Source organism: Trifolium pratense, linkage group LG7, assembly GCF_020283565.1.
Source record: "Trifolium pratense cultivar HEN17-A07 linkage group LG7, ARS_RC_1.1, whole genome shotgun sequence".
Lineage (NCBI taxonomy): Eukaryota > Viridiplantae > Streptophyta > Magnoliopsida > Fabales > Fabaceae > Trifolium > Trifolium pratense.
In genome coordinates, this window is record NC_060065.1 from 37,262,739 (window position 1) to 37,515,943 (window position 253,205).

General features: G+C 33.2%; 29 protein-coding genes, 5 long non-coding RNA genes, 1 other non-coding gene and 5 pseudogenes across 46 annotated transcripts; 19 read left to right on the top strand and 21 right to left on the bottom strand.

Annotated features, from left to right (window-relative positions):
* Positions 1-9,858: 9,858 nt before the first annotated feature.
* On the top strand, positions 9,859-12,703 carry LOC123898925 (ras-related protein RABA1f-like). The gene is made up of 2 exons (XM_045949966.1): positions 9,859-10,461; positions 12,019-12,703. The coding sequence occupies exons 1-2, from the start codon at positions 10,241-10,243 to the stop codon at positions 12,449-12,451; spliced, it is 654 nt and encodes a 217-aa protein (XP_045805922.1). The 5' UTR covers positions 9,859-10,240; the 3' UTR covers positions 12,452-12,703.
* A 1,338-nt stretch (positions 12,704-14,041) lies between these two features.
* Positions 14,042-17,360, bottom strand: LOC123899603. Its single transcript, XM_045950770.1, has 2 exons — positions 16,916-17,360; positions 14,042-14,292 (listed from the first exon to the last, which is right to left on the bottom strand). The coding sequence occupies exon 1, from the start codon at positions 17,301-17,303 to the stop codon at positions 16,968-16,970; it is 336 nt and encodes a 111-aa protein (XP_045806726.1). The 5' UTR covers positions 17,304-17,360; the 3' UTR covers positions 14,042-14,292; positions 16,916-16,967.
* Positions 17,361-19,244: 1,884 nt separating this feature from the next.
* On the bottom strand, positions 19,245-25,892 carry LOC123895280 (leucine-rich repeat receptor protein kinase HPCA1-like). The gene is made up of 18 exons (XM_045945535.1): positions 25,221-25,892; positions 24,390-24,510; positions 24,224-24,295; positions 24,001-24,075; positions 23,810-23,881; positions 23,426-23,590; positions 23,271-23,345; positions 23,020-23,094; positions 22,858-22,929; positions 22,694-22,762; positions 22,439-22,513; positions 22,031-22,168; positions 21,422-21,906; positions 21,174-21,323; positions 20,940-21,076; positions 20,522-20,741; positions 20,147-20,382; positions 19,245-20,031 (listed from the first exon to the last, which is right to left on the bottom strand). The coding sequence occupies exons 1-18, from the start codon at positions 25,306-25,308 to the stop codon at positions 19,555-19,557; spliced, it is 2,802 nt and encodes a 933-aa protein (XP_045801491.1). The 5' UTR covers positions 25,309-25,892; the 3' UTR covers positions 19,245-19,554.
* A 3,933-nt stretch (positions 25,893-29,825) lies between these two features.
* Positions 29,826-32,938, bottom strand: LOC123897673 (28 kDa heat- and acid-stable phosphoprotein-like). Its single transcript, XM_045948397.1, has 8 exons — positions 32,758-32,938; positions 31,253-31,290; positions 30,969-31,046; positions 30,776-30,859; positions 30,652-30,686; positions 30,409-30,494; positions 30,149-30,214; positions 29,826-30,058 (listed from the first exon to the last, which is right to left on the bottom strand). Exons 1-8 carry the CDS (start codon positions 32,822-32,824, stop codon positions 30,024-30,026), a joined length of 489 nt encoding a protein of 162 aa, XP_045804353.1. The 5' UTR covers positions 32,825-32,938; the 3' UTR covers positions 29,826-30,023.
* A 1,351-nt stretch (positions 32,939-34,289) lies between these two features.
* LOC123899763 lies at positions 34,290-35,317 on the top strand. The gene is made up of 2 exons (XM_045950973.1): positions 34,290-34,436; positions 34,723-35,317. Exon 2 carries the CDS (start codon positions 34,734-34,736, stop codon positions 34,941-34,943), a length of 210 nt encoding a protein of 69 aa, XP_045806929.1. The 5' UTR covers positions 34,290-34,436; positions 34,723-34,733; the 3' UTR covers positions 34,944-35,317.
* Positions 35,085-37,769, bottom strand: LOC123899762 (cyanidin 3-O-galactoside 2''-O-xylosyltransferase FGGT1-like). Its single transcript, XM_045950971.1, has one exon. The coding sequence runs from the start codon at positions 36,943-36,945 to the stop codon at positions 35,578-35,580; it is 1,368 nt and encodes a 455-aa protein (XP_045806927.1). The 5' UTR covers positions 36,946-37,769; the 3' UTR covers positions 35,085-35,577.
* Positions 37,770-38,800: 1,031 nt separating this feature from the next.
* LOC123898976 lies at positions 38,801-44,182 on the bottom strand. The gene is made up of 8 exons (XM_045950029.1): positions 43,678-44,182; positions 42,193-42,396; positions 41,554-42,045; positions 40,892-41,002; positions 39,948-40,133; positions 39,576-39,782; positions 39,241-39,361; positions 38,801-39,137 (listed from the first exon to the last, which is right to left on the bottom strand). The coding sequence occupies exons 1-8, from the start codon at positions 44,092-44,094 to the stop codon at positions 39,019-39,021; spliced, it is 1,857 nt and encodes a 618-aa protein (XP_045805985.1). The 5' UTR covers positions 44,095-44,182; the 3' UTR covers positions 38,801-39,018.
* Positions 44,183-45,309: 1,127 nt separating this feature from the next.
* LOC123898365 (transcription elongation factor 1 homolog) lies at positions 45,310-47,254 on the top strand. Its single transcript, XM_045949304.1, has 5 exons — positions 45,310-45,499; positions 45,805-45,927; positions 46,097-46,167; positions 46,741-46,762; positions 46,860-47,254. Exons 2-5 carry the CDS (start codon positions 45,815-45,817, stop codon positions 46,924-46,926), a joined length of 273 nt encoding a protein of 90 aa, XP_045805260.1. The 5' UTR covers positions 45,310-45,499; positions 45,805-45,814; the 3' UTR covers positions 46,927-47,254.
* A 438-nt stretch (positions 47,255-47,692) lies between these two features.
* On the bottom strand, positions 47,693-49,848 carry LOC123899494 (transcription factor VOZ1). The gene is given in 6 exon segments (XM_045950642.1): positions 47,693-48,424; positions 48,426-48,529; positions 48,634-48,773; positions 48,775-49,139; positions 49,142-49,279; positions 49,387-49,848. Coding segments are annotated over 6 exon segments (1,395 nt in total). The 5' UTR covers positions 49,615-49,848; the 3' UTR covers positions 47,693-48,004.
* A 1,181-nt stretch (positions 49,849-51,029) lies between these two features.
* Positions 51,030-54,867, bottom strand: LOC123899495 (OPA3-like protein). Its single transcript, XM_045950643.1, has 4 exons — positions 54,466-54,867; positions 52,859-52,993; positions 51,827-51,913; positions 51,030-51,518 (listed from the first exon to the last, which is right to left on the bottom strand). The coding sequence occupies exons 1-4, from the start codon at positions 54,589-54,591 to the stop codon at positions 51,357-51,359; spliced, it is 510 nt and encodes a 169-aa protein (XP_045806599.1). The 5' UTR covers positions 54,592-54,867; the 3' UTR covers positions 51,030-51,356.
* A 1,849-nt stretch (positions 54,868-56,716) lies between these two features.
* Positions 56,717-64,080, top strand: LOC123893551 (putative disease resistance protein At3g14460). 8 transcript variants are annotated; one of them, XM_045943284.1, is made up of 9 exons: positions 56,717-60,059; positions 61,332-61,931; positions 62,169-62,196; positions 62,287-62,295; positions 62,515-62,593; positions 62,690-62,763; positions 62,870-62,941; positions 63,033-63,402; positions 63,497-64,080. In XM_045943284.1, the coding sequence occupies exons 1-2, from the start codon at positions 56,875-56,877 to the stop codon at positions 61,903-61,905; spliced, it is 3,759 nt and encodes a 1,252-aa protein (XP_045799240.1). In that variant the 5' UTR covers positions 56,717-56,874; the 3' UTR covers positions 61,906-61,931; positions 62,169-62,196; positions 62,287-62,295; positions 62,515-62,593; positions 62,690-62,763; positions 62,870-62,941; positions 63,033-63,402; positions 63,497-64,080. The 8 variants fall into 8 exon arrangements, with proteins under 8 accessions (XP_045799240.1, XP_045799239.1, XP_045799236.1 ...); XM_045943283.1 differs by lacking the exon at positions 62,169-62,196 and having other exon boundaries at positions 62,232-62,295; XM_045943280.1 differs by lacking the exon at positions 62,169-62,196 and having other exon boundaries at positions 62,240-62,295; positions 62,419-62,593.
* LOC123896377 (putative disease resistance protein At3g14460) lies at positions 62,242-66,830 on the top strand. The gene is made up of 6 exons (XM_045946771.1): positions 62,242-62,318; positions 62,515-62,567; positions 62,690-62,763; positions 62,870-62,941; positions 64,744-65,631; positions 65,674-66,830. The coding sequence occupies exons 1-6, from the start codon at positions 62,242-62,244 to the stop codon at positions 66,808-66,810; spliced, it is 2,301 nt and encodes a 766-aa protein (XP_045802727.1). The 3' UTR covers positions 66,811-66,830.
* A 4,782-nt stretch (positions 66,831-71,612) lies between these two features.
* LOC123893553 (putative disease resistance RPP13-like protein 1) lies at positions 71,613-76,808 on the top strand. Of its 3 annotated transcripts, none has more exons than XM_045943286.1 (5): positions 71,613-75,641; positions 75,741-75,809; positions 75,900-76,006; positions 76,086-76,146; positions 76,275-76,808. In XM_045943286.1, exon 1 carries the CDS (start codon positions 71,852-71,854, stop codon positions 75,623-75,625), a length of 3,774 nt encoding a protein of 1,257 aa, XP_045799242.1. In that variant the 5' UTR covers positions 71,613-71,851; the 3' UTR covers positions 75,626-75,641; positions 75,741-75,809; positions 75,900-76,006; positions 76,086-76,146; positions 76,275-76,808. The 3 variants fall into 3 exon arrangements, with proteins under 3 accessions (XP_045799242.1, XP_045799245.1, XP_045799243.1); XM_045943289.1 differs by having other exon boundaries at positions 71,675-75,641; positions 76,090-76,146; XM_045943287.1 differs by having other exon boundaries at positions 71,687-75,641; positions 75,722-75,809.
* A 1,728-nt stretch (positions 76,809-78,536) lies between these two features.
* Positions 78,537-78,629, bottom strand: LOC123900253 (annotated as a pseudogene).
* Positions 78,630-79,064: 435 nt separating this feature from the next.
* Positions 79,065-83,723, top strand: LOC123893554 (annotated as a pseudogene).
* A 786-nt stretch (positions 83,724-84,509) lies between these two features.
* Positions 84,510-85,346, top strand: LOC123896378. Its single transcript, XM_045946772.1, has 2 exons — positions 84,510-84,699; positions 84,804-85,346. The coding sequence occupies exons 1-2, from the start codon at positions 84,532-84,534 to the stop codon at positions 85,344-85,346; spliced, it is 711 nt and encodes a 236-aa protein (XP_045802728.1). The 5' UTR covers positions 84,510-84,531.
* Positions 85,347-107,342: 21,996 nt separating this feature from the next.
* On the top strand, positions 107,343-112,736 carry LOC123899590 (auxin response factor 3-like). Its single transcript, XM_045950760.1, has 11 exons — positions 107,343-108,277; positions 108,591-108,647; positions 109,011-109,193; positions 109,442-109,526; positions 109,612-109,702; positions 109,785-109,949; positions 110,112-110,231; positions 110,314-110,389; positions 111,291-111,450; positions 111,539-112,399; positions 112,485-112,736. Exons 1-10 carry the CDS (start codon positions 107,972-107,974, stop codon positions 112,381-112,383), a joined length of 2,088 nt encoding a protein of 695 aa, XP_045806716.1. The 5' UTR covers positions 107,343-107,971; the 3' UTR covers positions 112,384-112,399; positions 112,485-112,736.
* Positions 112,737-118,741: 6,005 nt separating this feature from the next.
* LOC123898175 (glutaredoxin-C9-like) lies at positions 118,742-119,383 on the top strand. The gene has a single exon (XM_045949068.1). The coding sequence runs from the start codon at positions 118,823-118,825 to the stop codon at positions 119,207-119,209; it is 387 nt and encodes a 128-aa protein (XP_045805024.1). The 5' UTR covers positions 118,742-118,822; the 3' UTR covers positions 119,210-119,383.
* Positions 119,384-122,378: 2,995 nt separating this feature from the next.
* Positions 122,379-127,747, bottom strand: LOC123898865 (annotated as a pseudogene).
* Positions 127,748-128,121: 374 nt separating this feature from the next.
* Positions 128,122-128,212, top strand: TRNAY-GUA. Its single transcript is given in 2 exon segments — positions 128,122-128,158; positions 128,177-128,212. It is a non-coding gene; the product is annotated as a tRNA-Tyr (tRNA).
* Positions 128,213-129,775: 1,563 nt separating this feature from the next.
* LOC123897809 (NAC domain-containing protein 73-like) lies at positions 129,776-132,719 on the bottom strand. Its single transcript, XM_045948597.1, has 4 exons — positions 132,593-132,719; positions 132,104-132,273; positions 131,820-132,009; positions 129,776-130,510 (listed from the first exon to the last, which is right to left on the bottom strand). Exons 2-4 carry the CDS (start codon positions 132,254-132,256, stop codon positions 129,927-129,929), a joined length of 927 nt encoding a protein of 308 aa, XP_045804553.1. The 5' UTR covers positions 132,257-132,273; positions 132,593-132,719; the 3' UTR covers positions 129,776-129,926.
* Positions 132,720-135,440: 2,721 nt separating this feature from the next.
* LOC123896379 lies at positions 135,441-142,256 on the bottom strand (annotated as a pseudogene).
* Positions 142,257-142,262: 6 nt separating this feature from the next.
* LOC123896380 (U3 small nucleolar RNA-associated protein 20-like) lies at positions 142,263-145,936 on the bottom strand. Its single transcript, XM_045946773.1, has 6 exons — positions 145,874-145,936; positions 144,533-144,609; positions 144,047-144,153; positions 143,653-143,829; positions 142,550-142,756; positions 142,263-142,303 (listed from the first exon to the last, which is right to left on the bottom strand). Exons 1-6 carry the CDS (start codon positions 145,934-145,936, stop codon positions 142,263-142,265), a joined length of 672 nt encoding a protein of 223 aa, XP_045802729.1.
* Positions 145,937-148,953: 3,017 nt separating this feature from the next.
* Positions 148,954-150,668, bottom strand: LOC123897699 (serine/threonine-protein kinase-like protein ACR4). The gene is made up of 2 exons (XM_045948436.1): positions 150,074-150,668; positions 148,954-149,787 (listed from the first exon to the last, which is right to left on the bottom strand). Exons 1-2 carry the CDS (start codon positions 150,465-150,467, stop codon positions 149,159-149,161), a joined length of 1,023 nt encoding a protein of 340 aa, XP_045804392.1. The 5' UTR covers positions 150,468-150,668; the 3' UTR covers positions 148,954-149,158.
* Positions 150,669-155,584: 4,916 nt separating this feature from the next.
* LOC123898311 lies at positions 155,585-156,358 on the bottom strand. The gene is made up of 2 exons (XR_006805298.1): positions 155,952-156,358; positions 155,585-155,848 (listed from the first exon to the last, which is right to left on the bottom strand). It is a non-coding gene; the product is annotated as an uncharacterized LOC123898311 (long non-coding RNA).
* Positions 156,359-159,281: 2,923 nt separating this feature from the next.
* Positions 159,282-160,120, bottom strand: LOC123898309. Its single transcript, XR_006805296.1, has 2 exons — positions 159,574-160,120; positions 159,282-159,478 (listed from the first exon to the last, which is right to left on the bottom strand). It is a non-coding gene; the product is annotated as an uncharacterized LOC123898309 (long non-coding RNA).
* A 674-nt stretch (positions 160,121-160,794) lies between these two features.
* On the bottom strand, positions 160,795-163,695 carry LOC123898308 (flavin-containing monooxygenase FMO GS-OX-like 2). Its single transcript, XM_045949231.1, has 6 exons — positions 162,987-163,695; positions 162,476-162,625; positions 161,947-162,029; positions 161,686-161,821; positions 161,379-161,552; positions 160,795-161,117 (listed from the first exon to the last, which is right to left on the bottom strand). Exons 1-6 carry the CDS (start codon positions 163,581-163,583, stop codon positions 160,935-160,937), a joined length of 1,323 nt encoding a protein of 440 aa, XP_045805187.1. The 5' UTR covers positions 163,584-163,695; the 3' UTR covers positions 160,795-160,934.
* Positions 163,696-165,026: 1,331 nt separating this feature from the next.
* Positions 165,027-166,558, bottom strand: LOC123898310. Its single transcript, XR_006805297.1, has 2 exons — positions 166,383-166,558; positions 165,027-165,263 (listed from the first exon to the last, which is right to left on the bottom strand). It is a non-coding gene; the product is annotated as an uncharacterized LOC123898310 (long non-coding RNA).
* Positions 166,559-173,116: 6,558 nt separating this feature from the next.
* On the top strand, positions 173,117-175,591 carry LOC123896381. Its single transcript, XM_045946774.1, has 3 exons — positions 173,117-174,299; positions 174,387-175,277; positions 175,545-175,591. Exons 1-3 carry the CDS (start codon positions 173,117-173,119, stop codon positions 175,589-175,591), a joined length of 2,121 nt encoding a protein of 706 aa, XP_045802730.1.
* A 2,125-nt stretch (positions 175,592-177,716) lies between these two features.
* On the top strand, positions 177,717-180,769 carry LOC123898396. 3 transcript variants are annotated; one of them, XR_006805311.1, is made up of 5 exons: positions 177,717-177,996; positions 178,082-178,148; positions 178,690-178,751; positions 178,864-179,003; positions 180,423-180,769. It is a non-coding gene; the product is annotated as an uncharacterized LOC123898396 (long non-coding RNA). The 3 variants fall into 3 exon arrangements; XR_006805312.1 differs by having other exon boundaries at positions 177,717-177,987; XR_006805313.1 differs by having other exon boundaries at positions 177,717-177,987; positions 178,088-178,148.
* A 3,055-nt stretch (positions 180,770-183,824) lies between these two features.
* Positions 183,825-187,947, top strand: LOC123900109 (tRNA (adenine(58)-N(1))-methyltransferase catalytic subunit TRMT61A-like). The gene is made up of 4 exons (XM_045951428.1): positions 183,825-183,928; positions 184,814-185,287; positions 185,909-186,153; positions 187,414-187,947. The coding sequence occupies exons 2-4, from the start codon at positions 184,839-184,841 to the stop codon at positions 187,650-187,652; spliced, it is 933 nt and encodes a 310-aa protein (XP_045807384.1). The 5' UTR covers positions 183,825-183,928; positions 184,814-184,838; the 3' UTR covers positions 187,653-187,947.
* Positions 187,948-190,846: 2,899 nt separating this feature from the next.
* Positions 190,847-196,080, bottom strand: LOC123895247 (receptor-like protein kinase HSL1). Its single transcript, XM_045945504.1, has 2 exons — positions 193,169-196,080; positions 190,847-191,552 (listed from the first exon to the last, which is right to left on the bottom strand). Exons 1-2 carry the CDS (start codon positions 195,771-195,773, stop codon positions 191,158-191,160), a joined length of 3,000 nt encoding a protein of 999 aa, XP_045801460.1. The 5' UTR covers positions 195,774-196,080; the 3' UTR covers positions 190,847-191,157.
* Positions 196,081-209,905: 13,825 nt separating this feature from the next.
* LOC123897819 lies at positions 209,906-212,220 on the top strand. Its single transcript, XR_006805127.1, has 4 exons — positions 209,906-210,162; positions 210,332-210,369; positions 210,486-210,575; positions 211,606-212,220. It is a non-coding gene; the product is annotated as an uncharacterized LOC123897819 (long non-coding RNA).
* A 2,322-nt stretch (positions 212,221-214,542) lies between these two features.
* LOC123900151 lies at positions 214,543-215,555 on the top strand (annotated as a pseudogene).
* A 2,048-nt stretch (positions 215,556-217,603) lies between these two features.
* On the top strand, positions 217,604-218,495 carry LOC123900152 (protein DMP6-like). Its single transcript, XM_045951478.1, has one exon. The coding sequence runs from the start codon at positions 217,727-217,729 to the stop codon at positions 218,279-218,281; it is 555 nt and encodes a 184-aa protein (XP_045807434.1). The 5' UTR covers positions 217,604-217,726; the 3' UTR covers positions 218,282-218,495.
* A 2,329-nt stretch (positions 218,496-220,824) lies between these two features.
* LOC123899100 (protein DMP6) lies at positions 220,825-221,684 on the top strand. Its single transcript, XM_045950156.1, has one exon. The coding sequence runs from the start codon at positions 220,825-220,827 to the stop codon at positions 221,458-221,460; it is 636 nt and encodes a 211-aa protein (XP_045806112.1). The 3' UTR covers positions 221,461-221,684.
* A 1,378-nt stretch (positions 221,685-223,062) lies between these two features.
* Positions 223,063-225,887, bottom strand: LOC123899099 (pentatricopeptide repeat-containing protein At5g46100). Its single transcript, XM_045950155.1, has one exon. The coding sequence runs from the start codon at positions 224,500-224,502 to the stop codon at positions 223,063-223,065; it is 1,440 nt and encodes a 479-aa protein (XP_045806111.1). The 5' UTR covers positions 224,503-225,887.
* A 60-nt stretch (positions 225,888-225,947) lies between these two features.
* LOC123898328 (homeobox-DDT domain protein RLT1-like) lies at positions 225,948-235,274 on the top strand. Its single transcript, XM_045949255.1, has 18 exons — positions 225,948-226,814; positions 226,929-227,354; positions 227,785-227,864; positions 228,396-228,860; positions 228,978-229,067; positions 229,168-229,332; positions 229,440-229,662; positions 229,779-229,879; positions 230,132-230,218; positions 230,319-230,468; positions 230,567-230,722; positions 230,897-231,106; positions 231,180-231,860; positions 231,942-232,475; positions 232,807-233,427; positions 233,524-233,628; positions 233,743-234,006; positions 234,117-235,274. The coding sequence occupies exons 1-18, from the start codon at positions 226,622-226,624 to the stop codon at positions 234,972-234,974; spliced, it is 5,409 nt and encodes a 1,802-aa protein (XP_045805211.1). The 5' UTR covers positions 225,948-226,621; the 3' UTR covers positions 234,975-235,274.
* A 221-nt stretch (positions 235,275-235,495) lies between these two features.
* LOC123898329 (dnaJ homolog subfamily B member 4-like) lies at positions 235,496-237,996 on the bottom strand. The gene is made up of 3 exons (XM_045949256.1): positions 237,622-237,996; positions 236,449-236,882; positions 235,496-236,133 (listed from the first exon to the last, which is right to left on the bottom strand). The coding sequence occupies exons 1-3, from the start codon at positions 237,784-237,786 to the stop codon at positions 235,704-235,706; spliced, it is 1,029 nt and encodes a 342-aa protein (XP_045805212.1). The 5' UTR covers positions 237,787-237,996; the 3' UTR covers positions 235,496-235,703.
* A 1,070-nt stretch (positions 237,997-239,066) lies between these two features.
* LOC123899502 (dnaJ homolog subfamily B member 13-like) lies at positions 239,067-242,149 on the bottom strand. Its single transcript, XM_045950649.1, has 3 exons — positions 241,716-242,149; positions 240,541-240,968; positions 239,067-239,731 (listed from the first exon to the last, which is right to left on the bottom strand). Exons 1-3 carry the CDS (start codon positions 241,878-241,880, stop codon positions 239,290-239,292), a joined length of 1,035 nt encoding a protein of 344 aa, XP_045806605.1. The 5' UTR covers positions 241,881-242,149; the 3' UTR covers positions 239,067-239,289.
* Between the last annotated feature and the right edge of the window lie 11,056 nt (positions 242,150-253,205).

Sequence of the window (253,205 nt, forward strand, 5' to 3'; positions counted from 1 at the left end):
GGAAATTCCCCCCGGATGAGAAGCAAAGGGAACAAGAAAAAGAATACATGCTGGGGACTTAATTAGGAATCTTGTTGGTGCAGAGAGATGGCAGAAGAAAAAAAGCACTTAATAATACTAGGGCTTTTGAAAAAAAAAATTATAAAAAAAAGTAGCTAGAAAAAATGTGTGATCTGAACAATTTGTCTCATTCTTTTAACACATTTCCATGGGAGAAGGGAAAAGAGAGTCTTTGGTGAGATGTGTGTGAATTAATGAGAGGGTGTAGAAATAATAAGTGTGGGATTATTCTAATGGATGAGGTTGTTGAATAGGAATAAATAGGGGTTGAGGGGATGGATGGATGGATAGATGGATGAGAATTTTTTTTCAAACTTAATTTCAAAGTCAAGAAAATTGGGTGTTTTTGATTGGAAAGTGGTGGTGGGTTAGTAATTGCAAGTAATTTGGGTCATTTTAGGCAAAGTAAGGACCAAGGTAGTATTTTGGATTGAATCGAGGGGGATTATTTATTGTCAATTTTACTTCTACATACTGTACACGATTATTTTTGCTTCCAATTAAACTAAATTCATGTATATTTTGGTTTTAATTTCCACCCACTACTACATAAGTAGACTTAAAAGAGCATTAGTTGACTTGGAAAAAAAAAAGAGCATTAGTTGAAAAAGTAGTCTAAAGATCCACTAATTTGAAAGAACAATTCAACTCACCGTCCAGGCGTCCACTAGTCATATGTTGGATTGAGATTACTATTGTTTGTAGGGTCTTCGTATTTTAACACATTAATCGATCTCGTCGTTAATTCAAAGTCAGATGGTTTATATTTCAACTTAATTTTATAAAGTGAATCAATCTTAATCATTCATTTTGATTGGCTAAAAGACTAATTACTCCTAATTGAAGATAGAAAAATTTTCTTTTTAGAAATTGACATTAGGCGAAATTAAAATCTTCAAACTTAAAAATGAATACACGAATTCCTAAAATATGAATTATGAATTTCACATTAAATAAAAAAAATGAATATTGAACAATATATAAATGAATCAATGAAAAAACTCATATTATTTACATCTTGTATATTCATCAAATAATTCTTAATGTTTCAAAAATATCATTATCTTTTGAATGACGAGTAAATAAGAAGGAAAATTCAATATCAAACATACAAAAATGAATAAATTGTCAAAATGTAAAAGTTATAACACCATAGGAAAAAGATAGCACCGACATTCGATCTAGTTTTTGGGCTGAAATTTTTTGTCGATTCTTCTTAAAATTATACACTATATTGATTTTTAACCTCATTAAGATAAAATAAAAAAAATAAAAAAAACAAATATAAGTTGATTCAACATATTAATGTCACCCATCAATATTTTCCCATAGTTGTTCAACCCTAGACAAAATGAGATCCGAAGAAAAAATATCACTATGTAACGGATTTGGATTATGTGAAATTGACTGCATGCAGTCGGTAGATTTGGACTGTTTGATCAAGATCAGACGACTCAAATTTTAAGGAATCTGAACAGTCCGATCTTGACCGGACAGTTTAAATGTGGCCGACTGCACTGCAGTTAGTATATTTGCGAATTCACTGAACCCTTATCCCTATGTAACACACATTGAGTCGGCCAATATATCATGAAAAACAAGTAGAGGTATATAAAAAGGAAAAAATTTGCATTGACACGATTTTGATAGTGTGTTCTTGTTAAGCTAAATCTAAGATGATCTAATTAAATCAATAAATATAAAATAAATAGAGGGAAAAAAAATACAATTCCTATACTAAATTGCAACATTAACATATATAATCCTACTCATATAGATAAGAGGTTTTGGATTACCTAAATATGCAAATGTGAACCAGTTTTTCACCGATTTCCTTCAGATCTTTGAGTGTGTGCGCAGCGAATACTATCTCAGTTGCACTCTGCTAGGTTTTTTGGAAAGTCTTAATGGTATAAAAACACGATTGAGTCGGGTCGGCCCAACATATTTAGAGGCCTAAAACAAATTTTATACTAAGGCCTGTTAAAATAATTAAAAAATAATACAAACTTATAAAAGTTTAATTTTTGCGACACAAAGATTTGACCTTAGTCAATGGAAGATATGAGGCCCAAAATTTAATTGAATATTTTAAAGTTTTTTTTGCCCCAACATTTTGGGGCCTAAAGTCTCGGCTTGAGCAACTTGGCCTTTCAGCCAACCTTGACACATATCGAAATTGATTGCTTCGACATGAACTGCTCATTAAGGACAACATCTTTGTTGATTGCCATCTTTGGTAAGAGTGGTCACGAAATGGTCGTAAAACTAATAACGAGTACAAAGTGGTTTATCTTCGTCATCGAGTATGACCATTATTGACACATTGTTGCAAATTAAATCCTTCTTACATCTTCAACCTGTACGTATAGTCGCTACTTCGCAAACAATTTATTTGTTAACAATTTGGACATATACCGGCTCTCCATTTTATCTCAAACCTCCTTCAAATATAGTAGATTCACATTGCTGATGATGCACAAAGACATCAATTATGCGACCTTCTCCTGCATGTTTGGCCAACCAGTCCCTGTGTTTGCTAATTTTGTAGCGACTCCTATAATCTTTGTTGAGCCGATAGATACTTAACTCCCTTTAACCATAAACCAAAGTTACTCTTACCGTGGAACTTGTCACTTTGAACTCGCACTAGGATTCAGAGTCATATGATATCAATTGTTAGAAATGCAACTTGCTACAAAAGATAATCGAAATAATAACACACAAAAACAATAAAATACGATATGTAGTTAAAAAATTGTTTACGTCTCCAACTACAGAGTAACTTTAATTCCGTTTTATTCATAGTGAAAGAATCGGAGTTCACACTATTATAACTCATACAAATATTATGTCTCGATCTCTCCACCCGCTCATCGTTGTCCTAATTTTAATGTTTTACATGTTTTTTTATAATTAACTCTAGTACAAATATATTGTCATATTGATGTAAAAAACATAAAATTTTGTCCTTGTTGGGTTGGGGTAGCAGTATATGCAGATAGGAAGGAAGCATGTACATTGTACTCGAAATCTGGTTTGACTATGAGATGAGGCATGAGCAGTTGGTATGTGTTGGATTGGTAGAAAATATATGTACATGATAATGATACAAGGTTGTGCTTTCAACTGTCTTTCTTTCAGGAATGAATGACTAATCACTGATTTATGGAAGATACATGCATAGGTAGGTAGCTTGAGGTCCTATGCTCTTTATGCAAAAAATTGCTATCGATTTGACGTTAAGTAAAGAATCACCCACAAACATCAACATTTCTTACCTCTTTTAAATTTATTTATTTATATAAAAGAGAAATATATCATCTTTTGTCTTATTATAAGAAATACAAAATTAATATTTCTTTTATCAGATTACATTGATTTGAAGTTTTCACCGTTGTCTAAAGTTCAGAATATATATGTATAAATGTATAATATTATCCTTAACTATTTTTATCAATACAATAACTAGTAATATTGAACTCGTGATTTTGCTATTATTCTCTCGATCTTACAAAATAACATATTTGATAATTTTACATTGGTTAACATAGTTGATTTTCAATTAATTTTTTGAAGGGTAAACTAGTCAATCATATAAAAAATATTTTTTTAATAATTATTTTGTCACATTATTAGCGATATAATTTTTTTTATTTTGGTACAAGGAGAGACATTTTTTTTATAATGTTGTAAATGTAAAAACAATTCTACAATACTTTTAAAATTTGACATCTCTTCCTCTATCAAATTTTTTTTGACATCGATCTCTTCAATTTTTTGAACATACAATGCCATAATTTTTTAATTCTTCAACATTTTGTAGATAATAATGATGTGATCATCATTTTATTGTTTATATATTGATGTATTTTTTTTTTATAAATAATTTTAGTATATGATTTTCTTCCTACCAGTTATTGCACACAGATGCAATGGAGGAAACTTGAAATCAAACTTAAGTACCCACATAAAACATCCTCACAATTAATCACTAGGTCGTAGTAAAGGGGACAAAAGAGTTGTTGGTTCAGGCCCACAACTTAGTGGCTTAAAATACTAATATTTTTTTTACAAGGAATTCATGTCAATTTTCGAAAGCTATGTTATTATCAACACCATAAACAAATCCCCATTTGGTTTGCAAATGTTTCTCTCAAATGTTTCTTACCATACCAAGACTAACCGGGTCGGCTTGACGGTCAACAAATTAACCTATACAGGCGGTAATATATTCAAGCCATCAATTTTAAAATTGGTTGGTTGATATTACACCTTCATAAAAATTGGATGACCATTTATCAAAATTCGTAAAAAAAAATAAAAAATTGGATGACCAAAATCTATTACAAAGACATGTATTTTTAATTTGTTTACTAATACAAAGGCATGTAGTTATTGTGTGCAATTGAATTCAAAATTATAAATGAATGCATTTATTTAATATAACAAAGTGAGAAGATCAGAAAGCAAGAAAAACTATATATTTTCTTAGTGTATGAACTTTTGATAGGTTCTGACATAAGAAAAGGGGACCATATGCATGGCTCACTCTCTTTCTCTGATCTCACTCATACTCTCTGTTTAAGGCAGACAGACAGGAAATTAGACAGAAAATTGGGACTACAATCGCATCAAACAACTTTAGCAACTGAAATAGACCTTCATGAGAGGCACTCTTTCACCCTCATTCAAACTCTATCTGTATATGCATTGTGTTAGTGTGTAATAGGACAGAGGAAGAGGAGGAGTGGAGTTATGGCCAAAACGCCAAATGAGGTTGCAAAAGTTGTAGGTACAGTCTAACTCTACACTTTACGAAGCACAACTTCAAAAAGTGTAGAGTGAGAGTGTACCTACAACTTTTGCAACCTCATTTGGCGTGTGTTTGTTAAAGAGTGTGTTGTTAGCATTATTCTTCATATAATTCAAGTATCCAAACATAAATCACTTTACATTCAACTCACTTTTAACCAAAATCAATTTTGTCAAACTCAATTCTAGTCGCTACCAAACCAAACACATACTAAATTAGATCAAACTCAAATATTTTAAACAAATACATCTAAACACAAACCAATGCATCGAAACTTATAAAATTCATTCATTCAACATTAATTTTCATCAGCATATAGAACCAAACATACAAACAAGAAGAAAGATAAAAAAGACAGAAAATTGAATATGGTACTAAAAAGTACAAAAGTTGCACACGTAATAATGAAGGAAAATCAAACTACATGTTGCTTTAGTTGCTGATACTAACTCATACCCATTCCTTACCTTTTTACCTGTTATTTTCTGTATATATATCATCACATTAATTATATCTATATATCTTAGCTTCTGTACACAACACAAGAGCTTTGATCCTCTGCTCTAAACTCCACACACACACACCAAGTTAATATACATCATTTATTATTGCTTCTTTCTCTTTAATTTTCCTTTCTAATCATGTTACACTTTTTCTGTTCCCACCGTTCTGTCTGCACCAAAAATGAGACTAAAATCATTAAGTAATCTCTGTGTTCTGTTGAGTTCTGTTTATCATGCATGATGGAGACCATGGACCACATATGCTTGAACTTGAACTTGTTCTTTTTTCTGTCAAGTCACTGTGTGATGATAATTGATAAGTGTTAGTAGTAAAGATTTTTGATCTGTAGGTTTGTTATTGGAGGGATAACAATGCATGATTATGGTTTGATCATAAAAGTATTTACTAGTTGTAAATGATTGGAGTTTTCATAGTCAGTGATTAGTATCTGTTTGGCTTGGGATTGAGGAATTTAGCTATAGAGTATAGAGTTTTAAATACTATGTATTGTGTGGTGTTTTCACTATTCATTTGCAGTTAATTAAAGTGATTTGATTCTACTGATAAAATTAATCACTTTTTACTTAATAAAATTGACTTGTCACTGCTAATTTTTCACAAAGGTGATTAAAGGCTTTTAATTTATTTCTCAACTTTTTTAAATAAGATGATGTCACTTATATATATCCATTAAATGTATTTTTTGAGGAGATCAATTTGAACATTTTTTTTTTATCTGAAAACTTAATGTGTACTACATTGTTGTCAATTGAATCACACTATGTTCTTATCTGAATTTGTAATATACTATTATATGAATAAAATTAATTAAATTTATGGCCTAACATATTTTTATGAATTAATAAAAACATGAGTGCTTAGCCTTGGTTCGGTGTTTGAAACGGTCAGAATTGACTCCGGAGGTTTTTAAAATAATGTTAACATGTTTGAATGTATGTCTGGTATTATGGTCAATATGTCAGAATCACGATAATTCACTGTAATTTTAATACATTCACTGTGATACTAAACATAGAACGAGTGTTCTTGAGTAGAGTTGATTCTAACTTGAAGCTAACTTTTATTGTTCAACTCATTTTTCAGTAAACTCATCCAAACATAAAGCACTAAGCACTTTGCACTCAACTTACTAACTCATTTTTCAATAAATTCATCCAAACATAAATCACTTTTGCACTCAACTTACTTTTAATTAAAAATAAAATCAATTTTAGTCCTCGCAGAATCAAACATGCCCTTAATAGGTTTTGGCAAAGCAAGGATCACTAATCTATATATATATATATATATATTATATCATGCCTTCATGATGGTGACATTGATGGAATATCAAGTTCTTTGTCAGAAAGTATGACAAACAAACTTCACTATAGTCAATATCTAAATGCCAAACATGAGTATAAACTCCTATATTTCAAAAATGAAGCAGAGTAAACTATAACAAAATCAATCAACTTCAGGTTAATTTACATAAACACAAGGAGAATTATAATGCTTGATTACACTACTAATACTAATTCTAGTCTGTTTTATACATATAAATTAAGCTTGAATATGATGATATATATCAACAAAAGTTAGGAATTAATTAATGTAATGTGTATGAGATGGGTATATGTATGTGACGTAGCTAAAGTTGCGCCAACGACAGTCACTGAATGAATGCTAACATGCATGCAGTAAATACACAACATGGTTGATATTCAATGCTTTAATTTTGTTGCACATGCTATCACAATGCACATGAGGATGAGGGAGGGTAATGGATGGCTAGGTAAGCATGCTTATATAATATATATCTATGGCACAGAAAATTTTGGATCAGTTAGAGACAGAAAGTTATGCCACTTATTGGTGGTGTAGTATTTATTTCATCACTTGAAAACACTATACACTCATAGGGTTCTTTGTTTTTATTTAAAAACCAGATATTTTTGTTGCATCATTTCCTTAAAGCCAATCATGAATATCTATAGCTACTGCACAGTACTTGCAACGAATTTTAGAATCGTTATATTGAATACTTTTCAATGCTAAACTAACGATTCTACGGTTTGTTGGACAATGCTAGAAACAGATTACCTGTTGTAACTGTGTTAACGCAGTTAACTGTCCAATTTAAATGAACGATCATCATCATTTTGATGCAAATGTATCTTAACCGTTCGATGTGAAATCAATGAACAGGAATCATTACTGCGTGGTTTATTCACTACAGCAAATCCTAGTCCGACAATGCTTGTGTGAGAGTTCTAAACTCTTCAGAATACTTCAATCCGTTATAATTGAAATAACAAAACTGCCACAACTAATTAACTATGTGGCATGAGACTAAAGAATTCCCCCAATTTACTTTTTGTAAATTTGGAACGCTTTTTTCGAAATTTTCCTAGTTCAAATTCGGAAAACGCGTTCCGAAATTTTTCCTTGAGGGCAAAAATAGACATTGAGGGGCTGGGGGGGAGAAAAATTCGAGACTAAATCTCAACTAAATTTCAAAGTCCAATAGGCCCAATCTACATATCACTAAAAGGAGATCTCCACTAAAAGAGTCTAACACTTTCAAGTTTGAAATTTTCTCTTCCCACCCCATGTTTCTTTCTATCCCTGCATTTTCATTTTTGCCCTTAGATAAATATTTTAGAACGTGTTTTTTCATTTTTTTTTCCTTGAAAAAAATCTTCGGAATGTGTTTTTCGAATTTGAACTAGAAATTTTTTAAGAAAATGCATTAACAAGGGCAAAAATGGAAATATAAGGGTAGAAAAAAAATATGGGGGGTGGGAAGAAAAAATTCTTCAAGTTTCAACACATTTTGACATTATATTTCCCACTTCAATTGGTTATGTTTTTTTTCTTAATAATGAAAAAAGAAAACAAGGGTGAATCTCAATATGTTTTATAATTTCTCTTTGGTACAAAAGAAATGATAGCTAAATTCCTCAATTTTTTATTCTCTTATGGCCTTCAGGCCTTGCCCCCTACTTCCAACTCTTAATTTGCATTTTAGCAGCAATGAAAAGCCAATGAAATTATTTTGTCAGGCAAAAGTGATTAAAGAAACAAAAATATATTTTTTCGTTGCTGAAATTGTTTTTAATATGTTTGAGGTAGAATTACTCTTGTCTATAGAAATTCTAAACTTGAAGCCAGAATTTAAAATTTTGCTTGATAACGTGAACAATTTATATAAATATCACTCTTAACAATTTAATCAATTTTTTGGTATAATTATAAATTAATTTACATTCAACACGTTCAAGAAGTATCAACTATTGATCACACTATTATTTTAACATTGTGAAAATTAATAAAAGAGGAATAAAAGAACAATGACAAATGAGTTAATTTATTCAAGATGACTTGAGAATGAGATACTAAGGAATCTCTTCCGGTTTAATAAAAAAATTTGAGTTTGATTTAACCATGAAAAACCAACAATGTTCAACATGAGGAAGAGCCCACCTCTTTTAAGCCAGCGGGGTGAGCTAACTTATACGTTTGAGTTTAGAAAAAATCTACCTATTTACTTGCTTTCGTTTGCTTGTGTTCAAATTTTGTTTCCTAACATTCCATAGCAATCTCAATTTAGTTTTAATTCATTCTTAATTTTTGTACTAACACTCAAATGCCAATTCATTCTTTAACCCCAAACTTTCTAAACATTCAATAAGTAGGCCAACTTAAATTATCGAGCTTAAAACCTCAATTCAACCCGCTAAAATTACCTGTTAAATGACTCGATTCGACGGACCTAACCCGTTTTGTCACCCATAGATCTACCAACAAGAGATTAGTGTTTGTAGTTGTCAAGTAGCCTAGTATAGAGAAGATGACACATCTCCACCAAAAACGTTAGTGACTTTTCACCAGCAGTTTAATCTGGTTCGGGGATCAGTTCTGGCATCAAGTGACTTTTCCCCTCCCGATCGCAGTTGCGGGGGATCGAACCGCAGTCCTCCATACCAAATTTAGAGTTAATCACCACTAAACCAACAAACGGTTGGTTGACACATCTTCACAAAAAACTTTAATACATTAAGTTAATGAGTCATCTCTTTTATAAATTCAACAATTTTTTTAATTCATAGTTGATGTGAAACTTAATCATTCACTTGAAACTCAACACACTTATACCATTCGATCAAGGCCAGGTTGTTCAAATTTTAAGGTCGGTTTTAATTATTTATAAATATAAAATATGATATCAAAACCTGAATCAATTTTTTTTGTTAAGTAGCTTAACAGCTAGAAATTCCACCGTTAGACTAGAGTGGACAAGTATGATGACCGAGATTCGAACCCCAGCCGCATGCATATATAATGCAATGTCTCTGCCAAACTGAACTAAGCTCACGAACGAGAGAAAATCCGAACCATTTATTCCCTTAGTATAATGCAATTGACAGACACATCAAAGTTTAAAACGAGAGTTATTTAATGAAAAATAAATAAATAAAAAAATTGAACCCCGATGTATCAATGGTTTACATACAACCGGCCCTAATCCAAGAAATGAGTTAATTTGTTTGGCACTTAGGTTTCCATCTCAAACATTCCTCAAAACAAAAACAATTGCAAACTCCTCACATAACAACATTGCTGATTATTTACCTTGTCGACGTGTTTTGTTATTGTCTCTTTTCACGTTATTCCAAATCTGATTTTTTCAAAACAGAGTACTATGTTTCTCTGATTATTATTATCAATAGATTCAAATCACAGAAACCCATTTGAATTTCAGAGATAACAAACTCATCAAAATCGTTTTTTTCTTTTAAATTTTTGATCTTTTTCTCTCTAGCCAAACACCATTGTTAAAAAAGAGGTGTGTGGCAAATGGGGGCTTATAGAGCTGATGATGATTATGATTATCTGTTCAAGGTTGTTCTGATTGGTGATTCTGGTGTTGGAAAATCCAACCTTTTGTCAAGATTCACCAAAAATGAATTTAGCCTTGAATCTAAATCCACCATTGGTGTTGAGTTTGCAACAAGAAGCATTAAGGTTGATGATAAGGTTGTTAAGGCTCAGATTTGGGATACTGCTGGCCAGGAAAGGTTAACATTCATTTCTCTATTCTAGATTTTGGTTATTGCAATTTGATTAGGTAATTTAGCTTTAGCCATTGCCCAATTTTTATTTTTTTTAAAGGTTTTTTCTTCTTCTTTTGATAAATGTATGAATGTATTGTCCATGATTTGATTGTGATGGGAACTATGACACACGGACACACGACATGACACTTATGAGATTATATTGAATTATGTCATTTTCTCAAATTATTATAGACGTCGACGTGTCGGTGTCTTTGTCGTGTCCATGTCTCATAGGATGGGTGTGAGGCTTTATGCTGATAGCTTAAAAGATGTAGTACAAGCTTTTATGCATTATTGTTTGACACCCTTGTGTTTGGAAAAGGGAAAATGTTAGCCTAACTAGGAATTTGGATTTTGTGTCAGAAATTTGAATTGTAGTTTCTGTAGGCATTATGTTGTGATATTATTAGTGGACCTTAATGCACTTATTGTTTCAAATTGACTTATAGATTTATGCATTTATTTCTTGTTGGCAATGATATTCACATAGAAAGATTGTTCTTTTATTGTGTTCTATTTGCATCTTTGAAAAGGATGTTGAAGTTCATGCTGGTAAGCACGGACACTCCTTGGATTAGGCGTGTCCCGGTGTCGGACACACGTCGGTGTCTGACACCAACACTTATAATTACATTGAATTGTGCCATTTTCGCAAATTATTATCGGCGTCGACGTGTCAGTATCCATGTCGTGTCTGGTGCTCGTGTTTGTGTCCGTGCTTCATAGGCTGGTAGCAATCTTTTTAATTTATCTCTTGGCTAGTCTTGTTTGCCAAGATTACCAATGTCTTTAGTTTGTAATATGTAACAATGTAATATTTGAATATGCTCTAAGAACCCTTGAATCATTTTGTTGGTATGATTCTTTCTTATTTGACCTGAGCTTGAATTTGGCTTGTTAACTGTTACATTAAAATTACCTGCCTTGAAAGATTTTAGTTGTAAATTCTTGTGTTGCAAAATGTGAAGATTCCTCCCCCCTCAAATCTATGTTACTGTGTGCATACTTAGAAATAGAAAAGGTTAAACCATGACTCGAGCTAGTACTCTTCTGATCACTTTTATAAAACCTCCCTCGCTAGGTTGGTGTTATTATGATTACTTATCACTAATGTCTGAACTTTGTTGTATGATGGTAGCTTAAAAGGAAGTATTATGGTAATGTTGGTAAAAACTTCTTAGCTGAAGAGTCGTAGACTTAAGGTAATGTTCAAAAGTGGAGTCTGTTAGCTCCTCAATTTGGTATCGCTGAAACACTGGTTCGGTGGAATCTAAAAACAACTCATATATTTCCTTTATGTGATATAGTAGATTTCGGCAGCTCCTTTTCTAAATATTTTTTTAAATCGAACACTGATATTAAACTTCCTTTTTCAGCAATTTATATTAACCATTACATGAATAATGTTCAAAGTAATGTTGCCGAATTTTTGTCTTCCACAATACATGAATAATTATTTTCAATACTGTATTTTATTGACTTGAAATGTAAGACATCTTTGTTTTTCTTTTTGTAAAGGTACCGAGCAATTACAAGTGCATATTATAGAGGAGCTGTTGGCGCTTTACTAGTTTATGATGTTACACGCCATGTTACATTTGAAAATGTGGCGAGATGGTTGAAGGAACTGAGAGACCACACAGATGCCCACATTGTGGTGATGCTTGTTGGGAACAAAGCAGACTTGCGTCATTTGCGAGCGGTTTCAACTGAAGATGCAACGAGTTTCGCCGAAGGAGAGAACACATTTTTCATGGAAACATCTGCCCTCGAGTCCTTGAATGTCGAAAGTGCCTTCACCGAAGTGCTGACACAGATCTACCGTGTTGTGAGCAAGAAAGCCCTTGAGATTGGTGACGATCCAGCAGCACTACCTAAAGGACAGACAATTGATGTTGGATCTCGGGATGACGTATCGGCTGTGAAGAAATCTGGATGTTGCTCTGCTTGAGCTTACAGTAAAAGTTTCTGTGTTTTTACTGTAACCTATGCCATGTTTATATCTTCATAGAGATCAACCTTACAGCATGAAAATGATTGTCTAGACTCTAGAGAGTAGAGAGCCTCACTTCTAACTTGTGGCATTGGTTTAGCAAAATCTGTTCAATATTAGTTAGATGTTTAGGATACATGCACTTTCATTTTGATTGGTTCATTTTTCTGTTGAAGATATTCATTTATCTAATTTCAGGTTTATTGAATATTTACAGTGATTCGATTTGGATTAGTTTTCACTTTATGTATATCAGCATTTTTTATGTTGGATTTGGTATATCAACATTTTTAGCTGAGAAATATGGCAGTTTCTCAAAAAGTTGAGGACAAAAGTCGATTTAGACTTATGCGGAAATTTAAAGTTAACGCAGAGAGAGAAGCATTTCCTTCTCCCTACCATTGCTTTCCTATGGGCCGGTGCCTCACATTGGGGGTCTGCTCTCTAGTATTCTGGAGACCTTTTCCCTCTCCATTGGAGGCTTTCCGTCCCCCTGCTTGAAGCATATTTATACAGTTCTCCCTACTCCCTCACCTTTGTTCTCCCGACAATTACCGACATCCTCCACTTCCACACAATACCCTATTAAGCTCTCACCCACACCTGATAAATCTTCTTAGGGAAGGCAGTCACCACCACAACCACCCACCTCCAAGACTGTTCCTCCACCAACACATATCTGAGCATGTACCGGCCTCTTCCAAAGTCACTGGCATTTTTGTGGTTTGGTCTGTTTAGGGCATCAGTTTAACATTTATGTTACGTTGGTTTTTCCTACAGTTTTCTTGGATTTGTATACGGTCTTTGTGTTGCATTTTGTGCTCGAGTTTAGGCTGTTTCATGTTTGCACACATGGTGTATGTGTGCATAATGGATACTGTCTGCCGCCTATTTTTACCCGCTTTCCACCAAGCAAATCTAGACGACAGTGTAATTGGATGAGATTAAAGACCATGGATCTTTGCCAATGACCTCGTATGGAAGAAATTAGTTTAAATGTTAGGTTTTAGATATTGTTTTGGTAATCCTCTCTTTATTTATGGCTCATATCTCATTGTCAATAAGTAAAATTAACACAAACTTTGAAAATAAAAAATATTTAATAAAATATATGGCTCATAGCTTTTTGACCGAGTCTTCTTTTGTTACTTAGATTTGTCTAACTTAAAATCAAAATGTTGTTAAAAATAGCTCCAAAGACAGAAGAATAGGATTTCTTTACTATGTTTTTGAGGAGGAAAAAGGGAAATTCTTTCTTGTGGTCTGCAAATGAGCTATTTAAAAATTTACTTTTTTCTCCACTATAATGTCACAGTATTTTAATAGTTTGGTTGGTTTAAACTATTCATTATAAACAAATGTGTTGAATGGTCAAACTCCATTTCATTTTATTGTGTTATTACAATCCAGTAAAAAATTGGACCCAAAAAAAAAATCCAGTAAGAAATAATACTGTAAAACCTAATCTCATTAACAATGAGTTTATGCTTAATGAATTATTTACAAAAAAACACTTTTCATTTTATTTTAACTTTTCAAACTTTTTCATTAAAAGACTGAAAACAAGGACAACTTCTATCGTAATTATTACAGTTTTCTGTACAAACCTTAAAAAGCAAGAAACAAAGTGAATACAGAGTTATCTTGTAACTAAAAGTGAAAACAGGAAATAAAAAACATTGTTTTCTCAAAACAAGAAAACCTTAAACTTCCACAGAGCATTGCAATCAAGGTGAGCCTTCTAGGTACTGTCAGCAAAAAACAGCTCTTATGTGTGGCTTCATTCCAGTGAATGATGCCTGCAGATTAATCATATGAATAAATAAAGGATGTAAGTTAACCAAACAAACATGAATGAATGTTATAATAAGATTGAAACAAACCAATTCTTCTGGTGATTTTCACCTTCTTAGGCATTATCGTTTCATCAATCTAAGTTTATTCACTATAGTTCAGGCTTCTTGCCTGAATTGGACAATCGAGTTTTATCATCCTAATTGTCCAATTCAGGCAAGAAGTTAGTGTTTAGTCTTTCTGTATCAAACTAGAATCATTAATCATATTCATAATTCAAAGTCTTTATTCTTTCTTGCCCTTCTTTAACTTTATCTAAAACCCTATAACTTCAACAACATAAAAATCAAGAGCAATGCTAAGAACACACCTTCTAACACACCCCTTTAAACACACTCCAATACTTTCCTGCCACATCACCCTTTTTATTAACTTTTACCTAATGACTGGATTAGCAAGTGAGAGAGTATTTTATTATTTATTTTATTATTATTGTTTTATTGAATTTTCATCTTCCACCTCCAGATCTACGAGCTCTCTTGACCTTGCCGCCAACGAGCTCAATTTCAATCCTTCTAGGTTGATGTTTCCATCTCTATGAGCTCCCCTTGTTCTTTACGAGAGAGAATGAGAAAAATGGGTAACAACCAAGTTGAATTCCACCATGCTATCTTGTTCTTCCTTATTGTTATGGTGGTGGTGAGAGTGGAATCAAGGAAGTTCACTTTTTGATTATAAATTCTGCAAATTTTCTCACAAAGGAAGTTCAATTTGAAGACAGATTGTTCAAATTAAATACTTGGAGTTGTTCGTTCACATCACAAATTTACCATTTGCTGTCTTTGGGAAACAAAATGCATGTTGACGGTGGGTATTCTGAGAAGAAATTAAAGCAAAGGCATTGTGTCTTTTGACATTGCATTAACCAAGAGACCAAGTGATAGAGACCAAATCTACAGAGATATTGCCATGTCGGTACATATTTGGAGGAGAGAGTGAAGGTAGAAGATGAGAAGCTCAATCCAAATAATAATATTAAAAATAAAAATAAAAAGATTAAACTCTCCACTTTCAAAACCGGTCATCAGGTAGAAGTTTAAAAAAAGAGTGATGTGTCATTAATAGATTGGAGTGTGTTTAATGGGGTGTGTTAGAAGGTGTGTCCTTAGCATTGCTCAAAAATCAATCATGCAGCAGATATGGCAAGTGACCTATGATATACCTAGAAATGTTCCAATTCCACCTAACATAGAATACAACACAACAAACAATAAGCAGCCAAAATTCAATAAGCAGCCAAAATTCAATAAGCACACATAATATCAAATACCAAAATTACATGTATGCAATAAACCCAACACAGTTAGTTGTGAAAATTTTAAAAGGCTGCAGGCACACACATGACATACTACAGTCATTCGGTTAACACACTAAAAGGAATAACAGTTATATAGTGCACCAAAATAACTTTTAAGGTTATAGTCTAAGCACGCAATTCTTCAAGGGAATTTTTTACATTACGATGTTATGGTGACTGGTGTATCAATCCAGAAACCGTAAGTCACTGTGTTTGAACCAGCCTTTTTCCTAGACTCCACCACCATGGTGGGAAGTTGACCTATTTTGCATACAAAGTATTCATATACAAAAACCACCTTATATCAACAGAAACCTTAGTAGTAAGCATACATAACCTCCAACTCACAAACCAAGTGAGGAGTTCGAAATACAAAATCTATCAACAATAGATAATAACACCAATGGAAGAAAAAAAGAATAATGGTACAGAAGCGGAAAACAATGGTCCATGTCTTCATCATTGCCTCCGCTTCTACACCATTTTTCATCTACAACTTGTTCATAATCTTTAGTTAGTACCAACCACAAACAACCTAGTACTTAACAAACTCACTTTCTCTTAACACATACAAGGAGCTATTTGATTACTCAAAATTGAATGACCTAAACATATCAAAAGTCAAACTTTAATACTTTTTATGACACCCGACAACCCAATTCAAGTCACTGTGATTGACCCAACCATTTTCCTAGACTCCACCATGGTGGGAGGTTGTCCTATTTTGCATACAAAGTATTCATAAACAAAAACTACCTTATATAATTGAATTGCAATATCAACAGAAACCATAGTAGCTAGCTAGCATACATAACTTCCAATTCACAAACCATGTGAGGAGTTCCACATACAAAATCTATCAACACTAGATAATAACACCAATAGAAGAAGCATAGAACAATGGTGCAGAAGCGGAGTACAAAGGTCCACGTCTGCATCATTGTCTCCGCTTCTACACCATATTTCATCTGCAACTTGTTCATAATCTTTAGTACCAACCAACAAACAACCTAGTACTTAACAAACTCACTTTCTCTAACACATACAAGATGCTATTTGATTACTCAAAATTGAATGACCTAAACATATCAAAAGACAAACTTTAATATTTTTTCTAACACCCTGTTGGGCACCCACAACCCAATTCAAGTCCTACTCCTAGCTATAATTACATATAACCAAAAACACAATTTACAATAAAAACAACAAAGCCCCAAAAAATGAAAAAAAAAAATTAAATAAAATAAAGGAAAAAGAAGAATGAAACTGACCCAGAAGAAGAAAATGAAGTATCAGGACAAGAACAGTAGAAAGGTTGAAAATTTAATGGGGTTGGGGAGGTTTATCTTTGTTTTCATGATGAGAGGAATTAGGGTTGGAATTGAAAGAGGGTATTGGATTTTCTCCTTTGATGAACCAACCAAGTGCAAAGAAAGCAGTTCCAGCAAGAATTGCAGTGCCCCAAGCGTGAGAGTACCATTTACTGTACTGTCTGATAGCGTACTTCCATTGATCTCTTAGGGTTGCTGAGTCTGGAATCGATGTTTCTGGTGGGTTGATATGGGTTTTGTGGCCTGAAAATTTGGTTGAAGCATGATCTCCACTTGAAGAAGAAGAAGGTGGAAGAGGGGTTTTGGTTTTGGGGTTAATCTCACTCATGCTGGAAATGGAAATGGAAATGGAAATGGAAGCAACTACTACGCTGCACCTATCCCACTGATTCTTTGCTTTCTCTCTTAGTTTTATTTTTGCAAATTAGTCCCTCTAGGTTGTTGGCTAATTTTCACTTTTTAGATTCATTCGATTATTAATGTATCTAGTTCATATTATTGATCAAATATATTAATAATTAAATAAATCTAAAAATTAAAAAGTTATTTATATATGAAATTGAATGGAGTACAAGCACAATCTTCGCAATAAAGTTTACAAATATCATTAAATTGAATATTTGTTACCATAATTCAAAATCCAAAAATCTTGTTTCATAGGTAAAATCTCCCGATCGACCGATCCCAATTGCTCGTGCATGAAATTCAATTGTGATGGAGCGTGTAAATGTAAGGGGGAGTTTGCAAGTTGTGGCGGACTTCAGGAATTTAATGGTAGGTGGATTCAGAGATTTAGTTATAAATTTGAAATATTTTATGTTTTGCATGTTGAGATGCGAGTCTCTATCTAGGTTTCATATCGCTTGGGGTTATCTCACATGATTGTTGAGAGTGCTTTTATTGATATGGCAACTGACAATTGCAACATCAATGGAACTGTCTCTTCTTTGATTCGGCGTATTCAAGAGTTTCTTCAACGGATTTGACATACCCTAGTCCCTTCTTTGATTTAGCCTATCTTCGAATTTTTGGAATCTGCTTCTTTTCGACACACCTCTCCTGGTGAGCTTCACTCTCTCTAATATTACCTCACACTAAGTATCTCTTGTTGCGATCCTTCCATATTTACAACAGCTTTCATCGGAATTAGATTAGGAATATGAGGAATCATTTCAAATTCTGAATCAACTTAACATATCTTGAAATAACGAAAGCTTTTTTTCTTTTGGGTTATAACACACCAATGCATTGCTAGGGTGAAACATTAACATATCTCCATTGTTATAAATAAAGGAATAAAGGAATGGATTGATACATAAAATGAAAACACTTACATATATATATATATATATATATATAAGAGTACAAGGATCTGTATACTAATTGCCTATAATTGTCTAGTCTATAATTGCCTATAATAGAAATCCTATTTTAAATACAATTATGATACAATTCCTGATATATTTTGACAGCTATAATTGATTGTGCTTATCCTAATGTGAATAATATGTGCTTATCCTTAACACACGTGCTTATCCTTAACAATTATCAAGATACTTTATTGGACGATACAAACCCCTAAGCCATATGCTGAGAGTAAATTTATTAATTACAACTTCTTTTGTCCAAAACAAGTTGTCATCATCATAATCTTTGAGTACCCATATGCTATGATGATGACAACATGTCTTGGACAAAAGAGGTTTTAATTAACAACTTTACTCTCAATATATATGGTCTAGGGGTTTGTATCATCCAATAAAGTATCTTGACAATGGAGATCTGTTAAATGTTTTACCCTAACAATGCATTGGTGTGTTATAACCCAAAAGAAAAGAGTTTTCATTATTTCAAGATATGTGAAGTTGATTCAAAATTTGAAATAATTCCTCATATTCCTAATCTAATTCCGATGAAAGATGTTGAAAATGTGAAAGGATCGCAAGTAGAGATTCTCAATGTTAGGTAATATATATTTGACAAATTTTATCCTATCTTCAAATTTTTAGAATCTGCTTTTTTTTTTTTTTTTTTTTTAGATATATATGTTTTGGAGACTTGCATGCTAGCTTCTTAATTCTTTTTGTTTTCTCTATTATCTGGTCCTCTTTTGTACCATAAAAAAAGTGCTAACTGCTAATAACATGTCCTTAGTTTATGCTTTAAAGAGAATTGCTGATTGCCTTACTATTGTTGAATAGGATCCTCATTCAAGTATCTTCAGTGAATCTGTCAAGAGTTTGTTATTTATAAAGAAAGAGAAAATAAATAAAAAACTCTCTTTTGAAAATTCAATCTTCAATCTCAAATATATTACAAGCAATTAAAAAATTCACAAGAATATTTGCATGACTAGAGTACAAATTACAATCTGGAATCCATTTTTCTTCTTCCCTTAAGGCAAAGCAATTGTTAATGTTAACAATACACTCTCCATGCCATGAAAACCAATCAATATAGATATTTTTTGTTGAAATATCATCATTTTTTACAGTGAATTAATCCAAAATTGACACACCTAGACTTCAATGATTTCATCTGAAGAGTGAAAAACTTTACAAAACAAAACATACAAAAACTCATTGAGGATCTACCCTTATTGTTGGAAACATTCCACTATATTCAAACTCATCATCATTCACATAAGGATGTTTACCATCCCCTACACCAGCATCCACATAAGTTTCTGTTGTTGGAGCTGATTCCGAATCCGGATTCACTCCAACAAGCTCGATTATGCTTTCGATCTCTTTTGCAACCTCGGCCATTGAAGGTCTCTCAGCTGCATATTCTTTGACACACCTCAATGCCAGCTCTACATACCTTTCTAAACCTATTGGTCTCGACGCTTTGAGTAGACTTTGATCAAGAATGGAATGAAGGTTGTATAACTCTTTTGATGTATCCATTACCTTCATTACCTCTCTTACAATATATTTTCCTTGCTCTATTGGCTTTCTTGATGTTGCTAGTTCCAGCATTAGCACTCCAAAGCTATATACATCACTCTTTTCTGTCAATTGTTGTGTCATGTAATATTCAGGATCCAAGTATCCCTTCATAGAAGAAAACCAAACATATTTTCGTTAGCTATTAGCTACCTCTAGTAGAAATATCAAAATACGGTTCAGTTTTATTAAAGAATGATGTATATAGATTTAATATACAAACCATTGTTCCTTTGACTTGAGTAGTAACATGGCCCCTATCGCTATCAGTAAGAAGTTTCGAGAGACCAAAATCAGCAACTTTTGCGACGAGGTGATTATCAAGTAGGATGTTGCTTGATTTTATGTCTCTGTGTATGATTGGTGGGTCAGCAAGTTCATGTAGATAGGTCAGACCCCTGGCAGCACCCAATGTAACTTTGAGCCTCCTTATCCAATCCATCCATATCCCAGATTTTCCTGCCGTAACAAAGTCCAACACATATTTTAGTACTAAGACCAATCATATACTGTGATATACGATAAAATAGCTATATATTTGAGTCTATGATACAATATGGTGCATGCAGAGAGTGTTGAAGGAAAGGAATTAAAGTACCTGAAAGACTATCCATTAAAGTGCCGTTTGGAACGTACTCATAGACCAACATTTGTTCACCTTTCTCGTAACAGAAGCCGACAAGACTAACGAGATTTTTATGATGGACCCTTGATAGAAGTTCAATCTCAGTTTTAAACTCAACAGCTCCCTGCATAGATTCTTTTCCAGCCCTTTTGATTGCAACCAATTCCCCATTGGGAAGAGCACCTTGGTAAACCTAGAAAATGAGGAGGACTGATTAGATTTTGAAGTAAACAAAAAGAGAAAAATTTGGGAAAAGATACCACCGGTCCAAACATCAGCTCTTTTCATCTCATTCCACCGGTCCAAACATGTCCTTAGGAACGTTAAGGGAATACGATGTTATGAAATAGAAAAAGGAAAAGGGTAGTTATATGATGAAATTAATAAAAACCTGTCCATAGCCTCCTGATCCGATAGTGTTGGCTTCAGCGAAATTGTTGGTGTATTTCCTCATGTCATCAAATGAAAACCATCGCGCTCCTTTCAGCTGAGGAGCAGCTCCACTATTCTTGTTTTGTTCCCAGTTTACTGCATTTAAAATAACAATTGAATCAATAAAAATAGCACTAGTAGAAAAATCCTTGCCAAGTACAAATTAGGCCAAGCTTAGAGTAACCGTTTTTACCAAAAGGGTTCAACTCGGAAGATCCTGCTCTTCTTTTTTTGCCAATGACGTATAACCCTATGAGGATTGCCAGTACTATAAAGACCAATACAGCAACTACGGCACCAATTATAGCCCCGGTATGTGATGACTTTGATCCTTTAGGTTCTCCTAAATGACATAAAAATTACATGATCAGAGAAGAGAAATAAGACATAACAGACAAATAATTCAGCATTTGTAGTTCATAATGAAACATTGAAAATCACCTCCATAATGTTGATAGCTACTGCCAATGAAGATGTAAGGGGTGAAATAATCTGGAGGCGTGTAAATTTGGTTGCTAAGAACAAAAGCAGCAGTTGAAACTCCAGTTGTATTGAAACGATCGGTTTGAGATGGGAAGACACTAAGAGTTAACTGAAAATTTTCAGTAGCTGAAACCTTGATAGGATTACTAAGAGAAACTGAATCCACCGGAATATTTTGTTTTCGGAAAGTATCCAACAGAGTTTTCTCAATATCCTTGTAGTAACTTGTGTCACTATAGTTTGAGACACTAAAAGCTCTGGATGATAGATTTCCAATATAGGGAAATGCACATTTACAGTTAGGGCTGGCAATCTGATTGTTACTGCACGAAGGAGGCGAGCAACCATTTGGCAGTGTTGAATATGAGGGAATGGCTTGGGGAACTTTGCAGTAACTCTTATCAGAAACTCCATTTTCAAGACAAATTCTGTTTTGAGCCAGTCTGCAAAATAACATTAGATAACTTTCTCAGAAGAAAATCCAGTGTCCAGTAGTTTTAGTTTACGCGTAGATAGCTATAGAAATAAATAACATGAAAATGATGTTATATATATTATGAAGCTTACCTCAAGTCAAAGTCCAATTCTTGGCTTCCCAACTCGAGGACGGTCAGGTCATTATTCTGCAAATCAATAAGTTGCAGAGTTTTTGTAAAGCCATTGCTGAGATTTAATGTGCCACTGAGCTGGTTGTCCTTCAGTATTCTGTTAGGAAATTCAAGGATTTTACTTAGTAAAAATTAAGGTGTCTAAAGTGTTCATAGTACATTGCTATTTTGCCTTTTTTCTTTGCTATATATGAGAACTTAAACATGTAGTTCGATACCTATTAAAAATGTCAAGACGAACGCAGTTTATTTTGAAGTTCTTATACATATACTACTTGGTTTCTTGAAATGAAAACATAATTTGTTTTAAAGATAACAAAAGAGTAACTAGAAACAGTTCCAATGTGAGAAGGATGGAGCAACATACACTGTCGTCAGATCTTTCAGACTAGTAACCCATGAAGGAATATCAGTAGAGTTGAAGCTATTGTCGCTCATATCCCTGCAGATAGTTTTTCATAAGAATATGCAGATTAAAAACATTGTATAATGCATGAATTACATGCCTATGTTCTACATATAGTTTTTGCATGAAACTAGTATATGATTGTAAGTAAGTATTTGATCTCCTAAAATTTCGATGCAGTAAAGTATAACGGAATGTCCCTATCATACTACTTACACGTAGGTGAGCTTATTCATTCCAGTAAGATCCGGCAGAGAGCCGCTCAGTTTATTGTGAGATAAATACCTGCAAAAATATATTCAATGTCTCATTTCAGCAAAATTGTTTCTTTAGTGTTAAATGTGAAGCTTAAACAAGTCATGTTTCTTTGATTTTCTTACATCTCGCTAAGTATTTCGAGATTGTTCAAGCTGGAAGGTACTGTACCGCTTAATTGATTATTGTCAAGGCGCCTGTATACAAGATAAAATATTCAATTCAGCCAAAGAAATTCAAAGATAACATAAATTGTAAGTGAAGTCACTTTGCCACAATATACTTACACCACTTCCACTGTGCTCACAAGGCTGCTAAGGGTGCTAGGGATACTGCCGGTTAGTTGATTGTGGTCGAAAAGCCTGACGAAAATAATATAAAGGGAGGATTAAAAGGTAGTTTTCGAATATTTTATTTTCATAAATGCTTATGAAAAAGTTTTTCGACTTGCTACAAGTCACTTTATGAGTAAACTTAGATGTTTTTTTGAAAACTTCAGAAAAGAAATAGTACAAAATTTATGATTTATAAAACTTACACATGTTTTAGTATCATGCTGGAGCTAAAAAGTTGTGATGGTATTGGACCTGAGAGTTTATTGTTCCCCAAATGACTGCAAGAAGTAGAAATAATATCAGATCATTTAGTGAAATGAGATGTTCGTGTAGCAATTGAAAACGAGAGTATACATACAAGTGATGCGCCTTAAGGAGCATGTCCAAACCCGATTGTCCTTGATCATTAGAGACAGGAATAGGCCCATCCAGTTCGTTATCATCAAGATCTAACCAATCAAGGTTGGCTAGATTGCCAAGAGAGCGCGGAATATTTCCATTGAACTTGTTCGAATTCAGTGCCCTGCATGAAAATCAATACAATGATAAGTTATTCGTAAATGCTTTATCTAAATGAACTTTAGATAACATTTGTTTAAGCACACGTTATCTGAATGTCAACAAGTGTACATGTGCAAGTTCCGCTAGCATAATATATCATACACTAGTCCAAAAATAAAAATAAATATTGAGCTTCAAGATTTAGAATGATAAGTTCGTGATATTGAGTTGGAATCCTTACAAAAATGTCAGCTTCTTCAAAGATCCTATTGTATCTGGAATAGGGCCAGAGAAACCGCAATTAACCAATGCCCTGGAAAACAGTTAAAAGGAAACATATCAAAAACCATGCTAAATTTTAGACAGCAGTAATTCAATAAAGAAATTCAGTTTGCATTAAATTTTATTTAGGAAATAAATTTCCTTACTTACAAGGAATCAAGGTTTTTCAAATTTCCAATTTCTCGTGGAATTGTTCCTGTCATGCCAGTGTTGTATGAAAGATCCCTATATGAACAAAAACATTTTATATTAGCTTAGCTACAGCCGAATATTGCAACCACAACTGCGGTCACAGAGACATTAAAAACCTTGACGTCACAATCCATAACATTGTCGCAGACATTAATTAAAAAACGAGAAGTAGAAAATGTACAGCGTTTTAAGTTCAGATAAGGACTGGATTGCTGAAGATAGCTGACCCTCCAAACTCAAGCCAGCTAGTCTCCTGAAAAAAAGATAGCACCATTTTCAGGTTAATTTTTTAGTTTTGCAAATTAGAAAGAACTTAAATGGAAGAAAGAAACCAAGATATAACTAACAATTCGGTAATTCTTGAATTGGTGCAACGAATTCCATCCCAACCACTTCCACAAGGATCATTACCAACCCAATTTAATGGTTTGTTTTTCCATGATTGTACCAAAGATGAAAGAGCAGTAACTGCATGAATCAATACCATTTCTATTAGGAAACTTAACAATATTATTAGCATTTCATAATGAATATTATTAGTATCAAGACTATAGGTTTGCACATTAGTCAATGATATATAAATAGGTCAACTGCAACAAAATTACTAGGAAACTATGTTTGATTCTTAATGGCAGAAGCAGAATACATGATGATAACAGAAGAAAACCTAAATTTAACTGCGATTGCTATACGATTTTTGTGTGTAATTTATGATGTACCTTATTGGTCACTACTAACTAGGCAATTGCTAAGTTAGAGAAGTGTCTCATATGGCCTACGGTGGATTTGATGTTTTAAGTTCAAGGTCCTCACATCCTTGCGGTTGAGGTAGTGATTTTACTGGCGTCGATTCAACAAAAATAAGAGAAAATGAAGGTAGATTGAGTTTTAAGGCACTAATATTTATTTTTCTAGAGAATCGATACGGATTGATTTGAGACATTGGATGACCATATGGAAACGGATAATACCATGAACTTCTATTTACCAAGAGTGGTATTGATTGTTATTAAAGGTTCATCGTAGATCATATGAGACACTTCTCCACCTGAGACGTCGTGCTACATATTATACTAAGAAGGGAAGGGGAGGTAAAGAATATAAACAAAAATGTGATGAAAATACATCAAACTTCAAACACAATCATCACAAAAGTTGAATTAAACTTAGTAACTTACAATCTCCATTATCTGTCTGTGATGCAACAATCACAACTAGGAAAAGAAGAAGCACCAGAAGAGGAAACACTCTATGATGCTGTTCCATATATTATACTCAAAAGACTTATCTGATATTGAATTGAATGAAGAATCAAAGTATATTGAATTGAATCTAGAATCAAAATATTTTTCTGATATTGAATTGTTATAAGTCTAACAAAGAAGGATCAAGAAATAATTAAAGAGAAACCATAGTGTATAATCTTTAATCTTTTAACAAGTAAAGAAAACTAAATCAACTGAAAATGTTATAGCAGACGCCTATTCAAGATAGTATGCTAACAAATGTATTTTACTAAGTCAATGGCTTTTAGGTAGAATTAGATTTGGTATTAACTTCAAAAATAAAAAATATTGCCACTATATAGCCACCACACAAGACATTATCAATATAATTATTAATTAATATATTTCAACTAGTAATGTCTCTCAACATTAGAGGTTAGTTATTATTGCTAGTATTTGTAATTCTGATTTCATCCTGTGAAAAACTTCTTTAAAAAAACATTCTATGAAAATGCTATGACTAAAAGATAAACTTTAATTGTTGGAACTTGGAAAGAATCAACAACTTAAACAATGATTTATTTTCATTTGCATCAGCATATACCAACACCATTTTTCAATATTAAAAAGAGGTAAAAAAATATTTGACTTATTAAAAAGAGGTAGGTACTAGTTCACACGCACAAGGTGAAATTAACAAGCAACATGTTCTAATTAGCTCAGTTGGTAGGGACATTATTACATTCTATATGAAATGGTCGGGGTTCAAAATTCGGACATCCCACTTATCCACCTTAAGGGTGGAATTTCAAGCCGCCAGGGAAGATATGCATCATCATATTGTCATTAGATTTTATCTTTTTTTGTTAATCTCCGGTTTTTAAGGGAAGGGGTTTCGTAAGCTGAAATTTGGCTAAGTGCTCTAATCGGAACGAACTGGTTGACTCCGACGGTGAGGTTTGCGGCAATTACGGTGGCGATAAGTTCAAAGAGTGGTGGGTGGTGACTGCACCTGCAAAATAGGTCGGTAACACCCTGACGTTCAAGTCAGTATGAGATCAAGGAGAGTGAAAGTAGATGGAACGGTTGTAACCGTCACTGTGATAACCAGTGAGCAATGCAAAGGACCTTTGAGAGCAATGCGGAATGGATTCGTTGTGGCCAGAACACTAGAAAATTTCTCAACGCACCTCAACATTTCTCCCACACTCCCTAGCGCACCTAAAAAAATTCGGAAAATACGTTCCGAACTGTTTTTTAGTGTAAAATTTACACTAAAAAAAATTCGGAAAACGTTTTCCGAATTTTTTGGGGAGTGGGGGAGAAAGTGAGTGGGTGCGTTGAGAAATTTTCAGAACACTATGCATATGTGATCTTGGGCTTGATTGCCAAAGTAGCGTGAAGTGGGACTAACTTTATGATAATTGGACCGTTTGTATTGAGTTTTAACCTAGTCCAGACCAGTAAATAAAATCTGGTTAAAAATTACTTCTCCTAAAAATCGAACTCAAATATAGAGGAAACTCATTAACTACTGATTATATTGTTATAAGATTTCATCTTAATAGTGTCACACATTGATTATAAATTTTTCTTGTGCTTTTTTGTACTAATGACAAAATAAAAATTACTTCATACAATTGGACAATTGAACATCTAGCTTGCCGTCCCAAATTGTCATGATGATAATTATAAAGTAGTTAAATAATAATTATATTATGATTAAAACCATGATGCCTCATGCATATGCTAATACGTACAATTAAGTTGGTGACAAAAGTTACGAATAAGTTGTTCAAATATTCGTATTATGTACAAGTGTCAACGAGGAATACAAAATTAATAAAAAAAAGTGATGGAGATGGATTATGTGATATTCAAAGCTTGAACAATGTTTGGACAGGCTTTTGCATTAGAGCAAAGTTAGAACGGCAACCGAAAGTGGATGCCAAGGAGACATCATGTTTTGTACAAAGACAAAAACTAAGAAACAAGACATAAATATTGGTGAAACATTTTCCTCTTCTGTTTTTACGAGAAAACGAAGCTTCTTTTTTAGAAGCAGAAGGATTACAATTTCTTTAGTGTATTATAAGTAAATATTCAATTTTATAATGATCTTTAAAATTGCAAAAAATTTAATTAAGATTCGTCTTTAAAGTTTGGACTTGATATGAAATAAACAATTGATATTATTCACTTAATTTGTTTCAAATACATCATTGACACTGCGCAAATACTCGGTCAACCATCAAGGCGAGGACTGAGCATTGGAAAACTGATCAAGTCATAATCCACTCGGCTGACCATGCAGGTCGTCAAGGTTGAGCAAGAAGGACCATTCGGATCAAGATCGAGCAAAAAGAATCATTTGGATCATGTTAAGCCTCGGAGGAGTGCACAAACCTAAAAGGACCCTTCAAGTTAATGTAAAGTTTGACTAGGACAAGACTGAGCTACTACACAGACAACCCCCGAAGATGAAGCTATGGTCCCCCTAGATGTGATATCATCATGCGACATGTTTGGTACGAACGAGGAACATACCAAGGAGAGGCCAAAATTCACGCACCCTGTATGTATGAGTTGCATAGGTATAGCACGTTTGGACTTCACACATTTGTACGAATGGGCTATGTGGGAGTAATCTCATAGTATAACCTAATGGGCATGTATGACAAAAGGAAGACCTATTAGTTCAAGAGGTCGAGACTAATAATTGTGGATTCAAATTTGTACCTCAACATATCAAATGTTCTTACAACCTTCTACCATTTAAGTTGTACTTACATGACTCTAACTATTTTTATTTTATTGAATGTATAAAAATTTGTGGATGCATAGTATACTTGTACTTACATGACTCTTCAACTATTTTTTCTTTTGTTTTCGTTAATCAAATTTTTATTTTGTTAAGTAGATAAAATATTTGTGGATCCATTAAGTATACTGCAATGCATCTTGGATGTATTGGAGGTACAAAAAAATTCTTTTGTCTTTAATATTTGCCTTGAGAAAGAGTTTAATTGTGACATATATTGTCACTTTTCATTTCGAAATTAAATTACTTTGTTTTTATCACATAAAACTAAAAGTCTCCCAATAACAATAGAGTTGGTACTTGAGAAAAGAAAATGGAACATTGACTTTATGAATGTCCTTACTGGATGGCTATGTGGACAGAGACATGGTATACTTAAGAAAAGGAAAGCCACTAATTTGGAACATGTTGGATCATGTATGTATGATGTATCCTCAGCCTTCTCTCTTTTTTTAGTTGTTGTTATGTGAACACTACATCAAGTGGCCATTTTTTAACTTTGATGATGGTACCAATTCTTTTTCAAAAAATATAATGGCAAAAGGATGGGGTCAAACCTACTAATACTATTTCTCAAAACCTTTATAAAGCTAATTGTGTGTAAGTTGTGATTAAAAATATCATATAAGTTGTAATTCTTTTTCAATTACAATGATGTATTTTGTTTGCTATATTTATTGACTTTTCCTTTTGTCACTCTATCAGTTACTCGTGCGTCCTACGTTTTTCCCTTTTTACCTTTCTGTTACTTAAGTAGCGGACGTTATAAAGGTAGAGTGTTTTTGGGGGTATCCACTACCTAAGTAGCATATGGAGGATATTTTGATAATTTCGTAGAGCGCGTGAGAAATGTAATAGGGTGGCAAAAGTAAACATCATATTTATTAGTTTTGAATTGGGTCAAAATCCATCTAAATTGGGCCTTCCTAGGCCCAAATCTACTTCAGAGTAATTTGAAAGTTCTACGTGCAACCATGTGATCAAATAGACAAAGATCAACGCATCATGATGAGTTCTCACATTTTGTTACAGTCGCAACATTTTTTCCCGCCAAATCACCTCGACAACTCAATTATTTAAGGGGATTTCTCTCTCAAAATGGCTAGAAATTTCGACTTAAAAGTGAATAAGTGGAGTGTTCGGGGTTCAAACTCCGGCTCCTGCATATATAATGCGATGTCCCTACCAACGGAGCTAAACTCACGGGGACAGCACATTGAACTTATTTATGAGAGGAAGAAGTTAGATTGGTGATAGAGGTTTGGTTAGCCAATCATCCCCACTAGTCCTAGGTTGGAACATGGACAGTCGTGGGTTGTGTGTATTTAGCACCTTTTCAGTTTTCACACATGAAAAAGTGATCCAACTCCATGCACTCTGTGCAGGCATGAATGCAGCACATGATTATTAGTATGAGTTGAAAATTTGCACTCTATTGTCACAGAAAACTGTATGTGCAGCAAGCAGGTTCAGATTCATTGGATACATTAATACTAGTGATGAGATGTCTTTCTGTGAGACACACTATCCCTTAGAAAGGAGGTGTCTGTGTTGCATTAGAAAATGACAATAGGGCAGCTACTTGTAAAGACACCAAATAACAAATAGCAACAAACACAGAGAAAAGCGCAGCAGATATACATTGCCAATAGGACCATAACTATCACCATTATTGTTGAAGAAAACATGGGAATGCAATTTTAGAAATTAGAATGTAGTAATGACATGATGCTATCTACATGAAGAAAAGTGTTTATTTAATCAAAGATTTCAAGCCACATGATGCTGGGATAGTTTCATTACATGTTACCGACTTGGAATGGTATCGCCGTATACGATCCATTATAAAGCTAAATGGACACAATATTTAAGAGTAGTGAGAGTATATAATATATTCATCCTACTGATTGGAGTAAGATTAGGTCACACGACATTCACTTGAGTGTTTCAGCCTTCTTCTTCTCTTTGGCTGAAATAGATTTATTTAATAATCAGTTTCATGATTTTGGATATCTGAATAGAACAATCAGAACAAATTAAACAGTATTTTAGAGCTTACCAGCTTTCTCTTCATCTCTCTTTTTTGCAGCTTCTGCCCTTTGTTGACGTATAAGAGCTAATCGTTCTGCACAACAAGTCAACAAAGAAATCAAACATTAAGAGCTAAGCGTGTTGATTTTGGTTTAACTCGTGCAACTTATGCTTTGTACCAATCAATCAATAGTTTACAAATGTAATAATATCAAATGTACAAGATAAAATAAATAATAGCTTTATAAGAAGCAAATTAAAACAGACAATTTTCGAAGTTACTTGTACCTAAATCCTTCTTTGATTGATCTGTTTTTCCTTGCTCTTGCAACCTCATATAGCGTTCATGAGCTTTATGTTTCTCTATCTCCTCTCTGCAAATAAGAAGGAAAATTTGAAGATATTCTGAAAACATGATGATATAAAAGTTCCGCTTTCATTATTTCCCTTTTAAACATAAGCAATACCCTCTTTAAGAGCATGCTTGTATTTGTAAAACTCCTTTGAAGAAGCAAATTAAAAGTAGCAAACCTTTCACGCCTTGAAAGTTCGGTTGTCTTTTCAACCTGTATGTATCCACATGAAAATAACATTATTCTTCCAAACTCTTGTCAAAATGTCTATGAAATGACCAAAAATGAAAAGTTGAACTCACGTCAACGTCTCTAGCTTTCAAGGTCTTTGGCTTTACCAAGTTAGGATTTTCAATCTCAATAATCCCTTGAGTTCCTTTTTTCTTCTGTATACATTAAGTATCAGCAAGACAGTCACTTTCATATAGATTGGAGCAGACCATAGAAACAAATAAATAAAAAAATTATTTAATGCAGAGATTGTAAGATACTGACTTTGGTTTCTCCATCAGATTCTTCTCCAGATTCATCCCCAGATACTACCTCAGGTTCCTCTTCATTCTCAGCTTCTTTCTAATAAGGTTGTGAAGAGAATGATCATGTAAAACAAAGTAAGATGTGTAAATAAAAAGGAAAACAACTTAATATGTACCATATCCATATAAAAATCAATAGTCATTATAGGTAATATAAACAAAAAATCCTGCAAGTGAGTGATCACATGCATGTTTGAGGAGAGAGGAGCTAAAGGGGCAAGAGGAAAGGATGCAGAAAGAAACCTGTCTAAAAGTTCGAGGACGAGTAGAGGTTCCAGCAACTGCAATTGTCAAAAGAAACATTAAGTTTTCAGTAGTTCTTTCTATGATAAAGAAACACCAATTTTCCGTTTGTTTTCGTTAGAGGAGAAAGGACTAGGGAGCCAAAAGATTTATGAGAAATTTTACTTCTGCAAAGTTTCAAAGTTAGAGAATTGGGTTATAATATAACTAATCCTTGCACGTAATATTTTGATACTGGACAAGACCTATGTATGGGATATGGTTGGTAGTAAGTAGAAATTACAATACAATAACAAACATTGAATTGCTGATATGTAACTACTTCAGCCACTAGAGTCACTAGAAAGATAAAAGATCTGGCATTAAACAAAAATAGTCTTTAATCAAAGCAATCATAGGTTTGAACAAATACAGGCATTATACAAGCACTTCCTCACATTTCCCTTTATCAAACCTACTAATATGTGTAAACTAACATTATTACAATCTACTATCACCACCACCAGTGTTGTCAAATAATAGCTAAAGCAGTGGTATAATATAACAGTATAATACTATAGCATAGAAGAATTTGAACAAGTCGCTATTGCTCCGCAATATGCTATCAGTACAAAGTGATGCAAAATAGTCGCTAATATGAAGCACGAACACCGGACACGACACAGACACTGACACTAACACGTCGACACCAATAATAATTTGAGAAAATGACACAATTCAATGTAATTATAAGTGACGGTGTCGTGTCGGTGTCCTACACCGGGACACGCCTAATCCGAAGAGTGTTCATGCTTCGTATTATAGCAGCGCTATAGCAATGTTGCTTTTAGCAATCTGCAATTGACAACACCATCACTTTCTAGAGCTGGTTAAATAACTGGTGTCCAGACTCTAGTCCCTATCTGATTTCTCAGTCGCATGTCGAATTGTCGACAATACAAGCCATTTGTCTCTAATATAATCCAATTTTGAAATGATTTTTTTTGAAGAAGCTAAATTAGCCCACCCAAATTGGCGCCAGAGAGAATCGAACCTCAGACCTCAAGAGGAGCACACTCCCAGGTCCCAAGCCAATCCAATGCACCAACCCAAGTGGGTTAATTTTGAAATGATTAACAACTCTTAATAAGTTGCATCAATAAAAACAGGATGTTTAAGGATTATTCTCCTTCAGGGTATAGCCTAAATGGAAATTCACATAAACCATATACAGAAAAAATGACAATCTCAGCAAATTGCAGTTATCCAACTCACTTCTATTTCAACTTTTGTAGCTTTCAGAGAAATAATATCAAACACAAAAAGTACAAAACTGAACAAAACAACTCAACACAAAATGATCAGTAATTTGAACTAAACTCAAACAAAAAATTATACTACTGCTATAACAAAGCATTAAAAAAAAAGTACCTTTAGCTAAAAAATCAAATTTTGCAACAAAAAGTGATAGGTTTAGCATGAAAGAAAGAAAACCCAGAAAGCAAAAAGTGGAGGGAGGGACTTACGGAGGTCTTCCTGGGTGGAAAACTGGCGGCGACCGGTGGGCTTGCTCTTGAATTTTCCTCTTCCCATTTTGAATTCTTCTACCAAATGCTATGTTACCTACGACGATACCAACAATGATGTTTGAATCAAATTTTCGTTCTTTCTATTCAAGTTTGTAGTTTCACAACAAAAGTTGATGATACCCTTTGGCTTTACTGTTCCTAATAGCGTAGTAACCATGCAAGAATATTCATTCAACAAAAAACATATACAAATATTTAATCTATCATGCTTGATAAAAAATAATTATTTTGTCCACCAATTCTATTTCAACCGGTTTCTATTTCAACCGGTTGAAATGCTGAAATTATTAGGTTGGACATTATGATCAGAATTTGAACTTAGATCCCTCCACCTATCATTTCGTCTATTTACCGGACAATTTGATACGGATTTTGTAATGAAAGTGTATATATGTTTATGTATATTTATACATTTTAATTATTTTTTTAATATTGAAATAATTTTTTATTTATTAAATTATTTCAGTTTTATAAGTATTTTACATAAATTATTGAGTTTAATACATGGTCATACATATACATACATGAAAAAGAAGCTGAGGTGTGCAAGATTTGAAAGATTAGTTGTTTTCTAAACACTAATTTTTATTATTTTGAGAAATGTAAAAATTCCATTAAAACCATTTCTATAAAAAAAAAAAATTGGTACATGAGGGAAACAAAAGCTTCAAGAAAATTATCTAGAAAAAAAAGTGTCACTAACGTCAGCTAGCAAGAGAAGACTCATTTCATAAGGCGGAGTAGTTAAAGGAGAATAGGCTTCAGGGTGACTGCTCCAAACTTAGCTAAGAAGTTAGCACAAACATTACCCTCTCTGAGCATATGATAGTTCATGTGAAAAATAAAATAAAATATCGTAAATTTAAAATGGCAAATTTTTAGGAAATTGTCCTAATATATAATCTTCTTGTTTGGCCATCATCTCTGTTTTAAAATGGCAAATTTTAAGCTATAGGATATAGATACACCTTATAATGACCTCACAAAGTAGTACGGTTTAAGGATGAATTTTGAAAATGGTTAACAGTAAATAATGGACCTCACAAATTATTTGATGTCCCAAATTTTTTTATTTTAGGACGGAGTAGTTAAGTCGATGTAAATAAAATCGAATTACTTATGTTTTAAAGCATAGTCTTAGACTGAGAATGGAATCACGCCATTAGAATTTAAGTATGACTTTTATGTACAAAGTATATTTATAAAGAACACCGATATATTTCATGAAAGATTTGTTTGTACACAAAAAATAAGAGTACGGAATGTATATCATTTAAAAAATACTAAAGTTGTGCTTAGGGAAAATCATTAAAAAAAATTAGGTAAATCTACGACCACGATTTATTCTTGTCTTTCTTCGCTTAGTATTTGTTTTTGTAAGAGTTTAATTTAGTATTAAAAAAAACGTAGAGTGCAAATAGCAACAACCCAACTTATAGCGTTGATTTTGTTTGGACTAATTCAAATAATAGGCCCAAATGAGTTAAACGGCGCCGTTTAACCTCAATCAAATTCCTCTTCTTTTCTTCAATTCTGTCAACACAGTGATTCCGAAGAAAATCGAAGCTCACTAATTGAATTGAATCTCATTGCTACAAATTCTCATATTGCTACTAGTAAGTTCACAAATCTTTCTTCTGTTTATCATAAAAATTTCAATTTTACTCCAAAGTTCAGTTTTTTGTTTAATTATAATTGCACGTAAAAAAGGGGGAAATTGGTGGATTTTTTCTTTTCAACTGGTTACTAATAACATTGCCAATTTTTTGTCTTCAATTTTATTACCCAGAAGTAATTTTCTTTAATTTTGTGAATTTTTGGGGTTTTTCTTTAATTTTGTTTTCAATTTTATTAGCCTACGAGGTGTTTGATAAAATGTGTGTGTTGGTGATGGGGTTTTAGATTGCTTGGAAATGAAGAAAGGATTGCACCCACAGATGCAATGGATATCTTATGTTACTCAAACGGGTAGATTGATGACTGTGATGATGACAAAGATTCACCCTGTTGGGAAAGTCTACCATTTTCGTGCTAAGCGTCAAATGGCTGAGAGTTTGGGACAGATTGCCAAGTTCAAACGTCGTTACGGGTTAGAAAATCCAGAGGCCGCTGAAAAGAAATGAGTTTTCTAAAGGGAGGTTTGGCTTTGTATTTCATGCAATTTTTTTCGAAAATAAAATACTAAGGAAAATGGTCATGTTATGAAGCAGTTTTTGTTCATGGTAATATTTGGTATATCTAGTTAAACCGCAGATATGTTTTCGTTTCAATTCATACTAACTGATATCTTTAGTAGCTGAATTTTTTGTGAGTTTATTTAGTACTATTGCTTCATGTTCGGTTTCTTAGCAACACTTTTAGGTATTAACCGGGATGTACTGATGTATGTTTACTTTGAAAGAGCAAGTAACGGCTTTCAATTGGATTACCACATCTAGTGATTATTTTAGTCTCTTCATGTGCTTTTAAGAAGTTTGAGATTGTGATTATGCTACAACACTTTCAGCCTTTGTATGTCTTTATTTTACTTGGAAACACAAAATATATCCTATAATTGAGATATGATAAAACTATGAAAATTCTGTGTCAACTGTCATCAATTATAGCTCAGCATAGACTTTCCATCAGTAGAATAATTTTTGTATACTAAATATTCAGCTTATACACGACCAAACCAAAACAAAAATATATATATCACATTCATCTATGTGATTATCATCAAATTGTATTCTTTCATCATACTTTGTAGTTTCTGAATCAATACTTGAGCAAACTGTCTAGCTTCTGAACCAAATCATCCACGTAGGAATTTTCCAGCCCCTGACTGAGCAAGAACTCCCTCCATTTAGCATGATTAGTTCTCACCGTTTGACCCAATTCACTCTCAGTGTCCATTACAACTCTCACTGCGTTGCACACAGCTTCCCTGGTAAACAGTCCATCTTCACTTTTCAAAACCTCTACTCCTACTTTCAAATCTCCGCTCATTATTCTAGCATTAATGAATTGATCTCCTGCCTGGGGAAGGAGTACCAATTGACAATCATTTACCATGGCCTCTGTTAATGACCCAGATCCACAATGAGTCACAAAGCAACCTACAGATGGGTGGCTCAGGATCAATTGCTGCTGAACCCAATCCCCTTCAACTACCCCTCTTCCCTTTGTTCTCTCGCCAAATCCTTCAGGCAGAGCTAGTTTTATTGTTTCAGCTCCTATAGGTGGTTTCAAGGCAGCTAGAAATGGCATTCCTGTAAGTTCAAAACCCAATAACAGTTCCTTAAATTGATTACTCTTCAAAATGCATTGACTTCCAAAGGCACAGAAAATCACTGTTTTTGGTTTGAAACCTCCTAACCAAGTCGCCCATTTCCCCGCTAAAGTAGAGGTTGGTGGGTCTGGCAAAACTGGTCCTGCCAAAAACACCCGCTTTCCCATTTGCCTTTCAAGATAATCACAATAAGGGCCTTCCATTTCTCTGCAAGTTTTGAAAATAATAGCATCACAACTGGTGAAAGATATCAATTGACGCTCTGTAAACGAAATGCCTTTACCATAACCCTTTACAGTGGCTAACCGTCTTGCTTCATGAGGTTGTAGCCTGATAGCTGATGTTGGAAAGCTTGATGGAGGGTCAATCAGATCATCTTCTGTTAATGACTTTTCATGGAGCTTTCTTTCTGGGCTTATTAGATACCCCACAGTGGCAGGGCTAATTGTGCAATAATGCAAAGCCTTAATGCCAAATCGCCACGCTAATGCAGGTAACCAATATGTGAAATCAAAGAATACCATATGGGGTATGAGCTTTCTTAAACAATCTTCAATGATAGGCTCTGTGAGGTCCATTGCAGTCATGAGAAGGGAATGGAATGCGAAAGGAAGGTCTGCAGTTGTTTCAGAACCAAGAGGGAGGCCATCAACATGTGGTATGGTGATTGGAATGAAGGAGATGAGATTTGGGTGGAGATTCAAATGCTCCAATTTGGATATAGTATTTCTGGGCATGAGAAATGAAACCTTGTGGCCGCGCTCAGCAAGTTTGTTAGATATATGAAGGTATGAGGTAAGATGGCCTAATGCAAACCATGGATACATTGCAACATGAAAGATGTTAGCACCCATGGTAGATAAAAAGGAATCAAAGCTATGCAAACAATATGTAACCACAAGAATGTTATTGTTTGAGAAATGAAGCGGAGAAACTATGGGATGTGAATGGCTTCATGCATTTATCATTTTAAACAAAGCCGGGGTTTTTTTATGGTCATGAAATTTACGGAGTTCTATGTCCCATGCCTTTCTCCTTTCTCCCTCCACTCTTCTAGAAGTGGTTTTGTCATAATCTTTCTCATTTCAAAGCTTAGTTATAGAAAATTGGCGATTAAGATATCACAATAATAACAAAAGGAGAACAAGTAAATTAAGAAAAGTATCTATAGATTCAAAGATATCAGTGTAACGAATTCAATTGGAGTACAGGTTCTCTTGTAACTTGATGATCGTTTATGAAAGTGTTGGTATCACTTCTCTTGTTTTTATTTACTCATTTCATCAAGTAACATAAAACTTTGTTAGAAAAAAGTACTAACATAATAATAAAAATCCAAAATCACAAAATATCGCCATAAAATCAGATAGTATATGTATGCACATTCTTTTGGTGTTACTGTTAATATAGTATAATAATATAACCATTAGTGAAAAATATGCATGCACATTCTTTTGGTGTTTTGGTTCACTCTAGTTTGCGTTCTGAAGTATATTTAATCAATAGAAAAGGGGGAAAAAAAATTTTTAACACTCTATGACCAAATACAAGAACAAGTTTGAAAACTAAAATCAATTGTCTTCTTGACATGAAAACAATATATAAGGGGAAATTGCATTGACCTCGCTAGGAATCTCTTTAAATGACACTCACCATCCTTACACTCAGTAAAAAAGAAAAATCGGACATTTTCTCGTGGCACTTACGTCTCACTATCGTTTACCATATGACAATTTAGACTTTTCACTTACAGAGGTACAATCATACATTTGGTATGTGCAATTTGAAAGATATGGTTATGTTTCATAATAGCACAAGAGTGTGTTCATTTCAGTTTCTTTGGTGAATTACAGAAAGAGACACAAGTATGATGGAAACACACCCTTAGTAATTGGTCAACGACTAAAATATAACAATTGAGAAAATTTGAGGAAAAAACATGAGAGGATTGTTTCTCACGCAAGAGGTAAGTGCATTTTGAAAACTAGAGAGAATATGTGTCAATTAATGAAAGCTTGTGGAGGTCAATGCAATTTTCCTTAGATTCAAACACAGCAATGAATTTTATTTTATTTTATTTTAAAATAGTAATTTTAGTATCATGTAAAAAATCATTGTTTATGCTAAAATTTAGATTAGAATTCTAAAAAATAGTTTATAATATAACATTATAATATTTAGTTTATTTAATGGAGGAAAAATGCTTCGTTGTCTTCATTCCTCTCTCACAAGAAAGTATAATTCAAGAATGGCATCAAGTTAAAGGATGGTGGAGTCTCTGAGTTTGGTTCGCATGCTAGCATTAAGAATAGTTTACTTTCTTTGTCCAACTTTAAGGTAAAGTTTATTCGGCGACAAGCGAATATGACGACGGCTCACTCCCTTACAAGGGCAGCCATTTTATGGGTTAGTCACCAATATGTTAATGTTATTCCTCTTTATATTGAATCTTTGGTGTTGAATGAAATGCATTAAGTTTATTTGCTTAAAAAAAAATCGTATTCAAACAAAATAATTAAGTTTATTTGCTTCTTTTTGGATATATACATTTTCTCCTCCCTATGTTTTTTTCAACATTCTTTCTAGTTCATGATTGATATTTTGACTTTTTTGGAAGTAAAAAAACCAAAACAGAATGGTTACAATATTATATTAATGAAGAAAAAAAAAATATGTGGAGGGGGGTTTAAATTTTTCACAAAAACAATATGCCAAAAGATTTAGGACACTTGTTTTAAAAACTAATCAACTCATGTAATAACATTCTAGTGCCTTACAAAATTTAACTTGGGGGAATATAACTTTTTTTTTTTTCACAGATGGTGAAATAAAACCTTAAATCTAGAATTTTAGGATTAATTGGTAAACCACTATACTAAGGTCTAACAAACTTCTAGCATTGTTGAATATATTTACCAAGAAAATGATCATTGATAATGATATGGCCTGGCCATTGCAAAATAGGCATCTGGTTTAACTGACATGAGCAACTCTACAACAGTAACTTTTTTTGGAAGGAGAATCTTGAGACCTGGTTCAATGATACCTGCTTGATAAAATCCAAGAGGATCTCAGTTATCAGCTTCAATAGTAGACGTAGTTTATGCTAAAACATTAAGCATAGAAATTCGAAAGCAATTTGAAGTTACCTGGGGAAAGTTTTTTGCCTCCATACAGCTCCCTTGCCAGAGGATTATCTGCCCACTGATTAACCGCCACCCGACTCAAGGGTTGAAAACCAACTATCTTCCCCTCGCTAGAGAAAACAACCTGAATTTCAAACAAATGTAAGGGCAACAAAACATAAGTTGAATAATACAAACCAAACAGGACACAAGACGAGACAAATTTTCCTCCATGTGCAGGAGACTTCAATAGCTCACAAAGTTAATGATTAGTCGCGTTTTACCTTTGCAACAAATAAAAAACATGGAAATCAAGGATTTAGTGTGTTAAGTTACAATATTCAAAAAATATGGATTACCTGGTAACTAGCAATATCCTGCATGGACACTTTTGCATCTGCATTTATATCCTTTGATGAAGTAGAAAGTGTATCAATACCTTCACCTCTTATGTAGGCTGGTAATTCTCCAATCCAGGCACCGATAAAATCTTCTACCTTAATTTCATCCGACCAACCATAAGCATCCTTCACCTTAGCAACAGTTGACACGCAAAATTCTTCCACCTATCCATAATGTTCAAGAGAAAGAAAAAGTGCATAAAATGAAAAACAACATACAAGAAGCTAGTTTAATAATGAACTCTGTATTTACCGATTTTTAAACTGCATGCTAATTTTTGCATAAATTGATATGATTAATAAATAAAATATAAATAATAGACAGCACACCTTGGTTGTATCCAAAAACTCATGCATAACGTTGACTTCAGATGTCGGTAGAGACCTATGTTCTACAGGATGTTGTTTCCTTTCCTTGCTTAAACGAGGCAAACAAAATTGACCCAGAGCACTGATTGCTACAAGAAACATGCCAGTTGCAAGGGTGACTGACAATATTTTTGATAAAGAACCCCCCTACAAACAAATATGCCAAACAGCTATAATGTCAGGATACACTATCCCAATAGTCATCATATAACAAAAAACCAACTTGTGAGCAAAAAATATAACTAAAGAATATTTTAAATGAGAACTATCCACAATCTCTTGTTTGCATGAGATTTTTTTTACAGAAAACTATACTTCCCCTCAGCAACAGCTAGGTGAATCTGTACGCTATTCTCTTGTAAAATGGAAATTTAGTTTTCCTTGGACAAAATAAAGTTCTATAGTACATTTGAACAAAACAAACACTAAATAGAAAATGGAAAAGAATGAAATTTGGCTTAAGAGTCTCCTGTTGACATTCAAAAGATCCTACCTATGCTTTACACCATGATCTTGAGCAACAAGGAGATCAATAGAAGACTAATTTGTGACACAGAAAGGCAGCTAGGCATGTAGTTTGAGCTTTTATCTAACACGAGGGATGAAAAATTGAAACGTTTCAATAACAAGCAATGGACACTTGATTACTTTTTTATCGGACTTTGGAAAGTTCGGCACAGAAAGGCAGCTAGGCATGTAGTTTGATCTTTTTCTCACAGTTATGAGAGTTGAAACTTGAAACACTTCAATAACAAACGACGGACACTTAATTACTTTTTTTTTATATCAGACTTTGGAAAGTTTGGCAGCCACACCACAGGATAATTCCCTTGGAATTTTATCATATAAGTCTTTTGAATTCTAAATTAGTGTGTTTTAAGAACAAAGAACAGACATTTGAGTACCTTTCTATTGGACACGTTGACATACTCAGCCGCCACTCCACAGGATAATTCCTTATCAGTTAGTGAATAGGGATCCACATAGTACATGTCTAGCGTTTCTGCCAAACCAACCTGCAATTTTGTTAAACTTGTAACAATGTATATCTATTTTATGTGTGATATTGAAGTCCATATTATCATAAATTATGAAGAAAGATTTGTTGCTGTGTCTCCCTCTCCCCTTTATTTTTGTTCTTATACATGTATTATGTATGACTATATGTTACCCCTGCTTCAAAGGCACTATCATTCGGCAAACTGGTAACTTGAAGTGAGAAAGAGGGGAGGCCACTCACAACTCGTAAACATTAATATTTGACCAAAGTTAGGGGTCTTAGAATATTCTTTTCGTTCTCTTTTTAATATAGCCAGGGAAAAAATGAGGTAAACTACTAAGCTTACTTAAACAAATTGAGCCACAACTAGTAATAATCTATACCTATATATAAAGGGGATATTAAGTTTTGGTGTAGTCATTTTAAACTATTTTATTTACAATTTTGTCTTCCTTTATCCAATCAAATGGCTAATTTTTTTAAATAATCACATAAAATTGTCACTTGCATTGATAAAAATCATCACTAAAAATACAAAGGTCAATGCAAAAGGAAAAGATAAAGTACCATTTGAGAGTGGGTCAAAAGTACTTCCCACCTATTCTCTGCAGACTTCTTCCAACCCTGAAATTTTGAATCTCCCATTATATTGGGGTCAATCTCTAACCGGTACGCAGGTACATACTCTGTTGTCCAAGCACTGAAATCAGAACCACCAATTTTTTCCAATTTTTCATAACACGAAGGCTTCCACCATAAGCGCTCTGATTTTATTTTCACAGGCTTGAATCCATCCTTCATAGAGTGATATTTATCCAATAGACTTCTTGCATTTTCAACTATCTCTTCTTCAAATAATTTGTGTAAGATGACCGCAGAATCTTTTGATTGTATCCTTTCAGGCTTTTGAAACCAGTGAAAGAAACCACTTCTACTGCCACCATGTGATTTATCAAGAAATTGCCTTTCAGTACCTTGGAGAGCAGACATGCAAACAACTTCTGCAAGCATGGAGAATAAATATTCATTGGATGAGCTGAGAGTGAAAGATGCAGCAACCTGCTCATATGAAATGCATAAAAAGAACCGAACGTATCAGTATCAGGGACACCTGCAGGACAGACATTATAATATGACATTACAATTTTCTAAAGCAATAGAGATATAAAACTTTAAAAAAACTCACAGAAAGAGAAGGTACCAAACCTCTCTCGGGTTTTCAAGATCTTCCATTTTTCGTTCTTCTCCTGGTTGAAAGACAATGAGGTCAAAGCTCCAAATCTGCTCCAAAACCACTTGCCTAAAGGTCATAGTCAGAATATTCTTAGATGTGGTATTGGGAAATATATCTTCTGAGAGAGACTTTCTGAGCTTAACAGCTTTTTCTTTAACTTTCCTAGCAGGTAAGAACTGCCAAAACAACAACATTTGAAATTCAATCCTCAAATTGGCATTTCTAGAAGTTTCCACTCTCTACCAAAGACAACAAATTAATTTACTCAAAATGCTTCAAAACCGGTGTGCCAAACATATCCCACAACTACGGATGAGAATAGGCCAAGCTGTGTCTGTGTGACAGGGTTTTATTATTGTTAAAACAGTCATACTTTTAGAAGTCTATTTAGCTATAAAGATCGGGTTTTAAGCCACCCAAAAGCCTTTTAGGCATAAGAGGCTAACCTATTTAAGTAAATTTCAATAACTTTTTATTGATATTATTCTAGATTTTGTATATTGTGAAATGATAAAATACATAAATGTATAAGAAAATGACCTATTAACCTGTTAGTCTATTTAAAGATATATAATATGCCAAATGAGTGAATGACATATTTAGAAACTTTAATACATAACGGGTCTTTAAGTATGTTAATCAACCATATCAAGCTTTCAAAAAGACCATATATCTTATAAAAAGCTTATGACAAGTAACAGGTCAAACTTAAACATTGAATTTGTTTTAACATGTTAGACCTATTTATGTAAAGTCTAACTCGGTTAAGTCTTTTTCCACACTTACACACAATTGTCTACAATCATGTGATGATATAATACATAAATGCGCGATGCAACAGCAACAACACATATCTGCACCTTAACTATACTCCCATAATAACATCCCGTAAGTATAGCTCAGTTGGTAGCTATCAAGGGCATTACTGGAGGGGTCGGGGTTCAAACCCTGGATTCCCCACTTCTTTGAATCTAGCCACTAGGCTACTTTACCCACAATTGTAGCCTACAATCATGTGGTGATAAAATACACAAATGCGCGATGCAACAGCAACAACACACATCTGCACCTTAAATATACTCCCATAACGTTCCGTATGTATAGCTGAGTTGGTAACTATCAAGGACATTACTGGAGGAATCGGGGTTCAAACCCTGAATTCCCCACTTCTCCACACTTAAAGCATGTGAATCTAGCAACTAAGCTACTAAACCAAAAAAACATATACTTCCATAACTATTTCCTCATTGCAAAGTATACCATGCTTTTCCAGCTATAAATAATGCCACTCATTTTCCTCGTAGTTCAACTTAAAGATATAATCTAAACTAACATAACCTATAGGTAGATTTTTAAATAGCATAAAAGCCAAGAAACTCAAACATTAAGAACCTCAAAACCATAATTTCACTTTCAATTCCACAAATTCACAGAAACAAATTGGAAAAAGTAGTTACCAATCGAGTCGAAACAGTGCCATGGTCACTAGAAGAAGCAGGAAAAACAGTTTCAATAACCATAGCATCCATACCAGCTCCAAGATGTTCAGCAGCAGCTTCACCGCCATCAGCCGCAGCAGCCGTAACCGCCTGACGGAAATCAACAGCTCCAACGAGAGTGAGCTGAGACAAATCATTCTCATATGTTCTAACACACGGGAGTGTCTTTTGGTCTGATGTATCGGCAATTGCTTGTAGAAATTGTTGCTCCGTTATCGGAATTGTCTTCGGAGGTGAACATGAGAGAGTGAAGATGGAGTGGTTGGTGTTGGGAAGGTGAAGATTTGGGAAGAATAGTGAGAGTTTGGAAGTGTGGTGAAGTGAAATGAAAGGTGTGAAGAGTGAAGTGGTGGTTGTTGTTGCTATGGAAGCCATTGCCGTTGGAACTGTAGAGAGAGAGAGAGAGAGAGAGAGAGAGAGAGAGAGAGAGAGAGAGAGAGAGATAAATTTTGTTCTTTGTTGTTGGTTCGAATTTTATGGATTCTCTGTTTCTTTTTTCTTGGCCCAAATAAATATTCTCTTATATTTACTATCCGCACACTCTGTTGCTTCTAACACATCACTTAACTAGTTTATTCCTTTCTTCACTGAATGTCATTGTCCAAAAGTTAATTTTTAGAAACTATTTTTACTTTTCTTTGAGACTTAATAATTTTTGGTTGTTTGTTAGATTAATTTTAGGGATTCATTTTGGTAATTAACAACAATAAAATGTCTATTTTAAAAAAAATAAATAAATAAAATGTCATATTAGTTTTTTAGAACGTGTTTTATCTACAAAAAATGTGTCATATAAGATTAGACAAATTAGAAACAAAAAACTAGACAAAAAATAAAAAATTTGTTTCTCTAAAAAAAAAACTTGTTATGTGTTGTTTTGGTCAGTAACTATCTTTCGTAAATTAAATGGACTCTTAATTTTAGTAAGTTAGTGCATTTCAAACCAAATGACACAAACGACGTCAACTTTTGATGAAAATTAGGGTTGATAAAAATCATCTTAGTTTATGGAGTAGAGATACTTAAGATTGGTTGTTGAATAGAGAATATAAGAGAGCGACCTTAACGAGTGAGATAACTAGTTTATGAAATAAATTGATGTATTTTCATAGTTTAGGCACTATTAATAGTACCTTAACGAGTGAGATAACTAGTTTTTGTCTCCAATTTTATTTTTATTTATTAATTTTCATCCTTAATTTTTTTTAATTTATTTTTACTGATGTAACCTATTCATTAATGGTATGGTAGTGGTGTTTATTAGATTTTTTTTACTGTGGTGACTTAATAAACTTTACCGCATTGTTAATTGATCAGCCACATCAACAAAATTGTCTGTAACACGAGAGTGCAAAGTTAATAAAATGTAAAATTGAGGACTAAAAATTGATTTTAAAATGAATGACTAAAACTATATTTAAAAAACAATAAAGGAATAAAAAATATATTTAAGTCATTTTAATAATTTATGTATAGTTTGTATTAAAAAAATAGTTTATGGAGTAAATCAATTAGAGAGTTTGTGTTCATTTTGATTTATTTATTTTTTTTGACGAATTTTGATTTATTTATCTTGGCCCACAAGTTTAATTCTTGTTCGCTCTCTGCGTATATATTCACATGCTCTCTAATCTCCCGCCATCTCTTCGCCTAGGGTTTGATCAGAGTTCCGTTTTTCGTTTCTTCTTCCGTTTCGCTGCCGACAAAATCTTTCAGATCAATTCAATACCAAAAAAAGGCTTAACTCGTTTCTGCAAATTTCTTCGATTTCTTTCTTTAGGTAATCACAACAATTATTGAATTTTCGCTATAAAATATTAGGGTTTACTCCTCAAATTGAATGTTATCATAAAATACTAACAAAATCATATCTTTTTAGGTTTCTATTTCATATTTCTTTGCCACATTTTTAAAAATTAAATTAATATTAGCAAATAATTGGTAGGTGAAAAATTTGAGTTGGCGTGTAAGATCAATTGTTGTATGGTTTTTGTGTTTTCTGCATTTGTGGAATTTGTATAATGCTGAAAAGTTTTTATTTTACTGAATTGTTTGTATATTTTTTGTTATTTATGTCAACATCAGGATTTGAGCTATGGGAAAGAGGAAAGCAAAAACAAAGCCTGCTCCGAAGAAACGAATGGATAAACTCGACACGGTCTTCAGCTGCCCTTTCTGTAACCATGGCTCCAGTGTTGAATGCCGAATGTAAGTATCGAAGGGTTTGTGTCTTTGTTTTTGTTTTTATTTAATGTTTATCATGCGGCATTAGCTCATACATTTGTCTGAAAGCACTCAAAAAGTGTTATGTTGATGGATTATGGATATAAGTATATAATTTGGTTTGGAGCTAATGTTTGGGGTATGTTTTTTACAGTGACATGAAGAACTTGATAGGGGAAGCTTCTTGCAGTATTTGCCAAGAGAGCTTTAGCACTGCTATAACAGGTTTGTTTCACTGTAGTGTTCAGTATTTACGGCATTGATTGATTCTTAGTGAGGTAGTTAATACGAGATGATTTATCATGGCTGTTACTGAGTATTGAAATCGGAAATATCTAAGGATGGCATATAAAAATTACATATTTTGCTGATATTTACACGAAAAACAGCTTGATATCGATGATTTTTTCTTGACACTTGGTTTTGATGATGTGTTTTGCTTTTTAACTCAATACGAAATTGCTTGCATGTGCTTCCTAGCTCTGTGGATTTCTTGACCCTATGACATTTTGAAAATGTGGTTTTTTTTCTTTCCAGAAAACAACATATGTACCCCTACCGGAAAATTAGTAATCATTTTTGAAATCTTTGACATAACATCTGCAAAAGTTAGACATTCAGATCTAAAAGTTGAATTCTTGTTTGTGATTTTTGAAAGAAAATGAAAAATTGTTTGTAGGCTTTTGGTTTTTTTTATTGAAGTGATTTAAAAAAGTTAGACATTCACAAATTTATATACTTGTTGAGAGCATATGCATTGCAAATCTAGCTAATAATTTTTCTCTCTTATGTTTGCAGCTTTATCTGAGGCAATAGATATGTAAGTTCAATCTATATGTGGAAAACATCCTCATTTCTCCGTCTCTTTCCTTGTCTTTCATATTCATGACTCAAGGAGCTTGTTTGTAACTATGCAGATATAGCGAGTGGATTGATGAATGCGAACTGGTGAACGCCGTGGAAGATGACGGTGCTTACCATTGATGCTCAGAATCCTTGTTCTAAAAGTAGTTGATATGATTAGTGACTAACACTATCTTCTTCGATGTTTAATTTTGTCAATTCATGTCGTGAGCACTAGTGCAAGTCTGCAACTAATGATTAATTCGTATTTAGACTCTGATAGAGTTTGTAGTAATAACATGTAAAAAGGATGAAGCTATTTTGATGGGTAGCTGGTATGCAATATCAAAGTTTGTATTATTGGAGTTTGTATGCTGGTTGGATTTGAAAGCTTTATTTTGTTCTTTTTCTTTGGAAGTGTTACCTGGGAGAAAGGGGCAGGACAAGAAGAAAATTTGTTTACCATAAATTTTGTTTTAAGTGTTTCTTTTCTTAGCTACTGTAGTATCTACCGAAGAAGAGAATTTGTTTACTAGCTAGAGTCGCTGATAAACAGAAACAGGGTTACATAATTTTATATATCAAAAGACAACAAAATTCATCTTTATGAAATGATATAGATGTTAGTATTCTAAAAAAGTAAGTCGTACTTACCAAGTCATCTATTAGTTTTTTGAATGCCTATTAATTATTAAAATCTCTACTCAATAGACAAGATGCCATGGTAAATTTTAAGAGGTGACATACTGCTAAACAATCATAATTCTTAACAGGACAATCTAAAATTTACCCAATGGTAAAATTGGCTTCATGCTAAATGACACAAGGAATATCATATAACATTATTTTATTTTACTTGTTTTGGAAACTATCTTGATTTGGAAAATATAGTCAGGCAGGGCTGAATTACATCAACTTTGTAACTTGACAAGAGATTGATTTTTGTAATCCATTACTAATAAGAAATACTATACAACAATCTTTATTTATTTATGTTTGTATATGAGAACTCAAACTTAAAATTTGGTATGAGAAACCTCTAATGCAGCATTCCTGTGTTAGAATGAGCTATTCACAATGCCTCAGGCTCAGCAAGGGAAAACTGGTCTTATCTTCTTGTTCATAAGAAGAAAAAAGTGAAAAGACCAAATGGCAGGAAGGAAAGAAAAATCATAACCCAGCAAAGTTACAAACAATTTTAACACAATATCTTGCACATTCACTTCGAGACATAATAGTCATTTGTATTCTCAACAAGATAGTCATATGGTGATGGTGCATTGTTTGAAGCTGTATATACACAACCTATGTCAGCCTTGGCATCAGGTTTGCCTCTGCCCATTGCAGAACGTCTGCTATCATAGGGAAACTCGGCAGAGAGTCTTACTATCTGTGTCTGCATATTAGTAACAGAATCACTTGTTATCTTTGCCTTGGAGCTCTTCTTCCCATCAACACACTTGAATTCCAACCAATATAAGGCACGTGAATCACATTTGCTAATTTCATACTCATAAAGGTGCCACTCAAAATGGTTTAGTGGTTGTGGATCCATGTAATAGGATCTCTTCAGTTCTCCAAACTCATTCATCACATGCTTTCTAGATTCACGCCATCCCTGTCCATTATAGTCAGGCAATGGACCTTCGCTTTCTGTTTCCACTCTCAAATGCGCTTCGGGACTTATCAAAGAAAAGCCACCCCCTAATAGTCTCACCCTCGAGAACAAAAAGATCAAAGAACTCTGCGATAAAATAAGAAATTATGCCATCACAAAGAATGAGCAATCTTTTCAACTTTCATACACGACACTTTATAAACATATAGGTAAACTCGACATACTAATACCAGGTGCATTCCATGGAGACTTTGCAACTGCTGCTCCCTCACATTCTGGGATGCCAACATCTTTTCCTTTTGCGTTTGCACTAAGAGCAGCTAAAAGTAAATTATCATTCAGTCCGACTCCACCAGGTCGTAGAACTGGGGCTACTGCAAAAGTCCTGACACAAGTCCAACCCTTGTGCGGGCCTTGAACAATCCAAAAGTGAACATTTTGGGCCTAAGAAAGCAGAAGGAGGAGGGCAGAGACTTGGTAGATAGGTAGGTATATGAGGAACAGCATCCTCACCTCTTAAATCTGTTCCATTAAAAGCAGCATAACAGTTGCGATTGAAGTCATCATTTAAATCAAATTGACGACATTCTGATTCAAAAGTAGGTCACCCATAGGAGTTGTTAGCTTCTATACTGGGAACTCCTAAGATGGAGTGTTTGCACTCATCAATTAATAGAACATCATGGTGATGTTGTCTCTGATTTACATTAAAACCAAGAAACTCGTTAATATCACCTTAGCATCTGCATCAGTCTGCATAGTCTGATCATTAGGTTCAGGCCGAGGCACAACTAATAGACTAGTGGCATCATCTTCCTCCTCACAGAGCTGCAATAGCCTACAAATATCGGTTGAGAATGATCCATGACTTCCACCCTATAGTAAACCATAAACATCAAACTCAAATCAAGCTTACATGTGTCCATCACAGATTCACATTTAAGTCTGCAGGTTGATATTAAGGAGGATTGTTCTGAGCTTACCTGCTTTAAAGAAGCAGCAGAAGAGGGCTCATTTAGACCGGCCCTCCACTCCCAAAGAATCTGATGGACTTGCTCCTCAAGACGTGCGGCATCAATGGAACGACTCTCCTTCCTGGCAAACTGCAGATCAAGAAACATCACCTGCAGATCATCAACATGGTTCTTTGCCTTGTCCTTGAAGAGCCTGTGTGAAGCTGTCTTGCAGCTGCCCTTGGAAATCTTCTTCATCTAAGCCTCAAATCCTGCCTAGGGAAGCCTTAAACTCACCTATTTAACCGAGTTTCAGTTCACTACAAAATACAAATAAAAGACAGTATAAGTCAAACTAATTTCATATAAGCTATAAGATGTTTTCATAAGCTATCCTAGATAGGCTGAAAACAGCTTATGGACATGCCATAAGTTGTTTCCACAACTTCTTTCAAATAGTCTAACAAGTGTTATGACAGTAGATAAACTAAATAAGTCAATCCAAATAGGCTCATAGAGAGAGACCTAAAGATGCAAACAGCTACCAGATAAGTTTATCATATTGTCATTGATCAGAAGCATATTCCAGGTCATTCTCCACCCTAAAAGTTGTGAAATTCTAAAATAATATTCCAACATCACCATCACAGAATTAAGTGTAACCATTGCAAAAGATTCACACTATTTTCATTTAAGAAAAATGAGGGTAGGAGCACAAACTCATTTTTCTGATGAAAAACCAAAACTTAACGAAGATCAAAAGAATAATCAAATCATGTAGAAACTACTCTAACTAACAAGTAACAACAAATTGAAACAATAAGGAACAAAAATAACTAGAGGCAATCAAAAGCATAGAGGTAAAAAGACATTGGAAAAAAGAACCAAACCAACGTCATGATCATAGTGTTCAATCAAAGACATAATTTTGAAAAATAAAAAGAACACATATATGGTCACCTCATAGTCCAAATTTTCTATTGAAAAACGTTGAAGGAAGAAATTCCGTTTATGCTATTGTGAGAACTGAGATCAATGACATGTATGAATGGAACTGGAATCGGCGGGAAACGAGAACAAACAAACGTTCAAAACTCAATACATGATATTTTAAATTTAATTCTTCTTATTTATTTCTATTTTACACATACATGACATATTAATTTTTATACTTACTTACTCCCTTTAAACAAGTCACTAAATAAAGTATTCAACAAGTGTTTGATGAAAATAATACACATGTTAAGGAAAAAATTCACTTATATTTTGTCACTCATGGACATATATGTTGAACTTGAGGATATATTGTCTTTTCTTTTTGTCAAGACACATAAAAGATTTCATAGCTTGTCATATATGCATTCATAGTATAGAAAATTATTACTTTAGGTTGTCTTCAAGATACATTACTGATTACTGATTCACACTTTCACGTGAAAGAAACACTTTCCTTCAATGATATAGTCTCATATGTGAACCTTACTCATATGTCACTTCTTCAATTTTTAAAACAAAAATAAAAAACTAGTTCAATCTCACTATAAATATGTACTTCATAATTTATGTAGATACACTATGTAAATAAATTTGGTTTAACCGTAGTTTTACTTTTAAATTTCGAATACATTTGTAATAAAAACATATTCATAATCATAGGTATGTTGAGGTTGAAGTTGAACCCAATTTTATGATTCAATATTATAATCAACTAAAACATTCAATATTACAAAAACATCTTTGACTGTCACAAAAAACTATACAGTCTCTGCAGTTTATTTTGACTAATACAATAAGAACATTTCAATCAGTGAAATATTCATATCCTATCAGTGAAATATTCATATCCTCGATACAGATACAGAGTTTGGAGTTTCAAACTGTAGCAAAAAAATTTCTTCCTGAGGAGATCCTCAAATGAATCAGAAATTGGGTCAGAGTTATATTTATGCCAAAGATAAACGAAAAAATAATTGTGAAAAGTAATTATTCTTTTCATCAGGTCAAGCAGTTTTCTCTGCCTTTGCATTTTCCTTATTAATAATGTTTTTTAAATTTAGAATGCCAGTGAGTCCTCGTCCCCGGGCCAGCTGTTCCAGTTCTTCAAGTCTATGCTTAAGATGTTCTATTTCTTCTGCCAAACCATCATTTTTTTGCCTCACAGCCTATAAAAGAATAAACGATTATGACTTGTATATGAAAAAGAAGAGCATGTTAAGGGCATCAATTAAAACAAGAACTACATCACAGATGGTATGACATCGGTGTATCATTCTGTGTTAGAAAATGGGTAGCAGATGAAAAATGTAATATTTTAGCATAGGAACTTAAGAAGCATGATAAAAATTAAAGTTAAGAGGAAACAGTATATACAAAATATTAGAGCAATTATGAAAACGAGTACTGACAGAAATAAACACGATGTAGGAGACACAATGTAAAATATGTGTACTAGATGATTATTTGGAATTACCTCTAGCTCTTGCTTTCGTATCTCCTCCTTCCGTGCTTCAGATCTAGCACTTCTTTGTACCTCAAAGATCAAGGCAAGGACTGCAACCTATGATCAGTACAAATGCAAACAATCAAGGACAAGGCATGTGACTATGCACACGAGTTATTTTGGTACAAAATGATTTCTATTCTCAAGTGTTGTGTCTGGAGTTAATAACAGTGTAAATCAATTCTTGAGCCCAACAAGTATGTTGTATTTGGCTCTACACTATTACTTTGTCAATTGACAAAATAATAACAAAGACATAAAATTACATTCATGAATATAAACATTAAACATATTGTGCAATGGAGGCAACTCAACTCAAGTAACCAACGAAACTGACCAACTGTGTTTTCAGGAAACATGAGTAAATTCAGGCTCATATATACATGCCAGCAAAGTAAAGATTTACCAAGTTTTTCAAAATTTTCCTAAGCTTATGAGTATGACAAAACGAGTGTTTGCATTTGAGTTAACTTGTTTTTGTGTCTTAGGACCATAACTTGTAAAGAGTTAACTCAAGAGTATAACATCTTGCCAACTTACTCGTCGGACATAAAAACTCACACCAAGTACTGAGTTCAATGTCAACTTTCGAAATTTCAGTAACTACCAACAATATCTATACCTCAAAAGTAAAAAAAAAACAAACAGGGAGAACAGCAAAGCTTTTTCATTCAATGTAATTTTACCTCAAAATGCAACTGTGAGAAGTGAGAACTGAGAAATTCAAATTTTACATGGACAATGCTTGATATTTGGAATTAACTAGAGTCTAGAATGCAGATTTGTTAATCATGTATTTCACAGAATAACTTTTATTCATTGCTTTAGTTCTTAGTAAAATTCTATATCACACCAAGCAGCATGTGGCAGATTCCACCAACAAAATTAACTAGTTTCAAGTGAATGATTATAACTTCCCACATAAATGAAATCCATGCTTAAATAATTATGAAAAATAAGTAAAATAGCTTTAGCCAACTCCAGATTTTGAATCCATATTACCGAGAAGACAAAGACTTCTCCAATAAGGTCTACAGCAGCTTGAACGGCCTTTTCCTCATTCAAAGGGCGAATCTCAACATCCGTTGCATGGCCATATATACGCCTTTGCATCTTTGTTGTGATTTGATGATTTTTCTGTTTTCAAAATCAAAAGATAAGAAAATCAATGTTATAGTTTCACATAACTTTATATCCAATGTCAACGTACAAACTGCACACAGCTAATACTTTAAATGGTTGATCTCTAAAACATAGCCATACCAAAATAAAAATAAAAAAAAGCAGATTCTAATTTAAAAACAGGACTAGTATTTAGAAGAATAAAAGCCAGAAGGCATCATCAAAGTTCTAACTGGAAGCAAAGGACTAAGATGCATAGACGAACCAAAATTTAATTTTTCTGTTATGATGAATATTTTACAATCAATCAAATTCGATGAAGTTTGATTTTACTTGTTAGATCTCTTATCAGGAAAATAAGGACTGGTTTGGAGAATTTAGTGAATTTTTCGAGGACATATGTACTCATGTTTTCTAGAATGAATTTAGCCATTATATGACAAGTGAATGGAGACGAACACACTCATAAAATGCCAAATTTGTGGCCAAATAAGGAGAAAGCCAATACACAATAAGACAACAATTCTAAATCCTCCTTAGACAGTTTTAAATCAAGGGAAAAAAAGATCAAATTGCCGAATTCCAATGTCAGTGACCCGAACTTCTTAGTTTGCCTGCAAGGAGAGAATTTTCATTTCAAAGGTTTACCCTTTTCCCCCTTTCACAAAAGCATCATCTCTCAATTCCCTATAACTAACAAAATTTGAATCCCTACCTCTTCCACCCTCACCTACAAATTAAGCTAAACCCTTACCCTCAACAACTTTAACCACCTAACCAATTCTATAACTACTTAACAACTTCACCTCATTTTCCTTATCATTTCTTTCATTCCCATCCGTGTCCTCCTTTCATTCTTCAATTCTCACCCTAATCATCCACACAGTTAAAGATCCAATTTCATCCTACCATAATTTTCTTATCACAAAACAAAAAACTCCTACCACTCAATGCAAAACATTTACTCACTACACATTTCACAAACCTTTCTTCTCCGGTACACCAAAAAGTCTCACATTATATCAGAATCAAATAGTTTGATTTTGATAATAACTTGTACCGTAGCACTTTCAAACTAATTAATATAGGGTAAATAGGTTTTTACCCCGTGTAAAGTAGGCGAGTTTTGGTTTACCCCTGTAATGTGAAGATTATCTGGTTTACACCTCATGGAAAATGTTGACCTATGCTTCTTCAAAAAAAGAAAATGTTGACCTATTTACCATTAATATATAAAAAAAACCTATTTACCCAAACTCGCCTACATTGCAGGGGCAAAACCCTATTTACCCATTAATATATAAAAATCAGACACAATTTGCCTCCTAATTTCCAAAATTCACATCTATCAAGAAATGATCAACTTCAAATTTTCTTCCCCTTTAAAATGTACATTAATTCATAAATAACATCAAATTAATATTATTTGATTAAAATGAAAATATGTAAGAAAATTGAAAACACTAAAGGGTTAGTTAGTTAGTTACCTGAGCCATATCAATGATGAGTTGGCGGAATCTGGGATGAATAGAAGCTTGTTGTTTGAGTTTACCGGCGACTGGTTTGCTAAGGGTTTTCAACGCCAACGTTCCAAGCTTCAAAAGTGGAAGCATTGTTTAAGCTCTCGCTCAAATGGGTTTGGTTTGTTCCTCTAATCTAGTAATCTAAAAAGTGATTAATTAGACTACGATGAGTTCGATTTATCATTATTATAAGTATTGGGTGGTTTTTGAAATAGGCATGTTAAGTTTTCTTGATGAATAAGAAGATCTAAAGTCTTTGAGAGAACGAGTTTTTTAATATAGGTATGAGAGTATTTGGGAATAGAAAAATGATTATTTTTTTCTTGGGTCGCGAATGAACTGGTGGTTTCCACGAAATTGATTGGTTGCGTGGGGGTACACTCACGGTCACGATTGGCTTTCCATCTATTACGACTGCTGATAAAACACGCAGATTAAAAAAGTTGAATTTAATTTATATGCACAGTAAGTGTAAAGTTATTTTACACATGCATTCAATAATATACTGATACATCATGTATAGTATTTAAAAACACATGATGTGTTACATTCATTAAATGATATGGCAATGCATCATTGGATGTATGTGTAAAAAAATTTTACACCGACAGTGCACAACAATTAAACTCTAAAAAAGTTTTTGAATAAAAATTAGTTTAAAGATCACCTACATTGATTTTACTTCGATATTTAAGTTTATGTTAAATATATATATTTAGAATAAAATATTATTAAATATAAGTGAAACGACTGTGTTATTTTTTTTTTTAAAATTTATTTATCAATTTTTCATGTTTCGGTGATAAATAATGGTCTCGTATATATTTTTTAATCGAAAATTAGGAATATCCAGGGTAAATTAGTAATTTTGATATTAATTAACTTTATTTTATTATTATTAATAGTTAGTAGTAAACTTGGTGGTAATATTTTTTATTTTATTTTTGATGAAAAATATTGTTTATGTTTTTTTTAATATAGTTATTGTTTATATTTCTATTTCTATATTCTTTTTTTTATGTATTCAGGTTATTTTTCTATATTCTTTCGATAATTTATTTTTATTGACTAAACTTTCTATAATTTTTTTTTATTTTTTCCTTCCTATTTTTATGCATAGATTCCTATATTTTTTTACTCATCTTATTTTTTATGTTTTTTTGTATTTTTTGTATTTATCTTGTGTTGTTTCTATATTTTTTTATTTTTTAGTGAAATTACAATAAAGAATATAAAATTTGCAACGTGGTTAAAAATATTAAGGATATATTAGTAACTTTGGTGGTAATTGATTTTAATATATTAGTACTAGATGACTCAAAAAAAAATTGAATAAATTTTTTTTTTAAATAGAATGCTTAAAGAATATCCGAAGACCACTTGTTAGCAAGACCCAAATAAAAATTAATACATCCGTCCTTAATTATAAGATCTTGTTTGACCACTGCCCGTACATCAATACACAATTTTGATCATTAATATCTTTAATTGTCTATTAGTACAAATTATAAAAATTTAATATTTTAAAAATACTGATCAAAAAATCTTATATGCTAATATTTACATTTATATATTATTAAAAAAAATACGATCAAAACAATGGAAATAAATAGTACATTTTTGTCGATAAGGGTCTTATAATTAGGGACGAAGGTAGTATTTGCTTTTATCACTACAAATATTTTTATATTGTGAACAAAATTTTGACACGTTTTTAACATAATATGGACTAATATAGATTTAACATGATATATAGACATAATATAAACACATTTTGAACATAAATCAAGTGTGGAGATAGTGTCTCAGTGTAAAGTAGAGATGATCTCCTGAATTTAAAACCTATATTTTTACCATTAATCAAACCGTTGAATTTTAATCATTTCGAAATTTGATATACAAAATACATGAAGATGAAGCTTTAGCGTCACAATAACAAAACTTTTTTTTATCAAGTAGTCTAGTGGTTATAAATTTTATCTTAAAGTGGATAAATTTGGGTGTCGGATGTTCGAACTCCAACACATAAATATAAAATGAGATATTCATGCAAAGTGAGTTAAACTCATGGGAATAGTGACACCCCTTTTTAATAAATACACTTAAATTGTTTAATAATAATATACTTAAAATAATTATTTTCGTAAAAAAGATTTAGAATAATGATTTTATGAATATTTGACCCCAAAAAATTAGAACCACAGAACATGTAACAGCTGGTCTTATCTTAGTGATACAGTAGCAGCAGTACTATGTAGTAATAAGGAACTGAACATATCTTAGTGCATCTTACAATCAATATCTGAATTTCCTCTCTTCCATTCCTTCCAACTACTCATAATTACTACATTTCTTATCTTCTCCATCCAGATCATGGCGGTTGCGGCTGCTGTTGGTGAAGCTTTTCTGTCTGGTTTCATTGAAGTTGTTCTTGATAGGCTTGCTTCTCCTGAGGTTGTTGACTTGATCCGTGGAAAGAAGGTTGACGTCAACTTGGTCCAAAGGTTGAAGACCACTCTTTACGCTGTTGAAGCCGTGCTTAATGATGCTGAGAAGAAACAGTTCGAAGACTCTGCTGTTAACAAATGGCTTGATGATCTCAAAGATGCTGTTTATGTTGCTGATGACATTTTGGATACCATCTCTACCAAGGCTGCTACTTCTTGGAAGAAAAAGGAGGTGAGTACTATTACTAACTACTTCTCTCGCTTTTTCAACGTTGAAGAAAGGGAGATGGTTTGTAAGCTGGAAGATATTGTTGCTAGACTTGAATGTATTCTCAAATCCAAAGATATTCTTGGTCTTCAACATATTGCTACTCACCACCATTCTTCTTGGAGAACTCCATCCACCTCTCTGGTAGATGTTGGATCTAACATATTTGGTAGGGATCAAGACAAAGAGGCCATACTCAAATTACTGTTAGACGGTCATAATGATGATGATGCTAATATTTCTGTGATCCCCATAGTTGGCATGGGTGGTTTGGGAAAAACCACTTTGGCCCAATCTTTGTACAACCATGACAGTGTAAAGCAGAAGTTTAATGTTCGAGCATGGGTTTGTGTATCCGATGATTTCAATGAATTCAAGGTAACAAAGGACATCGTGGAAGCAGTTACTAGAAGTGTTTGTAATATAAATAACAAAGAGTTGCTTCATCTTGATTTGAAGGAAAAACTATCTGGAAAAAAGTTCTTAATTGTTTTGGATGATGTCTGGACCGAAGATTATGACGGTTGGAATTCTCTTTTAAGGCCTCTTCAATATGGTAACAAGGGGAGTATAATACTTGTAACAACCCGTATTGAAAAAGTTGCATCTATGGTCCAAACTTTTCAAACTTACCATCTTGAGCAATTGTCTGATGAAGATTGTTGGTCAGTGTTTGCAGACCGTGCTTGCTTTTCTCCAAAAGAATCCACTGAGAATATGGATCTCCACAAAATTGGCAAAGAGATTGTCAGAAAATGTAAGGGATTGCCTTTAGCAGCACAATCACTTGGCGGCTTGTTGCGACGTAAACGTGACATCAAGGATTGGAATGATATACTAAATAGCAACATTTGGGAAAAGGAGAGTAAGATCATTCCGGCACTAAGAATTAGTTATCATTATCTCCCTCCATATTTAAAACGTTGCTTTGTTTATTGTTCCCTGTATCCTAAGGATTACAAATTTGAGAAAGACGATTTGATCTTGTTATGGATGGCCGAAGATCTTTTACAGTCTCCACAAAATGGGAAGACTTTAGAAGAAGTTGGTTGTGGGTATTTTAATGACTTAGCTTCAAGATCATTTTTTCAAAGTTTTGGAAGTGGGAACCAGTACCTGCATTTTGTGATGCACGACCTAGTGCATGATTTAGCAACATTTCTCGGTGGAGAATTCTATTCAAGAAGAGAAGCACTTGGTAATGAAACAAAGATTGGTACCATGACTCGTCATTTATCATTTAGCAAGTTCAATGATCCAGTCCGTGAAAAATGTGATGTTTTTGACCGTGCAAAACATCTTAGGACGTTTTTTGCAATCAATTTTATACGTCCTCCATTCAACAATGAAAAGGCAGCATGCATCATTTTGTCGAATTTGAAGAGCTTGAGGGTTTTGTCACTGAGAAACTTTAGTGATCTTGTTGAATTGCCTGATTCAATATCTGAACTAATCCATTTGCGTTATTTGAATCTCGCTAAGACAAATATCAAGTCATTACCAGAGTCATTGTGTAATCTTTATAACCTACAAACATTGAAGTTGCAGAATTGTTCGTACCTAACCAGACTTCCCAATAACATGCAAAATCTTGTAAGTTTGTGTCATCTTGATATAACAGGATGTAATGTATTAGAAGAAGCGCCTAAAGGAATGAGGAAATTGATTCATCTGCAACATTTGAGTCACTATGTTGTGGGAACGCATAAAGAGAAAGGGATAAAGGAATTGGGAACACTTTCAAATCTTCACGGATCACTTTTCATTTCAAAATTAGAGAATGTTATCAACAGCTATGAAGCATCAGAGGCAAAGATAATGGATAAGAAGTATCTTGAGGAATTATGTTTGCATTGGTCTGGAGATGCAAAGGACCATTTTACAAATTCACAAAGTGAGATGGACATACTTGACAAGTTAATGCCTACTAAGAACCTGAAAATTCTAGATGTACATGGATACAGGGGTACAAGATTTCCAGAATGGGTTGGAGATTCTTCCTACCACAGTTTGGTTGAGTTATGTTTGTCTGGTTGTCCAAATTGTTGTATTCTTCCACCACTTGCACAGTTACACTCTCTCAAGGAATTGACAATAAGTGGAATGAGTATGTTGGAGACTATTGGACATGAATATGGTGATTCCTTTTCAGGGACACTCTTTCCCTCTCTTGAATATTTGTTGTTTAAGGACATGCCATGTTGGGAAATGTGGCATCATTCCCATGATTCTTTTCCTGTACTGAAGACTCTTTTGATTATTGAATGTCCCAAATTAAAGGGAGATTTGCCATCTCATCTTCCTATGTTGGAAACAATTATTATTCGAGGATGCAACCAGCTTGGCTCTTCTCTCCCAAAGGCTTTTTCCATCCGAAAGTTAAACATATTCAAAAGCAATAAAGTAGCCTTGCACGAACTGCCCCTTTCATTGGAATTATTAGATATTCAAGGAACAGAGGTGATAGAGTCTGTCTTTGAAGCTATTGCCATCACCTTACCGACATCTCTTCAAAGCTTAGATATCTGGGATTGTTCGTCTGTCATATCTTTTCCAGGAGATTGTTTACCCACATCCTTAAAGTTTTTGTCCATTTGGAATTGTAAACATCTTAATTTTCCAAAGAAAAACCACCAACTTGAGTCACTTCAGTCTTTGAGTATAACTAGCAGTTGTGATTCTCTTTCAACCCTCCCACTAGACAACCTTCCGAACCTCAATACTCTCAAAATCCATAATTGTGAAAACATAGAATGTCTTTCTACTTTGAAGATTCTTCCCAATCTTGTTTTTATTGAGATTAGTAACTGCCCCAAATTTGTATCATTCCCAAGAGAAGGATTGTCTGTGTTGGGTCATCACGAGGGGGCAGCCGGGGATCATCCACATTGGGCTTAAGAACAACTCTACAAGTGAGTTGGACACCACACTCTTACCCAAAACCTTAAGGTGTTAGGTTTATGGGTCATCTCACTTATAAAGTGTTCAACCTCCACTTTTCTAAGCAATGTGGGACTTAACCACTCACACTTGCTACAACAATCTCCCCCTCAAGTGTGAGTCCATCCACTCTTGGATATGCTCCCCCTCAAGCGGAAGCTTTCTTCATCCTATACTTGTACCGCCGTAAGCCACACTGCTCCACGGGACTCGCCGCCTGACCACCTTTGTCAGGAAGACTTTCGATACAAGGAGCCAGTTCAACCCTTCGTCGAACCATCGGCTCTGATACCTCTGTTGGGTCATCACGAGGGGGCAGCCGGGGATCATCCACATTGGGCTTAAGAACAACTCTACAAGTGAGTTGGACACCACACTCTTACCCAAAACCATCACGAGGGGGCAGCCGGGGATCATCCACATTGGGCTTAAGAACAACTCTACAAGTGAGTTGGACACCACACTCTTACCCAAAACCTTAAGGTGTTAGGTTTATGGGTCATCTCACTTATAAAGTGTTCAACCTCCACTTTTCTAAGCAATGTGGGACTTAACCACTCACACTTGCTACAACAATCTCCCCCTCAAGTGTGAGTCCATCCACTCTTGGATATGCTCCCCCTCAAGCGGAAGCTTTCTTCATCCTATACTTGTACCGCCGTAAGCCACACTGCTCCACGGGACTCGCCGCCTGACCACCTTTGTCAGGAAGACTTTCGATACAAGGAGCCAGTTCAACCCTTCGTCGAACCATCGGCTCTGATACCATGTTAAATATGCTTGGATCTCAACCCCAAAAGCTAGCTCAAAGGGTGAGGTTGCCCTCACATATTTATACACTTCACATCCCGGGAACCTAAGCAATGTGGGACTTCAAACAATCTCCAACAACACAACAACATATTCAACACCCACCCTCACGCCTAGCGTGGTCCTGGGTCAAATGCCCACATTGCAGTCCTTAACCCAGCTCTGATACCACTGTTGGGTCATCACGAGGGGGCAGCCGGGGATCATCCACATTGGGCTTAAGAACAACTCTACAAGTGAGTTGGACACCACACTCTTACCCAAAACCTTAAGGTGTTAGGTTTATGGGTCATCTCACTTATAAAGTGTTCAACCTCCACTTTTCTAAGCAATGTGGGACTTAACCACTCACACTTGCTACAACAGTCTGCACCCAACTTGGAAGAATTGTATATCTCCAAGTGCACTAATTTAAAATCATTGCCTTGTCACATAAATACTCTTCTCCCAAAGTTACAAGAGATGCGTATAGATGAATGTCCAGAAATGGAGAAATTTCCTGAAGGGGGTATGCCGCCTAGCTTGAGATCACTACGTATCTGGAATTGTGAGAAATTATTGAGGAACCCATCTCTAACTTTGTTTGACATGCTTTCTTGTCTTTCAATTGGTGGTCCATGTGATGATGTTGAGTCCTTCCCTAACAAGGGTTTTGCGTTGCTGCCTCCCTCCCTTACCTCCTTAATTCTACGGAAAATGTCAAGTTTGCACACGTTGGAGTGTACGAGGCTTCTCCACCTAACATCCCTCCAACAATTAACAATTGATGACTGTCCTCAGCTGGAGAATATGGAGGGAGAAAGGCTGCCTGCTTCTCTATTAAAACTTATAATCTTTGAATCCCCTCTGTTGGGAGAACGGTGCCACATGAAACACCCACAAATTTGGCCCAAAATTTCCCACATCAAAGGTATTTGTGTTGACTACAAATGGATTTAGCAAGCATGAACATCGATTTTCAATAGGTAATTGTCCTGCTATTTCACACCTTGCCCAATTTCATTCATTTTTAAACAATTTGTCTCTTTTTCATGTTGTTTGCATTTATTTTTATTATAAGGTCACAACAAATATTTTGTGTGCATGGTGATTATTTGAATTATGTTGCAAAGCAATGCCTTTTCTCTCCCGCATCTCATCTGTTGCTGTTGAAATAATCATCACAAACTCACAACAAACGTTATTACATTTCAAATTTTTAGGTAAAGGTCACCCAAGCAAAGATCTCATTACTTTTGTGGTCTTATAAATATCATTTACTTTTGTTTTACAGACATGGTAGCGGCTAACCTCCTTGTTGATTATGCTGGTATTGTTTTGTACAATCAAGTAAGTTTCCCTTCACTTCCAATGTAATAATATTTTCTCTTCTACACTTCTTCATTATGATGATAATGATGATGTTTTTTTCACTAAACTAATTATTTCCATCTTATGTTGTTCATCTTGGAGTCAATATTTTTTAAGTGATGCAAGAATTCTGGAGAAGAATTTGGCATCAAAGTTCAAACATCAACTAAAAGTCCTCTGGTTATTAACACCTTTCAGATGGTGGACATCTTCAATTGCAGGAGCCATCGTAGAAAAGTTTGCTGTGGAGGGTTAAACAAAGTCACTTGCTGAATAAGTGGGTAATTCATTTCTTTTAGGATAAAATATGATTTTAAAATCTATAATTTTTACTGCTTAAGTCATTCATTACATATTCTTTGGCTTGCTGTAGGCTCTTGGACTTGTGAGACGATGGAATCAGGCGCTTCATACAAGTTTGATGTGGATATTCCATTTCACTTTTTGGTAACATATCAATGCTCATTAGTTATTGTGTTTCATTGTGATAATACTAGGATTAGTATTATCCATATCTTCCATTTGTGTTGATTAGGATTTCCATTTTAAACAGCTGCGGGGATATGTAATGTATCTGAATTCTGAACACTCCATGAGGGAAAATCCAAACTGGATTTCTCCAGAGGTATGCTCTTATGTCTCCACATTACTTAATTGCATGTATTCTCCTAAAGATTTCTTCTCATGCCATTCATTTTATCTCTTTTTGTGTATAGAAAATGTTGGGGGAACATATAGAGAGCTTCCTTATTTGTGATTGATTATTAGTCTGCTGTTGCACCATTTTAAATTTGTCTATCCATTGCTTGAAAAGAAATCTCGATGGAACAAATTGAAACTGGAATTGTGCTAATTAGATGGAGGAGTGGATTACTGGTGTAAGGGAGGGAAATTTAAAATTCGGGACGAAGGAGAGAGCCACCATCCATACAACAAGTCTTACCTACTTGGCTACTCGGTGATGCTTATTGTCTATCTTCTGATTGGTTCAACTGAGGACTCTAGTTATTGTACCACACAAAATGTTAATGGACAGTAGCCCATGCCTTTCTGGAAAGCTCGAGACATGCGCTAATGTGATGCAAGGTTTGTTGGCATTGTTAACTGGAAAATTAAAATCTGCTTATTTTTTGTGTTTTATGAAATTTATGTTAAAGGTAAGTTTTATTTGTTAATGCAGAAGTTAACTACTTCCAATTTTCAAGGCACATTTGTACGGTCTTGCACACATCCCATGCTTTGATGGTCTTTGCTACTTACTTTAGGCATCTAAAAGGTTTTAATTTGGATACCTATACTACATGAAACATAGGAACTAGTTTTCTTGATCAGTTTTGGATGATTGCTTACTTTAGCTAAGCACCAAATGTGAATATGTATAGAGTTTGACAGACTGCTCCAAATAGTTTCCGCTACAAGTCAACAGGTTCCTATACCCTCTCCAATTGATGCTTCACAGTTATGCATCTGGATTTAGTTGATATTTCTGCTGCTTTTATTGGAGTTCTCGAAACATAGCTACTGATATCTTATCTTTCTGTTATTAGCTTCAACTCTCTGTAACAGCACTTTAAACTCTTGTAAATCTATATAAAGTGTACATCAATTCAATCAATAGAATGAGATTGTTGTCCTCATTATTTTTGTAGATGGTATTAGGGAATCGGAATCAGATGGCATGCTGTGACCTGACCTCAAGTACCACATTTACTAACAAGAATATTATTATCATATATTGAATAATATTACTAGTTTGTTTGAAAACTCAATCTATTAGTACCTTTAATTAAATGAGTTGTTATATATTAATATTCATTTTCAAAGTACACGAGTGTGACATCCTACTGGTGTACAATTCATTATTCTGCATAGCTTAATTTGACTTGGTAGTACTTAATTATACCCAATGAAAAAAGTAGGAGTCAAAGAAGGACTTTATCGTTCCTATGATTCAAATGCAAACCCCTTTTAACTATATTTTGTTTGAACTTTGTAATGACTAACCGTTCTGATAAAGGGGATAACAGCATAGTTATTTCTGAAATTAAAATTAATTTCAAATGGAGACTAACCATAACTCCAAATAGTTTGCACTACAAGTCAACAAATTCCTGTACCCTCTCCAAATGATGTTGCACAGTTATGCAGCTGGATTCAGTTTCTACGGTTGCTGCTTTTATTCGTGTTCTCAAAACATGGCTACTGCTATTCTACCTTTCTGTCTATAATTTTGAATTTGGAAGTTGTAAAAATCTGTTTTAGCCTTATCTGTCTTTTGCTCTATACCCATGTAACAGTCTTCAGTGTTATTAGCTTTAATTATCTCTTTCTGTACCTTAAAACTCAATCAATAGAATGAAAATTTTCTCCTCAATATTTTTCTAGATGGTATTAGGGAATAGAAATCAATTTATATAATATTATTAGGACTTAGTTTATTTGTCGAATTTGAAGTGCTTGAGAGTGTTGTCATTTCGAAGTTTTCCAAATCTTGATGCATTGCCTGATTCGATAGGTGAACTGATCCATTTGCGTTATTTGGATCTCTCTTACACAAATATAACATCATTACCAGAGTCATTATGTAATCTTTATAGTCTACAAACATTGAATTTGTACTCTTGTGTGCAACTAACCAGGCTTCCCAATGACATGCAAAATCTTGTAAATTTGCGCCATCTTGATATTAGTAACTGTAATATGTTAGAAGAGATGCCTAGAGAAATGAGCAAATTAAAAATTTTGCAAAACTTGAGTCTCTTTCTTGTGGGGAAGCATGGAGAGAAAGGGATAAAGGAACTAGGAACACTTTCAAACCTTCAGGGATCACTTTCCATTGCAAAATTAGAGAATGTTATCAACACTGAAATATCAGAGACAAAGATAATGGATAAAAAGTGCCTTGAGGAATTATGGTTGTCATGGTCTGAAGATGCAAAGGACCATTTTCCGAATTCACAAAGTGAGATGAATATACTTTGCAAGTTACAACCTACCAAGAACCTGAAAAGACTAGATGTATATGGATATAGGGGCACGAGATTTCCAGAATGGGTTGGAGATCCTTCCTACCACAATTTGACTGAGTTATATGTGATTGGTTGTCGATATTGTTGTATTCTTCCGCCACTTGGACAGTTACACTCTCTCAAGAAATTGACAATAAGAAGAATGAGTATGCCGGAGACTATTGGACATGAATATGGTGATTCCTTTACTGGAACCCTCTTTCCCTCCCTTGAATGTTTGGAGTTTCATCACATGCCATGTTGGGAAATGTGGCACCATTCCCATCATTCGGATGATTCTTTTCCTGTATTGAAGTCTCTTGTGATTAATGATTGTCCCAAATTAAAGGGAGATTTGCCACCTCATTTTCGTATGTTGGAAGCAATTCAAATTAAACGATGCAACCAGCTTGGCTCTTCTCTCCCAAAGACGTTTTCCATCCGCAAGTTACACATATTTGAAAGCAATAAAGTAGCCTTGCATGAACTTCCCCTTTCATTGGAAGAATTAAGAATTCAAGGAAGAGAGGTGACAGAGTCAGTCTTTGAAGCCATTGCCATCACCCCACGGGCATCTCTTCAAATTTTGGATATCAGGGATTGTTCGTCAGCGATATCATTTCAGGGAGATTGTTTAATCACATCCTTAAAGTTTTTGTACATAACAGATTGTAAAAATCTAAATTTTCCAAAGCAAAACCATCAGCTTGAGTCACTTCAGTATTTGACAATAACTAGAAGTTGTGATTCTCTCACAACCCTCCCACTAGATATCCTGCCGAACCTCAATAATCTCCATATCTATAAATGTGAAAACATAGGATGTCTTTCTACTTCAAAGATTCTTCCAAATCTCAGTTATATTGGCATTAGTAACTGTCCCAGATTTGTATCATTCCCAGAAGAAGGATTGTCTGCACCAAACTTGAAAATATTGTATATCACCAATTGCACTAATCTAAAATCATTGCCTTGTCACATAAATACTCTTCTCCCAAAGTTAGAAGTGATGACTATAGATGAATGCCGAGAAATGGAGACGATTCCTGATGGTGGTATGCCGTGTAGCTTGAGATCACTCTGCATTGGGAATTGCGAGAAATTATTAAGGAATCCATCTCTAACTTTGTTTGACATGCTTTCCCATCTTTCAATTAGTGATCTATCTGATGGTGTTGATTACTTCCCTAGGAAGGATTTTGCGTTGCTTCCTCCCTCCCTGACCTCCCTAGAGCTATGGAAAATGTCAAGTTTGCACACGTTGGAATGCACGGAGCTTCTCCACCTAACATCCCTCCAACAGTTAACAATTGGAGACTGTCCCAAGCTGGAGAATGTGGCAGGAGAAAGGATGCCTGCTTCTTTAATAAATCTTCAAATCTTTAGATGTCCTTTGTTGGAAGAACAGTTCCGCAGGAAACACCCAAACATTTGGCCCAAAATTTCCCACATCAAAGTTATTCAGGTTAGCTACAAATGGATTTAGCAAGCTTGAAACTTGAATTTTCAATATGTAATTCTTAAGCTCTTCCTCGCCTAAATTCCATTTGTCCAATTTTATGCATTTTCTACATAATTTTACTTGAATTTCTTTGTGTTCGCAATACTCTTTGGTTGTTCATAATTGTATTTTTGCTTTCATTTGATGTTTCCGTGTTAATTCTCAGTAAATTATATTCTGTAACATCCTAGTGTTTTCTTTCCTTATATATTGAAATCTGATAATGAAAGATATTAAGAAAAAATCTATCTAGATTATTACCTACTTGGCTAATCGATGATGCATTCTATAATTGGTTTAAGTGAGGATTATTAAATTACCCTAGTAATTGTACTAGACTAACTACTGTTAATTGTTTTTGTATTTAAAGGAATGCATATTTATGCAGGCAAACAATAACCCAGGTGCTGCTAAGGGTGTGGTTCTGATCTGGATGACTGCATACTGATAAGCTACCGCCACGTGATCTGATTGGCACTGAAGTAAGTGTTAGGTGTGGCAAATTAAGACAACATAAGGAATAACAGTAACAAATATAGAGCAGCAGAATGAAGCTATATGGAGCAGAAGATATAAAGTTAAGCCTACGCATTAGGTCTCGAGCAAAGTATCATAAAACAATATAAGTAGCAGTACTGCGAGATGATATGCTTAAAGATAACTGATTGTTGTATGATGTGCAGTTTAAGAAATAAGAAATGCAAGATTCATAAAAATCTTACTGTAAAGTTGCCATCGATGATCAAAATTATGTAAGAAGTTTGTTTACAAAAAAAGGAAGTAAATTTATGAATAGTTTTGTAGGTGCCAAAATGCAAAATGATTAGGTTGTTCATTAAATAGTAAATATGATCCTCTGAAAGAAATTGGAATCCCCTACTTCAATTTGACTCGGTACTTCCTTTTAGCATAATGCATCAGCAGTTTCTTTTAATATTAGCAAAGAGAGACTTCAAATTTTGGGTACCATAAAATAGGCTGAACTCATAACCAATTCAATTAGACACATTGAAATTAAGAGGGTTGAAAAGAGGACCTTATCCTTTTCACAAAAAAGTATGCAGTGGATTGACAGAATTATGCAGGCAAGTAATCCTTGGGACCATATCCTTCCAATATGATAAAAGGGACAGTAAAACAATTGTTTCTTCCATTCAACCCAATACCAACTCTTTCATAATAATTTCAGTTATGGTAATGCACAATTCAGCGGTGATCAATCCGAGAGTAATACATAATAGAAAAGTGAGATGTGCAGTATCAAATCAATGAAACTAGTTTATGGCACAAATAGGAATAATTATCAGTAAGAACCGGTCAAAGTTGTTATCTTAGAGAATCTTCCTAAGTCCAAGAAGCCATGCTCATCAGAATTATCACTTAATAAGGAATCATTTTGATAAAAGATACGAGAAAAGAGTACAATGGCTCTACTAATAGAGCAAAATTGAGACTTAACCAACTATCAAACTAACTAATTAACCAAGCAACTAATCACCTATCTGGATGTGATTTTATGAAAAACAATGCATCTTATAATTCTCTATGATTATATGATTACATTTGGTTAACAAAAGGATAAACAAAATGATATTATGTTCTAGGCTATACAATTCTACAGTTTCAAATTCACAAAGGAAAGAGTTAAGAATGATGTTTGAAAAAACACAGAAAAAGCTATAAGATTCTAAGTCAGAATATATACACTGAATGCAGTTATTTTATTTTACATTTTCAGGTCAATATTATCTGAGTTGAGATATCGTTATTATTTTGGGGAAAGGATACAGTTAATCATATGACGAGGGAGGAAGTTCTCTGATCTTAAAAATATTTTTTTGTTTACAGATTTTGAAGGATATAGATAACTTTCTTGTTGATTATGTTGGGAATATCAATCATTCTTGATATGGTTTGTACAATCAAGTAAGTTCTTGAACTTCCCTTACTTCCCTTTTGATGTATGGTGCATGGTGTTTTCACTAAACTGATTACTGTAATAGTTTTGGTATTTAAAAGGAATGTGTATTTATGCAGGCAAACAATGACCCAGGTCCATGATTTTTTGGAAAGCTTAAGTCATCTACTATACAAGGTTTGTCGGCATTGTTAATTCAGAAATTAATATCTACATACATGTGTTTGTTTTAATTCTTATGTGAACTTTATATTAAAGATAAGTTATATTTGTTAGTGCAGTTGCTGGAGTACTACTGCAAATTTCCAAGGCACATTTTGATGGACTTGAGGCATCTTAAATGTTTTAGTTTTAGATTCATTTGCTGGACTTGAAACATAGGAATTAGTTTTCATGATCAGTTTTTAGTGATTGTGTACTTATTATGGTTGCCACCATGTTGAGATTTCTTGTCACATCTGTTATATATCAACTGAAAAACAGAAAGAATGTTGCTAATGTGTGCCCTTTTAGGGGAATAGAAACACTGGCATCATAGAGAAGTGCATTTTTTTTATTTATTTGTACCATAGATAGCTCAATAATTTTTCCTCTGTAAGGTAAGATGTAAGTAGCTCAATAGTTTTTCCTCACTGTTTTTCAATTTCTGTAAATGTTAGACTGACATGAATCAATTTTGGAGACAACTCATAAAATTCTATTTCTAAATTTTTTAAGGTTTGAAACTTGAAAGAGAACAGTAGACAGAGTTGCATTTAGCAATGTCGAAGGATTTTTATTAACTTAGTAGACGATAATGGATATTTAAAATGAAAATTTCTTAGAATTCACAGCCTGGAACACAATGAAACTTCAAAGCATGATAGTTAAACATATTATTTTCCAAATTTAAGTTTAATAATTGACCGCTAACATGGAAAAGTTAATAAATAGTATAAGTTTATTTAGTTTATGAAACCATAAGATGCAAACATTTCAAATATTACAATAGAAAATAGTGATTGATATTTCAACAGTAGTAGATGCTTCTCAGAAGAGATAGGATATCATGTGACAACTGCAAACACAACAGAAAATATTGCCATATTAATGCAAATAGGAGAGTGTATTGTGGCTGAGGCATGGGAAATTGAGTTTCAAAACAGTTTGTGTCACGGAATAATGGATGAGTATACCATATGTGCTGCTATGTGAACTAGAAATATTGTCATAATGTTAATAGGAGCAATGTGGCAATGATGCATTTGTTTGAGTTTGTACTGGTTCCTAAAATGTTTATTATCACAGTTGGATGGTTCTGATAAAGCAGTAGACCATTGGAGTGGTTCTGATAATGCAAGGGGACTTTTGAGTATTTTGCTTTTGTTGCACAATTTTGGACATCCTAAATTACAGAATTTAGCAGGGTACACGTTTCAATTATATTATGATTTCTACTTTAATCTGTCAATATGTTGTCAAATAACTCTTAGTGTGGAGGTTTAACAATACAGATGGAGATAAAAGCCAAGGTAGTAATATGTATCTAATTGTTTGGCACTTTCAGCCAAGGTAGTAATATGTATCTAATATGTATCTAATATGTATCTAGTCTAGTTGATCATATAGCCATTGTCTGGCCTATACTTCAATCAACCTTGTTCTTTGGTCCTACTGCAGGAGCTGATAGATAAAGTTTAGTCTAGGCTGTACTAATTCTACTTTGAAGCTTGATAAGCTACTTGTGAGTATTTTTATGGTATACGAGGGATAAAAGTTTAGTTTATGTGTGTGTTTACTGGTTTCTTATTCTTGTACACTTTTGAGTATTTCTTGTGCTCCTGATAGGCAAGGTCACATTTTCATAAAACTTTCAATTGGATTTAAATTAGTTTCACTTCATTAGAGATTGTTGTCAATTAGTCTCTATGAATAGTCTTTCAATTATGTGCCAGATTTTGATATAGTCTACCAGCAAGCAAGGCTACAATTCCACCAGCCATTAATAATAACGATGACATGGTTGTCGAAGATGACAGTACTTCAATAAGAATAAATTTATAGAATTCAGTTATGGTTGTGAACAATCCCACCAGTCATTCCAAGAGTAATAATGTACTTCTCATGCTAGAAAAACAAGACGTGCAATATCAAGTCAATGATCTGGCTAGTTTATAAATTATATCCACAATTCTAACGTATCAAATTCTCCGTGCAAATGTCAATAGCATAATCTTAAGGACAATAGCATAATATCAGAAAAAGAAAAAAAATTAAGCCACTTAAACACTCGTATGCGGATTTTGCATTGCTTGCTTCACAATTTAGGCTTCATGGGGTGAACAATCACTACTACTCAGTAATTATTAGGACTCTCAGGAAGGAACAAATTGAATATGTTGTGTGTTTGCTTCTAAACTCATAGCCTCTGATAAAGAACCTAATTTTACTTATTAAGTGCCACACGTACGCCGAGTTGTACATCAACATGTATGCTGCATCACCAATTAGGGCCACATCATATCTTCTTCCTGCCAGAGTCTCTCTTTTTCACTCCCTTGAGTCAATCATTAATCTGCTATACATGTCATTACCTTCATTTTTGTCATGCTTTGGAAATCCCCACCATGAAGGTGAGTTCTTTGGTACACATTGATATGTACGGTACATTTGTTGAGCTGAATGAATGATTCTCATTAGTTTATGAATATTATTTATTAATTTTTCTACTATAAACAATCAACTAATTTATCTATCAATTATTAACTATAATTTCAATCCGTATAAGTTGACTTATTACTTATTAGTTATCTATTAGAAATATTTTTTACCAAAATCATACCATATTTTCCATTATTTATACGGTTGGCATGGCAGAACAGAACACGTGTTTTGATTCCAAAATAGACAAAGAAATATTTTACAATAATAACAATATTTCATTATGCTGACAGCTCAATAGGCAATATGGAATAAAATACTACAACCAAAATATTCACATATTCATACACCATAAACACTTTCACAAAGGAACGAGTTGACTTACTTGTTTCACTGCAAACTGCAACTACAATCAATCTCTCATTTCCGAACTAATCTCATCAATCACTTTTCTTCTCGATCCAGATCATGGCGGTGGCGGCAGCTGTTGGTCAAGCCTTTCTGTCTGGTTTCATTGAAGTTGTCCTTGATAGGCTTGCTTCTCCTGAGGTTGTTGACTTGATCCGTGGAAAGAAAGTTGACGTCAACTTAGTTCAAAGGTTGGAGAGCACTTTGTGTGCTGTTGAAGTTGTGCTGAATGATGCTGAACAGAAACAGTTCAAAGACCCTGCTGTTAACAAATGGCTTGATGACCTCAAAGATGCTGTTTATGTTGCTGATGACATTTTGGATCACATATCTACCAAAGCAGCTATTTCCAACAACAACAAGGTCAGTACTGCTACTAACTACATCTCTCGCTTTTACAATTACAACTCTGAAGAGAGAGCTATGGTTGGCAAGTTGGAAGATATTGTTGCTAAACTTGAATACATTCTCAAACTCAAAGATTTTCTTGGTCTTCAACATATTGCAACTGACCACCACTCTTCTTGGAGAACTCCATCCACCTCCCTGGTAGATGTTGGATCTAACATATTTGGCAGGGATAAAGACAAAGAGGCCATACTCAAATTACTGTTAGACGATCATAATGATGATGATGCTAAGATTTCTGTGATCCCCATAGTTGGTATGGGTGGAGTGGGAAAAACCACTTTGGCCCAATCTTTGTACAACCATGACAGTATAAAGAAAAACTTTGACGTTCAAGCATGGGCTTGTGTTTCTGATGATTTTGATGAATTCAAGGTTACAAAGGAAATCATGGAGGCAGTTACTAGAAGTACTTGTAATATAAATAACAAAGAGTTGCTTCATCTTGATTTGAAGGAAGAGCTGGCTGGAAAAAAGTTCTTAATTGTTTTGGATGATGTCTGGACTGAAGATTATGATGGTTGGAATTCCCTTTTAAGGCCTCTTCAATATGGAACTATGGGAAGTAAAATTCTTGTAACAACCCGTATTGATAAAGTTGCATCTATGGTCCAAACTTTTCAAACTTGCCATCTTGAGAAATTGTCTGATGAAGATTGTTGGTCGGTGTTTGCAAACCGTGCTTTCCTTTCTTCAAAAGAATCCACTGAGAACATGGATCTCCACAAAATTGGAAAAAAGATTGTTAGAAAATGTAAGGGATTGCCTTTAGCTGCACAATCACTTGGGGGCTTGTTGCGACGTAAACGTGACATCAAGGATTGGAATGATATACTAAATAGCAACATTTGGGAAAATGAGAGTAAGATCATTCCGGCACTAAGAATTAGTTATCATTATCTCCCTCCCTATTTGAAGCGTTGCTTTGTTTATTTTTCGTTATATCCTAAGGATTACAAATTTCAAAAAAACGATTTGATCTTGTTATGGATGGCCGAAGATCTTTTACGGTCTCCACAAAATGGGAAGACTTTAGAAGAAGTTGGTTATGGGTATTTTGATGACTTGGCTTCAAGATCATTTTTCCAATGTTGCGGAAGTAGGAACCAGTACCCGCTTTTTGTGATGCACGATCTGGTGCATGATTTAGCCACATTGCTCGGTGGAGGGTTCTATTTAAGAAGAGAGGAACTTGGTAATGAAACGAAGATTGGTACCATGGCTCGTCATTTTTCATTTAGTGAGTTTAGTGATCCAGTCCATGAAAACTACGATGTTTTTGGCCGAGCAAAACATCTTAGGACGTTTTTTGCAACCAGTTTTAGAAGTCCTCCATTCAACAATGAAAAGGCACCATGCATAATTTTGTCAAATTTGAAGTACCTGAGAGTTTTGTCATTTCAAAGTTTTCAAAATCTTGATGCATTGCCTGATTCAATTGGTGAACTAATCCATTTGCGTTATTTGGATCTCTCTCAGACAATTATAACGACATTACCAGAGTCATTGTGTAAACTTCATAATCTACAAACATTGAAGCTGTACAATTGTTTTAAACTAACCAGACTTCCCAATGACATGCAAAATCTTGTAAATTTGCGCCATCTTGATATCTATGAATGTCGTAAGTTAGAAGAGATGCCTAGAGAAATGAGAAAAATAAAAAATTTGCAACATTTGAGTTGCTTTCATGTGGGCAAGCATGGAGAGAAAGGGATCAAGGAATTGGGAACACTTTCAAATCTTCAAGGATCACTTTCCATTACAAAATTAGAGAATGTTATCAACAGCTCAGAAGCATCTGATGCGAAAATAATGGAGAAGAAGTACCTTGAGAAATTATGTTTGTCATGGTCTAAAGATGCAAAGGACTATTTTACGAATTCACAAAGAGAGATGGATATACTTGGTAAGTTACAGCCTACCAAAAACCTGAAAAGGCTAGAGGTACATGGATACAGAGGCACAAGATTTCCAGAATGGGTTGGAAATTCTTCCTACCACAATTTGACTGAGTTATATTTGATTGATTGTCAAAATTGTTGTATCCTTCCTCCACTTGGACAATTAAGCTCTCTCAAGAAATTGACGATGAAAAGAATGAGTATGCTAGAGACTATTGGATATGAATATGGTGATTCCTTTTCTGGGATACTCTTTCCCTCCCTTGAATATTTGGAGTTTAAGGATATGCCATGTTGGATTATGTGGCACCATTCCCATGAGTCAGAGGGTTATTTTCCTGTCCTGAAGTTTCTTGAGATTATGGATTGTCCCAGATTAAAGGGAGATTTGCCATCTCATCTTCCTATGTTGGAAACAATTGTAATTCAACGATGCAACCAGCTTGGCTCTTCTCTCCCGGAGACTATTTCCATCCGCAAGTTACACATATTTGAAAGCAATAAAGTAGCCTTGCATGAACTGCCCCTTTCATTGGAAGAATTAAGAATTCAAGGAAGAGAGGTGACAGAGTCAGTCTTTGAAGCCATTGCCACCACCCTACCGAGATCTCTTCAAATTTTAGATATCGATGATTGTTCATCTGTGGTATCATTTCCGGGAGATTGTTTACCGACATCCTTGAAGGTTCTGTCCATAACAAATTGTAAAAATCTAAATTTTCCAAAGCAAATCCACCCGCACGAGTCACTTCAGTCTTTGAGTATAGATAGTAGTTGCGATTCTCTTTCAACCCTTCCACTAAACAACATTCCGAACCTCTATGATCTCGAAATCTTTAATTGTAAAAACATAGAACATCTTTCAGCTACGAAGATTCTTTCAAATCTTGTTTGTATTGAGATTAGTAACTGCCCCAAGTTTGTATCATTCCCAAGAGAAGGATTGTTTGCACCCAACTTGAATCAATTGTATATCTCCAAGTGCACTAATTTAAAATTATTGCCTTGTCAGATAAATACTCTACTCCCAAAGTTACAAAAGATGTATATAGTTACATGCCCAGAAATGGAGATGTTTCCTGAAGGGGGTATGCCGCCTAGCTTGAGATTACTCCGTATAGGGAATTGTGAGAAATTATTGAGGAATCCATCTCTTCTAACTTTGTTTGATATGCTTACCGAGCTTTCCATTGTGGGACCATGTGATGGTGTAGAGTCCTTCCCTAATAAGGCTTTTGCATTGCTGCCTCCCTCCCTTACTTCTCTAGATATATGGAGTATGTCCAGTTTGCACACGTTAGAGTGCACGGGGCTTCTCCACCTAACATCCCTCCAAAAATTAACAATTACAAACTGTCTGAAGCTGGAGAATATGGAGGGAGAAAGGCTGCCTGCTTCTCTAATACAACTTGCAATCATTAGATGTTCTCTGTTGGAAGAACGGTGCCGCATGAGACACCCACAAATTTGGCCCAAAATTTCGCACGTCAAAGGTATTCAGGTTGACGGCAAATGGATCTAGCAAGCTTCACTTTTTGGTACCATTTCATACTCATAAGTTGTTGTCGCCATTCTGATACTACTAGTGTTATCCATATCTTCAATTTGAGTTAATTAGGATTTTCCATTTTAAACAGCTGGGGGGATATGTAGCTGAAGTGCTGAACACTCCATGAATGAAAAATCAAAATTGCTTAGATCCGGAGGTATGGTCTTACTTGACATTACTTAATATCTCGTAGCCTCCTCAACGATACCTTGTCATGCCACTCATTTTATTCTCTTTCTGTGTATAGAAAATGTTGAGGTGAACAAATAGAGAGTTGGACTGGTGCTAATTAGATGGAGGAATGGATTATTGGTGCTAATTGTTTATCTTCTGACTGGTTAAACTAAACTGAAGGTTATTAAATTACCCTAGTTATTGTACTACAAAAACTGTTAATAGCTTTTGGTATTTAAAGTAATGCATATTTATGCAGATAGACAATAACCAAGGCCCAAGATTTCCTGGAAAGATTGAGGCGTCTACTATCATGCAAGGTTTGTTAGCATTGTTAACTCGGAAATTAAAATCTACTTTTTTTTTTGCTTATAAAAAAAAAAAAATCTACTTATTTTTTGTCTTTTATTAAATTTATGTTAAAGATAAATTCTATTTGTCAATGCAGGAGTTAACATCTTCCAATTTCCAACGCATATTTTTTATGGTTTTGTACACATCTGAACTGAAGCTTCGATGGCCTTTGCTACTTTTAGGCATCTAAAATGTTTTAATTTAAATTCCTATGCTACATGAAACAATGGAATTAGTTTTCTTGATCATTTTTGGATGATTGCTTACTTTAGCTAAGCACCAAATGTAAATGTGTATAGAGCTGGACAGACCGCTCCAAATAGTTTGCGCTACAAGTCAACAGATTCCTATACCCTCTCCAAATGCTGCTGCACAGTTATGCAGCTGGATTCAGTTTCTACCGTTACTGCTTTTGTTGGAGTTCTCAAAACATAGCTATTGCTATCCTATCTTTCTGTTTGTAATTTTGGATTCTTAACTTGTAAACATGTTTTAGCTCTATTGCCCTGTAACAGCTTTCTGTTTATTAGCTTCAGCTCTCTCTTTCTGTAACATCACTCGAAACTCGTGTAAATCTATATAATAATGTAGAGAAATTCAATCAATAGAAGGACATTTTTCTCCTCAAGTACTACTTTTGCTGATAAGAATATTATCATCTATTGAATAACGTAGCTAGTTTGTTTGATTTTATGGGAGAAAACTCAATGTATTTTGTGCCTTCTAGGGGTTCGCATTGAATAAGTTGTTATATCTTCATTTGCAGAATATGTGAGTGCGACAATGTTCCAATTGGTGTGTTAACGTTTTTCGTTATTTAGCACATGGAAATTTCCCTTCTTGAATTTAACCTGGTTCTTCCTTTTAGCATCGTGTTATAGCGGTTTGCTTTTCTAACATTAACATATCATACTCATTTACAAAATAAAGTAAAAAGTTCATTTACAAAACAAAACAAAAAAATTGGAATTGTTTTGTAGATGCAAAAATCCAAAATGAGATATGCAGTATCAAGTGTCAATGAAGTAGTTTATATATGGCACAAAAAGGAATAATTATCAGTAAGAACTGGTCAAAGTTGTTATCTCAGAGAATCTGTCTAAGTCCAAGAAGTCATGATCATCAGAATTATCTCTCAATGAAGAACCTAATCCAAAGGTCATATCACAGAGGAAGGAAATGTAGTAATAATATACAAGGCTTCAGCTAGAAAGCCAGTGAACTTGCCAAAAGTCTAAGAATGTTGCGGATAGTTACTAATCTAGAATTAAGTGCCATGTTGTGTTTTAGCTCAAAGTCTAAGAGTTCTTGTTCTTAATCTTAATCATTCACTGCTACTCAGTAATTATTAGGATTCCCATGAAGGAACAAACTGAATATGTGTTTTTGCTTCTAATTAAGCTCATAGCCTCTATAAGAATAGTGAAACTAGCAAGGGACACAATAAGATCCCATTTATTTTGTGAAAATATTTTCTGCATTCATTTTTAAAATTGTGTTAATTATTACTAAGTCCCTAGAAAAGACAACAACACTCTTATCAATCAACTAGGCAAAGGAGGCAAACATGAGAATATCTTGTGGCTTTTAATCAACCGTATATTGATAATAAATAGGAGTAAACTATCATTTCAATCTCTAAAAATGTAATATGTTGTCACATTAGTCCCTGGCTATGAAGAATGGGTACTTCAAGGAGAGTAACGGTACGTATCGGGTACTGGTACGTACGTACCTGGTACACCATGGTACGCACCGAAACCGTACCAATATTTTTAATTTTTTTCTCATGCAGGGTACACCATGGGCACACATGGGATACGCCAAACACAAAAAAATGGGATTTTTTTCGGTTTTTTATCAAAAAGAGTAAGACATATAATAAAGGAGCAAAAAAAATGTAAGATATTGGTGGAGATGAACGGGATCTATTTAATGGAGCTGGTATTCTTGAAATTGCTAATCTTTTTCTCGATAAACTTAACCTAAAGGTCACTCTTTTTGTGCAAATTGTTTTCTAGTTTTGATGTTTTGTTGTCATTTGAACAATTTGAATTACTTTTAAAGTATTTTTTTATGTTTAATTATTTGGTTTAACAATTTAATTTAATTTATATAATTATATTAAAAAAAAATTGGGACTCAGTTAAGTACTCAAATTTGGGAAGCTCCATTATGAATGCTCTTAGTTTCTCTAAAAATGCCGTATTTCGTACCAGTTCCCGTACCGGGTACCGGTACCATACCCGTACCTAGACAACATACCTTGGAAACAATGCAATTAAAAACTAATTTAGGAAAACTACATTGAAACGTGTGTAGTCGGTGTGTGTCATTCTTGCGTAGGGGTCATACCAATCTTCTTGCGTGTGTAAAATATGTGTGTGTCATTCTTGCGTAGGGGTCATACCAATCTTCTTTCAATTTTATCGGATGTCCCCGAAGAGACCAGTGCTTGTAAAATATAAATGTTCTTTCTCGAAAAAAAAATATATAAAAAATGTTATTTTCAATGCAAAACTTTATTTTTATTTTTTTTTATACTTATAACTAGCGCACTAGTAGCATGATGCTTTATTTAATAAAGCAATAAATTCAATACTCACAAGTTCACCATTCAATCAGCTAACTTATCATTTGCCGCTAATTAGTTATCCGCTAATACTTTTTTACCACAATCGTAACACATGTTTTGATTCCAAAATAGACAGGAAATATACAATTGTAAACACATTTTGTCTTTTTTTACCTATAATAGTAATAATATTATTTCACTATTATGTTCACAGCTCAATAGGCACTGAGGAATAAAATACTACTACCAAGGAAGTGCTTTATGGACGCATACTATTTCCTAGTCGTTACCAAGAGCCACACAGTTCACAACATACACACTTTCACAAACTGCATCTACTATCAATCTCTTCTGATCTCCGATCTAATCTCATCGATCAATTACCTTCTTCATCGATATCATGGCGGAGGCTGCCGTTGGTGAAGCTTTTCTCTCTGCTTTCATTGAAGTTGTCCTTGACAGGCTTGCTTCTCCTGAGCTTGTAGACTTGATCCATTGGAAGAAAGTTGACGTCAACTTGGTCCAAAGGTTGAAGAACACTCTTTATGCTGTTGAAGCTGTGCTGAATGATGCTGAACAGAAACAGTTCAAAGATTCTGCTGTTAACAAATGGCTTGATGACCTCAAAGATGCTGTTTATGTTGCTGATGACATTTTGGATACCATCTCTACCAAAGCTGCTATTTCCAACAACAATAAGGTGAGTACTGCTACTGACTACTTCTCTCGCCTTTTCAACTTTGAAGAGAGAGATTTGGTTTGTAAGTTGGAAAATATTGTTGCTAGACTTGAATACATTCTCAAATTCAAAGATATTCTTGGTCTTCAACATATTGCTACTCACCACCATTCTTCTTGGAGAACTCCGTCCACCTCTCTAGTAGATGATGGATCTAACATATTTGGTAGGGATCAAGACAAAGAGGCCTTACTCAAATTACTGTTAGACGATCATAATGATGATTATCATAAGATTTCTGTGATCCCCATAGTTGGCATGGGTGGGGTGGGAAAAACCACTTTAGCCCAATATGTGTACAACCATGACAGTATAGAGCAAAACTTTGATGTTCAAGCTTGGGCTTGTGTTTCTGACCATTTCGATGAATTCAAGGTAACAAAGGCAATCATGGAGGCAGTTACTAGAAGTGCTTGTAATATAAATAATAAAGAGTTGCTTCATCTTGATTTGAAGGAAAAACTGACTGGAAAAAAGTTCTTAATTGTTTTGGATGATGTGTGGACTGAGGATTATGATGGCTGGAATTCTCTTTTAAAGCCTCTTCAATACGGTACGAAGGGAAGTAAAATTCTTGTAACAACCCGTATTGAAAGCGTTGCATCTATGGTCCAAACTTTTCAAACTTACCATCTTGAGCAATTGTCTGATGAAGATTGTTGGTCAGTGTTTGCAAACCGTGTTTTCTTTTCTTCAAAAGAATCCACTGAGAATATGGAGCTCCACAAAATTGGCAAAGAGATAGTTAGAAAATGTAAGGGATTGCCTTTAGCAGCACAATCACTTGGGGGCTTGTTGCGTTGTAAACGTGACATCAAGGATTGGAATAATATACTAAATAGCAACATTTGGGAAAATGAGAGTAAGATCATTCCGGCACTAAGAATTAGTTATCATTATCTCCCTCCCTATTTGAAACGTTGCTTTGTTTATTGTTCTTTGTATCCTAAGGATTATGAGTTTGATAAAGATGTTTTGATCTTGTTATGGATGGCCGAAGATCTTTTACGGTCTCCAAAAAATGGGAAGACATTAGAAGAAGTTGGTTATGGGTATTTTGATGACTTAGCTTCAAGATCATTTTTTCAATGTAGCAGAAATACAGACCAGTGCCTGTATTTTGTGATGCATGATCTGGTGCATGATTTAGCCACATTGCTTGGTGGGGAATTTTATTACAGAACAGAAGAACTTGGTAACAAAAAAAAGATTGGTAACATGGCTCGTCATTTATCATTTAGCAAGTTCAGTGATCCAGTCCACGAAAACTGTGACGTTTTCGGCCGAGCAAAACATCTTAGGACATTTTTTGCAACCAGTTTTAGAAGTTCTCCATTCAACAATGAAAAGGCACCATGCATAATTTTGTCAAATTTGAAATGCTTGAGAGTTTTGTCATTTCGAAGATTTGAAAATCTTGATGCATTGCCCGATTCTATAGGCGAACTGATCCATTTGCGCTATTTGGATCTCTCTCAAACAGATATAAAGATATTACCAGAGTCATTGTGTAATCTTTACAATCTACAAACATTGAATTTGCGTTGTGTTATTCTCTGACCAGTCTTCCCAATGACATGAAAAATCTAATAAATTTGCGTCATCTTGATATCTATGAATGTCATAATTTAGAAGAGATGCCTAGAGAAATGAGCAAATTAAAAAATTTGCAACATTTGAGTTGCTTTCATGTGGGCAAGCATGGAGAGAAAGGGATCAAGGAATTGGGAACACTTTCAAATCTTCAAGGATCACTTTCCATTGAAAAATTAGAGAATGTTATCAACAGCTCAGAAGCATCTGAGGCGAAAATAATGGATATGAAGTACCTTGAGGAATTATCATTGTCATGGTCTAAAGATGCAAAGGACCATTTTACAAATTCCCAAAGTGAGATGGATATACTTGGCAACTTACAGCCTACCAAGAATCTGAAAAGGCTAAATGTACATAGATATAGAGGCACGAGATTTCCAAAATGGGTCGGAAATTCTTCTTACCATAATTTGACTGAGTTATTTTTGTCTGGTTGTCCGAATTGTTGTATTCTTCCATCACTTGGACATTTGCACTCTCTCAAGAAATTGACAATAAGGGGAATGAGTATGTTGGAGACTATTGGACATGAATATAGTGATTCCTTTTCGGGGACACTCTTTCCCTCTCTTGAATATTTGTTGTTTGAAGACATGCCATGTTGGGAAATGTGGCATCATTCCCATGATCCGAATGATTCTTTTCCGGTCCTGAAGTATCTTTGGTTCATTGATTGTCCCGTATTAAAGGCAGATTTGCCATCGCATCTTCCTATGCTGGAAGCAATTCACATTGAACGATGCAACCAGCTTGGCTCTTCTCTCCCAAATGCTTTTTCCATCCGAGAGTTAGATATATTAGAGAGCAATAAAGTAGCCTTGCATGAACTGCCACTTTCATTGGAAGAATTAAACATTCAAGGAACAGAGGTAATAGAGTCTGTCTTTGAAGCTATTGCCATCACCTTACCGACATCTCTTCAAACGTTAGATATCACGAATTGTTCATCTGTGATATCTTTTCCGGGAGATTGTTTACCCACATCCTTGAAGTTATTGTCCCTTAGGAATTGTAAAAATCTAAATTTTCCAAAGCAAAACCAGCCATATGAGTCACTTCAGTCTTTGAGTCTAATTGGGAGTTGTGATTCTCTCACAACCCTCCCACCGGACAACCTTCCAAACCTCCATTATCTCGAAATCCTTAATTGTGAAAACATAGAACATCTTTCCGCTTCGAAGATTCTTTCAAATCTTGTTTGTATTCAAATTAAATACTGCCCCAAATTTGTCTCATTCCCAAGAGAAGGATTGTCTGCACCCAACTTGGAATCATTGTATATCATCAAGTGCACGAATTTAAAATCATTGCCTTGTCACATAAGTACTCTTCTCCCAAAGTTAAAAGAGATGCGTATAGAGGAATGCCCAGAAACGGAGACGTTTCCTGAAGGTGGTATGCCGCCTAGCTTGGAATCACTCAGTGTTTGGAATTGTGAGAAATTACTGAGGAACCCATCTCTAACTTTGTTTGACATGCTTTCTCACCTTGAAATTGGTGATTTATGTGATGATGGTGTTGTTGAGTCGTTCCCTAATAAGGCTTTTGCGTTGCTGCCTCCCTCCCTTACCTCTCTAGAAATACGGGGAATGTCAAGTTTGCACACGTTGGAGTGCACTGGGCTTCTCCACCTAACATCCCTCCAACAATTAAAGATTGAAGACTGTCCTCAGCTGGAGAACATGGAGGGAGAAAGTCTGCCTGGTTCTCTAATAAAATTTCAAATCAATGGATGTCCTCTCTTGGAAGAACGGTGCCGAATAAAACACCCACAAATTTGGCCCAAAATTTCCCACATCAAAGGTATTAAGGTTGACGCCAAATGGATCTAGCAGGCTTGAACATTGATTTTCAACAGGTAATTGTCCTGCTATTTCTAGTATTTAGTATTTACTATGGAATATGATATGCTAAGAATACTCTAGAATATATTTATGCAGATAGACAATATCCAACGCCCAAGATTTCCTGGAAAGATTGAGGCGTCTACTAATGTGATGCAAGGTTTGTTGGCATTGTTAACTCGGAAATTAAAATCTACTTATTTTTTGTCTTTTATTAAATTTATGTTAAAGATAAGTTCTATTTGTCAATGCAGGAGTTAACATCTTCCAATTTCCAAGGCGCATTTTTTTTGGTCTTGCACACATCTGAAGCTTTGATACTTACTTAGGCATCTAAAATGTTTTAATTTGAATTCCTATGCTTCATGAAACATAGGAATTAGTTTTCTTGATCATTTTTGGATGATTGCTTACTTTAGCTAAGCACCAAATGTAAATGTGTATAGAGCTGGACAGACCACCCCGGATAGTTTGCGCTACAAGTCAACAGATTCCTATACAATGATGCTGCACAGTTATGCTGCCGGATTCAGTTTCTATGTACGGTTACTGCTTTTATTGGTGTTCTCAAAACATACCTCCTGCTATTCTACCTTTCAGCTTGTAATTTGGATTTGTAAGTTGTAAATCTGTTTTAGCCTTATCTGTCTATTGCTCTATAGTGCTGTAACAGCCTTCTGCTATTGGCTCAACTCTCTCTTGTACCAGCACTTTATCTGTTTTAGCCTCATGTAAATGTATATAAAAGTGTGGAGCAATTCAATCAATAGAATGAAAATTTGCTCATCATTATTTTTCTATATGGTATTATTTTTCTAGATGGTAATCCAAATTCCTCTATTACTAATGTTTCAAGGTTTGAAAGAGACCAAAAGTGAATTTATACAAGTGGGAGCTGAATTTATGGATGTCAAAAGTGAATTTTATTAACTTTGTAGACAACTATAGATATTTAATATTATACAAGTTGCGGCATTGAAAATGTTCTTACTATGCACAACATGTAGTTATTGAAATTTCTAAGCTTATTTTAACTTTTTATATGCCAAATTTAAGTTTGATAATTGATCGTTTACATGAAAAAGTTTATTTTCATAAACCACAAAACTTCAATTCCTTGCTGCTTCTATTGTGAATTCGGTTTTGAGGGGATTAATTATGCAGAAATTTATGAATCTACTTTTGGTTGTTATGCATAAATTTTGACTATTTTTACACATTTGTTGCTAAAAGGTATATCGGTTTCTCTTGTTGCTTTTTTAATACATTATATGACTTTCTGTTATTCAAGTACATTGTGTGTGATTTAGATTCTAACAATTTATAATACAAAACTTGTTTCTTCATAGAAAAGCATTCTCCCACCCTCAATAATGCCAATTGCTCAAAATTAAATATGGTTGAAAAGTATAGCAAGTGGCAATTGGTTGGCAAATTTAGAGTCTAAAAAGCAATGGCCCATCAAGCAAATTAAATGTTAATATGAATGATAACTGTGGACTCCACTTAGACTTCACTTAATTATTTGTTTATAATAAACTCAAACTTTGATAAATTGATTCCTCAATTAGAACTCCCAAGAAGGAATTAACTGAAAATGAAGTTCCATAAAGACTATCTGGATTTGATTTTGGTCCCTTTTGGGTTGCTGATCATGTTTTCTTATCACCTCTTTCTGCTTCACAGATATATCAATAGGCCTCACACCACAGTCATGGGATTTGAAAACAATGACAAAAGAGCATGGGTTGACAGAATTATGCAGGCAAGTAATTATTATATATAATCCTAATCCTTCTTATGATTTAATTAGAAACTTCTCATAATTTATTTTTAATCTTGTTTTTGAAATTTTTAATGAATGATCAGGCCGAAAATAGGGATGTTAGCACAGCTCTATCTGTTATTCAGTCCAACACATCAGCTGCTACATTCTTGGCCTCAGTCTCTTTGACACTTTCTTCTCTAATTGGAGCATGGATTGCCAATAATTCCAATATTTTCTTGCAGAGTCAATTAATCTATGGTGACACAAGCGCAACGGCAATTTCCATCAAATACATTTGCTTATTAACCTGCTTCCTTCTTGCTTTCTCATGCTTTATTCAATCAGCAAGACACTTTGTTCATGCAAATTATCTGATAAGTACACCAGATAGTTTTGTTCCAGTTAGTAGTGTCGAATTAGCGGTCATAATGGGTGGCGATTTTTGGTCACTAGGTCTTCGAGCTCTTTATTTCGCACTTAACTTGTTGCTTTGGTTTTTTGGTCCGATACCTATGTTTATTTGCTCATTAGTTATGGTTCTTGTTCTTCATTATCTTGATTCAAATTCAAGGCCATTGCATTTGCATCCTAATAGATCTCAGGGTGACAAGTTTCAGATGGCAATGAACAATCTTGACTTATGACAGCTAGCATAGACTCAACAATGTTTCATAATGAAGCACAAATTCGATCATAATAATGTTTGAAGAAAAATGTATGTTATTCTTCTCTATGATTACATCTGGTTAATAAAAGGTGAAAAAATGAGATTATGTTTGCTGTAAAATTCTAGAATATCAAATTCACAAAAAAAAGTCCTCAATGATGTTTAAAATAATATGTTGAGAAAGCTACAAGGTTTATAATTTAGATCATGAAGTGCACGTCTCAATGTGTCAATCCATGTTAGCTTGTAACAAAAGGGTTGTGGTATAATCTGTTAATAGCAGCAACAAGAAGTGGTGTTATGAGATGAATCACTAACACAGACATCGAATACGACTGACATGCGGTACTTCGTTGGTACCGGTAATAATTTTATGAAACAAATTAATTGAATGTAATCATAAATGTCGGTGTCGAACACATGACGTACATGTCTTCTATGAGAAGTGTTGGTGCTATACACGTGATATGGGCATTAAAACAAACTTCATTTAACCAACAATGAATTGGTCCAAGTGATAAGGGTCTTGGTCCCCTTAAGCATGTGATTAGGGGTTCGATTTCTGGCTCATGCGTATGGAGAAAATTCGGTTGGGAGGGGATAACCCACCTTGTGTGCCCCACAGGTTCCCCGACGGAGATTAGTCATTGCTAACGGCGGTGGAGACTTTGTACCAATATCATGGTAACCAAAAAGAACTTCATTTACAATGTTAACCATTTGATTTGTGTGGTTATAGTTACTTTCTATAAGAGATTTGCATTAATGTTATGTGGATACTTTATTTTCTAAAAAAAAACAGACTAGAGGGTTGAATAACAGAGAATATATGTCTTAGAAGCAAAGGTTTGTCTCTGACTTGTAATGAATGGTAAATGATAAGACCATGGCAACTGGATCTAACATGCCCAAAAAGCCACGCATATGGTTAATTACTTGCGGCACAAGTTTATGTTTGGAAGCATCTTGCTTGCACTAACACGAATTGTATGAGAATACTTGAACTCCTAAATAACACAGATAGTATGGGTTTCTGTCATATTCCATAATTTATAGTTACTTGAGATAACTTATAACCAATCTAAAATGAGTTGACTTGAAATTCTATTTGTATCATTGTTTTATTAAATTTTAACTCATCAAATAAGAGGATAATATGATGTTTTAATCTATTGTTTGATATTAATACATGAGAGATAATACAATAAACTATTATATGATTTTTTTTTTTTTTGAACCAACTATTATATGATGTTTTAATTTATATTTATCGTCAAAAAAATCTATTGTCTTGAAAGCAGCTAGGATATGAAAGATCAACCATGTCGCTTTATCATATTTTGTTTGTCTAATTGAACTTTTATCATATTGAGATGTCTAAATTTGCGACTGCAACCAATGAGATAGAATAGAAAAAAAATTTCCTCGTTTACTCTTATAATAAGTAAAATAAATAAGTCCAGTATGTATATACAATATTTAACCTTCTCAAAACACTCCTCATCTCCTAAGTTCTAACCCTAGCCGTCACATTTTTTCTTCTTCTTAATTTATCAAAGAGGGGTGATTTCAGGTCAAATCTTGACCTAAAATCACCCCTCCAAATTGTTTTTTCTTTCTCGTTGTTAAATAAGTGTGATTTTTCACATATTTGTTTGGTTTTGTGTTATTTGTTATCTCGTCCTTGTGCGGTGTATTCTGTTGTGTCGTCTCTGTGCGGTGTATTTTGTTTTCCCGTCTTTGTGCGGTGTTCATTTGTTTTAGGTTGAAGGATTAGATCTGATCAAGTACAAATCTATCCAATGCCGACTTTTGTGTCATCAACGTTGCAGATCTGGGGGCATGGACATTTCAGACACTTCAATATAGTCATATATGTAGGCTTATGTAATTTTCCGTTTTATGCTATTAACATGGATGCTGTGAGTTTGTTTGCAGATTCATCCTTTTTGTTTTTAGCAAATTTGAATTTGTATTACATCGATGTACTCTATCAGTTTGAATGAATGAATATCCTTTATTTTTAGTCAAAAAAAAAAAATAAAATTAATAATATTAAAAAATTAAATTAATAAACTATTATAAAAAATTAAAGAATTATATGCTATTTTATAAATTACAAATGTTCAGTTACTTATATAAAAAAAATCTTCAGTTATTAATGAACCTTGTTGTACAGTTTGGATTGGACCACTTTTGAGGGCCATTGGACTATGAGTTGTAGCCCGTTTGAAGTTCGGTCTATTCATTTTCTGTGGGCCAGAGTGCCCTTTATTTAGAAAAAGTTAAAATTTGAGCTTTTCATACATATACATAATTGAATTGAATAATAAGAATAAACATTTAAAAGTTGTTAAGGGTAAAATAAATTTCATATGTTTTATTAGTTGTATCAATTCTAGTTTTAAGGGGTGTAGGAAAGATTTTTCAAAGAGGAATCTACAAAGTCTAGCACTATTGAGCAAAGTAGAAGATGGGTAAGAACAAGCAATAATTCAGATATAATTATTATGTTAAGGTTATAATTATTATTCAAATATTCATCTATTAATAAGCTCTACTAAAAAAGAATAGTTCCAAAAAGATCTCGAATTTAAAGTGAAATAATTTTTTATCCGATTTTATTTATCTCTTAATTAAACACTGGAATATTATAATATCTCGATAGTATAACAAATAATATAAATTTTTTCTTCATGTACATATTGATTTATTTATGCACTTTAAAAAAATATATATATTGCAATGTAATATCATGATGAAATATAATTGAATATTTGGGGTTCTTTTCTTGTTTTTTTGGTACAAATGGGGTACTTTTCTTTTATGTTTCACTGCTTACCTATTAAAAATAAGGGAAATATATTACTACTTTTTTATTTTAGTTGCACTTTACTATTAAGAGTAAAAAAATATCACTATTTCTTTTTCTTTATCGAGTAGTCTAGTGACTAAAAATTTCACCGTAAATAAATGAAATGTTCGGGATTCGTACTACGACTTCTGCATATATAATGTAATGTTTCTACCAACTAGATTAAGCTCACGAGAATAAAACATCACTACTTCTCTTACTATATTTATATATAAATACCTTAATAATTTGCATGTTCTCTTATCTTATGGCTTAAAAAGAAGTTATCAAGACTTTAATCATATCCCAATTCAGACATGAGACATGCGTGTGATGTAGACTACTCATGTTCCATAAACAAAAAATTAATAATAATTTTAATTCTTTTGACTGCAATAAGCAATAGCTCAACAAGTCCATTAAATTTTTTTTGACTTAACCTCAACAAAGTCCATTGAAAACGACATATTCTGTTTCTCAGAAAAAATATAACAACGCAAGAGTACAAATGAAACTGAACTAGCTAGGGACCAGCTTCACCTCAAATCAATCAGAAGAGAAGAGAGGGAGAGAAGATAATACATGTACTAGCTAGCATGGCAACATACATCATATGATAAATAAATAAATACCATGATTGATACTATTTTTTTTTTTTACAATAGAGAAAATGATTGATACTATTTGATACTAGTAACCAACTAAGGAAATTGGTTATGACTTCGACGTCTCCAAGAACTTTGGTTAAACCACTCTTTGAAGATGCTAATACTATTTTATTTTTTTTTTGAAGAACCCAAAATAGAATATATTAACACAAACAGTTTCCCCAGCACAAGACGTACCGAGGTAGACTACAAAAATTTACAATAAAGTGCTAATACTGTTTGATACTAGTAACCAACTAAGAAAATTAAAATATGGCTATAATTAAGGTAGTACATGATATATTTGATTAATTAGAAGAAAATAGACTCCACCATTAACATAATTTATTAACTATACTACTAGTAATAGTAATGTCATGTAAGCTTAACTCTGTTAAATAGAGACATTGAATTATATATATGGGGTTGAAGTTCGAATTTTGATCATCCCACTTATTCACTCTAAGAATAAAATTTCTAGCTATTAGATTATTAGTAATATTTAGTATTAAATAATATTGAAGAAAAACATACTGATACTATTAATTCGATCGTGAAAACAGTGTTTATTTTGGTAACCATATAACATGCACAAAGAATCAATCAATGTCCCAATATCATATAGTATTATTAGTTTATTTATATCTAGAGTTTAAATTTGTTTTAAGAATGATTAGGAGAATAATGAATTTGAAAGAAATTTGATATTATATATGCACGCTTAGCCCAAAGTATGTGACGGATGTGCTATGGCTCTACGCTTCAAAATTTTAGAGATTTTAAAATTTTGAGAATATAAAATAATAGTTATACCAAAAACAATCATAAAATGGAAATGGTGTAGTTTATGATATTTGTAATTTGTGTGCGTAAAGTCTTTTAATTCAAATTCTAACACATAACTCGAGTTTCCACCATCATTTTATATAATAATAATAGGTGTTTGTCATTATTTTTATTTTTTTTAGTCTTACGTTATTACTAGTATTTAATTTTTTTTTACTAGTATTTCGAGAACACTATTTAATATTTTCTTTATTTTATTATCCAGTTTGATCATCACTGTTACAACTACACGATAGAAAAAATCTTTAAGTTTAAGCTGCACTTATGTAGGCGGATTCTAGGGTGGGCAACCCTATCATATCTCTCACAGGTGGGTTCAATGTTATAACCGTTCGATGAAGAGGCTACATAGATCATATCATGTGCTATCCACACACAATTATTTTTAGTTGCTAATTTTTCTTCTCTTTCTCTCTCTAGCTTTCTCCCAAATCATTTTACTATCACAAATTATCAAATTTAGATGAAGTTACAAACTCTTTTAGTCATGGAGTTCTTTTGTTTGGTCTTTTCATGTAGTTTCATTTTTTATTCTTCCATTTCATCTCCTCTACCCTTATTTTTCATAGCTCTTGCAATAATCTCTACATCACCACCACTTCTTCAAAAATTCTACATCAATCACCACCGGTCCATTATCTTCATCCACTCAATTAAAAAAAACACTGATTTAATTGTTATTGATTATTATCATTGGTATTGTAGTGAAAAGGAAACATTGAAGAACAAATAAGAAAATAGCAAAAAGGATTTTAGATCTAGAAAATTCTAGATAATAGAGGAAAAGTGTTTGTAAACATCATTTAATAAAAAAACGATAAACTAAGATCAGGATTTGAGACATGGAAGATGAAGTAAAAGTAAGAGATGAAATCTTAAAGGTATTTCCATGCCATTAACAGTACAAATTTGTGTTTCTTTTTGAGAAAGAACAAACCGTAAAAAAGAGAAGGTTGGGTGTGGACCGTGTGGTTGTGTAACTTGTGTTGGTTTTTAAGAGAGAAAAATCAAGTGTATGAAAGAACATGTGCAAGATTTAAATCCAACGGTTCTCATGGTTTATAGCCCCAACCCACCTGTGAGAGATATGGTTGGGTTGCCCACTCTAGAATCCGCCACTTATGTATCACATAAACTTGAGATGTTCAGATGTTCACAAAATAAAATAAAAAACATAAACTTGAATCGACCTTCCTCCATTTCAATCCAATTTAAATATCTTTCCATTTCTCTGTCATTTTGCACCATAAACCTAACATATTTAAACAATATATAATATGATGTTGAACTTTCACCTCTAAATTAGAAACATTTTGCACTTGGTTAAAATGATGATGTTAATAAATATGAGACAGTAAAATTCAATTTTCAACTACTGTTTCACCTGACAATAACAACCCCACCTAGAGCCCTAGAGATGGACTTTGAATTGCAGTGTAGTAGCTGTAGCAGCAGTACTGTTATTTACTCCCTCAGTCCTTATTTATAAGCAAAAGTCAATAAAAAATTTTGGCCTTAAATATAAGCAAAAGTTACCAAAATTATGTTTATTTAATGTTATTTTTTCAAAAGTACCCTCATTAATTGTTATACTTTTTAAATGATTGTAGAGTTCTGATGCAAATTAAACGGCATTTTAGGAATTGTAATAGAAATTTCAAGACAAAAAAATAACTTCTTAATAAGTGTATAAATAGACATATTTGCTTATAAAAGAGGTCGGAAGGAGAATTTATACTACTTCGCCAATTTGAACAAACCAACACTCATTAACATTAGTCAATGTTCTCTAAAACTAAAACCTATATTACTGTCACCTATTTTTAAGGAAAAAACACTGCATGTAATCAAACTCTTTGTCATACTCAAACTGAAAATTTTAATTAAATCCCAATTACCCCATCATTGTCAATGTCATACTACCATGTTGGTTGGATTCACAATCACCAAAAAATTCAAGCATGTTGGATTCACTTTCAGAAATAGCCAAAAGTGACTTTGAATATTCATATTTGATTTTGCTATCTTTGAGTTTTAGATTAAAATTAATTTTGTATTCTTGTGTATTTAATTTGAATGTTGATTATCAGAACATCATTTATCTTGTTTGTTCATTATACTTGAAGCAGCTTTGAACGCTACTTATTTCACCATAAAAGTCTCAGCCCTCAATCCAACAAGTGGTGAAACTACAATTAAACCCATACATGCATGTTTTCCACTTATCCATCCATACACCATAACATCCGCTGGTCAGATTTTTTGTGGGTCGGTAAAAAAGTTCACATGCTCATCTTTTTACAGATATTTCTACACGCCTACAAATATCAAAACGGATATCTCAAACAAAGTCATGTCAGTTTTTGAAGCCTGTAAACTCTCTACAATATATTGTGTGTTCTCCAAAGTTACCTAAGCCTTATGGCAAACATGACAAACCTCATCTTCAATAGACACACCTTATAACAAGTTTTAAATTACAACAATTTATTGTTGTTCTACCGTAGAACTGAACTCACCGTAAATAGAGTCGCGCTCCAAAAAGTTGGAGCAATAGGAGACAGAGGATGCAATGTCACTTAACACAGAAAAATCCATTTTTTTGGGGTCTCTAGATTCCAGGTATATCACGTTCCAATACAGAGAGAGTGGGTGGGTCTAACATGATCATCATACTTTTAACTCACTTTCAACCAATCCTCACCGTTCATTTTCAAAATCCACTTGACGGTAGCCGACACCCTCTGATTCAGACAAAGACCGGTCTAGTTCCTTTTGGCAACTCTCCCTCTATGACCCACTATATTATTACAATTACTATAACACCCTTCATCAATGGGTAGTACCTTCATAACGTGACACGTGGAATAGATTAACCATTGTTCAAGCGCGTGCAGATAAGACGAATGATATGACAAAAGTACGATGAAAGTGTAAGAGGGAAAAGAGAGACAACACTCGCGTAAAAGTCGAGGGTTTCTGTCTAAACTCTCTGCCTCTTCTTATCATAACACACTTTTAACGCGTCTATCATACGCGCGCTTTTAATTCAGAGATTCAACAAGAGTTGGTCCAACCCATTTTGAGGCCCAAATTGAATTAAAAAAATACTAGAACTAAAATTATATAGAATATTAAACAAGAATGAATTAGTTCAAGTATTAAAGGTTTTGATCTTTTTAATCACGTGGTTTTATTATTGACAGTGCTAATATTGATGAAAAACTTCATACCAATATCATATTATATGTCTGAACTATTGATAAAAATATGGGTTAATACTACGGTGGACCGGTTTTAACGAATGTCGATAATATTTTTTAAAAGTAAAAATCATGATACTTCTGATTTTTACGGTTAAAACAATGACATTATTAACGTCAATTCAGTACGATTTATATCTTTATTATATGTTATTTTAATCAAACCGGTGTCAATTAAGTCATTATTTCAATAATAAAAATGAAAAAAAAAACTATTAAATTATATTTTCAAACATCAACGTATATTATCGATAATATTTTAAATATTGTTTAAACACTGATTCACCATAGACCACTTGAAGCACCAGTCCATATTAGAATTTACCGAAAAATATGATATATGATACTATAAAAATTTATAATATATAAATTCTAATATGGAAATATAATGAAACTTGTCAATAAAAATGTTCACAACATCAATAATGATCAATGTGTTCTTTTAGATTTAGAGGTTAATAATCTTCATAATTTTTATAGTTGAATTTTTTTTTAAGAAATCATACATCGGTTGCGAGATGACCTAAATATGTATTTATAAAGTGGAGATAATCATCACCTTGCAAACTGATTTTGTAAGAATGAGTCCAATACTCAAATATTTTAAGATGGTATCAGAGCCTCCTCCACGATCCGTTGGGCCGCCTACTATCAAGTTCTGATCAGGTCATCCACTATTTATATATGTGCCCCAAGCCCAACAGTGCTAGGCGCGAATGAGTGTGTTGAGAGTCTCACATCAATTTTGTAAAGATGAGTTAGGCTTAATACTCAATTCTAAAAAATATAACTTGATTGATATCAATTTATCCGTTTAAATCGTAAAAAAATGAGATTCATGAGTTTTAATGTATTCCTTAAAAATAGTATTTACAGTTATTAAAATTTTCACAGTAGATAGCTTTATTTTAAAGCCTTAAAAAAAGGCTTAAAATTTTGAGTCTCAGGTTGTAGCCCACCCTGCACTTGATATGGGCCGCCCATGACTAATGTGACCCACCCTTGCAGGTGGTGGGACCTGCTTCACGGTTTTGGAAGTGGAGTGAGGACCTTGTTTTGGTATGATAAGAAAATGTAAGAGTTTATGGATGATACATAATTATAGAGAGAGTAGTAAATTTGATAGATATAGGTATATAGAGGCGGAGATATATTATAGTGTGGGGTTTGGTTGGGTGATGTATTGTAAAATCATGCAGCTTGCAGCCTTTGAATTGAATTGATTGTGGGGCAAGTGGTGGAGGTGTTTGTATTTGGAACATGTATGTGTCTTTGGTTAAAGGTTTGGCTGAAAGTGTTGTTATAATTTAGAGTAATTTAGCATGCACATATGCTTTTCCTGTGATTGTCACATGCTAGGAATCTAATTCACAAAAACCATATTTATACAAACAACATAAAGTTGCAATATTCTATTTTCATGCCTACACTTTAAATCATTGTATTTTTTAAAAAATAATGTAATGCATATACGGTAAAATAACTAATGATTGTATGAGTATAGAAATTGAGTGTATGAATATGAAAAGGGGGCTTTCTAACAAGGCGGAGGCTAGGGTGGGAAAGTTAGGTAGGTCTCCCACCATGGGAAAGGCATGTGAACCGTCGGATGAGAGATGTTATGATGCACCTTCTGTACCGTAATTTCTTTTCCCTTTCACTCCCCCATCATCTCTCTCACACTCTCTGCAAGTATTTTTTGTTCTTTCTCTACGCCATTTTTTTTTCCTTCACCTCCAAATCAAAACTTTCATCTCTTAAATACATCACCTTATTCTAAGATCAAAGCCACACAATAATAATTAATAATAATGAAACACCCGCTTTGTTTTTGAAAAGAAGGTTGCAGTTTATTTAGAAGAATGGTTATTTTTCCTTATTTACCTGGGTTCCAATTATCTTTGGACAATTAAACTGGTGTTAGTGTCAAACGCTGTCTATGCTCTAGCACTCCTTGTGCTTTTGTTTTTCTCTAATGAAATTTTTTGCTGTTCCAAAAAAATAGTAATAATTAAAAATCCAAAATAGTCCTTCTCTTTCTCTATTTCAATGTCTCCATTGAAGCTTTTTTTCATCTTCATCAAATTTTGGTATTTTAATTTATTTTTTCCATCTCTATTGAAGGTTTTTAGACTTCAGATCCAACCCAAATAAACCCACCAAATTATTTGAGGGTTTTCATTTTTCTTGCTAATTTGAATGAAATTAATAGGAGATTAAATCAATAGATTTGTGTATAATAATTAGTTTGAAGAAAGTAATTAAAAAGGAAGTAATTGTGAGGTAGAAGAAAGGAATGAGAGACACAACTAAGAAACAAAACACAGCAGCAATGATCGAGATAATGGAAAAAGAGAGAGAGAGAGAAAAAAAAGTATAAAATACAGTTGGTACATCATAACATCTATCATCTAACGGTTCACGTGCCTTTCCTATGGTGGGAGACCTACCTAACTTTCCCACCCTAGCCTCCGCCATATCTATGACTATGCTCATTGCCAAAGACAAATAGCTACTACAAAATAATTATATAAAAAATTGATAACATAGGGTCGAAGCAGATGAGATGAGTAGTTCAATTGGTTGACATAAGGATTAAAGAAGTTGGAGATACATGATTCAAGTCCTGACAATGTGTAACTTACCGTTATATTCATAGAGAATCAATAAAAGAGATCACATTAGCAAACAATTTTCTTTTGTTTTTGAATCAACCAAAGAGTCACATATGTTAAATTAAAAGACACTCCTCATTAGCATAAGGTGTGCACAATGAAGAGGTTAGACAAAAGTTAAATTACAACGAGAACACCTAAAAAAAGAAAAAAGACGGTGTCTTAAAAGAAACACATCATGTTGCCCCTAAACAAATTAATGTAAAAAGAACAATAAAAAATCTTGAAGCATGTTTTAAACCACCACCACACCTGTAACTTAATATTATGAATCACATAATCCACATAAAAAACTTTCTGATTAAAAACTCGATCATTTCTAACTTTCCAAAGCATTCAAATTGTCGCTAACCAAATATGGCTTTAAAGCTATCATTGATCATAAAAAAAACGCAACTGAAGACCACTGAAAACATGAACATGGGAAAGAACATTGTTGAGAAAAACCTCTTAAATACTCAATCAGTTCCATACACCAAACCACATCCTATGAGAGCCCTAACAAATAAAAAATAGAAGTGATAAAGACTCAATACAATAAAAAAATGTGATTAAAATGGAAAAGTTACGAAAGAGCCAATAAAATAAATTAAACACAAAAAATAACAAAACCAAGAGAGGTAAAAAAAAATCAAATCCCTCCCTAATTCCTTTGACATTATATTTAGTAACGGATTTAGAGAGATTACACTCTTTTTTTCCTCTAAATGAACCAATATATAAAATTTCGTTTGACAAATTTGCAAAAACGTTTACGTAACTAAAATTAATTTGACGCACGCCATACCACAAAAAGAAATTGTTATGAGCGCATCGCATCTAACATATGAATCCAGCACATTCTTGCCAGCAGCGGACCTAGGGAGGGGCTGGGGAGGGCCATGGCCCACCCCCAAAAAATGTGAAATTACTTAAATACCCTTGGGAGCTTTGTAAAATTATACCTATCTACTATATATATATATATATTGGTTGCGGTATAAGTCTATTAAATTGAGAGTTTGGCCTAGTGGTCTGTAGCATGGTTTTATGGCAAGAGGTCATGTGTTCAACTCCCTCTTTCCTTATTTTTTGCATTTTCTTCTTTTCTTTTAAAAAATTCATGTTTAATACCCATAATTTGAACTCATGGAGAGTTGGAGGCCAAAACAATTCCTCAAACCACTTAACCAAACACTTTTTTTCATAAAATGTTAATTTTCATGTATATATATATCAATACAAAAAATAGACAATTTTGTTTTTCTTTTATAAAAAAAGCACAACTATTTTCAATTAAAAATAATTATTATCTTTTAAGCATTGATAATTTTTAAGCATTTGATTATCCAACTTATATAAATATTAATTTAAAATAAATCATTGATAATTTTTCAAGTCATTTGGAACACATAGAATATTATTTAGAACATGAAATTTAATTTTATGGTAAAATTTATACTTATTCTAAATTAAATTTTTGTATGAAATATAATTTTTATATTTAATTTAAATATTATAATTTTTTGCGGCCCACCCAAGAATTATTTTCTAGTTCCGCCACTGATTCTTGCAACATATATTAGGTACGTTTGATACTTATGTCACATAGTATAAATGATAAAAGTAATATATAGACATAAATATGTACTCCCTCTGTCTCATATAAAAAAATAAAAAAATATTCACACTTATAAAGAAAAGAAAAATATGATAATTTTAAGAATGACTTTATGTGTTTTTGTTGAAATAAGTTTTACGGGAAAATGTAAAAAGAGTTTTTATTGGTTATTGATTATGGGGAAAATAAGAGAGAAAATAAATTAAGTAAAAGTTTATCTTGAAAATGATAAAAGTTGATTTTTTTTTCTTATAATATGGGAGGGATGAGTATAAAAAATCATAACCATATGATAAAATTATATCGTATATTAGTAATACAATATATAATTAATTATGTATATAAAAATAAATCGCGTCACGTGAGCTTAACTCAGTTGGCAGAGACATTACATTATATATGTAGGAGCTGAGTTCGAATCCCGGACACTCAACTTATTCACATTTAAGGTGAATTTTTTAGTCACTAAACTATTTAAAAAAAAAAAAAAAATACTAGTAATGTGTTTATAACTAGCTAGGCATGCATGTAAATGATTAATTATAATGTGTATTGCAATTGTTTAAATTATTTGTATAATTAAACCCAATAATGATCCATTACGTCACGTTAGAGAAATCAAGGAGCTGGTAACATGAATGGAACATGGCTATGAGATACTTGTCACATTTCCAACCTATTAACATAGATGTTTTTGACCACTAGCAACACAAAAAAAAAATAATAAACAAACATATATTAATCCAACATATTAATTCAAGTAATAAGAAATTTAAACTTTTTAAAGAAGTGATCCAAAATTCGATCTTGTCTACAATATGAATTTAAAAAAGCGATAACAATGTTTGGATTGAATGAAAATTCACTTTACATGTTAGTTGATAGGAACATTACATATAATATGGAATATAAGAATTTGAATCCTATTAATTATTTCCACTTATTTACATTAGAAAGTGAAATTTTGATTACTAAACTACTTGACAAAAAAAAAATCACTTTATATGTTCTTTAGACTTTCAAACGAAGATTCATCAAATCTATATGCATTGGTCTCATGGTGAAGGTTTGAAAATTTGCTCATTTCAAAGTTTCAGATTCGAACTCTCCCGATGTCACTTTCTATATTGAGTCGATCTAAAAAAAAACTAAATCTTTAAAAAGAAATGGAGATTCATCACAACTAAACTATAAAGTCCAGATACGTGACACGATACAATATGAAAAAAAATTCAATTTTTTTGATTCAATACAATAATTTTTCTTTTGAAAAATATATTAATTATCCGATATTTCTCCAATATACATATCGAGACGTACCAAACATGTATAGATATCAATCAAATATATCGGATACAATTCTTCGCATTTTTAAAATATCGGGGCTTCATAGCAATTAAAGTAACAAAGATATTTTGTACCTATAAAAGGATAACTATAAATGAAACACGCTCTAGTAGAAGGAGCGTGAAGTAAAATGTTTTGTACTTACCAGATTAGGATAAAAGCAAGAAGCAGCGGTTTAACCGGTTAGGCAGTAAGTAGTACCCCGTTATGTCCGGGTTATCCAACTAAGGGTACGTAGGCCCCACATAGTTGGAGAGTAGCCCTAGAGACCTACTGGCTCTATTACACTGTACTGTTGTTTCTTAGTCTCAGTTTTGGGCTCTTCGCTATTGATGGTTTCTGATAAAGACATTACCCTTTACAGTTCCTCTTTAACACTATTGTCTATCTATAAACACACTTAATTTACACATTTAACCTTCTCTTTTTGGTCCATCTCTATGAAGTTCATAGGTTTGATGAAATTGCCTGTAGCAAAGTGTGCAAGCATGGTGCCCATATTACTTTGCTGGTTCACTTTCATGCTTTTTTTGGTTTGTTGCCTGTGGCTTTATTTATGAATTCTGCCAAAGTATTTACTATGTTTAATTTTTGTCAACTTACTAACAGTAGTATTAATTTGCTCATTCAATTTACTGTCTGTTAATTCGATCCAAAATGTGACATCATTTTGTATCTCTCATAAGCAAAAAGTTATCCTTTCGTGACAATATATAAGCAAAAAAATATTTTTTTTAGTATTTGTCTTATGTCGGAATGAAGATTACGCTGCTATATATAGCGTGGCTACAACCACAATGATAAAAATATGCAAAGATAATCTTAGAAGGCCAAGTAAAGTTGGTCGGGCTGTGTTTGATCATTGGAACGAGTTGTTTGCTGTTCATATGCGAAGTAATGATGATCATAATGTCTCGCTTTTTAGCACATATCGGTGGGAAAAGTCTCGTATATGATGGTTAAAATGCAATATTGTAGATGCAACATTTTTTTATTGATGGACTCACACAGCCGCTGCAACTGGCTTTATCAATAGATGAGGGTGAAACATGAACATTATTGCAAGCCATAAATGAAGCTAAGCATAGAGGTTTTGAACGAGTCCAATTCGAAATTGATTCTTAAGTGTTGGTTGAAATTATTCGTACAAAACGGCGAGACAACTCAAAGTTCCTTTCAATCGTTAATATATTCTTTTCTTTCTTTTTTTGGTCAAATCGTTAATGTAATCTTGTTATGTTATCATGTGTAAACTTTGAAGTTAAGTTTATTATGAGACAAATAAATTCGGTTGCTCACACGTTAGTTAGGGCGGTCAATTCTTGGACTAATCTTCATATATTTGAGATTATTCTTTTATGTATTGAATTTTGATAATTAATGAAATACATAAAATTTGTTTGGTTAAAAATAAATCGCTAAATATATATAATTATTTGAAAGAGACTTATGTTTAAAGATAAATTTTTTGTCAAATAAATACTTATAATTTAGGGGGAAAAATGATTTTATACTCATGTAACCAGAGATCAATATGTTTCCAGGCCATGCTATTAATTTTTAATAAGCTTATGTTGACAAAAGATTGGGATCTGATGCTAAGGTTTAGGTTTAGCCCTTTGATTTGGTGGCGTTGTTCCTTGTACGTTTGTTGTTCTTGTATTCAGACTTTTAGTGAATTTTGCACACATATTGTGCTCAATTCAATCTTTTATATATTTTGCCTTTTTAAAGAAAGTTTTTTTGGATTATCTAATGAGTTCTATTTTATTTTGATTTTAGTTGGAGAAAATCTCGTAGAATTGTTGAAAATTCTTAGAGAAGAAAAAGAGCTGATCTGAAAAAAATATTTTGCGTCAAAAAATACTTATTTAGATTAAATCAGATGAAGAAAATAGTATATAGCGGTGATTTCAAATAAAAAAATTACTCAAAACCATCACTTTTTATGAAAGATAATTAAAAAAATTTAGAGAAAAAAAGGAACTATCTTTATAAAAAAATTAGGGAGCTTATACCTAGTTATTATTAGCTAGCTAATCTCTAGATGTGTATTAACGCACTTGTTGCTTTCTAAACCACCTCAAGAGGGCAATTAGGGGTTAAAAGGAGATGCTGCATGTTTTATTGCTATTGTTTTTTATTTTTATTTTCACTATTAGTATTTGGTTCACTGAACCATCTAATCTGGTTTGAGGATAAATTTTGATATTAAGTGGCTTCAAGTTTTTCCCGATTGCAGTTGCGAGAGATTTATTGCTATTGTTTATATAAAGATAAAGATTACTTTAATGATTTGAAAACTCAAAATAATTAATACTCCATCTAGTCCTTATTATAAGAAAATATTCACTTTTTAAATACATTCAAAATTTAATATATCTAAAAATTTAATATTATCTTATAATTAGGACATGAGGGAGTAAGATTTAATCAACATGTCCTCATCTTAAAAAAAAAACTCAACATATCCATTGGCCATTGCCGCATTATCATGTGAGTTATCAGCTCATTATTATTATTTTTTTTTCACCACAGTTTAATCTGGTTTGTGGGTAAGTTCTAGCATCAAGTGATTTCATCCCCCTCTAGATCGCAGTTGCGGGGGGTCGAACCGCAGACGTGCCTACCAAGTTCAGCGTCAATCACCATTAAACCAACTAACGATTGGTCTATCAGCTCATTATTCAACTTTAAACATAAAAATAAATAAATAAACCCTAAGTGTTTATCGGTGGAAATTTTAAAAGTTTAGTTCATTTCTTTCATATTAATTTATAAATAAGAGATTAATGTTGGATTATTGATATTAGAGATATAAAAAAATACATTTTAACTTTTGCTTTTTTTAATAAGCAAAATTGAATTATAAGGAGTACAAAAGGTACTGAACCCTTACAATTCTAGCACAATCGTCTTAGATGCTTTGAAAACAAACTAAGGAATTTTACACCAATCAGAAAAATGTAATTTACACTCTTCCTTAAACGGCCTTTGAACCAAAACCATGAAATATAAATGATTTCGTCTACCAAGACGAAGCATTAGCACAAGCTCTTTGAAATACAATAGTATTTTGCATACGCCAAATGCTCCACGTTGTTGTCAATCAAATAATATTGCGATATTTCTTCCTTTTGCAATTTCTCCAAAATAAAGTTAATGTATCTAGTCCAAATTTGTAACCATATACATCAATTTTCTTTGACCAATTTTTTCTTATATTTTGGGATGAAGGAATTATACTTTATACATTTTAACTTTTGTGAAATTGGAGGACTGAAAATACATTTAAACAATTTTTAGTTAGATAAAAAACCACCTATCAATTATAAAACACGATATAATGTTTAACGTTCGAGGGCTCTATAAGAAATTTCCACCATGGCACTTGAGTGGAACTTAATAATTAAAGTCCACAGGAGCATATAATATAAGCTTAATTAATAAATAGATAATAGTATATGTGAAGGTCACAAGATAAGGTCTTATATTGGACTAGGTAGTCTTTATCAACAAATAATAATTGGAGTACTAGGTTGATGATATTCTACTCTCACTTTTTCCTCTCCCTCTATTTCTTTTATCTTTTTAATTTCCTAAATTTGAAAACATTTCTTTAAAGTAAGGAATTATTTAAGTGCAGTAGTATTTAATTGATGAATTACAGTAAAAGAAATAAACATATGCATGTCTAGTAGGTAAGATGTAGACAAATAATAATCATATGCATTCTCTTTAGAGATTTTCATGTTTAGTAGGTCACTTGTTAAGCATATCAAAAAAGGTACCGTAAAAAAAAATCAAAAAATAAAAATAAAAAAAAAATTAAAATTGAAAAGACAGCTTTTAATACATTTGAGGTATTGAATGCACGCATTTCGAGACAAAATTTCTACTTTTAAATGCTTAACCAGTGCCCCCGAATGGCTTCATTAAAGTAATGCTTTTTTTTTTGCTAATAATAATAAATTTAAAATTAGCGGATGATATTAAAGGAAGGAAAACCTTATAACTTAAAAAATATTTACAAATAATATTTACATTCTAATTTAAAATCACTCCATAGATTGAATAGAGTAATTCACTTATTTTAAGAAAACCATGTAACTAGATATAAAAATAAGGGTAATGCTATCTAGTATTTTAGAGATACTAGTTAAGAATATATAAAAAAGGTAAAAAAAATAAAATTACTTATGCAAATTTTGATATAATTTACTATATTAAATTTGTTTAACTCGTGCTCCCAAGATAATAAATAAATAAGGGAAAATGCTAAACAATGCTCCCAGGGCACTATTTAAGGAAGCAAATATAGTAATATGACATTGAACTTTGTGCAGTCAACGCTTCAAAAGTCTAAAAAGTATTATTTTCAATTTAAAAATTTCATTTTTTAGTTTCCTTAACCAGTGCCCTGGGGGCACCGGTTAGCCTAACCCATAAATAAGACAAGTTAGGACAAGTAGTAATCCGTTAAATTTCTTCATAGTAGGGGACTAGGGTAGGGAGGCACAAGGGAAAGTGTGGCCTCATCAACTATAGAATGAGATAATGCTATTAATTCATTTACCTGTTGCATAAAATGGTTAGCCATAATCCTTTCATAAAAAAAAAAAATGGTTAGCCATAATAATCAGGAGTAATAATGATGATAGGACCCTAATGTTAAAACAAAACTTGAGTAGGGAATCTATTTTAGCCGTTTGTAAATTTAAAAGATAATAAATGTTTAAAAACATCATGCAACTTTCCATATAAAATCTCATTTGTTTTTCACTTGTTTATGTTACTTTGGTTAATTGTCAACATTAACAACCACCAAAAGCTTACAAATATAAGGGGTAGTAGGGGTGTATCCGTGGCTCAAAATCAACAGTATGTCAATGTTTTTTTTTTTTTATTTATAATTTTTATAACAGTATGTCAATGTTAATTTAATAGTTTGATTTAATGGTAAAAAGATGGATTTTGGATTTAAGAAATTCCAAATTTATTCTTTTAACCTTAAGATAAGATCTTCATTATTTTGGATTAGAACACTTTCTCTCAACCAAATTTTTTTATGATTATAAAAAAAAAAACCAAATTTTGTTATCAAAAAGAAAAATATTTCTTTTTAAACAAAAGGCCATGATGCCTTTTTAATATAAAAAGAAAAATAGATATCGCTCTATATATATAAAAAAAATAGACATCACTCTATTTTTTTATACAAAAAAGAGTTTAAGTTGATAGATGTTGTTCTTTTAATAAAAGAAATAATTTTTTTTTAAAGAGGCCAAAATAGAATATATATATATATATATATATATATATATATATATATATATATATATATATATATATATATATATATATATATATAAAAGATAAATAAATTAGTGATATCTTTAGCACAAAGTGTGTCAATAGATACCACAACAGTTTACAAGAGTATCAAAGAAATACAATCAATGGAAACCCATACAAAGTAATGGAGTTGACCACCAACAATAAAAATTTGATACTAAAGTTACATTCGTCGACTTCAACCACCAATAAGAAAATAATTTGACCTTATCTAGCATTTGGTGCAAAGAAGAAGCTGTATTCCTAAACAACTTGTGATTCCGCTCGTGCCACATAATCCAGACACAAGCGAGCCAAATGAGCTGCATAAAGGATCGCCGTGCTCGCTGACACCTACTGACTAAGTGAACTAAACAAAGTGATCAGATAAGCTGTTAGCGTCTACCGCCATAGAACCAATCCAAGTTCAAACCATCGACCAGAGAGAACCAAAAAAACTGCAAGAGAGAAATAAATGATGTATCGATTCAGCCTCGCCGCATCCAGATACGCAATAACACGCGTTCGCTGGAATGATACCTCGAGTAACCAAGTTTGTCTTCGTTGGCAACCTATCCCTCAACAGTCTCCATGCAAGAATCGAAACCTTCAAAGGAACTTGTGTTGGCAGTCGAGTTATTTTGTTGTCCTTTAAGATCTTGGTTGGTGTTCGTCATCTCACACATTTCGTTTTTTTTTTTGCAATTTGTCGCGCGCCGCATGCAGGTTCGTTGGATTGTGCCTGTGTGGTTGAATACTCCGAATTAAGATTTATATATTACCTTTAGGTTGTTATGTAATTTCCTTTTGAATAGTTTTTGTTACGATGGGTCAGATATTATGACCCTAATTTTTATTTTGTTTATAATGAGTTGAGAATCGAACTCAGAACCTATACCGTACTACCCAAACTATTCATTCTTAGACCAAACATAGTGACTTATGTCCCCAAAAATTTTCTATTCTTTCTCTTTATTTTATTTTACGTAGGTGTCCAGAACTTTATGCATCCTTTTTGCTTAAAAAAAAAGTTTAGAGATGTATAATTTATTTTGACGTGTTCGAATTATCTAGACTAATATTGATTCGACTTGAAGTTATAAATTGTACTAGCTTGTAGATCTAGAATTGATATTTTTTTTTGTTATTCACAATGTTATATATATTTTTCATTAATAATCGTAGGATAATTACACACGAAAGAAAGACAAAATTATCCTATAAATTATAGGATAACTCACAATGTTATATAATTATTTTTTTCATTAATAATTATAGGATAATTACACAAGCTGAGCCGCTAACCTTTGTTGAATGACAAAACTAATTCGCTTAAAAACAATATCGATATGGACCAAGGAGTCACAAAATTATTTAGCACGATCTTTAGAATTCTTTGCAGAAGACTCATAATCTCTAGTGCTAAGAAGACAAAAATGTCAAAAATAAATGATATAAAAAGCATATTAATTGTCAGTTTTTTCATGTTTGACCACTTTACTTAAAACAACTTTATCAATTTTATTATACTTAGACTAATTTATCTCTAGATTAGTTACTTTAGTAAATAGAGATTACTTTGGTAAATAGATAGTTTGACAGCTGGATTATTATTGTACAGAATAATATATAAGGCTATGAGCTGATAAACTTTGAGGATTGTTAGTTTCACTGGATTTTAGTCAAATCAATTTATTGAAAATTAATTTTTCCCTACATAAAAATAAAAGTATTGAGTAATCAGTCAATTTAATCCTTAAACTATCACTCTCTCACCAACTTAGTCCCTAAATTATTAAAAACAACTAAAAGGTCCCTAATCTATTTTTCATCCGTCAATTTAGTCCCTAAACTATCACTCTCTCACCAACTTAGTCCCTAAACTATTAAAAACAACTAAAAGGTCCCTAAACTATATTCACATCCTTCAATTTAGTCCTTCATAAACATCATTTTATGATTTCTAACAAACCTGTTATAATATCTCCAAGGCACTTCTTAACACACTAGCATGGATGAAAAAAGCTAGCTCCTACTAGTATTACCAATAACACAACCAGCCTGCAAAGATAATTCACCATACAAATGCTTGGAATTTAATAAGACTTTGTTAGCATACTACATATAATAACACTTTTGTACCCTTTATGTCATCATTATACACGCTAAGACACCCCAAAACATTCCTTACAATAACAAAAGAAAAGGAATAGAAGGATAGAAAAAACTCTCAGACCCGCAAGAAACAAGAGATCACGGCATAAACTTCAAAGGGATAAAACAAAATCACAAACCCTTACAAATTTACAAAAGTGAGAACAAAAAACAGACCTGATTTTAGCATAATCTCTAACAAGAAAAGTAAATGCTTGAGCTTGAGAAGCTTCCGGTCCATTGGACCATAAAACTCACTAGGATAAGCAGTATTATTAAACCAGACAAAACAACAAGCTATAAAACCAAAAACGGTTGAATCATATCATTTTTTTTTAAATCTTTCAGTCAAAAAGTTGAATAAAAAAAATATTCTGTGTTAAAAAAAAAGAAACCGACAATTGCCACTTTTTTCATACTAAAGATCTCTTTCGTTCTAAATGATTATTCTGAAAGAATGAATTGAGTTCGGCAACTAGAGGTTATATTTGCGTTGTGAGCAAAACAGTTGTTGCCGGAGAGTAGAGTGGTTGGCGGCAAGCAGGGTGGTTGTTTTCATCGAAGCACGTGGAAGAAGAAAGTGTGACAATATTTTAGGGTTTTATAGACAAGTTAACCGAGGACTAAATTGACTGATGGAAAATAGATTAGGGACCTTTTAGTTGTTTTTAATATTTTAGGGACTAAGTTGGTGAGAGAGTGATAGTTTAGGGACTAAATTGACGGATGAAAAATAGATTAGGGACCTTTTAGTTGTTTTTAATAGTTTAGGGACTAAGTTGGTGAGAGATTGATAATTTAGGGACTAAATTGACTGATGGAAAATAGATTAGGGACTTTTTAGTTATTTTTAATAGTTTAGGGACTAAATTAGTAAGAGAGTGATAATTTAGGAACTAAATTGACTGATCAGTCAAAAGTATTTGTACAAAAAATAGCGTACTAAAGTGTGATGGATGGAGAATCACATCATCACCTATACATAATGAATGTCATCACTCATCATGGTCAACAAACAAAATCTCCATAGTAGTAGTAGTAATAACAGAAGATGATGACCAAAATCAAAGTAGTGATGAAGGAAAACCAATTAAGGAGATAAAGGATAGGTGTGAGATTTGATGAAGTAGAAGGGGACAGAATAGACATCCCCCCGCAAATACAGGGAAAAACCGTACAGTCTCAAAATAACAACATTTGTGATACTACATTTTTTATTGGTTTTTAACCAACAAATAACTTTCACTACCACTACTACAGTCTTTTGTTCTTGTAACCTTGTTTCTCTCTCTCTCTCTCTCTCTCTCTCTGCCACCACACATCACACCCAACAGTCTCAGCATTGTTGCAGTAACAACTGCACCACTGCTTCATCTGTGTGCTGCTCCTGCTTCACCTCATCACAGACAAACAAAAGGGCCCCCAAAAAAGTAATTAAAAATATTAAAGAAAAAGAGGATAAAAATCCAATTTTTATATGAATCATAATGAAAGTTTGGTTTTATGCTACCCTAAAATAAACCCATTTAATTTTACTATGCAATTGTAAAAGTAAAAAGAAAAGAAACCCAAAAAAGAAACAAAAGGGTATTCAGCTGAGAGAGTGATAGCTCAGTGGAAGAGAGAGAAAAGACAGAGAGAGAGAGAGAGAGAGAGAGAGAGAGAGAGAGAGAGAGAGAGAGAGAGAGAAAGAAAGAGGGTCTCTTTCTTTTTGGGGTCACACAACTTCTTTTAGGAATGCCAAAGTTACTCAACAAAAACATCACAAACTCTGAAAAAATGCAGTCATGAAATCACTCATTGAAAAAATCTTCACAAAAATCAAACAAATTTTTTCAACATACCCACTTGTTAACATTGGTAAAAGAAGAAACTTTTTCACATGGGGTTAATCGATCTCAACACTACTGAGGAAGATGAAACTCCTTATTCAGCTATTTCTTCTTCCTCTTCTTCTTCTCACTCTGGTATAAGTACTTCTGCTTCAGCTATGGCTGTTCCTCTTCAAACTTCTGTTTGTTTGGAACTATGGCATGCTTGTGCTGGTCCTTTGATCTCTTTACCAAAGAAAGGAAGCATTGTTGTTTATGTTCCACAGGGTCACTTTGAACAAGCTCATGATTTTCCTGTTTCTGCTTGTAATATTCCACCTCATGTTTTCTGTCGTGTTCTTGATGTTAAGCTTCATGTAAGTGTTCTTTTTTTTTACTCAATTTTTGATTTTTTTTCTTTTGGGGTTTTTGTTGAGTAACTTGATTAGTTGAAAAGGGTTTCTTAATTTCTTTTCAAGTTTGAGAATTTATGAAATTATGAGTTACCCTTTTTGTTTTCCCCCTTTTTTGTTTGAATAAATAAATTGTAATGTGCTTTTGATTGGTGGAGATAATATACCCTTTGTTGCTTTTTCATTGTTTCTTGTTCTTTTGGATAAGTCATGTGTTAAAGGAACCTTTGATTTTTGATTTTTTTCTTCTTGAAATGCTTGTGCTTTTTCTTGACAGGCAGAGGAAGGGAGTGATGAAGTGTATTGTCAAGTCTTGTTGGTTCCTGAAAATCAGGTGAGGCTTTTCTACTATGTTATATCTTATTTTGGTTAAGTTTTAGGTTTGGAGGAAATTTTGGAAAGGGGAAAATGTCTCAATATGTTGGAATTTGCTTTAGCCTTAGGGGTTAAGTAAAAATTTAAGTGAACAAGCTAATTGTATTGGATTTTGTTTAGTTTAGCAGTGTGTAGAGTCAAAAGAATATGATATGGTTATACATGATTTTGTTTTTGTCTATGTCTATATGTATGTTACCTGCAGGAGAAAATATACAAGTGCATCAAAATAGTCTCATATTGCATCAATATGAATTTATGGGAGTGCCTTTTTTAACAGATTTAAGTCTGATTTTGTTTGAACTTGATATTTTGATTATAGCAAGTGGAGCAAAATGTTCGGGAAGGGGTAATCGATGTTGAGGCGGAAGAGGAGGATGCTGAAGCTATTGTGAAGTCAACAACACCTCATATGTTCTGCAAGACTCTCACAGCTTCTGACACTAGCACTCATGGAGGATTCTCAGTGCCTCGTCGAGCAGCCGAAGATTGCTTTCCTCCCCTGGTAATTTTCATGCATTCATTTCTGTGGTCAAAGTGGTCTTGCTCAATTTTTCACCGACTATTTTATTTGATTCATCCTTTTTGTCTATGTTACACACTTACACTTGAGCATAATCTTATAAATGTTTTGAAACATGCTGACCCTACCTTAGTTCAAATTGTGCTTTCTGTCATGGTTTCAAATTCTTGAAGTATGCTTAGATATTTCTTTGGTAGCATTTTGAATTTAAAGTCCACTATTTTTTTTAGGATTACAGCCAGCAGAGACCTTCACAAGAACTTGTAGCTAAGGATCTCCATGGCTTGGAGTGGAGGTTCCGTCACATATATAGGGGTATGTCACTAGTTTATTACTTCACATTACAGTACATTGCCAGCCGACAACTTGATCGTTTGATTTACTGTGTTCGTTTGAGCAGGGCAGCCAAGGAGGCATTTGCTGACAACCGGGTGGAGTGCATTTGTGAACAAGAAGAAGCTTGTGTCTGGCGATGCTGTGTTGTTTCTTAGGTATCATGACATGATTTCTATCCAATATGAACTTGTATGTCTATTTGCCTAACCATGATTAACATTTTATTATTGATATCAGGGGTGATGATGGAGAACTGAGACTAGGGATTCGAAGGGCGGTGCAGTTGAAAAGTTCTGGTTCCTTTGCAGCTCCTTCTGGTATGCAGTTGGATCCTGGCTCTCTCATGGATGTCGTGAATGCTTTATCTAAAAGAACTGCCTTCAGCGTTTGCTATAATCCAAGGTACTTTTCTTGTTGTTTGTGCTTTCCTCCACAGGCGGTGAAGTTAATCTGTAAATCTGTCAGTTTCTATGTACAATTATGGGGAGTTTCATATTTGTTGCTCAATGTTGTGTGTAATATATGTCTTGTGTCTTATATATATTTCACCTTTTCTTTGTGTAGGGTCAGTTCTTCGGAATTCATCATACCTGTCAACAAATTCATGAAGAGCCTTGATTGTTCTTATTCTGTTGGAATGAGGTTCAGGATGCGTTTTGAAACTGAAGATTCTGCAGAACGAAGGTTTGTTGATTGCCATACTTGTCCATGTTACATACAAATGACCGATCTATAACTGATCTTTGTCTAACGTCTGATGTGGCAGATTTACTGGATTAATTGCTGGAATAAATGATGTGGATCCTGTTCGATGGCCAGGATCAAAATGGAAATGCCTGTTGGTATGGGACTTTGGTCTTTCTAACTTCAATAATGTGTTATTGTTTATCTTCATGAAGTTGTGTTAGGTGATGTCTGCCTCTGTGTGTTTTGAACTGTAAGGCTTGATATTAATGTTTATGATGTATTTTTCTGCTCGTCATGAGAGATAAAGCCTTGATATTCATCCTGAGATTTGCAGCTAATGATTGTTTTGTAGTGCTACTTATTACTATTTTTCACATTGAGTTTTGATCTAAAAGGAGCTTAATAGAATATATTGTGCTCTAGAAGTCCTAATCTTCCATCATTATAAGTAACAGATTTCTTTCTCATTTTCGGCAAAACTTGTTTTTGTTTTCATTTTTATGAAAATACTGTTACCTAGTCCGGTATTCCTTTATTGTCTTTTATTTGGTCTCTCTTTTCTATTCAGAGTTTACACATCTATCTCTTTCTTTTGTTTTCTTTCTGTTAAATTAAGTTTGAATAAACTTCAAACCATATGAGAACTTCCATGGATCTTCCTTAAAGCATGGAAGCTCTTAGGAGAGATGATAATGTGAACTACGTATAAATTAGCTTTTGACCTCAAGTGATTGAAACTGTAACACAATTTCTTATATGAATCTGTTTCAGCCATAGTTGACCGACTGGTCCTTTAAAACTAATTAACAGCTATGGAGGATTGTTACTACTACTACTACTACTCTATGAGCTGATACCGGCATATCTCTTTTTGAATAATTTAGAATCCTACTCGGCATAGTCCTATATTACTGATCAATAGTTATGATCCCCTTTAAAATTGTTTTTCCTGCTCAAGTTTCGCATTTCTACCTAAACTTGTCAAACATGAAAAGATTGACTGTATCTGTTCACAATGGATGTTGTGGAACTTATTCCTATTTCTCATTTTTACAGGTAAGGTGGGATGACATAGAAGCATCAAGGCATAATAGGGTTTCCCCTTGGGAAATTGAGCCATCTGGTTCTGCTTCTGCTTCCAGCAACCTCATGGCGGCTAGTTTGAAGAGGACCAGGATTGGAATCACTTCAGGGAAGCTAGAATTTCCAGTTCCTAGTAAGTTGGTGAAATAATTTTTAAATTTTATGTAGCATCTTGCCTCGTCTTCATGCAACAAAATTGACACAACTTGTTACTTTGACAGATGGAATTGGAGCGTCAGACTTTGGGGAATCTTTGAGGTTCCAAAAGGTCTTGCAAGGTCAAGAAATTATGGGCATTAATACTCCCTATGACAGTATTAATGCTCAGAGTCCCCGGTTATATGAGCTAGGGAGATGCTATCCTGGTTCAAACTGTTCCGGGATTGCTGCAACAGGAAATATCAGAATGGCGCAAGCAACTTCTGATTTCCCAGGTAACAGCACAGGCTTTAGTGAATCCTTCCGATTCCAAAAGGTCTTGCAAGGTCAAGAAATTCTTCCATGTCCACCCTACGGTCGAGCCTCATTTGACGAGACCCGTGGAAATGGTTGCTTTGGACGTTATGATGGTTATCAACTTCTCGGCTCCAGAAATGGATGGCCTGCACAGATGCATGACAATTCTTCACATTTGCATGCATCTGTCACAGCTGGACAAGTTTCATCTCCATCATCTGTGTTGATGTTCCAGCATGCTGTTAATCCAGTTTCAAACTCTCGTTATGATATTGGTAATCGCAATCAGGGTTCATACATAACTGAAGCGAAAAGTGGAATGTTTGTGCCTACCATATCCGACAAACCTATCTTCTCTAGTGGACTAGCTCAAGAAGGCATGAATTCTTTCGGTACCAATAATTTTCTTAATAATACTCAGTTTGACAGTTCAAGGTCTCGTGATTCGGTGTCAACATTGAGAGGCAATCAAGATATGGTTTCGTCATGTAAAACTGGCTGCAGACTCTTTGGATTTTCATTAACTGACGACACACATGTTGGAAATAAAGAGGCTGCTGTTGCCTCTACCATCACTTCTCGATTCAATAAGGACTATGGTGGCGGTTGAGAGTATCTTCACCAAAGTAAATCTTTAACCTTACGTATCATTTTTGTTCTTGCTTCACGGTTCCATCTGAATTTAGATATAAATCATGATTTTGTTTGCAGGGTGTATTTCAGTATTGACCTGAGAATCAACTGATACTGGAATGAAAGATAACCGAAGAATGTGTGCTGTTTATGTGTTTTTGTTGAATTAATAACTTTTGATTTCATGAAACATGAACATTGTTATTCCATTTGTGTAATTTATATTTTGAAGTGTTTATGTATTAAACTTATGTGTACTCTTTGTTATCCCAAGAGATGCATTGTATTGTGTAAAACTATTTATGGTAAGCTTATGGCATATTTATCCAACTTTTAGGGCCATATATAATAGCTAGGGAAAAAAAGTCATATTTTGACAGAATCATCACATGGTATTTTAGATGAAAAGGGAGAATAGTATTTCTGGTTAAAAATAGTGAAGAAATCTAACATTTTATGGTGTCTCTAATATAGTGTAACTGTAAACTGCATTGTGTACTATTTCAATTGTGTGAATGACTTTCGGTTAGTGGTTGGTTTGGGACCATATAAATGTCCTACAATATAATGTTGCATTTATTATGAGGTTGTTCTAAGTAATTATTGAAGTGTTTATTACTAGTTTTTTGTTTGAATTGGAGTATATAAGTGCATTTGGTTTGAATTTTTGACAATGAAACACTTTGGTTTACATCATTAACCAACCTTCTATTAACACATCTCACAAATGGGTATATGCGAGAAATAAAACAATACCTACCAGTATTATTGTATGGCCTAAGTATAAATTCTTTCAATTTTTCAAAATAATTGGAATATTCAATTTCTGCAGTTTTTTGTGTATATAATAAAGACAGATCTATAACATGTGAAAACATTTATGTGTCTTTCTACAAAAATTTATAGTAATTGAATTTTATGAAAAGCGACTAGTATAGTGCATTATATTGACATTGGTTTTTTTTGTTTTTTCCAAAGTAGTCTAGTAGCTATAACTTTCAAATGTGGATAAATGAGTGTACCATAATTCGAACTTCGTCCATGTATATTACATGCAATTTTTCTATCAAATGAACTATGATCACATGGACGACAATGTGTTTTTTTGGTTTTTCTTAACAAGTTGATATCTGTGTATTTACATTATATTCTGCAGGGGCGGTTCAAAGGGTATGTGAGAGGAGCTACAGACAGAGCGCCAATTTTTTCGTGTTATCACGCGGAGGTTGAAAGAACACCAACAGGAACTTTTGCAACAGTTTGCTTCATACATTGATAGTAATCCCCACTCTTATAGAGCATTTGCTCCCATAAGGTATATAATTTTTGTTACTTGTGGAGCTCTCAACGTTTGGCTAAGGTATATGTTCCAGACTAAGCCAAGACCCAATATACGTGGCCCAAACGCTTCTCCCATATGCCGATAATAACGGACACGATAGTTACTGTATACCTCCTGCAATCGTTGTTTCTAATGACAACTCTCAACGGCCATCATTGTTTCTAATGACAACTGCCGCTATAACCGTCTCCCACCTATATAAGGCAAGTTGTGGTGCCATGGTACACAATTTCAATCATTTTTCACTCTACTCTCTCGATCACATACTGACTTGAGCGTTAAAATGCTAACGTATTTTGCAGGTAGCATGAAACATCTAACACATTTTGCAGAAGGAAGTGATTCTGACTTTTCAAACTACATTAGATGAGCTTTTGAAAAAGAATTTAGAGTAGTTACATCCATTACAGATTTACAATGCACACGGTAATAATAATAAATAACTTTAAACTACATGATAAAAGATGTTCCCATGATGGACAAAAGCTCTTGTAACAACTTTAATATTTACTTTTCTCTCCTTTTTCTTTTGCAGCATTCTACAGAGCCATTTCTGGCTGCCATTTATTCCACACTAATGGTAACAAAATGTTACTACTTTTGCCTTTGTTTTTTTTTTCATCTAATTACTCTTTCTATCTAAACATTGGAAAAAACAAGACTTAATTTGGTTCAATGTTTGTACAGTTTCTTTTGTTGGTGGGAACAAAGCATAATAACAAGAACGTGTCTGGATAATAATGTCAAGTCTCATGTGGTCAGAGGAACTTTGCTTCATGGTTGTTTCTTTTGGCGCCCTCAAAGTTTCTCAACACTGTCCGCTACTTGAGTAGCGGACGTGTTTTTTATTTTTCCTCAAATTTTTCATTTTTACTCATCACTATTTAAGTAACGGATGAGTAAAAATGGAAAAGAGCAGGGTGCGCGAGAAACACAGGGGACGCCAAAAGAAGCTCTCTTGCTTCATTGCTTGTGAGGCCCAATGATTGCTTCTTCTGGTTTTGATGGCCCAAGCTGCTTCTCCATCTCATGATCAGCTTCATATTGTTTCGATGATTGCTCAATCTGCCTCTAAATCGCGACATTTCAAATAAAGTACGCTTTTAGTAGTGTATTTTGACAGATTTGAGCATTTCAGGACTGAACCTGAACTAACTACAAATTATTTGAAAGTTCATATATCCATTTAAAAACAAATTAATTAATGTTAGTTTTAATTAAGATATGATTTGAGTTCTAATTATAATTTACAAATCCTTTGTGGCTATGTGACAAGCTACCTCTATATGTTTTGGTCACTACTCATGGACAGAATCAAACCATAGCATATAATTCTGAAAGCAAGTAATAGTGCAATTATTTACACATCAATATCATCCATGAGATTCTAAGAACATGGTTGATAATATTGCTACTCATGAATAGAAAGAAAGTGAATGTAGAACTAGAATAAGTATCAAGCCAGATTCAATTCATAGATTTGATGTTCACATACAATTAGTTGTTACTTGTTAGGTATATAGGGACCAAGACTTTTTGTAATGAAAGTATAGTTAGGAATATTTCAATTACTTCCACCTCTATAATTACTCAGCCAATATGATTGATTACCTTTGTACTCCTTCTTCACTCAATTATAAACAAAAATTAATAGCATGTGATCATGAAGTAGGTTTTATACAATTCGTATACATGGTCTATAATTTTTTTATCCATGCATCCAATCAAATTACTACATATAAATATTTGCAGAGATATTTTTTTAAAAAAAAAAAAAAATATAAAAGCGACACCATGATTTGATGGAATGCATGTATAAAAAAATTTACAGTGTTGGTACATATAACAATTATCTCTATTAATATTTGGTGGTTACATAATAAAATATTGACTTAACTACACATTTGGTTCCTTACGTTTACTTTAGGTTTCAATTTTGGTCCCTTATGTTTAAATAGTATCAATTTGGTCTCTTACGTTTATTTTAGGTTTTAAGTTAGTCCTTTTCGTTAGTTTTGTCACTAACACCGTTTGAACAGTACACGTGTCAATGTGTCTAAGTGCCACGTGTCAGTCCACATATGTAAATTGATTGCCACATGTGGCAAAATTGACGGAAGGGACTAACTTGAAATCTAAAATAAACGTAAGAGACCAAATTGATACTTTTAAACATAAGGGACCAAATTGAAACCTAAAATAAACGTAAGGGACCAAATATGTAGTTAAACCTAAAATATTCTATCATCATCATTGATATAAAGATACCTTATTTTTTTCAATCATCGGTGAAATAAAATATACCAATCATTAGTTGATTCAGTGATAACTGACGTTAGATCACGGTTCGATCACCGCAATTACTATTGGAAATCGCTAAAACCACTCAATACCTACCAATACATTTGTTAGTATTTTTCTTTAGGCAAATGTTAACATGTGCACCTAAGGCACATGTTAACAATACAAATATAGAAATATTCTCTCGAAACATGTATATTATATCTTTTAAGCATTAAATTTGTTTGTAATATTAAATGCAAATTTCTAATTATAGATACCTTAATATATGCTCTATATGCACATGTTAACAGCACCTTTTTCTTTATATAAGGACGATCGAAAGCAATGTGTGGAAGTCAAAATTTGCTTACGAAGAAAAATTAGAATGATGGTATAAAAAAGAATTAAAAAAAGTGAATGAAAGCGTGTAAGGAAGCCAAAAATGGGAAATTCCAGTTAAAACATGTGGACGGTGGTGATGATGATTCTCCATCGATCCTGGCTCACCATAACGTGGCCAGCAATGGAATACGTGCAAATGGATTACAACGTCATCACAATCACAATACTGTCTTTTACTTGCACCGTCCGTCCTGGATTCATACTTAAATACAACATCCACTGCACGTGAATTGCATGTGACTCTTCATTTTTTACCTTATGTTTTTTCATGTTTTATATGATCTCCACTATAGTTGTAATTGTAAACATCAGTGCAATCAATTTTAAAATCGTTGTTTCAGATAAAAAACTACAACTTTCACTTTCAGTAACTGGTTAGTACTTTGAGAGTTTGAGAACACTTATTAGATCACGACCATTAGATATGATCAATTCATTTTAATATATTTATTTTATAGCGTTTATTCGTAACATAACTCAAGTTTTATATGAAGAGATAAACAAAAAGATAGAAAACTCACATTGGTGTGGATCGGTGAAAGTAATGCTCCGAGCTGGAGGTCGGAATCTGAGCATGGAGATGACCGACGATGCAAAATAAAGGGGTACATGCAGAAAACGCTGCGACACCCAAGTCAATATAAGTTTGAGGTGGAGGTCGAGGTTAGAATAAATACATACTTTAGGAGATGGTGAAGTGTTGTATATATAAGTCAATGATGTAGCATTGAGCCGATGAATATGATATTAGACTTGGTTCAGCCCACAATTAATTAGAAAAACATAATCTTGCACATTTTTTCTCTCCATGGCTGGCTGATTTTGTTTTCTTTTTAATTTTTAGCTGTATATATACTTAGATGCACATGTTAAATAAAGAGAGACTATTCAATATTTGGTTCATCACAATTTCTTAGCAATTGTAAATTCAGTTCTTAATAAAAAGATAATGTTTCTTCTGCCTTTACTTTACTATGGAGGGACAACAAGGTGTCAGTCAAGAATAGACACAAGGGAAGGGATAAGAGGTACACAATAATATTCACGTGGATAGGCCATGAGACATCTAACCAGTACAAAATTGGGGTCCCAAAAACTAAAAATCAAAGAATACATACATGTTTTAATTCTTCAGCTTCACAACCATTTGTGACCAAAATGACTCAAAGACTTGTTATCAAAAGTCATCCCTTTCCATGGCGACAAATACAAATCATAGTGCGTGCGCGCGTGCATGAGAGGGGGCAGGACACACGTTATTTGAGGGGGTGTCACAACATAATTAAAATGGTGACTACTTCTCTACCCTCACATAAATTGAGGGTATATGCCCTATGCTGACATGACCAATCAAATTCAGCCATATATGTGTCCAAATCAAACATAAATAATTTTTACCAAAATATAATTTTGACTACTTTAATTTTCAAATAATTATATTTTAGGTTACTACTTTTCATTAATTATATTTTAGGTTACACATATTCTTATCATTTACTAAAAAAACATTTTCACAAATCTTATTCATCTTTTCTTACGTATTCATCTTTTCTTAAGATCAAATTTTTTCGTCGGCGCTTCGCTTGTCGTCGTCGCTTCGATTTAATTCCTTGAGGAATTTGTAATTGCTATTTTAATTGTTAAATTGACAAATAGTGATTAAAACATACAAGAGAATAAAAAATAAAATCAATGTTATCTAGATGAACCGATTCTGCAAGAAACGTAGCCGAAACAAAATTCTGAAAGACAATTGTGAAGAGGCCGATGATGGAGAAGTGATTCCGGAGCCTAAGGAAGCGGCGATCTTCAAGGATCACAAGTGAAGCAGCGACGACGACAAGTGAAGCAGCGGCGACAAGCCAAGCGCCGGCAAAAAAATTTGATCTTACGAAAAAAGAAAAGATGAATAATATTTTCGAAAAGTGTTTTTTTAGTAAATGATAAGAATATGTGTAAGCTAAAATATAATTAGTAAAAAGTAGTTACCTAAAATATAATTATTTGAAAATTAAAGTAGTCAAAATTATTTTTGGTATAAAATTATTTGTGTTTGACTTAGACACATATGGCTGAATTTAATTGGTATCATGTCAACATAGGACATTTACCCTCAATTTATGTGAGGGTTAATTAGAAAAAACCAATTAAAATACATGTATGTAACATAAGAGCATCTTGGCTTTTATGAAGATGGGTTAAATAAGAATCTGTTGACCAATTCAATGACGCAATATGTTGTCACCCCACTATAGATGATGACGTAATTAAGAGCATAACTACTGCCGTTGACGTTAGCGTGGTCTCCCCTTCATTTGTTTTTATATTTCAATCACTACCCTCTCCATTTTCCTCCAAAGCTCTCTCTCTCTCTCTCAAAAACATCATCATGTACCAAGCAATTCCTTACAGAACATGTATCCCTACAGTCACACGTGACCTTCCAATCACCGGAGGAGGAATCCATGAAACAAACGTAATCAAAATGGTTTCAGAAAACGCGGTTATTATCATTGGTACACGTGGCTGTTGTCTCTGCCATGTCGTCAAAAGATTGTTACAAGGTCTCGGAGTCAACCCTCCTGTCTATGAGGTTGATCAAGATCGTGAAACCGCAGTTGCTTCCCAGCTGTCAAACACCGCTGCAGAAACAGTTCAGTTTCCAGCGGTGTTTGTTGGTGGGAAGTTGCTTGGTGGATTGGAAAGAGTTATGGCTAGTCATATTTCAGGTGAATTGGTTCCTATATTAAAAGATGCTGGTGCCTTGTGGCTTTGACTAGATATGCATGGTTTTTATTTTACTACTAATTTTGGTTGTTTTTGTTAATTATAATTAAGTTTCTTATTAGGCATCTAATGAGCTGGGAAAGAGATATTATCTTTATGTTTAAGAGACATATTTTGTACATTATGTTTCAATTAGTTGATGATGAGGATAAAGTTCGTATTAGAGATCTGAAGAATATATTAATCTATAAGTTGCAAGAATATGTTGTTCTAATTAATTGTGGTTTTCATGGTTAATAGATGAAACAAAAACATACCCAGAAATGTGTAGGAAATCTACGTGTATGTGGGTTGCTATGGTACTACTACTAATTTGTCTTGCTAGTTGATGCAAGATTAAGAAAATTTTAACTTTAGAAAATTAAACTCGATCAAGATTTACTAAATGTGTGTAGATGAAAATATTATTCTCAGCTTTGTTTTTAATTGAAAGTTCACTATCATTTTGATTTATAAGTTAACCGGAAAAATTTAATGGAACAGTGAAAAGATAGGTCTTGAATTTAAAAGGTTAATAATTTTTTTTTTCATATATGTTTGTTTTTTTTTATTTATAACTTAAATAACTTAAACTAGAAATAATAATCATCTTGTTACATCTATAGGGCAACAAATTACCAAAAAAACAATTAATCATTGGTTTAAATACGATTTCAATCTTTGCAATTATGTTTTTATTTATTTTAATTCTTGTATTTATTTTTTGATTTATGTATGACATAAGAGATTAAAACAACAAGCTTTTTTTTTTGTTTACAAAACAACAAGCTTTTATATGGATTTAATATAAACTAAAAAACTTATAAAAGCAAAACAAAAAAATGTTTTATATATTTAAATAGTTAATGTATATTTTTTTCGATAAATAGATAAAATGATAAAATCATTATAAACTCATACAAAAGTAAAAAATTCGAATTCAAACTTTGATCATAGTATCCGATTTAACAATTTCGACATTTTCTACTAGTTGAGTTAAACTTGTGGACTAGTCAATGTTATACTTTGATAAGCTTAGATGATTGATGAGGACAAGTTCGTTTAATTGGATCTAAGAAACGCAAGGAAAACGATTTAGTTGTAAACTTACAATTATGCTTTGAAAACGTCTTGTCATGTGAGTTAATGGATTGGTGACTTAATTTAAGTGTTACACGTTATGGTTGTTAAAAAACGGATATACGTCACAAAACCAAACCAAGTCAAACACACACATTTCACATTCTATTTGCATTGCATTATTTCCACAATATATGACGCGTCTAGAATTATATATACTCAAAAAATAATGGTGGCATTTGTGGTACACAACTCAAGCTTTATTACCTCAAAAAAAAAAAAAAAAACTCAAGCTTTATGCAATGGCAGATAAATGATATAGTTATGGTGGCAAGATGAATGGGTAAAATAATCCAAATGATCGGCTTCAAGGTGGCAACCAAATAACCCATCTTGAAGTCGATTATTTGGGTGTGTAAGTGTTTTCGGTTGAATTATTGATCGATCGAGACATGATGGTCGGAGTGAAGCAGTCAATTTTACTAAGAATTCTTTTTTCAAACTATCCAAATATTATTGTAGCAACTGCATTTCGGTTGATCTCAACACACCTACTAAGGGTGTGTTTGGTAACACAAATAAACTAGCTTATAACTTATTATATGAGTTTATAAACTTGTTTCAAAAAATTAGCGGTGTTTGGTAACAAACTTTTTTTACCAGCTTATAACTTTTTTTCAGATGTTATTTCAAGTAGCGTTCGAGCTTATAGCTTTTTACACTTTATTCCATTTATACCCTTTAATTTAATAACTACCTATTCTAAAAAGGAAACTATCCACTATTAATTATGTCATTTTATATTTATTAATCACTCTAAAAGCTAATCTTACCAAACACTTTAATTTTAATTAACTAGCTTTTCAGCTATCAATTAGTTTTTAGCTTATTTTTAACAACACCATAGTGGTGGTTCGAATCACATGAATTTTATAGGTGGTTCGGATCACATGAACTTTGATGGCTATGAGGTTTGAAACTAATGGTATGACACGAGAAGATAGAGAACTCTTATTAGATATCAATGTAGTAATTCATTAATAATTATGGTGAATGTTCATTAAACTTACCAGGTAGTTACATATAACAAACAAATCTATGATCTAATAGTAATCTTTTAAAAATTCTGTTTCGAATTTCATACATTATTATCAAGTAGTTTCTATATTACAAAATTCTATGAAACTTACATTGTCACGTCAAATTACTCAATAAAAAATAAGATATCGATTCATCTTGTTATGAAATTCTCTAGAAATGGTACTCCCTTTGGAGATTCTCTAATAAACTTGTAAACATATTTGAATTAGATTTAACTTTTTTCATCCTATTGTCTAATATGAAAAGAATAATGCTAGCAACACACTCTTTAACAAACACACTCCAACACACTCTCTTTTATTGGTTGAAATTCACATGGATCCCATAAAAAAATGTGGACCCATATAACTTTTATGGGACCTATATAAATTTTAACCAATAAAATAGAATGTGTTAGAGTGTGTTTATTATTGTAGTGTGTTGCTAGCACTCCTCATGTGAAAAACTTTATAATTATAAATTATAAAGCAAGACCTCCACACACAAAAAGACCATTGAAACCCTCAAAGGAGAAAAAAAATCATCAGTACATATTGTTCGTTCTGATCAAATCAGCTGTAAAATCCATCAAAACAATCACAAGTCACAACCATACATAACAGATCGGACGATCCACATTCAAAACTGCGTGAAAACTGTGTGGAATATTACAGCGTGAAATCTGCTTCCCATATTGTTGTACCTTTGTTTCAGGTTGTTGATGTTCTTTTATATGAATAAAAATCAATTCAAGTTCCTGGCTAAGCTGTGAATCATTGAATGAGAGATATAGCTTATTTAAATCATTGGATTCTACCAAGCAAGAAAATATGAACAAGTTTCATCAAGCCAGAAAACTGAAGAAGATAATCCTAGTTCTGAAATAACTGCCTTAAGGTCACAATGGCAGTGCTGCTGTAACAAGGTTGACTGCAACAAGGGAGCACTCTCAGTCTGCAAACATCATTGTTCGAGGTCGACAGAACAAGGAAACAAAATCTCCAATTAAGATTGACCAACAGAACAAAGTTTCTAAATTAAGATTTATCATCGGAGACATTCTATCCACTAACACACCTAGCATTTTTCCACTAGGCTTTTTATTTTGGAGGAAAATGTTTTTCCATTAGGCTAATCGACAGCATTTTAATATTCGACATAACTGATACGGTACTTTGGCCTTGTTTAGAAATCACACAGAGAAAAACTCATGGATTGATTAATTGAAGCCCTATATTGTGTGATTAATTTCAAAAATGAAAATATAACATACATCGAGAGAACACAACTCAAATGCAAAACAAATAAGTTGCCAAAAATACACACCTTTTCAACAACAATGCTAGAATTAGGATTGCGGTAATCTCCCGTTTTCCCAGAAGGGGTTCCAAAGCTAGCAACTTTTACAGCAATTATAATAGTGTTTTGGGGCACGTAAAACAAGCCAAAAAGATTTTTTTGTTATTAGCCATCTTATTTTCACCTTGAGAAGGAGTCCAACTGAGGGGTGATTCTTGGAAACATGGACACACACTTGAGATACTTTACGTCACGAACCTAAACTTTGTTGGATCACCATCTTTCTTCTCAAAGATGACAAGAACATTTCCAGATTGCTTGAACCAAGATCGTGGAACATGATACCTGATCCAATGGAAATACAGAATGTTTATTTTATAATAACACAAGATGAAAGGGAAAAAAACCCTCAACAAAAGTAACTAAACCTATCATGACCGTGAAAGTGCACAATGGATTCTAATGCACTATAGAAATTGAGGAATCTTCTTGGAAAACTAAGTACGACATACAGAACTAACTAAGCCTTTCCTGCATCATCATGTTCATCAATTTGTACATAAAATCTTATTTTTTAAATTTTCTTGGCCCATTTCTGATAGTTATGAAGTTTGGCACAACACACTATCAGCCAGTTTAGTTAACATATCAAGAGTTTTTTGTATATAAAAAGGAAAAAAGACAGTGCATTTCTGCTCATCAATTTCAATTAAATCATTATTACCAACAGTTTAACCATTTCCTTACTCACTAGTCCAAGTGCTTACAGAAATGCAAAGAACGTGTAATGACAATAAAATTTTCTGTAATTGAAGATGTCATAACTGATAAGGTCCTTGGCCAATTGTTTCGAATGTACAAAGAGCAACGCAAATGGATTGGTTAATTGGTGCCTTATATTGTGTGGTATTTCAAAAATGAAAACATAGAGATGTATCGAGAGAACACAACTCAAATGCGATCGTATCGTATCCATGAAAAGTGTTTCACCAGCATGATCAATATTGTCAGCATAACCAACAAGGGGGAATAAATTGGTTGTGCTGGTAGTAGGATATAACTTTAATTTGTTTAAAAGTTGATGGAAAAAATTAGTCCATAAAATAAAATTAATGAAAGTGGATATGTGGTATTTATGTGAAAAAAAGCAAAGCAATTACCGGTGATAGTCCAAATTCATGTTTAAGAAATCCATGTTCCGTCGTCACCCATAATGCCTCGGATGTGAGAAACTTTGGGCCAAATTTGCGGGTGTTTCACGTGGCACCGTTCTTTTAGTCGAGGACAACCAAAGATTCGAAATAATATTAGAGAGGCGGGCAGTCCTTCCCCTGCTATATTCTTCAACTTGGGACATTCTCTAATTGTTAATATTCGGAGGGACACGAGGTGGAGAATCCCCGTGCACTCCAACGTGTGCAAACTTGAAAATCTAGTTAGATCCAGGGAGGTAAGGGAGGGAGGCAGCAATGCAAAACCCTCCTTGGGGAATGACCCGACACCATTACACGGACCAGTAATGGAAAGACGGGTAAGCATGTCCATCAAAGTTAGAGACGGGCTACTCAGTAATATCTCGCAATTCGTGATATATAGTGATCTCAAGCTACGTGGCATACCCCTTTCAGGAAATGTCTCCATTTCTGGGCAATCATATATAGTCACTGTATCTAACTTCGGGAGAAGAGTATTTACGTGACAAGGCAGTGACTTTAAACTAACACATTTGTAGATATTGAATGATGTCAAGTTGGGGGCAATCAATCCTTCTACTGGGAATGATACCAATTTGGGGCAGCTTTGAATGGTAAAATCATGGAGATTTTTAAGAATCTTTGAAAGGGAAAGACATTCTAGATTTGTACACTGGCTGATGTAGAGACTACGGAGGTTGGGAATGGCATCAAGTGGGAGGGTTATGAGAGAATCACAACTCTTAACTATTGACAGCTGCTGGAGTAATTCATGCAAGTGGTTTTGCTTTGGGAAATCTAGATTTCTACAACCCGTGATGGTCAAAATCCTCAAGGACGCCGGTAAATAATCTCCAGGAAATGATATTCTAGATGGACAATCATGGATCTCTAAACTTTGAAGAGAAATAGGTGGGGTGATGGCGATGGCTTCAAAGAAAGACTCTGCCACCTCTCTTCCCTGAATTTTTAATTGTTCCAATAAAAGGGGTATCTCATGCAAGGATACTTTATTGCTTTCAAGTATCACTAATTTGCGGATGGCAGGAACGTTTGTAAGAGAAAAAGTAAGCTGCTTGCATTTTTCGATCTGAATTGCTTCCAAAGCAGGAAGATGAGTTGGTAAATTTCCCCGTAATCAAGGACAATCACGAATCACAAGAGACTTCAATACTGGAAAAGAATTATATGAGTCATGAGGATGATGCCACACTTCCCAACATGGCATCTTATCAAACTCGAGACATTCAAGGGAGGGAAAAGATGTCTCTGAAAAGGAACCACCATTCTCGAAAAATTCAAATTGAATAGTCTCCAGCATACTCATTCCATATATTTTCAAGTTCTTTAGAGAACGTAATTGTCCAAGTGGTGGAAGGATACAACAATTCGGGCAAAAAGATAGAGATAGACAAGTAATATTGTGGTAGGAAGGACTTCCAACCCATTCTGGAAATCGTGTGCCTCTGTATCCAACTCATTTGGTGAATTTGTAAAACCGTCCTTTGCATCTCGTGACCATACAAATGATAATTCCTGAAGGCACTGCTTTTCCATTATATTTGCCTCTGATGCTTCCAAGCTATTGGTAACATTCTCTAATTTCCTAATGGAAAGTAATCCATGAAGATTTGAAAGCATTCCCAATTCCTTGATCATTTTCTTTTCATGCTTGCCCACAACAAAGTAACTTAAATGTTGCAACTGATTTAATTTGCTCATTTCTCTAGGCATCTCACCTAACCAAGTTTCCCTAATATCAAGATGGCGCAGATTTAAGAGATTTTGCATGTCATTGGGAAGCATGGTTAGCTGCTGACAATTGTACAACTTCAAAGTTTGTAGATTATACAGATTACATAATGAATCCGGTAACGTCTTTATAGCTGTGGAAGAGAGATCCAAATACCGCAAAGAGATCAGTTCATCTACTGAATCTGGCAATTCAACAAGATATGGATTGCTGCAAAACGACAAAACTCTCAAGCACTTCAAATTCGACAAAATGATGCGCGATGCCTTTTCATTGTTGAATGGAGGAGGTATAAAATTGATTGCCAAAAACGTCCTAAGATGTTTTGCTCGGCCGAAAATATCAAAGTTTTCCAAGACTGGATCACTGAACTTGCTAAATGATAGATGACGAGTGTTGGTGCCGATCTTCGTTTCTTTTCCAAGTTTGTCTGTTCTAAAATAGAATTCTGCCGCAAGCAATGTTGCTAAATCATGCACCATATCATGCATCACAAAATGTTGGTTGAGGTTTCCACTGTTGGAACGTTGAAAAAATGATCTGGAAGCTAACTCATTAAAATATCTATAACCAACTGCTTCTATAGTCTTTCCATTTTTTGAAGGTTGTAAAAGATCTTCGGCCATCCACAACAAGATCAACTCGTCTGCATCGAATTCGTAATCCTTAGGATACAATGAAAAGTAAACAAAGCAGCGTTTCAAATAGGGAGGGAGATAATGATAACTAATTCTTAGTGCTGGAATGATATTACTCTCATTTTCCCAAATATTACTATTTAGTATATTATTCCAGTCCCTGATGTCACGTTTACGTCGCAACAAGCCCCCAAGTGATTGTGCTGCTAAAGGTAATCCCTTACATTTTCTAACAATCTCTTTGCCAATTTTTTGGATCTCCATATTCTCGTTGGATTCTTCTGGAGCAAGGCATGCGTGGTTTGCAAACACTGACCAACAATCTTCATCAGACAATTGCTCGAGAGAATAACCTTGAAAAGTTTGGACCATAGAAGCAACTTTTTCGATACGGGTTGTTAAAAGAATTTTACTTCCTTTTGCTCCATATTGAAGAGGCCTTAAAAGAGAATTCCAGCTGTCATAATCCTCAGTCCATACATCATCCAAAATGATTAAGAACCTTTTTCCAGTCAGTTTTTTCTTCAGATCACAATGAAGCAACTCTTTGTTATTTATGCTACAAGCACTTCCCATGATTGACTCCAAGATGGCCTTTGTCACATTCAATTCATCAAAATCATCAGAAACACAAGCCCATGCTTGAACATCAAATTTTTGCTTTATACTGTCATGGTTGTACACAGATTGGGCTAAAGTGGTTTTTCCGACCCCGCCCATGCCAACTATAGGGATCACAGAAGTCTTACCATAGGCATCACCATATTTATCATTATCATCATCTAACAGTAATTTGAGTATGGCCTTCTTGTCTGCATCCCTTCCAAATATGATAGACCCGCCGGCATCTAGAGAGGTTGATGGAGTTCTCCAAGAAGAATGGTGGTGAGTAGCAATATGTTGAAGACCAAGAATATCTTTGAATTTGAGAATGTATTCAAGTCTAGCAACAATATCATCCAGCTTACAAATCATATCTCTTTCTTCAAAGTTGAAAAAGCGAGAGAAGTAGTTAGTAGCAGTACTACTGACCTTGTTGTTGTTGGAAATAGCAGCTTTGGTAGAGATGTGATCTAAAATGTCATCAGCAACATAAACAACATCTTTGAGGTCATCAAGCCATTTGTTAACAGCAGAGTCTTTGAACTGTTTCTGTTCAGCATCATTCAACACAACTTCAACAGCATAAAGAGTGTTCTTCAACCTTTGAACCAAATTGACACCAACTTTCTTTCCACGGATCAAGTCAACAACCTGAGGAGAAGCAAGCCTGTCAAGGACAACTTCAATGAAAGCAGACAAAAAAGCCTCGCCAACAGCTGCAACCGCCATAACCTTGATCAATAAGATAATTGATTGATGAGATTTGAACAGAAGAATGAAATATCGGAATTCGGATATTGATTGTAGCTGCTACAGACACTAGGGTCAACTGGTTTGGTTCTTTACCAAGTATGTTCTTTATCCAAGCACGTGTGAACTGAACACAATGCAGCCAGAGACTAGGAAACAATACTTTGACAAAAAATAACAGATACCAATAAGCCAACTTATAAGTTATAACCATAAACTAGCTTATTAAATTTGTAGTACTTGTTCGGTAAAATTAGTTGTTGAACTAACTTATAAATATTAGTTAAATGACATAAAAAATACTTAATTAATCTTTAATTATTTCTAGTAAAATGACATGGGTAAATTGAGAGAAAAATATGATAACTAGCTTATCAAACTAAACTATAAACTAGTAAAAATAAACTACAAGTTATAAGTTATAAGCTCAATATGACATTGTGAAACAAAGTCTAAGTCTAAGTTAGAATAATAAACCTTGAATTAGTCCATAATCTAACCTAGAATATTGGAATTCTAACAACAACCGACCTTAGCTCAGTTGGTAGAGCGGAGGACTGTAGTTGGGATACCATGCTGAAATCCTTAGGTCGCTGGTTCGAATCCGGCAGGTCGGATTTTTGTTTTTTAAATTAAAAAATAAAACTTTTTTTTTTGTTATCTAAAACACTCTGTTCTACTACAGTAGTATTTTTTGTGTTCCCATATGGAAGAAACATTGGTTTGCCATTGATATATATATATATATGATAAACATGGATGGATTAAACATGAAATAATAGTTGATAAAAATGGATTAAACTAGAAATGGAAGAAAAGGGGGAGAAATTAAGAAAGGTTGAAAGACCAACCAGAGAAAGAGACTGAGAAACAACACAGCATCCTCCTCGTCAAATCCTTGCGTGTGTGTCCTCTGAACTGAAGTGAAACATTTGGGGTTGGGGAAGTGGAATATGTTTTTTGGGTTCATTTATTTATTTGATGATGAAGTGGAATATTTAAAAACCTCCGAGTCTCTTGAATAAAATAATATATGAAGTATTCTACCAAAAAAAATAAAATGAAGTAGGAGTATATAAATATATGAAGTTGTACCAAAAAAATATATAAATAAAATAATATATGAAGTATATAAATGGTAACTTAACTTCTTTTGTTTTGAGATTGCATAAATTAGTTAGGCAGAATATTTTTAGAGTGTGTTTGAGGAGGAAATTAAAGTTTTTTTTTTTTTTGTTAAATATGTTTTTGGTCTATATAGTTTTCCAAAAATTTCATTTTAGTCCATGAAGATTTTTTTTGATATTTGTGGTTCGTGAAGTTTTTTTTATCAATGTTTTTAGTCCCTATTTTTCATTCAACTCGTGTATATTTTCACATTTTTGAACAATTTTTTATATTTATGTTTATAATATTATAAGAACATCTCCGATAAAAATTTAAACTTTTGTAACAGAGATTCATATAATGTACTAAACATGATGACAGAAAAAAATTTTAAAATGGTATGCATGAGTTGAATGAAAAGTAGGGACTAAAAATATTGACGAAAAAAATTTCAGGGACTAAAAAGTGTGGAAAAAATATTCAAGAACTAAAATGAAGATTCTGGGAAATTATAGGGACCAAAAACATATTTAACTTTTTTTTTTTGACTTAAGGAGCAAATTAAAGTTTTTTTTTTTTTGACAAAAGGAGCAAATTAAAGTTAAAAGGTAAATGTTCACAAAATACATTAATTTAGTTTCAATTTAGTTCCATTGTGTGGTTCATGTTCAATTCTAGTTTTTTTCAAAAATAATATTATATTTTATTTTGCATCTGCTTTTTTTCTTTTGTCAACATTTTGCATCTATTTTTTATTATTATGAAATAGTTTATTATTTTACAAGTTATATCAATATAAATCTTTTTCTAAACTAACAATTTTTTTAAAAGTTAAATCAGCCCATCCAAATTGGCAAAAGAAAGAATCGAACCTGAGTTCCAAGTCAATACCATCAGACCAACCCAAGTGGGTTACTAAAATAACAATATTAATCCCCCTGAGTTAGTTTAGTTGGTAGAGACATCACATTATGCAGGAGTGAGAGTTCAAAACTCAGATACTCCACCTTCACCATTAAGATGAAACTTCAAGCCACTAGTCTACTAGACTAAAAAATAATAATTAAAAAACATAATGGGAAAGAAAAACTTTATTAGTAATTAAAATGATATTATCGAACTATCTCATCAGACTATATGTCATTGAGGTTACAAGATTATTTTGATTAGTAGCAATAATAAATAATAAAATCAGTGCTGTTCTACCAAGAAGCTCTTCCAATATCACTTTCTCTCAAGTACTCTTACTTTGTTTGTATCCATTGGCATTGCTAACCGAATAAAAGATCCATCACCTTGGACAACCAAATTTGGACTAAATTGTGGAGACTTTTCCCTATGATCATAATTTGTATAAGGACCATTGTAATATTCCACATTACCTAAATTGTTAGGTATTGAACTGTTATTACCATGTCCACTTCCTTTGTTAATTATTTTCTCATATGAATCTCTTACATTACTAATGGAATTACCACTTTGTCTAGGTTGTGTTTGGTAAAACACTTTTGAAGCAACTAATTCTCCATCTCTTTCTTCTTCATTACTACCAAGATGATATTGATGCATAACCCAATTAGTTTTATCTGGTTTTCCTTGTTTGCCATAGTTTGTGTAGAGTACTAGTATCTTTTTATAACCTTTCACAACACCATTAATAATAATTGCTCTAGTTTTCCCTGTTTTGTGCCATCTTGTTTCACTTCCTTCTTCATCTGTGTGAACTTTTCTTCTTTTTCTTGTTCCTGTTGTGTATGCTTTGGATGGTCTATGAAAAAAGTGGCGGATTTGTCCATCTTTGTTGACTCCTGCATTGTTTCACACAACAATTTATCAACAAGGTGGAAATAGAGTAATGAGAAATACATACAAGTTGAAATTGATGCATGTTTCAAGAATATTCTAGTAAGAATTAACAATGGAATTCAAATTTCTTACTATCACCAATTGCATGCATTCACACGGTCAACATATCAGTAGTTGTTGGATCAAAATTGAATCAAGTTTGATATTTTAGATTTAAGAAAATAAACGACAATCTAGAATAAACCATATGAAATATTGAATGACCGGCAAATATCGTAATATTCTTGTCATAAAACAAACTCGTATGCTATATAATTAAATATTTAAAAGTTAAAATATATTATAGTATTAATTATTCAATGAACCTAAAAATATGAAATTTGCTTATAAAATGTTACGGAGGAGTATATGTTTGTTCTTTAAAATGTATATGTACTAAAAGGAAATAGAATTGCTAGCTTATATTAATCCAAAAGTGTATATAAAACATCCCAACACAAAAAGTAATTGCTTTTCCAAAAACTTGGGGAACAATTTTTAATTTGTTTTAACTTCATTGACAATGACTTAAATGGTACTCCAATAACTTAACATTTGAGGAAAAATAAAATAATGTTGAAAAATAAGGACTAATATTTATGCTATATTGCTAAGTAATGTGATTTTGTTTTTTGAAAAGCATTGCTAATGAGTATAGGATGCCCCTATTAACAGTTTGGTAGCCATTGCCAATTCAAGCATCAATCAATTGATTTCTTGTAACAGACTTAAACGAGTTGGTTACATGAAAGAGGTGCGTGAAAAGTGAAAACTACACACACATGAGACCGGACAAAAACTTTTCTTTTTGTGTAGGTAATTAGTTCCAAAAATATATCTACAAATATTTAATTGTAAGCATCTAATTAAATATGAATTTCATGGTTAGTGGTAGGAACATTTTATATAGTACTTCTTCCGTCTCAAAATATAAGAACTAATTGACCACTGCACGTGACTAAGATTCAAATACCGATATTTCTACTTATTCACTTTAAAAAGTGAAATTCTAACTACTAGACTACATTAAAAAAAATACATATGAATTTGATGTAAAAAAATGAACCAATTTAATTACTAAATTAACCAATTAATCTCAAACCGCCTTATAATTAAATTTGATGATGCATGCGGTACCGTGCACAACAAGAACGTGTCTCCCAATAAATGATAACTTCAATGATTTGAGAATACCACATAGAATTCATCAAACGGTATTCCAAAAACTAAATATATTTTTTAATTAAACAAAAATAAATAAAAATAAAATACCTGGTAGTTTTTCTGGGTGTGTATAACAAATTCCATTTTCTCCTTCAAGTGTTGGTATAAACTCATCAATAAGTGGATGAATCTTGCACACATCAGACATCACTTTTGCTTCCAAATGTTGTAGTATTTCTATGTCATTTGGATCAAATTTTACTCCAGCTGGTAACCCAGGCAAATCATGAATTCCACCCTATTTTATCATAAATAATAATTCATTATATTAATTACACACAAAAATAAAATAAACTAAAATCAAAATAAATAAATCTTTAATTAATTAGTACCTTATCTTTGACTTCAATGTTATGGTCACATGAAGGACATTTTATGATTTGAATTTCTTCATTGAGCTTCATGTGAGTCTTGTTGTTGTTGTTATCTTTAGATGGAGTGATTAATTCATCCTCCTCATGATTAGAGTCATTGCGCCAAGTCATTTTCCAAATAATCTCTTCTACAATAATAATGTAAAAGAAAAAGGTCAGAAATCAAATAGAGAGATGAAGAAGAAATTTTTTTTTGAAGAAAGGCAAAGTTAAATATAATCGTGTCTTTTCCAACACAAATTAGTAATCGGTATTCGTAATAAAATATAAGTAAGAAGTGAAATATAATTCAAAAAAGTAAAATATATTTGATTTAAATTTTAAATTAAATACATTATTTAACTCGGTCTGAATCCTCGTTTTAGTTTATATTTCATCTGAGAGAAACTTTATGTTTGATGCTGGAAAAAAGAGAGAATAGTTGATTAATCATATATACATACGTACCTTGATGCTCACACTTTTCCTTCTTCCGTGTATGTTATGATTCAATGATTTCCAAAACTATGCTAGCTTTTGCTCTTAGAGACAAAGAGAAAAAAGAGAGAGTGGTGTGGTTAGTTTTATAGCCAATAAAAGAAAGATTGGGTAAAAAACGAGGGGTTCTACTTATAGCAAAGGTTGCTTGCTGGTCACGTTTTGGCTATGCGCTAGTGTGTGTATACGTTTCGGCCACGGCTTGCCCAACAAAGTTAGCTAGCTACTTTTTTTTTTTAATAAAATATTATATCTATTCTAATTTAATTGCTTAAGAAATAAATTAATTAAAAGGGCATCATCGTTATATTTATATATTAAAGTTTTAAAGTAACATTTAGAAATATTAATTGTTAAGTATTCGTAAAACAAGTTGAGTTAAGAAAAAGTGATCGATGGCATGCATCATGCATGGTATACAAGAGTGTAAACGGGGCAAAACCTGATTCTTGTTAATTAGGACGTTTTGCAACTTTATAAAGTGGAAGAATATGTGTTTTTCCATGCAAGTATTAGGTGTTCATATATTATAGTTTAGTGTCAAATTTATTTATTTAATTTTTTTCCGATTTTCACCGCCAGTATCCGACCTACTGGACCGCCTAATCTGATTTGGGGGTCAGTTCTAACATCAAGTGGTTTCAACCTCTTCTCGATCACAGTTATGAGAGAGATCGAACCGTGGTCGTCCCTATCAAGTCCAACGCTAATCACCATTGGACTTTGATGTCAAATTTCCCGATCACAGTTATGAGGGATCGAACCGTAGTCGTCCCTACCAAATCCAGCGTCAATTAATCACCATTAATATAGTGTATAAAGTGCTCTTAAAACCATGTATAAAAATTCATAGGATAGACACAAGACATTATAGTGTACTATGTGGTGGTGCAACGTATTTAGAATTTCATGCAAAGGATGTTACTATATTCAAAGACTTTTCTGTTAGATTTAGAGGATTAACCCATTTTTTAATCGCCCTAATTATGTTTGTACTTTGTAATAATTTGAATTTAATTTTAGACTTAAAATAAATGTTGAATTAAAAATGTTTATAATAGCTTAGGGAGCACGAATTAATGTACTGAAAATATCCAATATTTTGTCCAGTTAAAAAATAAATAGAAAAATAAGAGAAGTTAAGATACGGTACACGACACTTGGGTTTGAAGTTGTCGACGTTTGGATGTTGATTGGATCAACAAGTGACGGGTTCAAATTAGGTAGAATAGAAACGAATGCATAGGAATATAACCCTTGGTATCCGCCGACACGTCTTGTGAGCTTATCAAAGAAGCCACTCAACGAAGCTTAGGCATTAAGCTTCTGCTGTTTTTTAGTTGTTTTATTTTATAATTAATAATAATCTAATTCTTTGGTATAGCTAGGGGTTGATCATGACAATAGTTGTAAAAATTGGACCGGATCGGCAGGTTCGGCCGAGAACTGGTAGCATGAGCGGTCCGGATAAGCTGCAGAACTGGTTCTGCAAATGACCTGCGGTAACCCGCCTTGAACCGGCTGGTTCATCGGTTGAACCCAAGCCTTTTGCATATGGAAGCATGAGTAGAACCACTTGACCACTTGAATTTATGTGGTAATTTATATCATTGAATTATATTTAATATTATTTAAGAAACACCATGACATGTATTAATAAATGCATTGATTATTTTTTTCCTTGTTATTTTAAATTTGATTTTCATACATATATATTCATCGTTTTATTTTAACCTAATATATTGTTATGTTGTTCTAACAAAATTATGATATAATAATATTTTAATTTAGTCAATAAAATATTTTAATTTATTTAAAATATTATTATAGCATAATCGTGTTTTTTCTTTTAAATACATGAAATTTTATTAAAAACAAGTTACAAAGGAAATGTTTTTTATTAAATTTTATTTTATGAAATTGAAGTCAATATATTTAAATTTTTTTTATATGCCGGGCCAATAGTCATGCGGTCTGACCAGTGACCCATTGATCCGACTAGTAAACTAGTGACTCAGTGCCTTGGCCGGATCGATCACCGGTCCTGGTTTTAAAACATTGATCATGACTAGTTGGACTCAAATGTTAAAAATTAATTCTTAATAAAATAAATATTAAAAATATTTCTTTAATTTTTATTTTTTTAATAGTAAAATAAATATAAAAAATATTTTTACTCAAAAAAGATAAAAAAAATATTTTAAATTTTATTTTAACAGAATAAAAAAATAATTATCTTTGTCGTTCCAAATAATTTTCTCAACCACAATCAAACAATTTAGTAGCAAACTCACAAATTAAACAGTGAGAAGTGAAAAATTGTGAATTTGAACATATGCCTTATCAAATCTATTATTTTTGTGATTTTTTATCATCTAAATTGTTTACGATAAAATTATTCAGTATATTTATTTATAAGTTTTATTCAACCAATTAAATAAAAAACAAAAACTTTATAAAGAGAATTATTCACTTCAATTAGAAATTTAGAATAGCATTGCCTAAACTAGAATGTGCTTTTATTTAACATTGAGAATAAGACTTTGAAAGTAAGACTCACGTTGATTCTTAATGCCATTGACTTTGAAATCATTAAATTTACATGATTGTCATACAAACATACTTAGATGCTAATATCAAAAATAATATTTTGACTTTGTAGCTGTCTACTCTAAATTTTTCGTATTTCCTCTTCCATATATTATTCAAATCAAAATGTATGTGTACAAATTATGATTATTTTTAAAGGCATATATAATGTTATGTAGTAGTTAACAAGTAGAAAAATTAATCAAAACATAACATAAAACAACGTATTTCCATTTCCAACCTTCAATTGAAACAAAATTAAGTGCCTATTTTTCATCCACACCAAAAATTAATGATAGGCTCAAGGAGTTTAAAATAAAGAACATCAAAATATGTCAAAAATATGCTCCTCCCATATGCTATCCTTTTGTAGTATAAATGTAAATGGACTTAACCTTCCTATTTAAAACAAGTTTGTTACAACCTGCAAAAATAAAATAATCCAAACTTGTCGCTCAAGTAATGTCTGTCCTCTGCACAAGACATGCTAGTAGTATACACCAATTTGCTGACAATCTTCAAGAATTCCAAACCTACTAGTTTTTCTTCAAACAAGCAAGGTTCAATGCAAGTTCGGTTGTTGTACGAAAACCTTGACACAAGAACTAAAAGCTCCAAACTAGACGCATGCATATGGGCCTTTCTACTAACACCGCCCCATTTTCAAAGTCGTAATCTTTCTCTTTTTGTTAGCACGATGCTTGGCAGAAATTTTCAATTTCCTTTTGGCATTTTGCATCGGATCGATAACAGCAGTTAGCTTTTCTTTATGTTTTCTCTTTTTTCTTTTAGTGCTGAGGTTCTTCTCGATAAGGCGATAAACTTTCACAAAGTTTTCAGTACCCAGAATATACTGTATTTTCCCACGTGTGTCTTCGGCCAACTTTATGAGATTATCTGGTGAAGAAGAATAACCAGCAATAATAGGGGAAGTGTTAAAACTAAAAATATGACATGAAAGGAGGGATTAGTAAAGATAAAACTACAAAAAAATCAAACAGAGAAACATATATTCAAAGGAATGAAAAAACAAGATAAGATATAAGGTAAAGAAAATTTTCAGTAAAAAGGTTAAGAGATCAGGATACCATCCTGATATAAGACACAAGAAATTGTATAGTAGGATACATTTATATATGAGACAAACAGCCATTTTGGTCCTTGAAAGTTTGACTCGTTGTCACATTAGTCCCTGAATGTATCGAAATTGCAAACACATCCACAAATGTCTCTTTTATTTGTCATTTTGGTCTTTAAATCTGTTTCTAGGTAGCTAATTTAGTCCTCAAATGCATTTTTAGTAATTTAGTCCATCAAATTACTATCACAAGAGATACTAGGGATGTATTTGCAATTTCGATACATTCAAGGACCAATGTAACAACATATTATGCTTCTAGGGACTAAAATGGTGGTTTGCCTTTTATTTATGAGAGGTCCACTAGTTTTGCATTTTTGCCTATCCCGTAAGATGGCCATCTCGTGTTAGTGACATGAGAGGATCTTGAACAAGATAGGACAGTGTATAGAAAATTATCTAGATTCGATTCCAAGCAACATCAATCCCGTAAAATGGATATCTATCAGACTTGCCATTTGTCTATCATAAAGGAAACTAAGGAAATTTAAGAGAGGTAATGAGCAAATACCAGATACCACTTTTCCAGCAAAGCCTTCAGAAACTTTATACAGAGGTAACAGAACCACACGTGCATAGTTCAGGCAGTCATTCTTAATGATCTGTGTCTGTGCCATAATTTCCGCAAAACTGTTGAAGACTATTCCCATCTGTGTTAAACAAACAAAATAAGAAATAATATTACCCATATGCACATTAATCAAACCTAAAAAACATATATGCAATGAGATTGAGTACCGATCTGAATAACATCTGTTTCAAGAGCAATTTTTCCCATTGCCCTGAGCAATAACGAGACAAGTCTATATGGGGTTGTCCTACCAGTAAGTTGATTATTGTCTTCACATACAGAGGAGTTAAGAGATGATGAAGACTTGAACATGCGTGCTCTTTTTCTTGCATTAATCAAGGTAAGAGCTTTGAGAAACCGGTTCTTCTCATGTTGCTCAAGACCAGACCAGAATGTAGGTGGATCTATGCAGGCAGTTTGCCCCATTAAAGAATGGAAACGGAGAATAGCAAAAACAATATTCTCGGTCATTCTCGGTCATCAGGCTGCTGCCAGCTTCATCTATGAGTGACCGTTTCAATTGACAGCATAGAGAAGTAGCTATTAGATATAATCTACTAGGATTCATCAAGAAATAATTACTTAAGGAGCTTTGATGATTTTCTTTGTTGGCAACTTGGCATCTTTTACACATTTGAAGTATAGAGCTATGAGACGGACTGATATGCTGCGTAACCACGAGTGCGGGTGCAACAACATCTCACATATTGCTTCCCATATGTTCTGAAATGTAGGTAAAATAAATATGTCAGTGTGCTTGCTTAAGATATGGAAAATTATGGTGCGAAGTTAAATGGAAATGGAAAAGTTTTTATTAACGAGACATTTGTTTTCATATAAAGGACGGGGAATAACCGTCTCCACTTTGCAATATGCAGCTCCTAAATAGTACCAAGAAATTTACCTCTAGATCTTTTTCAAAGCATAAATGATTGAATTTATGAATCATCTTCTCTACCATAACAAGAGAATAGTATGCCTCCTTCCAAAGGGGAACGGTTGATTCGGACTCAAATCCCTCTTGCCTGTTTGTGACTGCATGTATAGCAGACTGCAAGATGCGACTAGTCACCGGAAAGATACAGTCTGTATGTTTAAGAAATCTTTTCTCTGTCACCTCAATCAGCAACCCCAAAACCTATAATGGTCATTTCAGAGATAAAAAACAGACAGACAAAAAAACTATGCTAAGGCAACTTGTGTTTAAGAAAATACAAGAAAAATAAAAACAATGAACAAATTGGTTCTAAATTCTTATTACCACAATTCTTTCTTCCAGTTTCTTACCTACACTGCAGAGACTCTAGTAAACCCCTTATGGAAAAACTAAAGCTACAGTGATTGTGAGATCAAATATGTTGTTTGGGGACCAGCATTCAACAATATAATACTATTATACTATACACATGCCAACAAAGCTCTTTCTTCATTAGATTGCATTATGTGTGATTCTAGTTTCTAAACAGCAACCCAATATAATATAATGAACAGCAGCAGTGTGGTCAATGGCGGACTGTTGCGGAGAGCAAAAATCCCACCATACCAGCTGCTATGTGGCACCGCCATATCGGATGATATTGGACATGTTGGATAGCCCAAAAACTGCCACCACCATGGCCGATATTTGATAACACTGAACAACAGCCACAGTCATCTGGAGTATTTGAATGAGTCGAAGTTTCATGCAATTTTAGAGCATTTTCTTTCCAATTTGCAAATAGAAGAAGTAAATAGATAACTGGAGAGTATTTGGTTGGAAAGAAATGTCTGTATTTGCAGGGGTTCGTCCCGTTCATGTCTTTGCTATGTGATATGTTTGTCTTCTGCTACTCACAGGTCCATCTATGGTCTTCCTGAAGTAGTATCTCCAGAAAAAATGAAGAGGGTGGGGGTTGCTTATTAATGACTCTTTTAATTTCAACCGGCTGTAATTTTAGGCAATCTCTCCAGGATAAATGGCGAGGTATTGAACATATCTCTAGTCGTCATGGATATCAACTAATCAACACCTACTAAAGTTAAATTGTAACATAACAACTACCTATAATTTATTCACACGGAAGACCCAAAAGGCCAATACTACCACGGACTGCTAAGACGATCACATATTACAATCAGACCCAAAATATAGGTACTGAGACGATGTGATATTCAAGTTTATGCATTATAATCAATTTATGATTCACAAGATAATGTAGTGAACATTACCTGCACGGAAGAACCCCATAGTTGTCGATTGCTATCCAAATACCAAGTAAGAGCACATTTAAGAATAGAATCAAGTGCATTGGGACTAACAGAACGAGCAAGCTTCTCTATAGCAGCCTCACTCATAGAACGAACAATATTGTCATTATCATTTGCCATGCAAGCAACCAAATGGAGAAAAAGTTTCGGTGATTGCTCGTCCAAAACACTTATTGGAAATTTAACTATAATAGCATGAATCATTTCAAGAACCGATTCCCGTCCAGTTGAATGTTCATATCTGTAAGGATTAAAATATCCATTAGCCTAACATTAATCCTCAGAAAATGAAAAAGAAAACTATAATATTAATAATCATGAAACACACTGTGCACTTACTGCAGATTCAAGAACAGGAATTTAAGATGTCGTTGCAAATGCTTTTCTGAAAGTCGATAGTCAAGAAAAAATTGCAACAAAATTTTACTGCATTTCTTGAGAATAGATTCCATTTGACTTGTCACCATCAATTCAGCAACCGTAGTAGTAACAAGATCATATATCTCTTCTGCATTCAGCTTGCGGTTGACAATACCTTTTAAAAGTGATAGCACCGATGGATTTCTTTCAAGGTCCAGAAATATTGGAAGCTTAATTAGCATACATCTTTGTTCTTGGTTGAGAGACATTTCAGTGTTCCTCAAAAGAATAGTCAGCAATGTCCAACATGACTGCATTAAAGGACTGCTAGAGTTCACTGGATGTTGGGCAATATCCAATACAGCAGACTTTATTCTCTCAGCATGTACTTCAAGGGATGGTAAAGGCAACTTTACCAGTACAGTAAGGCATCCAAGAGATGAAGACAATATATCATCATACTTAGAGCACAAACCATCACTTAATAGTTTGACAAAAGGATCTAATAAGGATAAGGTATTTTCATCTCTCTTTTTCTGAAGAGAGGTATTTTCATCTTTGACACCCTGTTCTATATCCATAATACATTTTTCTTCCCAATAATTACCCTTGATACGTTTATGCAACATTCTCATACCAAAGACTGTTATAAGGTGTGAGCGGCTATCCTTATCTTCCAATTTTATCAAGCCATCCTCAATAATGCTATAAATAAAGACAAATAGATCAGTCTGATAATACTATGCAACATATTTTCCAATTTTCCCTTTACAGTTTGTGTGACATGCTTCTGCGAATGAGCAGTCACTGCAAGCAGCAATTTTTGTGCATATTCTTTGAATGTTACATTTTGGGCCACCAATCTCAAGCTTTCAAATGACATTTTCTTCTTTGTTTCTTTCATTTTTGAAGCTATCTTTTCCACCTCCTTCTGTTCGGCAACATCTCCGAGAATGTCATTCTCTATGACAGAAAGGAGATCCCTCAAACAGTAATCAATCTCTCCAAAAACTGCACTTGAAAGACATTTCGACAAAATAAAATTAAGTGTGTAGATCGCAAAACCTTAACGATTAATTGCAAGTATCCCAATCCAAGTTCTTTCAAACAAGTAGCCAATGCAGACCTAGCTTCATCACGAATGCTTTCTAGACGACTCTTTAAGAAGTTTGAAATTCGATGAAGGATAGTGGTAAGATATGTGTCCATCACATCACCTGGAAGTAACTTAAGTAGTTTCAGTGCAGCAAGATTGATATTTACATCGACCCTTTCTGAATCTGCGTCCATAAGCTTTTGTATCTTAGGAAGCACAACTTTATAGAGACATGTATGTATATTTGTGTTCACATCAGAAGCACAAGAAATAAGGTCTGTTATCCCTGTGTCAGAAACACCAACCAAAGATTGTTCTTCGGTGTTTGAAAAGTGAAACTTATCCAAAATAGCACAGATGAGGCGTATAAAGAGTTTCTGTTTGTCTGGACTTGTGGATGCTCCTTGAAAACATTTGTTCAATAGTGTATAGTATGAATTTCATCCCATCTGACCAGCTACAGAAGCAATGGTCTCGATGCATGCAGTTTTCATATGGTCATATTTAACTTCTTTCTCATCAAACAACATGTTGAACAAGAGTCGCATGAACACTTTTTCGGTGATAAACTGGAAATAAACCATAAAAAACAAATTAATATCAATCACTAGGAAAGATACTTTTATTTGTGAAGTTAAATTTGCTACCTCTGATAATTTGTTCTCACTGATGGCATTTTTAAACAGCGACAACACCTTCATTCTATTACGGAACTGCAACACCAAATGTACTTCCATGAGATGTTTTGCAAGCTATTTCAATAATTTCACCAAAAGTAATAGCTAAAATAACAAGACAACAAGTTTCTAAGTGTTTCTGACTACAATGACGAAAGACACAAAAAATGCACATAATGAAATGTCTGGAATAAAAACCTGCATATATATAAAGATGATAATGAGGCAACTAAAAGTAACAACAAAACGGAAATTACTTAGGTGAAAAAATGGTCAATCATAAACCTACCACTGGGTCGGTTATATTGTCAAAAAAATTTGCTTCACCATCCTCCGTATGCAGGACTTTGAGTGATTCAAGGTTTGAGACATTTGGAAGCTTCGAAACCATTTGACTTAACAGTTTCATCCATTCCTGCAATGACATCAAGCAGCGTATAAACAAACATAAAGGATTAATCAATAATTTTTTATGCAATTTATATTTACATTTTCAATCAGTAATTAACTAGTATCTATGTCAGTATACTATCACAACATCCTTGTCATGCTTGGAAATAGGAATGGCAACTATTTGTCAAACAAAACATGGGATTATGTCCGAATATATACATCTACAATTACATATGTCTAATTACGTATAACTTGATGTTCATAAATACCTTTCTAATAGCACGTGGTCCATCCATGGCATCTGCCATATGCTTCAATAGAAATTTCTTTATAATACGTTGGATGCATGATTTTGTCCAACAACCATCAGTGTTTTGCATTACAGACAACTCTTGTTCACTGCTTCCTTCTTTCAAAAGCATGAGTGCAGAAAAATCAACAAAAGATAGCAATGAACTCTGTGCACTACACACAAAAGTTGTTTCTTCTGAGGACATGTCAAGCACACAGTGTGATAAAATAAGTAATGCATGCTCCACTTGACAATTTCTGAAGAAATCAGTAAAGTGCTAAGAAAACTGCACTCTCCATGAAATCAATGGCTCTAGTCCTACAAATGCCAAGTGCACGAAGACCTACATTTATATCATCCATGCCCGAAGAGTAATACACCGAGAGAATGTGGGAATACTCGAGGAAACTCAAAATTTAAAGAACAAAGAGAAAACTAATCATGGAAGAAGATTCCAAAAAGGAACTTAAAATTCAATCTATTTATCTAATATTGGTTCGTCATCAGCTTACCTGAACAGATGAAAAGAAAAAGTTCAGTGACATGAAAAATATTGTAACTTACCAGACACCTTTTGCCCTTTTTGCACCTTTACACCTGAGACAAGCACTGATAAAATGCGTCTTAAATGCATGATGTTTCCAGTATTAACACATTCATGCACTTTCTTATATAAGCAACTCCATACCAAATTCAACTCTTTGGGCTCCATTGTCTCACATAATCTCTTAAACACAGATTTTATGATGGCCAAAATGGTTGTTCTTGACTCTGAAATTGAGGCACGTAGAGATAAGAAACAATTTAATCAAATAAGTTACAAATCATGTAGAAACTTAATTATTATATTTACAAGCAGCAATCAGGTTACAGATTAATACTGAAGAATGTCATATAAGAGACATATCATAAGCAAAATAGTCCGTGCAACAATCAATATCTGATCACTTTATGGAATTAATATTGTTTGAGTTTCTATTAAAAAAAATATTTGTCCTGCTAAGGCTAGATCATCTAAATGGTGTTTATCTGTCTACCACTTCTGGCTTTTACTAATTCATCATGTGTATTAATAAGACTTTAAAATGTTCGCTGAATTACATGCACAAACAAAATAAATATCTTGTGAAAACAAATTTAATTTCTCATCAACTTCAACTGTTTTCACACTCACAGCCCAAAAATTCATCATATGCAACTAAGGTCTGGATGATATTATGTTAGAAGGGCCAAAGCAAATTCAAAATTATTGAGACAGATTAAAGAGATTAATCCTATAATTTTTCATTTCTCAAGTTGATGCGGATTAAGCTTTCATTTAGGTTATTGTTATGGACTTTAGGCCCCTAATTTTTACCACTATCCTATTGTAGCAGAGTTCTCAAATATCGGCCATGGCAGATTTTTTGACAATCGCCATGGTCCGCCATTCGATGTCGATAACACTGTATTGTAGTGATGAACCAAATAGTCTCAGCGTCAGGGAGAATTATACATAAGAAACATTATCCAAGATATATACATGATTGATTGGAAAAAATCTTAATTTAAGACATCTTGATTCTTGACAAACTTCTAATCAAACTGTCAAGGCACTAGTATTTAGGTATTAAACACAAAATGAACATAGTTTATTATCAAAATGTTCTGAAATGAAAAAAGCTTACCTTGGTCGGCTCCACCACCAATGTGAAAAATTGTTTCGCTTGTCAATAATTGTAACACTCGCTCTGCTTTCGAATGGAGCCTTGATGAACAACCTTTCATAATATTATAAAGCAATAATTCAACACAAGACTCTCGGTATGGCTTCTTCACTGCCTCTTTGATGACTTTTTTAATTCCTGTCCAATCAAACAATATTACAAGCTTTATAGCCACCCAAACTAATAAAATCATTAAATAAATAATAAAAGGGACAGAATTAATACTAAATCATGAAGCATTTTATTATAGGTTGCTACATAATTGGTGATATTGATTGAACATATGAACAAAAGACGAGACAGAAAGGAAGGGAAATATATGTAAACGATGAAAAACAACCAATGCCATCAATACCTCTTTCCAGCTGCTGATCTGGGGCATTTCTCAAAACAAATGACATTGCCTCTGCCATGAATTTTCTAACATATTCCTTCGGATAATACCTCAATTTTGATGTGACCCTTGAAGTATGAAAGTGAAAGAAACATATAGACGAATCAGACTTGTATTAGGCACCACGTAGTTGGCTAAATCAAACAAAGTGAGCAGTTATTCTATGAACCTAGATCAGTTATTTTGATTCCCATTCCTTTCTTCAAATTGTCCTTTTTATCTTCTACCATTTACAGCAAAAACTAATGTTATGCAAGAATTAGGAATTAAAACTTGCTTAAATTATATTTCAAGTTTCAAGTCCGCACATTTTCTTGGTTGGCCTAGGCCAGCATCGTTCTACAATATCATAGCCCGCGGGTCAATAACATTTGGTTTCTTCATTCAATGATGTTACCATTTTATGGAAGTAAAAACAAACTTAAAAAAATAGAGTATATCACTTACTTAAGCACCTCTGAGGGGTTGTGTATTAGATATTTCTGCAGGTACATCATAATATATGACCATGATGACGTCAAGATCTGCATGAAAATGAACATTTTCATAATTCATGCTGAATAAAGGAAACTAACGAATGAGAAATGCACAATATCCCCCTTAAGAAAAATGCCAAATTGATAGATTATACCTGCCAAATTGAAAGATGTTAGCAAAAATGCCCGTAAGGAAGCCATCAATGTTTTCTAAGAAAAATTTGACAAATGAAATAACAGGAAATTCTAAAATCTAAACGAGCAAACTTACGGAACAAATTCCTCTTTGAACAACTGAACTCAAACCAAAAAAATGCTAAACTGAAAAGGGTGTTGTTAACAAGGGCCTCCGAGCCGGCCAATGGGCGAGTGAAATGTAATATTGATGCCTCGTTTTCATCGCATAATAATAGAGTTGGGATAGGTGTTTGTATTCGAGATGAGAAAGGCGCTTATGTGTTAGCGAAGCTTGATCAATTCTCACCAATTTGTGATGTTCGTGTCGGCGAAGCTCTTGGCTTCTTGTCAGCGCTATCTTGGGTTCATGAATTAAACTTAGGACCGGTGGATTTTGAACTTGACTCGAAGTTGGTGATAGATGGTTTCCATTCAAATAATCATGATGTTACCGAGTTTGGAGAAATCATCTCACATTGTAGAAGACTTTTTAACGCTTTTTATGTTAACTCTAGTGTTGAGTTTATTAGGAGGCAAGCAAATGAGGTTGCTCATAGTTTAGCTAAAGCGGCCACATGTGTAGCTAGTCCCCAATTATTGGTTGACAAACCAAATTGTATTGAACACTTATTGATTAATGAAATGCTATGAACTTGTTGTTTTCAAAAAAAAAAACAAGGGCCTCCGAAACACTCTTTAAGGATTCCATTTAAATAAATTACTTATTCGAAAAAAGTTAAGTATTGACTCCACACATTTTCATAAAAAACTTACTCCCTTTAATTATAAGCAAAAGTCAACTTTTCAAATTCATTGAATAACTGATGTATATGGATTATAATATAGATAGATTAGATACAATAGTTATTCAATGACTATAATACTACTGTTTTAAGATCCTTAAAATGTGCCCCAAAGTGCAATCGTTAGCATTTTCCAAATAAATAACAAAAAAACGCTATATTTGCAGCACTAACTAACATCATATTTAAACCTATAGGAATGGAATTGTATATAATAACACACACATCCAATCCAATAGAAAAACATAATAAATATTTCATAGCAGAATTGTAAATTAAGGAATGCATGCATACCCTCCATTCTACAAGGCAGTCTCTGAAAAAAGAGGAACCATGAGATGGGAAGGGGATTTGTTGAGAGACTTGACAGCTTGAATGTGAGACGGCGTCGCCATGGTGGATCGAAGAAGAACAATGTTGAAGTTAGGTTGCGGCAGCAGAGATTGATTGAAAGGCAAGGAAGCATTCTTAACAGAGTTCGTTGGTTTCTTTTGAGTGAGAGAGTAGTGAAAATGGAATTGGGCTTTTATACTCTGCTAGAAAAGTAGATTTTTTCTTTGTGTTTTTGAAAATATATTTTCTAAAATTGATTTTTAAAATATTACATGTTTTTTTATATTCATTTTTTCTAAATTGAAACACTAACTTTGACATCATATAACGTAGTTTACACGTTATTGAAGATCAAAACATAATCAAAATCACAATTTTTCAAAAAATTGTATTTCAAAAATTTTAAAATAGTTTCTAAATTTATTTTTCAATTTTTCACAATTTTATGAAATAGTTTCAAAATTAAGTGATTTTTCGAAATTTTGATATCCAAAAAAAGTTTCAATAAAATTATCAAATACCTAAAATACAATTTTAAGAATAACTATTCAAACCAAATTTTCATTTGAAGCTTTTATAAAAAAATTCTTTAAAATTTTTTTTTACACAAAATTATGTAACACTATAATAATCTATTTTTAAAAAATTTATAACAAACATACCCTAGGTCTAGAGGCTGTTTGTTACCAATTCTTTTAGTAAAAAATCATTTTCTTTTATAAAAATAATTACTTTCAAAAGTTTAGTCAAAAATAAAATAAAATAAGCGTCTTTGATATGGTACAAGACCAAACAACTTTGGACAAAGTTTAAGATATTGAACAAGTTTTGCTATATACAATGTTTAGTGGACAAAAATTTATTTTTGTATTTTTAAAAATTTGTACAGATGACAAAAAATTGTCTTGTTGTGGTTCAAATGTAGGACAAGAATTTCAGTTTTTGTCCAATCCCTTAGCTACCAGTTTATTTAGTCTCAACGACAGTTTTAAAATCAAATACATTATTTCCGATAACATTACCAATCATGATTTGCTTACATTTATAACCGTTTTAGGGTATTTTGTTATTCACGGGTCCGGGTATGTTTAACTCGATATGGTACGGTTTTATACAAAAAAATACATATTTTACATTCAACCCAAATATCTCGAAATGATTTCCAGTTCCGGAAAGAATTCACAAAACTCCGTTTCCAAATCAAATAAGTTTAATTGGGTCGGAAAACGAGTTTGGCTAAAATTGATCCAACTCGGCCTACAAACACCCTACTAGTTGTCTGGTGACTAGACTCGCAAATTTTTTGGTTTACAATGTTGGCAATGAGGGTCGAACCTATGACATCATGTATACTACCCAATCTCTCACCACTAAAAGGAGAAAAAACTAATATAACATTGTAATACTAACAACATTGCTTATAAAAAAAAAATTACAGTTGTGGTTGTTGTGATTGTCGTCATACACATAGTGTGACTATTTAAATCGCGATCGTACATGAAATTAAAGATCACACGACAATTGTAGTTACAGACTGCAATTTAAAGCGTTATGTCTTTACTCTTCAAAAAATATATTGACTTAATATATTTTTTAAAAATAATTAGAATTTTTTTAAAAGTTATATTGACTTAATAATTTAAAACGTTATGTCTTAATATATTTTTTAGAATTTGATAAACTAAATTTACAAAATAATTAGAAAAAAATTGTATACAATAAAATGAAATAAAAATTATTTTGGTTTCCCATTTAAAGTTCATCTTCTCAGAATATAATATCACCATCTCTTTCTAAAAACTACCCAATTAATTCTAAACCCATGAAAATGCGAGAAAAAATCACGTGAGAGATAACATATATATATTTATGAGAAAAGAAAGAAGACATATTGTGAGGCAAAGTGTTTCTCTTATTTTCTTCCTTCTAATTTTCTTGTAAATTTAGTTTGAGGGGATGGTATCTTATCTAAAGTATATAGTAGATTTTAGAAACAAATTATAAAGAAATTTACATTTAACCCACTGATATTGGTTTGGGACCTGGGAGTGTGCTTCTCTTGAGGTTTGAGGTTTGATTCTCTCTGGCGCCAATTTGGGGGGACTAATTTAGCTTTTCAAAAAAAAGAAATTTACATTTATACATTTTTAAAGGTATTAGAAGAACTCGAACATATAACTTTTAGGTCCAAAATCTTTTTTTTTTTACTCTTTCTTGGACTATTGAAATTTTCATTAACTTTTTATGGATGCATATTCTTTAGAACTTTATCAATTTCTTCTCTTTCGGTTGATTTTTTCAATTATTTATTTTTGTGGATATATATTGAGCTCTAAAAATCAACCACTTTGAATATCACAATTGTAAATGTGTGATTACGTTATCACAAGCTGGATAGAAAAGAAAGCAAGGCTAACGTATAGACCAAAACATATGGAATAAAAAAATATAAAGCAATGAAGACTATTAACACAGGCTTAATGGAAAAAATAAAACATAAGGTCACTTTCATCATCAAAAGGATCCATCATCCCTACACCACAAGGAATCACCGTCGTAAGGACAACGGCACCGTTCCACCTTTAATTCAATTCAATGCACTAAAAATGATTCTCTCATTTGTCAACTTATAATCTCAAGTCTCGAGTCTCATTAGTGTTTTCGTAGAAAATAAATGTAAACTTTTTAAAGTGTTTTTTAAACTTTAAAATCTTTTTTTTTATTTTAGAATGAATTATCTTTTCACCCTAAATTTTATTTTATATGAACAATTATTGCAACTAGCTAAAGGATAAGATAATCTCAAACACAATGTTTTTATACCGATCGAACAAAGCTTCACCTTAAAATCATGATTAAAAGGGAATGAATTGTTCAATCTTATATAAACTCTCTCACCACATTGATGACTTTCGACGTGAGATTCTAAGTCAGACTCATAACATACACATAAAAATTTGTAACAATTTCTATATTATCGCTTATTTCCAACTCTTCGGATTCACATCTTTTCAATTTGTTTTATAAGCAAATTAAATATTGATGGTTAGTTTATTACTATAAAATTTATAAATAAATATAGACAAATTCTCACTTTATTAAAAAAAAACATAAGTCTCTCACTTAATTATAAAAAGTATAATATAAAGTATAGACAAATTCTTCTAAGTGGACCTTTTTAATATGTAATCCACCTTAGATTGTTTGAAACTCTAACAACAATTGAGATTGACCTAGAGGTAGAAGTTTTTGTACAAAATTGAAGGCCATTTTTTGCTCAAATATCAACTTGATAAGAGGCACACTTCTGTCTCTAAATCATTCAAAATGTTTGCCACATGATTCACACAAGGCCTACATTTTCTTGAATTACCAACACAAGCTGAAGCAACTTTTGCTAATCTAACAATAGCCTTCATATTAGAAGGAATAATCAATTTAGGATCCAAAACTTCACTAAATCTCATATCCTTAATCAAAGGCAAAGCCCATTTCACTAATAATCCACCCTCACATCTTCTTCCACTTAAAAGCTCTAACAAAACAACCCCTAAACCATAAACGTCACTTTCCTTACAAACACTACCACCCCTTAATCCTTCATTCCAATATTCATCATCAACATAACCAATTAACCCTCTCTTTTCTACACCCCCCAAAAAATTAAGTCCATAATCAGATATCTTAGCACAAAAATTAACATCAATAAGAACATTAGATGACTTAACACAACCATGTACAATATTTGGTGCTACCACTTCATGTAGATATTGTAGCCCTTTAGCTACTCCAGCTGCAATCTTAAATCTCTTGTTCCAATCCAAAAGTGAAGAAGAACCACCATCATGATTTTCATGCAAGTAAAATTCCAAATTCGCCATTCGAACAAACTCCATCACTATAAGTCTTTCACCTTGTATCACACAAATAATGAGAGAATATCAATTACATCAAAAAGTACATTAAGACTTATATATAACCAATGACAAACAAAACAACTAACTACTACCATAACTAACTAACTAACTAACCAGTATACGTTATAACTTATAACATTAAGACTTAGGTAACCAATGACGAACAAAACAACTAACTACTACTGTAACTAACTAACTAACTAACTAAATAACTAACTAACAAATATACGTTATATAACAGAATAACTAACTAGTATAACTAACTTTTATATCTATTATTACCTGGAGCTTCTGAGAATCCAATTATGGGAATGACGTTAGGGTGTTGAGCTAAAGAGAGCCATTTCATAACTGATGAGAATCCAAATCCCGCGTTGCTTAACACAAGAACCGGGTGAATGCGTTTCACAGCTACAACCTCTTCATTTTCTAGTTTTCCTGCATAAACTGTTCCTAAACGGCCCTTTCCAATGATTCTCCTATTGTTGAAGCCATTTGTAGCAACATCAATTTCTGTTAAAGGGTATGCATGAGCACTGTGTTTCACCGGAAGTGTTTCTACTGATTCAACCGGTTTCTTCTTGCAAGCCAAATAGAGGATAATACCAAGAATTATCAGAGATATTGATAGAATAACCATGATTGTGTCATAAGCAATATGCTCTCCAAGATTCATTTTTGTTGATTAATGGTGATGAAGAGATGAATGAGGAAAAAGGGTGGAATAGGATTTGTATTTGGAAACAGAGTTATAGTATTATTACATGTGACTCTTGGTGGAATGAAAGTGTTGGAAGGTAAGTTCAAAAAGGAAAATGAGATGTTATGTTTGACAAAATGGTATAGATTGGTGAGATTAGTTGTGGTGGTTTATTGTTGGCAGCTCAAACTCTGTTTTTATACTTTGGATGTCCATTTCTTGATTGACAAATAACCAATCTTTTGTTTTTTATGAATCGATAACTTTTCGTGCAACATAACTTTTCGCGCAACCGAAAAGAGGTTTCTCTTAACTCAAATAAGTTCGATGTTTTAAGAATAAGATTTGAGATCAAATCTACGTTGAGACGTCAGAGTCATGGTTCAATTGATTCAACTACGATCGAATCAAATCATAAATAAATACAAAAAAAAATCTGATTGAATCAACAACAGTAAAATTGTGGTTAAATCCCGATTCAATAAGACAAAGAATAACCAAAATCAAACCAATCAATAAGTTGATTAATTTGACCGATTCAGTTGAACCGACCAATTTGGTCTAACTTTTTTTTAAAAAAAAACTAAAGGTAATTTCCGCGTGCAACTGGGGAGACCAATCATCTCGAAATAACATAAATTCATTTAAGAGGTTGAATTCTCCCAATAAATATTCTTCTATATGCATCGGCCGAAGATCCTCCTAGCTTCGTTGATCGGATCCTAGTATTTTTGTTAAAGCCAGAGAGAGCGGCTAGGAAAGAGTGACGATCGAAGCTATTCGGTCGCTACCTAGAAGGAAGCCAAGTTTCTTTTGTTGGTCTAACTTTTAAAACATTGATGGAATGCTTTCGGTCAAGAGTTTTTAGGACACTACACTTTCAATTCAAACTTTAAGACATGTGTTTAAGCGAAATGATGATTGTATAATCTACTACCACTGAAACATTATATTATTTGTGACAAATATGACATAACCTACTTTTATTCACATTATATATATATATATATATATATATATATATATATATATATATATATATATATATATATATATATATATATATATATATATATATATATATATATATATGTAACAAGTGACTTAATTCAACAAATAAAATTAAATGAATCCTAGGAAACCTCGTTTCATCAAATCTTTATAATTGAGTCGTTGATGATATACTATTGTTTTCGTTTGGTATGTGTTTACTATATATTTTTACTATTTGTGGATGTCTTTTGTTTGTCCTGAAGTGGGATTTGAGGAACATCGCATTTTTAAATTAATATACACTAATTTAAGGGTGCGTTTGGTTCGTAAAACAACAAGAACTGGACATAACAGCACAAGACAGAACAAGATAATACACGACAGAACAAAACTGTACCGGAGATATATAGGGAGATAATATTTTTATATTCGAAAATAAAATGGGTATTTTCGTATTTTTATAGTTGTACTGTGGACAAAAAGTTGTCCTGTGGTTTAGTGAGGGACAAAAAATCTTGTTTTTGTCCTGTCCCTTGCTACCTAATTTGTCCAGTCTCATAATCAGTTTCAAATCAAACAGGGTACAACAAAAGTTGTCCAGTCCAGTCCCCTGTTTTTTAGCAGATCAAACGCACCCTAAGAGTTATGGATTCATTGGTTACAAGCATTTAGTTACAACAAGCTAATATTAATTTAGGTAGTGTCTATATTAACAATGCCAGTGGGACACTCCATCTTAATGGATTTTGTGGTATTTTTGAAATTTGGTAATTTTTACCAAAATAGTTGTTTGCATAGAAACTTTTTTTTTATCTTCCTTTCCTTTTCAGCTTCATAAGTGGGCCTAAAATATTTAATCATTTTATCACCTTTAGAAACTACAATAATACATATTATATTTAATTCTAATATATCAAATTTCATCATCTTGTGACTTGGTTTATAGGTAAAAGGAAAACATCATCTTGTCACTTTCATAAATAAAAAGAGTACAAATACATTAATTAATATATGTTCCGGACTGAATTAAAATCCAATATATTTGAGCTATAAAAACATAAATCTCTAATATATGTTACTATTTACTAAGCATAGGATAGGATAATTACTTCAAGACAAGGACACATGTACTTGAGGGACATGGCCTCAACCAATAAGATTACAACATAGTACTATAATTTAGTACTACTGGTGAAATTGTCTCTCTTCATGCATACTCATGTAATGTTGACCTATAAATTAACATATACCTCTAAACTCTAAGGTACCCAATATTCACCCAATTTTCCTAACATTTTTCTCATTCAAATATTGGCTTGAGCGTCGAAGTGCCTAAAATTTTTGCATGTATTTTTTCCCTTTATGCTTAAAGTTCAAAGCCACCTATATCAACCACTAGGGATGGCAAAAAAACTCAAACCCGAGAGACCCACCCGAACCCAAACCCAAGTCAACAGGCGAAACCCGATTTGACTAGGTTTGGGTTTGGGTGACACCCGATAATATGGGTGTGGGTTTGGTATCAGTCAAACCCACACCCGAAACCCATACACCCACCCGAAATATTTTATAATTACCTAATTACCCCCATAGTCTCTCTCAATTTCTTTGGAAGACCTTAAATTTTTGTTGTAATTTAATTTCTTGAAAGTCTATGTTGTAATAATTTTTTGAAAGTCTATGTTTGAATTTCCTTGGAAAACCTTAATTTTAGTTGTAATTTAATTCAAAGTCTATGTTGGAATTTAATTTCTTAAATTTGCAAATTATTTTCAAATATGTTGTGGGTTTGAGTTTGGGTGGAAAAAACCCGAACCCAATGGGTGTGGGCGTGGGTGTAGTTTTGCCACCCGAACAGCCTTTGGGTTTGGGTTTGGATTTGGGTGATGATTTTGGGTGTGGGTTTGGTAAGTGTCAAACCCGCACCCACGGTCGCCCGTTTCCATCCCTATCAACCACATAATCTTGCCATTGGAGCGATTCCGTTCTACCCATTCAGAGCAATATAATATTATTTTATATTTGTTTGATGCCGTATTTTAGGCTTGAATGGTTCTATTTTTGTTAGCAAAAATTGTGCTGCATGTATGTGTGTTGGATTTTTGTATCTCTTGATGATTTATTTTCTTGTAATCTTGTGATTTATTCTACATCCCTTATATCAAAAATTGTCTGCCTTATTAAAAAAAAGTGAATATAGTATAAATTAAGATTTGATGCAAAATCAAAAACATAAATACCAAGTTAACAAATTGCCAGAAGCCTTGTCATCACTTCATAGAAGAGTATATGGTAAACTAATAATAACAACAGATCGTAACCGGTTGTGCAAATGTTGCAAATGTCGCAGATGGTACCATATATGATCTTTCCTTTCTCTTTGAGTTTGCTTCAGATAATATATTTATTATAGACTTAAATGATTAATTCGTCCCTGTAAATTTAGAAATTCTTGGTTTTCATCCTTATATCTTTTTTGTTTTAAAATAGTCCTTGAATATGCAAATTTATTTGGTTTTAGTTCATAACATTAAGTGTAGTTACAAAAATGATAACGTGGCAAACAAAATGTGACGTGGCAATGTATGACGTAGCAAACGAGGATGATGTGTCAATAATGATGCACAATCATCCACTTAGAGGGACCAAATCTAAAAATAAAATTGCAGAGAGGGACCAAAACAAAAAATCGAAATTAAACCCTAAAACATATTTTTTTTCTTTTTTCTCTAAACCCAAAAATAGACTCATATTTCTCTAAATTCAGAAATTTGTGTTGAATGTACTAAAACGATATTTTATTCTTTCTTCTCACCAACCTAAAATTCCATAAAACTCTTTAACCAACAAACAATTGAGTTTCCTGATATACCATTTATTTTGATTTAATCAAAAAACCATATTAATTTACTAATCACAATCTTCAAAATTTGACATGAATTTTTAATCAAACAACTTTATATATTGTAAAATTTGAGTTCCATTATATCATCAAATATCAACCAAAAAATTTACAAACCTTTAAAATAAAATGACTCGTTTTTATTCCTTTTTTTTCCTTTTGAATCTCTCAAATTGCATCCATTAAAACATGTTTTGCAATTTATGGATTTAGAGAAATATGAGTCAATTTGTGAGTTTAGAGAAAAAAAGAAGAAAAAATATGTTTTTGGGTTTAATTTCGTTTTTTTGGTTTTGGTCTCTTTCTACAATTTCAATTTTGGATTTGGTCGCTCTAAATGGATGACTGAGCATCATCATTGACATGCATCCTTGTTTGCCATGTCAGTCATCGTTTGCCACGTCATTAATTTTGAAACGAAACTTAACATTAGAGACTAAAACAAAAAAGTATTTACACATTCAGGGACTATTTTAAAACAAAAAAAAAGATACAGGGACGAAAACCAAAAATTTACGAACTTACCGGGACGAATTGATCATTTAAGGCCCGATTGGTTCGAGGTAGATGGAGGGGATGGGAGGGGAGGTGTTGGGATAATCTTGACAAAAAAATATTTGTTTTTATTAAATCATTTTTAAAAAAAAAACGTTTTTTATTCTTGAAAAAAAATTTAAAAATGTTCCCTCAGAATTTAAAATATTCCCTTTACCAATTCAAAATGTTTTTTTAACCAATCAAATCTCTCTAATAATTGAATTTTTTTTTTGTTTTTAATTTTTTTTCAAGAATAAAAAAACATCTTTTTTTTATAAAAATAGATTTAATAAAAAAAAATCTTTTTTGGTCAAGATTGTCTCTCCTCTCCCCTCCATCTACCTCGAACCAATCGGGCCCTTAAGCCTATATTATATGCACAATTGACACAACAATAAAACATTGATTAAGACGTGCACAACGCTGTAAATTATTATAAGTCGTTGTTAAAACATAAAAGACAGGAGAAATATCAACCGAAGTGTGAGAAAAACCAAATGTGTATCAATATTATGACATAAATATAAATTTTAGGCTTAGAACTAACATAAAAAATATTTTCAACTTAACTAATAAAAATATTTTGATAGGTTGTAGAGTAGGAAAGAAAATCTGCAAATGTGATATGTCTGAATTTTTTTACCATGGTGATATCTTGAAATTAAAAGAGAAGAAGACAATATAAATAGTATTTTTGATGCATCATCTTAAATTACAAAACTAACAAAGCCCATGAAATTAAAAAGGTAAAAGAAAATATAATTATTAGGTGATTACGGTAATTAAATAACAACTCGTAAAATATTCTAACGGTTCATTTGTGTATTCTCTTATCATTGACATACACAAATGCTTTTATGACACCTCCTTCTTGCAGGATAATGACAATTTGGACAATCACGATCACGAATACAGGGTTTAGAAGCTGTAATGTAAAAAGCGAAAAAAGAATTAATGTTACTAAAATGAGATAAATATTGTGTGCGAAGTAAAGAATGAAATTTCAAAAGGTGATAAGAAAGGCTTACGCTGAAAATATTGCATTGAAACAAGAAATTGGGAAAGAAGGATAATTATAACATAAACAAACTTAAAAAATTTATCCATATTTTCCACCATTTGCATGAAATTTTATCACTTTTTGATTTATAAAGCTCATAATCTCCTTACATCAATTAAATAGTTTTTAACACTTATCAAATTGTTAAAAGACTTCCTAAAATAGATATAATTATTGTATGTCTCTTAAGAACACCAATGTCTTAATTTGCCCCTTTAGCACCTCTCTAGTAAGGAGATCACATAAAAATTTAATAATCACAATTAGTCTTTTTTTTTTTTTAACAAATTTCATTATTTTATAACCTTTCATGATAGAAAAGGAAAAATTACAAAATAAAAATAATATTTTTTGTGACACTTTAAACCCCATAGATATAATTGAAAGTGCTTGAACAAATGAGGGAGGGGAGATTTGAATTGTGTTAACCGATTTCAAATTTTATTTTAGTTTGGTAGATCTTTTCTTTCTTTCTTATAAATCGAATAAAGAAATAGGTTCTTTACCAAAACATTTAAATGAAGTTAGATATATAAATTAGATGGGTCATGATCAAATGACACCAACTAATTTAGATATATTAATTATACAATGAACTTAAAAAAAATTAAAAAGTTGCTTGTGCTTTATTACAAAAAAATAGAGCACTATATATTTATAATAACTAAGTTAAACTGTTTTATGCCTAAATTTTTTTTAATGACAAATTGTTAATCGTTGGTATATTATATAGGCTTAAATGCACTTTTGGTCTCCCTATTTTCAAAAAAATGAAGTTTTGGTCCCCCTATTTTAAAAACCAACTTTTTAGTCCCCCTATTTTCATTTTTTTTGAGTTTTGATCCCCCATCCTATTTTGGGGTTAATTTTGTTGATGTAGCCTTGTAACTAATGATGTGGCAACATTCATGTGGACAAATTTAATATTCATGTCATTATTATATATTTTTAAATTCAATAAAACTTTATTTTAAAAAATATTTTAATTGTTAGAATTATATATTCAACTGAAATAATAATTGTTTTTTTTTTTAAGGAACTGAAATAATAATTGTTAAATCTTATAAAATATGAAATTTGAAACCCTAATTATCAAACCTTCAACTACTAGAATTTTATTCACGGTCGGAGAGAATCCTTCCTTATGGATTTCACTAATCCTATGGTTTTCGTTCAAACTCAACAATTTTTGAATTTTTAAAAACGAAAAGAAATTAGAGATGATTTTGTGTTTCAATAAAAATTACTCATACTCTTTAAACTATCTATGACTTTGGATGAATTTGAATGAAAACCCAAAAATTGTTTTAAGTTTAAAGTTTAATTCTAGATTGGTTTTATATAAAGTTGGATGATGATAAAAGTTGAAGGTTCTTGAAACACAAAATTTGCTTTCAATATGCAATTGTTTGATATGAATCAAAGAGGATCATGTCCATGTTGTGATTGTTTGTTTTTTCTTAGGTTTAATAAATTAGAGGTTGTGAATTTTAGGATTTTTTATTTTAATGAACTTTCTTAGGTTTAATTAAATTATTTTATAAAATAAGTTTTATTGAATTAAAAACAAATAATGACATGGATATTAAATTTGTCCACGTGGACGTTGATATGCATTAGTGACAATGTCACATCAACAAAATTAGCCTTAAAATGGAATGGGGGATCAAAACTCAAAAAAAAAATTAAAATTGGGGGACTAAAAAGTTGGTTTTTAAAATAGGGGGACCAAAACTTCATTTTTTTGAAAATAGGGGGATCAAAAGTGCATTTAAGCCTATTATATAATTGTTGATATATTATAAAAATTTGTTAACTTGTTAACTCTTAGCTCAACTAATTTAACTGAATTATTCATCATGCTCTCAATAAGGCGAAAACAGCTTGTGTCATTAATCGTTTTTTAAGTCAAAACATGAAATGCCTTATCTTTTTCAAACACATTGTATCAATATCCATTGAAATATTTCATCTTAATTCTGCTAATTTCCAATAATTTCATCTTAAAACCATTTTTCAAAGTTTGAAAATTTAATATAGAACCTGGTCTTTGAAATTATGAGGAACTCTATAAAATTAAAAGAGAAGAAGACAATAAAATTACTACATATTTTTTATGCATCATCTTAAATTACAAAACTAACAAGGTCCATGAAATTTAAAAAGCTAAAAGAAAATTTAATTATTGGATGATCACAGTAACTAAATAACAGCTCATGAAAAATTCTAGCAGTACATTTGTGTATGTTATCCTTACTAATGACATAAATAGCCGCCTTTACGACAACTCCTTGTTGTAGGATAAGGGCAGGGTAGACAATCACGATCACGAACACAAGGTACCAAAGTTGTAACGTAAAATATTGTGTACGAAATAAATAATGAAATTTCAAAAGGAGATACTCAAAGGTACCAGACAAGTTGCAATTAATTCATTACGTCTATGGGATTTTTGTGAAGTTTTAACACCACGTATCCAAAAAAAAACATATATGAGGCTTCTAAAAAGAGCTTAAACTTCAAATGTCGAAGAAACAAGGCTATTTTCTGAGTGGGTCAACATATATACCGTAAGCACCAAGATCTTCGCTTTGAGGTAACAAACTCATGTTGCACATTACGGTGATCAACGGATCGTAAGAACCATATAGTCTTTCCTTTCTCTATAAGTTTGCTTCATATGATATTATATGCACAATTGACCAAATATCATAGAAAAAATATTTTTCTCATAGTGATGATGAATGTCGATTTGTGCTCGCAAAAACCATGTGAAATACACCAATTTGCAGCATAGACTTAGGTGAGGCATTGAGACTTCTTCATGCCATCAAGTGGGTTCATATAGTCTTTCATTTCTCTTTGAGTTTGCTTCAAATGATATATTATATGCACAGTTGACACAACTCTTAGAAATGAGTATTGGGCCTAACTCATCCTTATAAAACCGGCTTATAAGGTGAGGATTGCCTCTAGTATATAAACACTTAGTCAGACCATCTTTCAACCGATGTCTAAAATTATTATAAGTTGTAAATTATTATAAGTTTTGTTGTTAAAACATAAGAGGTAGGAGAAATATCAACTGAAGTGTGAGAAAAACCAAGTGTATCAATATTATGACAAATAAAATTTTAGGCTTAGAAGTTAGAACTAACATGAAAAATAATTTTCAACTTAACTAATAAAAATATTTTGATAGGTTGTAGAGTAGGAAAGCAAATGTGATATATCTGAATTTTGACCATGTCTTGAAATTAAAAGAGGAGAAGACAGTGTGAAACTAATAAAGCCAGTGTGAAATTAAAAAAGGTAAAAGAAAATTTAATTATTGGGTGATCATGGTAATTAATTAAATAACAACTCATGAAATTTTCTAGCGGTTCATTTGTGTATTCTCTTATCCTTGACATACACAAATGCGATTAAAACACCTCCTTTTTGCAGGATAAAGGCAAGTTGGACAATCACGATTACGAACACAGGGTTTAGCACCTGTAATGTAAAAAACGAAAAAAAAAGTTACTAAAATGAGATAAAATTATGTGTGCGAAAGAATGAAATTTCAAAAGGATATAAGAAAGGCTTACGCGGTAAATATTGCGCTGAAACAAGATATTGGGAAAAAAGGAAAATCATAACATAAACAAACTTAAGAAAATTATCCATGTTTTCCACCCTTTTTGCATGAAATTTTATCCCGTTTTGATTTATAAATTAAAGCTCATAATATCCTTACATTAATTAAATAGTTTTTAGCACGTATCAAATTGTTAAAAGACTTTCTAAAATTGATATAATTATTGTATGTCTCTTAAGAACACCAATATCTTAATTTGCCCCTTTAGCACCTCTATGAGATCACATAAAAATTTAATAATCACAATAAGTCATTTTTTTTCTAACAAATTTTCATTATATTTATAACCTTTCATGATAGAAAAGGAAAATGCGTCAAAAAAATGATAGAAAAAGAAAAAGTACAAAATAAGGATAATATTGTTTGTGACACCTTAAACCCCATAGATATAATTGAAAGTGGTTGAGGAAACACAAGAAATAGGGGAGGAGGATTTGAATTGTGTTAACCGATTTTCAAATCTTTTCTCTCTTTCTTAAAATGAATAAAGAAATAAGTTCTTTACCAAAACATTTAACTGAAGTTGAAGCATTGTATTCCTTTAAGTGTTGATGAGTGTTTGACATGTGATGTAAAACCAAAAACCCCTTTAGCTTAATTTAATAAGGGAGGAGTCGATATCACCGAATTTGGAGATGTTAGTGAAAGAATGTAATCGTATTTTCAAGTTATATTTTGAAAACTCTCGTGTTAAGTTTAATAGGAGACAAGCAAATGAGGTAGCTCATGCTCTGGCAAGGGTAGCCTCATCTATAGCTCGCTCCCATATTTTCATTGATATACCGACATGTATAAGTCTTTTCATTATGAATGAAATGTTATAAGCAAGCTTTTGTAAAGAAAAAAAATTGTTTTCGTTGTTTTTTTTGTTTTCACCATCAGTATTCGACTCATTGGACTGTCTAATCTGGTTCGGGGGTCAGATCTGACAGCAAGTGGTACCAGCCTCCTGTTGTGGTCCTCCCTACCAATTACATCGTCAATCATCCTAGACCAACTAACTATTGGTTGTTCTCATAGAGGATTTTGTTCTTCAATATTCTCATTATTATTTTATCAAGTAGCCTAGTGGCTAGAAATTTTACTTATAAGATGAATAAGTGGAATGACATAGGTTCGAATTCTGACCCCCCTACATATATAATACAATATCTCTGACAACTAAGTTAAGTTCACGGGAACATATTCTCATTAATGTTATTAATTGCAATTAGTTACATCATTGAAAATTCAAACCATATACTTGAAAATATATATATTTTCTTTTTAGACAACCCAATTTCAACAAACAGCAATAAACACTCAACATATTTAATTTTTAAGAAGTTGATCATTCTGAATGATGGCATCCCAATGATTATCATCCCATTCATCTCTATACATTTCATTCCTTTCAATTAGTATATTCTTCAAACACTCCATCAACATATCATCCTTCCAATTTTCCAATGGAGGCAGTCCAATTTGTTCCACTAGCCAATGTTTGTAGTCACTCTGACATAGTAATTTTATAAACAAATGGTTAAATTCAAAAAAACTAAAATCACCTTAAATTGTCAAATTTATAATTGGTGATAACTTATAACTATATTCATTAGACTCTAGGATGTGAATTCAAATCCACTCAGAAAAATTGTAAAATTTTTTGATAAAGGGGTTTCAGAAAAATTGTAAAATGATTATTCGTACGTAGTGTCACTGATTAATAAAAAAAATTCTCCTGTCCCAATTTAGAAAGAAAAAAAAATTGCAAACCTGAAATGGGCGAAGCGAATGAGTGTGACGCTTAGCGAATCCATTTTCCTCCATGAATTGATAGAAGTCTTTAACAGATTCCATCATTTCTTCTTCTGTAGGTAAAATAATTTTACCTGATAAAACTCTTGCAACCCATTTAGCTTGTAACTCAACTACATTGAAAATAGTTTCCTGGCCACAACAATTTATAATTTATTTATTTCAATAAACTATAGTAGCATTCTACATATAATGAATTCTACATAAAATTAAATCCTAAAATTAAACTATATAAAGTTAAATTCAAAGTAACATTTTCATTAACCTTATGGACTAAACCAATGAAAGAGAGCCATGGAGCCATTGAAGGAGGAAAAACGTGTTTGTATAGAGGCCCAACGCGATTATCTTCAATGGTTATTATTCCATTGGTTTCTAGGAAAGGAATATGGTATTTGTACCTGTAATAATATTATTATTAATTTATATGCCTCCAAATTATTAATTGGTTAAATAATAAATATAATACTATCAATTAAGAGTTTAGCTATGTGGAAATTGACAAAATGTTAGAAATTCTTAATACCCTGTACAGTGAATTATGGCATCTGCATGAATAGAGAATCCATCTTCAAAGGCAACTAAACCATCTTCATAGACACATTTAATCTAAAAAATAAACAGAATGAGAATTAGCAATAGTACTAGTACTATATATTGTTTTTTTGACTAAATAAAGTATTATTTAAATTACTTAAGTTGGTTAAATAATATTTATAGATCTTATACGATAGTTATTTAATTAAAAAACATGATGTAATCATTGGATTGAGTAAACTGTAAAACACCCCCTAAAATTTTAAAATTCGTGAAATACTCCATGAAATTTGGGAATACACAAATACTCTTCTGAAATTTTAAAAAATCAATTAAATTGCCCTCTGGCGTGGACTGTAGTGTCATGGGGCAATTTGATTGACTTTTTAAAATTTCAGAAAATATTTGCCTATTTCCAAATTTCAAAGGGGTATTTGACGAATTTTAAAATTTCAAGAGGGTATTTGATAAATTATAATTAAAAGCTAAATCCATAACAATAACAATTTTTGACATACCAAAGTATGGAAACATATATTGCGAACATTTTCCAACTTCATATTCAAATCTGGTATCGGTCTTGTTGCAACATGAACTTCCTTTGCTACTGTTGCAATATCTCTTGAGATGTCAAATGAACTAGGTCCTATCCCAATTAAAATCACAACCTGTTATGTACAAATTATCCAAAAATATATAAAAATTAGACTCCTTTAGTAAAAATGTGAATTTTACTTATATGTTATTACTCAATATAACTAAAATTTACATTTTTAGATATATACACCAGATATATTAAAATTCTTGTTTGATCCAACCGACACTCCAGATAAGTTACAAGACTGACTTGTTTTCTGAAGTTATCCGGAATAAGCTGAAAACAGCTTGTGTCATTAATTGTTTCATAAGTCAGAACATGAACTGTTTTATCTTTTTCAAACACCTTGTACTATCAATATCCATTGAAATATTTCACTTTATTAAATTGGATAAAACCATTTTTCAAAGTTCAAAAATTGAATATAGTACCTGATCTTTGAAATCATGAGGAACTCTATAATTATGAGAATGGATTTGTAACCCAGGAAACTTTTCAATTCCAGGAACAACACCATGTTTCGGTTCAACATAATTCCCAGAACAAACAACAACCGCTTCAAAAACTTCTTCACTCACTGAGTCATTTCCCCGAGTCAACCTTGACTCAACCAACCACTCATTTCCTTTCCTCTCAACTTTCATCACCTCTGTTTCAAATCGGGTCAACCCATGGATCCCAAACTCACCCGCAAATTCCTCCAAAAAATGAAGCACTTCCTCATGACCCGGGAACGTTCTTGGATCACCCGATTCTCGTTTCGCAAAAGGGTAATCTAGGAACCCCATGATATGTCTTGGAAGATTTGTTCGTAGTGAAAGGTACACGCTGCTGTGAACTATTTCTCGGGTCGGGTCTATGCTTAAAGGGTCGGAGTCTGATTTTGAGTCGTATATCCATGTTCCTCCTACACGTTTGTTTTTTTCGAAAATTACGACGTTGTGGCCTTCTTTTTGTAGCTCACGGGCGGCGATGAGGCCGGAGACTCCGGCGCCGATGACTGCAACTTTGACAGAATGGAGAGCCATGCAGTTTGGTTGAGAAGTAAAACGTTGATGTATTTATGTATTCGAAACTCAGGAACACTGTTTTATGATGTTCTTGTTATACGAAGGGATTAAGGTATTACTGTAATTCTTTGGTGGACTCTTCTACACTACGGGGTCACTTTACCCAGTTTACATTTTCAGCAGGTGTTTCACGAGCACGTCGATCATTTTTACAGCTCATCTGGCTTGTTTGTGTGTGGGTAGTTTGGACGGAGAGAAATCATCGATTATTTTCAGGCTTAGCAGAGACGCCCTTCATTTTGTTGGACAAGATCAAGCTGTTCTCCTTTAGGTGGTTGAAGTCGACGTGTATTACGTTAGCTTTAAACTACCATAGCTGGTGGTCTAGTCCTATGCTTTGTTTGGGCTTTGTATGATTTGCTTATGTTTTCGGTTTCTCTGACTTTTTGTAAATTTTTGTAGTCTACCTCGGTACGTCTTGTGCTGGGGAGGCTGATTATGTTAATATATCTCATTTTGACTTGTTCAAAAAAAAAAGGTATTACTGTAATTAATAAGGGATTGAGTGTACAGTAATTATTTTACAAAAATGTGATGATATGGGTTTTGACTTATGAGCTAGTAGACATGTATTTAAACAAGTTGCCCAGCAAGGACCGCTACAATAATATATCGATGTTAAAAATGTTCGATGTGAAGGAATGACTTATTTTAATTTAAGGAATAATGGTAGCAACACACTCTTTAACAAACACACTCCAACACACTTTTTTTTATTGGTTGAAATTCACATGGGTTCCATAAAAAAATGTGGACCCATATAACTTTTATGGGACCCATATAAATTTTAACCAATAAAAGATAGTGTGTTGGAGTGTGTTTGTTAAAGAGTGTGTTGCTAGCACTCCTCTAATTTAAGTTTATGTGCTGGTTCAAAAAAAAAAATTTAAGTTTATGTGAGTTTATCTATTTTAGGAGTTGTTGAATTTATGTTTGGATAAATTAATAGAAAATGATTATTTCATTTCATAAGCTACTTATGAGATACTTCCTCCATCCCATATTATAAGCAAAAAAAAGTTTTTCAAGTTATTAAGAAAAGTAGAATACTTAGTCAAAAAAAAAAAAAAAAAGTAGAATATAATAATTTGAAGTATTTTTTTTTTGTAAGCAAATAAAATATTACAAGTGAGTACAAGGGATACTCAATCCCTTACAATATACAAAGCAAAAAATTATATGCTTTGAAGACAAACAAGTGGATCAATACACCAATTATAAAAAGAATAAGCGGATTAACGACCTGATCGACCACTGAACGATATCCAAGAGATAGTTTTAATGTTGTCTGTAACACCCAAATTTTACCCCTTAATTTTATTTATAAAATAGATTCTTAAATTATTTAAAAGAGAGTGTTACACTACTTCGCATCAATTAGTTAATAATAATGCAGCGGAATTAAGCTTTTAAAATAAAAATAGATCGTCCGAAGAATTCCAAATCAACAAAGTTTGAAAATGAAACGACATAATCCAATTTTTAACATTCTCAAAGCAATACAATAATTGAATTGACATTTATAGTTCCCCATAGGACTTCCTAACAGAGCGACTCAGAGACTGAAGCAATAAAGTAGACGGCTCTCTAACGCCGTCGCCGAACTAGGTCTAGTGCTGCTCTCACCTACCTGAAAATCTACGGTTGCACACCGTAGGGTCAAGCCAGAAAAGGGAAACAACAAGGGGTAAGTAATACAATCACAAAGAATATCAACCACAAACGAGCACAATTATTAAAAAAACAATAAGTCAACAATATCAACATTCATTCCAATTTTATAACATAGAGGATCACCACCAATTCCAGTTTTATATCATGGAGGATCAACGTCAATAGTTCGGCATCATTCTACAACATCATTGACAACATCATTAGGACTCGGCATCATTAGACACGTGAATGAATACATAGTCATGTTCATAATTAACAACATCAGTTAACAACGTCATTATTTCAAAAACACGAATAACATCATTACGTCAACATCATTATAGCAACACGGTTCAACATCATTAATTAACAACAACGGCAACGTCATGATTTAGTGACTCAAATTATCAATTTTAATTCAATGAACTCAATTAATTAGCCTTACTAGACAGCGGTGAAATAGCCCCTCATGCTCATATGAATCAGGACCTATCTAAAGTAATAGGAACCATATTGTAATTTTATCCATAGGTTTCCTCACATTATGACAAATTGACAAGTTTGACCGCACCCACTTTAAATGCTTCGATATAATCCTCACAACTAGTTCAGCCACTACATAAATCATTCTTAATATTAATCACCATCCTGTGATAACAATTTAATATTACATCTTTGAATCACCAACAACACTTGCTTCTAAAATTAGTGACCAATCACCATAACTCCAAAATCATTCCGCTTCAAAACCAAACTCTAATTACATGTCTCTAAATGTTGATGTGATTATTCCTACGGGACCCTAACATCAACATACAATAACTACTCACAAGGTATTTCAATTTAAATGAATTCAAGCAACGTGGACATCAAGAACAACAGCAACAGTCCCAAAATTCAATCGACATATAGGGCATAAAAACTCGATTCCGAAACAAGTACAAACAACAACAACAACAACAACAACAACAACAACAACAACAACAACAACAACAACAACAAACAACAACACGTGTAATAAAGAAAAACGGAAAGGAAGGATAACAATTAAACCCACACTATTCAGAAATTCAGAAACATAAATGAATTGTTAAACACCCTTACTTAGAAAAACAATTATCTTAGGTCAGTTGTGAGTTTTTCTTTTCTCTTCTTTCTCTTCTCCCTCTCGTACGTGTATCTCTCTTTTTCCCTTGCTCATCTTTTCTTTCTTTCTCTTATCTTGTTTCTTTTTAGCAAAAAGTGGATAGATATTTTTCAATTTGATTCTATCCTAATCAGTAATCATAATCTACTTATAGGAATAATTAGGTGAGATTTCCTTCCCATGAATGAAAATTATGTCTTTATCTATTAATTGGTTTTTCTTTCTACTAGACCCAATTTTATTATTTCTACTATTTTACTATTCTTTCTTACTCACACCCCCTCTCCACCTATTATATAATTTCTACACCTCATGTCTACTCTTTCTTCACTTTTATTTTCAACTTATCATTCTACTCATTTATTCATTAATTATTTAATTACTCATCACACACAATAATTAAATCATTATCAATAATCAACTCCTACAAAAATTACTAATTAATTCTAAATTTGGGGCGTTACATTGTCCAATAAAGAAGAGATGTCAGGGATAATCCCATTTGTTGGCGTTGTATGATTGGCCTCATTTTGCTAAAACATGTGATCTTTCCTGATGTGGAACTACATGCTTCCACCATCCAGTATAAGCAAGATGTTTGGTACAATGCTTCAACATTGGATACCACATCCAGTAGACCGGGCCTGTGTATGTTGAGATCTCGCGCCTAAGTTCTAAATATGGAATCCACAATAAATGATCGTTTGTGATAAGGAGCGTTGTCACGCATAATTATTAATGGATCGCGTGATCAAGTTTTGCTTATTAATCAGATCTTCAAGTTAAGGAAACAAAACATCTTAATCGAAGAATATTCCTTGAAGGATCCATTAATCAAGCTATGTCATTGAAGCCTAACTGAAGACCTAGCTGAGCTCGTGAAGGCTTTTTAAAGAAGGTTGAAGCCTTTGTTCAAATCACTGAAACCAGATTTGAGTCTTACAAAGCGTGAGTTTAGGTTTTAGTATTGTGTCTATTGTGTTCTAAGTCTTGTGTTGATTTTCCACTAGACTAGGAACTGTGTGTTTGTGCATTGTAATATCTCTGGAGCTTCTAAGCAAGGAGATAGTGTGTGTATACCATTCCAAAGCTTTTAAGCACGGAAGTGGTGTGAGTGTTTTATGAAGTGTGTCTTCACATATTAAATCTAGTATTGTACGATCACAGTGGCTGTGGTCAAGAGGAGGTGAGCGGAGGTTCTCATACCTAGGTGTGTCTTAGGTAGGATATAGCACGGGTGGTGATTTGGTGAGAAGTCATAAACGGGAGGTTTATTGAGGGCTTCAAACTAATACTATCATAGTGGATTCACTCCTGGATTGGTATCCCCCAGAGTAGGCTTATGCTGAACTGGGTTAACAAATTACTGTGTTAATTTACTTTCAGTTTTGTTTAGTTTATTATTCCTTGTGTATGCGCTGTTGGATGTTGGATCATTGATTCACGCGTTAAAAGTGTACTATAGTGGTGAAGCGTTGAGTACAACATCTTAATACTAGTGTGCCAGAATTTCAATTGGCATCAGAGCAGGCACCCTGCTCGAAACTCAGGGTGAGCTTCAGGGACGGAAATTTCTGGTGAGATGGACAAGGAAGGAGGAACGGTTTCTAAACCACCACTGCTAACTGGGCCTGAGAACTATGACTACTGGAAAGCTAAGATGATGGTGTTTCTTAAATCCATTGATAGCAGAACATGGAAAGCTGTAGAAAATGGATGGGAACCCCCTATTGTCATTGATAAGGATGGAAAGGTAACAGGTGAAATCAAGCCTAATAAAGACTATTCCAAAGACGAGGATGACCTAGCTCTGGGAAATTCAAAAGCCTTGAATGCCATATTCAATGGGGTAGACATCAACATGTTCAGACTTGTTAAACGATGCACTGTAGCCAAACAGGCGTGGGAAATACTCAGGAAAGCACATGAAGGAACCAACAAGGTAAAGCTGTCCAAACTTCAGATGCTTCGCACAAATTTTGAAAATCTGAGTATGAAGGAAGAAGAGACTATTCATGATTTTCACATGAATATTTTAGAATTTGCAAATTCATTTGATGCCTTGGGAGAACCCATATCAGATGAAAAGCTGGTGAGCAAAATTCTCAGATCTCTACCTAAGAGGTTTGACATGAAAGTAACAGCAATAGAAGAATCTCAGGATCTGGCCAACATTCAAGTGGATGAACTAATAGGCTCACTTCAAACCTATGAGATGAGCATAAACCAAAGAAAAGAGAAGAAAAACAAAAGTTTGGCTTTTACTTCTAATACTACAGAAGATGATGAGATAGATATGGAGAGTGATGAAAGTTTATCTGAAGCCATGGTGTTACTTGGTAGACAGTTCAACCGTATCATGAAGAGGATGGATAAAAGAAATAAATTCAATGGTCCAAACACCAAATCTGACTTCAACAATAAGTTCAATGGTCCAAGCACCAAATCTGACTCCAACAAATCTGTATCTACTCAAAGGAGGATCAGAAGTGATGACAAAAGTACTTCATCTAGAGGAGTTCAGTGTCATGAGTGCGAAGGATTTGGCCATATAAAAACTGAATGTCCTACTTTTCTGAAGAAGAAGAAGAGTCTTGCTGTTACTTGGTCAGATGAGGATGATTCAGAAGAAGATGAAGGTGAATCTGCTAAACTTGTCAATGCATTGACAGGTGTCTATGAATCTGATGCTGAATCATGCGATGAAACATCATATGAAGAACTTCTGGCTACCTATAAGGACTTATTCATCAGGAGCAATGAATTCTGCAAAGCCTTGGAAAAACAAAAGGAGACAAATTGTCAACTTCAGGCCGAGAAGAATGAATGTCTGGATATAATTAAGACTCTCAACAAAGAGATTGAAAAGCTGAATGAAGACTTGGAGCATGCTAGAAAACAAGTTAGAGTTTTTGCATCAGGAGAAGAAAAGTTTCAAGCCATGCTGCTAAAACAAAGTGCTGGTAAGAAACCTATTGGCTTTGATTACGAGATAGTGGATCAAGAAATGGGTTACAACAAAGCTACAATCACTACCCCCATTGATAAAACTTTTCCTGTTAGTGGTGGGTTACTACCTCCTCATCCTCCCACACATCAGGGAACTGACACATGGTTAAAACCCAAGCAGCATGTCCAGACTAACTCGATGCCTCAACACCCGCCTCACCATCGATACAACAGGTCAAGATCTAGAACTAAAAGAAGGAATTGGAGGTGTCATTATTGTGGTAGGAAAGGGCACATTAGACCGTATTGCTACAAACTGTACGGCTATCCACAGAATTCACGGCCACTAGAACCCAAATCTGATAACGTGAATATCAAGAAAGAGTGGAAGAAGAAGGAAGATGGTGTAAGCCTGATAGCTCATACATCACTGCGGGCATCATCTAGACAAGATTGGTATTTTGACAGTGGATGCTCTAGACACATGACTGGAGTGGAAGGGTATCTAGCCAACCTAAGGTCCTATGCCACAAGCTTTGTAACATTTGGGGATGGAGCTAAGGGAGAAATAAAAGGAATTGGGAACCTAATTGATAATGGGTTACCAAACTTAGACAATGTTCTGTTAGTGAAAGGACTTACAGCAAATTTGATTAGCATCAGTCAACTATGTGACCAAGGCATGAAGGTGAACTTCACACAATCAGAATGTCTTGTTACAAATGAAGAAGGAAGACTGATAATGAAGGGAGTAAGGTCCAAAGACAATTGTTACTTGTGGGTGTCTGAAGAAGGAAATTATATGTCTACCTGCCTCATAAGCAAAAATGAGGAAGTCAAACTCTGGCATCAAAAGTTGGGTCATCTACACCTGAGAGGAATGAAAAAGGCCATAGCTGAAGAAGCAATCAGAGGATTACCCAAGCTAAAGATAGACGAAGGAACAATATGTGGAGAATGTCAGATAGGCAAACAAACCAAGGTGGCGCACCCAAGGCTTCAACATCAATCTACTACCAGAACACTTGAATTGTTACACATGGATTTGATGGGACCTATGCAGACTGAAAGTCTTGGAGGAAAAAGGTATGCTTTTGTTATGGTGGATGATTTCTCTAGATTTACATGGATAGACTTCCTTAGAGAAAAATCAGATAGTTTTGAAACTTTTAGAAACTTATGTGTACAACTTCAAAGAGAAAAGGGGTCTGTCATCATAAGAGTCAGAAGTGATCATGGAAAGGAATTTGAGAATAGCAAATTCTATGATTTCTGTACAGCAGAAGGTATCCAACATGAATTCTCTGCTCCCATAACACCACAACAAAATGGTGTAGTAGAGAGAAAGAATAGAACCATTCAAGAGTCTGCTAGGGTAATGCTTCATGCCAAGGGTCTTCCATATCAATTCTGGGCAGAGGCTATGAGTACAGCCTGCTACATACACAACCGTGTAACACTCAAAAAGGGAACATCTGCAACCTTGTATGAATTATGGAAGGGAAGAAAGCCAACTGTGAAACACTTTCACATTTTTGGGAGTAAATGCTACATTCTTGCTGACAGAGAACCAAGACGAAAACTTGATCCTAAAAGTGAAGAAGGTATTTTTCTGGGATACTCCTTAAATAGCAGAGCCTACAGAGTCTATAACACAAAAACCAAAGTCATTATGGAAACGATCAATGTTGTGATTGATGATGCACCATCCACTCAACCATCGGATGTGGAAACAGATGTTGAACCATCTCCTGACAACTCTGATGAGATGACACAAAGTGAAAAGTCTGAGGTAAAAGGTGATGAATCTGATCAAGACTCTGTACCTGCCCCAGCAAAAGCACCATCTATTAGGACACAAAAGAATCACCCTAAAGATCTAATCATAGGTGATCCAGACCAGGGCATTGCTACCAGAAGAAAGATTGATGCTATCTCAAACACTTGTTTTGTATCAAAATTTGAGCCTAAAAACATAAAAGAGGCTCTTACTGATGAGTTCTGGATTGAAGCAATGCAAGAGGAATTGAATCAATTCAAGAGAAATGAAGTCTGGGACCTTGTTCCAAGACCACATGGAGTAAATGTCATAGGCACTAAATGGATATACAAGAATAAGTCTGATGAGAAGGGTACAGTAACAAGGAATAAGGCAAGACTGGTAGCTCAAGGCTACACTCAGGTGGAGGGAATTGACTTTGATGACACCTTTGCTCCCGTGGCAAGACTAGAATCCATAAGGCTGCTTCTTGGTGTAGCTTGCATCCTCAAACTCAAACTCTACCAAATGGATGTCAAGAGCGCCTTTCTAAATGGGTATCTTCATGAAGAAGTGTTTGTTGAACAGCCCAAAGGTTTCATAGATCCAAATCATCCGGATCATGTCTACAAACTGAAAAAGGCCTTGTATGGCTTGAAACAAGCACCAAGGGCTTGGTATGAAAGGTTAACTGAATTCCTGATCAACCAAGGATACAAGAAAGGTGGAAATGACAAGACCTTATTTGTCAAAGAAATGAGTGGAAACTTGTTGATAGCACAGATATATGTTGATGACATAGTTTTTGGAGGGATGGCGGAACCAATGGTCCAACACTTTGTGAGACAGATGCAGTCTGAATTTGAGATGAGCTTGGTAGGAGAATTAACCTATTTTCTTGGATTACAGGTGAAACAGATGGAAGACACAATATTTGTGTCTCAAAGCAAGTATGCTAAAAATATCATAAAGAAATTTGGCATGGAAAATGCTGCACACAAAAGAACACCTGCTGCCACACATCTAAAATTGACCAAGGATGAGAAAGGTGTAGATGTAGACCAAAGCTTGTATAGAAGCATGATAGGAAGCCTACTATACCTCACAGCAAGCAGGCCTGACATCACCTTTGCTGTTGGTGTATGTGCTAGGTACCAAGCTGAGCCAAAGATGAGCCATCTTACACAAGTAAAAAGAATCTTGAAGTATGTCAATGCAACTTCTGATTATGGAATAATGTATTCCCACACCAACAATGCTAGGTTGATGGGATATTGTGATGCAGATTGGGCTGGATGTGCTGATGACAGAAAAAGCACCTCTGGTGGATGTTTTTACCTAGGATAAAATCTTATCTCATGGTTTAGCAAGAAACAAAACTGTGTTTCTCTATCCACTGCAGAGGCTGAGTACATTGCAGCTGGGAGTAGTTGCTCTCAATTATTGTGGATGAAGCAGATGCTTAAGGAATACAATGTTGAACAGGATGCTCTAACATTGTACTGTGACAATTTAAGCGCCATAAATATTTCAAAAAATCCTATTCAGCACAGTAGAACAAAGCATATTGACATTCGTCATCACTTCATCAGGGATTTGGTGGAAGAGAATATTGTGAAATTGGAGCATGTTGCAACTGAAGAACAGGTAGCTGATATTTTCACCAAAGCTTTAGATGCAAATCAGTTTGAAAGGCTTAGGGGCAAATTGGGGATTTGCCTATATGAGGAATTATAGCAGTTAAGGCATTATGTGCGCGAAACCGTTTTTTTCTCCAAATTTCAACTATTGGCGCACGTAAATCTAGGAAAGACAAAAATAACTTTCCATAACTTCTCAATTACACGCTATCATCTCTCATATCATCATTATTCTTTTCCAAAACCTTCAACTTCCTCTGAACCCTTTGCTGCGATCTGCAAACACAAACCATCATCTCAAATCATCAAAAACTTCAAAAACTTCAACAATTTCCTTGTGAAAATGTCTCAATCTTCCGGTTCCGCTCAGATCAAAAACAAAATTGCTGATACTGTGAAAACAAGATCAAAGTCTAAGAAGGAAGGAACAACTGTTGTGGTAGATGCGATGCCTCTATCAAGTATTCCTGCAACTACTTCTAAGAAGAAGAAATCTGCAAAATCCACTAAGAAAGTAAGTGAATCGTCTCCCTCAATCTCTATTAAGTCTGATTCTGTTAGGTCTAAGAAGAAGAAACCCCAATCTCCCATAAAAAGGGGTTTGAGCATGTCTGATCCATACTTGAATAAGGATCTTTCTGAAACTGCGAATGTGGAATCGCATGATGTTGCCTCCGGCAAAAATGCGAATGTTGAATCGTCCGTTAAGTCTGTGTCTGAAAAGGTGAATCAAGAAAACCCTTTTGTAGAGGAAAACCCTAGTTCTGTTGAAACCCTAGGAAAAACCCAAAATATTGCTGAGAATGTTGGTGTGAGCAATAATCCTAGTGTTCCTGAGAATATGACAGTTCCCACGAATGTCATAACTGATGTTACTGAAAAATTTCAAGAAAAGGCTGTTGTAACCGATGCTCCAACCGGTGTTGAACCATCCTCTATACCAACTGATGCTGAGAAGGATGTTGAAGCATCCAAAGGAGGATCTAGCCCACATGCTAACACTGCCACTGGGTCGTTTGGCAATGGATCTAATACTGAAGCTTCCACTGAAGAGGAAGTAAACAAAGAAAGTACCCCTGAAGAGGTGGCTGATTCTGAGCCAGAGAATGAAGCTGGTGAGGACTCTGAGAAAACCACAAATGAAGAACAGGATATAGTGGATGTTGATGAAGTCCCCTCTGAAGAAGATCTGCAACCTCCACCTACTCAGAAAGGAATTGGGAGAAGACTGAGAAGCAGGACCACTACACCTGCACCTGCTGTTACCACTACCCCTGCTGTCACCAAGAAAGCAAAGGACAATACTCTGAAGCCTGTCAAGTATGGTCCTAAGAAAGGATGGAGCAAGCCTATACCTCCTCCTGAAAAGAATAAGGGTGTGCTGAAAAGGAAGAGTGCACCATCAAGTGACTCTGAATTTGAAGCGGAAAAGGATGACTCAAGCATCAAGCCTCCTGCTAAGAAGGCCATGTCTGCTAAGAAGGCCATGACTCAATCTGTTTCTCCTGACATTGAAGACTTTCCCTGTGACAATGTTTCATTTCATCTTCCATCTTATGCTCAACGATGGGGAATCATTTGCAAAAGAAGATTGGCTCTGGAAAGGGAACTAGGCAAAGATATTCTGGAATGTGAAGAGATTGTGAGTTTGATCAATGATGCTGGATTGATCAAAACTGTGTGGGGCTTAGGCTCCTGCTATGAAAAGCTGGTTAGGGAGTTTGTTGTCAACATCCCTATAGGTTGTGACAATCCATTGGACAAAGAATTTCAGAAGGTATATGTTCGAGGAAAATGTGTGACATTTTCTCCAAGTGTGATCAACAAGGTGCTGGGTAATGCTGATGATCCTCACCCTGACATAGATGTATCTGACAATGTGGTCTGCAAAACTATCACAACTGAAAAGGTGAAAACCTGGCCCAAGAAGGCGAAGGTACCTGCTGTCAAGCTAACCCAAAAGTATGCCATCTTGAATCGTATTGCATCTGTCAACTGGGTTCCTACAACACATGCATCTGATATTGCAACAAATCTGGGTAAGCTCATTTATATGATTGGTACTGGTACTAAGTTTAATGCTGGTCTATATATTTTCAATCAAGTTGTGCAGCATGCTAAGACCTCAGTAACCAAGCAACCCATTGCATTTCCAACTTTGCTCTGTGACATCATCTTGTCCCAACATCCGAATATAAGGCATGAGGATGAATCTGCTAAGAAAAGGGCAACTCCTCTGGCCATTCATCAGAAGCTGTACAGTAAACAGCATGCGCCAGATATTGTTGGACCATCAAATGCTGCTGCTGACACTCCTATGACAAGGAAGGAGATGATTGCTATGCTGGAAGCAAACTGTAAAGAGCTAGATGAAAAGAAGTTGCAGTTTGAAAGGATGATACATGCTCTCAGGGTTGAAGAGGCTGCAGCTCAAGCAGCTGATGCAGATGATGATGGTTCTAGTGGTGGAGAAGAAGCTGACTCAGATACTGAAGGAGAAGAAAGTGATTCCTCCCCAAGTGCTTCTGTGTAATTCTGATGTTTTCTTATTTGGATTTTATCTTTTTGTTTTGCATGTCTGTGGGCTGAGCCCTGAATTTAGCACCTAGTGTGCATGGTTTGTAATATTTTGTCTGCACTTTCTGTTCTGCTACTATCTGCACTGCCTTTGGATATTATTTTGTGCAGTTCCCATTTTGTCTATTTTGTGGCTAAAAAGGGGGAGTAGTTATTGTATGCCATAATAGATGCTGAGCTTGATGTGCCATCAGATGCTGGATCATCTGAATACTCCTATGCATGGATTAAGGGGGAGTAAGACGAACTTGGTACTCAATTCTATTTTTGAGGGGGAGCAATATTTTTTTTGCTTAGCACACAATGTGCTACTGCATGTTGAAGCATCATCTGTTCCTGAGAATTTATTTTTCTCAGTTTTGAGGGAATTTATTTTTCCCAGTGTTTCTTTTATGAGAATCTTATACTCTCTATTGGCAAATTCCTGTGAGGCTCTTGTGCTTATCCTTCCGCTGTTGCATGCCTCTGAAGTTCTAATGTGATACATGATAAATATGCTATTTTTATTTGAGGGGTTATTAAAACAAGCATGTTAAATTGTTCTACTTTACTTCATGATTGTGTGCCTACGTTGAGTTGAAGAAAAGGTAGCCTGTGTATCCCTTTAGGACGGTTGAAATTATCTTAGGATGTTTTAGCCAAAAATTGCCAAAGGGGGAGATTGTTGGCGTTGTATGATTGGCCTCATTTTGCTAAAACATGTGATCTTTCCTGATGTGGAACTACATGCTTCCACCATCCAGTATAAGCAAGATGTTTGGTACAATGCTTCAACATTGGATACCACATCCAGTAGACCGGGCCTGTGTATGTTGAGATCTCGCGCCTAAGTTCTAAATATGGAATCCACAATAAATGATCGTTTGTGATAAGGAGCGTTGTCACGCATAATTATTAATGGATCGCGTGATCAAGTTTTGCTTATTAATCAGATCTTCAAGTTAAGGAAACAAAACATCTTAATCGAAGAATATTCCTTGAAGGATCCATTAATCAAGCTATGTCATTGAAGCCTAACTGAAGACCTAGCTGAGCTCGTGAAGGCTTTTTAAAGAAGGTTGAAGCCTTTGTTCAAATCACTGAAACCAGATTTGAGTCTTACAAAGCGTGAGTTTAGGTTTTAGTATTGTGTCTATTGTGTTCTAAGTCTTGTGTTGATTTTCCACTAGACTAGGAACTGTGTGTTTGTGCATTGTAATATCTCTGGAGCTTCTAAGCAAGGAGATAGTGTGTGTATACCATTCCAAAGCTTTTAAGCACAGAAGTGGTGTGAGTGTTTTATGAAGTGTGTCTTCACATATTAAATCTAGTATTGTACGATCACAGTGGCTGTGGTCAAGAGGAGGTGAGCGGAGGTTCTCATACCTAGGTGTGTCTTAGGTAGGATATAGCACGGGTGGTGATTAGGTGAGAAGTCATAAACGGGAGGTTTATTGAGGGCTTCAAACTAATACTATCATAGTGGATTCACTCCTGGATTGGTATCCCCCAGAGTAGGCTTATGCTGAACTGGGTTAACAAATTACTGTGTTAATTTACTTTCAGTTTTGTTTAGTTTATTATTCCTTGTGTATGCGCTGTTGGATGTTGGATCATTGATTCACGCGTTAAAAGTGTACTATAGTGGTGAAGCGTTGAGTACAACATCTTAATACTAGTGTGCCAGAATTTCACCATTGAACACCACATTATTTCTAAGCTTCCAAATGCACCAAGTAGTGGCTAACCAAATCAAGTGCTGGACACGATTACCTTTCTTTGATTTAACCATGTTCCCAAAATAAAGAAAATGATTCCAACCTTCCAAACCTTGCGGCAGATATTGTCCTAACCATCCAAACACCTTTTCCCATACACCTTTAATAACATGACAATGGAAAAAGAGGTGGGAGCAATTTTCACTATCCAGAAAACAGAAAATGCAAGAAAGATATGTGAAGTGGATAAAATACCTCTATGATGCAAAGCTGCCCCACTACTACAATTTTGAGTTATTATAGCGCCAATTTAATAGCGCTTTTTTAAAAAGCGCTCTTAAAAGGTAAGACGGAGCCCCTATAATAGCACTTTAAGAAGAAACGCTATTAAAGCCTGGAATTTAAGGACGATATAACAACGCTTTTGTTAAAAGCGCTATCATAATTACGAATGCGGAACATTATTATAGCTCTTTAGGAGAAGCGCTATTAAATTTGATAGCCTATAATAGCAGTTTTGACAAAAGCGCTATAATAAAAAGAATTAAAAAATAGAAATTCGCTACTAGTGAGTGTCGAACCTTTGACCTCTTGGTAGTTTTTTTTTTTTTTTGTTAGAAATAGGAAAGAATAAAATAAAACAAAAATAAATTAAATACATCTTCAGATTTCACGATGGACCTCCATCTTCTTTCCGTTGAACTCCATCTCGTTTCAACCCAGCACCTCAATCTCCATTGAACCCTAAATCCTTAGTTCCTTTGTTTCGACTCAATACCTCCAGAAAGAACCCACCGTTGAACCCTAAATTCTTGCTATGAATACCTCTGTTTCCCTCACGCCCTTCTTTTATCGTATATGTTTTAGGTTGTTACGCGAAAGGCAAAGAATCAACATACCTGGAAAGGCTAGCTTTGGGGAAATTCGTGTTGCTTTGCAGGTGCTCAAAGTAATTTCAATTTCTCTATGTAATTTAATTTTTAAGATTAAACTCTTGTGGGATTTTTTTAATTAATTTTTAATGGTTTTTTTAGGAATAGGGTTTATCTGTATGCAGGCCAAAATGGTTGAATTAACTTTAAAGTTCCACAAAACAAGATGGTTAGTGTGAATTTTACTAAGTCTATTTTGTTTTATTGTTGTTGTGTTTGTTTTTGAAGAAGCATTATCTTAGTTAGTGTCAACCTTAATGGGTTGGAATTAATTTTGATCCTTGTTGTGGTGGTTGTTTTTGAAGAAGCATTATCTTAGTGTAAATTTTATTCAGTTGGAATTGAATTTGACCCTTGTTTCCCTTTGATCCTAAGTGCTTTATCTGTTGGAATTTTAGTTGTGTTTTTGTTATATAGTTATTATCTACAAAAATTGTGTGAATCTCTGTAAACCTTGGAAAAAATATGTTTTGAGAGTTTAACGGACAAGAGCAAGCTCGATGGGCAGCCAGAATTGTTTATCTGATTCCACATCATTCTTGACAAGACATAACACTCTAACCATTGTTGACAATGGTATTGGCATGACCAAGGCTGGTTGGATGAGATATTTTCAGCATACAACTTAAATTTTGTTTTATTTTAATGTAGGATTTTTAATTTAATCATTTCTAATGTTTCTTATGGGTTACTTATGTTGATTCTTGTAGATTTGGTCAACAACTCTGGTATAATTGCACCTAGCCGGCGTCGTTATTTCATACCATAACTTGTAGGTCACGTGTTACATTGATCTATAATTTGTAGTTTTTCTTGTCTTAGAATTTCACTTTTATTTGAAAAACGGAAGAAAATGTTCATCTTGATCTTTCAAATGCAAGCAGAATTGATATGCAAAAACATGGTTGGGAAGAACCTACAATTGATTCAAAGCAACAGTGAAGAAAAGGAGGACCTGGTATCTGTTCAAGAATATGTAGAAGCTAAGGAAGCTATTCTAACCTGATCAACTGATGCAAATGAGGTAATTGATGTAAAATTTGCAATAGTTAATAATCTGGTATCGAATTATAACAAATGAGTTCCCTCTTGCTAGTTGGTTACGTTTATACTTCTATGGTTTTTTTTCTTTCATCATATTCATGCATATATAATTCAAAAACTGAGCATAGAAGATGCATTCAGCAGAAGAGAGGTTCTCTTCAAATCTTTCTCACTTTTGGTCGATGATAATAATATGTTGCAGTCTGATAAAATTCATTATTTATGGATGATAATTTGAAATGAACTATATGATACTCCATCATCATTTTTTCTTTTTCTGCACTTGGCCTCAATTGATACAATGTATTGATCCCTTGGAGGTTTACACAATTGTTCTGTATTTATAAGTTTAGTTTTTACGATTTTATGGTGGTATTTATAAGGTCTACATTGTGATTGTTGTCAGAACTCAAAACCAATTCTTATGTAGCTTGTGCTTCCAAGTTTGTTGCGTAGAGGTATTTAACCTCCGATTGTTTTTGATTTTGATTTTACATGAATAAATATCTCCATCTTTCATCTATTTTCATATATGTCTACGTTTTCTATTGTGTTGCTGGTTGTTGGTAGCGACCGCTTTCTTCTCCTTTTGCTGATCTGGTGTGATGCGCTTCTATTGTTAATTCGGTCTGTGGTATAGCACTGTGTGCTAATTATGCTAGTGTTATTCTAGTATTTTAGCTTTTGGGTTGTTTTTCTACTATCTAGTGAACTTTTTAGAGTAAATTCCATTGATTTTCTCAATTTCTTTTATAAAAATGAAAGAAGCAGCTGCCTTAATTTATTTATCTATTTTTGTGTAGCCCTCGTGAGCTTTGGAAAGGTTACTCCAGAACATAAGCAAGAAGTTGAGAAGTTTGAGTTGATAATATATTCATAGAATGAATTTTTAGAAGTGGCGAGTTATCAATTTTTCATATTATTACTCTTTTTCCTTCTATCTAGTGTAATTTGTCATGAAAGAAACTACTATATTACTTGGCACGTATCTATCTGCAATTACTCTAACACAAAATATTTGATACACTAGCATTCATATATTAGAACTACTGGTGATCCCAAGGTAGTATTGATATCCAATTAGAGAATTATTACACTCTTAGATGGAACTACTAGATTGTTGCAATGAACAAGTAGTTTTTCTTTTATCACTTCTTTTTCTTGCATTTGTATGAACATACAAGGGACTCCTAAAAATCCTACGTCTTTTCATTTATGCAAACATCTTGGTCTTCTAATATGAATGGTCCTTAGTGTTGTCAAATGTGTATCGCAAATAGCAGTTTGGTCAAATTCTGCCACACAGCAATGTTATAGCTATTGTTTGACATCATTTTGTAAAATAACTTATCCTGAGCACAAGATATTGATTGTATTGAGTATATTCTTAATTTTTCAGGGACTTCTTGAAAACATGAGAGGTACTGCTGACTTGGTTTGGAAAATGGCAGAGGAGTGTGCTTAGGTTAATTTTAGTTTCATTGCTTTGGTGTTTTGAACTCATCAGCTGGTTGCAGGAAATGGTATGCTGGGAGCTTATTGTACTTAACACCTTTATATATTCAGCTAGCTTCTTGAGATCATAGAACCTTTGTATTAGCATTAGCATAAGTTTGTTTTGGTGGTGAGAGTTATATGTACTTAGCTTCTTGAATATTGTTTCAGCCCACATAAATCTTGTATATTATTCATGTTATATATTGGAAATATTACTTTTTTGTCCTCTATAAAGTTTTCATTTTATTAGAGCTTGTGTGGTACAACACTATTTTTAAAAAAAAATTTGATAATATATATTTTGAAAGTATATATATATATATATATTGGTACTATATATTTTAAAAGTTCAAGAGCAAGTTGTCAAACAAAAAAAAAGTGCAATTTATTGTTTAAAAAAAAGGGTCAGGATTAGTAAAAAAAAAAAAAACAATACAGGACATACAATAGCGTTTTTTACACGAGCGCTGTTAAATGTTAGCCCAGACAACGAATTATAATTGCGTTTTATAAACGCGGGCGCTATTATAGATTATATATAACAGCGCTTTTACAAAAAAGCGCTATCGAAACTCGTCTCCGAAAACGTCTTTGGTCGCGCGCAGGACGATACAAGATCGCGTTTTGGAAAACCCGATATTAAAAGTACATATTTGATAGCGTTTTAAAACGCTATTATAGGCACCCAGACCTATAATAGCGGATTCAGTCATAGCGTTTTTAAGCGATGTTAAAAGTTAAAAAAAATGCTATTAAACACCTATTTTTGTAGTAGTGCCTTGTGGTTGTGGGTAATTTCTGTAATAATAATCTCCATCCAAAAATGCTAACCTTAGAAGGAATATCGTTCTTCCAAAGATTCTCAACAGCCCCCAATACATTTGAATCCACGGTAATAGAATTTCGTGATTGAAGCAACAAAGTATAGCAGGATTTTACGAAAAAAAGACCAATGGAACCCGACATCCATCTCCACTTATCATCTCTATTCGGTTGTATAGAAAAACCAGTTATCAAATTTTGGAGTTCAAGAAGTTGTTGTTGTTGTTCGTTGTCTGATAGAGTAGCACGCCACTGCCATGACCCCACGAGGAATTCGCCATTCCAAAGCAACCTATCCGCAATCATAACTTCTTGGTTTGCTTCTTTAATGAAGAGATTAGGAAATAATACACTAAAAGAATGATTAATTACCGAACCATTTAAACTTCCAAAAGCCAATGTTCTTACCATTGCCAACACAACAACCCACATTTGACATAAAATAGTCGACCTCCCCCTCCCTTGCCGTGCCAATAACATCTTTCCACCAAATTGATTCCTTATTGTCATTCACCGAAAGTACCCTGCTCAATAATAATTTGAAGTATGATTTTTTATGTTTTTCTTGAAATAAATTTCATAAGAAGATGTAAAAAGAATTTTTATTGGTTATTAATTATGGGGAATAGAAGAGAGGAAGTAAATTAAATGCTATTTGCATTAAATTTGATGAGAATAAGTTTCATATTATTATATTTAACGTGAAGTTTATAAAAAAAAAATCATACTTTTAATCCAATTGTTTAAGTATATCCACATGTGTGTTACTCGAGGACGAACAACAGTTTAAGTGTGGGGTTGTGATGACAGTCAATTATATGTTATTTTTAGTAGCAAATTAGAGTAGTTTTAATAGCAGTTGAAGCCCAAAAGCAAGCAAATACTTGGAAAAGTGAAGTTACTTGACACAGAAGCAATAAAAGTGGAAAAATCAGCAAAGAGGGAAAAAATGTAATAAAGCAGCGCAGCCGTCGTACCCACATGTCTAAGTATACCCACAGGTCTAAGTGGAAAAAATGTTGTTTTTTAAAATTATTTTTTGAATCAATCCTAAATTTATTGTCTTATTTTTATACAATTAACTTCTTTTTCTTCAAACTTATTTAAATTAATAGAGCAATATCTATTATTTAAATTAGGCAAAAAAAAATTGACAAAATTGAATTACAATCATTTATCTTCATAAATGTACACAAATTAGTCCTGTATCTTTTTTTTTCCACAAAAGTCCTTTACTTTTATAAATATGTGCACGAGATATTCAGTTATCTTATTCATTTGTAACATAACGAAGACTTTGAAAAATAAGATGCGAAGGATTTGAAACATTTCATTAAACCTAAAAAAAAGCATTTGATAAATTTAGAGTTTAACGAGGATTCAAAATTTCAATTTTAGAGTTTAGAGGAAGATTAATGCAAATAAAACACATTGGTTCAAACAATTTTGAGGTGTATTTGAATGTATTTTGTTATAAATTAGTGAAGAAGATGACTTAATGTATTCATCCTATTTCATATAGATATTTGAAGGGATATTTTGAAAAATAACTTTAAAAACATGTTATCAATATTAAATATATTTTTGGTCCATATAAAATGGGGTTCTTTTAACTTTAGTCTCTACTTAATTTTAATTATATTTTTAGTCCCTGCAAAATTTTATTTGTACGTAGCTTTTTTTGGATTACCATGATTTGTACATAGTTTTAGTCCCTACTAAAATTATTAAATTTGTTTAATTATCATTAAACTCTTAAATTTTTTAATAATATTTTAGACATGTTTAAAATATCATATAAAGTTTATTTACTAAAATTTAAACTTTTTTAACATGATATGAATTAAATATGAATTTTTTAAACGACAAAAGTTTAAGATAAAAGTAACAAAAATTATGACCTAGAAATCAAATTTTAAGTTTATTTTTTATGGATGAACTTTTTATGATGTTCTAAACATGCTTGCGAAAAAATCATTCAAAAATAAACATCGAATTAACAATAGGGACTAAACTGAGTGCCTGATAATTTTTTAGGGTTTAAAAATTTAATAAAAATTAAGTAGGACTAAACTAAAAAGGTCGCCATTTTTTTTGGTAAAGTAATCTAGTGGCTAGAAATTCCATCTTAAATATGAATAAGTGGAGTATCCGGGGTTCGAACTCTGTCTCCTACATATATAGTGTGATGTCCCTACTAACTGAGTTAAGTTTACCGAGACAAATGTCCTTTATATACAGTGTGATGTCTCTACCAACAAGTTAAACTCACCGAGACAAATATCGCTATTTTACAGGGATAAAAAACATATTTAATCCATAATTTAATTGAACTTCAACATACGTGTGAATTTATTTATATTTGGTACATAGTGTGTAAAAAAAAAAAAAATTTTAAAAATTAATCCAAATATTATTAAAAAAATGATAAAGATTAGTAAAAAAACAAATGATAAAGAAATAAATCCAAACCGAACGGTTACTAGTTAGTGTTTAGGTCAGTGCAGTTGTTGGTTTGTTCATAAAACACAGTCACAGAGTAAGCTTCAAAACCCTCATTGAAGGCGAATTCAATTTCTTCAACTGGTAAAGCCACTAATTTTGTGAATTCATTTTGTGTTTTTTCTTCTGTTCTAATAATGTTATAGTGTGTGTGGCCATACTATAAAACAAATAAATCTTCTTAATTTCATTTTAGACAATCAGCCTTTAATTATTCTGCTTTTGCTTTTATCAGTTTTATATGCTTAAATGATCTGTGTGAATTTGGGGACTAAGTGGAATGCAAAATTGTGTAATTATTGTTTTCATGAAATTTAACTTGAAGGTGAAGACTACGGTCTGTTTGGATTGACTTATTGGTATAAACACTTGTGAGATTATTTGGCAGAGTTTATGAAATTAACTTATGACATAGGTGTGTGTATGTTGTTTTTAGTTATATTCCGTTTGGATCGACTTATTTTTGAACTTATGCGGAACAACTTATGCAAATAAATAAGCTTTTATGTATTATTATAACTTTTTAAAGATAGTTTATGAGAAAACAGCTTATAAAGATACAATTTTTGTTAGTGAAAACTTATGAATTAACATAAAAGTTTATGTATTTGCATAAACTATTTTCATAAGCTCAAAAGTAAGCCAAGTCCAGACGGGCACATAATTTATACATAAGCACTTATACAATATACTTTGTAGCAACGATACTTCTGGTGGAAGGCATGTCTGGTGTGTAAGTGTTCAACACAATATCGAGACATGTGATACGTTCAATTTATTTATTTATTTTTTCCAATTTTCACCGGTGTTGACGTGTCAATTGTTCATAGCACTTATATGATAATCACTATAAGCCTTAATTTAAGCTGTTTATTTAAATAGGTTTGGTGTATGCTCTCACAACACACATCCCAAATGTAATTGGTTTATTCCTTTTGTGGATGACATATAGTTGTTCTTTTTTACTAGGTTGAAGAATTTGAAAACTTTCAAGATGTTGGCTAGTCATCCTGAAAAACGAATATCATTCAATCGATTAATTCGTAACGGCGATTTGGTTATTGTTTATGAAAGACATGACAATATGAAGGCTGTAACGGTGTCTGAGGGTTCGGTCTTGCAGAACCGTTTTGGTGTTTTTAAACATTCAGATTGGATTGGAAAGCCTTTTGGGTCTAAAGTATTCAGCAGTAAGGGTGGTTTTGTTTACTTGTTAGCTCCCACACCAGAATTATGGACTCTGGTGTTAAGTCATAGGACTCAAATTCTCTATATTGCGGATATTAGTTTTGTTATAATGTACTTGGAGATTGTTCCTGGTTGTTTGGTTCTTGAATCTGGAACTGGAAGTGGGTCTTTAACTACTTCACTTGCTAGGGCAGTTGCACCTACAGGACATGTCTACACATTCGATTTTCATGAACAAAGATCTGCATCAGCTAGGTAACATTTGTGTTATTTTGGAACTGGAAGTGGATCTTTAACTACTTCACTTGCTTGGGTTATTTTGAATGATTTAATTTTGGTACATTGTGAATAAAGCCAACATACACACACATAAGCACTTATACAATATATTTTATAGCACTTTCATGGTATTGGTAAATTATAAAAGTTTGACTTTCAAGTATCAATACTATTGCCTAAGAAGCTTAACTCTTCAAATGTTGTCTCAACAGATAATTATAGTGCAGTGTCAAACTTTACACCAATAGTCATTCATATTTAAACTTATGTTTTATTAGCTTATTGTTGGGTTTATGCTTATGAAATTGCTAGGTTAATGTTAGATGAATAAATACTCCATTATTCAAAATGTCAGTTCTTCTGTTCTGTACAAGTTGATATACAATAGTATACTAATTCTGTAGTCATATAAGTGCTTCACTCAATAGGATTTAAACTTCTTGGATGTCTGAAAAATAATAATCTTGAAACCAGTTAATGATTACACTCTCGACCTTACTTTGTTTTTGTTTTATTGACATGAGTTATGTAGGGTAAGGTAGAAAGTTGAATAAATTTTTAAGTCATGTATTTACTTGATTTTTAAACTATTTGCAGGGATGATTTTGAGAGAACAGGTTTAAGTAACTTGATCAGTTGTGGAGTTAGGGACATTCAGGGCGAGGGATTTCCTGATGAATTTACTGGCTTGGCTGATTCTGTATTTTTGGATCTACCTCAACCTTGGTCGGCTATTCCTTCAGCTGCAAAAATGCTTAAACAAGATGGCACATTGTGCTCGTTCTCTCCATGCGTTGAGCAAGTTCAACGATCATGTGATGTACTTCAGTCCCGCTTCACAGGTACTTTTAGGACCTGTTTACTATCTAACAACATTTCATTTTTACTTTCATGAGGGTAGATGGAATGACATTTGAAGCAAACTAGAGAGAATATGGAAGCAAACCAGAGAGAATACATTTCCGAAAATACTGAAAACAATGTTTCGAAATTTTTCAGAATTTTGAAAAATATTCAATCTATTTTTAAATACACTTTCATAATCTATTTTTGCAAGTGGTCCAGCGTATAATTCAAATTGTTCCCTTATTCCTCCACAGTCCCCGTTTGTTCGAGACTTGGTAACAATTCACAAGGGCTCTGAAGTATGGTTGGTTGAAACCTTTGTATATGATTGCTTCTTTCAAATCCTCTCAAATAAGATTTTTTGCACTAAATTCCCACCATTGATACCATGTAAGGGCCTTGCCTTCCATGGCAATCATAGCGGCTTGAATTTTATCATTGTCGCCTACACCCTTCAATTCAAAATATCGTTCCACTCTACTTGTCCAACCAAATGCATCCTCTCCATCAAATATTAGGATCATTAAACTTGCCCATTTCTGTTTGTGGCCAGTTTTGAAATCCTCTCTTAAGCCACTTCCATCACCATTTCCAGAATAATTTCCTCCACGGAATTTATCATGTTCATTATGCAGTGTCATGCCTCTGACTGTTTCCAGCAATTCCTCAATCCTTCTCCACGATTCAAACTTCTCTGCCTCTAGAAGTCATCGCATCTCCTGAATTTCCTCACGTGCGGCCATGTATCCTTCATAGGCACGTTCTAAAAATTCAATTCTTGCCTCTATTCTGCACCACCATTAACCGCTACCCTGATCAGATTTCAGAATTGCAATAGATACTTCTTAAAAAAAATTGCAATAGATAACTGTCTGGATCAACTGCTTTCTGATATCAGTGTTAGAATCGGTTCCGATTCTTCTTTTCTACGCTTAATTTACTGGATAATTACATGCGGATTTATTGATGAAACTCTGTAAATAAATTTTGAACAAAGTTGTGTTACAAAAGGAAAATACAGGGAAATACAGAAACTGCATGAAGAGATATAAAGGGAAAATAACTGCCCGCTAGGAGTTAGAGAGCCTAGAAACACCTAGATATCCCCTATTACCCGCTTCTATTCTATTTATTCTAACATAAAATACAACTATGTTAGACTGGACATTTATAACGGGCTTGCGCCTTAGATAAGTATGGTTAATAGTGGAGGCCTACTAACAAATTCTTTTGTGTATATTTTGCTTATGTGAAAGATATAAGGACATTTGAGGTACTGTTACGCACATATGAAATTCGAGAAGGGCAAATGGAAAGCTTTCGTGGAGATGACAATGGTTCTAATGGTTCTATTCCTTGCAAGAGGAGACAATGTTCAGATGGAAACTATGTTCTCAGCAATCCAACGTCGTCTTCTGTAATGGTTAGACCTTGTGGTGAAGCTCGAGGTCACACCGGCTATTTGACATTTGCAAGACTTAAATGCTTTACATGACAAGTGCTGCTATCATGTCCTTCATTTTTTGTAGTAGAGGAAAAACTTAGTATTTTTTGTATCTTTTCAATTTTGAGCATCATGCAAGAAATTGTTGTTCGTTATAATCATCAATTTTGATAGGAATATTTTGTATGTCATATGTGTTTGGCTACAAATATACCTGAGAAAGTACTAAATAGCGTGGAAGTTATTTGCACAAATTATATGTGACATTTCACAATTAATTTTATTCATTTGCCATGTATTCTTACCAGCAGTGTGATTGATTTATGTTATTAGCAGTTTCTTGGTACTGAAATTTCTATACTTTGTTCACATTACAAAGTCAGTGCATTGGAGGCTTTGTTTACAAAGTCACATGAACTAACGTTGCAGGCAAAATTACATCGGATTCGAATGTCCTTTAACTTAATTTAAAGTTTTAGACTCATTTTTCTTATTTTTTAAAGTTGATCATTTGAATTTCAAAATGTTAACAGTCTTCTTTTTTATGTTTTCTCTTCCGACCCGCGATTCTTTTATAGCCCCAATATTCCAATTTTGCATTCGGTTCGTAGAAACCGAATTTTTTCTAGTGCAAATTCAGAGTAAATTTCGGTTTTTAGAAACCAAATTTTTTTTTCAAGGCAAAAAAAAAAATTCAGTTTCTAGAAACCGAAGTTTTCTACAAGGGCAAAATTAGAAATTTAGGAGTATAAAAAAAACACGGGGGGTCGGAAGAGAAAACATCCTTCTTTTTCTCTTCCGAGTTTCCGTGAAGCCCCATATTAAAAAGTCTATGTGATGATTCAGTGTTGATGTGTTCATTACAAAGCTTACATGATCACTATAAGAGAAATTAAAGGGAATATAACAAAGCTTTTCATTTCATTGAAGATTGTAGTTTTACAATTCTGTTTACAAAGTGATACGTGGGGTTCTATTTACAAAGATTACAATGCTTAGTTAATTGATCTTTCTTTGTATACTCTAATATCCCCCTTACAAACTCAAGGTGGTGGAAGAAATGAAAACACCTTGAGTTTGGTTCTGAATAGCCTCATAGTTTGAAGGAGATAAAGGTTTAGTGAGAGGATCGGCTAACTGAGCGGTGGCTGGAACATGAAGAACGTGCAATTGCTTTGGAATAACTTTCTATCTAACAAAATGAATGTCAATCTCAATGTGCTTTGTCCGAGAGTGAAGAATTGGATTATGTGACAGTGCTACTGCACTCAAATTGTCACACAGCAGTGTTTGTATACTCTAATAATCACAAAAGTATAATATAAATTCTAGTGATATAACAAGGTTACATTGGGTTGGTCTTATACCTCTTTGGGTCACATGCTGCCTCTCCTCACCTCCACACCTTGTTTCTCCCCCTAGCCGGACACCAGCAAAGCCGGTAGTTTCAACCTCTTTCGGATGGTGGCATGTTTCGGGCGCCACTTTGCTTATGCTTGATTTTAGGTTGAAAACGTAGTGTAGTGAGTGCACATTCCCTTTCAAGCTACCTCTTAGCATGTGTATAGTTTTGTTAAGCTAGTGTTTTTTTTTAAAAGCTACGCTTATTGATTGTTTGCACTGCCTTAAAAGCAACCAAACGCACAATATTGAAGCTTCAACGGTGAGATACATTTTGATGTAGTTTCACCATAATAGGAGCAGAACTAAACGTGCAGTGACATTTAATGTTTTCTGTGTTGTGTTTGACTTTTAAGTGAGTTATATCGCATGTGTATTTAACATGACACAACAGAAACTATTCACACCATCAATATTTTTGGGTACTAAGCTTCATTAAATATTTTACTAATTATTTTATCAAAACAAATAGGAGTAGGAGTACTTAGTATAAATATCAGATCAGATGTACATTATTCTAAATTAAATAATATTTTTATTTCTTTAAATTAATTAACATGACACACACAACAAAAACAGTATTCACACCATCAATGTTTTTGGGTACTAAACTTCATTAAAATATTTTACTAATTATTTTATCAAAACAAATAGGAGTACTACTACTATAATAGTATAAATATCAGATGCACATTATTCTAAATAAAACAATATTTTACTATTATTTTTTTACTAATGTGATTTTATAAAAAAAAAATTTTCAAAAAATTAAGTTGATAGAAATAATCATATATTATTTCAATCACAATTAATTTAAAAAAGAAGGTAAGTTCTCTCCTTCAAAATCCCTCTAAACGAATTTGGATCATTTCCTTCCATCAATTCTCTCTACTCCCTCCTTCCACAATTTGTTATCTATCTCTCCCTTGATCATTTCTCTCTTCGTCTTTTTTTTTTATTTTTTTTCCTCTTAATCTTCTCTCTAAAATTTAGAGAGAGATAGACACGAATTATGAAAGGAAGGAGATGGAGAGAATAGTGGAACTCGGAAGGATGGAATCCGGCTTCCATCCAAACATAATCTTATCAAAGCCTTGACACTTTAAGGTCGACCTGGTGCTCTCAATTTCAAAAGTCTCAAAAATATTTAGCCAACGACAGTCACACACCGCGACATTGATAAAATCCTTAGTTGAAAGCTTTGTAGTAGCACTCAAGCCGTGTACTACAAGAGTTGTCCTCCATCAAACATAAATAACATCATCAATCTTGCAATAAATTCACATACCTTACTTCAAACAATTGAATGGTTGTCATAAAACTAACCACCGGCCAGAATTAGAATTGACCAAATAATTGAAAAAATTCCACAGCTGAATTCAGCTTAAAAAAATAATCCTGTCAACTGTGATACCCTCTGATCATTTGACAATTGGATATCAATATACCCCAGCAGTATTAATTAATCACAAAAAAACAGTACTCCTATGCTAGTAGACTTACTATTGAGTACTAACACACATGGATTGAACCTGCATTTAAAATAGGGACCATCATGGACAGTGCCTGCTTAACTACCTCATTAACTCAAATTTTCATCTAGCTGTACCCAGCACATATCTGATAGCACTGCAAGATGTAAATTTTCACGCATATGACAGTCGAAGAATTTACTAACTGGAAAGAGGAAACATTCAAAAATTTATCAGTGTTTGAGCATGATTTAACTATAGATTCTAAATGTGGGGACCGTTTTTTATAATGAGTTTCAAGTTATCTGAAATTAGTACTATAGATACCAGAGTCACATCTTTTTAACAGTCAGAATTTCACACTTATGAGTATAACGAGATATAAATGCAAATGCAGATTCAAATTTAAATTAACTAGGGAAGGGTCTTCATGTCCACCAACTTTACATTACATATGGTAATAAACACCAACTTGCCATGATTCTATATCTATTTTAAACCCTCTTAAAATAAATTATCTTCCCTTTTCTTTAACCAACTTTTGTCAAGCAAATCATGATCGTGGAAAACATGGAGGAGAAGTTAACACTGTAATAAGCAATAAGCAAAAACTAAAAGAAAAGCTTAGTTAGAACTTCTCAACCTCCTCTTCTGAATTAAATAATCACAACCCTTGAACAAAATTAAGCAACACTTCCATGATCTGATGCATCATCATAGTAATATGGTGACAACTTTCCAGCTTTCTGGGAAGACTTGGTTTGGCTATCCGTGCCTCCTACCTCTAGTAACATCTTCACTACTCTTCTCATTGCAGGCCGGTTGATTGGAAGAGGACTAGTGCACATTAGGCCAATGTTGAGGACCTTGCAAATTTCTTCTTTGAAACATGAATCAAGTCGTGAGTCAAGCACATGGTCAACACCTTTCTGATCCAAGGTGTTACATGCCCACATAACCAAATCTTTTTCCCCAAATTCAGGATCTACCGGCTTCCTTCCGGTGACTAACTCAAGGATAACAACACCAAAACTATATATGTCACTCTTCTCATTCACTCTGAGTGTGTATGCATATTCTGCAAAAGGTAAGAATCATATGTTAGTTTGGCTCCAAAAGAATACATTATCACTCTATTAGACTAGACTAGGAAGTTGGAAGCTAATAGCAATTATTTCAAAAGACAATCAGGTGTTAATAAAATGATGTATAAATAATGCCAACTGCAAGCAAAAAATAAACAATTTGATACCAAATGGCATATGAAGTTGATATATTTATAGGCTACCCTGTATAGATCTTCTATACACATACTTAGCATTCCATGACTTGCACAAAGTAGGGGTGCACAAAATAATCGGTTATAATGCAAAATCCACAACCACATCCAAATCCAATCTTAAAAATCCAGTTAATTCTAAAATGAAATTTAACCAATCCATTTACATATGGTTGGTTATCCAAATATGAAAACCGATTATTTAACCGGATATCCATATCCAAAACCAATTTTATTATTTTTTTTTTAAAAAAAAATCAATAAACCAATATCTTAGTTTATTCTCTGTTGATGTTATCTGCATAAATCAAAATCAACAACCCCAATTTCATTCATTTGGAGATTTCACAAAATTGGAAAAAAAATATAGATTAATTCCATGAGATTTGAAAACACACAACAAAAAATTGATATAACCTGCAAAATTAGAGAGACAGAGAGAGAGGGAGAGAGAAACAGAGAGAAAGTGAGAGTGATGGAGAACGGAAAGTGATCAAAACGCGCCGACGGACGTGGCCGGAGTCACGGCGGCAAGCTTCCATCCCTTTCATATTCTTCTTCGATTCGATTTCCAATCATGTACAAAATGCAGATCTGAAATACTATAGAGGAAGAAACACACGCAGAGTGAGAGAGAGAGAGAGAGAGAGAGAGAGAGAGAGAGAGAATGAGACGGTGGAGGCGCAATTATGCCGAAAAAGATGAACATAGCGCTCACGGCGGTCGTGGCCGGCGCCGCAACGGCGATCCCCGTTCTTTCTTTCTCCGTTTTGGTGTTTCAGTTTTTTTTTCATCATTATATTTATATATTTTTCCCAGTTTATATATTTATATTTTTATATATTCCTTCCTTCTTTTTTATTTTTTAAAAAAATTTGCATTTATATTTTTTTATATGCATTTTTTTTAAAATGTTTTTTTTGACAATAAGCACGTGAAGAGATTTAATAAAGAAAAAAAAATGAATTTGGAGGATAATTGGTCCCAAACCAAAAAATAACTAGTAACTAGATTTAAAATTGAATTTAAGAAATATCCGTTTTAAACTAAATTTGATAAATAACCAATTTAAAAATCGGATTTACAAATTTAACCGGTTACGTAACCATAATCATATTTATAACTAGTTTGATAACCAGTTTTAAATAAAATGTGGATTTGGTTATAGATACTAATCCAAAAAAATGGTTTATAAATGGTTTGGTTTTGGTTTTGGAGAAAAACCGACCATGCACACCCCTAGCACAAAGTTCCAAATCTTTTTCAAATTAATAAATGATAATAAACTAATGAAGTGATTATGAGTTAAGCATAAGTAGTATAGTACAACACCGATTCATTGTATCTCATATTCATCAAAATAAAGGTTAAACATGAAGACAAAGTGGAAATAATAGCATGATGTTTGAGCTAACCTGGTGCAATATACCCACAAGAGCCAGCTATGACAGACATGGATTTAGTTCCTTTCCCGTTGGATTCGACCACCTTAGCTACCCCAAAATCTGCAACCCTTGCGCCAAATTCTTCATCCAACAAGATGTTATTAGATTTCACATCTCTATGAACAATAGGAGGAACACAGTCGTGATGCAGATAAGATAGGCCTTCTGCAGCATCAAGAGCTATCTTATACCTAGTTGGCCAATCCAACAACCCTCCTTTACTGCTATGAAGCATATCACCAAGACTACCATTTGGCATATACTCATAAACCAATAGCTTGCAATCCCTCGTGGTACAGCAACACCATAGCTTGACAATGTTTTTGTGCCTAATCTTTCCCAAAGTTTCCACCTCTGCATCAAAAGCATTGTCTTGAAATTGATTCTTTTCAATATCTCCACCCTCCGTTTCCACTCTGACCCCGCCCCATATCTTCTTCACGGCAACAGCTTCTCCATTTTTAAGCACAACCTTGTAGACTTTCCCGGACGATCCACTTCCTATGACATTATCTTCATCAAGGCAATTCAAGACCTCGTCTTCACCAAAACCCAGTTTATGAAACGACATCAATGTCCATTTTGTTTTATCAATAGATCTACCTTTCTTGATATTCATGTACTTGAAGTAGAACCAAATCACACCAAAGACTAAAACCAAAGCTGCAACTATGAAAATAGTTCTAAGTAACCATACAAAATTTGTACTCTTACCCTCCCCTTTGTCACACAAACCTTTCAAATATCCGCACAAACCGGGATTACCGATAAAACTATCCCTATACATATCCTTAGCCATAAGAGGTGGAATCTCTCCAGAAAGACTATTGTAAGACAAATTTAGCTGATTCAGCTTCAAATTCTGCAAACTCAAAGGAACATTTCCGGAAAATCGATTATTAGAAAGATCAAGAAAATTTAGCACAGACATACTCCCAATTTCTTGAGGAATTTTACCAGCAATCTCATTATTAGCCAAATTTAACTCATTGAGTTTCTTAAGAGATTGAATCCCTTTTGGAAGCTCCCCAGAGAGATTATTATTGTGAAGATCAAGAATCCCAAGCTGGGAAAGATTCACAATACTCTCAGGCAATGAAGAGTTGAACTTGTTATTACCACCAGAAAACTCCAAAAGATTTTCCAATCTTCCAATCTCTTCAGGAATCACACCAGAAAAATTATTATTGGATAAAGTCAACAAAGACAAATTTCCAGCTCCACCAATAGTCTTAGCAATTGAACCAGAAAACGAGTTATCAACAAGTTCAAGAAGATACACATGCGGCAGACCCCACAAACCCACCGGAACATCACCAGACAACCTATTAAAACCCAACCTAACACGCGCCAATGTTCGACACCTACCCAAACTCTCCGGAATCTCCCCGGAAAACGAATTATGTATCATCAATAACTCCTCCAACGCTCCCTTCTCACACAAACTTGCCGGAATCTTACCGGAAAATTTATTATTCGAAACATCAAACCATATCAACGGACCATTCTTCCCTAAATTCTCCGGCAACTCACCGGTGAGCAAATTCGTAAAAATCTTAAACTCATATAAGTTCGGCGAATCAGCTATACTCGCCGGCAACTCACCGGAGAATCGATTCTCATAAAGATTAAGACTCTCAAGCGGTAATCTACATAACTCATCAGGAATAACACCACCGATAGAATTCATCGAAACATCAATAAGCCTCAACAAAGTAAGATTCGACATTCCGGCAGGTAACTCACCGGACAACGAGTTATTATAAAGCTCAATCTGCTTCAAACTCGTCATTTCAGTGAGCGAACTCGGAATAGAACCTTCAAGATTATTCATAGAAAGATCAAACACACTTAGTTTCTTCAAATTCCTAAACGAATCAGGAATAACACCAACAAGATTACATGAACTAAGCCATAGAATCTCAAGGTTAGTTAGGTTTCCGATCTCCGGCGGAATATGCGACGGTTGAAACGGATTATAAGAGAGATTAAGAGTTTTCAATGTAGTTACGTTTCCGAGAGAAGCAGGAATAGAAGAATCTAGAAGATTATAAACTAACGAAATGACTTCAAGTTTCTGGAATTTACCGAAAGAGTTAGGTATTTCACCGGAGAAGTTGTTAGCCGTTAAGTCAAGATAACGGAGGTTAGGAAGATTTGATAGAGTGTGGGGGAGTGTACCGGTGAGTAGATTTTGAGAGAGGTCTAAATGAGTAAGGGAGGTGCAAAGAGAAATATCTAAAGGGAGTGTTTGGTTGATGGAATTGTTGGTTAGGATTAGTGTAGTGAGATTTGTTAAACGACAGAGGATTGAAGTTGGAAGTGGACCAAAGAGGTTGAAATTTGAGAGGTTGATTTTTGTTACTGTTTTGTTGTCGTCGCAGGTTATGCCGGACCAAGTGCATGGTGTTTGGTCACGGTTGTTGTTCCAGGTGGATAAAGAAGAGGAGGGATCGTCTAGGGAGAGTTTGAATTGGTGTAGGTAGAAACCTTCTTGTGAGAGAGAGGTAATGGTTGGTGGTTGAAGGAGGAGGAGGAAGAGAAAGAGGAACATGAATAATAGATGATGAAGCATTGTGTTGTGTTGTGTGTGTAAACAGAGAGAGTGTGTTGTTTTTTGTTTTTGTGTTTGTGTTTGTGTTTGGTTTTGATGTGATTAGTACTGTGTTTGGTTTGGTTGTTCCTTGTGTTTTGCCATTGTTGTGTTGTGTTGTGTTGTAGTAGTAAAGTAAAGAATGGTACTACTGTGGTGGTAGTGATTGGTTTTGATGTTATCTCTCTGTTTTCTTTCACTATAAGAGGTCTGAGAGTTGAAATGATTTGATGGGTTGCGACAGGTTTATCGATATTATAGAATCATTTAATTACTTTTGTCCACGTAAACAATACACTTTCATTAAGACAAAACACTAGTTTAATTGGTCCTGTATTCATATTGAGTCAATTTAAAGTACCGGTAAGTTTTATTGCATGAATCTAATCATTCATAGTACTATAATAATTCTACTTGTGTTACTAAAAATAAAATTGTTGAAAGCCAAAAAAAAAATAAATAAATAAATAAAAGGGTGATGTTAGCATGTGCACAAAAGTCACATGTTAAGGTTCTAAATATATAAGCCAAATGTTAACATGTGCATCTAAGGCACATGTTAAGAATATAAATATAGAAATACTTTCTCGAAACATGTGTATTATATCTTTTAAGCGTTAAATTTATTTGTAATATTAAATGCAAATTTCTAATTATAGATACATTAACATATGCTATGTATGCACAGGTTAACAGCACCCAATATATAAAATTGCATTTATTGTTAGAAAAAAATTTAATGCTTAAGAAGTTAAATGCACATATTTCAATATATTATTTCTATTTTTGTTTCCTTAACATATGTCAGCTATGTAGCATGGGTACTCCTAAAACGGTGAAGTACCCGTACCGGGTGCGTATCAGTACCGGATACTCCATGGTACTCGTATGGTACGCACCGATTCCGTACCCATTTTTATTTGGTTGATTTATGATGATGAATACGGAAAAAACATATTGACCGTTGAAAATTCTCTTAAAATATTATAATTTTTTATTATATTTCAATTATCTCTCATTTTTTATGAAAATAGTTAAGACGATAGACAAAAAAAATTAAATCTTCAAAGCATGATGATAATAATTCACTTAAAAATAATTTTTCTAATATTTTATACTAACGTACCCGTACCTTAAATTTTCTAAAAATATCGTACCGCGTACCAGTACCGGTACCGTACCCGTACCTAGGCAACATTGTATGCCAGTATAGATACTCTGAAAAAAATTTACTTAAGAAGTTAAATACACATATTTCAATAAAATTGTACATTAACATTAAATGTCTAGATACTCTGAAAACCAGTATAGATTTCCACCATTAAATTTCATTCGAACCGTATATTGCAAAAAAAAAAAAAAGGAAAATGTTAATTTGTGTCCTTAAGGGTACATGTTAAGAAGATAAATGTGGAAAAAATTTATTGAACTTGTGGTGTATTCAATTATCTAAATATTAAATTATTTGTATCATTAAATGCTATATTTCTATTTTTAGATAGCTTAACATGTGTCATTAGGGCACAAGTTAACATGACCCAAAAAAAGAAAATAAAATATTGATTGAAACGTTATTCGAGGTAAATTTAGATTGTAGGGGAGAAAATCTCCACTTGTGTGACACCTCTATATTTATTTTTAGGATTATATTAACATGTACTCCCTCCGGTCCTTTTTATAAGAAACACTTTGGAATTTTTATTTGGTCCTTTTTATAAGAAACACTTTGACACAATTCCATTTGTACCCTTATTAAATACAATCAAATAATTCATTATAATGCTAGTGCATTAATTAGAGAGACCTATTTCTCATGCTAGTCAAAGGTTAGTTTTGGAATATAACATAAAATGTTAGAATCATTAATGAGAAAATTTACCTTCCTTGGTCTGTGTGATTTTGTCAAAGTGTTTCTTATAATAAGGACCGAAGGGAGTATAAGGACACATGTTAAAAAAAAAAGGTAAATATAATTTTTTTGAATTTAATGTACTAGTATAAAATATTAAATGTGTAGTCTAACATGTAGATCAAACTTAATAATTTCCCGATAATATTTACTTTAATAATTTTTTTTTAATAATCACTCTCTTATTAAATAATGAGTCTTGCTAATGAGTGTCCTGGGGCACTCTTAAGCATTTCATTTAAAGAAAATTTGAATTCAAAAAATTAAACTCTACAATTTTCAATGCGTTGACTTTAAGTATTTTCATAAAAATTCTATTAAAAAAACTTACTATTTAATGTCTTAAAGAGTGCCCCGGAGGCACTCGTTACCATTTGCCATAAAATTTATGTAAATTTCACTATTTTAAAACCAGTCTTACATAAAATTGTGAAACCTGCATGATGAGGGGTAATCGAGGGATCATCCACATTGGGTTCAAGAACAACTTCACAAGTGAGTTGGACACCACACTTTAACCCAAAACTTTAACAGTGGTATCAGAGCTGGTGGTTCGACCGGCTCCTTGTATCGAAAGTTTTCCTGACAAAGGTGGTCAGGCGGCGTGTCCCGTTGAACAGCGACAACGGCGGTGCAAGTGTAATGTATCTAAAAAATAGACTATTGGGTCATCAAGATGGAGCAATCCGGGATCATCCACATTGAGCTTATAAACAACTTCACAAGTGAGTTGGATATGACACTTAAACCCAAAACCTTAAGGTGTTAGGTTATGGGTCATCTCACTTATAAAATGTTCAACCTACATTTTTTTAAACAATGTGGGACTTAACTCACACTTGTCATAACGTGCGGCACATATAGAATATTAAATTGCATGAAAAAAATGAATATTAAATTTAAAATCTGTCTTGCAACCTCTTCAGCAATTCTATATATTAATTGATTCAATCAATTTATGATGCCTGCTCGTAACTTATAATAAAGCATTTCTTCAACTTGTTATGTACGGTTTTGTAAGTAGTTATTGTCACTTTATGGTAACAACAACATTACACAAAATCTACGAAATCCTCGTACGTGACACGATATCGATATGATACGATATCGATAAGGTGATACGCGAAAATTTTCAAAATTTCTGATACGACACATTCAGGATAAGTTATTTAAAAATTAAATTTAAAATTAAATATATAAATACACAATATATAAACATAACTAAAATCGATAATGATAAAAATTAACATTCAAATTATACTCAAAATAAGAAAACAAATGACAATTACATATATTAAGTTAAGTACTACCCAAAACGGGGTGGGATGGGTAGCTTAACTGGTTAAGCTAGTTGAGCTAAGGGTTAAGGAGTTGGAGGTTCAGAGTTCAAGTTATGACAAGAAGAAAAGCTAATAAAGACATAGTTGGTAACATCATACTCTAACATTCAATACTTAAGAGAAATAACGAATTGTATCAGTCTCCTTTCCTACGTTTCTATCATCAAAGAGCATTAATTGTCCAATACTTTTTTGATCGATACGCGTATCAGAGAAGTATCCGACAAATATTGATTATATTTTATTTAAAAAAATAATATTAATTGCTGATACTTCTCCGATACAATATTTCTCCGATACGTGTATCGAAAAGTATCGGATGAATATCGGTACCGAGTACATATTGAACATGATACTTTGCTATTTTGGAGTATCGGGACTTCACACCACAAAATATTAAGAAAAAAAAACATTGCACAAAATATTATTCTGAAACTAGCGTTATTGTTCTGAAAAACCACTAATGACCAAAAATTAATCCTCCTTCCAAAGAAAAAAAAAATAATTGAAAAGAGCCAAGAAGAAAAGCTGGCATACATTGTACTTGTGACTCTCAGGTGGGCCAACTAATGAGGAAGCCTAGAAGAAAACTGTTCACGTACGTTGTGATAAATAGGAGTGTTTCTAGTGTTATTTTAATCAATTTTGGGGAAAAAATGTTTGTTCTAGAGAATAAAAATATATGCAGTTTGCTTGATTTGATTAACTCATAAAAGTATATCAAGAATAAATTAGTTCAAGTAGTAAGAGTTTTGGTCCTCTTAAGTATGTGGTCAGGTGTTTGATTTATGATTTCGGAGAAAATTTGGTTGGAAGCGGAAAACACACCTTGTGTACCCCACAGGTTTTCTGATGGAGATAATTTTAAAATTGTTGTCGAATTGAAAAGTTAGCATATGATTCAATTAATAGTTTTCGACATTTTCTTTAAACGATTAAACAATTATATGAGCTATGTTTCTCAATTGTTATTTTCTCTCAATAGAACCGAGATAAAAGAACTTTCTCTCTCTGACCGATCTCTAAATCCTTAAATCTGCTCCATCTCTCTCAAATCCAAATCTTTCTCTTCACAATGTAGACAAGGCGGTGGTGGTTATGCGAACGAGGATGCGGTCAGCCCTCCGCACCACCTTGTCAGAATCGGCGCCAGCTGGTCCTTTCTCTCTGGTTCGTGCTTTCTTCTTCTTTTCCGGCGTCGGTTTTGTGGTCTTCGAGTTTCGTGTTCTGTTTTCTTCTGCTGGGTGTTTTGGCCGCCCACCACTGTTTTCTTTTGTGGTCTCGAAATTTCGTGTTCTGGTGGTCTGGAAGCTGAGAATTGTCTTTCTAAAAACGTGAATAGAATTAGACCTCCTTAGATGTGTCTGTTTTTTGTATTTTCATTGGTGTTTCGTTTATATGCGGCACATTTGTTTGTAGCTCCTTTTTTATGGATCTTTATTTGTCTTGTGCAGAAACCTGTTTACTATTAATAATATATTTTCCGTTCAAAAAATTTGTTATTTTCTCAACTACTCCAAAAAAAATGTTGGGGAAAGTGAAATCTTAAGGAAAAAGAATTTAAATTCTCTATATTTTAATTTTCTAATTTTTTTTTACACTTATTAAAAAAATTGTTAAGAAATAGAAAATAGTGCATGTGGTCGGAGTCTAACTTCTAACAGGTAACAACCATGATTGTGGATTTAGATTTTGGATTATCTCATACTTTTTCTCTCATGCCTTCAAATCCCATGATTGTGAGCAGTTAAATTTGTGTTCTAACTTCTAACCATTGCTACTAAACTTAAATCGCATGATCATAGTACAAGCTATATCTTTTATGGAGCACTATAAAAAAAATGCGGGAATGCTATCCATTTACACATGGAGTCACTTTTAAAGAATAAAATGAATCTTCAATAAACAAAAATACCAGATGAAAAAAAAATCTATAAGTTTTTGAAGAAAATGACTATTGACGAAACGCAAACTTATATTCCATCTAATCTTAATATAAGAAATTTTTTGTTTTTAAATTAATATATACTGTCTGTTTAAAAAAAAATTAATATATACCGTCTATTCCTAGACCAAATACAACAATCTTTATATGAATCTTTATATTAATATTAAAGATTAGAAAAAGTATTACATTGTCCCGTGAATTTAGCTCAGTTAACAGTAACATTGCATTATATATATGCAAGAGGCTGAAACCCCGGTCATCCCACTTATTCACCTTATACTACTCGACAAAAAAAATACTTCACTACTATTGGTATAAACTAACAAATCTAAAGATAGCATCTTGGTATAAACTAACTCTATTCTTAACAAACTTTCTTATCTTCTAACAAACTATATAGTTAGTTATCACTAACTAACAAACTAATGAGACTAAACAATATAAATTACACCATGCTTTAACATATTTTACTACAACTTAGTGGCACTTAAGCATAATCAAGTTTGTCCTTTCCAAAAGTAAACTAAACACAAGACCTCAATATATGAACACCGAAATCTGAGCAACAACGTTGCTGCTACGCCACCTCTTTAACATGTTATTGGCTCATCTTGGGCAAATGGATTCTTTTCGTTATTTGGGAAATTCCGGGCTCGTATTTAGATAAGAGATTAATTGGAGTACGTATACACAAATCTTGTCATTCCTGTTTTTAAAGATATTGCTAAGTGAAAACTATGATCGGAATTCGATTTCAGATTCCAAATTCGAACTCCAGTCATAAATGTTTGATTTAATAGTATTTTTATCAGTTAAGTTAAAATTTATGAATCGATAAAATGTGTTTTAAGCATGTTAAGAAATTTAAAAGAAAGTTTTTGTATTGAAAAATACAATATTTTGTCTTGAGAAAAAAGTTGAATATACTTCTTTTAAGATAAAATTTTTTATATTAAATTTTTTATCATGTGTCCAAAGCATTTGCTTTTTTTATTTATATATGCATTTAATTATAGTGTCACTTAATGTGCCTAATCTAATATATGTGAAAAAAAGTTGAATATACATCTTAAAATTATCTTAAAATGATGTCTTAAGTTTTTTCATCGCTACATGAAAAAACTTAAACATCATTTTAAAGTAGTTTATAAACATTGAGTATAAACAAATATTTACAAATAATAAGGTTTTGAGTTTAATTTTTATGCACTGTCAATATAAAGTGTTTTTTACACGTGCATCCAATGATGTGTTTACTAAAAAATAAATAATTATTATATTTTCATACATTTTTATCTAAACAAATATTTTAATAATTTTCATTTGTATGTATCCTTTTTCTTTTATTGTATATGTATCCTTATAAAACAGTTTGTAAAGTAATTTTACTTTTTTTTAAGCAGTAAAGTAAAGTAATTTTACTTAAAATAAATAATGTTTGTAATTTTAATATTTTTATGATATATATAAGTATTCTTAATTCAATAAATTGCAATATTATTCATTTTGATACAAAAAGTTGACCATATATACAGTACTAGTATCAACATTTTGTGTGCTCATGAGTCATGAAGTATTTTCTTTGGCAAAGACTGTTCTGAAGATGAATCTATGCACGTCATCAGCTACAAAAACAGAAGAAGACAACCAAACATCTTAGAATGACTATTTGACTTGCTGGCCACTATTATGGCAAAAAAGGGTATTAATTACTAGTCAAGAGCTTCACTGTTACTAACATAACATACCACGTTTGTCTGCCCATGATTATGTATCACTATTAGTATACTACTACATGCTTGTAATTAACTTGGTAGATAGAAAGTTGATAAGCATATGCTATGATTTATAATTATGGGTCAAGAATAAATTATGACCGAGGTGGTATTAGTACAATTTTGTACTATATATATAATATATAATGTTATGTTTGGGGTGAGAATGGCAGAAACTGAAACTGACAAAAAAAATGTTACGACCTTATATACCAACTGAACTATACTCATGAGAACCGAAATGTATTAAATTTAATAATTCTCTTTTGTTTCCTCTTGCTATGAATGTGCTTTCAGCTGCTTAGGGAGAAATTTCCTCTTTTTTGATTCTCCAACACTACACCTTCATTGTTATTTTCTTCTATTAATAAAACAATGTGAATATTTTTCTTTAATGTTTGAAGCTACACAACAGCTAGCCAGCTTGATATATGAATTATGAACTATACGGTGGAGCCCCAAAAGAAGATACGTAGGCCCAAAAATAATTTCTTTTACAAACTTTGATGCAAATTTATGGCCCTAATATGTACTAAGCTAGGAGAGACACAAAAGGGCATTAAATGTAATACCAGTAACTACTTCTATCTCGGGTGCACTAGTTAAGGAAAATAAAAAATACTAGTGTGTGAATCTAACCCATTTGAGTTTGTTCCCAAACACTATCATTTTCTTATTATTAGTTGTGAGACACAAGATAAATATATTATGTATAAATTAGTCTCTTTCTTCTATTGATCAAATGAGATATGATGATCGAATTATTAATTTGTTTTTTACAGCTAGTAAGATCGAATTATTAATTTTAACTGCGAAAAATACAATTGTATATAGCACAAAATTATCTTATTCGTGCATATATATTAATTAGACAAAGCCTCTTATAATTCAATACTTATAAGGAAAATATTATTTAAACACATTTTTTTAACAAAAATACAACAAAACTACACTTTTTTTTTTAATATTTTTTATACATCTCGATATTCGTGTTGTGAGTGGAGAAAAAATATGTTGTATTTTTGTCAACGTTTTTGTGTTTATATAACACACCTGTATAAGGAAAATATTATTTAAACACATTTTTTTAACAAAAATACAACAAAACTACACTTTTTTTTTTAATATTTTTTATACATCTCGATATTTGTGTTGTGAGTGGAGAAAAAATATGTTGTATTTTTGTCAACGTTTTTGTGTTTATATAACACACCTGTACTTATAACTATAGTATAACTTTCTCTATATATGGCACCATTTGTCCACTTTTTCAATATAGTGTCGCATTCGCATACATACTACTTTCCTCTTTTAAATTGTATACAAAAGGGTACTTGGATGATTAAAAAAAAAAAAAAGGGTACTTGGCAGCCACTATGGGGAAATATTTAGCTTTCTCTTCTTTTGGTAGGTACCCTCTTGTTTTCCTACTCCTATGAATGATTAGTGAATTAAAGAAGATTATGGAAATATATTAGTAGATATTCATTCCATTGATTTGCATAGTTTAACACAACAATGCGTTCAAAGCACAAACTCTAGGAAATGCATATTATAGAATAAACTACCTCTAGTGCCACCTATGACCTATCAATGGAAAGCTATGTCAACAAAGTTACATTCACACCAACCCTTAATTACTTTTCTTTGTTACTTTATTAATGATTATTTAATCAAACTTTAATTTAATTATGAATCTTTAGACAAGTGTGGAAAGAACCAAGCAATTTCGATTTGAAACTTTTTGATGTGTCACCTAGTGTTGGGAATTGAAGTAGTGTACGATTGATGATTTAAATTTAGGTGTTGTTAACATGTGCATACATGGCACATGTTAATGTATGTATAATTAGAAATTTGCATTTAATATTACAAATAAATTTAATGCTTAAAAGATATAATACACATGTTTCGAGAAAATATTTCTATATTTATATTCTTAACATGTGCCTTAGATGCACATGTTAACATTTGCCTTTAAATTTTAAACGACAATCTAATTTTATGCATTATGTCTTATTTTAAATATGGAAAATGCTAAACAATGTCCCCGAGACACTGTTTAAGGAACCAAATATAGTAATATCATATTGAAGTTTGTGCGGTCAACGCCTCGAAAGTCTAAAAAGTGTTATTTTCAATTTTAAAATTTCCTTTTTTGGTTTCCTTAACCAATGCCCCTGGGGCACCGGTTAGCATAACCCTTTAAATATATATTCAAATATACTTTTCATATTTGGAGATAAATAAGGTCTCTATACACATGTAGTAATGATGTTGATGCCATATTCTTTTGTCAAAGAGATAGGTCCGGGTCGTGAATTGTTGTATAATGGGAAGTGCATAAGAGCATCCATAATGGAGAATTCGAAATTTGAGTACTTAAATGAGTCTCATTTGGACACATCACTAATTTATTATTTTTTAATACTCAACCCCTCCAACCTAGTATTTCTTAAAAAAATTTAAAATGGGTCTCATCAATAACTCCACATCATTACAATAACTTAATATTATTTAATTATCTATTTTATAATATAAATTGATTGAATGATAAAATTACAAAATTAGTACTATTTTTTTTATAATTCAAAAAAATAATTAAAATTCGAAATTTAATTGAAAATAATATTGTCAAATATTAAGAATTACATAATTAAAAAATAATTTAAAATAACATTACATAATTTTAAAAACAATTAATTTTGTTGATCACCATACTCAAAATGTTGCCAAATATGCTCGACAAGATCATGTTGAAGTTGAATATGAGCCCGCCTATTAAAAAATTGTGCTTTTGTGATGTACCAAAAAAAATTGTGTTTTTGTGTAAATATTCATTAATTCAACGCTTTAATGCACTTTTGATCCCCCTATTTTGAAAAACATGAACTTTTGATCCCCCTATTTTAAAAGCCAACTTTTTGATCCCCTATTTTGAAAAATATGAACTTTTGATCCCCCTATTTTAGGATTTTCTGAATTTTAGTCTCACAACTCAATTTTGTAAGATTTTTGCTGATGTGTCAAGATCATTAATGACGTGACAGTTTTCATGTTGACAAAACATTTCCGTGTTGTTTCCCAAATCATAACACCCTAAGAAATCAGAAACACAAATAATCACGCTCGTATTAACATCCTTCGTCTTTCTTCGCTTCCTCTCAATCGTTCATTGACTTTGTTTTCAATCATTAACTTTTTTTAGGGTAATTTACTGATTTTTTATTTTATATATATATATATACAGAGAGAGAGAGAGAGAGAGAGAGAGAGAGGGGTTAATTTTACTGTTTCCGTTCATCTCTGCCCAATCCGAATCATCCATGTCTGCCGGCTTCGTTTCGCGCAACGTCTTCTGTAAACTCTGTTGAGCCAACATATCCTTAACCCTTCTCTGCCATAATCCAAAATTGCTCGTTCCGTTGAACCTTGCCACTTCGAATTTCGCCGGGTTAATCGTCATCTGATACCAATTGTTGACACATCAGCAAAAATTTGACCAAATTGAGTTCGTGGACTAAAATTCAAAAAAATCTAAAATATTGGGATCAAAACTTCAGGTTTTTCAAAATAGGGGATCAAAAGGTTGACTTTTAAAATAGGAGGATCAAAAGTTCAGGTTTTTCAAAATAGGGGGATCAAAAAGTTGGCTTTTAAAATAGGGGGATCAAAAGTTCAGGTTTTTCAAAATAGGGGGATCAAAAGTGCATTAAAGCCTTAATTCAAATTGAATATACTCCCTCCGGTCCTTATTATAAAAAATGTTTACTTTTTAGATTCATAGAATATTAGTTGTATCTGATACATATTATAGACCAAATACATCAAACATTCTATGAATCTAAAAAACAAACTTCTTCTTATAATAAGAACCAGAGGGAGTATAAAATAAAGTGGCCGGGTCCCGTGAAAAGAATATTTTACTCCATCCGTTCCTTTTTCTTTGTCGTTTTAGAAAAAAAATTGTTTCAAATTGTTTGACTTTTTGATAATTTAAGGTTTTCTTTTTGTACATAATATATTAAATTTATTGGAAAGATAAAGTGTGTGCAAAAAAAAAAAAAGGAATTTATTGGTGAATTAAAATAAGGGTATAATAGGAAGATAAAGTACAAAAATATACTTTCTTAATTTTTTTTTCTTCTAAAACGACAAAGAAAAAAGAACGGAGGGAATAATGAAAAATAAGGTGGATCCAAGAGAAGAGTTAGTTATTATTTTAAAAGTGGTACCTAATAGGTACTCAAATGGATGATACTCTAATAGTAATACCTAATAAGTGTTATAAGTAACTAATAGGTAAAGAAAATGTGCTTATTTGGATTGTATTATTATGGAGTATGTACATTGCATTAAACTTCCACATCACATGGCTTGGTTTAGCTGTTTAGGGGAAATGAGAAATGAACATAAATTCATTGCCTCCATAACAAATCTGTATCCTCTCATGTATTTTCTTTTAAGTTATACTTCCTCCGGACACAAATATAAGAAAAAATAATTGTTTACGTGATATTTACGAAATTTAGTTAAGTGTAGTTAATGTTATTGATTTAATGCAAAACACAAGTTAAGTTTACTATATTACCCTTTGAAGAGTGATTTATGCCTTGGAAATCACATAAACTTTTGAAAAGTGAAATGATTAAATAAGGGTATATTAGGAATAATAGTATTAATTAGTTTTAAAGTAGTTGACTTTTGCTTATATTTGTGTCCAAAATTTGAAGTTTTTTTTCTTCTTATATTTGTGCCCGAAGGAAGTATATATTCAACATCAATCTAAATTTTTTATTTTTTTTTTCTTCTAGACTCATTTTTTTTATGAGTCAATCACCTTTGGATTAAGGAAATGAGAGAGCGTTGAACATACAAGGTAGGAGATGATCCAAATCTAGTATATGTGTTGGAGAGTGTGGGGAGCATCGGGAGAAAAACGAGCCACTTAGAGCATCCATAACGGAGATACTCATTTTTTAGTACTTAACTGTACTCCACGTGTACACATCACTCATATATAATTTTTTAATAATAGTACCTAATAAGTATTCAATCCCTCAAACCCAAATCTCTTAAAAAGTTCTAAATGGATCCCACAAATAACACATTCCACCAATAATTATACATCATTATAAATGGGACCCACAAAAACAAAATAGGTACAACTTATTATTATAGAACCGGTACCTATTAGATACTCTTTGTATTTTGCTTTAATGGGGATACTTATTAGTTACTAGTAGTTGAAAAAATAAGTACCCATTATTGAAAATGGTGTTATGATTAACAAGATATCAGTCACCACACTTAGTATAATGTGGAACGGAAGTATTCAATTCTCTATTCATTCTTCTTCATTTATTATAGCATATAATAGCATTGCCCTAAACAGAGGCGTACAGTACAGGTACCCCCCCCGCAAATGATAAGATGGTGACGCCTATGGACTATGTCTATGGCTTTCCCTTCTACCTAAAAAACCAAATGAACGTTGCAGTGTCACCTGGCATTAACCACCGATACAATTTATGATCACATTCACAACTTATAAGATTCAATAATTAAGAGACAACACATCCCAAGTTGGACTAGCTTAGCTAGTGATTGATGGATGTATCCCCACGGTGTATCTGTCCTTTTACTTGCTTTTGCAACTATTTATTAGTCCAAGAGAACTCTCACATCGGATGCAAGATGATTTGAATATGTGTTAATAAGTAAGGACAATATTCACCAAATAAATCAGTTTTTAAGGATGAATTAGAGTCTTTCCACAATTTGCTGGACCGTCTGTTATCAGATTTCTGATCGGATCATCCATCATTTATATATGTGCACCAAACTCAATAGTGCTGGACTTACATGTTTTTTATATCTTAGAATTTAGGTTTGCAGCTATTATAAGATTGAGATTGTCACTAATTATAAATTTATGTTCGGACATATGGGTGGTGCCCCGACGAATTTTGAAAAAACCCTAATGTTATCTTAAAATTTGGGGGATCTAACTCAATCTTTCTATCTATGCTATCAAAATTAAGGTAAAGTGGAATTTGGTGGTATAGAGGGCTAGAGGAGGCATGGATGACACCGACTCTACAAGACACTAGTAATAATACAAACCATGTTGTTGGATCTTACATGTTAATGATTCTATGCCTAAGGTTAAGGTCTTGTTGTCAAAGTACTATAATAAAAGAAAAATACAAACAAAAAATGTAGAGAAAATTGATAGGTTGAGGAAATAAAGACAAATGAAAATTAACCCTTCAAAGTGTTATAGGATTGATTTCTTTTAAGTCATTTCTATTTGACAATTGACACCAAGATCATTAGTGGGTGGGGTCTTCACATCTTTGGACTAGTTTTCTAAGTTCCTTCGTAAAGAGGCTATTATTGAGTATAGCATAACCCTACATGTTTTTATTTTATAATTTAATATATTGAAATTAAATTTAGACTATTTAATTTTAATTAGACAAACATCGATATTTTAAATTTGTGGATCCTAAGGGAAAGGGAAATAGGAAATGTGAAACTCGGTAGTGGTGAGGGCGGTGTGACAACGTGGTTATGAGGACGGGGTGATGGTGGTGGTGAGGGCGTGGTGTCGGCATGGTTGGCTGGTGGTCAGTGGCATTGTGGTTGGTTGGTGGTGGTTGCAGTGAAAGAGAGAAGGTGGGTGAAGAAGAAGAAATGATTTGGGCTTTTACCAAAATGTCATTTGCTTTAAAGTCGAAGTTTCCTAATTTTTTGATTTTCTTTTTGCTTTTTCTGTCTTGTTGAAACCCCTTTCTATTAAAAAAGAATAAAAAATATGAAGTGCACATTATGTAACTTTATTATCTATTACAATATAAGAAAGTTCATTACTATGGAAAAATCAAATTTGCCCTTCCTTCAGAATTTGCCAAGTGTCCATTTCAAGGGCAAATGCAGTCCAAAAATTATGTAATGGAACCAGATGAAGGGCTAACCGAGCCAAATGGCTGGCTAACTAAGCCATATTCTCCTTTTGTGAGACAAAAGGTAACTGAAAGACAAGCCATAGTTACTAAGGAACTAATAAAATTGAAATTTAATTGTCACCTTTATGTCAAATCACACCTTTTTGATAGAAAAAACCAAAACTTCTCTTCACACTATTACCAACCAATTTTAGGGGTAAAATTTTCAAATTCAAATTTCAAATATCATTGAATACTATATACTCTTTCACATTTATCACATTTCATTCTTACTCTTCTTTCTCTCACTACTTTTATCTTTTTCTCTCAGTATTTTTATCTTTCTACTTGTCTGATCTTCATTTTTTCTCTTCTCATCTTGCAGGAAAACTATTCATTTTTTGAACAACAACACAAGTATACGAAATTTGTTTTCTCTTTCACTAAAGGTATGAAGATACGATCAAACTCTATTTATTTTTTTTGCTAATTGCTAATTTATCATCTTTGTTCATTATTTCGTATCATTTATTCTATTTGTCCTCAAACTCTATCATTTTTAGCATGCTTTATAAAAAAATAAATATAAAACAAATAGTTTATTTTCTTTATATGTAGATTACCAACACTAAAACAAAGTTGAGGATGTAAATATGGTAATACTCAAATTTTATTATTGTTTTTGTTCAAATTTGGTATGCAGTTTTGAACAAATATTTGTTGTTGTTCTGTTTTCTAACATATGTTACTATTTCTTACTTTTCTTTTTCAGATCTGTAAAAAGTATATCAATACTTAACATTGATCTTAAATATTGTTGGATAGAAGACAATGAAAATTTAAAAAAAGGAAAAAGTTGAAGGTTGTAATCTTACTTTTCTTTTTCTTTTTATTTTTCAGATCTGTAAAAATTATATCAATACTTAACATTGATCTTAAATATTGTTAGATAGAAGATGATGAAAATTTAAAAAAAGGAAAAAGATGAAGGTTGTAATCTTCCTTTTCTTTTTATTTTTATTTTTTAGATCTGTAAAAAATATATCAATACTTAACATTGATCTTAAATATTGTTAGATAGAAGACAATGAAAATTTAAAAAAAATGAAAAATATGAAGGTTGTAATAAATGGAAGTGAATAGTAATGAGAAAAGGTAGAAATAAGGTTACCGAACAAATACAACTTCTTTGTACTTTTTATCTTTTTATTCTATATTAATATTAGTTCTAATGTTTCTCCACTCATTAAAATATCCTTTAGATGAATAAAGAAGATCATAATTTAAAAATAAATTTCTTGACGAAATCAAAGAAAAATGGAGAAATTAAAAAATATGAAACTATATATTTTTAAAAGATAAAACAAAAAATACAATCAAATCCAAAAAAATAAATCAAAGTTTCTTGTCCTTTTGATTTTCACTTTCATTAAATTTTGCAACAACTTCATATAAAAAAAAATAGAAAAATACAATCAGATCCAAAAAAAAATACAAACAAAACAAAAAGGAATAAAAACATATAGTGCTCTTCATATACAAATTGAAAATTCAAATAGATCTAAAAAAACACAAACAGAACAAATCTAAAAAATTAACAGCTACCACAAGAAAAGTTAAGTTTCTAAATCTAAACTTTATTATTGTTGTTGTATGCATGAGAGAAGGAAAGAAGACAAAAGTAATATATTTACAAAAATAAATCTAATGACAAATACCAACCATGTACTCACAAGATATTTACAAAATAGAAGGATTTCATTTTCCCACACGGTGGATGCAATTTCCGGCGCGGTGGTCACCGGTAAAATTAGTCCGATCTGGATTTTTACTTTGTGAGATTTGTAGTGAATATCAATGAGAGTCTTTATATGATGGTGATTTTTTTGAAGGTTGTCTATGGTGATGGAGATCTAGAAGAAAATGTCGCGGGTAGGAGAAATATAACATAGAAAGAAAAAAAATTGGTGAAAGGAAGATAACTGATAACTTGAGAAGATGAGTTGCTGTTGTTCCTTGTCTTTCCCTTCTGCATCTTTGATTTTGCCGTTGTTCTTTTACAAATGGAGGAGATGGACATCACTTTTACAAATGGAGGAGATTGATTTTGTCAAATAAATTAAAAACAAAAAGAAACATAGAGGGAAGAAAACGCAGAGGAAAGGTGGTGGTGGTGGTGGTTCATTAGGACTCAGGAAGAAGAAAAATGCGAGAGATAGAGATAGATGTTTGAGCGGCGGCTAGGATTAGAGAAAGTCAGAAAACTGAGTTACATCTAAGGAGTGGTTAGGTTTTTTTTATTTATTTTATGGGCTGGGCTGGGCATTAAGCCCAAATTAAGGCATGTATTTTGGGTCTGAAAGTACAAGTTTGATTGTATTTTTATACGGGGAACAAATTGCTTAGCCGTGTATTTATAGATCTCGTGTGTTTCTAAAAAGTATACTACACTAATTTATACGGGCAACAAATTGTTGGTGATGAAAAATTTAAATTAACTATTATTATACGGGGAACAAAGTATTTGCTGATGAAAAACTTAAGTTAACCGAAATATACGGGGAACAAGTTATTGTTGATGAAAAAATTATTAACTATTATAAACAAGGAACAAGTTATTCTTGATGAAATTTTTTAATTAACTATTATATACACGGAACAAGTTATTCTTGGTAATATATGAGTATTTTTCATTTTAAATGTAGTAGCACCGTATGATTCAATTAAATTTTTATTTAAACTACAAAGAAAATATCTTTTATACTATAGTAAAATGGAAGGGACGTGCATTGGGCAGTGCAGGGGCTGAAAAATTCATGGATACACTCTACATCCACATGTTCATGCATGTGCTAAGGCTAGCTATCTATACTAAAGTATGGATATTGTATTATTTTATTTCTAATATATTGCAAAGACAGAAACAATATACAATGGGTATTTGGACAAAATATTCTAACATATGGGAAAAATTATAATACAGTATTATTGTTTTTTTAAAAAAAAATTTAAAAATTTAAAAATATCATATATATCGATAACAATCTCAAAATAATTATCATATATACTAAATAAATCATACAGGAGACAAATTATGCTACTGATTCATGAAACCCATAACAATCTCAAAATAACTAAATAAATTTTACATTAGACAAATTATGCTACTAATTCATATAACTCATAACAATATCAAAATAACAATCATATTTTTTTTTAAAAAAACATTAGCGTGCATAGTCATCACATGATAACTATGACATCCCAACTATGTTGGCACCCCATAATCATCACCTATCATTTGCAGCACAAAATAACAATTATATATATATATATATATATATATATATATATATATATATATATATATATATATATATATATATATATATATATATATATATATATATATATATATATTAAATAACAATCAACTTAACATCAACTTATTTGTACTAAAATCTTTGTATTAACCATGATTTGTGTCTATGTTGTAATTGGTATTGAATGTTAAATTACTATTATTGTTAATCATTTTTGAAATAATCATACTATTTAATATATTAATGAATATATAATTTGATTATTTTTGGAATGCGGACTAATTAGCAAAGTGTAACTAAAAAAAATACGCGTAACGTTACGACCCGTGCGATAGCACGGGTATATTGCTAGTTGTTCATAAAAATCATTCATATAGACGCACTACTATGGATCGGAATTGGCTGTTGTAATGTCTCCACGTAGTAGATTAATAGTTAATCTCGACCATAGATTTTTTATCAAACAGTTCAAATTTATTAGTCTAATTTAACAGTATTTAATCTTAGCCCTCTATATTCCAGATTAGATGGCTAAAAAAACTGCATTAAATCCGAATACCACTACTATATATCAATGTGGGCTTGGCCACCTAGACCTCAAATTGAGGATAAAGTTGAGAAACAAATCAATTAGTACTAGAAAAAGAAAGCGAGACAAATTTAACAAAAAAGTTGAGGGTGTCAATTATTAGAGAGGGGACAAGATTTCTCATTCATGATTTTGATGGGTTAATTATAGGTTATATCAACATGCTTGTTTGTGCTAGAGAACATTTTTGTGACGTAACTTTTACTGTCCATGCAACTCATCACATTTTGACACTTTCCCTCTTCATCATTAATGAACTGTAGTTGAAAGTTGAAGCTTTATTTACATGTTTTTCTACATGCTGCAATTGCAAGCTTTGTTATTAAATGGATAAGTCCAATAATATACAAGCAATTATAGCAAAATTCATAAGGGTCCACACAAACATGGTTGAAAGCCAGAATTTCATAATCTTGAAGGCAAAAATTCTATATTAGTAGTGAAGGATATACTATAAGATATATATGACAATGATTATTCATGTTCATAGCCAATTTTCATCAACCTACGCATTGCAAAAAATAATGATAATATTTCATAAAAAAAGAAATTAGAGTCTTTCAAATTACTTTTTCTCATCAAGTGTCAATATTTTGCAGGGTAACTAAATAGTTATAAATTATAGACTCCGTTCCCTATATCCGTGACTTGTTTAATCATTTTACATAAATTAAAAAGCATATAAATGATAGAGAGAAAATAATATTTTTACTAAAGTACTCTTATCGAGTGTTGTTTATTCTTATTGAGTGTTGTTTATTCGTAATATATATAACATAGTATTGAAATTGAATAGGGACATTATAATTTTAGGACATTTTTATTTTTACAAAATGGTGTCTAGAATTCAAAATCAATATATATGCAGTGCAACTATACCTAACCCCCCAACGACCTACCCCCTGTTGGGACCATTTTACACTCTTAAGTTATACCTTATCAACAATTACCCTCCATTAGTCCCTTCCCTTCACTCAAAATTATGTTGAGCTATTATATAGATAGAGATACCTTACCAACAAACAAACATAGGTTGCAAATACAAAAGCTATCAAAACAGAACATAACATTACTTGAAAGTGAGACAAGGTTGTGCATGCCATGGACAATAATTTAGGAATCAAGGTCGATGATTGTAAGAATAACGATGAACAAAATATTCCACTCCTGCAAAATGGGGAGGTTCCAGAAGCAGAGAGGAACCCGATACAGAATGCTATAAGTTCGACATTTAAAAGCACGGCGCATTTGGCAAACCTTTTACCTACAGGAACTGTTCTTGCTTTTCAACTTTTGTCACCAATCTTTGCAAATCTTGGCAACTGTGACATTGTCAGTAGGTCAATGACCTATGCACTTGTGACTCTCTGTGGTGCATCATGCTTCTTCCTAAGCTTTTCTGATAGCATTAGAGACAATAAGGGGAACCTTTCTCATGGATTTGCTACCTTTAAGGGCTTGTGGATCATTGATGGTTCAACCGAAATTCCACCTCAAGTTGCTGCAAAATATCGCTTACGGTTTATCGATTTCGTGCATGCAGTGATGTCGATTTCGATATTTGCAGCAATTGCATTTTTTGATCAGAATGTGGTGAATTGCTTTTTTCCAGAGCCATCAAAAGAGATACAGGAAGTCGTCACCATGTTGCCTTTGGGCATTGGAGTTGTTTGTAGCATGCTTTTTGTTGCATTTCCTACAGAGACATGGAATCGGTTTTCCTATTACAACATATTAAGCCGGTTTTGTTGGATTGAGTTAGATAATTCTAAGAGTTTTAACATTCTATCATTAATAATTGAGATCAATTTTAAGTTTTACGGTTGTATCTGATTTCAAGGTTTTTATTTCTTTCGTCGTTTTGGTTCATTTTTGTTTCCATTGTCGTCACTAAATCGTTTCTGAATGGATTGCAATCATGTATGGGCTTCGTTTCTTTTCTTTTGGGGTCATGTTTGTGTTAAGAAGTCCCACATCGGTTGAGAGATAGCCTGACTAAGTCTTTATAAATTAGAGGCAATCCTCATCTTATAAGTCGGTTTTGTAAGGATGAGTTATGCCCAATGCTCATTTCTAAGATGATATCAGAGCCTCTTCAAGATCCGTTGAGCCACCCGATATCGGGCCACTTTTACCATTTATATCCGCGTACCAAGCCCAATAGAGTTGGACGCAAGGAGGTGTGAAGAAGTCCCACATCGATTGAGAGATGGTCTGACTAAGTGTTTATAAACTAGAGGCAATCCTCACCGGGATGAGTTATGCCCAATACTCATTTCTAAGAGTTTGTTGACAAATACCATATATACATTAGTTGAGAAAAACAAATTAATAATTTTGTTTTAAAAATAACTATTTAATTTCAAACTTCTACAACGTTGAATATATCATTTCCCAATACAATATTTCTATATTTATTTATTCAATTAACATTCTAAAAGCATATTAGCATTTTTCAAATATATGTATTTTATTTAGTGTCCGTTCTTAATCTACTATGTACTGATATCCCGAATACGTGAATGCGGAATTCTCATGAATACAGAGAATCCAAATTCCAATTTGTTGGTAAAATTTGAATATATGTTTGTAGAAAGACAGAAAATTATGTGTGTGGTAGAATGAAAAACTTTGAAGCCATTAATAGTAATGGCTCAAATATATACGCATGCATCAATACTTAAATGATGTTATATGAAGTGCACATTTTGTCAAGTTTAGGTTGAATAGGTCAATCTGATGATCTTAGAATTTTTTTCTTAGTTTTAATTTTAAATGTGTCTTTTATATACTAATATATGTTTGTTGACCGATAATAGCTCTATGACTTCTTCTGAGGTTTCCTAGCTAGTTTTCTTTGTTTTTGCTTTTTCCGTCTTATTGAAACCTTTTTCTATTAAAGATTAAAAAAAATGAAGTGCACGCATACGTAACTTTATTAATTTCTTGCGCTGCATGCAATTGTAGAGAATAATTCATCGAACCTTGTGAGATTCAAATGAGCAACGAATTCTCCCGGTAAATTTTCTTGAGTTATTGTGGAGCTATTTTCTTGAATTGGCTTTGTTTTATTTGCTAGAATTAATTAACTTGGTCTTTCTCTGGCTATTCTAATTTTTTTGTAAACACTTGGTTCATTTGATTCGAACTATTGTGTTGAATATATCGAGCCGAACCAAATTATTTGTAAATATAAATCGAATTGAGTTCGAGCTGAAAAAAAAGTTTGTTAAAGACTTGAGTTGAATTTCGACTCGAGGCGAATTGAGCTTAGTTCGACTCGGCTAAACTCATTTTCAGCTCTACATGGTTAAAAGCCATAATTGCATAATCTTGAAGGCATAACGTTAATAAGATATATTATAATGATTATTCATGTTGCATAGCCAATTCTCATCAACCTCCGCATTGCAAAAAATAATGATAATATTGTTTCATAAAAATTGAAATTAGAGTCTTTCAAATTACTTTTTCTCAAGTGTCAATATTTTGCAGAGTAATTAACTCAATAATCAGAAATTATCAAGAGTTGTTTTTCTTTTTAGGGGTTAGAAGTTTCACCTTAAAGGTGGAGTGTTTGTGATTCAAACCCTGGTCGACTCCTGCATAATATATACGATGTCCCTACTAACTAAGCTAAGTTCACTGGAACATTATGGAGTGTTGTTTATTCGTAATTATTATAAGTGTAAAATTAAATATATTAAATTGAGAGTAATGCTAGTAATATATATTGTATTAAAAATTGAATAAGGACATTTATTTTAGGACATTTTTATTTTCACAAATGGATAACCTAGGTCATATATTTTTGATCCGTCTAAAATTCAAAATCAATATATATGCAATGCAATGCAACTACCTAACCCCCCCAAACCCCAACTACCTAACCCCCTCCCTGTTGGGACCATTTTACACTCTAAGTTATACCTTATCAACAATTACCCTCCCTTAGTCCCTTCCCTTCACTCAAAATTATGTTGAGCTATTATATATATAGATATGAGTTATCAACAAATAAACCTATCCATGCAAATACAAAAGCCATAAAAACCTAACATTATTACAGGAAAGTGAAAGAAGGTTGTGCTTGTGCATACAATGGAGGTTCCAGAAGCCGAGAGGAACGCGACACAGAAAGCTATAAGTTCGACATTTAAAAGCACGGCGCAATTGGCAAACCTTCTACCTACAGGATGTGTGCTTGTTTTCCAGGTTTTGTCACCAATCTTTACAAATCATGGAATCTGTGACTCAGCCACTAGATCAATGACTTATGCACTTGTGATTCTCTGTGGTGCATCATGCTTCGTGCTAAACTTTTCTGATACCGTTAAAGACACCGAGGGGAATATTTCTCACGGATTAGCCACCTTTAACGGCTTGTGGGTCCTCGATGGTTCAACGAAACTTCCACCTGAAGTCGCTTCAAAATATCGGATACAGTTTATAGATTTCATGCATGCAATGATGTCGATTTTGGTATTTTTAGCAATTACAATGTTTGATAATAATGTGGTGCATTGCTTTTGTCCAGAACCATCAAAAGAGATGCATGAAGTCCTCACCATGTTGCCATTGGCCATTGGAGTCCTCACCATGTTCCTACTCAGAGACATGGAATTGGTTTTCCTCTTACAGCGTATAAATAATTGAGATCTTTTTTATGTTCATTGTTGTATCCGATTTCTAGGTTTTTAATTATTTCCTTCGTCGTTTTGGTTTGTTTTTGTTTCCAATGTTGTCTTGTCTTTAAACCGTTTCTAAATGGATCGGATTGCAATCGTATGTATCGGCTTTGTTTCTTTTCTTTTGAGCTTAAACAATGAAATTCAAGAAGGTTAATTACTCTTTCATGAATTTCTTTGAATATCCTTATCAATAGGAAGATATCTTTCCATAGGCAAATTCTATTGAAGATATTTTTTGGTAGTGTACTTGTTACCATGCATAATATATCATCTCATAATATAAATTTTATTGGAATTAATATGTCTATCTTCCTCAATTTTTAACAAAACACTTGCCGTATCCGCATTACACAATTGAACGTGTGTAAAAAATCCATGTTTTTGCATGTTTGAATCGTGAGTATTCCGGAGACACGGTTCAACATGACCCTATAAAAATTAGAGTATATATGAAGCGATAATAAAGTTGATAGTTATATCTCCATGGAAAAAATAAAAGAAAAGTTAATAAATAGATGAAATTCTTTTAAAAACCATTTGGACCAACGTTGTTTTTAAGAATTAGGTCGAAAATGAAGCTTCTAAAGTTTTTTTTTGATAAGCAAAGCTTCTAAAGTATAAAGTCATTGCTCTTCTCCCTCTTGTATTGCTCTGAATCCCTCTAATATATGGGACGATATCTTCCGTTCTACTAGTGTAAATCCTACTAAAAGATATTTTCAGGTAGCAGTGTCGTCTCCGAGTTTTAGGAGGCTCTGTGCAAAATATAAAACTAGTCCCTTAATAAAAAAATATTTTTTTTTTTAAAAAAAAAATGTCGATTTAAATTGTATATAATACAAAAAAAAAATCACTCTTATTCTTGTAAAGATATAAATTACCAATATTAAATCAAATGAGACAAAAAATACAAAACAATTATCTTTGTATATAACGTCAAAAAAGAACATTATAATCTAAGATTAAATTTTATGCAAAGATTAAAATGGACTAGAACTATATTTACGAGTATAGATAACTAATCTATTGATACTCATATGATATTTTATGAACATTAACAATATATAACTATTACTTTAGGGCCTAAAAATTAATCAATTTATATACATCTGATATTTTGTAGGTATAAATAATATATAACTAATATTATAGGACCTCAAAATTTTGAGTTGAGACCCTCAAAATTTTGAGGCCCGATGCCGTCGCATATGCCGCACATGTGTGCAGGCCGCCTCTGTCAGGTAGTATAAAATTTTATTGGGAGATATCTTCGGCGGTTATCTTTCGTCTATGTGAGCAAATGCAGGGTGGAGGATAGCAAATACCAAGAATTAGTAAAAATAAATAAATAGCAAAAACCAAGAATAAAAGAGCTTTGCTAGTTCAATGGGCCTAAAAAGACGGTTATTTTTAATGGGCCTAAAACAACTCATCTTGGCAAAGGAGCAACTTTCTGCCCCCGTATTTTTTCATTACACCTGAATTTCTTGTAAACTACCTAAAAGAAAAATGGCTGCAATAAAGATCCTAAAGTAAAGGTCAAGAGGATCAATGTGTATTAGAAAAATGGGAATGTTTAAAGTCGTCCCCTTCAAAAGAGATTGAAAGTTTCAAATCAACATGATGCTATATTTTTTTGTGAATCAGATAATCTTTGTGTACAGTTACATAGACTAATATTTTAAATTGGATATAACCACAATGAGTGACACGATTCACTCTCTATAGATTTAAGATTGTTACATTTTCACGATTGGATCCAACATGAGCTACATATGAGCCAACACAAGTTGTTTTATATGGACCAAACTTGTATTCACTACCTTTCTAATTAAAAAACTATCAAAAAATCAAATCAGTATAAAAAAATTTACCAACCAAGAAGAAATCAAAAGATTAACTAGATAAGTTCATTGTTTTCCCCACTTATATTTTAAATTGGAATACCGTACAAGCAATGATAATAATAAGAAATCAAAAGAAAACGTAAAGCTTAAACCGTAATGGTTGATGTAGCTTATTGATGAAAGAAATTTAGCAACATGTTCACACATCTAGACAAAATTGCAAAGGTGAACATTATAGTATACCATATGACTTTATAAAGGAAAGGCAACCCAAATCACATGTCACAATTTAAAAAATTATGGCAATGCAAACCACATGTTGGTATAATTTACAAAGTTAAAAAGATTTAGTATGTAATGTATACATATCAAGATTCATATTCGTCATTTAAGTTTTTAAAGCAAAAAAAGCAACCAAAACACACCTTATAACCATTCTTCAAACTAACTACTCTTTAAGGAATACATAGAAAGCTGTTTCATCAAGTTTTATGTTTGTGTTTCTTGCAAGCAATGTCAAACCCTCCCTTCCCTTCACTCAAAATTATGCTGAGCTATTATATAGATATACCTTATCAACAAACAAACCTATGCTGCAAATACAAAAGCTATCAAAACATAACATAACATAAAAGGAAGGTGAAAGGAGGTTGTATAGACTATGGACGTCAATTTAGAAATCGAGGATGATTCTAAGAATAACGATGAACAGAAGGTTCCACTGCTGCGAAATGCGGAGGTTCCAGAAGCAGAGAGGAGCTTGGTACAGAAAGCTATAAGTTCGACATTTCAAAGCACGGCGCATTTGGCAAACCTTCTACCTACAGGCACTGTTCTTGCTTTTCAACTTTTGTCACCAATCTTTACGAATCTTGGCAGCTGTGACTCTGTCAGCAAGTCAATGACCTCTGCACTTGTGACTCTCTGTGGTGCCTCATGCTTTCTGCTAAGCTTTACTGATAGCTTTAGAGACAGCAAGGGGAATATTTCTTATGGATTGGCCACCTTTAAGGGATTGTGGGTCATTGATGGATCAACCAAACTTCCACCTCAAGTTGCTGCAAAATACCGCATACAGTTTATAGATTTCATGCATGCGGTGATGTCTATTTTGGTATTTGCAGCAATTGCATTGTTTGATCAGAATGTGGTGAATTGTTTTTTTCCAGAACCATCAAAAGAGATACAGGAAGTCCTCACCGCGCTTCCTGTGGGAATCGGAGTTTTTTGCAGCATGCTTTTTGTTGCATTTCCTACTGAAAGACATGGAATTGGCTTTCCTCTTTCAACAAGTTAATAATTAAGATATTTTTTCTGTTCACGATTGCATCTGATTTCAATATATATTCAATATAAGTGCATTATTTCATAAAATCAACTTATAAACACCCTACAAATTAATAGACCCATAATGGGCTTGACCCTTATCTGGACCTACCATTGAAAGAGCTTTGTAAGTTGTAACACCATATTTCAATTTAACCAAATCGCATAATCTATATAAGTCAATATTCAATTCAATTTATTTTTTTCAATACCATCTAATGTATACTAGGAATAGGATAAAAACTAGTACCAGAAAAACATCATTAATTATAAGCTATCTTGATGATGCAAGAAATATTTTTGCTCGGCTTTTTTTCTTGTGTGGAATTGATCGCTTCTGAAACTCACTGAATATCGCCTCAAGCAACCTGTTAAGATTATAGTCTTATACCCAACGATGAGGGACCTCTGCTTGATTAAAATTCAGAAGAATTTATCAATATTCAAAGGATAGGAAGTTAGTGGTCAAGAGTCAAGACTCAAGACCACTCCTGTATCCAAGACTCAATCATAATGCCGACTCATTTTAATTACCTAATTAAATTTCCTTTTGTCTAACATAAGTTTATATTATAGCACTATAGTCAGAGAATATATTTCCCCACAGAAACCTAGGAAGTAGGATTAGGAATGAGTTATTGGAACATTTTCAAGGAGAAAAAATGGTATGTTCGTCGAAGTTAACTTGGGGAGTAATTTCTTTTTCAATATATTGATTCATCTACTCTCTCTTTACGGGAAGGCAGCAAACTAGAAAGATAATACTTACATGTAGACCTGACTATAAAGTATAGGCAAACAATATATATGTATTGAATCTATAAAATTAAAAATATACATGTTGAACAATCACAATCATATATGTTTCCAGCATAGATGTGAAGTTATCCCCAACAGAAAATTTCAACATTAGTTAATCATGATCCACTAGCACAACCAGACATAATGTAATGTGTCAAAAATATAATCTATTTACTAAAGATTTACTTTGCAATAAGTATCAACAATCTACATATTTACCTTATCTAGCAAGAATTTTGGACTTTTACATTTTTGTTGTAATAGATGAAACAGAACATCAGAACCCTGTTAAAGATGATATCGTGAATTCACCATTAAACAAAACAATAGTGGATAAAACATTTGAGGAGTCAGACCATACAAAAAGCCATCTGACAATTAAGAATCTCAACAACAAAAATGTTAATTGTTGAACTATGGAAAGAATGCAATATACTTACAATTTGGCCAAATTTATGGAACTGACTTCGGAACAAGTTTTGTAGAAAATGAAAATAACCAGCATGTAATGGGTTTGATCAAAACAAAGGACTTTTAACTACCTGTGTTAACCTTACCCAGCAGACTAGAACCACGGAAAATCTTTTTCCAACAAATATTTGCCTCATTAAAGTTCAAAAAAAGCCGGGCAAGTGTGAAGTCAGCCTCCAGTTGTGCATAGCAAATCTACTGTCACAGTTGGAACCTTTATGCTTGGTCATGGAAGCAATGATCACCAGAGAAAGTCAACACATTAATACATTCCCTATTCTCACATCCGGGCTTACAAACTTCAACTCCCAGTTTCAACAAATTTCTGCTTCAGCTCGGCCAGTAATAGCTCAGTACCTTCCCTCACTTTTTTCCGATCCCAAAGACCACGCATTAATACATTCCATATTCCGTCATCTGGAATGCAGCCATCTAAAATCATCTCGTCCAGAATCCGAGTAGCTTTGTTCAGGTCTCCTCTCTTGCAAAAGCATTTGATTAAGCAGTCAAAAGTGCCAATCTCAACAGAAATGCCCCTAGTACGCATACTAAGATACAATTGGAATGCACGGGATGGATCATTATTATTACAAAGACCTTGGACCACCATGTTATGCATTCTGACATGGAAGCTCCAACTTGCTCGATTAAGTGAGATACCGCCAAGAACCATCTCATCAATGAAGTTTGCAGCTTCTTGATAGCTGCTTTCTGCACAGAGACGACTTATGATTCTCCCGTACATCCCTGCATTTGGTTTCAAACCTTGAAGCCTCATCCTATCAAGAATCTCAACAGCTTCTCTATGCTTTCCTTCTTTACACAGTCCATCGATTAAAGTACTATAAGTGACCATGTTAGGCGAATGACGTCTTCTAACCATCACTTCTAACAACTCCATTGCTTGTGATGATTGTCCACCTTTACACAAACCATCCATTAAAGAACTGTAAGTAAAAACATTTGGCTCAATGCCATTTCTTATCATCTCTTCGAGCAATTCTATAGCTTCATCCAAATTATTAGATTGACACAACCCATGTATCAAACTAGTATAGCTAACAACAGATGGCGACAAACCTTTCTCCTCCATCTCATCCAACAGTTCCTTTGCCTGACTGATTTTTCCAAGCTTGCACAACCCATTAATCAATGTACCATATGTATAGGAATCAGGCTGGCATCCACGATTGGGCATTTCACGAAATATCTGGAAAGCAGACTCAACAGTTTCCTTGTTTTTGCATAGCGCCTTGATCAAAATATTGAGGGAAACAACACTCGGCGGAATGCCCTTTTCTCGCATCTCCTTATAAAAACCAATAGCCCTTTTCACATAGTTTTCCTCCACAAGAATATCAAATATCGTTAGGTAAGACTTCTGTGTGGGTCTAAGCTGAAAATTTTCCATCTTATGGAACACCCTAACAGCATCAAGCGGCCTATGCACGCGTCCATAACCTCTGCATATAGTTAAAAATATATCCTCAGTAACCTCACAATCTTCTTGCTTCATTCTCTCCAACATTCCTTCTGCTGGCCTAAACTGGTTCACAGAAACTAGCCTATAGATCATTGCACCAAAAGTTTTGTGATCATGCCGAAATCCATTGTTATACTCATCTGTTGCAGAATCAAACATAACAACAGCTTTGCTTATATCCTTTTCTGCTTTTATTAGCTGCTCAACTAATGAATTTGTAATTTGCTTTGGCCACTTAAACAAAGTTTTACTAGCCATAATCCCAATTGAAAAATACTTAAAAAAATGATAGATTTTGGAAACTTGTATACAATACTAGCTCCTCATAACAAGCATCTTAATGCAATAGCAAGCAATGCCAAAGTGGATCAAACTACACTAAATCTGAAGGAACAATAATTGCTAAATGTTAAATAACTTTGTGTCCAGTGTTAGAGTTAGATTTAGTTTGAGACTTGGGTGAAGCATTTCATCAAATGGGTGTCTTGCAAAATGAAGCTGCTGAACAATGAAGACTTAATCTTCGAGAGGTGTGTTAAGTGAAATTGAATAGAAACCGCTAAAAAAATTCTGTTTGGAGAATTTGGTGAAAACATAGCAAGAAATGAACTTTGAAAAATCAATTGATGAAACCATGTTACCTTGTTTTACGGGATTGGGACATCGTCGTCGTGTTCAAGGTTGTTTTTTCTTTCGTGTTTACGGTTTTTACGTTGCTGCATTTTTTTTTTTGTCTCTAACTGCTTCTGAATGGATTGCAATCATGTATGGGCTTCGTTTCTTTTGGGCTTAAACAATGTCAGTACAATTCAAGATGGGCTTAAAGTATATCATAGGTAATTGCTATTTCCCACTTCGTTTAGATTCTCTCAATTCTCATCAGAAGATATCTTCGAATAAAACTTATCCGAACTATACAATTTGGACATATCAAAAAGCGGTGTTTTTTGCGCGTTCAGATCGTGTAATCTAAACAAATTAATTGTTTTGAGAAATGTATAGGGGAGGAGAAGACATCTCGCAAAAGGTTGGGATTGAGTTGCTACAAGATTGTCGTAAGCCCACAACATCGACTTGTAATAAAATGATAAAAATATATTCGTCCCCTTAGAATTTGCTTTCTTTCTTGTATTAGTACAAGGGCTTTTCTATATTATTTTTCTTTACAAACGATCACTAAAGTTGTGACTATAGCTCGGTACATGAGTCTCAGTACACTGCTACTGGTTAGCTCCAGATTACACGCCGTTATTGGGTTGTGATGCAGTAGTTACAATAACGGCGTGTAATCCATTTCTGAAACTAACCAGCAAAACCCACAAAACAAAATGGTTTGAGTGTAGGAAGCAATTGCAGGGGTGTAGATAGCAAGCATCTTAAGATCCATATGGATGGAGCCCACAACAACACAAACGTGAAACATATCATCGCACGCTGAAGATCCCAAATCATGAAACCAAAATCCTTAAAAAAACAATGTGTTTTTTTAAGAACAAATCCAATTTACCAAAAAAACACGTTCAGTAATTCTTCTCTCTCTTCAATTCCTTCATGTGCACTTAATATAATAAACTTAACCCAATTAACTAATTAATTAACACATCCATCTTAAAAAGTAAAACAAAAAAAAAACATCACAATAAAAAAGTTTACCAAATCAAAATTAAAACAACGTATGTACACAATAAAAAAAAAACAGAGCTGAGTCAGAGGAACATTTTATCATTTTCAATATTAAAAAAGAAAAAAATAGAAAGAAAAGAAAAAGCATTCTTCTTTTTTCTTTCATTGTTTTTGTTTTTGTTTTTTAGCTTGTCATTGTTTAAGGTGATGTTTGACGAGATCATCATCAAACGATCATCACACCGTTCGTTCATAAATTCATTCATAAAAATCAAAATCAAAAACAGATTAAAAATTTAAAAAAGGAAATTAAAAAGGAATAATTATGAAAGGTGGTGGTAGAGTTATAGTAGTCAAGAGCAACAACTGTTGTTGTTGTTGTTGTTCTTTTATTGTTTTTGTTTATCAATTATTATTATTATTACTACTTTTCTTATTCTTATTATCATCATTTTTGTTTTTCTTGTTCTTTTTTTGTTCTTCTTCGGTGTTCTATCTTTTCAACAATTTAACTTCCACCGTTGATAATTGCTTTTTTCATTTTCAATATTTTCATTTTCCATTTCCTTGACTTTCACGAAAATTTTGTTGCTAAAATCAACACAATTTTAAAATGAGAAAACTAAATAAAAACTGAATCTTTTAGGTTACCCAAATCATTATTGTGCTTTTGTTGTTTCTTCTTCGCGTTCTTCTTTTGTGGGTTGTGGAATCTAGGGTTAGAAAAAGGGGGAAAATTTGATCTTGATCATCGATGGATGCTGAAGAAGCAGAGAACAATACCCAGAAGGGTGATGATGGGGGTGAAAATAGCAATGAGAATTACAATATCAACAATAACAATGGAAGTAATAGCAAAATTATGAGTTCAAGTGAAGGTCAGAGCAAGCCCAAGCGTCAGATGAAAACCCCTTTTCAGCTTGAAATGTTAGAGAAAGCTTATGCTTGTAAGTTCATCACTTTTTCTTTCCTTTGTTCTTCAAATTTGAGGTTTTTATTTTGTTTTTATGATTTTGGGTTTTTTGTTTTGTTAAAGTTTTTGTGTTTTGTTTTGATGACAGTGGAGACTTACCCTTCGGAGAGTACGAGGGTAGAGCTGTCGGAGAAGTTGGGGTTGTCGGATCGACAGTTACAGATGTGGTTCTGTCATCGGAGGTTGAAAGACAAGAAGGAGTTACCAACTAAGAAGCCAAAAAAGGTGCCACCTTTGCCGGATTCTCCTACTGATGAACCTAACCCCAAGTTGGTTATTGAGCCCTTAAATGAATATGGATCCGGGTCGGGTTCTGGGTCTAGTCCGTTTGCTCGACCGGAGTTGAGGAATGTTGTGCCTCCTCGGACTTACTATGAGTCGCCGCAGACTATAATGGAGCTTAGAGCAATTGCTTGTGTGGAAGCACAGTTAGGAGAGTCTTTAAGGGAAGATGGACCTATTTTAGGAATTGAGTTTGATCCATTGCCACCTGATGCATTTGGGGCACCATTAGGTATAGTCAATGTTCTTTCAGCTTGGTCTTACTATCTTTCGCTTGCAGTTTTAGAATGAGTGACTTTTTTTTTAGTTTATACTTGTGTTGAGTTTTGTTTATGATGGTGTATTTCCTTTTTTGTGTTTTGTCTTTATATTGTTCGTTTCTATTTAGGTATCATGATAAATTGATCACAGTGTTGACTATAGCGTTTCCTTTTCTGACATGTAGCCTGATAAATGGCTAACTAGTTTCTTAGAAGTTTTGTATTATGGTAGCAAAGTTGGGATGGAATAACTTCTCTTTGGATGATTTTTCTTTGAATTCAAAATTTTTGTGAGGAACAATGCTGTCATGGTATAAGTTGCTCGTGAAATATGAATGATTGTTTCGATGGGTGCATGGACTTTGTTTGGCGACTTACTTCCGGTATTTTCTTTTGGTGCAGCTGTTGCAGAACAGCAGAAGCGGCCTAGTCTTGCCTACGACAATAAAATATATGAAAGACATGAAGTTAGACCGAATAAGGTTAGTCTTAGTAGAGCTTGTATGTGCTAAGTGTTTAGAGACGCATGTTAAAAATCTCTTCTTTTTTCTCATTCACAATTGTGTGAGATGGTTATCAAGATTGAAATTGAATACCTTATTTTATAATCCTTCTTTTACCTTTAATAAATGACTTACTGGTAGTATAAGCTTGACTTGTTATATGGGTCATTTTATTACATTAACCTCCATCCTTTATTTAGATACATGCATAAAAGGGAGGGAAAAATTAATGTGGATGTGTAGACTTGGATGTTCACTTGGCATACCGTGTGTTTTATAGTTGAGTCATAAGTTTATTTTGTCTTTTCTCGCAGATAATATTTATGAATGTCCTTTTGACAAAATATAGTCTTTATTATGTTTCCTTTAATAGTTTAAGGAACCTGAAAACTTGTTTTTAATTTATTCATGCATGTTTTAATTCTATCTACGTACTGCTAGGAATGAGTAAGATTTTATCTGTTTGGTTGTTTCATTTGACATTCTGATTTAAAACGGGCTCCATTCCAGGCAATGGCAAGGACATTCCCTGAATATACATTTGTTCCGAACCAGTCCAGCATTAGATCTGATACGTTTGGGCAATTGAGTCAGCCTCATTTATATGACCCAATGGAGGGTCCTACTAGAACTCCTCCTTTTCCGATTGGAAATGAACATCTACCTAGAACTCATGCTACTCAAAGCCATTCTTCCCGTGCTCGCCTTTCGTCTCAACAGGAAAAACACATGACTCCCTATACTTCCCCTCCCCCGCTTTTGTCTCAACATGACAAAAAAGTGATTCCCTATCCATCTCCTCCTCGAGACAATGATGTTGTCCCCAAAAGGGAACCTCACATAAACATAGCCAATATTGGTATGAACTCCCAATTCACTGATCACCAAATCGTTGGACAAGAAAATTCTTTAGCTTTACCTGGTGGACAAGTTTTCCATAATGATGTGGTGCTGCGTGTGGAGAAGAAACGAAAGGTATTAAATTGAATTTTAAGCTAAGTGTTATTTTTTATTACTTTCCCCAACAATGTGAAGTTAATATAATACTTTCTGTGCTGAGGATGATTTATATTTTTAACTTTATTCATGTAGAGTGACGATGTCAGAGTTGCAAAGGAAGTTGAAGCCTATGAAATAAGGATGAAGAAAGAACTTGAGAAACAAGATATCCTAAGAAGAAAGGTTTTATTCGTTGAACGTAACCTGTCACCATGCATTGTGTGCAGTTTAAAGACATCCTAATCTTTTTTAGCTAACCCATCTATTTTCCATTTCGTCCTAGAATGAAGAGCGAATGAGGAAAGAAATGGAAAGACAAGATCGTGAGAGAAGGAAGGAAGAAGAGAGGCTGATGCGTGAGAGACAGCGAGAAGAGGAAAGATCAAGGCGTGAGCAAAAGCGGGAGGAAGAACGAAGGGAAAAATATTTGATGAAAGAACATTTAAGAGTATGTTTTAAGCCTCATGATTATAGCTTTCTTGAGTTTAATATTTAGAGACATCTAAGGATATTTAAGTATCCTAATATACCTTATTTGTGTTATATATTAAAAAGGCTGAGAAAAGGAAGCAGAAAGAAGAGATTCGCAAAGAGAAAGAGGCAGAGAGAAGGAAAGCGGCCCTTGAAAAGGCAAATGCTCGTAGAATAGCGAAAGAATCTATGGAGCTCCTTGAGGATGAACAGCTGGAATTGATGGAGTTGGCTGCAGCAAGCAAGGGGCTGTCCTCTATTATCCAAATTGATCTTGATACTTTGCAAAACCTTGAATCATTTAGGGGTGAGCAATTTCTCATTATTTTCCTTAGTGATATTGCATAATTTGGTTCTTGCAACCTTCAGTGTTTATCTGGAAATACTAAGAAAAAGGCTGTACTGCCAACACTTGTACTGTAGATTCCTTGTGTGTTTTCCCGCCAAAAAGTGTAAAGCTAAAAAAGCCATTTGCTATCCAGCCCTGGATCAACTCCGATCAAGATGTTGGCAACCTTCTCATGGTATGTTTGAATTGCCTCTCTTGTTTCTTCTATCGTTCATATACAACATATCACACACTGATTGCAAAATTCTTTTTTGGTATTTTCGGGGGGGTGATAAGGTGACGTCAAGTTGACCATGCATGTATGCTAGACTGACATTATTGTAGCATGTGGATCCACTTTTTTTTGTAGTATATTTTAATTACTGTCTTTATTCTTAAATTATTAATTCTGAATTTAAAGTATGAAAGATGTGGTGTTCTATTTCAGGTTTGGAGATTCTTAATTACCTTTGCTGATGTTCTAGAGTTATGGCCTTTTACTCTTGATGAATTTGTTCAAGAATTTCATGATTATGTGAGTAAATCTGGCCTTTCTCACTGGTTTTGTACTGCAAGCAAACTATTTTTCGTGCAATTTTGGCTCATATATTTAATTTGAAACTCTTCGATCACAGGATTCAAGATTGTTGTGTGAGATACATGTTGCTGTTCTTAAAGTGATAATAAAAGACATTGAAGATGTTGCAAGGACACCTACAGGATTAGGAGTGAACCAGAATGGAGCTGCTAATCCTGCTGGTGGCCATCCAGAGATTGTGGAAGGAGTAAGTTGAACTATATTAAAAAAATCATCTGTTATTTTGAGGCAAATAATGCTTTTGTCTGATGAAGTCGACACCAATAATGTTGTCTTTTATGTCAGGCATATACATGGGGCTTTGACATACGAAATTGGCAGAAGAACTTAAATCAATTGACATGGCCTGAAATTTTGCGACAGTTAGCACTATCTGCAGGATTTGGACCAAAGCTGAGAAAAAGAAGTATTACGTGGTCATATGCAAATGATAAAGAAGAGGTTCATTTTCTTTATTTTACTTTCAATTTTCTGCCCAAAATTGTAATCTTTTTGTTATCATTGACTATTTTCAGCGACCATTTATGATTTTGCATGCGTGTTAAATCAGCAATGGAATTCCTCGTCTTACATTTGTTATTGATTAAGTGAAACAAAATGTATTTGTTACTGCAGGGACGAAGTGGTGAAGATGTCATTTCTACACTCCGTAATGGTTCAGCAGCTGTAAGTGCAGTGGCAAAAATGCAAGAGAAAGGTCTATTAGCTCCTCGAAGATCAAGACATAGGTTAACTCCAGGAACCGTTAAATTTGCAGCATTTCATGTTCTCTCTCTTGAGGGCAGCAAGGGTTTGAATGTACTAGATCTTGCAGAAAAGATTCAGGTGAATTTTTATCATCACATTGAATTCTCTTTTAAAATTTGTCAACTTTGTCCTTATGTTTTTTTCTTGTCAGAAATCTGGTCTTCGGGACTTGACAACAAGCAAGACACCTGAAGCATCGATTTCGGTTGCTTTGACTAGAGATGGCAAACTTTTCGAAAGAATAGCTCCATCAACATATCGTGTACGAACTGCATTTAGAAAGGATCCTGTTGATGCTGAGGCCATTCTTTCAGAAGCAAGAAAGAAAATCCAGATATTTGAAAATGGATTTCTAGCTGGTGAAGATGCCGATGATGTTGAAAGAGAAGAAGAGTCAGAAAGTGAGGAAGTTGATGAGGATCCTGAAGACGATGATTTGGTAAATCCTTCAAGTGGAAACCAAAATACAGAACAGTATCATGATATGAACGTTTCTTCAGTAAATGTGACCGAAAATTCGGGCCATGAAGTAGACCTTATTCAAAATGAGCTTGATACCGATCTGCCTTGTTTTCTTGAGAATGGTTCCACTTCCAAGGATGTTGATCTTCCCAGTTCTGTCACCATACAACCCGTTGCTTTTGAAGATCTAAATACTGGAAAACTTGATGACAATAATATGGAAATTGATGAAACCAAGTCTGGAGAATCATGGGTTCAAGGGCTTACCGAAGGAGAATATTCCGATCTTAGTGTAGAAGAGCGTCTAAATGCACTTGTTGCATTGGTTGGGGTGGCAAATGAAGGAAATTCAGTTCGTCTTGTTCTTGAGGTGAATTAAAACTCCATGTAATTAAATATCTTCTAGTTTGCTTTTGTATTTATTTTGAGTTGACATGAAGTCTTTTTTCAGGATCGATTGGAAGCAGCAAATGCTCTGAAAAAGCAAATGTGGGCAGAAGCACAAATAGATAAAGTTCGTCTAAAAGATGATTATATTAGTAAATTAGATTTCCCACTGCTTGCTGGAAATAAAACTGAAACACAAGAGGGAAACCAAAGCCCATTGCTCGACATCAATATTAACAACATTAAGAATGAAGCTTCACCCAGCACTGCAGAAAACCAAAAAGGAGCTTCTTCTGCACAAAGCCTACTTATTGAAAAGCCATCAACAGTTCAAGATTTCGGCACAGGCACAGGTCCTGATACCTTTCAGAGTCAGGTAGCTGCACAATATTCAAAAAGATCACGATCACAGTTGAAATCCTATATTTCCCACCTAGCCGAGGAGATGTATGTCTACAGATCTTTACCCCTTGGCCAAGACCGCAGGCGTAATCGATATTGGCAATTTGTTGCATCTGCTTCTAGTAATGATCCCGGTTCTGGCAGGATCTTCGTTGAACATCATGATGGCAGTTGGAGACTTATCGATTCTGAAGAGGTAACTTTATTGACCTCTGGCACATTGATATCTTTGTTCTTAGTCGTAAGCATCTTAAGATATTGACGGTTGCTCTTCTCCCCCCCACCCATCCCCCGGAATTGCTCACACTAGAAAACACACTACCGGAAGATATCTCCCGGTAGATGGGGGGATTCTGATCAATTTAAGGGGGGACGAATAGCAACCATCTAAGATATTTCCTCCTTTAAGTTTATGATTTTCTCACTACCTATCTTAGTTTTCCATCAATGTTCGTATGAATTTGAAATGTATTTACACTTTGCCTTATAACTAGTATAGTATTATTTATTCTCCCACTCCTATACAGGACTTTGATATTCTTTTGACATCACTGGATTCACGCGGGATCAGGGAATCTCATTTGCGCTTAATGTTGCAAAAGATTCAGAAATCCTTTAAAGAAAATGTTCTAAAAAATACACAATATGCAAAAATCGGAAGCATAGGGGAAGGTTCTATTAAAATTGAAGCTAATGAGAAATATTCAATGCCTGAGCGCCATTCAGGATCTGACAGTCCTAGCAGTACCCTTCATGACTTGAACTCCGGTCCATCCGAAACTTCGTCATCCTTCAAAATTGAGCTTTGGAAAAGTGAGAACGAAAAGAAAGCTGCATTGCGAAGGTATCAAGATTTTCAGAAGTGGATGTGGAAAGAATGCTATAATTCATCAATTTTATGTGCAATGAAATTTGGGGTAAAGAGATGCAAACCTCAGGTGGATATATGTCAAATCTGTCTCAATCCTTATTTTGTTGAAGACTCTCATTGCAATTCCTGCCACAGCACGTTTCCGGCAAATAATGGGTTTGATATTTCTAAGCATGCATTTCAATGTGTTGGCAATTTATCCAAAGATATTGGTATTATGGAGCATTCTCTTCCCATAAGGACTAGATTGCTCAAGGTCCTGCTGTCATATATGGAGGTGAGATCAACTTCCAATTCTTAATCTTGAACATGATTTTCTTGTAAATTTTAAAATATCATTTTACATTTTTTTTTCTTTCACATTGATTTACAGGCATCTGTTCTCTCTGAAGCATTTGGAACAATTTGGACAACTGATTTTAGGAAGCGTTGGGGTGTGAAGTTGAGTAAATCATCATCTGTTGAGGAGCTTCTACAGGTTTCATGCTGTTTCTAGTCTTGAAGTTTTATCTTCCATATATATGCATCATTTCAAAAAATCAACAGTCAATACTAATGCAGGCATACTTAAACTAAACAACCTATTTTGCAGATGTTGACCCTATTTGAAAAAGCACTACGGCGAGATTTTCTGTCATCAGACTTCTCTACAACAGACGAATTGTTGGGATTAAGCAGCAAGTCAAAAAGTTCTGCGCATGTGTCTGCTGATCCTGAATCAGTTGCTCTACTTCCATGGATTCCACAAACCACTGCAGCATTGTCTCTCAGGCTTTTTGAGTTCGATTCATCCATCATCTATGTAAAGCTCGAAAAACTTGAGCCTGTTGAGGAAAAAGAAGCAAGAGAATACATTGTGAGTCTTTCATTTTCCTGTGTTATCATGTTTTGAGCATCTGGGTCATTGACTAGAATTCATGATAATCTATTTATCTAATGGAACATTTTTTTGTTGCTTATTTACAGACGCTTCCATCAAGATATACTCCCTTCAAGCCTAATAGGGAGGTTGAGCCAGCAGCTCTTGATCATGATGGATTAACCAAAGTTAAATCCTCTGCTAAAATTGTACGAAGCAATAAACGTGGACGAGGGGCTAGTGATCATGGGCGGGGTAAAAATCTGTCTAAAAGAATGTACAATTCCAAACGAGATGCTGGCCGTCGAAACGTGAAGTTCACCGAGAATCTAAGTCAAAGACTAAAACAGCAGGGACGAGGAACACAAGGACAAGGAGGTGGACGAGGTCGCCGAACAGTCAGAAAACGTAGAGTAGAAAAAAGAGCTGTTGAAGATTTGTTGCTGGGACATGCAGCTGCCAGTCATAGCTCCATGAGTGGGAGAGAACCATTTAGAGGTTTGCATGAAGAATGGGATGATGGAGAAAAGGCAAGTCCCATGACTCCTGTTCACATTGGGGTTGCTGAAAATAGTAACAGTGCTGAAGAGATGGAATATGATAATGCTCAAGCAATAGAATATGATGATAATGTTCAAGCAGTGGAATCTTATGATAATGCTCAAGCAATGGAATCTGATGATGATGCTCAAGCAGTAGAATATGATCATGGAAACTGGGAGATAGGTTATAATGGTGTCTCTCCTAATGGATGGAATAGGGATTTGGTTGGAATGAGTGATGAAGATGTGGATGGTTTTGAAGATGGCAATGACAACGACAATGGCAATGTTATTGGCTTTGAAGAGAATGAAGAGGAAGATTCCGAGGAAGATGTTATGAGTGAAGGTTCAGATGGCATGGCGAATAGAGTAGAGAATGTAGGAGGCTCATATTTGTCTGTCTCTGAAGATTCTTCTGATTAGAACATCCATTTTTAATTTGATGAATGTAGGGATTTGCATATTAAGGCTGCATTACATTTTTCTTATAGCAGTTTTACAAATACCTCAGTTCCAGGTTGCAAATCACACGGCTGGAAGAATTTATGGTTGAGTAGATTTAGTGTATATTATCCATGCAAATGGATCCTTGTATTTTTAAGCCTTATGCTGAGAGAGGGCTTTGTAGCCAACCTCATTTTGTTGTTGTTTTTATCCTCCACTCCTTGTAATAGATACTCATCAACTAATAAAGTTTTATTACCACCTTGATTGTCTTTTCAATGTTTGGAATACTTAGCACTGATAAAATATCTAGGAATCAAAGATCAAGCCTCAAATATGTTGAAAATAGTAAGTGCTTAATAGGGGAGTTACCTTTCTACTTGTTAAAACTTGTTGAAAATAACAGACCTTACCTAATGGCTAATGTAGAAAAACTTGTTTAGTTGTTGTATAAGATTGTGTTCCTAGTTATTCAAATAATACATATTGCAGACTACAAATACGAAAATATTAAGTGCTCTAATATCAATTGCAATTCAAAATATTATATCTCAATACTTATGTAGATGACACTGTTAAGGGATCTCACAAAACAACTACACATATCAAAGACACATGAAATGGAGCAATATGAAAGGCTATTATTATGTTATGCACAAGATACATTTGGCAGTGGTTGGCACTCTATTATGTAGTTATGGACATTTCTTAATTCTGGCTTTCTGTTTCAGCTTCAACCATGCTTGGGAATGTGATGTTGAATTTGATCCTAAGATTACCCTTCTGTGAAGGCTTTTTGGAAATTGGCATCCCTTCTCCGGCGACAACTTCTTCATAGGTTGGATCGATTAAATTGTTTATGGCAATGGTCAAATCCCTTCCATCCAAAGTAGTAAGTTGGAAGGTGTAGCTTCTGGTTAGAGATTCACTTTCTGCAAATGATATCTTGTGTGTCACAACCAAATCATTACCTTCTCTTGTAAATACACTGTGTGGTTTCTCATCAATAATGAATACAATATCTGCAGCAGTAACATTTGGTTGCTCATTTCCTTTCTCTGGGAATGTGATTTTTGTTCCTTTTTTCCAGCCTGGTTGGATTTCAATTGTTAAGATTTCCTCCGCAGGTAGAGTTTTGCTGCAAACACATGCATGAGAGATTAGATTAATAAATGGCTATACTTGTAGGCACACATAACAAGTGAAAGATAGGGAACATTTACTAGTGTCAGCGTAAACTAATTTTACACTAATGTCGAATGAAAATCTAGTATTTTGCAGTTACTTTTAAAACGCGGTTACAAAGTTAGCTTACGTGACAATATGTTTGAGTGTATCGAAACTTGATTTATTATCAAATCCAACATAAAAAGAACACTCATTCTGCGCATAGCTCTGAAATTGTTCGAGTTTAAGTTGTTGCGAACCTAAAAAGCAGGGGAAGAGCATTTACCCGCTTGCGTATGCAATTTCCCTTGAGATCTTCATCTTTTTGGTAGTACCTTTATAAAGCTCCTCAAGGCTGCAAGGTAATTTATTTTCAATGGGAGGTGCCTTGCGCCTTGGAACTTGGCTCGCTTGGCTTGCTTGTCTGCTTTCTGCGAACATGTCTTGGCCAAAAATATCACCGAAGGCACTTGACACCCACGAACGACCCCTCATGCCTCTGCAGCCGCCACCCCTCATTCCCATTCCTCCACATGGGCTTGAAAAACCAAAAGCTTCTGCAAAGATGCCATTTGCACTTCTGGGATTGAATCTAAACCTTCTGCCATCTGGAGTTTGGAAGTATGTAGCTGCACCTTCATCTGTTGGTGCCATTCCGTTTTTAAGGCCGCTTTCTCCATATTGATCATAAATCGCTCTCTTTTGTGGATCACTTAGAACCTTCACGAAACCCAAACATGATACTGAGTCAGATTCTGTATGCATAGCCGACTAATCAACCATGTGATTATAAGTTTATAACAGTATTACTCAACAACTGATAGTAACTACTAAGTAGTAAGAAGCTAACTGTCTCGGCAACATACAATCAATTTTGTTTGGTAAACCAAAGTATCCTCCGCGCACAATTGTGAAGGCTAATTCTGAGTTAATTGATATCCATTTAAAGGATTGACCTCTCACAATATCTTTTTACATACGCACGGATCAGGAATCGAACACTGAACCAAATGATGCTTACACTGCAATCCTTACTTAGGATGAAATATAAGTCAAATGAATAATCAATCTTTCACTACATGAAAAATACGACAAATCAACCTATAATCACATTGAATAATGAAAAATATATGTATGAAAATTGAGAATTTTGGTAAGGAGCAAAGTTCTAAATTCATAAAATTCTTTGACCTTTCTTTAGAAATCCTCAATCTTGTTCCTACTGTATATTACAGATTATGAGCCTCAAAACCGGATCTCATTCTCAATATGACATAAAAAATCAATCAAAGCTTAAACATAAACCAAAAGACAGTAATCAGAAACAGACAAAACATTGACCAAAACAGAAAACAAAGCAATCTGATCTGTAACAAAACATCCTCAAGCAACATCAAAGTTGACCACAATTTTGTAGCAATTAAATTAAACTAAAGACAAGATGAAGTTACATATATACCTCATATGCTTCAGATATGAGTTTGAATTTAATCTCAGCATCTTTGTTATTGTTGGGATTTTTATCAGGGTGCCATTTCATAGCAAGTTTTCTGTAAGCTTTTTTCAACTCTTCTTCTGTTGCATTCCTTTCAACCTCCAAAATTTCATAGTAATCCAAACCCATCTTCCACCACAACTACTATACAAAAACTTCAAAGTCTTTCGGTTTTTCTCTTCAACTTTGGATAGGACCTTTCTTTCTTCAAGTGTCTTTGTCCTGTTGCTGGATTCTGTACTAATGATTATTAACTTTTTTTTGACTGAATAATTGATCAGAAACTTAACTTGATGTATGGAAATTTATCTATTTACAGTTTTAAATATTAACCAAATATATCTAGTATTTTCACGTATCAAGAAAAGAATATTTTTAGTATTCTACCAAATCAGATTTAGAATAAATATTTGATTAAGAGTTTGTTTGGTAGCATGATTAGTATAGTGACCGAACATAAACCAGGATAAAAATAAGATATGATATAAGTAGATAACAGTTATCCTAAATTATTCTAATATGATTCTATTATGAGTACAAAACTAATCAATAAATCTTTTACCTTTATTAACAAAAAACAATAAAAATAAAAATAACATTTATTCTCGTATATGATAGATTATAGCGTGAGTACATAGACTAACGGTGTAAAATTATTTTACACTGTCAATCAATATCAATCATATTTTCCGCCACATCACATTACCTCACTAAACCACACTTTTTTAATATAATGTGGAAGAATGCTTCATTCTTATTGATTGTCAGTGTAAAATTAATTTATACTGACGATGTGTAGTCTTTAAACTCATTAAAAAATATGAATATCATTTAGTTGACCAAAAATTATCTTTTATATACATCTTATTTGAATATATAAATATACATTGCTGAAGTGGATATGTTGGTACATATCTAAATAATGTTTAATATAAAAAAAATTGATAAACAATTATTTACAAACCTATTAAAATTACTCACCTCATTAACCAGTACCTATTTAAATAAATTGTGTACTGAAAAATACATATTTAATTGAATTTTATCTAAAGATATCACCTCATACATATTTAAATGAATTTTATAAATAAGTTCAATTATATCTTATATATTTTGTTTTATTCGACATTTAACTACATACTTATGAGAATCAAGATTACTACACTAAAGACATGGAGTATTACTTAGATCAATTTATCATCAATAGATATTTTTATTTTTTATTTTATCAAGTAGCTTAGTGGAACCAATAAATCTTATATATTTATTATTATTATACTCACTATTTTCTTCATATATAAAAATATATCTCCACGCGAAACACGAGTTTAAAAGGTTTATAGAGATAGACTTTAACACTACCAACTCAATTACACATAATCACATAGTTTTTCATGTAAAAAAAAATATAAATTCAACTAATCAACATTGCATAACTTCAACCACATCATTTTAAGCTCTAGATCAACCATATGGTTCAAAATGTGATTCCTCAATCCTCAACTTGGAGTTTTTGCAACATATATTACACAAAAACTACATAAACCAAAAACCAAAAGTCCTATAAAACAATTGAGGAAGAAGAAAATTAAGGTATACACATTCACTCACAATGAATGCATACTAAATCCACTACTGTGTCAGAAGTCTCTTGATTCCAGCTTTCTGCTCAGATGTCAACCTTGCTGGAAACTTAATATTAAATTTGATCCTAAGATTACCCTTCTTTGTAGGATCTTTTTGAATAGGCATACCTTCCTTTGGAACAATCTCTTCATAGTTTGGATGAATTATATTGTTTATAGGAATGTTCAGAACTCTTCCATCTAGTGTTGTGAGACGAACATTGTAACCACCTGTTAATGCTTCTGCAAGAGATATTTTATGTGTCATAACCAAATCATTATCATCTCTTTTAAATACACTGTGAGGTTTTTCATCAATGACAAATACAAGATCTGCTGGTATCACATTTGGTTGCTCATTTCCTTTCTCAGGGAATGTTATTTTTGTTCCTTTTTTCCATCCGGGTTTGATTTCAATTGGTATGATTTCTTCCACCAGCATAGTTTTTCTGCAAAAAACAGATAAGTAGACAAATTTAATCAAACAAGCAATAAAAACTCAGCCAAAGATTGATCTTATGACACATTGAATGGATATGATGATGAACTTTGAGTCTAATTCAATGCCGTAGAAAAAGCTTGCAGTGCAAGTTAGAATAGTATCTGAACCAATATTTTACAAATCAGACCAAACCAGCCAGTTGACTCAACAATTTGATCCCATTGCAATTTAGTCGAACTAGGTTAAACTGTAATTGAACAGAGGTTTTACCGATTCGACACTCAATCTGATATTTAAAACAATAATCAAAATAGTTAAAGTCATGTCATCCATCAATGAATTTAAGATGGACTCTATTATGAGTCAAGTTTCTCTCTTCTTTTTCTGTTAGACGTGGCAAATACCACTATCAATCTCACAATATCGACATTGTTAGTTAAACTATGACTTATACACAAGTTGAGGTTCTCTCTATTTCTTAAAAAGATGATAAGTCTATTTATGAAACATATAGACACAAATAAGTGATCAATGATAATCATTTTCTAAATTACTTTTAAAAATATAGGACTCATCAATCTCCTATCTAAGTCTACCAACAAGAAATTGTGTTAATCCTCCGATTCAAGGGGAAAGAGACCATAGTAATCCATAATTCAAAACTCGGACTCATCAATCCCCTATCTAAATCTGACCTACGAATTCGGATTCTCCCAAACAATTCGTCCTTAAAGAGTTCATTAACCACTTAACTAAGTCAACCAACATGTATATCAGTAAAGTAACAGATTGAAATGTTAAGCAAAGAGTACTTACCCACTTGCATCTGCAATTTCCCTTGAAATCTTCATCTTTTTAGTGGTCCCTTTATAGAGCTCCTCAAGGCTACAAGGCAATCTTTTCTCAATAGGAGCTGCCTTGCGAGGTCCTTGATGCTGCATAGGCCTACCTTCATTAAATTGAGAAAATATATCATCACCACCAAACATTCCACCAAAGGATCTAGACCCACCTCTCATTCCATTCCCACCATTACCCATTCCTCCAAATGGGCTTGAAAACCCAAAAAACTCTGCAAATATATCATCTGCATTTCTTGGATTGAACCTAAATGTTGTTGGCCCATCTCCACTTTGGAAGAATGAAGCCCCACCTGCACCACCTTGTGGAGGGGGCACTTGCCCTTTAAGCCCTTCTTCTCCATATTGATCATAAATTGCTTTCTTTTGTGGATCACTTAGAACCTTCATGAAAAAAAACCAAAACCAATTAATATTCAGATTGTTGGAACAATTAATAACAACAGAAATAACAAATCAAGCAAACAATGAACACTCAAGAAGATTGATAACAGAGTTTCTCAAGTGATGATTCGTTTATGTCACATGAATAAATGAAGTAAGATTTCAGTGTTACAAACAGTATTTATAATAATAATAATTTGGTCCCGATAACAACAACCTGAACCATACCACGGGGCTAACATCCCCGCACCCCACACCCCCAACTCCTGGTCGCCCCCAGCCTCTTCCTGATGCATATAAACCACTTGGGTTGGCCTAGTGGTGTTGGTCTGGGGCCTTGGAGTGTGCTCCTCTCAAGGTCTCAAGTTTGATTCTCTCCCGTGTCAATTTAGGTGGGCCCGTCCATACAAAGTAAAAAATACTCTTACTTTAAAAGGGCTCCAGCAAGTGGATGGTGGGATTTGTTCCCTCGGATTAGTTGCTCGCTCCTTGGGCGGATACAGAGTTTTCATTAAAATAAATAAATAAAGAATCTACGATTCTAACTCCAACCCTTCGAATCATGTCTCTAATAACTATCAACTCAGTTCCCTTTACGGGACCAGATTTCCTATATTAAACTATGAAGCACCGAACCAAACAAATTTGAAAAAATAACATAATTCAGTACAATCACAGTAACATACGTAATAGGTAGAAACATAAATTAATTTAACGTACTAGGATGTTTTTTTTTGTTTATGTTACCTCGTATGCTTCAGAAATCTCTTTGAATTTGGATTCAGCTTCTTTCTTATTGGTTGGATTCTTATCAGGGTGCCACTTCATGGCAAGTTTTCTATATGCTTTCTTCAATTCTTCATCTGTTGCATTCTTGTCGACCTGCAAAATCTTGTAGTAGTCCACTCCCATGATTTGTTTGTTGCGTTGTGACTCTGTTCTTGAATAGCGAAGCTTTTTCTCTGTTGCTGAATGATTATTGTTATTGGTGATGTTCTTGAAATTTGTTATTAGGGTTTGGTTTGAATGATTCGATGAATATTAGTAGGGAATGAGAAACAGAAGGATTTATCTGGAAGGTGTGTGTGGAATCGTAATACCAGAAGAGTGTAGAACTTTCCAGGCGTGCGAAAAGATTTAGAAGAAATTTTCTAGTGTAATTGTGTTTGAAAGTGCCACCTGTATTTCAATAACCCCACAAATGTTTCTTTTTTAATAAGAAAACTTTATTTAGGGGAGAAAATAATTTATAAATCTTTTATAATTTTTACAAAATAAATTAAATATTCACTATTATGAGTAGTAAAAATTAAAAAACATAATATCTAGTTATCTTACCGAAGAAAGTAATATCTAGTTATTATAATTTTTTTAATGATAGAAAAAAATCGTTAAAAAAATAATTTATTTAGCTATTAATTTAAAAAAACAGAGTGTATTGTTACATTCAAATAGAAATTTTTAAATTTATGATGTCACCTATTAAGATAAAGAACATATAGAGGCAGGTTGATTTTTAGAGGATTTTATGGGGTTAAGGATATTTTCATGTGAAAAATTGCTCGAGTGAAATTCATGCCATGTATTAGAAAGACAAAAATATGAAAAGATTGAATTTTAAGGGTAAGGATTATCGGTGCATTTTACTAGTAAAATTTACAATTAAGGGAATCATTTTTTTATTTTGAAGGGGAGAGGATCATCTCCATTGTAAAGTGATTTCAGTGAATTTAGGGGAGGTTAGTGTAATTTTTTTTTATATAATACTATTAAAAAAATGTAAGTATACAAAAATAATATGGCCTAAAATATCTTGGGTCATATGTCCCATGTATATTTTTAAATAAATTATAATTAATTTGTTCTAATTATTTGATTTTTTTGTAGAATAATTTATTTGATGTTATCATATCATATTTGTAGATTAATAGTAGATGTTAAAATCATATAGTTACTTTTAATATATCGTCGGTAGCTTAGTAGTAGATGTTCCTATTTTTATGCCTATTAATATTCATTTTACTCTTTCTATAACTTTTTTTGTGGACTAAACTTTGTATAATCTTTTTATTGTTTTTTGTTTTGTTTCTATTTTTATGCATAGATTTTTTATTTATTTATTGTTTAGTGAAATTTTTATGTGTATAGATTGATTTGTTTTGTTCTTATCCATAATAGTATGTTTTATTCCTATTTTTAAGCATATGATTTTTTTATTGCATTTATCTTATATTCTTTCTATATTTATTTATTTTTAAAAAAAATAATTAGTGAAACTTTTATCCTTATAGATTGTTCTGTTTTGTTGCTATATCTAATCTCTTTTTTTTTTTGAACATATCTATAATATGTTTTATTCATATTTTTAAGCATATTATATTTTTATTGTACTTATCGTATATTATTTCTATACTTTTTTATTTATCTTATATTCTTTCAATATTTTTTTTAGTGAAGTTATAATGAAGGATACAAACTTAAATGTGGTTAATCCTACTAAAAGTAGATAATGATAATGATTGATTAATTTTTTGCGAGTAGTTTAGTTTGTTGAGAGATGTATCTGAATAGAAAGAAAACAAATCGATTTAAAAAATTGAAACAAAATTTGTTGAAATATTTATCCCAAATTAGATAATCACTATTTTTGTATGGATATTATATATATCCTATTAATAATATTGTGTAACAAACACACCTAGATTTGCTCTATAAAAAAAATAAAAAACACCTGGATTTGTGAGTATTAGAAAACTAACTAGTTACCTAATAACAAATTCTAACCAACTATTATATATAGGAGAATGTTAACATGTGCACCAAGAGCACATGTTAAGGAAACAAGAATAGAAAGTATTAAATACTGGAGCATTAAATTTTAACTTTTTAAGCATTAAATTTTTGTATCATTAAATGTTAAATTTCTATATTAAGATACCTTAACATATGCACATGTTAACAACACCCTTATATATATTCCTAATATTTTCAAATTTGTTTATGAACGAAAGTTTTGAAAAGTTTGATTTCATAGCCTCACTCAAATCACAATTAAAACAAGTCACCATAGCTATGAATTACATGGCCATATTTTAGTGGATCAAGATCATAATCATCATTGAATTTGGGGTTTCGTGTATTTTTCCCTTTTCTTCTTCTTCATAATCGTCATCTATGTCCCCTCTAATGTCAAGTTCAATGTAACTGAAGCTTCTCTATCAAAGTTTAACCTTACAAGCAATAATACCTTACAAATTAGAAACTAGCATCGTATCAAGAAATCCCCACAAAAACGTCGAAGTGTACTATTGGATGATCACCGCAACGAGTTTTTGTTAGGATTTCTTGATGCGATGCTAGTTTCAAATTGATAATATAAGATGTTGTGCCTTGTGAGGTTGATCTTTGTATGAGGAAACTTATCGTGTATGATTTTATAATAAATTATAATTATTAATGACATATATTTATCCAATTTATTTTATGTATTGATTATTTATTGAATAAACTCTCTATAATCTTTTTATTGTTTTGTTTTTATTTTTATGTATAAATTCTTATATTGTTGATGAAAATTCAAATAAGAATAATGTTTTTGCATGTTTAGTGGAACAAAGGACAATCAGGATCATTAAATTAGATATTTGATTAGGAATACTTATATTAATTTAGTAAAAGTAAGTTTGAAATTATATTATATTATATTATTATTAGTAGTTTGTTTTGTGTCTGTTGTGTGATATAAATTTTCTATTATGCCAATGCCTATGAAATGTTATTTTCAATTTTTCATACATCTCTTTTTTAAATTTTTTACGAATAGTTGACTTATAGAAAACAACAAATTAAATCACATTGAACATAATGTGAAAATGTAACATCCCGATATTTTTTATATATTTTTTTGTATATCTTTATTAGTAATTTTATTGATCAAATATTTTATTTAATTATTTTGGGAGATGTAATAAAATTGTGACTATATCTAATTTATTTTACTAAAACCCGATTTTATTTTATCAACTAGGATGACCATGATCAAATAATCATCCTTAATTATGTTAGAATAGCAAGCCACGACCTTGTACACTTTTGTCCTTCTTCCAAGTGATGACTACCCTTTCTATACATTTTCATATCATATTGAGTACACCAATGTGGAAGGATATATGTTTTAACTACCTAGTTTCCATTCCAATCCAAGTGGCCGAGTGTGACTTTCTCCTCTCCTCCATCAATTACATATATATTGTAGCTACACACAAAACTCCTATCTCTCAAAGTGTATCACGTTTTGCAAGCCAAACCATATTGAATGTCAATGATCCCATGTGACCTCTTGTATACAATTTATTGGGACCTTTTGATGACCCCAAATTAAATTCTCCCTTAATAAACCTCACGCCAATAAACCTTTGGAGTTTGGATACATTTTATTCCACTTAAATTATCTTCAAAATGACAATAACCATGCCATTCCCATATTCCTATTCCTATTCCTATGCTATACTGATCACAGTCAATTATGTGTTGTTTTTAGTAGTAATTTAGATAGTTTTAATAGCAATTGAAGCCGAAAAGCAAGCAAATACTTGGAAAAGTGAAGTTACTTGGCCTAGAAGCAAGAAAAGTGAAAAAAACAGCAAAAAAAAGGCAAAAATAGTATAAAGCAGCGCAACAATCGTACCCACGATATGAATCCTGGCGTGGCGCGATGAGAAGGTGGTTAAATTGAAGAAAATCTGCAACAAATCTATTCCATCGTACCACGATGACTTGTCATCGTGACACGATGATGACTTGAAAAGCATGCAAAAAATCTGGAAAAGATCTTCCATCGTACCACGATATGATCCATCGTGGCCAAGATGAGGCGAAAATACACGCCATCGTGGCGTGGCCACAATGGGTGCGATGGACGCCCAGAAAAAGCTCAAACTCATCTGAAAAACTATGAATAGAGCATTCTTCCTCCACTATTATTAATTCCAAAATATTCAGAGACGTTGAATATTCACCCTAGAGTTAGGAGAACTCTAAAGAAGATGCAAGGAGGCCAAGGAACTCCAAGGCTAACAAGGTTCTTTTATTTCTGTCTTTGTAATTTATTTTTCCTAGGTTAGGTGGAGTCGAGGAACTCCCTTATGAATGTTTGGTTTTGTATTTTGTACAATTTGGGTATAAATTCAATTGCTTTCTGATTGCAAACTCTTTTATTGTCCGGTTTTATATTTATTTTAATATTGATCACATTAGAATAAAATCTAAGGACTTAATGGATATCGCAGAGGAAACGAAGCTAGTAATCCCGAACAAAGGACGGTATTCTAGGGCCAACACGAGACCATTAAATTAAGTATCTGATGTCTTAGTATAGGATTAGAACGCACAATAATTTATACCTGAACAGAGTTTAAACTAGTTAGAGGCACACGTGACAGCTTATGACACATGGAGCTACTAAGGTAATGATACCAACGTTTTTAACAAAAAAGTGGAACCTGGGGTGATGAAACTTAGATAGAGTAAGGGTAACCACTAACTAGGCTCTGCACAACTTGTAATAGAAATATGACTTGATATTGCTTCTAACCTATTTTCAATAGTCTAATTCTTGATAAAGGGAAACAAGGGAATAACCACCAAGCAGGAGTAAGGGAGGGATCCGACCACACTTAACCACCTCATGTTTTTCTGTCATTTAATTTCAGTCTTTACTTTTCTGTCATTTACTATTACCCGCAAAAGATACCTGTCAAACAAACAAAGCGAAGACAACTATCTATATTCTTAAGCGAAACTAGTAATTTTGGCATAATCCCTGTGGAGAACGATAAACTTATCACTTTATTACTTGATAGCGATTCTGTGCACTTGCAGAACCACCGTCATATACGTTTTTCTGCTAGTTGTGTAGTTATATATATTGAATTGCTTCTACACTATAATCAAGTCAAAGTGAAAGAAAAATATCTCTCCCACACATTGCTAGTTCTTGTTTACTTAGATCAACACTTACTTTCAACAATTCTTGGTTCACACTTTGATACAAAAATATTTCAAGTCTTTTAAGTCGATCTTCATGTCAACTTCTCCCTCTCTCTCTCGCTGCCTCGCAAATTTTCTAAGCATTCTCCAATGTCTATCACTTAATTTCTCTTGGAACACAAAGTTAGAGTCAGTCCTGCCGTAAGCAACTCGTAAAGATTTGGGTCACTCGCTCTTGGAAGAAAAGTGTTTGAGGTAGGGTTTTTTTTTATACACTCATGCACATAGGGTTTATGTTATAGATTAATAATTGAATATTAAACCGTTAAGAAGGAATAATAATAGAAAGAATGAAAGAACTATTTTTATAACAATTCTATGCTATTTCATTACATTATGAGTATGTGTGTGTGGCTGATTGTATATTTATTTATATGATTGTTATGTTTGTGGTTGATTGTGGATTTGAGTATTTGATTGGTTTTGATAAAATGAATATTTGGTGTGGTTTAAAAGACAAAATTGTTTTTTGATTTGATCTGGTGGAAGTAGCCATGATTTTAAAGAAAGTTTGTATATTAAGTGCCAAATGGGGCGATTGAATAGTTGTGTATATTAAAGTATGTATATGAAGCATAGCATGACATATAGTTGAGTCATAGGTGCCAAATGGGACAATTTGTTACTATGTGCCAATTGGGGCGATTTTATTAGTAACCGCCAAATGGGGCGATTTGTTACTATATGCCAATTAGGGCGATCTTATTAGTAACTGCTGTAACACTCAAACCCATTATTTATATATTTCTACCTTTAGTAAAATCTTTTTCAAAACACGCAACGGAAAATCACATTTAATTTATTGAATATTGGTTCGAGTAATACACTCCTCTACCAAAATAATACTAATGTAGTTAATTAGTAAAAACAGTGTTTATACAAATCTTAAATCAACTAATGTATTTATTAGCTATACAAAACAACCTAGATAAGGAGACTCTATATACATATAAAACCCCTTTCCCGTGTCACAATCAGAGCGGAGCTTCACCGACGACTCGACATCGAATACCACAAAAACCTGTAAAATCTGGACCCCCAACGGTCCAGCACATAACACATAAAAGAGAGTTAGATAACATACTCAAAATATAAGTGTAAGTAAATGGTACTTAAACACTTCTTCATAAAAACATGCATAATCATACATTATACATATACATCACCATCATTCATGCATATTCATATATCATATGCATATACTTCATTTATCACATAGTCAATCATTCACAAAATACACCAAACATATAGTTTCACGTCGTCTCGGACAATACCAAAACATCAACAGATATCACATAACTCAATTACAAATAGGAATATACATAAAGTTCCTAATGTAATCTAACACCACAAATACATTGTTCAGATTATGGTCATGACGGACCCTGCGTTGTTCATTTTATAGTCATGACGGACTCTGCTCCTCACATACGGATTAACAATCAACATTTACCAAGTATGTGTCAAACATCATTTATCATAAAATGCACACATAATCCCTAATGCAATCTAATGCTTCACATTCATGTTATGTCCTCTAGATACCTCTAATGCATGTGGTACCATCGTCTTTATCAGAGTATCTCACCTCCGATATCCGTCTTTATCAAACAAATATAGTTCGATATCCTTCTTTATTGGACAAGCCAATATCCCTAAATATTCATGATGCATGCACTCAAAACTCATGAATATATCCATCAACAATTTTGGCATATAGCCCATCAACAATAACGTGGAACACTATCCAACGTCCGTCTTTATTAAGATAATCAATACCTTAATATCCGTCTTTATCGAATAACATAATTCGATATACTTCTTTATTAGAATAACATACTATAATATCCTTCTTTATTAAGTTGATTAACACCTTAATATACTTCTTTGACATTTAAACAAACATCATCAACACAATCAACAACAATTATATTCCACACATATAATCAACAAATCATCACAATACAATTAATCATGGTTATAAACAATCAGTAGCATTTAAAACCACCAAACAACAGTTTAGGTAATACCCCTACTAACACAGAGTACCCCTACTATACCAGAGGACCCCTACTACACATGTAGTTCAGGTAATACCCCTACTAACACATAGAACCCCTACTATCATGCAAGAACCCCTACTAGCACATAGAACCCCTACTATCATGCAAGGACCCCTACTAGCACTTAGAACCCCTACTATCATGCAGATGACTCCTACTAACACAGAGGATAGAAATCTACTCAAAAGAAATCCAAGTTTGATGTTCTAGATCCCAAATAAGTTTGTTTTTAAGTGTAACAAACATGTGTAAACACAAAAGGACAGTTCATTTCACCGATCTACATCATAAACATCGAAAAAGTAAAGATTAAACACTTTTTCATCAAAACTCTCAAGAACACAAAGTTCTTGAGTTTAATCTTTCATACAACTCGTTTTAACCATAATTTTTGTTCATTAATCATGTTAAAAGCATGTTAAGCATATTAAGAACCTTAGGAACGATTTCCATCAAGAAAATCCGTTCTAAGCTAAAACGAAAATGGGGTGGAGGAAGTTCGGGTGAGGAGAAATCGACATTCTCCCCTTCCTCGGGTCACCCACGAATATGAAATCTACTCTCTTACCTTGGTGATTGATGAATTTCAAGCCCTTCCTCTCTTGCCTTTCTCGTGAATCTCCTAGCCAAAACCCTAGCTTAGCTTTGCTTGTTCTTGCTCTTGCTCACTCAAAACTCACGATGGAAAATTTTATGAAAGGAGTAGAACTATTCATGTTCATAAATATCTAGGATGATTCATTCTAAGCCTTGTGATCCTACTTGTTCACCAAGTTTAATTATCATAGCCACTTGATTCAATCCAAGCTCACCTACTTGCACACACACTTGATCACTTGGTCATCCACTTGCCTAAGCCACTTGCCTTAACTTTCCCATGACTTTTCAAGCCCAAAATTTCGCCCCCCTCTAGCCCATCTCATACTATCTCGTTCCCTAACTTACGCTAGCGCAAAATAAATTAATCTCCGATTACGAGAAAATATTTTTGAAAGCCAAACAATTAAATAAAACATCTGAAATATAATTTACGAAAAACGGGTCGTTACAACTGTCAAATGGGGCGATTTGTTTTCTAGGTGCCAAATGGGGCGAATACGCTACTTGGGGCGTTAAATTCCAAGTAGGCATGACAATAAAACCCATGCCCGCGGGTACCCATCCAAACCATACCCGCTTTGACGGGGAAAATCCGAGTTGACTGAGTTTGAGTTCGGGTTTGGGTTTTCCCCGTTTTCAAAAGATGGGTTTGGGGCGGGTAATGAGTACATTGATACCCAACCCGAACCCATCCCCGAACCCGCCCCGCTTATACTAAAAATTATATTTCACCTCTTTTAAATTAGAAACGCTTAAACAAACTCTTCAATTACGTTCATATATTTATTTTTTATTTTAATTTGAGTATTAAACAAACCATTTTCTCTATTTTTTTATCTTTATTTAAAAAAATATTGTTGAGAGAAAATAATTTTGGACATTTAACTTTTTTTTTTATAAAAAAGTACTAAAATATAATCTAAATTCATGTGGAAAGAGGCGTAATGGGGATACCCGAAACCCGATGGGGATACCCGATCCCCGTTGGGTATGGGTTTGGAGTTATCATTTTTATCCCCGCTCGAATTTGGGATGGGTTTGGGGAAACCCGAACTTTATGGGTTTGGGTTTGGGGAGGGCAAAACCCGTCCCCGCCCCATTGCCATGCCCAATTCCAAGTGTCAAATGGGGCGATATACGGATCATGGTATAGTTGCATTTCATGCATTATTAGTTTGTATAAGTTGTTATTAAAAAAAAAGGTTCTTGCATGGATTTTATTTTATTACCTTTTATGGACGAGTATTTTATTATTATTTTATGACATTTACCTTCCGTTTGACATGATTTAATTTGGATAATGAAATTGACCCTTACATTAAATATGGTTGTAGGTAAGGTGAAATATGAAGTGATATGCTGCTTGTACGTGCGCGGGGATAAACAACTCTGAGTTTTATTAATTTGGCTTAAATGCAGTTTTGGCCCCCCATGTTTCACAATTGCTTGATTTTGGTCCCCCACATTTTAATTGCTTGATTTTAACCCCCTAAGTTTCACAATTGCTTGATTTTAGCCCTCCAAGTTTCAATTGCTCGATTTTAGCCCCCCAAGTTTACCCCCTTTTGCATTTTCTAGCCCCCCGTTGAATATTTTGATTAAAAATTGGTTATGTGGCATTTTAAAATTAAATAAGTATTTAAAAATAAATAAATAAATTACAAATTGTTTTTTACAAACTAAATTATAATTTTTATTTTATTATATGTAGTTTGTAAAATAATTTTGTTATATAAAAAAGTAAAAAAAACATTTTATGAATTACTTTTTAAAAACTTTGTAAACTTTTTTTTAAATAAAAAATAATTATTAAACTTTTTATTAAAAAAACAATTTTTAATACATTTTTATAAAAGCAAATATTATTATTTTTTAATTTAAACATATTTTTAATTTTTTTTAAAATGTCACATAAGCAATTTATAGTCAAAAAAGTCAACGGGGGGCTAGCAAATGCAAAAGGGGGTAAACTTGGAGGGCCAAAATCGAGCAATTGAAACTTGGAGGGCTAAAATCAAGCAATTGTGAAACTTAGAGGGTTAAAATCAAGCAATTGAAATGTGGGGGGCCAAAATCAAGCAATTGTGAAACTTGAGGGGCCAAAACTGCATTTAAGCCTATTAATTTATAATTTAAATGAAATATTCTAAATAATTTCTTTATTAAAAATTCGGGTTGTTACAAAAAACCCATAAGCGAAAAAATGAGAATGGTCAGGTGGCCATTAACATATCATATCAGTAAATTAAACTTTAAAATAAGGACCAATATTTCATTTATTTAAAGTAGGGACAATTAGAGGTGGGAATAGGTCAGACTGACCTACATGGACCTATGACCTAGCCTACATAGGCTCAGGTCAGGCCAGACTTTTCCTTTAAATAGAGCAGACCAAAACTTTTTTATAAGCCTATTTAACAAAAGAGGTCGGGTTGCAGGCCATTAAAAAAGTCTTTGAGGCCTACTAGCCCGGCATATTTAAGTTAATATGAATAATATTTTGCTTATAAAAAAAATGAATAATATTTTTACTACGATTATTATTTATATATTAAAACGGTCATGCTAACTAGTGCCCCGGGACACTAGTTAAGGAACTAAAAAGGGAAAGAAAAGAAAAAAATTGCATTGAAAAAATAAAAATTTAAACTTTTAAGATATTAACTTCACACGTTTAAAGATAATATTACTATCTTTAGTTACCTTAACTCGTACCCCGAGGGCACCGATTAGCATTTTCCTTTATAAATACTAGTATATACTAGAACATCGACCCGTACTGCACGGGTCTGATTAGTCGTAAGATATATAATGATTAAATAAGATGCGATAATTTCGATAATGTAAGATATATGAAAAAAGTTGAGTAACATTAAACGATAGTTCAACAATAATTTTGGATAAATATTCATACAAAGAAAATTATGTTATATTACGGAAGACTTCCTTATAGACCACATTCGAATTCTTAGTCGTATCTTCACTGTTATCATCAATGATCAATATTTTTAATCCTTTTCATGAAGTAACTCTTGAAATTGCAACATACAACTGACCATGTGAAAACACCGGTGACGAAAGATATATCCCAACATGCTTTAAAGATTGTCTCTGACTCTTATTAATAGTCATCGCAAAAGAAATCATTATAGGAAATTGTCTCCGTTGAAATTTAAAAGGAATTCTCACGTCAGATGATCAATATTAATTAGTGACATGACTATGGTTGTGTTTGGTTGTATTGCAAAAAAAAATTGATTTAGCAGAATTGAGTTTGATAATAACTTTCCAAATTTCACATGATAATATTATTCTCTAAATTTATGATCCGGTAGAAAAAAAATCATTGATCGGGAAAGACATAAAAATATTTCGTGGTGAATAATATAATCAACAATAATTTTGATATGATATACTTTTAAAATTGATGGTGCTTATCAATTATTGCACATAATTTTAATCACAATTGGTATACTTGCCATAGTGGTTGGAAATATTGCCTTGCATTGAAGGGTTGCGGGTTCGA

Bases quoted from the DNA above. Each gene is read 5' to 3' on its own strand.
- LOC123898925 (XM_045949966.1), top strand. From the start codon at position 10,241: ATGGGGGCTTATAGAGCTGATGATGATTATGATTATCTGTTCAAGGTT. The intron at 10,462-12,018 runs GTTAACATTCAT...CTTTTTGTAAAG, and splicing joins GATACTGCTGGCCAGGAAAG to GTACCGAGCAATTACAAGTG.
- LOC123900109 (XM_045951428.1), top strand. From the start codon at position 184,839: ATGTTGGCTAGTCATCCTGAAAAACGAATATCATTCAATCGATTAATT. The intron at 185,288-185,908 runs GTAACATTTGTG...AACTATTTGCAG, and splicing joins CAAAGATCTGCATCAGCTAG to GGATGATTTTGAGAGAACAG. The intron at 186,154-187,413 runs GTACTTTTAGGA...CTTATGTGAAAG, and splicing joins ACTTCAGTCCCGCTTCACAG to ATATAAGGACATTTGAGGTA.
- LOC123899495 (XM_045950643.1), bottom strand. From the start codon at position 54,591: ATGCTTCCACTTTTGAAGCTTGGAACGTTGGCGTTGAAAACCCTTAGC. The intron at 51,914-52,858 runs GTAATATGGATT...TACTGATCATAG, and splicing joins GAGAAGTCTTTGTCTTCTCG to GTTGCAGTCCTTGCCTTGAT. The intron at 51,519-51,826 runs GTAATTCCAAAT...ATTCTTTTATAG, and splicing joins TACGAAAGCAAGAGCTAGAG to GCTGTGAGGCAAAAAAATGA.
- LOC123899763 (XM_045950973.1), top strand. From the start codon at position 34,734: ATGAAGAAAGGATTGCACCCACAGATGCAATGGATATCTTATGTTACT.
- LOC123893553 (XM_045943286.1), top strand. From the start codon at position 71,852: ATGGCGGTGGCGGCAGCTGTTGGTCAAGCCTTTCTGTCTGGTTTCATT.
- LOC123896380 (XM_045946773.1), bottom strand. From the start codon at position 145,936: ATGGCGACGCCGTCTCACATTCAAGCTGTCAAGTCTCTCAACAAATCC. The intron at 142,757-143,652 runs GTAAGCTTTTTT...CCTCAATTTCAG, and splicing joins TGGTGGTGGAGCCGACCAAG to AGTCAAGAACAACCATTTTG. The intron at 142,304-142,549 runs GTAAGTTACAAT...TGGCATTTGTAG, and splicing joins AAAAGGGCAAAAGGTGTCTG to GACTAGAGCCATTGATTTCA.
- LOC123898976 (XM_045950029.1), bottom strand. From the start codon at position 44,094: ATGGCTTCCATAGCAACAACAACCACCACTTCACTCTTCACACCTTTC. The intron at 42,046-42,192 runs GTTTGGTACCTT...TCATATGAGCAG, and splicing joins ATCTTGAAAACCCGAGAGAG to GTTGCTGCATCTTTCACTCT. The intron at 41,003-41,553 runs GTACTTTATCTT...ACAAAATTGCAG, and splicing joins TTTTGACCCACTCTCAAATG to GTTGGTTTGGCAGAAACGCT.
- LOC123895247 (XM_045945504.1), bottom strand. From the start codon at position 195,773: ATGCTTCATCATCTATTATTCATGTTCCTCTTTCTCTTCCTCCTCCTC. The intron at 191,553-193,168 runs GTTAGCTCAAAC...TACCTTTTGCAG, and splicing joins TTGTGGGTATATTGCACCAG to AATATGCATACACACTCAGA.
- LOC123895280 (XM_045945535.1), bottom strand. From the start codon at position 25,308: ATGGAACAGCATCATAGAGTGTTTCCTCTTCTGGTGCTTCTTCTTTTC. The intron at 24,511-25,220 runs GTAAGTTACTAA...TGATTCATGCAG, and splicing joins ACAGACAGATAATGGAGATT to TTACTGCTCTTTCATCTTTG. The intron at 23,346-23,425 runs GTATGTATACTC...TACTTCTTGCAG, and splicing joins CTCCTTAAGGCGCATCACTT to TCATTTGGGGAACAATAAAC.
- LOC123899502 (XM_045950649.1), bottom strand. From the start codon at position 241,880: ATGGGAGTGGACTACTACAAGATTTTGCAGGTCGACAAGAATGCAACA. The intron at 240,969-241,715 runs GTAACATAAACA...TTTTTCATGAAG, and splicing joins AGATTTCTGAAGCATACGAG to GTTCTAAGTGATCCACAAAA. The intron at 239,732-240,540 runs GTAAGTACTCTT...TGTTTTTTGCAG, and splicing joins GAAATTGCAGATGCAAGTGG to AAAAACTATGCTGGTGGAAG.
- LOC123898365 (XM_045949304.1), top strand. From the start codon at position 45,815: ATGGGAAAGAGGAAAGCAAAAACAAAGCCTGCTCCGAAGAAACGAATG. The intron at 46,168-46,740 runs GTTTGTTTCACT...TTATGTTTGCAG, and splicing joins CTTTAGCACTGCTATAACAG to CTTTATCTGAGGCAATAGAT. The intron at 46,763-46,859 runs GTAAGTTCAATC...GTAACTATGCAG, and splicing joins TTATCTGAGGCAATAGATAT to ATATAGCGAGTGGATTGATG.
- LOC123898175 (XM_045949068.1), top strand. From the start codon at position 118,823: ATGTACCAAGCAATTCCTTACAGAACATGTATCCCTACAGTCACACGT.
- LOC123896377 (XM_045946771.1), top strand. From the start codon at position 62,242: ATGGTAGCGGCTAACCTCCTTGTTGATTATGCTGGTATTGTTTTGTAC. The intron at 62,764-62,869 runs GTAACATATCAA...CATTTTAAACAG, and splicing joins ATATTCCATTTCACTTTTTG to CTGCGGGGATATGTAATGTA. The intron at 65,632-65,673 runs GTATTGAAGTCT...CCCAAATTAAAG, and splicing joins ATTCGGATGATTCTTTTCCT to GGAGATTTGCCACCTCATTT.
- LOC123899590 (XM_045950760.1), top strand. From the start codon at position 107,972: ATGGGGTTAATCGATCTCAACACTACTGAGGAAGATGAAACTCCTTAT. The intron at 109,703-109,784 runs GTATCATGACAT...TATTGATATCAG, and splicing joins GATGCTGTGTTGTTTCTTAG to GGGTGATGATGGAGAACTGA. The intron at 110,232-110,313 runs GTTTGTTGATTG...CTGATGTGGCAG, and splicing joins GAAGATTCTGCAGAACGAAG to ATTTACTGGATTAATTGCTG.
- LOC123896381 (XM_045946774.1), top strand. From the start codon at position 173,117: ATGTCTCAATCTTCCGGTTCCGCTCAGATCAAAAACAAAATTGCTGAT. The intron at 174,300-174,386 runs GTGACAATGTTT...AAAGGGAACTAG, and splicing joins TGACATTGAAGACTTTCCCT to GCAAAGATATTCTGGAATGT. The intron at 175,278-175,544 runs GTGATTCCTCCC...ATGTGCCATCAG, and splicing joins AGATACTGAAGGAGAAGAAA to ATGCTGGATCATCTGAATAC.
- LOC123898328 (XM_045949255.1), top strand. From the start codon at position 226,622: ATGGATGCTGAAGAAGCAGAGAACAATACCCAGAAGGGTGATGATGGG. The intron at 229,880-230,131 runs GTATGTTTGAAT...GTTCTATTTCAG, and splicing joins ATGTTGGCAACCTTCTCATG to GTTTGGAGATTCTTAATTAC. The intron at 231,107-231,179 runs GTGAATTTTTAT...TTTTCTTGTCAG, and splicing joins ATCTTGCAGAAAAGATTCAG to AAATCTGGTCTTCGGGACTT.
- LOC123893551 (XM_045943284.1), top strand. From the start codon at position 56,875: ATGGCGGTTGCGGCTGCTGTTGGTGAAGCTTTTCTGTCTGGTTTCATT. The intron at 60,060-61,331 runs GTCTGTGTTGGG...CTTGCTACAACA, and splicing joins TCATTCCCAAGAGAAGGATT to GTCTGCACCCAACTTGGAAG.
- LOC123900152 (XM_045951478.1), top strand. From the start codon at position 217,727: ATGGAGGTTCCAGAAGCCGAGAGGAACGCGACACAGAAAGCTATAAGT.
- LOC123899603 (XM_045950770.1), bottom strand. From the start codon at position 17,303: ATGAGTGAGATTAACCCCAAAACCAAAACCCCTCTTCCACCTTCTTCT.
- LOC123897809 (XM_045948597.1), bottom strand. From the start codon at position 132,256: ATGACTTGGCGCAATGACTCTAATCATGAGGAGGATGAATTAATCACT. The intron at 132,010-132,103 runs GTACTAATTAAT...ATGATAAAATAG, and splicing joins ACATTGAAGTCAAAGATAAG to GGTGGAATTCATGATTTGCC. The intron at 130,511-131,819 runs GTATTTTATTTT...GAAACAATGCAG, and splicing joins ACACCCAGAAAAACTACCAG to GAGTCAACAAAGATGGACAA.
- LOC123898308 (XM_045949231.1), bottom strand. From the start codon at position 163,583: ATGGCTCTCCATTCTGTCAAAGTTGCAGTCATCGGCGCCGGAGTCTCC. The intron at 161,553-161,685 runs GTTAATGAAAAT...TGTTGTGGCCAG, and splicing joins TCATTGGTTTAGTCCATAAG to GAAACTATTTTCAATGTAGT. The intron at 161,118-161,378 runs GTTTGCAATTTT...TTACTATGTCAG, and splicing joins ATTCGCTTCGCCCATTTCAG to AGTGACTACAAACATTGGCT.
- LOC123896378 (XM_045946772.1), top strand. From the start codon at position 84,532: ATGAAGTTCCATAAAGACTATCTGGATTTGATTTTGGTCCCTTTTGGG. The intron at 84,700-84,803 runs GCAAGTAATTAT...ATGAATGATCAG, and splicing joins GGGTTGACAGAATTATGCAG to GCCGAAAATAGGGATGTTAG.
- LOC123899762 (XM_045950971.1), bottom strand. From the start codon at position 36,945: ATGGGTGCTAACATCTTTCATGTTGCAATGTATCCATGGTTTGCATTA.
- LOC123899100 (XM_045950156.1), top strand. From the start codon at position 220,825: ATGGACGTCAATTTAGAAATCGAGGATGATTCTAAGAATAACGATGAA.
- LOC123899099 (XM_045950155.1), bottom strand. From the start codon at position 224,502: ATGGCTAGTAAAACTTTGTTTAAGTGGCCAAAGCAAATTACAAATTCA.
- LOC123898329 (XM_045949256.1), bottom strand. From the start codon at position 237,786: ATGGGTTTGGATTACTATGAAATTTTGGAGGTTGAAAGGAATGCAACA. The intron at 236,883-237,621 runs GTATATATGTAA...GGTTTCGTGAAG, and splicing joins TCATATCTGAAGCATATGAG to GTTCTAAGTGATCCACAAAA. The intron at 236,134-236,448 runs GTAAATGCTCTT...ATGTGTTTGCAG, and splicing joins GAAATTGCATACGCAAGCGG to CAAAACTCTACCTGCGGAGG.
- LOC123897699 (XM_045948436.1), bottom strand. From the start codon at position 150,467: ATGAATCTTGGAGAGCATATTGCTTATGACACAATCATGGTTATTCTA. The intron at 149,788-150,073 runs GTAATAATAGAT...GTGTGATACAAG, and splicing joins TGGATTCTCAGAAGCTCCAG to GTGAAAGACTTATAGTGATG.
- LOC123897673 (XM_045948397.1), bottom strand. From the start codon at position 32,824: ATGGGAAGAGGAAAATTCAAGAGCAAGCCCACCGGTCGCCGCCAGTTT. The intron at 30,495-30,651 runs GTTTGCTACTTT...TCTTATTTGCAG, and splicing joins GAACTTTCAAGGCGTGAAAG to AGAGGAGATAGAGAAACATA. The intron at 30,215-30,408 runs GTACAAGTAACT...CTTGTTGTGCAG, and splicing joins TCAATCAAAGAAGGATTTAG to AACGATTAGCTCTTATACGT.